Genomic DNA, 288,358 nt, shown 5'->3' with positions numbered 1-288,358 from the left:
CTGGTGCTGTTATGAACGTTTACGGCACTGTAACAGAGACCTTGCAACTGGAGTTACTTGATTTAAAATGTGACTTCGTAGCAACAGATCTCCCTGAAGATTATATTGCTATCCTAGGATACGATGTTTTGAAACGAAAAAAGGCTGTGATTGACCTTGAGAATAAGTCTCTGAGTATTGGAAACAAGATAGCATGCAGTTTCCATGAAAGAGAATCCCCTGTAACTCGAAGCAGGAGAAGTGGCATTGGCATTGTTCAATGTTCCCACGAAACAAGTTCAACAAACCTTAATCCACCAAAACAAATCCTGAAGGAAGAAATACCTGACATTTTAGCGTATAGTCGCACAAACATCAACGTGCCTGCCCGTTCAGAAATGCTTATTCAAGTAAAATTAAGCAAAAACAAAAAGGATCAAATGGAACAAATGGAAGGAAAAACAGTAATTACAGAACCAGCGTTAGTAAAAGTTCATGGCATCAATGTCGCTAGAAGCCTTTCAAAAGTGAATAAAGGAATGTGTTGGACCAAAATCATAAATATCACATCTGAAAATTTAGTGATATACAAGAATACGCTGCTCTGCAAAATAGAAGAGCCACACAGTGAAGCAAATAAAGGAGCATGGAAACGAGTAAATCTAACACAAAATAGGACAGAGGAATTCAATGGAAAACTTGAAGAAAAATTAAAGCACCTCCCAACTGAAGACCAAAATAAATTAAAAAATGTTCTCCAACGCTACAAGCGTCTATTTAGCTTAGGAGGAATAGAGAATTTGGGGTGTACTTCTTTAGTTACTCACAAAATCAACACGAGCCAACATCCTCCGATCAATAAGAAACCTTACAGAGTGCCACAATCACAGAGAGGTACTCTACAAAATTTGATACAAGAACAATTAGATAAAGGTGTAATTGTACCCAGTACTTCCCCATGGTCAGCACCGGTAATCATTGTCCCCAAGAAAGCAGGCTCTGATGGTACCATCAGTTATCGTCTATGTGTAGACTATCGGGAACTCAATAAAATTACAGTTCCGGAAATATATCCCCTTCCAGATATACATGAAACTTTAGACATGTTAGGAGGCAGTCAGTACTTCTCGGCACTGGATCTGAATTCAGGTTTCTATCAGGTAAAAATGCACCCTGAAAGTCAAGAGAAGACGGCCTTCAGTACTCCTGATGGTCATTATGAATATACACGCATGCCAATGGGATTGATCAATTCTCCTTCTGTATTTCAACGATTGGTTGATACTACTCTCACAGGTCTGAAAGGAAAAGCATGTTTGCCCTACATGGATGATATCCTAATCTTCAGTTCGAGTATTGATCAGCACGCTAAAGATCTTAGTGAAGTTCTAGAGAGATTTCAAGAGGTAAATTTGAGTATCCAGTTGAAGAAATGCCAAATAGCAAAGTCTGAAATTAACTTCCTAGGCCATGTTGTATCGAGAGATGGAATCAAACCATGTCAGAATAAGATTGAAGCTGTCAAAAATTTTCCAAGACCCAAGAATGAAAAGGAACTTCGTGGATTTATAGGACTATGTAGTTACTATAGGAGGCATGTACCGAAATTTGCCGACATCGCTAAACCTCTGACAAAATTAACCAAAAAAGACCAAAAGTTTGAGTGGAACGAAGAAGCGGAAACATCATTTGAAAAATTGAAGACCATCCTTGTAACTGAACCTTTATTAGTGTATCCAAATTTCTCCAAGGAATTCGTCTTAAGCACTGATGCAAGTAATGTTGCACTTGGCGCAGTATTAGGACAAGTGATTAATGGAATAGAACACCCTATCGCCTATGCGTCAAGACAGTTAAACTCTGCTGAGCAGAATTATACAGTAACAGGAAAAAGAACTTTTAGCAGTTGTATGGGCAGTAAAGTATTTCCGATGCTACCTGTACGGACGATCATTCTCCTTGTATACTGATCACAGCGCAATCAGATGGCTGCTGTCGCTAAAAGATCCTTCGAGTAGACTCACTAGATGGGCACTGAAATTGGCTGAATATGACTACAAGGTATTCCATAAACCAGGGATAAAAAATCAAAACGCTGATTGTCTGAGCAGAATTGTGTGCAAGAATACTGTGGAAAGTCTACCTATATTGGATGTGGACAGCATTAAAGAAAATCAATGTAAGGATGAAGAGTGCCAGAGATTGAAAAAATACCCTCAGTTCAAAACAAGTCCACAAGGAGTCATCTATATAAAGAGGCAGGACAGACAACTGATAGTCGTTCCAAGACGGTTAAGAGAGAAGGTTATTCGTTTACACCATGATATCCCGACAGCAGGTCATGGAGGTATCAAGAAGACGATGTTAAGAATCCAAGAAAAGTTTTATTGGCCGAAAATGAAATTAGATGTTGTCTCCTTTATCAGAGCATGTGATCCATGCAATAAAAGAATGGATTACGGAAAAACTAAAGCACCTTTAGGTAAATTTCAAGAAAGTACAGAATTTGGATACCGGATTTCGTGTGACATTGTTGGCCCATTACCCCTAACAAGCTCCAAAAACAAATACATACTGACAGTTATAGATCATTTTACAAGGTACGGAGAGTTTATTGCATTGCCAGACCAAACTGCAGAAACAATAGCCCGAGCACTTGTGCAGAGAGTCATTACGAAGATGGGAGTACCCTGTGAATTAATTACTGATCAAGGCTCAAATTTCACATCCGAAATAATGAAAAGCATGTGTGCTCTACTAAGAATAAAGAAACTTCAAACCACCGCATATCATCCCATGAGCAATGGTAGAACAGAAAGAGTTCATAGATCCATACCCAAGATGCTAAGTCATTATGTCAACCGAAATCAAACAGACTGGGACGAGCTCCTACCAATGGTAAATATGGCTTATAACTCTCAAGTGCATGATTCAACAGGATTTTCTCCTTTTGAGCTAGTCTTTGGAAGAGAGATGAAGACTCCCTTAGAAGATGATCTATTGATCACAGAAGAAGATGATGGTTACCCTGATTATGTCGAAGATCTTAAGATGAAGTTGAATGCCGTAAGGAATTTGTCTCAACAATGCCAAGACCATGCAAGAACCCAGCAAAAGAGACAATACGACAAGAATTCTAAGCTAAATAAATTTGAAGAGGGCCAACGAGTATACCTTCACGTGCCCCAAGTGAAAAAAGGAAGAGTGAAGAAGTTGTCTAGACCATGGAAAGGTCCATACACAATTGTCAAGGTTATATCAGATTTGAATGTCGTACTCCGAATTAAAAGGAAGAATGTAACTGTACATGTGAATCGAGTAAAACCTGTCACCGAGTTTAAGTTGCAAGAACAAGGAAGTAGCCAAAATGATCCAAAAGCTGCTCAGGTAGCAGAAGAAGAAGAACAGGAAGAAATCATTGAAGAGACCGAAGACCATGAAGAGGCATTCAATAGAGTAGCCGGACAAAATGAAGAACAAGACAGGAGAGAACCAAGCCCAGGAACCGCAGAAGAGCGACCAGGCCCTTTTAGATCCATAAGAGATAGAAGAAAACCGTGTAGATTCAAAGACTATGAAGTTTATTAAAATAATAGGAATGTATATACATATTGTTATGACAGTGAACGCGTATTGCATCGTTTATTTAGTAGTTAAAAGTAAACGCAATGTATTGAATAATTATGTATTGTTTGTTATTTGAGGATGTTATATGATACACTAAAATATTCCTCGTTAGTATGTTATGCTTCTTGTCTGATGTGTAAGTAAAAGATGTTTTAGAGTACCACGTACAAAGTAGAATGCAATAGTTACTCCGAATTGAATGGGTTGTATGCGTGAGTATGAATGTTGTATGACTGTGAAACGAATGTTGATGAATGGGTATGCAAGGTGTGTGAATAAAAGCCAAATTAAAGGATCCAAACAATTCAAATGTGTGATTGGAGTACACTATAAGGAAAGAAGTTATATCTACGCAGGTTAAGATAAGAAACATAAGATCAAGCTGTACGTAATAAAATAAATTCGAATAAGTCAGGATATTCATGAAGTAAACAATTATTAGGATCTAAATGATGATTTCAGGAATACTTGTACTCTTTGTCGAGACAGGAATGGCAGAGAATGAAATGACACAGGGAATCGTTTTCAAGAAACTTCATGACACAATTATTTCCGAGGATGAATGGAAGATTGTATTAGATTTTAATATGATAGAAATAAGAGACGAACTTGAGTCACTTAAGACATTGTGCACAGACTTAGTTTATTATACGAACACTAGTGTAAATGTGTGGGATGAGGACTTTGCTTTCGAATATAGTAGAATTAAGACCGGGATAGACCAGTATGAATCCGATGTAAGTGACTTATTTAGACTTCTACCTACAGAACGCTCCAAGCGAGGACTAGTTGATGCAGGAGGATATGCATTGAAATGGTTGTTTGGTGTGCCCACTAGCGAAGATATGGAACAAGTTAATAGTAAAGTTGAAGAGATAAAAAAGATTAGCGGATCACTGTTGAGTTCTAGAGAAAACCAAATCACCTTAATGAAAGACATGAATGAAAAGATGGTAACAAATACTAAAGCCATATCAGAGATAATGACTAAACTTACTCATTCAAATAGCATGTTAATCACTTCACTCCAAGGATTCGAACAAGAAAACATTATGCTACATCGTTCATTAACAAAACATTTAAAATCTGTCAGTCTAGCACGTCATTTAGGTCAAACCATAGATGAAGCAAAGTTAAGAATTGTTGAGTTTAGGCAAGCTTTAGAATTAGTAAACACAGGTAGAATAAGCAGCAAATTACTACCACCCCATGAGTTTGTAAACATATTGCTTGACATAGGAAAAGTCATACCTCGTCATTTGAAACTAATTATACCAGTTAATGAAGAGGACGTATTTATGTATTACACCTTTTGCACTGCTCATGCTTTAGCCACCAAGACAGGAATTAGATTGATCGTAACTGTACCTTTAAGTTCGCAAGACAGACGTCTTGAACTTTATAAAGTAGAAGTTATTCCATTGTACCAAACAAACCTTCAACATTGGTTAAAATGGAATGTACAAGTTGATTATTTGTTGATTTCCAAAGAGAGACAGTATTATGCACCTATCGATTTTAACACACTAAGTCAGTGTAGACTAAGTCATTTTTATTTGTGTCCTAATTCTATAAATGTATTGCATCATAGCGTTAATGATTGTATATTCGCTCTATTCATGGGATCTAACCTAGTCATAGGGAGAAAAATGCTCACGAACCTTAACCATAAATGTAACTTCACCTGTATGGATCCAAAACGGCAATGATTGGATCTATAGCCTAAAGGAACCATATAAAGTCATACTTAATTGTATGAGGAGTTCTGATGGAGAAAACTCAGTTATCTCTCCACCACATCTAGGTTATTTAGAATTAACTTTAAACAAGTCTGGAATATTAAAACAGGCTTCAAGTTGCGCCTATCTTTGGTAAATATAATAAGTTATTCTCGAGGACTCAAGGAAATATAAAATATAAATTTGACATTAACCATTTGCACATCCCAAAGATTAATCTGTTGCTATCTCACGAAGAAAATCTAATCTTTTAAAAACAGTAGCTTGTTATTTGAAACAATGCAAAAAGTCAAGGGACAATCTTAAAGATAATCACATAGAACTAGACCTTAACAAGCTTTTAAATGATACACATGTTTTGTACCCTAGTATCAAAGAAAGTATAGAAACCCCACTGAAACTATTTCTACATTATCATAGTTTTCAATGTTTATTTTGTTCATTTTTGAATAGTGTACTTTGCGTAGTTTTGTTTTGTCACAGGAAAATGCCAACCTGTGCGAGGATGTCCTCAGTTGCTGAGCGGCAAGCCCCAACCATTCGAGTAGAACATGGAACTCCGCTCGCAGAAATTATTCAGGAGTCTTCCTTTGTTCAATTCAATACACCAAGCCCGCCTTGAAGTACGGTATTGTGAAATTCATTGTAGTGCTGAACCAGTCAGGTCAGTGTTGCAAAGACTATATTTGTTATAAATATGTGGGGACTTGCCAAGCTCAAGAAATGTAATGTAGTTAGGGAGGACGTATATCTTAAGTGATTGTCAATGTCAAGTAGAATTAAATTGTAGATTATAAGAACTTACGCAGCCTAAAATACTATTTTGTCCTTTTAAGTTGTGAAAAAATGATGTAATGTAAAATGTTATCCTATACATTTTTTTTTTTGAAGTATTGTAAATGTTTGTTATATTCTGAGAATCTAAGATGTATCACCATGAAAATTCTGTATGATCCATCTTTCCTGAAAGGGAGAGTGATGTAGCGCGCACGCACACTACTATTTTAATATAGTAATTTTTAGATGGTATTTTAGTAATTACACAGTGTGTAAATTAACTGGACTAACCCAAGTCCCTTTAACCGCGTGATGTGAGGTGACTGGCCGTGCTGAGGAAATGCAAGGGTCAGCACTCGTCAGCACGAGTCGGCAGTCGAGTTGAGGGCTCGGAGGTAGGCGGAGGGATTGGGAATGTAGAGTGTGTGAAGTAAGTCTATTGTGGTGGAGTGAGATGCGAACACACCGGTACACATATAGTAGTTTGGGTGCGCCTACGAGTGTTTTTAGTGCATTTTGAATATAGATTGGACTCAAACAAAGGAGAAACGTGAGTAATTATTTCAAGACCCTTCTCAACCACTATTCTAAATTTCCCTACGAGCTAGGGTGGTGGCAGCAAAACGCTATCCCTTTTATTAAACCATGAGCCTCTCTGGCTAATATCGGAGGGCTTACACAGTTAAAGTTTATCAAACTCTCTTGTACTCTCGTATTTCAAGAATTATGTTTATGATTACACGAGAGCAAGTATAACCTGTGTTATTCCACGATATAGAAGGATCACACCCTGGAGACCCATATAAGCAGCACGCTCTCTACATTCCATATAGAGTGGAGGGAGGGGCGGCTGCGGTGATATCTGAAGTGGTTTCTTCTCTATCTAAAGATTTAAAATAACTTGGTACTAATTATACTCATTAACTACGGTATTTAAAATTTATTAAGATAAATACAACGGTTTGTATTTGTAGAACGACAATGCTTTTTAAAAATTTTTATATCCGTAAATAAACACCGTAAATAATAAAACACCACTATGTTTTTCTATACAAATTTGTTGCACTGCGAGTACGTTTTCTGCTGATTTAAGATCGTAAGTAAACCTAAACAAAAACTGCTGCGATGCATATTGTTTTAAACATATAATCTATATTTCACATTGCATCTTTACGTACTAAACACGCTAACTATTTCACTTATTATATCAGTCTATGTGTCCTCTCCTTAAGACACCTGTTCTTAAAAAGTTTTAGTTTCCTTTTACAATGGCACAGCATAAAATATAATTAGAATATAAAATACTATACAGAGTATGAGTATTATATCGAAAATTCGTATTATTTAAAAAAAAAAACGCCTTTTTAATATAGAATAGTGCAAGGTATGTAAGATGTGAGTTATCTAGATACGTTTACTTTATGAAAACCAATACTAATTTAAGTTATGAGGACTTGCCTAAATTATCTTATGAGTTAAAATTACCCAAATATAAATATATACTTTTTCATAACTAAATTCCTTATTTCCCATCAGATAACCGACATGACGTTCTTCTTCATGTGGGGTGTAAGTAATAAGAATTATGCATAACATTTGGACTACGTACCACACAGGTATTATATATCTCCTTAATCCCAATGTTACTTACAAGTACGAGTATACTGAACAGAGTTTTCATAAATGTAAATCACTATAAAACAATAAAAAATTAAATATTGATGGTTAAATTTAATATCAACGTAAAAATACGGGATAAACTTTTAAGACCCCGAAGAGAGAATTTCACAGCCCAGTGAAACATATAATGTATGACTTTAACAAAGAAAAGAAAAAATATGTGCATTTAGACTTGAAAATGTTCAAACAAGTCCATAAATCTAAATGTAATTTGAAAGAACGCTAAAAGCACAAGATTAAATTAATGAAAAAGACTTATTAATTGTGAAAAAGTTAGTTTTTTCAAAGATATAATATTTGATGGTGTTCAAGCTGTCACATAACCACAGAGAAAACGTTATTTTTTAACAAATTTCTTTTCGTTTACTGCGTAAAGAATTTAGACGGCCTAATAATGGTTTTATGTACTGTTTTTCGTAGTAAAAGTTTCCTTATTAGATTTTAAAATATATATGAATGTAAATGCTTTAATGAGTGATAATTGTTGTTAATAGAAAACCAGTACATTTTTATTGACTACCAAAAGTTATTAATTACTAGTCATTGATATATGAATTCAATTAAACACGATTAGATGTCAACTAAAGAACGTTTCTAATCAAGATCTCAGATACATTACTTCAAAATTCAATGAGTACAATTGAATTCGTTTATACAGTAAACACAAGTTATGTCACTAGTTTAAACAGTGTACAGTTGGGTATATTGTAATTATCGACATTTTAAGAGTGCATCGAACATCTAAATAATGTAACCTTCGGTCCTAAAAACACCCGTCTTTTTGGAGCTACATTCCGGAATGTGATATGTTATCGTTACATTGTTATTCTTCATTCTTCATTGTTAGTCATTTAGATATACAGATTAATTCTTATTCTATTTAAAATTACCTAGTAGTTGACTGGTTAGTTTTAGGAATGCTATTATTGGATCTTTAATGTACTTTGAGTGGAAAAACCCAAACCCTCTCAGAAAAGGATAATATTAAAACAAGCGGATGTACCCGTTGTATCACTAACTAGCCTTTATAAAGACGTAATATGGCAGACAATATTGCAGTGACAACTAAGTAAAATTTTGAAAATAGAGTACATTTAGAAGTAAAAGAAATAGGAGATAAAAACCCATTGTTAATCTATGTATACAGGGTGAGTGGCTCTTGGTGTGGCAAAATTTCTTGGGTTAAAATGCAATGTAAATGTGATACAGTGGCGGTTATAAAAAAGTCTAACCCCAAAAATTAGGTCTGAAATTAATTATTTTCAGTTTTTCTAAAAAACCGTGTTTTTTGTACGTAAATCTGGTATTTCTCAGCAACGTATAGACATATGTGAGCAAAATACACAATTTTTAATTTCTCCGTTACATTTTAGATTTGAAAAAGTTATCGGTTCAAACGGTAAGAAAAGAAAATTAAGCTTCAGGTCGATTTAAAGGGCAAAGATGCTAAGTTTCAGAAAAACTGAAATATCATTGAACCCTATTTTTTTACCACACCCTGTACACAAGAATGTGTCAAGTAAGATATTAAAAACTTTGCCATTTAAAAGGCTTTAAAATGGTATGCCATATGACCATAGTTAAGTATTCGGTTACCTACTTTTATCGGTTTAAATATTACAAAAGATGCAAGCTACAAAAAGATTAACACAATTTAATAACAACTGTACTTAATTGTTATGTTTTATAAAACTGCCCCATAAAAAAGGAATTGAAGATTACAAAAAATTAAAACAGTTTAAAATAATTTGTGGATGCTAGTTATGGATTAATGGTCGCATCCTTTATCAATGTTTTAATTCCTTATCTTATCACTTTCACGATTATTGTACATTCATTCCTTATCTTATTTCGTAAGACCAGTGTCCACATGAATTACTTCTACCTCCAATAAACTTATTTTTCTGCTCAATTTAGTCAAGTGTAGGCTGCCACGGAGTTCACTACTCGAGAATACGCTGATATGCACTTTATTTATGGGTTTTTTGATGGAAATGCCCGTGCTGCCCAAAGAGAGTATCAAGCTCGCTACCCTGATCGCCGACTTCCCAGTCATTTTGTGTTCTCAAGACTCCATCAACGTCTTGTGGAGGGAGGTACAGTTCACAAAAGACCTAACGAAGTAGGACACATTGTTCATGATGTAGGATTAGATGAAGTAGTTCTAAATTCAGTACGGAATGATCCAGAAGTTAGTAGTAGATAACTTGCTAGAGACATAGGTTTTGGACATTGTGGGGGGGGGGGGGGGTGGGGGGGGGGGGGGGTGGGGGGGGGGGGGGGTGGGGGGGGGGGGGGGTGGGGGGGGGGGGGGGTGGGGGGGGGGGGGGGTGAGAGCACACGTCGCATTATAGCCCTCGATAAAATTGCATGCACATTTTAAATTATGCTAGCTCATTTCATACTAGAGATGTCCTGCGGAAAGACAGCCAGATAATTGAACATTTTCACAACCCCCAAAAAGACGGAAGATACATATTGCCACGCTATTAAGAGCTGCAATGGCGCTCAGTCAGATCCCATGGATATGCACATCCATTGTACTCGTATAATGCAGAAATGAGTAATGTTTAAAACATTACACTAGTTCTGGTATATGTAGAAATATGTCTTCAGGTGAAATACTTCTCAAGATATCTTGCTGATAGATACGCTACGCTAATGCTCAGCTAAATTCCACAAAGAATACATGCCTACAATAAAACAACACCTTGTGTATACAAACATTATACTGAATACAAAATGTCAAATCTGTAGTCACATCCACATGATTTATGGAGCATTTTTAATCGTGCAATTCTGTAATTAGAAAAGTTTATCACGGGATCACGGGATTGAAAAATATGTTTTATCGTTCTATAATGTTAATTTAGCAAAAAAATATTCCAAAGAATTATTTACACTTTAAATGATTTTATTCACAATATAAATTTACACCTCTTTTAAGAGAAACATTGGTACTAATTAAAATAATTTTTCGTCAAATCAAATTTCAGTAGAAATACAAAATTGTTAAACTGAACATCTACAACTATCATCGTCTTATATTTACTTATGAACTTATATTTAATTTTAATTTTTAGTATTTAGCCAGTGGTTAAATTAAATTAGGGAAATTACGTTAAATACCTTTTTGAGGATAAAAAAATACAAACACCAAGCAGTGCAAATCAATTCGTAAAATAAAAGTTTCTTTAAAAATGTACGGTCCAAATGAAATAAAGCATGTGTAATACTTCTTGATATTATATTTAATTCAAGTGCCGTGCATTATTAAAATGAAAATTACATACCGTACTTTATTATTTATTTTCCTTCACTAATCCTGATATTTTCATTTTGATAACTAGAAGTGGAAGTAGAGATAAACGTTTAAAATTGTTTAAGCTCCCAGTCGAGATCGAAGTTTATTTCACATGTAACCCGAATATCAAATTTGTTTTAGATAGATGTAAACTATCTAAAATATATGCATATAATCTGGGCCCAAAATTAAAAAAAGACTGTCTATTTCTTAAAGGTTGATATGATATTAAGTTCTTTGTTTTTGTTTGAGATAGAAATGATCTGATACTTCACACTCTATTATTGTGTTACAAGAACTTTATAGTAATAGTGAAACCTATCATAGATTAATTTGCATTATAATTATTATACTTGTATGTTACAGATTTTCTCAATAATGACTTATTTTTAGTTTATATCGTGTAATTTACACGAAAAAAACCCTGGGATTGTCGTGTTGAGATTCCAGGATTTTCAGGGCTAAAAACCGACTACTGTAATCAATAATTGGCAACCAATACAAAGCATTACTCTTTTCCTGTCATATGTTAAAATTTAAAATGACTGTACTTACTTTTTTTAACAAATTGATTTATTTTACATTTCCATCATGCTAACCCATAAGACTAGTGTAAACATATCAATATTGTTCTTCCAAATCCCATGCAGTGAAATGCACCATCATAAAACCTAATGTTGCCTATATAAAGGAAGCTTCCAGTAAAATCTCAAATGTATAGGTCAGTTCATTCCTTTTATACTATGTGGACAAGCAGACATACTGACATACATTAAGAAAATTGTTTCTAGCTCCTTTGAATGTTAGTAATCGCTAACGCTCAGCCAAAACCTACGTTTGCAAGGAAGAAATCCTTCCAGGTGAGGGTAAGTAATGTCTATTCTTTACTTAGGTAGATAGTAATCTGAATATACCTTTCATAAACCATTTTATAACATTTTAAAACTTATATTTTGATAATTTTAAAGTAATAAACATATCTAGATCACATCACCCATTAAAATAAAAGTATGGAAATGAAAAATAAAAATAACTTAAAAGTTACTAGCGTAAAATTAAATAAATATATTTCTTTGAGAATAATAAATGTCATAAAAGGGTACTTGTAACAACTGGAAATACAATTTTACTAAATTTTATTTAATATTTCTTATAAGAAAACATGCTATTATGATGGTAAATCATTTTAAAAACATCAATAGGGAAAAAGCCTCCTCTTTGGTTCACACCCATTTTTACATGTTTTTCACAAGTTTTTATTTGGCTTATACTCGTATTATTTAAATCAACTCAGTTTTAGAACTTTTTTTATACAATACTACACGAAATTTACAGCGATTTATTCGTTAAAGCAATGTGGTAAAATAAATTGTACTACACACCTTATCTGTTACAAAATAAAATTATATTAAATATATAAATATTTTTTAGAAAAGAAGCAACAATATGAAGTTACCATGTTAGTATGAAGTAATATTATAGTTGGTGTACTATTGTAATATAGAGTATCAACCCGACACTCGGTATTCATGACTACCTAGAATGTACAAAGCATGTTTAATTAGCTTCGGCACGTATCATTAACATTTTGCCATACACATTTAATGACATTAACAGTAATAATTGATGTATGAAATGTGAATATGAGTAATTATATTAAGAAGTAACAAACATGAAAATTTGGAGCAACCTGTTGAAATTAGAGTTTATAAAATTTCAATCACTGTATTGACTTTAAATTTAATTCTAAAAAACTACCTTCGATTGTGGCAGCCATTTTGTCATTAAGTGTTTTTAAAAGTACTGTTGTGTAACAGCACACAAGTTTTTGAGACTCGTCCAAAGAAGTCTTCCGTGAACTTCTCATACTTACTTTACTTAAAAATGTGAACTTTACTTGAAATAATGTCTATCGTAAATTTGTTCCCATTTTAAGCATTTTAGAGAACAAACGAATCTCTTGCTTTCCTTGCTCCATTGCTATACATACTATAAAATTAAAAATGACTGTACTTAGTTTGAACTTGTACTTACTTATGTATACCAATATATATATAAGTGACTGACAAGTTTTATTTGTGTCAGTCTGTCTGAACCAATTTATATTTGGTCAGACAGGGGGATGTAAAGGATTCTTTTCTGCATGGTTGCCCGTCTTTAAATCTGTCATCAGGACGAAATCGAGAATAAAATGGGTAATGTACTTTTTGATTTTACATGCAACCTCAGTGAAGCTTGCTAAGCGACACGTGGAGTGAATTATTCGTACATTGCCATCACCACAAGATGACCTCTGTAAAATGTAAAAGATTATATTATCCTTATCCAATATGGAATAAATTGAAATATTTATATTTTAGTGTTATGTTCATCCAAACAACAACAAACCGACAAACGTCTTGATTCACGAATGCTTGTGGTTCAGTTGCAAATTTTACAATTAAAAAAGTCATAAGTATGTAAGGAAAAGAATATTTAAATAAATGCAATTTTCATTAAATTGTTACGACAGTCAAAATAAATGTTTCCTAAAAAGATGTATCCAACATGTCTATGATGCAAAAACCAGACAACCCACTGAGGCCGGTCGACCTAGAATCGGACAAATATAACCCCTAGTCTCACTAGTTTGGGGAAGAGTTTTATTATTGAATTACATATTTATTTGGAACCAATAACATTTTACATGCAACGCATATATGAACATTAAAAAAGTCTTATTGGAAGATTAATTTTGCAATTTTAGTAAATAAGAATAAAGGTATTATAACATAGGTTGTGTTACATCCTGTGGTATTAGTGAGAGTGTAACGAATAAGTATGAATGAGTGAATGACCTCTACCACCTTCACCCTAAACTGTGCCTCGCCATCCACACAGAACATTAGCTAAAATATACAACTTTTGTCCAAATTTCTGTACGTGAACAGGACTAAGTTGACTTTCCTGGTTAACATAAATAAAGGGAAAATGTATTTATACTCATAATGTATGATGAGCATTATATGTATTGCCCCAATTTCCATTTTGGTGTTTAGTTAGAGCTAATATGGTTTTGATTAAAGTTTTCTAATATTAATATTTACATTTGGCTATAAGAAAGTTTAGAAAACGTTTAAAAGTGTATCCAAATCTCATATAAAATGTTTTTTGCAAGAATTCATTATAACACATTTTATATATTTTATGGAGCTGTGTATTGCATTAGGCCATCTTATAAAATTTGATCAAAAATTAATGTCAAAAGCGTCAATATACTACCACCAGATTACAATTATTTGTATGTAGAACCATGTATTCCTGTAAATAACATGGGAGCTGAAAGAGATACGACAATTCTTCTTTAAAGCGTAAAAGATTAATCTTTATTCATATAGTAAGCTGTATATACTGAAATAGTATTATACAGCAATAAAAATATCTGTGTTTTAAAGAAATTGGAATTTAGGAAACCTTAGTTTGCGGATCGTATGTAACACAAAACTTGAAATTTTAAATAACAGCATAATACTATAAAGGTTGATAGTTTTTATGTTAGGTTGATAGTAGCAACAACTGAATGCTACATATTAGTACAACCGAACGAACTATTTCAATTAACCTGACTTTCACCATACAACTGATAATTGTTCTCATTGTGGTTTCAATTAATTTTTAAGCCCATCCTTACCGCTACCAACTCCCTAAAGCTTTATGTTGCAGATGACGGTTCATTTTTCAAGCTTTACTGTTAAAGGCAATTAGGTATTTAAAACCAAAATTGTTGCACATCACAAAGCGCAGTAGATAAGGCTCTCTCTACCGTTGCTATTCTGTTATTATTATTGTCTTTGAGGTGTTGTAACATTGTGAGACGTAAATTTGTCCATAACAAGATGTAAAAGGTTGAAAGAAGGAAACAAGATAAAATATTTCAAAGTTCATTATAATTTGAAGGTCACAGAAAGTGTTTACTTTTAAAAAATTTGGACCCGCGCAAGATTACATACATACAAAATATAGTCTCATAAAATTGATTCCTTTTTAAATATAGAACCTCAATGGAATGTCCATTATGCAAACATGTAGGTGCCATACAATATTTGAATTACCTACAAATGTGAATTGTGCATATTAATACTAAATCTAGGATTAATACTTAATTCTACTAATAATAATACTTGATGTTATTCTATTGAAATAACAACACTTTTTTATTTTAGAGGCACAGTTAAATACTTTTTACGATACGTATTCAATGATAGTATCGTACAGTGTACAATAGCGATTGTATGTACTATTGATATCCTCTTATATAAAAGAACACCAAATTCACAATTTAGTACAATATGCACTTTAGATCGTACACACTCGTTTGACAGAAAGGTTGCGAAAAATAACTGTTCCGTACGGTTACATACGAACAATTCGCTCAAAGTGTTGAAATGATGGAAATCAAAAAGGTGTAGAAGAATTGTGAAGGAGAGGATTTTTTCTTTTTAACATCATGTATGTAGATCTTTAGAACATCATTTGTGCAGCGTGCACACGTCTATTGTGTCAACTACAATATAAGATAATACATTTTAGTGTGGTATTGTATACTTTTAGTATTCATAGCTTAGACATAGTGTACGAGCGAAATATCAGTTACGAATTATCTGTAACCAAATTGAATTAACCACCATAATTTAACATTATAATAAAAATATTAAGGAAGAAGAAAAGTGAAAATTATTCACAACTTTGGATTATAAACGACTTTTCAGGTTTTTTTTTGTATAATAAAATGTGGTTAAAAACTGTTTTTTCAAACATAATAGCGGGCTAATTTTTTTTATATGTAAAAATTTTAAAATGAATTTGGTGAAATAATCTTTAGATGTTTATAAATTTGTGTTTAATCAAATATGAAAATTAACGAAACTGAGACATATGAGTATGAATGTAATGTAATTAAAAATCGCTCCACTACACATCATCTGTCAAGTTATAATTTGGCACGAGTAAAATGAACGTATTATTTATTTTATTTATTTATTTATTTATTTCAACGGTTCCACCATTTTTTACAAAAGTAATTCAACAAATCAAGTACTTAGCAATCAAGATGACAAATCATAATCAATATACACAGTCTTATGTAAAGCTCTAACTTGAACAACATAGGCAATAACAGAGTGATATACTATAAATATAAATAACAAAAACAACAATAAATAACAAGGAATAATAACAATACAGTAACAGCAACGATAAATAAATAGTTGACCAATGCTATAACATTAATACAATTTAGAAACTCAACAATATAACTATCAATAATTATATACAATCGTAGCTGTTAGTTACTGTAAGTGGATCTGTTTAAGCATGTGTTAGGTGTTTACATTTAATAATTCTTTGTTTTTCAGGGTGTATTTTTGAATCGTGAAAAAAGTCGATGTGCGCTGCCTCGCTACCCATTTTTAGAAGTCTGCATATTCCATGGTTTGATGCATAATATGTGGGCCTAAATCTTCTGCAGAAAAGTGTCTTAGGAGCGGGTACCTCTTGGTATAGAGAAGTCAATATCCGACACTAGATGAGGGCAGTCGAGGAAGCCGTTCACCCAGCCTGGACAGGAATAAAATATCAATATATTTTCTTTCTTTCCTGGAGAGGTTGCAGTCCATATAGCATCTCAATCTCAGCGACGGGGGTTGCAAGATAATTATATCCCAGTTTGACTCCAAGAAGTCTTAAGCAACGCACCTGTACTCTGTTCAGCAGCACAATGTGGGCCTGCTTGATATGGAGACCAAACAACGGAACAGTACTCCAACAAAGGACGCACAAGAGTCTTATAGAGGATAGCCAATGTAGAGGGGATCTGAAGTCTTTGCAAGTTCGGGCAATAAACCCAAGCATAGAAGAGGCCTTATTTGTAACATGCCATTATGTGTTCGTAAGTGGCTTAGGGAGGTGGTCATAATAACTCCGAGGTCCCTGTACTCTGTCTACTATCTTTTTAAGAGGGGATCCATTTAGAGAATAGTCAAAGGGCCTGGCTGTGTTGCTCCGAGTGTAAGCTGATGACAAGACACTTGGCTATATTAAGCTCCTTAGCATTTTACTCTGCACCAGTTTACTTATCCTGTCAAGGGAATGTTAGTGGAGTTCCTCTCTTGGTCATTGAGGAGATGTAACCCTGCTGAAAACCTGTAATATCATCAGCAAACAGAAGAAACTTCGATGATATTGCACTAGAAATATCATTGATAAACAGTTAAAAAGCAGTGGGCCCAGATGAGATCCCTGTGGTACACCTTAGGGGACAGAGAATGGTTTCAAGGACGTACCTCCATCGTACTTGACTATAGTAGTACGTTCCCCGCAAATAGCTACTCATCCAACGAAGCAGAGGTCCCCAAATGCCATAGCCTTCAAGCTTTGATATAAGTAGACTGTGATTAATCTTATCAAAATGCTTTGCTAAAATCTAGATATATGCAATCTACCTGTGAGGAATTTGCAAAAGCTGACATTATATATTCCTGAAACATCAGTAGATTGGTTGTGGTAGAGCGGCCCTTCAAGAAGCCATGTTGCTCCAAACAGATGCGACTCTTGAGTTGAGAATATATATTGTTCAAGATGATACTTTCAAACACCTTAGCGAGAGCAGACTGTATCCACAATGGGTCTATAGTCTCTTATGTTCCCTCTATCTCCAGACTTAAATATTGGGATTACATAGCTCTGCTTCAAGTTTGATGGAAAGACTCCAGAAGCAAGTAGAGGCCTGAAGAGAATTGTTAAATGAAACTGCAAGTATTGGAGCACACTGTTTTTTTAGAACTCGTGGTGGTATATCATCCGGCCCAGCACTCTTTCTGGCATCCAGTGATTCGAGGGTCCTGTTGGACATCCAAGGTTGTTATTGAACAGCTGGATAATGTTTGGTTTCCAACCATAATCAAATCTAGGAATAGGAACTGTAGTATCACTAATACTAAACTGAAGAAAAATACCGAGCAAACAAATCACACTTGCTAGTAGTGATCAGTAGCTTCCTTTTTGTCTAAAGTCATGTGTGTCGGAACGTTAGGAGAACTTTTAAGGCTACCAACATGAGACCAAAAGGACTTAATATCTCTAGGAATACTATTTTCAACCTTACCGATGTAATCTGAATAGCACGCGTGGGTGAGAGTCTCTGCACTCCCTTCTAGTTCTCCGAAAATTATCATAATCAATGTGCGCCCTTGTATGCTTGTAGACTTTATGTAACTGTTTCTTCCTGATAACCAGCAGTTTCAATTTTTTAGAGAACCAGGAGGGGAATCTAGCTCCACCAACTCTTTTGAGTGGAGTATTGACCCTAACTAAAGAGGCCAGGTAGTTGCTGAAGTTTGTGAAAGCCCGCTCAGGATCCGCCAACTCACTTGATGCAGGGTAGCTTAGAACCTGCAGCCCATTGAAAACAGCATCGACATCACACCTTCGAAAGTTAAGCACCCGTTTCTGGCTTTCAGTCGTGGAAGGCTGCAACACTTCAAATTCAAAAGACAAAGCAGGATGGTGTCTATCTTCCTCCAACAGTACATCAGGCGCATGCACAACTTCAGATGTCTCAATTGAAGAGAGTATCAGATCAAGACATACATCTCGGTAGTTGGTTATATAATTTAACTGTCTCAGGCTATATGCACCAATAAGTTCAAGCAGACAACGGGAAGAGTTTGACACAGAAGTAATGTCGGGCCGCGTCCATTTTGTGTCAGGCTGATTAAAGTCTCCCATTATTATGACATCTGCAGGTTCACCCAGGGAATTATAGACCTCATCCATAGCATCTCTAAAATCCGAATACTTAATGGTTGGCTGATTAGGAGGTATATAGACATTTCCCAGAAGTACTGAGGAGGTGGGAAACTTACACAAGATAAATATATATTCAATGTCATTGACATTGGTGGGAATCCTGGTGCAAGAAATACAATTTCGTACGGCTATGAGAACTCCACCACCACCCGACTTGTCACTAGTAAGTGATGACCTATCACACCTGAAGATATGGAACCCCGTAAGATTAAGCTCAGCATCGTGTATATCAGGTGATAGATTGGTTTCGACCAGCGATATAATATCATAGGGTGAAGTATTTATTCCTTGCGTTAATGAGTTCATTTTACTCCTCAGACCGTTGACATTTTTGAAAATAACAGGAAATAAAACAATGGGGAACCGTTGTGCCTTACTAGTTATTTTTTAAATTCTTAACAATTTGTGGGACATTATTTATGTACTTTATAGGTCAGGTTTTGTTCGCCGCGGGATTTCCTCTCCTCAAGCTCAGCTATCACAGATTTCAGATACTTTTGTTCCTGTGGAGTGCGATCCCTAGCTAATTTTAACAGCTGAGAAAATCTGGTCAACCTTTGCCGCAGCTTCAGATGAGAAGTTAGTCAACACAAGGCGAGCATCATGCTCACTCTTCAAGATTACTTTGAGGGGTCTATGTTTATCATTTGTCTTTTTGCCAATGCGGTGTAAGTTTTAACCCCTCGCTGCTGAAAGTAGAGTGTGAAAGACTTGAGTAGCTTTTGTATTGTAGCTGGAGTAGTGAAAGTATTTTGCTCGAGTACCAATTAGTAACCACACTACCTCCCACTCTATAAGTTTAAAAACTGTAAAATAATACTTCGTTTAATATCGAATTTTAAAATAGAATCAATACATACGCTTGATAATCGCACTAACACTAAACTTTGTATATGTTCAACTAATAAATAAAACTAATCCTATTAACATTAAACCTCTATAAACAATTTATACACACGAATCATAAGTATTACATGTAATATGTTTCTAGAATATTATGTTAACTCTGCTCTAAAAATAAGCAAAGTCTATCAAATTCATTTATTGTAATTATCAAATATTTTCTCTAAAAAAGTTTATATAAAACCTCCCAATAAAATGTGACAGTTTTGTATTCTGTCCTCGACCCTCTGATGAATATAAAGTTTTTCTAATGTGTTAAAAATTGAATTATGTTGAATGTTCCAAATATGCAATTATAAAAATAAATTTATTTAGACCCAGATGATTTTATCAGGGCCTACTAAATTCTGATTAAAAATTAAACTATTTTATAAGGTATAAACTACCGAAAAAAAATCTGAACTACAATTTTACTGAAATAGGAAATTAAAGGTGACTTAAAAGACTCATGTACAAGACCATTACCCAACATAAATTTAGCGGCTGAATAAATCTCGATTTTAAAATGAATAAGAGATGGGATTTAGGGAAGAAGGAGGGGACATGACCATGAGACAAAAGAAAGTTAAAGATGAAGTGATACTCAAATCAGCTGTTCTATCCTAGATCAACCTCGGTCATTCCTCAGATCAGGTCCTCGCCCCCGTCTATCCTAGATCTACCTTGGTCAGGTCCTCGCCCCGTCTATCCCTAGATCCTACCTTGGTCAGGTCCTCGCCCCTCTATCCTAGATCTACCTTGGTCAGGTCCTCGCCCCGTCTATCCTAGATCTACCTTGGTCAGGTCCTCGCCCCGTCTATCCTAGATCTACCTTGGTCAGGTCCTCGCCCTGTCTATCCTAGATCTACCTTGGTCAGGTCCTCGCCCCTGTCTATCCTAGATCTACCTTGGTCAGGTCCTCGCCCGTCTATCCTAGATCTACCTTGGTCAGGTCCCTCGCCCCGTCTATCCTAGATCTACCTGGTCAGGTCCTCGCCCCGTCTATCTCTAGATCTACCTTGGTCAGGTCCTAGCCCTGTCTATCCTAGATCTACCTTGGTCAGGTCCTCGCCTTGTCTATCCTAGATCTACCTCGGTCAGGTCCTCGCCCTGTCTATCCTAGATTTACCTCGGTCAGGTCCTCGCCCTGTCTATCCTAGATCTACCTCGGTCAGGTCCTCGCCCTGTCTATCCGTCTACCTGCATCCAGATTCTAGCTCACGAGATCCGTTCAATTAACTCAAGTAATTTTTTACATTCAAATAGAACATGTAGCTACGTCCTCTCAACCTTCTACTTTAAGCGATCAATGTCTTCAGCATTACGGTGATAAGTTAATAAAACTAGTACAATAATATTAAATAATCATCAGAACAAATATTTTATTTGTATAGAACTATAATATAATTACGAAAGAAGACGTAAATGCATAAATTATTACAGGACAATATACTACTTACTACTGTTTGAGTTGGTGTATAGTGAACTTCTCAAATACCAGTCACAAACAGTCTGAAGCATTTGAATTATTTCCAAGTGTAATTAGTTAAGATTACGTTAGGCCTGAGTTCGGGCTCAAGACTTAGTCAACAGTTTGCGATTTAACTGTTCCAGCACTAATAACAGAAGTCCCGGGTTTTAAACGAAAGTTCTTTTCCAATTGAAAGTTCATTACAAACGGAACATACAACTTAAAAGTTAACGTACTTATAAATAATTAATTATGACAATAGATTCGGAACAGTAAATGAAGGAGCTAATAAAGGTTAATGGTCGTATAGTCTAAGGCAGGGCGATAATCTGCCGTTAACTACTTTGCCTGGGCGTAAATAAATATTGCTTTCAGGTCGTCCTGTGGGGAGGATACTTTGAGAATACAAGCCATAAGTTCAATTCTTAGGGGTTTTCTCAGAATATTGTCTTAGTAGTCTAAACGGAGTTTTCAGAAAACACAGAAAATCGGTATAGTAAAAACATTTTTTTCAACAAAGCTGTATTTGGTGTTTTATATCTTGCTTAGGAATATAGAAAAGGAAAGATCCTCATGGTTCCTATGTTCATCTCAAGAAAAAGTGTCTTTACATCTATGTTGTGTGCTTTTCCAAGGCTCGTTCCCAGGACGTCCTTAGCAAGTCGTGGCATGGACTTCAAAATTAAGTAGGAGCAGAAGAAGGTTGATAATATAAACTGGAACTAAATATGCGAAAATTGTATTAATATAGAAAAATTATATTAATTTTCCGATTTAATATAGCAAGACGTATTTAAACCCTCAAAAGACGACAAAATAAATGAAAAAATTATGGTATTTTGTCTCCAGTGTTCACTGAGTGAAAAATTGGTCGTCATTGTTAATGTCAAACCGTTGGTGGCATAATTTGTCCTTTGGACACAAACAGCTATTGGGTTGTACTGAGTCTCATTACAGTTACTGCGGTCATTTCACTGGACGTCACTCAGGACCGCAATTTCCTCATTACAGTCTCACATAACAGCACGTTCAGCTCTGAGGGGTCAGTTTCAAACTACTTCAGTTACAATAGGCTCCCTCTTAAGCGGTCTCGGATTAACCGACCCTTTCCAGACAGACATGATTAGACTTGTCGTGATTAGAAGTCCGTGACAGTAACGACGGACTGGTAAACAACAGACAAGTCACCACACGTCTCTGTTTCTAAACGTGTTAATGCTATGTTACTGCCTCATACGTGTTGCATCGTACTAGTGCACAGTATATGCAAAATATTTTTCAATAAAATAAATATACTAATTTTGATGTTGTATTGCAGTGTTTTTTTTTTTTTTATTTTCCGAGGTTTCATATGTGTTCCACAAACGTATTGTGACAAACCCTTTGTGAAATCACCTGGTCCTGTGTATGTGTGTGTTTGTGTGTTTTTAACGTTCCGGGAGACCTACCTACATTCGTTACCTTGATTTACTGTTATCGATCCAACTCGATATATTTATCAAATCTTTGCCTATGTTGCATAATTAATCTTACGCAACAAGACAACATCTCCTTACGCAATATAAATAGATCTGTATTAAGTATTAACCAACAAAAATAATAAATTGAAATTGAGATTTATTTAAATAAATTTAACATTAACTTTTAACAACAATAACTAAAACCAAATTTTGCCTACACCCATCGAAGGAGAAACGGTACCATCATATTATAGCTTATACTGGGTAGTAGTGAGTAAACGCTTTTGTAAAATAACGAAGAAAAGTATTACTCAATAAGGCTAGGATGGTACTTCCCTTGCAGTAGCTAAAATATCTCAAAGATGGTTCCCTGCTAACACAGTTTCTGACCGCTCAGCTCAAAACTTGTCTTCTTGACATGTTTATCCATAGAACTTTCAATTATTGTTCATCTTCCCTACAAATTTCCTCATATCAATCACTATTTAAAAATTCCTCCAAAACTTTTTTACGTTGTGTTGCGATTGTGTTATTGTTTACATTAAACCATTACTATAAATTTACAAGGTTGGAGGTCATGTTATGTTTAAATAATGGATAATATGAAATTTAAGAAAATTGTATAAAATTCAATCCAAAACATTCGATAAAATAGCACAGATTAACGAGTGTATTAAAATCTACTACTCCTCCTCCCCCTTTTCAACATTTTCAGAATGTCCTCTCTTGCAACTTTAAAGTTGCCAGACAACTAACCATTTCTCAAGCCCACTAATCAGTATTACAGATATACATTCAAACAATTTCACAATACTGGAAATATTTGTGTAGAAATAATAGTTTTGAACGCGGCCAATCAGATCAACATATTTACCCACGTTTTGTAAATTGCACTGATTTCTGATTGTATACCTGTACTGTATTACTATTGGAAACGCAGAATTATAGGATTTATATTTCCATGGAACACTTATAACTACGGTCGTGCAAACTCTTTAAATGCAAAAACCTGTCTGATGGCTATTAATATTTTTTTAAAAATTTGGCAATGACTTTGCCATTATTTACACATATAGTTCCAGGCAGTACTTTTTTGCGATTCAATGTTTATTGAAATTAAATTAGGGGCTCTTGCCACTTATATAAATTTAATGCATGTAAATAGAAGTCATTTGACAGGTATTTGGTATTTCTGATCATAAGTTAGTGTGGTTTATTTAAACAACATTTGTGAATGAAACGACCAAATTAATACAAAATAATTGAAATCGTAAATAGTGAGGGCTCTGTGGTGTCACTTGGTAGCACATTCTATTGTCTATTTATAAGATGAAATTTCATGCAGCTAAATGTTGGTAGCTCAATTATTAATGAGGAAATCCTGTAGTTAAATAAAATAGACAACAGATAAATGTAAGCAAACTTAACCCCCAAGGGAATGATAGGCTTGATACAAGCTTAAGCCAAAAAATGACAAATTATAGGTCTCATGAAGACGGTGGGTATATTTTAGCAGTTTAGTAAAGCTAAGGCAGGGATCCTCTTGAAAATTGTTATAGCTACAATATAAAAATTATTATCACCTTTTACTTACCTATGGACGCGGTTGAATAATGTTGGATGTTGGATTTGTAAATAATTTAAACTTAATATAAATTATTGTTATTATTTTTTAACTGCGATGGGTGTTTTTAAGTTACAATTGTGGTATGTAAAAATTATTGTTACTGCTAGGATTTGTGCGTTTTTAAGTAATGTCGGTCACATCGTAGCCAATTAATTCGTACGATTTAATATCGTTATTTTTACCGCCAATCTATACATTCTCGGAGTGTTATAAGTAATAAGTCATGAAAATAAGTTCTACTTAATGTTAGAAACCTGCAACAATGTATCGTTAAATTATTTATATTTAGCTATCTATAATTGCGGTGCTTTACTGAAATGTAATTCGGAACTAACAGAATAAGTTTCATTGGGGGGTGGGGGGGGGGGGGGGTGGGGGGGGGGGGGGGTGGGGGGGGGGGGGGGTGGGGGGGGGGGGGGGTGGGGGGGGGGGGGGGTGGGGGGGGGGGGATATATCGAGATATCTTACCACGTGATACAATCAGATTTTTATCGCTGAGATATATCTCATAGCAGTGTTTAAATAATCAAGGTGCTAGATGGAGTGCACTGAAATAAAATGTCACCTAGTACACTTTCCACTGTTTTTGTTTTTATTGTCTGACTACGCTAAATATCTTAATACTGTACATCAGATGTTAAATCTCATATTATTGTATTCAGCTTTTTATTTTATTGTTTCTGTTATTTTCGCGTTTCCATCCTGTTTACACATTAGACCAATGAAAAAATGGCATTAAGCTCAGATAAATCAATACCCATGGAATTGAATGGATTATCATCGAACTCAGTGTTGCTAGTATATAAAGGAAGCTTTTGGCAAATTTTCAATTTTTTTAGATATCGTGCGGACTGAAAGACAGACAGGCAGGCAAACAGACAGAAATTAAATATTTTTGAGCTCACGAGTGATTTGTTTTGCAATCGCTCAGCCGATAATAAAATAACCCAATTTAAATTTCCTCTCTGTACTTAACGATTAGACTCACAGTTACAGCAATTAATGACAAAATATTAAATTAATACAATTTAAAAGTGAAGATAAAGTCATACATCTAAAGCCTAACAGCTGTTGAATAATTATCTGGACTCTGTTCTTCTATACAATCAATCGAAGTAAATTAATTCACATATATTGGTTCCTTGACAAATAAAAATTATGATTGTCTAACTAAACTTATATTTATATATTATCATAAACACAAAATCATAAAAGTCTTTATAACATTCACAAATTTCTGTAATGTGTCTTAAAATACTTTAAATGTACTTGTTAATATGAAACAGTAAACTGCTTAGTTTACTTAAATTAACCCTAATACATGATAAAATAAAACACATACATTTTATAAGTACATACTACACGATTCATTGTTACCTTTGCTCCAAAGTTTTCGCTTCCTGTATGTAAATTTTATATGTCGATCTTTAAAGTATAGCCAAGATCAAGATCAAGATATTGCAGAAAATGTTAACAATGGATAATAAGATCTCAAAATATTACTGTTTGTAAAATGTGCGTAGATTTTATCTTTTTAAGGAAATTTTCCTGATGGAATTGAGTGCAGTAAATCAGTTCGTAACTCCAATGACTTCGTTACACAGTATGTTTGAGTAAATGCTCTCTCGTCTTTGTAGCCTCTACAAAGAGCTTTCTTGTATTTTTTTTATGAGCGTAACAGATAGACATTGTCTGTGAGAAACTCTTTCCTCCTTGGAATAAAAAATAAAATTATGAAAAAGTAAATTTTACTAAAACGTTACATGACATAAATTACTTTATTGGTAACTATAAAAAACTTAAGATTCGTGGAATATTTTTGTAATTAGTAGTTGTAAGGAATACAATAAACAAAACAAGAAAACAATGTCCATTTACAAATGGCAAGAGAGACCTTGTGATTAATGTTAGAACAGTTAACTGAGAAACTCCAAACCAAGTCTTGAGTCCGAGCTTTGGCGTATGTAAAGTTAACAAATTACACTTGGAACTAATACAAACGTGTTAGGCTGATATGACTTGTACCCCAGATGTCATCGTCACAGACTACTAAATACACGTATATGTCGTAGTCTAGTAAAACGTAGCTCTTGGTAAAAATTATTACTAAAATTAATTCAACGCTAATAACGTACCAAATTTGTATGTGCATATTTCGTTTTCAGTCTGACTGTGAAGTTGTTCGTTTAATGAAATCTTGTAATTTAAAACTCAAATGATTGTTAGAATTGTAGCCTACATGTTTCATACTTTAAAATCCACTTAACTCATATCTATGCTTAGTTTTTAAGTTTATAAAATAAAATGAAAAATAATGCGATTATGCATAACACAATACGAAATCTGTAATGCCTTTTCTGATTGCGAGAATACAGGGAATAGTACCGTTTAAAACTGGCCCAACAAATTTTGGAAGCTAGAGTTAACCGAAAAATTTAGATAATTACCATCGAAATCCTGTATTTATTTAATAAAAATAATGTATTAATATAAATAGATAATATAAATACATGAGTGTTTGCAGAGACTTTATGATTAGTTATAAATAAGACAAAGAAAGTGGATGTTCACAAGTGGCAGATAGGATACACGGTGATGGAAGCTAACCACTAAATTTCTTCAATCCAATATCCGCCGGTGACTCTGATTCATTGTTGAGTCAACTGGTCAATTCCAGCAAATATCGTATCTCCACAGCAGATCACAGATTTTTTAAGGCGAGAAATTCATCTTTAGAGGATTGCTTTATCACTTTACTTTTATTCATTGAACTTTATCAGGTTTTCCAGTTGTAATAATGGAAATTTCTGCCTCCAAGCGTTTTGTATATATTTCCAATAGAACTGTTTTAACTATGTAACTAAATATTATTTAATTAGCTTCTACCTATCAGAAAACTGTTCGTTAATATTCTATGATAAATTACCCAAACAACTGCCGCGAGTATAAATTTTAACCTAGTTCTAACATTTAAGCAGTTGGACAAAACTGGCATTATAAATATTTCATGGAGTCAAAATAGCACGTATGACAGTCGTATTAGGCAAATTAAGGTATAGGTAAATTAAATTATATAATTTCTCAAGAAATGGTCTGCGGATGTAGGATGATACAGAGAGATAGCAAGTTTTTCTAGTAGTCTAGTTTGTTAACGTGATTACAATGGCGATAGTTTGAAAATTACTTTGCTTTCTCTGACCTTGTGATTGGATAGTTGGAGGCCAATCATAGGCTTGGATTTTAGTTGACCGGTTTACTGAAAGGGGTTGTATAGCTACGACACGCGATTCTCGGCGTCTTACTGGTGTGTTATTTTACGGTTAATTTAGTTAGCGGTTTGCGTCTTTTTAGTACCTTTAGCCATTTGTGACGAATTTTGCGGATTGTATAGATTTTTATACAAAAGGGAAATAAGAAGACTTGAATTCACTTTATATTTAACGCAAGTTTTCAAGACAATGCATGTCGTTGCAAGAATAGTTCAGAGTAAGGTTTTCCATTTTAATATTATTTTTAAGTTACTGGTAATAACCATTTACCCGTAGTATTCAACAGTCAGAATAATTTTTATACATCATAATAATTCGGTGAAATATAGCTAAATTACAGTTTGAACTTTGAGACTGTACCGACAAAAAACGATCGTGACACAATGGTACAAAGAAGTTTTCAGGGAGTTTTAGGTTAGTTTTATTTAGTCTAGTTTATAATAGAGAAAAGTACATTTTATTTTTAATTAAATTAAAATCTTTATTTTATTTGAGTTTTATAAAAAAGTTAAATTTTTAGTTAGATTTTATTTTTAAAGCGAGAAGTTAACTTTAATTTAGTTTATTTTGAACAAAAACCTTTTCTTGAGCGAGAAAACTTTTACTTCAAAAGTGATTGTGTAAGCTTTTGGAAATTAAATTAAAATATATGACAAGTACAAGTATTGTTATTTTAAGTCCAAATTAATGAACTGCTAATTAATAAAAAGATTTTAAAGTGATTGGAAAAAGTATTCTCCTGTCTATCTACCTTAACGAATATAATTCGTTTATTTTTAAATTAGAGTGTTAAGTGAATTTAAACTAATCGAAAGATTATGTAAAGGGATTTTGAGAAACTTGCAGAGCTCTCTACATGTATATCTATGTAGCAAAGTAAACGATAATATCACACGTTCAGTAAGAGAGAAAACTACCGCCATAGCATATTTTAGTGTTCGCTACTGGCTGCAAGTTTCAGCCAATCTAATTTCCGCTGTGAAGTTCATTGACACTCTCACCTTGATATGTGTTTATGTCATCCGCACACTACCTATACTCTAATATCAAATTTTTCATTCTCCTATTTATCCGTTCATAATTTTAATCACAAAAAGTATATATATACTAGCAGACCCGACAGACGTTGTCCTGTACACGTTATAAGAATTGTTATTATAGTTAATTAAAATTACAGTATAGTATCGGAACTGGCCAACAGAATTTAATTTATCTAAAATACTAAAATAAGTATTCCGGTATAGGGATGAAGTATAATAAGTGGCCACCATTCACAATCGAATTATTGATATTTCTGAATAGCCTATCTAAACTACTAAAATGACAAACTGAATTAGATTATAGTTATTTAAAGGCTGAATTATAATAAGCGGCCAACATCGCAATCAAATTATTGATATTTCTAATTAGCCTATCTAAACTACCGAATTTTATTATCTTTATATTTTCTTGTGTGGCGTGTGTATGGAGCTGAACTCCTCCTAATTGGGTGGACCATCTTGGAATGTTTTTACATTGTATCCAACAGAATGCGCTACGATCACAGTTTCAAATGTTTTCTATTGTAATTCCAGGTTTTCCTGCCAGTTGTGCTGCTATCAAATATGTGTGTTGCTTTGTAACATTGTGTAATTATTGTGTGAGTGCTATTGTAATAATACATTAGTAGAGATTGAAGATGTTTGAAGTACATAAAAAACTATAGTCATTCATTGAAGTTATTGAACTAATTTTGAAAATTTATTGAAACGAAGTGAGTATATTGGTCGCATAACCTAAGTAGCATACAAATCAAAAGGTTGTTTTCCTATGTGTGAATAACTATTGTTAACAGTTTGGTCACATAAGTTCAAATTAAGTAGCATATAAATCACATGATTGAATAACTATTCGTCCTCTTCCACGAAGACGTGGCATTTTTCTGTAATAATAAAATTTCTGTATAATAGTACACAATGAATATGAGTAACTTATTCAATTATGTAATTTTAATTAAGTAACTTCTAGATAAAAATTATAACAACATAGACTACAGTATCTAAAATACTAAAGAAGTATTCCCTATTGGTCTGAAGTACAATAAGTGGCCACCATCACAATCAAATTAATGATATTTCTGATTAATCTATCTAAACTACCGAATTTACATTATAATTATTTAAAATTACAGTATAGTATCGGAACTGGCCACAGAATTTAATTTATCTAATAAACTAAATAAGTATTCCCTATAGGTCTGAAGTACAATAAGTGGCCACCATCACAATCGAATTATTGATATTTCTGATTAGCCTATCTAAACTACTGAATTTTCATTATAGATATTTAAAATTACAATATAGTATCAGAACTGGCCAACAGAATTTAATTTTAAAACCAATTCCTACATTATTAACAATAGTTATTGACACATGTGATTTCTCTATTAATTTAATATTACAATTAGCACTCACACAATAATTACACGATGATACAAAACAACACACAAAATTTGATAGCAGCACAACCTGTCGGGAAAACCTGGAATTAAAATAGAAAAAACATTTGAAAAACTGCGATCGTAGCGCATTCTGCTGGATCCAATTTAAAAACATACCAAGATAAAAAAACAATTTATTTATAAACCAAAAATTAACTGATCAATCACTGCACACTTAATATTTACCAATTTCAGTTAAAAGTGTATTTTACTAAAACTTCCAATTTTATATCTGGATAACCTCTATTGATTATTCCTGATTAGCCTAATCTAAACTACCGAATTTCATTATAGTTATTTAAAATTACAGTATAGTATCAGAACTGGCCAACAGAATTTAATTTAAAAACCAATTCCAACATTATTAACAATAGTTATTGACACATGTGATTTGTATGCTACTTTAATTTGAACTTATCTGACCAATTTTGACTGCAGATTAAAAATGTAAATTACAACAAATTATTTGAAAATCCATTAGTTTAAAACTTGATTATCTAAAATGTCAACAATAGTTATTCACACATAGAAACACAACCTTTTGATTTGTATGCTACTTAGGTTATTTGAGGTAATGCGACCAATAATCTATATTAATGTACTATTACAATTTTTAGCACTCACACAATAATTACACAATGTTTTATTTTTTATTTTCTTCCTTTTGCCTGTTGGCTGGCATTTATAAACTTATAACGCGGCCACGTAGTACACTTTTTATAACTTTATTCTATTATATTTTAATGTTATTTGCCGTATTTACTTTTGAAACATGAACCTTACAAAACAAACACACACACATTGATAGCAGCACAAAACTGTCGGGAAAACCTGGAATTAAATAGAAAAAACATTTGAAACTCCGATCGTTAGCGCATTCTTCCAAGATCAACACTTAATAATTTACTAAGAATTTCACTTAAAAAGCTAAAAACTTCCAATTTTATATCTGGATAATCTCTATCCTCCAAAGTGAGTACAGAATATATTGAAATAAGAAGTGGTGTTATTTTTATATGTTTATGCTTACTCTATGCTTTCAAGACTATAATTGATTAAAAGTATGGCTGTGTGTAATATTATAATTTTTCAAATTTTTTTTTTTCAAATCTGCAATCTGCATTAGACTACTGATCAAGCACTTCATAATAACGTAATCTAAATGTAAACAAAATGTTTCTGCCTCTTTGGTGAACTTCAGCTGAAAATATTCACAGCTGTTAAGTATCAGTTCACTTTGTATTACGTGTCGTAGCACAGTCTGTCGGATCCAATATAAAACACTCCAACATCAACAATTTATAATTAAAAATTTAATTAAATTTGACCGAATAAATAACTATAATGAAATTCAGTAGTTTGGATAGGCTATTCAGAAATATCAATAATTCTATTGTGATGGTGGCTGCTTATTATACTTCAGCCTTTCAATAACTATAATCCAATTCGGATAGTAGTTTGGATAGGCTATTCAGAAATATCAATAATTCGATTGTGATGGAGGCCACTTATTATACTTCAGCCCTATTGGAAAACCATCTTATTTGTTTATGTACACTTCCTGAAGGATTCACAAAAAATATTGTACATTCAATAGCATTACGATAAATTAAGTTGTAAATTAAAAAAAATATACTTGTTATAAAATTTAGTAATTTAAAATTACAGTATAATGTCGGAACTGGCCAACAGAATTTAATTTAAAAACCAATTCCTACACTATTAACAATAAGTAGTTATTCACACATGTGATTTGTATGCTACTTAATTTGAACTTATCTGACCAATTCTGACTGCAGATTAAAAAATGTAAATTACAACAAATTATTTTAAATCCAATTAGTTTAAAACTTGATTATCTAAACTGTTAACAATATTCACACATAGAAACACAACCTTTTGATTTGTATGCTACTTAGGTTATTTGAGGTATGCGACCAATATACTCACTTCAATGTGCAAATTGAGTTCAATAACTTTAATAAATAAGTATAGTTTTTTATGCACTTTAAACATCTTCAATCTCTATTAATGTATTATAACAATTTGCACTCACACAATAATTACAGAGTGTTACAAAACAACACACACAAATTTGATAGCAGCACAAAATGTCGGGAAAACCTGGAATTAAAATAGAAAAACATTATGGCTGTGTTGTAATATTAGGCCTATAATGTTTACGTAGAAAAAATTGGTGAAACTTCATCTTTGCAATCTGCATTACACTATGATCAAAGCACTTTACAAATTTAAAATATTAACTTTCTAAATTTTAAATGTGAACAAAATGTTTCTGTCTCTTTGATGAACCTCAGCTGAAAATATTCACAGCTGTTAAGTATCAGTTCACTTTGTATTTACGTGTCGTTCGTGGCGCAGTCTGGCGGATCCAATGTCAAACACTCGCCACCATCAACAACAATTTATTATTAAAAAAAATTAATTAAATAAACTATTAAAACTTGACCGAATTATGAATCTAAACCATTTCTCGGATCCAACTGAAGACACACAAAAAGTTATTCATTAAAATCGGTCCACCCGTTTAGGAGGGAGTTTAGGACCATACACACGCACACAAGAAATATATATATAAAGATATATATATATATATATGTTTGTGTGTGTATGTTTTAAAGTATATGCAATATGTAAATCAAGTAAAGCGCAAAGCCCAACCGAAAAATAAGACCTTTCTATTTTAATAACTGATGCCAGATTTTTCCTTTTATCATTCAACCCTGCTAAACAACCACTTTATAATTATGAACATCTTGAGCTAAGCCTACATTACATGTTTTTGCCTTAGCCCTTGTAGAATATACTCTTTGGATTTGAAGAAACACTTACTACCCTAAAAACTATTTCTTAAGCCCAGTATTCATTTACTATGTTTAACTTTCAAACTTGAGCCAAGACAACAATATTAAACTATCTAGAACAGAACCTAAAACCTATTCCTACAGGTTTAAATTTTCCCTCCCTTAGGTCTAGCTGTAAGGAGAGGGGAAAGAGTGCGAAATTTTGAGATTCACTAAATCCCGTTACTTAGTTCAGGAATATCTCGTGACATATCTGCAGCCGACGATGATACTCCGAGAGTGAAAACCGCTTCAAGCACAATCCTACGGAAAAGTTAGTAATTTTATTGTAATAAAATGAATATATTAAAGAGAGGGTACACTTGCAATTCTTAAACATAAATTTACGATATTTTCAACTATTCGATATTTCTTTTCCTGTATGTATATACCCCTGAGACAAAAACACTATTTGAAGCAATCTTACTGGTAACCATTTATCCCTCATCTCCCTTTCTTAGAAAACTTTGTAAAGGTTTAGAAAAAACGCTGAATAACAAAAAAGGGCTCTATTTCGATAAATTAAGTGTTCTTTAGAAGTATATAACGCCTACACCAAGTTTATAAGTTGATTCCAAATTATTTCTAACCAACGAATCACTAGACAAATCTAAAAAAATATGTTTAAATTGTACATTTTTCACAAACTAAGATTCTGTATGTATAAAAAGCAAACATGCAAAATGTCAAAGTGATATTACATATTTCATGTAAATAAAAACATGGATAAATTAAATTTTCATAAATAATTAGTTTTCTAAACATTATGGTATTTACATTGTTATAACCATAATAAAGTAAAACCATCTTACTATTATATGTTTTGATTGCTGACACTAATGTAGTATATTGGAAAATATATCAATGTTCTACAATATACAGTTAGTTATAAATGTTAACTATATTCTAGCTGTAATCCTTTATGCGTAAATGTATGCAGGTAGGGTTTACATTTTTTGTTACAATATAAAATGCGTTAAGTATTTTAATAAATATTGAAGATTGATCTTTTTAATGGACTGTTTTGGATTACTTTCTGTGATGACAACGTCATTTTCATAGCATTAAACTGAGTCGCTGAGTGTCAGATTATAAATTATTCATCCCTAGTTCCGAGTACTTAGTTGCGAAATCAGGATCTCCAGAAAGGTGAACTGTACAATGTTTTCTCAATTTATATTACTGAGAGCTTCCATTGCCTTCAAGCCAACCTTTGTTGTGTTATAGTGATACGTGTGATCGTAGATTATCTAACAGATTAATACATGTTGTAATACTTACCCTGGTCCCATTTTACAGTTGCTGGTATGAGTATATTTGATCACAATTCCGCTTACCATGTATAAAAAGCTAACAGGGATTACAAGCCTATTTAAATTGTTGGCTAAACATTCAAACTAAAACTAGTATTTATCGCTAACCATAAGTTTGAGTAAAATTAACTACTTCAAAACTATAAAAATCAACTTCAAAGTACTGGATGAGTATTGAATAAATTCGTATTAAATGATTGCTAAAACAAAATATGCAGTCAAGACATTTTCTAATGCTTCGATGCTTTCCATTACGTCAATGTTCATAAATTAATTTATGTAAATGAAATAAATCTCTGCAAGTTTTAAATAATTTAATCTTGTATAAACAAGTGATTCTATTGCCTGACTATTCTTTATTGAATAGTCAACATTCCAGTGCTGGTTCTAAGGTCGGAAGACATGCTACCAACAACAATGAATGGAATGAAGAACGAGGTTTCTTCCGGTCATTTTGCTATACCATATGCATGTGTGTATGCGTGTTTGTATCGCGCTTTCAGTCATAACGTATTACTGTGATATGACATCAAATTTATAATGTTTCACTATATATTCCGTATAAAGACAGCTGTCATCAGTTTAAAATAGATTTTAAAGAGCCTATGTTCTTCCACGGTGGCCATGTAATATGAAAGAGAACAATACATGTTTATGTGCCTGTAATATACACGCTTGTAGTATCACGTATAGTCATTGAAAGGTTTTCAAATCTTTTGATGCATTTTAGATTTAAGTTTAAAGAACAGTGTTGGGACCCTGAAGTCGGAAAGTAAAACAGTTTTTATAAGTACCTGCAAAATAACTGGAATTCATCTCCAAGAGTCCATGATAGTTTATTGAATAGTATCACCAATTTCAGTAATAATTGAACTATTATAGGTTAGTGGGAATGGAGCTTAAAGTCAAAGTTTCTTAGCTTTCAGTTAATATACCTAGGATTCAATAAATGATGGGAATGTATGTACTCGTAGTTTAGAAACAGAAGGTATATTGCAGTTACGTATGTCAGTGTTCATGGTTAACAGCTTCAGATTTTAAGCGAAGTTGCTAATGGCTAGTAATCTTAGGCTTTATGTGCATGAGCACTTCTGGTTCCAGTGAATTATATTTCCTTCAATGTTGAGTTAACTTTGATGCCACGAAAATGTGTAAAAAGTCAATATTTGAGCCCTTCGTAATTTGTATGTGCAATAGTTGATTTTGCCTGGTTTGTCCCGAAAAAGAAAAGATGTATACGTACACAGGACTGAGAATCCAACTTCTGTTAAACGACAACTAAGATGGGTTTATAACAGTTTTAAATGTATAGTAAAAGTTATGTAGTGACTTTTTGTTTGATACATGCATTACAGTACTGACCTGGCAAAGTATACTTAATATTTGCTAAAACGTGCAGTTAAACTATATTTTTCTTAACAGTTACAATTTTCTTATCTAGATAAGCTCTAGATAAACTAAAGAGATAAACAGCGGTTCTAGAAAAATTTGTATAATAAGTTTTTTTACTATCACGTTTACTCTTTGTTTTGAAGACTGTAAATAAAAAAGAAATTTTAATTATAGTTATATTAATTAAACATACGGATGTACTCTCATAAAACAACGTTTACTCAGAAAATGTGATTATGTTTAACAGGCTTTTTCAATTAACAATATTTATTTGCTTTAATGCATTTCTCATGGGAGTTTTTGCAATCGTAGAGACCAATTGGGCATAGACTCGAAACGAATGTAAGCAATAAGAAAGTTTATTTAAATTTCAGTAAAATTTAGCTAGTTCTATTTACGCCATTGAGTAACACATAATCAAACACACACAAGAACTGTCTGTCTGACAACATTAGATTTTTATATAATAGATAAAGCTCCTGAGTAACACATAATCAAACACACACAAGAACTGTCTGTCTGACAACATTAGATTTTTATATTATAGATATAGCTCCTGAGTAACACATAATCAAACACACACAAGAACTGTCTGTCTGACAACATTAGATTTTTATATAATAGATAAAGCTCCTGAATAACACATACTCAAACACACACAAGAACTGTCTGTCTGACAACATTAGATTTTTATATTATAGATATAGCTCCTGAGTAACACATAATCAAACACACACAAGAACTGTCTGTCTGACAACATTAGATTTTTATATAATAGATATAGCTCCTGAGTAAACACATAATCAAACACACACAAGAACTGTCTGTCTGACAACATTAGATTTTTATATTATAGATATAGCTCCTGATGTAACACATAATCAAACACACACAAGAACTGTCTGTCTGACAACATTAGATTTTTATATAATAGATATAGCTCCTGATGTAACACATAATCAAACACACACAAGAACTGTCTGTCTGACAACATTAGATTTTTATATAATAGATATAGCTCCTGAGTAACACATAATCAAACACACACAAGAACTGTCTGTCTGACAACATTAGATTTTTATATTATAGATATAGCTCCTGATGTAACACATAATCAAACACACACAAGAACTGTCTGTCTGACAACATTAGATTTTTATATTATAGATATAGCTCCTGAGTAACACATAATCAAACACACACAAGAACTGTCTGTCTGACAACATTAGATTTTTATATAATAGATATAGCTCCTGAGTAACACATAATCAAACACACACAAGAACTGTCTGTCTGACAACATTAGATTTTTATATTATAGATATAGCTCCTGAGTAACACATAATCAAACACACACAAGAACTGTCTGTCTGACAACATTAGATTTTTATATTATAGATATAGCTCCTGAGTAACACATAATCAAACACACACAAGAACTGTCTGTCTGACAACATTAGATTTTTATATTATAGATATAGCTCCTGATGTAACACATAATTAAACACACACAAGAACTGTCTGTCTGACAACATTAGATTTTTATATAATAGATATAGCTCCTGAGTAACACATAATCAAACACACACAAGAACTGTCTGTCTGACAACATTAGATTTTTATATTATAGATATAGCTCCTGAGTAACACATAATCAAACACGCACAAGAACTGTCTGTCTGACAACATTAGATTTTTATATAATAGATATAGCTCCTGATGTAACACATAATCAAACACACACAAGAACTGTCTGTCTGACAACATTAGATTTTTATATAATAGATATAGCTCCTGAGTAACACATAATCAAACACACACAAGAACTGTCTGTCTGACAACATTAGATTTTTATATAATAGATATAGCTCCTGAGTAACACATAATCAAACACACACACAAGAACTGTCTGTCTGACAACATTAGATTTTTATATTATAGATATAGCTCCTGAGTAACACATAATCAAACACACACAAGAACTGTCTGTCTGACAACATTAGATTTTTATATTATAGATATAGCTCCTGAGTAACACATAATCAAACACACACAAGAACTGTCTGTCTGACAACATTAGATTTTTATATAATAGATATAGCTCCTGATGTAACACATAATCAAACACACACACAAGAACTGTCTGTCTGACAACATTAGATTTTTATATTATAGATATAGCTCCTGAGTAACACATAATCAAACACACACAAGAACTGTCTGTCTGACAACATTAGATTTTTATATAATAGATATAGCTCCTGAGTAACACATAATCAAACACACACAAGAACTGTCTGTCTGACAACATTAGATTTTTATATAATAGATATAGCTCCTGAGTAATACATAATCAAACACACACAAGAACTGTCTGTCTGACAACATTAGATTTTTATATAATAGATATAGCTCCTGAGTAACACATAATCAAACACACACACAAGAACTGTCTGTCTGACAACATTAGATTTTTATATAATAGATATAGCTCCTGAGTAACACATAATCAAACACACACAAGAACTGTCTGTCTGACAACATTAGATTTTTATATTATAGATATAACTCCTGAGTAACACATAATCAAACACACACAAGAACTGTCTGTCTGACAACATTAGATTTTTATATAATAGATATAGCTCCTGAGTAACACATAATCAAACACACACAAGAACTGTCTGTCTGACAACATTAGATTTTTATATTATAGATATAGCTCCTGAGTAACACATAATCAAACACACACAAGAAATGTCTGTCTGACAACATTAGATTTTTATATAATAGATATAGCTCCTGATGTAACATGCATACCGGCGGCCCTTATAAACATTTGTTGCCAGAGTCGTGATACGAAAGAGCCATGACTCATGACGTCATTTATTTCTTGCTTGAGTTATAATTAAAAATTTATTATTTTGATTATATGTTTGAAAATTAGAAAAAATATTCATTCTAATTTAGGAATCAAAATTATAAATCTTCATTCATGAGATTGTACATACAACATTTATTTACGAGTTTTATTTTTATACTTTTACTGTCATTTTTTCTCACTATGAATTCTGTATTTACCATCGCAGAACAAATAGACACTCATGCCTTATAAATACAATAATATGAATGATTCGTCTCCGATCACATGAGGTAAAAGCGGAAATTCCCATTGCGTTTATCCACTCTATACCATCCTCAGCATTTAACAAATAAAATTGCCATATTAGTGACTACACGTGATCTTATATCCCACCAACTAGCTATTTGCATAAAAACATTAAATGGAGTTATTCTGACATAAAATTAATTGTAGCTGTTGAAATTACAAATTGTATTAAGAGCATTTCCAGGTGGTTTTTATTACAAATCTTCCAAAAAAGTATAATACATTCATGTTTATTGAAAATGCATCATTGACTATGAATTATTTGAAAGGATGCAAGATTACAGACACATATTGTTTTAGTTGGTGACACCTAAAGAAATGATACCGGTGCTCGACATGGCGTACCAGTTTTCATTAATGAATCTAATATTTTCTGTTCAGTTCCAAAATAGTGATTGTCTAAATACTACCACTGGTATTTATTTAGTAATTTAATTCAATAACAATATCAATATACACAGTTTTATTGTAGTAAGGTATGAACGATGCTTAAAGTATCCAGTTTAGTGGTGCGGTCAATCTACAGAAATAGTCGGTTACTTACATGATCCGAAGTGCTAAGACATACTAACACTAAAGAACTCTCAAATTACGTTATATTCAGAATACTCTCATCAAATGCACAATTGAGTGCACTACAGTTCTCTAGACACGATCCCAAAGCATGGCGGAACAAGCAGATTCTCTACACGTTACGTTGAATAAACTATTCCCACCATAGCTACGTTATATCATAATGCTGTCAATTATAAGCACATGTCAACATTTTAATACTAAGAGACTGAAGAAAATTTCTTAAAATATATAAATATACTAAATCAGCTAATAATAAAACCTAACTTAAAGCACTTATAACAGAGAGTTTCTTAAAAAGACAAATAATAAATACTTTCTATTAAATATTGTCTACTCTATTCGTAATGCCATATAATACTGCATCATGAGCAAATTAATGCATTGTAATGTTTTAGATCCTTATTAACAAACACTGTAACTTCTCTTTTTGCCATGAATGGGGTTTTTATTGCACAAACTCAAACTGAATGGAACGGTTAGGTATTTTGTTCTTGAATAATTAAACCGTTAATTTCCTATGTATAGCACGATAATTATTATGTTGAAGTTCAGTAGTTACAAAGCTACAGTTCATCATCAGATAGCCAAAAGTTAAATTGCCATTTTCAATGTTAAAACAAAGACCATCCAAGGCTCAGTGTCTCGTCTCCAACAAATCAATATTGACGCCATCAGTCAAGCTGGTATCAGATGTCAATACTGTTTATTCACTCATTACCAGAGCTGACGGGGTGATCTGATCATATCAGGGCTGAGGCATTCTGCCTTGTAATTTTACAAGTTTCGTGAACAAAACATTAAATCTGCTTTATCAAATGAAATAATATACATATACAACAAATTATTGTAATAACTCACGGTTTACTGCACGATCTAAACAAATTAACCCAGTAGTAGTTTTATTTTTACCTTTTCTTTGACAAAAAATAATCTTTAAGCTAATTAGTTATGTGAACAGATACTATATTAAAACCTTTTCACAAACAAGTTTTTGTTCGACCTTATATATTCGGTAACCATGATACCGATAGGAAGGAGACTGTCTGATATAATGAATCTTTGACCGTGGCAACATAAGTAATTAACATGATGAGAGGATATATAGTGATCCTAAGTTATCTGCTAATCCACATGTATAAGCAATTATTATTAAAAGATAGCAGGTTGTAAGACACGTTTCTGTATCTTTTTCAAGCGACCATTTTCTATTGTGGTTATAATGGGGTCAGAATGTTTATGACAAAAAGTTACAACGCAAGTTTATAAATTACTACTGGTAAACCAAAATTAATAAAACATGTCACCGTATTGAATTCAGTAGTGTAATAATGTAACAAACAGTATGATAGCAAATGAAATTATAATGATGCATGTTTGAACTATTTGTATGAAAACACAATTCGTTAACTCATAATTAATTCTCACACAGAACGTCGGTGCTGATTAGCGTTGCTATTTTTGTGCGGTTTTTCTGACCCGCTTACATAATTAACCGCATCTAACGTGTAGAAAATAATGACTGACCTTATGCACATACATTGATTTATTTGTGAGTATGTTTATCTGCTAGAAACATTAACATACATACATCAAAGAAACTATATTGGTCTAATCAAATAAAACATTTTATAATTCGTATCTCTCAAAAGTAATGTTAAGTGAATTAATTCAGTAATTTTTATATATTTGTGGCAACGATATTGGTACAACCTACTTTTTTCATCTTTCGTTTAATAAATATTACATTATTTCCAGATAAAGTGTTACCACATGTGTTAAGCCTTTTGTGCAAAGTGTGATTAATAGTACCTATTCTATTTCACATTAACATTAATTAGCCTACAGGTATAGTTGTGTCGACAATATCAATTGCAGATGTGAGTATTAAAAGGCTCGTAAGATTACTGTGGTGTTTGGTAATCAATCTGTTAAGCCCTAGTAATGTGTTAAACTACCAATATAAATTTATTTAATTTATATAACACACATTCATAAATATAATTTTATTCCCACTATACTTGGATTAAAGGGATAAACCTGCGAAATGCTCTAAACTCCAATGTCTAAAATGAATTGTTTTGGGCATATTTCTGAGCCTATATAATTCTTTTGTAGTTATTACATTTCTAAAATGTAGTATCACGTTAAAACTGTTCTAAACAATATTCAAGAGATCCAAAACTGTGGGTTTTATAAACTTTTATCACGAGGTAATAAAATGAAACCATGTTAGTTTTGATATTTTGCTGTAAACCCGCTTAAAACCTTTTGTATTTTAGGCAATCGTTTTAATTGCCTTCATAATACTTTTAGCGATATAAGTTGAATTAATGAGATGCATTGTCATTATATTTGGGCATTACAAGTACTGCAACTATAAAATACTTAAAAAATGTTACTGGATTAGTTGAAGCGATGCAGATTTTCAATCTGGAAATGGCTGTCATCTCACATCACAACACAACAAACCAGAGGGTGGCTCCCTTGTATTGTGTGTCACAAAATATTCTAGAAATGCACTTTATTGCTTTAAAGCAGAGACTTTTGTACAATAACCACCATGTATAAATTCACTCAGCACACTCGTATATTAGTAAAATGTTTCGTATAAAATCAGCTTAGGTCACTCTCAGGTTTAACTTTCTGTGTCGGCTAATTAGCTTTGCTGAAGTTGTATGCCAAAACCCAAGTATACAGCTACATGTGTTGCCATTTAACATGTTAAAATGTATTATGATTATACTCAGATTTCTTACAGATTTATTTATTCTACATTCTGCACTTTACCATAGCTAGTAACTTGCCATATCTTGCAAGTAAAGTCGCGAGTAAATAAGACCAATGTAAACATATTCGCTAGTTCCCATGGAATAGTATGAACCAAATCAAAATCTATGTTGCTTATACAAATGAAGTTTATTGCGAATTTTTTTATCTATAGTACAACTCGTTCGCGAGATATCGTGCTTCGCTAATGTTCAGTCAATTATAATTTTAACGTATGTATAAAACGTTCTAATTTTTTAAACTTAAATGTGGAAATTAAATGTTGACAATTTAGATATAGAGGCACCTTCTGAAATAATATATTATAATATACCACATCTATTCAGTTTTATTAGGTAAATATTAATGAAAAGTTTACAAATATAGCCACACCTGTAATTTGTAACTTTAAACTCTAATCTCATCTGAACATGTATTCATTAAAAATCAAAACTGAGGGTTAAAATACTTATAACTTTTTACACTTCAAGAAGTATAAATGATAATATGCGGGAAAAAATGTTTAAATGTGACGAGGTGAGCGTGACCAGATAAGACTGGTATTTTCTATAGGACAATATTTATCATTACTTGAGAGTCAGAGGAAGTAATGTTCTTCAAGTTTCTCTGACACTACGTAGTTAACTTGTATATTTCAATATAACAGACTAAAAATCCACTTTCATTTCTTTTATTGTTTTACATAATACATTAAAACGCCTATTAGATAATTATCCAAACTATTTTTGTATACGTACGTTTGCGTACTAACTCTAGTCACAATCGATAAATATCTCGTATTTTGTAAGAGTAAATTAAATTATGTTTGTGTCCTACCCATCGTGTTGGATGCTATTTTCAGTTTTTTTTTTTTTTTTTTTTTTTTTTTTTTTTAATTTCTAAGTGAGTCAATGTGGTTTTTCATGCATATTAAATGTTTTGTTTCTGACTGCTGCTTGTCACAAAGATTAGTGTCATATAACACTTCAGATTGTTTCAAATCTAAAGTTGAAATTTTCTAATAGAGAAAAAATATTTTCTTGCAGATCTCATGATATTGTAAAAAAGTTTTTAACATAAACTAGACAACGTTTTGCCAGATTGGTACTCATCCACTGTGCGTGATTTGTTAAATATTTATTAAAAACTAATTTTTAACGAACTTTCCAAATTAAAACCTTCTGTGAGCCACATAAAAATCATTTCAGTTGAAGGTTAGACTTACTTAACCTTAAACTGAGCATGGACGAAGTACTGTATATAGCTACCCGCTATTGCTGAGACTTGAATCATTGCTGAGATGAAGAAACAAAGCCGCACATTGTAGACACAGGTAACGGCGCACGTCCTCGGGAAATGGTGTGTAAACTCGATTTTACTTTCACCTCATTTATTGGCTCTCAACCTTCCGTATTAGTTAAATCTTTAACCTTGCGTTAACTTCGTAATTAACTATTATAATTATATTTGTATAGTTAATTTTTCTAAAAACTCTACAGATTCATTTGCAACCTTTACAAAATGAGAGGTGAAGACAAAGAAAAGAACTTTTAATCTTATGACAATTGAAGTAGAGAATTCGAGTCGTCTAAGAATGTTTCTGCACTTCAATATTATGGTCTTACGTCAATGCGCATTTATATTAGAATTTTAAATGCGATATGTATTTTATTAAGAGAACACGCCCATTCTTAAGCATCATAATACTATAATTGCAGGATTTAATAGAAATCATCACCTCAATTTTTATAAAAAATAACAAGAAATGTTTGGCTTTTTGCATTAAAAGAACATTATTATTACGATGAGCAGAAAAGTTCAATATTGACTTGAGTTCCTTCACCTAATACCACCATCAGCATTCTTGCAACTAAACAGCTGTGATAGTGATAGTTCCCGCTAACTGAGACTAACAAGCTAAGTACCAATCTCTAAAATTTAATTAATATTAATTCCTCTTTAAATTTAATTTTGGTTCCATTAGCACTTCCATGAGCTTTCATAAGTAAGTACTTTGATAGACGCAATGATAAATCTTTAAAAATCCAATGTTGTAAATCATAAATGTAAAACAAACGTAACAGTGTTTAAATGTAAATAAACTAATGAGTAAGCTAACCTTATATACTATTTGGGCCTATCAACTTTGGTAGTATGAGAGTACGTATACTTTTTAACTTGTAAGTCTAAACATGAGATTTGTGTCAATGTAGAGGAGTAAATGTAAATAAAATAACTATTTATTATTTATTACTTTAATAAGTCTTAAATGGCTCAGTTATTTTCTTATTCAATACCTAAATAGTGATTTCCCAAAACTGTTACTGGGATTTACGTAGTTATTGATTTCAGAAATGAAATTGCAATACTGAAAACATATTTTTCATTATTATCTATCAAACTTTAAAATAGATGCAAATATAAAATTTGTAGAAAAGTGTACAATAAATAACACTACTTTACTCCAACACAATGTACAATTACAGTTGTAGAATGTTACAATTAGTAGTTGCAACTCATACGTGTTACAGTCGCAATTAGAAAATAGCAGCGCAATAAAGTCATGTGGCGTAACTGAGATTATATAAAATTTACGTAAAAATAATACCCTCAGCATTTTGTTTACGTATTTCTATTAGAAGACCATTATTTAATTACATTATACAAGCTAATAAATTGTTGTATAAAGTAAAATCTTAATTAAAACAATTTATTTGTTTTAATTAATACACCATAAGTACGTTAATTCCGAACACAGATAAACTAATGCGTTATTTAATTCCGTTTTTTTTTTATTTCATTTCATCCAATATGAAAAAATATATTATTGAAAAAATATATCCAATATGAAATATACTATTGTATTATATAACTTACTACCAATTGGTATTCTTGTATTTGTTTATAGTACATCTTATTTGCATTTAATTGGAAAATATATTAGTTTAAAGAGAAAGTTGTAATAATATATTTTTACAACGACACTAATAAGAAAATATGTTGTATCGGGATTCAACATTTGCATACAGTTCCAACGTTCAGAATTAACTTTTTCTACATGACATCGTTTTGTATGTTTTCATATTATTATGAATATCCAAGCAATACAGAATTTGCTATTTGTATTTTAGAGGATGTTGTAACTTCCTCCATAATTCATTCCATCAGAATAACACTGTGGACCACACCATATAACACTCAGACATCACGTTTATGTCTTTTTAAAGGAATTAAACAGACTCTCAAACTAAAAAAGTACCCATTTAAAGATCTAAATTAAATAAAAACATTTTTACTAATTGATAGGAATGAGTGTTGAGGATAAACTTGAAATTTACCTGAGCACTTGACATATATGGCAAGTCTAGGATATATAAATTATCATATAACCACGGATTCTAAGCAAGTGATTACACAGCTAGCTGTGTTGTACAACTCTGTAATATAGAACATATTAGATGAATTTTTATTGAAAACTTGTGCTTTTCACAGTAAAGACTTGTACAGTATTTAATGTTATCTTAGTTACGTGAAGATCCGTCCATTATACTCACAGTAATGTATAGGGTTATATCATACTTAGGTTATAGTATGACTGCGGCATAAAGGCAATAGAAGTGGACCCATAAGGGAAAGGTTATTTTCTTATTGCAGTATATAAATTCTGTTATAAATCTAAGGGTCTCCACTTTCTGTCGTAAAAACTCGGATATCATTGTATTGACTGTTCTATACTTTGCAGTAAATAATATACGTGTCTTGGTTTTACTTAGTTTCATTTCATTGCATTATGATGCTTTTACAAATTTATGTATCTATTAATGTCAGTATTATTGAATATAACTAACCTAAAAATAATTATTTTTGCTCTGTTATTTAGTTTACTTAGATTCCTTAATTATAATAAAACGTTTAAAAGTCGCGGTGTACCGTAAACGTCATGGTATATTTATATAAAATAATAGTACAGACTAGAATTAATAGTTCAATTAAAATCAACTTGTGTCATCATAATGAGATAAATACTTTTATTACCTTTTACAGCCTATCAATAGTTTTGCTACCTAATTTACCAATTAACTCAATTAATTAAGATTTTTGTCAACATTTAATATACCTTTAATGTAAATTTACGTTATTTGTTATGCAGGATCTATTTGAATTTTATGTTTTCTATCAAACTTGTCACAAGCAATTACCCAATCCCTGTTACTCAGAGTTACACATAAAAGTAAGTTCAGTCGATTAGTCTCGTATTACGGACTGATATGAAGTATAGTGTTAACTGTGAGAATTGGGATGATTTCTGAACACACTTTTTGTCTAGTATCACGATTCACATATATAACTGTATATTAGAGACCTTTCTAGTTTATAAGTTAATCAAAGATTCGAATTACGTCTGAAAAACAGAGTGACCGGACCGTGAGCCACTCACTACCTGTGTAACGATCATGACGGTTCCTAGCGGTTACACCAAACAACATTGCGCTGTATACGACACGGTAGCTGGCTTTAATCGATGCTGTGTAATGACCTTACCTTGGTTCTGGTTTAACGCAAGTGTACTCAGGATACGAATACGGCACAACACGTGGCGCGTAACATGCTGAAACACAGTCCAAGTTTAAATCTCATTTCACTGTCGAGATATCCTGTGGGCACATAAAACACAGAGTAACAGGAAACTATAAAAAAATATACAGACTCCAAAATTATGCACAGACAAACTCCATGGGTGGACATGTCCATCATAGAACACATTCTTGTCTATGTTGAAACAAGGCTTCAATCCAAATTAAGTCTACTGGTAAAATCATTCTCGAGATCTCTCATCACATGGTGCATTAAAATTATTGATCATCAGTTAGGTTTCATAGCAATGTTCAAATAATAACAGTTCATGTAACCTATTGAGGGTACTAGAACAAAATAATGCACTGATATCAATTCTTGTCACCAAATCTTGTCCAAGAGTTTGTTTACTTTCCATTCAGTTTCTTTAACTCTATAATTGAAATATTACATGTTTCACTATAATCTTACTCATTTTGTTTACAATTTTATTCACTCTATTGTACCATAGTTATAATCATTTTGCTGAATCGCGGTAGGAAGTAGGCTCTTTGTTAACTAGACGCGGTGCGTGGACATTATTTTGTTGGTTAGAGATGTCAAACAGCTGTTAGAGATCTACCTGGTGATACGTTCCCGAGCCGGTTGGTTTGAAGAGGGAGGGGGTAGTCTTCGAGTCGAGAGCAGAGCGTCCAGACGTGTAGTTCAGAAGCGATAGTACTTCCTCTAATCCTATACTTTTGGGATATAGAGTAAATTTTTTACCCGGTGTGATTTAAGTCAAGTTTTTAAATTTTCTTTTCTTTCCTTAAGTGCGTAATAGTTTCTTTTTCAGCCTCCATAGTCTTCAAAGTTGTAAGTCCCGTACCAGCGTTTAGTTTAACATCTTTTATTTTATACTGTTGTGTTTAAATTTCTAAAGTCTGAGGCCTAAGAGTCTGATAATTAATTCAATTTTTTTGAAGTATTGTAAATTAGATTTTGATCTTAAAGTTTACATCAAGCCTTGTGTAATTTTCATTTTGAATATTTGAGAAGAGAACTTTTTATTTTATTTTATTAATTTAAACCTTTTTTAGAGAAGTATATCTTTTTAGTTTCATTTTTAATTTTTATCAGACTCTAAATTAGATTTGACCGATTGAGAGAAGTTTTTAAGGGGAGCGATGCACTTTTTTTTAGCGCAATGCTATTTATATGGGAAATTCAGCATGTAGTTAGGTACCATTATCTTAAAAAACTATTCAACATATTGTCCTGAGATTTTTACCATCTATTATATAGTAAATAACACACAAAACTGTACTAGTTTTAGAAGAATGTAGTAATAAATAAAATAATCGTATCACTTTTAAAAAACTGTAAAAATAAAAAATAATTTTTTTAAGTAGTTTTTATTTTTATTACTCTTTTAATTTTAAGTATATTAAAAACAATTCTAATACATATTTTTCATACTAATGTAATCAACAACCAGAAAAAAATCATGGATTTTGGATCAGTATTTCAGGAGAAAAATGGTACCAACGTGTTTAAAAACAAGGTTTTCGGAAATCAGTGATTAAAGATAAATGTTACCTTAAAACTCTCCTGGTGAGTAGTTTTCATCATGCTTATCTTCTGCTTGCCTCTTAAGCAGTCTTCTTTTTACCGGCTGCTTTCTTTGGTTTGTTCCTCTGCGTCTTTTTCTGCTTTTATAATTCTAATTTTAATCAATGGTTTGTAAGCCTTCAATCATGAATTTTTGCCAGGTTTTTAGTTGTAGCCTTTGAAGTACGTTAGTTTTAGCCACTGCACCTTCATTAAAACATAAGGCAGCATCTGTCACACCAAGCTTTAAAGTTTGTAGGCCCACAAACTCAGTTTTAGGAATTCCTTTTCCAAATGCATGCATTAAAGCTTTCATTTGGGTTTTTTGAGTTTGTCCGTGAAGGCACCGATCCAAAAGTTCTGCCTGAGTCAAATCTTTATATATGGGTTTTATTGCTAAAAGAACAGGCTCAGGCAAAGAATTTTTATGTCTATATGTGTGTAGAGTATTGCTTAGAACACATTTATTGTAATCACACCAAGTATTAGGGCCTTTAGGGCAAAGGGTATGCTGTGGATTTTCATCGGTAGATAAGCGGTGAAAGTAGGTGGCCCATATAGCTTTTTTCATGTCTGCTGTACTACCTAAATTTATTCCTAATAGCTAATCCATAGTACCTCTGAAGCTTATCTATATGTCCATCAGTTTAATCTTCCCTTGCCACCAAGGGCCTTTCCATCGCTAAGCTTATTTCCTTTCATTTTTTATGCGTAAGCTTTCCGTAGCCTACAACCTAACCGCTTTTGTACATGGCCTACACATTCAAGTTTGGACATTTTTACCTCAGGGCCATTAAGGTTCACTTTCAAATGCAGCCATGAAACCCTTGGAGTCCCCATCTCCAAGGTATTTAGTATACCTAACTCCTAACTTTGTCTCAGACCTTGCACAAATAATTTTAGCACCTTCAACCTCCATGCCTCCACTGGATCCTACATAGTTGCAGTTACATTTAGGGCTATGTGATTGCTTTTTTTCAGGGTTGCTTTTTATACTCTTGTGTGTACAAGCTGTGCAAAACTTTGAGAAACACTCAAAATCTAGAATTTTTTCCAGTATCAAAAGAAGTAACACTTAAAACGCCGTTTAGAGAGGTATGGCCGCGTTTTTGCCAGGACCTATCGAAGGCTGCTGCGATATCCTTGCTACCATCGTTTTTCCTCAATAGCTTGTATTGCTGCATTTCTCAATGAACCTTCACATACTTCCGTGGCAGCTGACAAGAACTTTATATTATATTTATAAAACCTTACATTAGGGGGAGCTAAGTTCATCACAGCGGAAAACATTCTTGCTGCTGATTGGCCTTTACCGATAGATCTCAAAGCATAGGCATATCTTATATTTATGTCATAACAGTTTCTTATAATATCTGAGTTCATGCCTGCTTTTCTTTCATCACAATTGGAACATTGAATCAAGATTTTATGAGCTAACCCATTAGAAAATGTACTGTCAAGATTTATCGAAACAGTTCCTTCTTTGTTACAATGTTTACATTTGGTAAAACTATTTACAAGGTTAGATAGTAAGTCTAAGTTGAAAATTATATTTACATCACTATTTACAAAATTTAGATCCTTAGGAAGCTGATTACTGCTCAGTTTCTTCGAACTAGATGATTTCTTAGGCATAGGCCTACTCTCATTTGTAGTTGTGGAAGAATTATGCCTAGGCTTAGCAGACTCACCAATTGAAGAGTATCTGTTCCCTTTGAATTTATTGGCTGTATTAAACTTCCTAATTCTAGGCATTGTAAGTTGTAAGATCACCACAGTTCAAACAAAAAACACAACAGTAAGTAAAACAGCAAACTATTTACACAAATCTGTATCACTTTATGAAAATTGGAAAGAAAACAACAATCTCATAACATAACCTAGCAACAGCTGCTTAATGTATAAACAACACTACTGTCTGCTAAAAAAAACAAAGTGGTCAGTCATAGTAACTTGGAATTTACCATAGAGTAACCTAAGACTATATAAAAGTATAAAAATTAAAAACCTAACTGAGCAGTGTGCTCGTTTTGTGCATCAAGTGATGCCTTAAACAGATGCAAGCATTTACAAAACGTTATTTTTTCTTATAGATAACATTAAGACATACATATAAAAAGTATATATCTACTTAATCAGCATAAAACGGAGATTTTTTTGTGCAATAAAAAATTTTGTTTTTTTAGCTCAAAGAGTGCATCACTCCCCTTAAGAAAATCAAATCAAGATTTTGTAAACTTTGTTAAATTTTGAGTGAAGTTTAATTTCGGAATAAATTAAGTATTTCCGAAAAGTTGTTCTGATTTATAGAAAATTAGCTCCAGACTTAATAAATGTATGTACTATAATAACGGTACACTATTTTCCCGTTACGATCACTGTTATCCATAAGGCCATTACAAAAATACTCGCTAACACTCAGCCAAATCCCATGGATTAAAATGTATCGTCATCGAAATCAGTAGTACTTATATAGAAATAAAGCTTCATGCGACATTTATCTGTAGCCCATTATATCGTTTTCGAGATATCGTGTGGCAGGCAGATACTAAATTTGTACAACCTCCGAGTATCAGTCATATATTAATATAACTGCTAAAGTTCACCCAATAAAAAAAATCATTCAAATCATTGTACACCAAATATAGAAATGGAACTCATGTGATGGAATGAGGGATACATACAATCCACTCATGTATCAATAGTTTGCGATTTCAGGTATCAATAAAAACATTGCTTCAAATAAAATTAATTTAATATAAAAGTTTTTTCTCTATTTAGGTAGACTTTTGAACCTTTATTTATAATTACTTGCTTTATTCTAACAATTTAAAATATTACTTTTCAAATACAATTCATTTAGTGGTATGTTATCACAGTTGAACGGTTTAAGTATAACATTCTTCTGGACAGCCTGGAAAAGGGCTGGCAAAGCCGATACACATCTAGGATCAAGTAATCCAACCATTTTTACCCTAAGTAAGTAGTATTACCATAATCTGTCTCTGATTATGGTTTGACGAGCTATTGTGAAAGTAACCATAGTACTCGAACCAAACGCACCAAGCCTTGCACGGTCGAAACCGTGAATATAAACCTGGCCTACTACACAGTTCACCGATTCTAAAAAGGAGCATAAAAATTCTTCTGTACAGTAAAAACAGTCATCCTCTGATCTTTAATTAGTCGAATTCAGCTAAATTTCTTTTTCTTCATTATCTACTGTGTGTTAATGTGCAGATTATAAACGCAGAAGAATATACAGACAAGGGCAAATATTAGAGTTACGGTAGTATATCCACCTAGTCTGTTCTGCTCCAGCCCCTGTAGGAATCAAGGGACAGGGGACAGTGCTAGTTCTCTCATGTGTTCATTATAGACAACCAAATCTCGTTGGTAGATCACGTTATCTCTCTGTGATGGTTATCAGCCTCTACCTTCCACGTTCTGGTAAGCATCAACATCCAAAAGATGACACTATTACTCGCTTAATGATATGTAACGTTTTTAAATAGTAACAACACGTTACACAACCTCATGTTGTATGGCTGACAGTATGAATTATTCGTAGTGAGTTTTCTTTCCTTTCTTTGTTTAAAGGGTTTTTTTCACGGAAAATCCCGTTTCCTTCATTTTCCTTCCTCTTATAAGCATAGGATGGGAGGAATAAATTCAATGTTCTTATGATTATCTGTTATTAAATCTTCCACAACAGTAAAATTTTCAAGTCATAAAGTGTATCCCATTAGAATATGAGTGAAACATGCAGAATCCGAACACTAACAAAATTATATATTTTTAATATTTCATTCCTGCTGTGTCTATACGCAATTGTGCGTTAATAATAACAAGCCGTTTAGATATACTGTTTGTAAAATAAGTGTTCAAATCCCAGGCACTACTCGCGTGTATTACTGGAGAATAAAATGTTTTATGTACTGATGTGTACCGCTTCACTCATACAAATAATTTTTCAGATATACGAGTACATTTCTCAAACAAAGTGCACTATTTCCAACAAGTCTTGTATAGTCATTAATTAAAAAGCTTCGGTTTCCAATACATTATATATATTATATGTAACCACAGCTCTTAGGCGTGATTATTAAAGGCTTTTAAGCATAGTTGCTTTGGATGACCTAGTTAGAAAACAAAAATACGTACGTGCAATCGAGTTTAAGGTTTTAGGTACTGGGATTTCTAATCTACCATGCAATTATTTTTCCTAAGAAACAAGGCCTCAAACCATGTGATTATTTTAATTCACCCCATTAATTACAATTAACAGAATATATCACGGACATTCCTTAAGTTTTAAATTATTCAGTATGCTTATATTTCTATTTCATGGATTAAATTTAAAATCTTCCACTTATTAAATTTTACCTCCATTGCTAGGTTTATTTCTACATTATCAAATACTAACTAAAAATTAATCTTTTAGAGTATTCATCATAATTCATGTTTCCAAAATAACATTGTTTCGTTCTTGCAGAGTTTATGTATATTTGTCTGTTAACCATTCATTCCAATTAGATAAATTGTATAATAGTTAGTGAAACACACAGTTAGGAGGTTTTGTATAAATTTCACCAACAATGTCTGGAAGTATATAGGTTTCGACTTTCTTGAGGTCATTCATTTTGTTAATGTTTATAAGCACACATTTCTGCGAGTAGGCACTGATTGTTGGAAGCTTTGGTAAACCAGTTCCTTGTTTTTTTTTTTAATCAAAAGTGTGCTCATTGAGCCCACGAATAAATGTTTTGCTTTAACTTGACCTACATGTTTATTAGAATAATTTAACTCCATAAAAGTCTCAGTATACACCACGTTTTTTTATAAAGTTGACCACAACATGATATAAAATCATTTACTTTTTTTGCTTTCAACAATTTCCAACTGGAACTTGTCATTATCAATTAGAACGCAACATAAGTTCATCATACTGCTTTACTGTATAAATTCTGTAAGTTTTTGTTTTTTTTTTTCCTTTAAATTACACTGAAGTCTCGGTCATACCTCGTGTCATACCTAGTGACCTCGTATCGGAAAATAGTGATAGGTAATGTCAAACCTTCCAGTTTCTATTAGGGCAAGAAACAACTGCACAACCACGTTGTTTTTGTTTTGTCCAGCTTCACCATCGGAAAATCATGAAGATGCCTAACATTAGCATCAAGAACTTAATCGATATAATCAACTAAAAATGAACAAATTTCATTCGGCCCCTTCTTAGCTAAGCTCTCATGATATACATAAAACGTGGCTCTACTGTTTGAAAATTATGAATATTAAAAATTTTAACTATCAACTGAGGTAAGTAAAATATTTCTGGGGCTAGTCTTTGTGGAAGTTGAGGGTTTTGCATAAATTCCATGCAGATACCACCCACTTTATCAACCGTTAAACATTTCTGTCTGATATTTTCAATAGCCTAACAGAACATTTTTCATCTCCTTTTATGTACAAGGAGTTCAGCAACATAAAACAGCTGCATCATTTAAAGATGGACTTTTTATTTTAAAAGACAATTCCTCACATTTGCAATAAGAATCAATCTGAGGCCTCCCAAAAGTTGTCAAAAGTGTCATGAAACATTTTTAAATAAAACTTGTAATAGACGCTAAAAGTCTCTGGACGTTTTTCTTTGAAATGTTCTCCACATAATACTTACATTTGTTTGCGTTTTAGTATTTTTAGGTCCGTCCAGTGTATTGTGCTTCTTCCTGGGCAAAAGAGGCTATGTGGTCATCAATAGCCTTTATAATATAACCTGGTAGCCATTCCCTGAGAGAGTAGTTTACAGCCTTTTGACACCTTCAGAGGATATGCCATGGATAGAAAGAAACGTAAGCTTACATACCTGTATTTTTCCACTAGATGTAGACACAGAATATGTAAAGGAATTTAATGTGATTTACTAGTTACGCTTATTTCACAATTTTCAAATTTACTTCAAAAATTTATCCAATTAATTTAAAACCTACAAAACATTACAATCTTGGGTATACTGGTAAATTTTCCTAAACTAAACCTTTCCCGGTTACATTTCCTTATTCACCTAAAAAACAAATCTTATTAGATCTAGGCATAGCTCAAAACAGCTTACGTATTAAACATTGCAAACTAAGACTATACAGGTAAATTTTCCAAGGTTAAAGGTTCTAGATTGAATTGAGTAAGATGTTGTACTTTAAAGTTAAGGTAAGTTACCTGCATTTGAATCCATGTTCTGATTGATTTGATTTCACAACATCCTTTCCAGTTTCCATATTCTTCATTCTTTACACGGGACCTTTCTTTTCTTCCACTTACTTATACTCGACTTGCTTCCACCTCTTTTTACTTTTCAATCGTGTGGAATTTTGGTTTCACTTTCACTAGAACTCATTTTTATTTGAAAACATAATTTAACAACGACAAAATAAACACACTGCTAAATTATTTACAACTGTTATAAAATATAAGATATAAGGTATAAAATAGTAAGAATAAACAGTGCTTCCACCTGCTACATACTATATAAGTCATTTAAGAAACAACACATTTCCAGTAGATGATGTGTTACTCAAAGGAATGGATATGTGAACATTTGACATTTCCGTGGTCTTAAGAGATCATTATTTTCATTAATTTCATTAATTAATGTCTCGGCTTAAAGCTAATTAGTTTCGGGTTGTTTTAGGCGGGTTTGTGGCCAAGTATGTTATGGTCAACATTTCGAGGTTACCAGCTTGTACTATCATCAGCATGCAGTAGAGTCAAGTTAAAGGGAAATAATTAAAACCTTTATTTAGGAACTTATTAGAAAACTTAGTGTTCAGGGATGTAGGACTATGTTTTATTTTTAAAGGCTGTGTAATTATTGACTGTTCGACCCAGAGAAGCGTCAGTTCATAAGATCACATAGTTTTACATTTTGCTGTTAATAAGTTATGCTGTCAACTTTAAACGTAGTAACACATAGAAAATTATTTTCTATTCTGAAATTTGATTTTGAAAAAATATATATTATTTTCAATTCCTTTAAATATTTTAGTTTAACAATTCACTTGACATTTCTTGAATACTTTCTGAGAAATCTGTAACAATTGGAACCTACAGGACCCTTGTTAGAACGACAAACACTCAGCTTGACGCAAGCCACGGTCCGCTCTCAAGGGATGAGTACATCTTGGTCGCTGGCTCAGAGGGGTTTAACGTCATACCCGGTTGCAGCTTTATGGTGCAGTATCAGTCTCAGAAGGCCAATAATTTATTATTTTAACTTGTTTGTATCTTTTTGCATACTTGTATCTATTGCATGTTTCCTTGACAATTCTTTACATTCAAAATAAGATAAACACATGTAGGTATAGCTAGATGAATAGAACTTAATTATATGTTAATTTATTACTATGAGCATTCTTTTTTTAGTGGTTAAAGAAATTATTAATTTGTTACTTTTTCAGATTGGAATATTTTGACAAATATTTGGACTGCTTAAGTATGTGGCAAACTTATGAGCCAGAGGAGGCAAAGGTTCATACTTTGGTATAATTGATCTAGTGGTAAGGCCTCTCCCATAGTATGACCTTAATGAGTTGTGAAGAGTCTCACACGAAATGAAGTGACCATTTTAATCCCAATCCCAAAGTGTGTAGCGTATATACGATGCGTCGAATCTATTATCATTCCCTATAATCCGTCCTCCGAAGATTCATTGGCGCAAGGACTGTTGCTTTAATATAACAGGTAACCTTCTCAGGTGAGCTAAATTTACCACTTTAAATGGTCTAATCTAAACCTTTAAAGATGTTTTAAGTGTTCATGCATGTTACAAATCAATTCAAAGCCAAATAGGGGTATATTTAAGATTACAAATGTAGGGATCTGATACGGAGGGATATATGATAAGGATAAGATATCGTTACCGTGTGCCATCTATACAAAATAAGTCTGAGGCAACCAAAAGAAGAAGATCTTTTCGTACATCTAATCAACTTCTGGCATTTACTCAGCTAAACGTTGAGTACCCGTATTACATTCGTGTAACACCTGGTCTTTGTTCCATACAATGGTGACATTGTAAACATTGCATGGCTCTGTAAAACATCAATCAAACATCAAAGCAAAAAACGTTTTTCTCCGGAGATGAAACGTTTGGTTCCACATAGCCTTAAAATAACACCTTTTACATTTACAAAGAATAAGGCACTTTATAATCTATAACACTGCAATCATGGCGATTAACTATCCTGATCCTGTATCTACTAGTTCCTCAAACATGGCAATCACAATAATTAGTATTAGAAATATAATCGTTTTTTCTTTTGTTAATTTTGGCTGCTGTTTAAGTTTTAACCTAGTTTAGGTCGGTGGTTCCATAACGATTACCATTACGAAATAGTCAATAACTTCAATTACTTTTACGTAGCGTTACCAGTTTCATGCCGATATTTTGGTAACTCAGAAAGTTAATATTATATAGTCGTATTTCTTTTTGGAGCCTTGAGAATATTCTGAATTAGTGACAAATATTTAAAGAAATTATACACTTCATATAGTCTATAATCTGAGGGGAAATTCACACTGTATAAGCACACAACATAGTTTTACAAATCGGTAGATTAGTCTTCCCTAGAAACCAATCGCCTCACCTACGCTAGTTTTGATGAGGTGAAATTAGGTTAAATGTATGAAACGATATTTTTTCTCACATTATAATCATCCTAGCTTGAAACACTTAAACCTGATCGTCAGACACATAAATAAGGTTAAAGACAGTGAATGTGGCCACTTTAAGGGTTTGTATATGGTTAACTATGCAGATTTAATATTTATTTGCGCATCTGGCTGTTGATTTTAAAAGGTATAACTGATAAAATTATGATCTGAAAAAATTAACATTCTTTTCATATGTATAACCCTTTTGATACCTCCAATTTCGACCTCTACCCACCACAAAATTAGTGTGTACTTTTATACAATACAAATTAGCTCTCAGCTTCTGGACTATAAAAATTATATAAATAATAATATAGGTTGGGCAGTGTTTTACATTTTATGTAGCAAATTAAATACATTAATCGACCACACAACAAATTATGGTAAGATTAAGTGACTGCACAATCCCAGATACAGCTAGCTGCAGGTAATTTGAACCACGATACAACGCAGTCAATGCAGTTACAACGGCCTGTGGTTGATTAGCTCGGACCAGTCCTGAATATTTTACACCTTTGTTGTCTGTCTAGTTAAGCCACCGGACTTACTCCTAGTTACAACATGGCACTTGCAATTATTTAAAGCAGTAGCAAGACAGTGTTTACCACGATACTTGTGTAGTTATACTACAGTTTATTCATGGAGATCCCATTCATTATACATGGAAATTATATTATCATATTATGTTAAATAATTTTGATTAATTCAATCTTTATCAACACGAATTTGTAATTATTAGTAGTGCTATCATATCAGTCATTTAATCAGTGTGATTTCTCACTATTATATTGTATTAAACCGAATATCTCATTGAAAGTGTGTTAGAATTTTTTATTGAGTTGATTTTTTGGTTTAGATTCATATTTTAAAACTGTAATTGATATTAAAAATCAAGAGTAACTAGATGTTTCATCAAATGTTTAAGTGTCATATCAAACCGATATCCTTTTTATACCGATACAAGGGTTGAAATATCTGTTTTTAATCACAAGAAATATTTCCATAAACAGGGCAGGAGTGCGCCACTCCAAGTGTCGTTAAGAAGTTCCCTGCAAAATGTAAAGACTACATATGAAATCTTTATCGACATACCGCTTCAAGATTCATCCAATCTTTGTTCTATAAATTGGTTCTCTTCTAATTGTTTAAATAATAAACGCCTACAAACCAAGTTACTATAAAATTATCAATGTGTTTATACAGTAGTTAGGCTCATGTGTTAATATGCCACATATTTCAATTTTTTATGTTCTTATATATATATATATATATATATATATATATATATATATATATATACACACACACACACAATGTATAGGCTATATGTTCTTGATCGGGGCATCAGGGCAGGCAAAAATCAACACTGAGGTAAAAAACTTCATTTATAACTCATGTATAAACTAGTAATACATAATCTAACACGCGCTAATTATAAAATAAGAAACATTAAATATCATATTACCCATTAAAAAAGAATTAAAAATATAATATATGTGCCTCATTATATTTGTAAAACATCATAAGGGTTCATCGTACATGCTTTGACTAAGAAGATTACGCCCTTCGATTTTGGAAATTGCGTGTGAAGCCACGGGTAACTGCTAGAATTGTTTTATTAATAAATAACGTAAAACTGTAAATTAGGTAAAATTTTTAATATTTTGAAAACTGTACTGTTGCTACTTGTCATAAAGCAACAACGAAAAGAACATTATTTCTTATTTTCAATAAACAATAAGAATTCATAAGAAAATCTAATTACATTTTGGCTAAAATCGACTTGATTTGTTTTAAACATTGTTATATTAGTAAAGTATTTATGAAAAAAGCATTTAATTTTTAACTCTTCACTATTGACATTCATTTGCAAGCGACTTCGTAGAGATTAATTAACACTAAGCAAACTTTACTGTCAACGTTAAGCAATTTACTCAGCTCAGATTTAAGAGACGAATCTACACGCTATGCTATTTAGTAGATATATTAGTAGAGCTGTTTCGAAATATGGATTTATTGAGAATTCTTTACCATTGACATTTATTACCAAGCGACGACGCGACGTAGAGACTAACACTAAGTGAACTTTATTGTCACTGTGAAGCAATTTACTCTGCTCAGGGTTTCACGAGACAGATCTTCAAATACTCGTTAGATTATGTTAGTAGATGTATTAGTGGAGACTAACACTAAGTGAACTTTATTGTCACTGTGAAGCAATTTACTCTGCTCAGGGTTTCACGAGACAGATCTTCAAATACTCGTTAGATTATGTTAGTAGATTTGGTAGTTTAGTCTAACACTAAGTGAACTTTAATTGTCACTGTGAAACAATTTACTCTGCTCAGGGTTTCACGAGATAGATCTTCAAATACTCGTTAAATTATGTTAGTAGATGTATTAGTGGAGACCAAAACTAAGTGAACTTTATTGTCACTTTGAAGCAATTTACTCTGCTCAGGGTTTCACGAGACAGATCTTCAAATACTCGTTAGATTATGTTAGTAGATGTGGTAGTGGAGACTAACACTAAGTGAACTCTATTGTCACTGTGAAGCCATTTACTCTGCTCAGGGTTTCACGAGACAGATCTTCAAATACTCGTTAGATTATGTTAGTAGATTTGGTAGTTTAGTCTAACACTAAGTGAACTTTAATGTCACTGTGAAGCAACTTAAAATAATCTCAATATATTCCTATTCCACTTTTACTGTGGAAGGTGGTTTAACGTAACGTTTGGGTCAGTTGGGACTAATGGCTTACACTTTAAAAATGAAAATAATGAGAAATCGTGGAAATTAAGCATTTTAATTTTTGTTTTGAAACTTGTTTATTACTTTACCTGCCTTAAATTTAATACAAATTAGAGTGACATCCGTAAAAGGTTTTAACCAACTTAACATATTTCTTGGTTGAAAAACGTTTCTTTGCCGTTAATAGCTTCGTAATGCAATTAAATTGTATTGCAATAGGTTTAGCCGTAATCGGTTTATACTAATTGGCTAGGTATAGTAGAGCCTTTCTCTAAACAAAACTGCAATTTTTAGTTGCATTTCTCTCTGTAATGTATTTATACAGATTGTAACACTCACAGCCTCGCATGTGACATTTAGTTAAGAATTAAAAGTTTTTTTGTCTACTCACAATACAGAGACCACACTTTCTGTAAAAACTTAGCCAGACTTTACACCATTTTTATTTCGTGAATCTTTGCATAATTTATTTTAACATAAGAATTAATTTTAAACAAATGTGGTCAAAAATGATGGCGTTTGTTCCTTGTTAAGACTATGCCGCTATTTACAAAGGGATGGTTTGCTCCTATTTTGGGTTGGGCGCCTTGTTTGTATAATATGAATACGAATAACATTTTAAATAGTAAGTCTGCAAATAAACAAGTAAAATATAAAATTTATAATTAAATCTGTGAATTATTCTCTCTTATCCAAAGCGTACCATAAAGTCGTGTTAAACTAACCTTATAAATTGAACCACTACATGTTACCCTGTCATAGACTACATCTCACAAATTCAGGTATTTTAAAATTCGTGACAAGTTTAACCCAATCGATTCAGTAATTTGTCATGATGAAAGTCCACACGTTCTTTATTTAGGCCTCCAAGCAGCCTTTTTATAATGATATTCCTTCGTTAATTTGGTTTAGATAAATACATACAAAAATAAATTAAATAAGATGTTACCACTGATTATCACCTTTCCATTTGCAGACAAAGCTCCAACTCTGCTTAATAAATACACAAAATGAAATTAAGGATTTTTAGATTAAAATGTATTAACATATTAAGAAATATTATATAGTAAATCCTTTTAGAAAGTGTTTTACTCTTTTCATGATATTTGAAAAATATTGTTAGTAAACAAATTTAGGTTCAAATCCTGCTTTTCTCAGTTTTATAAATGTAAACGAAAGGTAGAGATTGGCTTTTAAATTAAAAATGTACCACAGATCTCACCTATAAATCAGGGCTCTACTTAACAAAACGAACAATAACTTCCTAATTGACTTTAATTCGCCAAATCTCCTGTGTCTGTATTAACGTTATTACCTGTAATGTAATAATGAAATATAAACCGTACCGAGTTTTCTTTACTTTGCTTATAAATCAACCCGTGTGACGTCTTTCGCTTTCAGATATGTATCTGATAATGCTTTCTTTTAAAGGAATAGTCCTATTAAATTAAAGTTTATTAATGGTGTTTGATTTTTGAATTAAATAATAATTCAAACCCAATATGAAAGAAGTATCTTCAACGACTTCACTTGATAATAACATTATTAAACTCCATGCACTTTTTTTTGCGTTGGGGTATTGGGGTGGATTCACAGATCCTCACACGTCAACCTGAGCTTATTGTGTGCCCCTTTGATGTTAAAGGGGTAAGCCTATCTTTGTGCCCTTAATTAGGCTAAGAAGCTTTTCCCCGATACTAGCATCTGGTTCGTCGCCTGGTTGTTTATCACCGAAAAGAGCCCTTCTCCTTGCTCCCAGTCTCTCACAGTCCAGTATTATGTGTTTTGCAGTCTCTTCAGACTTATTGCAGAGTCTACACTCCGAGTCCTCATTTCGTAAACCTAGAGTGTTTAGGTGTTTCCTGAAGTGGCCGTGTCCAGTGATCAAGGCAATCACTTGCTTAACTTGATCCCTGCCCAGCCCCATCAGCCATCTGGTGAAGCCGGAGCTAGAATCAGCAAGGAGTCTTTTGCCGAGTGCTTGTCCTTGGTGACTCTGCCACCGCAAACGGTGTGTCTTCCTGGACCATTTGTTTATACTTTGATAAGCAGCTGACTTGCTTATACCACAACTCGGTTCTGGACCAGTGTATGGCATGCTTGCTCCGCTTTTGGCAAGCCTATCGGCGCATTCGTTGTCACCTATGCCTGTATGGCCCGGTACCCAACCAAGACGTACAAAGTTGCGTGATCCAAGCTTGCAGAGAGTGTTGAAGCACTCCCACACAAGCCTGGATGAAATGCTGTTGGAGTCAAGAGCTTTAAGAGCTGCCTGACTGTCTGACATTATGCAGATGTTCTTTTCCTGATACCCCCTGGTGAGGCCTAGGTTGGCAAAGGCCAGGATACCATAGATTTCGGCTTGAAATATGGAGCAGTTCCATCCCAAACTGCCGCAAAGGGCAGTTCTAGGGGATTGACTAAACACTCCATATCCGGTTCTGCCCTTAATAAGCGAGCCATCCGTGTACCAGACAAAGCTCTTTCTTATTGTTGTGATGTTATCTTGCGATTTCCACTCATCTCTGGAGTAGAAGTCAACAGAGAATGGCTTATTGAATACGAACTCCGTTCTCATTATGTCTGAGACCATTTCGAGAATAGCGTTTGGGTTTACAGCTTCGGTGATGGTGCCGTGGCCCGTTTTAGACGTTCCATTCCTCCACAAGTCAGCAACCATCAGCCGATAAGCTGACTTACGCGCTTCAGCTTTTATATAGACATCAAGAGGCAGAAGTCCTAAAGCCACCTCGAGGGTCGCTGAGGGACTGCTCCTAAATGCTCCGGTTGCAAAGATTGTGCCAAGCCTTTGTAAGCTTTCGAGCTTGGCTTTAGCAGTTACCTGATTCACCTTTGTCCACCAGACTAATGAACCATAAGTGATTTGAGGCCTTACAACTGCTTTGTAAAGCCATAGTGCTATATGGGGTTTTATGCCCCATGAGATTCCTGCAAGTCTCCTGGACGTCATGAGCGCCCACTTTGCTTTGTGCAGGATATTGTTAAGATGATCATTCCACGTAAGCTTATGGTCTCGAGTCAGTCCTAAATATTTGACTGTCAAATTATCCACTCAAGCTGTGTGGATGCGAGTTTCAGCCTGGAAAGAGACTCTAGGTTCTTTTTCCTAGTGAATGGTACAACTACTGTCTTAGAGGGATTTACTTTCAGTCCCTCTCGATGACACCAGTTGTGTACATGTTGAAGGTTGGTATTCATGATATCAACAACAACATTTGTGTGTTTTCCCTGTACCATAAGGACTATGTCGTCTGCATATCCTTGGACAAAGATTTCATTGTTAGTAAGGTCCTCAAGTAGACCTAGATTCCACAGTAGAGGTGACAGGATGCCTCCTTGAGGGCATCCCCTTGTGGGTGCGATCACAAGCGATTCTTCATTGAGATCGGCCCTGATCCGTCTGGAGCACAGCATGGCCCTAAGCCACCGGCACAGAGCTGGCTCGAGGCCACGTCGCTGTGCTCCACTTACTACAGTTACTCGTGTATGTATATATGTGTGTGTGTGTGTGTGTGTGTGTGTGTGTGTGTGTGTGTGTGTTTCGTATTAGTACTTCCTTTTGCTATCACATCTAGGTGTTACAATATTTACAAACATTCAAGTATTCCACCATTATAATTTGTATTAGTACATACAGCAATTTATAAAAAAGTATTTGGACAACAATAATTTGTATTTTTTTGTGAATTGTAATATATTCTTATGCAGGATTCAATAAATAAATCTACTCGTAAGGAAATTGTGTGGAAAATGTCATCCGTGTCAGGACTTAACACTAGCTAACCTGTTATTAGGGCATATGATTCTGTTTTCTTTGTTCAGTGAATTAGTCACACCAAACATGAGCGATATAATAAGCTGTAATCTGTTTTAGAAGTTTAGTTTGAATCTTAACTCACATTTTAGGATATATTGTATTTTATTCTTTGCATAATATGTATAATAATACCACGAGTGCTAGTCTTGTCACTTATGGATTATTCAAATGATTCAAGCTGCTACAGAAACTAGTTTAGTTACACTTCAATTTAAAAAAAAATCTTTTATTAATTATACAATACGCTATATCACCAGTTTCATTTTAAATATTACCTTAATACTTAAATCTCAATATATCGGAGGTCAGCTATTGTCCTAAACCTAAATTAGGAGAAAGGTTAGATATATAACAAAGCAGCAAAATTCAATCCCACAAAATCATATACAGAGAGTATATTTGAAACAATTTCATCTAATTTAAGGAACCATAATTAAGGTTCCGGGTTCAAATCTCAGGATTTTCAAATGTAAACCTATGTCATACAGCACATTTTTTTTGTCATAAAGCTCATCGGCAGAAATATTATATTATTATTTTGAAATTTATTTCCAAATATTTTTCTGTTTCAAAATGGCGACCAAAACATAAAAGAATTGGGGTTTTATAGCAGAAAGAGAATATTCGTAATCTGCAATATATGCCCTTAAAATTAAATGTCACATACAGATATTTACAGAAATTTGCCAATCCAAAAGCAGAATATATTTAAAAGTTAAAATAATAATAAATCATTGGTTTAAATGGACGGTTGAGTCATGTTTTACTTAATTTTAGACACCTTTGAAAAAGAAATATTTATTAATATATTTAGACCATTTCTAAAACACCATGGGTTAGTTTTTTAATGAGCTATTTTTGCATATTAAGAATTGTAACACATATTCTGTAATATTTCTATAGATTTTATTTATTAGATTTTGTAACTTAACTCTATGCCACATGGTACAGGGGCTTAACTCTCTTATAAATAGAAACATTTTGTTGAATTTTTTTATATCAACATTTAACTATTTCAAAATGGTGGAAAAATCATAAAATGTTTTAGTATTTTATTTCATCTTTAACGTCATTTTCAGAATAATACCATCCCAATTGTGCAGGATATTATTTATTATGTTGCAATGTGTCCTCATTAGATGTCAAGACACCATAATTACAAAGCCGGTAGGCTGGGCCAAACAACGGGTTATGAACGCTTGCCCTTAAAAACAGGTATTAAATACAGAAAATACAGGACAGATTTAGGGAACAATTTAAAATTTATTTTGTCCAAGGTACAGTACAATCCAAGCTCGTACGGACAAGATTTAACTCACGACTCGGAGATGTAATGACTGAAGTAGGAATAACCCACACCTAGTGTTGTGTAACAGGTTTCATTGAGGTTTCGTGCAAAACTTCAAGATTATAGCTTATTACAGTGTTACAGTTAGGCTACATGTATTACCATGCCATGTTAAAATAAAATATAATTATAATCAGTTTGTTTACACATTTATTTATTCTGAAATGTTCTCGTGTCCATCATGGTTACCAATAAGACTAATGTAAAAAGGTTTGCTGACACTCAGCCAAATACTTTGGAGTGACGTGCACCATCATCAAACTCAATGTTTCTGCTTATAGAAGCTTCATGCAAAATTTCTAGTCTATAGCTCAGTTCGTTCTTGAGATATATCGTATGGACAGACAAACAGAAGAAAGATAGACATGCAGACAGGATTGAAGTTTTCTAGTCTCTCAAGTGATAAGTTTCGCTAATGTTTAGCTAATTATAATATAATATACAATTAATATATAACACCTATTAGGATTTAACAGATGCAATTTAATTCCACTCACGAATTGTTCTGAGGTAAGTCGAGAACACCTACAAAACACTCCCCTTTCTTCCTCTAATATTCAGTTAATTATAATATAATGTACAATTAACATACAACACACATGAGTTAACAGGTGCAATTTAATTTCACCCACTCACGACTTGACTTGAGAACACTATCTCATTCTCTCGCTAATGTACATATGGATCACGGAGATTGTCATCTGATCCTTGGAAGTTGTACGTACAGTCCTTTTCAGGAGAACTTAAAAATCGGCACTTCCACAAACGATTTGTTAAATAATTTTCTCTGCTATATTTATACTGTACCTTATTTTATGTATGTGATGTGAAAAGAATAATTTGTATTTATCTTTTGTCCAGGGGTTGTTCATTGAGGGAAAAATGTGAGGATGTGGTATCTAAACTCTCACCGTGCACATGTACACTATACTTATTATAACACAAGTGTTTTAAGTCATATATAGGAATATTTCTTGTTGAAAGGAAAATCTACCGATTCAGTACAAAATGTGTTATGTAAAATCATGATTTATGTTGACCACATTTGTTTCTATGAATAACAGATGATAAGCTGGTATACTCGTCCATATCTCACACAGAAAAAGCTGTTACATGTTCTCGTCCCTTGTACCTAAATAAACATTTATTCTCAGGGTTTTACACCTTCATTCAAAACATTGTTCGTATTTATAGTATTAACAGTAAAAGATAGATCTGATAGAAAATTAAACTACTTGGAATATCTTGTAAGGCTTTCAGATAGATAATTAATTATCTTACAAACATATAACAGTTTCTTTTAATTTTTGCGGTAGAAGTAAGAACATCATGTCAGTCGACACAGGATTTTATAAAGCACGTAATCTTGATCAACAATATTAGCATTTACTTTGGTAAGATTTAAGTATTTTTGGAAAAACATGTTTGATGATTAGCAGATTCTGTCCTCTCTTCAAGGGAAGACTTGGTTATAAGTGCGAGAAGAAGATTTGCACAAACTCATTAACAGGATAAATTATTTGGACCAAACTATGCTTTCTTTAAACTTGTAAAACTGAATTCTTACCACTCATAAAATTTAAACAGAGCAAAGAATCGTAATGGTGACTGGTAAGCTGTATCTGTTAGATAATATACACATTTCGGTGCCACCGAAAAACATCTTGGATTTGGATAGAATTTTTCAAATGGAAATTATGAAATGTTGCCCAATGTTTGCAGCCTCATTCTCAGGGCGGAAAATGTGATATTTTCATTTGTATAGGATTTATGTCTAGCCTAAAGGCAATGATTGTTCGCACCGTTCAAATTTTATAGGAGCTTAGTCTGACTTTTTGCTTATCCTGGGGCTTAGGAGAAATTAACTGGTCATAGCTCCTACAAAAAAAAGATATCTTTAAAAGTTATCTTATTTTATCTATCCAATAAAATTTCACATTAGCGTTTCTGAAGACGAGGCAATTTTTGTGTCACATAACCCCATCCATTTAAGAATTCTAACCACATCCAAGATGCTCTTTAATATCGCAGTAGCTCTTAAAAGATCATCCTTAAATACTTAAACCTGTACCAGACGTCATTATCATTGTTTCCAACTTTCGAACAATGAAAGTTCGCTTAATAGCGATGTATCCAAACTTATGTCTTGCCCCGTACAATGATAGATGTTGTATTAAAGTACCTAAAAATTTTACTCGATTTTATTATCCAAAAACAAATTTTAAAAATCTTAAAGAGCCGGAGTAATATGAATGGTTAAGAACCAATCAACGAGGTGAAAGTTATATCGTGTTTCCACGCTATTACCCTGCAGACATGCGCCGTTAGTTGTGGGCTACATAGCTCTGCGGGGTTTGTTTCTTCAACTTGACGCTTTAGAGCGGAAGGTGTACACGAATGTCATGTTATATGGCTGGGCTCATGTTTACACTAAAATAAATTGTATACTATTGGTTTTAGTACACTTTCAGTGCAACATCAAAAAAATATAATTTTTGTTACTGAAACTGTTAAAAGTATACTGCCTACTTTTTCTGTAAGATCAGCTTCTTAACTTAAACAATTTAGATCTAAATACGACATGGACATGTGAAAACCCTTAGAATGTTAATATAGTAATGGAATATAAAATAGTATATTTTTATCAAATACCATTTGTAAATCTAATGTTTTTAAAATGTCAAGACATTATATACAAACAAGCAACATTGGCACAACAAATAAACATAACTCTGTATTGATTATATCGGAAGCAGGCAGGTTCTCGCAGGAACTGCTCACTATATACCGGAAGCGTTGCTCACTTCGTGCCGGAAGTGAACTGACACATCATGACGGAAGTGATGTGACAAATGGGCGTTTGTGAGACTGTATCTTGTTACATTATCCTCCTCATAGAATATGTTAAAATGTTCCATAACCATAATCTTGTCAAGAATATTACAGTTTGTAATAGATTATTAATCTTAAAGTAAAACGGGATGATTAAACGTATTCTCACCGCCCAAGAATCAGCTGCTTTAGTATGTGATATAGTTGGTTTAATGTCATTGTTTTGTAATGAATTATACTATTAGTTTGAATTTCTATCTATATTGTTCATCAAACTACCTTGACCAGACCAAGATTATTGAAGTACTCAGCGTATAAAAATACATCATCTAGAACCAAGGTTGTTTAGTTGATATTATGATGTAGTAGCTTCAATTATACCATTTTATTTTAATTTTGCAGGCTTGATTCATATTAAAAAGACTTCATGTTATTAAAACTATAAAATATAAATATTTAGGTCATTTCGAAACCAAGAATTGTTACAAATTATAAAATTATTTCCCCCCGTTTATTTCAAACCTCAAAATAAACAACGCAATATCAAATAACCCGAATAAACTTAACGAAAGGGATATTATACAGATGGACCATGGATGTTTCTTGTAATGTCTTATGGGGTTGAGGTATGGGGTGGATCTCTTCATGAATTTCACAAGTCACTTGGAACAGAAGAGAACGCGTACAGGCCGATGATACATAGCTCTTTGTAGATTCGCTTTTTCTTCCTTTGGACTTATCATTCTTTAGTCATTATTCATTTTGTATGTCAGATGTAATATTAATAATTTGATAACAGTTGGAGGTAACCAACAATTTTCTAATAGCAGCGATATGTGCACCGGACTCCCAACATCATCTGACACTTCAAGATGTCCAAAGTTTAAGATTATAACAAACTTATTTTTGGACGTAAAAAGTTTGAAAATTGTATTTTTTTAAAACAATGAAAGATATTTTTTACAGAAACATAATATTACCTTAAGAATGCACTTATAACAAGCTTAGATTTTAGCGCAATAGATTTCTCATAATGTACGTATAGTGTAATTTAAGTTGGTTTATATAATACTTCTACAATATACATTACTTTCTACTATAGTTGATATTTTTTTAATACTTGACAAGTGGGATTTAAAACTGTTGCATCAATTAAATTTATAAGATCACGAAATATATGAATCAAAAAATCAAATAAGTAGACGGACTTTATAATTTGTATCCAAAAATATTAGACATAGTTTATACCTAATACTGTACCCATGTTCCAAGTTTCATGTTTCTGGGACCTTTCTCTCAAAAATTGTCGCACAGACGGGTAAAGGACAGATAGACAGTCGGACCGCATAAGATATCCTATTGACCGCAAATCCAATAGATTCCTTTATTCAAGAAGAATCTAAGTACCAAGTGTCATGTCTTCAGGAGCTTTCTATCAGGGATATCTCACAGAGGGATAGAAGGAAATATGTACGGACAAAGACACAATCTTAAAAATTTCTTGTCGGTTCCTTAATAATCCAAAACACTCTAAAAAACGAATCTAATTACCTATCTATGATTATTGCTATTTGGAGATGTTGTCATCTAAATTAGTCTCAGAGACTGTTGGTCTTATAAAAATGTCTATAGGAGTTATTAAAAAACTAAAGTAGAAAGAGACGTGCGAATCTTCTTTTAAAAAGCATAAATTCTTATCTTGCCATGTGTTTATATTTTAGAAACAATATTACATTCCAAATTTAAATGTAAATTATTTCAGTGAAGGGATTACCACGATCACAGCACACGATATACTCAAATCCCTACACCTCAACAATACAGACTAAATTTATGAAGAAACATTCCACCAGAAGCAAGGAGTCAGATTTTACAACAAACTCCCAGAATGTAATTTTTTTCACCGAAGCTTTCTACACAGTGGGTGAATTCAAAGAGCATAAAATTGTATAAATAACTAAATTGATAATTTGATATTAACATTTAAAAAATTCACATTTTTAATTCAAACTATTTGTATACTCCAAGGTTATACGTTATCTTAATCTATTTATATATTTGTAATATTAAGGTATTAGTAGGATAACATCTGTAAATTAAAAACAGTTTGTTTTATAATAAAGACATTGGTGACACAAAAATGATGTTATAATATCGATTAAATTATTATTTTGTTCTGTTGAGAAGCATATAATAATGTTTAATGTATATTTTGTTATAAAAAAAATTTGTAACAATACATGTGACACAGTGGCTTCCCCTGAAACTAAAGTGTAAACAAGGAATCCATAATCTAATCTAATCTAATCTATAATAATACGACATTTACATACAATAACTATTGGTGGGCTGTATACTGCTACAATACAAATAGCTCATTACACGCATAGATATTTATTTTATTTTTGTATATAACATCTTATAAATGTATTATTATCTATATAAAGTAACTCCCAAATGATAACCTCCTCCTAACCCACACTCGGGCAATGAGAGAATAAATATTGACATCTGACACTATCTTGACTGATGGCGTCTCTTTAGAGATATTGAGCTCTCTGGTGGATTTTGTTTACCATTAATATTGAGTACGTTGCTGCTTTTGAGGAAGTAGTGTGAACATAATATTTCTTACCACTATATTTAAACAGTGATCCATTCAGTTATGAGTTTTGGAATTCTACTGCTCATTTATTCTTCTGTACTCAGTCGTCTAATAATAGACGGCACATAAAATCAGCTGTTTAGTATGTCAGAGGGAAATCTGTTAGCCGTAATGGAGTTTAAAATGTTCTTCTTAACTAAATTAAATTTGAAGAATATGGAGTATATTTTAAATTTTCTTGAATTTGGATGATGGAGTACTTAAGTAACAGATGAACATCTGCCATTATGGTACTAATCTCTCACTATCACTCTATTTTGAGAATAATTTCACAAACCCTGTTATATTTCCATTTAAAAATTTATATTTACGTAATTAATCCAGCAAAGATTACTCAAGTTAAGCAAAGTTAACTCTAGTTGATGGGTTTTGGAATAATTCTACTGCTCATGTATAACTACTTTGTCGTCTAATAATAGACGGTACATATAACCAGCTGTTTAGTATGTCAGTGGGAAATTTGTTAGCCCTAATGGGGTTTAAAGTTTCCGTCTTAAGTAATAAAACGGAAGAATATGGAGAATATCTTAAATGTTCTTAAATTTTAATGATGGACTACTTAATAACAGAAGATTGTATCTGTTAAATATGGTACTAATCTATCACTATCACTTTATTTTGAGAATAACGTCATAAACTTTGTTATATGTACTTTTAAAAAGTTATATTTACGTTATTATTCCAACAAAGATTAAAAGATTAGATTTCTGATAAACACCAATTTTCTTTCCAAATATGAATAAAACCAAGAATAGCAAAAAAAAATACTAGATTTTTAGTATTTAATACTTTTATTTAGAAATCTTAGGTTTCTGTTTAGGTTAATCATTTAAACTGCTTTAATTTTATTTCGTACTAAATTATAAAAACCGGATACTACCTGTTATAACTGGAATTATGTGAACTGTAGTGTATTCTGATAGCCAGTTATGAAAAGCTAAATATATAGTGGTTCAAATATAGATCCTTGATGTTTATGTGGAAGGCTAGGTTATACTAGCCTTTATGTAGATTCCAAAAAAATCAGACGTAATATCTTAAATCACACAAGATAAGTACAATTAAGTTTTATATTACCCGTGTTCAGAAGCAATGCAGTCACAGTGTGGTGTTACCGTAACCCTGACAGATATATGTAGTATAACAGATTAGTTATAATGATAGTCTAAACCTTACAGAGCATACAACTTTGCAATATATAGTATGTTTTAATAAGAACCGTCAGATTTTACCTTTTACGCTAAAAAAATAATAAAAATATATATTTAAAATAATTTTTATACAATATGGATTACATGAAGTGTTTTATGTACTGAGTTATCCTGTGAAGACATGTACTTAACATTTCTGCCTTTTGGAAGCCGGACACCCAAAAGCCGTGTTTTGAATAGTTTTCGTGCTCAATCAATAACCAAACTCGTCCCAAACTGCAGCGCTCACATTTTAATTAACTGCTTCTATATATAGCAAATAAGAAGCTCTGTAACATTATTTGTTTTAGGAAATCTTCATCTACTGCTCCTTTCTCAGAACGAAGTTTTACAGCTCCATATTGTAGTTTTCACGATACTGTTGTTGAATATGTACTTTGAAAAGGTAGATTTTCAGGGGTATGCATGAAATCCCTTCGATAGATAGATCAAAGAATGTTCCTTTAATTTTACGTCCCGTGTTTAGAAACATCGCCATACCATCAAAGGAAATACTGATGAAAACCTTTAGAAGACTAAGAATTCGATAAGCATAGAAAACGGGTTTAGGTTGAGAGGATATAATTCATACAGTGAATGATGAACACACTATTTTTATCTAGTAGCATTCGAAACTAGAAAACTCTAGTTTTAACAGACACTTTCGATTAAAACTTAATGATAATTGAAAGTTAAAAAACTTACCTTCTTTTAAATATGTCGTCAAATTGAGAATATGATTCTAAAATTACAAATGACAGCTGAAACACAGTGATAACGTTTAACTTCGTGACGTTCCGGTTGACGACCAAGCTTACGTATTCTACATTTCAATAATTATTTTAGAAATGGAAAAAATACAGTGATATAAATAAATTAGTACTTATACCAAATTAAGTATTAGTACCAGCGAGTAGTACAATATTAAATACTAGGCTATCAACAGTTGTTAAGCCTCAACATTTTCTTTCCAGCTCTAGTTTTTAGAAATGAAGGTTAGGATGATATCGCATTTGTGTCAGGCTAGATGCTATAAAGAAGGGATACAGATCATACATTAAGGATTTTGTCTCAGAATAGCTAATCCATTTCACATGCGACACATTTAGTAAATTGTATTGCGCTATTGCGTAAATACTACTGAAAACTTGAACAATCTAGGGTAAGTTGGACTTGGTGAAGCTAAATTCGTAAATTGAAGGAATAGTAGGCTTATCTCTGTGAAACTATGCATATATGTATCTATTGCCATATTATTAATATTAATAAAGATAAATTAAAGATTAATAGATTTTAAAATATATAAAATAATTTGTCAAATATATAAAATATTTAATCTTAAATATTTTTAATTATGATACTTCAAAAATCATTTTCTTAAATCATAATACATTAAAACATGTCATCCTTCATAGTTACACCCATTAGGTTGGATTAGATTTACAGTTTTCTGAAAATCTATAACCATTTTTATATAAATAATTTAATTGACCTTGCTTTTTATTTCTCCTTGATTATAAAGGTGCTTAAATTTAATAGTTTAATCCATTGTAATTCCCTGTGGTGAGATTATAATAATATATCTTGAGGAAAGTTAACATTTCCTAAAAAAGAGTATAAAATAATAAAACATACCAAACGTACACTTACGTTAGATTCCTACACAACTTTAACTTTTCGTAGCGTTTCAATACAAGTGGAAGTAGTTATTCTGCTGTTCTGAGACATTTTATGTCCCAGTATATTATAAAATGTAATACTTCTGAGGTTATCATAACTCACATGACACTGGAGCGTGTCATGAGTTTACCAGCTGCGCGAGCTTGATCTCAACTAGTTACAGTTTTGTACTGAATAATGTTACACGGGAGACCTTTGTCATTTGTCAACGTAATACTTCGCTGCCAGATAGTACTTAAATGTGTTACAGGCCATTGGTCACTGAGTGGTCTTGTTCTACACGGTACATCACAATTAGTTACACTTCTGTAGTTCTTACTGTTTTTTTCATATTTTGTTACTTAATTCAATAATTAATATAATAATGTTAATATAACAGTTAATTGTTGATTGTAAATGTGTATTCTAATTTTTTACCAAATTTTACCTTTTTCGTTAATAATGTTTATGTTGTCTATTATTACTACTATGCATGAAATGGCGTATGCATTATTATATTGCATTTGTAACATAAATATAGCTGATTTATATACTAGTATTAATCTTTACATACTCTAAATATTTCGTATCTTCATCTTAATCCATTTTTAAGGTCTTATTTCAAGAAATCCCCAAGTATTATTAAAATGCCTGAGTAATATATATATATATATATATATATATAAGTAGATATGAATATGCCGGTTCTAGACCACTTTTGGGACAGACAGAAAATCAATGTAAAATACTGTCCATTGAACCATAAACAAATCTAATAAAATCTAACAGGAAAGCACGAATGTTAAATAACCGAATCTTTAGCTGTTTTACTGTTCAATGTTTGCTTCTACATTTATAAGCTGTTTTAATGAAAAAATCAAAAAAATCTTAATAAAAAATCTTATTCTACAAAGTTAATTGTAACACAGTCTTTATCTTTAATAGTCTTCTTTCCAGTAACAATCAAGTGTAATTTTTCATTTTTGTTTAATTCTTTAATCTTTTTTCTCATCCAAAACAGTCAAAAATCTGTTCGGCAAGTGTACTTTACAATCTTCCAACTCGGCAATTATTGTAAAACCCGAATTTATCTTTCATTTTCTCCAAATTCAAGATTCTATATCTCTTTTTTTTCTTCCAATTCCACAAATTTCTTATATTCTTTGAATCTTAGTTCACCAAACCTTATTCAACTCTTGTAACAGCGCTGCCATTTATTATAGAAAAATCTTTTAACTAAATTTAGTTAAAAGATTTTTCTATAACAAATAGAACAATCTGAAAACATTTGACCAGAAATTGTGCTGATTTGTGTCAAAAATCACTACTTCTCAAAATTTAATTTTTACAAATTTTTGCTCTTTAAATAGAACAATCTGAAAACATTTTGACCAGAAATTGTGCTGATTTGTGTCAAGTTGTCACAAAAATCACCACTTCTCAAAATTTTAGTTTACAAATTTTTGCTCTTTAAATATGGAGCGGAAAAAGATAGAGTGCCCATACTGCAAAAAGACATTTTTGAACATCCACTATACTCGTCATTACAATTCGAAAAATCATTTGAAGAACAAAGAAATTTATAATAAAGAACTAAATTATTTGAGGGACTTGGGCTAAAGAGAATCAAATCGATGGTCACGAAAAGATGTACAATATAGAAAAATTGCGTGAATTAAAGAAAAGCTTTAAGGAAGATAAAAAAAGATCTCAATCTATTTAATGATGAAAAAATTCAATCAATCGCTGAAAAAAATTGTCCTTAGAAACAAACGATAAAACTAAGTCTGAAATGATCGAAGAAATTGATAAAACTCTTAAAGTAAAATCCGAAAATATCATTGATGTAGAAGTTTTATCCTCAATTACACGGTCTTTTCAAGCAATACATTTTAACAAACTTGAACGACAATTCCATGTCAATTTACAAATATCTTTCAATTATGCCGGGTCAGAAATTAAAAGTTTAATCGAGAAATTTCAAGAAAATGTTAAAAATATGAAGGGCTATCTCTCTTTGGAATGTGAATACGAACGAACTTTAGTGAATGGTGAACCGCAAACATGTCTAATGTATTTTACTATCAAAGCAGACAGACGAAATCTTTGACGTAAAACGACTTTATTACTAAGCAATTTAATATATTAACACATCGAGAACAAACGAATAATCCAAATAAAGGTTCCGGATGGACATTTAAAAGTTGTAAACAACTAGTTTTGAGCCTTAACAAACACGAAATGATGAATGCAGGATCATACATCGATTTACCAAAGAATATCAAAGATAAAAAAGCTTGTATAAATATAAATAAATAGAGATGATTTTTGCTTTATTTACTCAATAAGATGTGCTATTGAAAAACCCGAGACTCATGTTGACAGAGCAAAACAATACGAAAAATTCGTGAACGATGAGATATTTTCTGGATTCGACTATCCTATGTCTTTAAAAAGATATACAATTATTTGAAAAACGAAGCAGCAAAGCAAAGTACAAGTATCCGAAAATGTCTGTAAATGTCTATACTTTTGATGAAAAACTACACATAGTTACCGTTGCAAATTTCAGAAGTTTATGACGCCAAGTTAGAAGTTGATTTATTGTATGTTAAACAAGATGATAAATCCCATTATGTTTTGATAACAGATTTAAGTAGATTAGCGAGTTCACAGATATCAAAAAATGCTCTACAAGACGTTCTTGTGTCGAAGATGTTTAAGCCATTTCTACAAATATAGTGCTTTATCAGATCATTTAGAAATTTGTAAGCAACATGAAGTTTGCAAGCCAATTTATGCCGTTTCCGGGTCAAACAACTAAATTTACCAATTACCAAAAGAAATTTAGCCATCCGTACGTTATTTATATGGATTTTGAAAGCATATTAGAGAAGATTCCCACATGCAAAAACAATCCGCAAAAATCGACTACAACCAAGATTCAGAAGCATATTCATTATGGTTTTACTCTATATTTAGTGTCTAATGTGACCAATCGTATGTACAAGCCGATATGTTATCGAGCAAAAAATGAAGAAGAGTTGCCGAACGTTCCTGCAAAATTGTTTGAAGAACTCAATAAATTATCGAAGTACATAGCTAAAAAATATAATTCAAAGAACATGAAGCCCATGAAATTGACTGACGAAGAAGAAATTTCGTATCAAAATTCAAAACGTTTGTCATATCTGTGAATGGTCTGCTTATGATGTTGGGTCAATTCAGTATGGTTTTACTCCTGATAGTTGGAAAGAGATAAGAGTTATAATAAAGTGAGAGATCATTGTCATTTAACCGGCAAGTTTCGAGGCGCAGCTCATGCATGTTGCAATCTAAATTTGAAATTTCCTCAGAATATTCCCGTTTTCTGTCACAATATGTCTAATTACGATACGCATTTGTAATAAAAGAATTGGCAAAACAATACGGTTAATGTTGATTTGATTGCAAAACACCGATGAACGATATATAAATTACTCTGTAAATTCTGGATACGGGTATGAATTTGATGGTGACAAACCTAGAAAGTTCATAAAATTCTCTTTCGTAGACACGTTTAGATTCATGGCGTCTTCTATCGAAAAATTAGCGAAAAATCTAAAGAGAGAAGACTTCAAACATACAAATCATTTTATACAGGATGGACTGAATGAAATTATAGAAAGACAGCCAAATGACGAAGAAGAAATCTTTAAAATTCTATCTGGAAAAGGAATATTTCCCTATGAATTTATCGATAGTATTGAAAAACTTGATTACACAGAAGAATTAAGAATTCAAAGATTTCTATTCACTTTTGACAGATGAGAGCATATCTGAGAAAGATTATCAACACTACTTGAGCGTTTGGAACAAATTAAAAGAGAAAAAATCTTGGAAATTACTCTGATTTGTACAATATCCAAGATGTTTTATTGCTTGCTGATATATTCGAAAAATTTCAGAAACATTTGCCTTAATTGTTATAAACTCGATCCGGCACACTATCTAACAGCTCCCTGTCTTGCTTGGGATGCTATGTTAAAAATTAACAAAGATAGAATATTACAATTAATTAGTGATTATAATATGTATTTGATGATCGAAAAAGGTATTCGCGGAGGCATTTCTCAGTGTATTAAACGATATGTGAAAGCAAATAACAAATATTTAAAAGATTTTGATAAGACAAAGCCCGAAAACTATTTGTTGTACGTCGATGCAAACAACCTTTTATGGGTATGGACTTATGCAAAAATTTACCATATAACGAAATCAAGTGGATGGATCCTAAAAACGTATACAACAGCAGAATGGAAAGAAACAATTTTGGAAACTCACTGGCGACGAAGATTATGGATATATTTTAGAAGTTGATCTTTGAATATCCAACAAATTTGCATGAACATCACAAAGATTTACCTCTTGCTCCAGAACATTATAACAACAAACTTTGCACAACTCTACTGGATAAAAACTGAATATGTTGTTCATTCGAGAAATTTGAATTCTATCTGGAACAAGGAATGGTGTTAAAACATGTGAATAGAGTTATTGCATTCGATCAGAAGCCTTTTATGAAAGAGTACATTGATTTTAATACTAATATGAGGACCAAAGCTACAAGTGACTTTGAGAAGGATTTTTATTAAGCTGATGAACAACTCAGTTTTTGGAAAAAAAGTATGGAAAAATGTGCGAAATAGATGCGATATTAGACTAGGAAATGAAGAATTTTCAATGAAACAGGCCAAGAAAAACGAACTTCAAAAAGCTTCACTATCTTTGACGACAACTGTATAGCGAGTCACATGTACAAACAAAAGGTTAAATTTAACAAACCGATTTACATAAGATTTTCAGTTCTCGACCTCTCAAAATTGCTAATGTACGAGTTTTATTACAACAAATTAAAGAAGTTTGATCCAGATTTTGAATCTGTGTTACATGGATACAGACAGTTATTTTCTAGAATTGAAACGTGATCCTTTTAAAATTATTAAAGAAAATATAGATGACTTTGATACAAGTGATTATCCAAAAGATCATGAATGTTTCACTACTAAAAAACAAAGAAAGTTATTGGAAAATTTAAAGACGAGCTAAATGGCGAAATCTTAGAAGAATTTTGTGGTTAAGGTCTAAGATGTACTCGTACAAATATCTAGATAAAAAAACCCAGTTAGGTGTAAAGGAATTAAGAGAAGCGTTGTAAATAAAACAATAAATATCGAAAACTTGAAGAGATGTTTGTTCGAAGATAAAGAAGAATTTAGAGAGATGACTTGTATTAGAAGCTACAAACATGAGTTGTATACCGTTACTATAAACAAGTTGGCACTGAGCGCTAAAGATGATAAGAGAATTGTCCTAGAAAATAAGATTGATTTACAGTACCGTATGGCTATGAAGCGAAATCTTAGATATGTAAATGGATTTGATTCACTGTCACAAATGTAAGAAAAAAACGAAAAATATCGATGCTAAGATTGTTCAAAACTCAAAACGGATTGTATAGAATTGCAGCAAAATGTTCAAAATGTAAGACAAATAAGAGTAAATTTATAAAGAATCCTTATGAAAAACAAGTAAAGAAAGAATTGAAGAATAAAGATGAGATAGAGATTGAAGCTAGAGAAATTCATGCACCAGTACGAAAAAAGTTTAAAAAGAGAAAAAATTATAACATTAGGAATTGACGATTTATGGCAAGCAGATTTTAGTTATAATGTCTAATATTCAGATCAAAATGATGGATTTAAGTATATGTTAAATGTTATTGATACTTTCTCAAAATATGCTTGGTCAAGAGCTATCAAAAGAAAAAACGGCAAGGATGTTTCAAAAGCTTTCGAAGATATAGTAAAAGATGCTATAAAGATCGGGCATAAACCTCCGAATCTTCTTCATACAGATAAGGGTTTAGAGTTTAAAAATAAAGAATTTAACGAAGTTTTGAGAAAATACAACATTAAGATTTATCATACTGAAAACGAAGAGAAATCAAGTATTGTAGAGAGATATAACAGAACTCAAAATGAAAGAATGAAAGTAATTTTTGAGATTAATAAAAACTTTAAATGGATCGATATTCTTCAAAAAATCGTAAACAATTATAACGATACAGTTCACAGCACAATCAAAATGAAACCGAAAGACGTAGATAAGGATGCAGAAAAGGAGTTATTAGAGACCGTTTTCAAGTATGTTCCACCTGAAATTCACACGAAAACTAAATTTAAAGTCAATGATCATGTAAGAATTGTTAGTAAAAAAAACAAACATTTTCGGAACAAATATAAGAACAATTGGTCAAGAGAAATCTTTGTGATTTATCAAATTAATAACACAGATCCTGTAACTTATAGTATAAAAGATTTAAATAATGAAGAAATAACCGGAAAGTTTTATGAATATGAATTGAAGAAGTCAAAAACTGTAATATAAATTTTCTATATATAAATGGCGCATCAAAAGAAATGTACAAAGTGCAAAGAATTTAAAGATTTAAATGAATTTTATAAAGATAAAAATAGGAAAGATGGAATGCATTATAATTGCAAAGATTGTGAAAGGGAATATCATAAAGAATTATATGATAAAATAGAAAAATTAACTTTGGAAGATAAAGAATGTCTTAAATGTAAAGAAACTAAAAAAATTTCAGAGTTTAATAGTGATCACTATTAGTAGAGATAAGAAAGACTCATATTGTAAAGATTGTGTAAAGAAGAATCTTCATAGATTATATTATGAAGATACTAAATGTGAATGTGGATGAACTATAAAATGGTTAAATAATTATCAAAAACATTTACAAACAAAAATATCATAATTCAAGAGTTTAACATTTTCATCGTGTAATAATTTTTTCTATATAAATGGAGTCTCAAAAGAAATGTACAAAGTGTCAAAGAAGAGAATAGAAAAGACTGTTATTGTAAGGAATTATATGATAAAATGAACAAATTAACTTTAGAAGAGAAAAAGTGTTACTTTTGTAAAGAAATTAAAAATATTTCTGAATTTAATAACTGGCAGTATAGTAAAGATAGAAAAAGATGCTTTTTGCAAAGATTGTGCTAAAAAAATTTTCAGCGAAAGTTATAAAAACGAAATGCCTTGTGAATATGAAAAAAAAATTCTACGATGGTTACCTAGTTATGCTAACATTTACAAACAAAATATAATAAATCGAGAGTTTTTAGTAAAATTTAGAAAACATTTTCATCGTGTAATTTAGATATTCTATAAATCAGTCGAGATTCTGCCATATTTGTAGTAAAATGATTTCCGTTGTATAAAATATTCAAAGATTCTTTCATTTGGTTATACAGATTGATAGAATTTGGTTCGTCATCAATGAACAAAATCTCTAATTCAGGATAATTTATTTTTAGATGTTTTAATCGGTTTGTATTTCTCGTTTTTGAGCTCTGATAACGTAATAAGGCCATTCCCACATGTGATTCTTCTTAATTAACACAAAAAACATGGTGTTTTTTTTCTTATCAAATCTTTACATACAATATCTCTCTTCATTAATTCCATTCGCAATTCTTGATTCTCTTTTTTCAATGATTTCATTTCATCTTTTAATTTGTAACTGTTTTATTTCATCTTTTAACTGCTTATTTTCGTTTTTGAGTTTGTACTCACATATTTTCTAATGGAAGGTAATACTTCTTTCGTAACCCAATTTTTAAACAAATTTCGCTTCTGGTTTATGCGATCTCAAAATTAAAGAATAAAGTCCAGATTCATTAACGAAACAGTGTTATTTTGGAAGTTTGAAGGTAACTATTTATAGCCCCCCTTATATTTAGATTAAAATAGAAGTTTTTATCATCTTCGTCAAACGTTTATTCTGATCGTTTGCATAGTATTTTTCATATTCTAGAATTTTTGCTACGTCTTTAGCCTTAAACCAGATCACATTGTTTTCGTCAACAATCGTAAAGATATGTTTGTTATTGAATTTTAGTTGATTATTGAGTAGGTCTACAACTGACTCCATTTAGATAGAAAAGAAATTTAACTAGTAATTTTTATTTTGAGAATAAAGGCCAGATTCATTAACGAAAACAGTGTTTTTTTTGAAAGTTTGAAGGCGGGGGCGAATCACCCCTACCTTCAGAATGTATGTTTTCGAAGCTTTTTTTTATATATTTTCTTTGACATGTTCTTTAATTGCTTTCTTTCGTATCTTTATATTCTAACACCTCTGCAACATCTTTCGCCTTAAACCAAAATTCATTATTTTCGTCAACAAATGTTAAAATTTCTTTATTATTGAATTTGAGTAGATTCACACTGACTCCATTTAGATAGAAAAGAAATTTAACTAGTAATTTGTATTTCGAGATAAAATCCAGATTCATTAATGAAAATAGTGTCAGGATGAAGATTTTGAAAGGGTCTATGGCATAGACTCTTGTAATTTATACATTCAAAAGTTGTTTTCTTGAAAATTTGAAGGTAAGAACGATTCGTTCCCCCCTTGATTCATCATTCTTTCGACAATCTTAAATATATTGTTGTTTTACTCTCCATTATTTAATAGATTTCCTTCAGAGTCTTGAATAGTCAGAACGATTTTTTGAAATTCTTTTCATATTTTTTCTAATTGGAATATAATCGCGATTTCATTCGGTTTTTCACTGATTTTTGATCCATAAGCAACATTTGGGAAAAAAAGTGTACAAAATTTCAGATTGTTTGTGTAAATGTTCGGTATGATTTTCCAAAACTAGGTTCAACGAGATTGCAGTGCACTTCAATTACATCAAACGGTCTAAATTTTGGCGTTTTTATTTCCTAAATATACCTGATTTGGCTCAATAGTTTCTTGAACAAACCCTAACAAATCTACAATAATTGCTGAAAACATTATTCTTACTGGTGATTTTATTTGAATTTTATTAGAGAGATAATTTTTTTGCATTTCAAACTGTTTTCGTCAAAGTTTAAAGATTTATCTGATTGTTTGAATGTTTTCAGATAATTTTTAAGGGAATTTTTTTATTTGATCGAAAGTATAATATCCTTTGTTTAAACCATAATATTTTGTTATGTTCTTCTCACTAAATCCTATACAATAAGGAGAACTTTCACTAATATTTATTACAAAATTGTCAGAATAAAAACCGCTTAAACCGATAAAATAATTTGATTCTTCCTCTAAGTGTATAGGATGTTCCAAGTTTAAAACTAATTTAGAGCTTTCTGAAGTCAACTTGAACAGCTTCATTTCGCAAGCGTTGCTTCAAGATGAAAATCTTCTATTTAAATGGAGAAATTTTTAAAGCAAAAAGATCAGATAAAACTTCAAACGTTTGAAGAAAATAAGAAAGATCAACCAATCAGATTGTTAATTGTTGGTTCAAGTGGATGTGGAAAAACAACTTTATTATTGAATTTTTATCTACAATAGGTTGATTCCTTATTCCAATTTGTATGTTTTTAGTAAATCTTTAGAACAAGGACGCCTATAAAAAATTACAAGAAAGATTTGAAAATATTGAGAAAAAACTTAAAACAAAAAAATATCACATTTTTTATAATGCTTCTGAGGACATAGTTCCGTTAAGCGAATGTAAACCCAATTCGTTAATCGTTTTTGATGATTGTATTTTGGAAAATCAGGACCGTTATTAAGGAATATTTCGTAATGTCTCGTCACAAAAAACATATCTTGTATCTATCTTTTCTCAATGCTTTTCAAAGGTTGATAAACAAGTTATTAGAAATAACCTGAATATGTTGTGTATTTTTAAGCAAGACGATCACTATTCGAGAAAGATTTTACAACAATTATGTGGGATCTGATATGAGTTTTAACCACTTTAATGAATTGTGTGATAAAATTTGGAAAGAAGACTATGGATTTTTAACTATTAATCTAACTTTGAAGCCTAAAAATGGCAAATATTTGAATAAATTTTCCAATATAAACGTGTGATAATCTAGTTGTTTTCATGTTTTTACGTTCACGTTCCACGTTCACGTTCATGTTTCACGTTCCACGTTCACGTTCATATTTCACGTTCACGTTTTTTACGTTCCACGTTTCGTGTTCTCGTTTCGTGTTCACGTTTCCACGTTCCCACGTTTCACGTTTTACGTTCCACGTTTCGTGTTTCTCGTTTCGTGTTCACGTTTCCACGTTCCACGTTCACGTTTTACGTTCCGTGTTCACGTTTCGTGTTCTCGTTTTCACGTTTCGTGTTCACGTTTCCACGTTCCACGTTTACGTTTCAAAATTTTCCTAAATAAATGGCGAAACGTAACTTCTGAAGAGGCGAAAAAACTTGATCAAATCGAAAAGAAATTAATCAAAGAATTTAAAGAACAGATTCGAATTGATGAAAAAGAACAAGAATTTATTCAAAAAATTAATCAACCTGTAACTTCTGCAATTAAAAATGTTGGAAGGTAAAATTGAAAACGTTTTAAGCGATAATCAAAAATTTGATGAATTTGGTTCCAGTTGTACGACAATTTGCCGATATTTCGATACCAGAATCTGAGTTTGAATTGCCAAAATTACCATCTTCAACACCATTTAGACCTCGAATCATTGAAGACTCTACCATAGTTGAACCAATAAGTCCTGGAACAACGGATATAATAATTGGTGAAATTGGTAAAAACATTTCTTCCTAGAGCAAAAGGATGATAAAATTTGGTTTGTATTGGGACAGAAAAAAAGAAAAGTTTTATGATTGGAAATTTGCCCGTGAATTTTGAGCATAATGATATCATTATTAATGAAAAAACATATGAAGGAACTCAAGGTTTATGGAGATTATTAACAGGCACTGATGTTCCAAAAGACGGTTTATATTCTGAAGAAGACTTGAAAAAAGTATACTGAAATTTTATGGAAATCTGATTCAATTTACAAAAATAATGATCCATCAACTAAGAAACCAAAGTCAAGTAAAGGTAAAAAAATATCTCAATTTGATTAAAACCAATTTGGGAAAAAAAGAATCGAAGGATCAGGTGTAAGAAAATACAGTGATAATAAGATTGGAATACAGATATATCGACGATTTGACAAAACTCGATGGAAATTATTAATTATATTTATGCTCAAGAGAAGGCTGGAAACAACAATTTTTTGAACGAAAAGAAAGCGATTAAAGATTTTATTTCGAACAAACTTGATGAAATGATTGAAAAAACCTGATGGAATTAAATATTTAAAAACGAGTTTTGCGGCAATAAGTTCATTTCTATGATTGAGGGTAGTGGACTCTTTTGAATGATTTTATCAACAATTTACCTTTTGAATTACACGTACCAACTTATCAGTATCTGGGGCCTGGCACAAAACTCGAAAAAAGACTAAAAAAGAGGAGTAGATCCTGGTATAAATAAATTAGATCAAGCTGCTATGGAACACGATATTTTTTATGCAAAACATTAGAGACACAAATTCCAGACATTATAGCAGATAAAGTTTTGCAAGATAAGGCAAATGGATAGATTTTTATCAAAAAGATGCTAGTTTAGGTGAAAGATTTGTTGCGCTTCCAACAGCTGGAGCAATGTTTTTGAAGAGAAAACTAGGAATGGGAATCGAAGAGAACTTGAAATTTTAACTATATAAATGGAGGGTGAACGTAAACTTCAGCAAAAATCAGAAAGAAAAATAAAATCCGCTTTTAAGAAGAAAATACCCGTTAGTATTCAATTTAAAATAGATCAACTAACAAATGGCGAAGATAAGATATTTTTAACAAATAGACAATACAATAAACTCGAAAAACATAAGAAAAACAATAAAGGAACCAGAATAGAATTTTCTTATAATCAGTTGAAAGAACTCAAAAAATGGTGGACTTTTGAAAGATTTATTAGATTTTGGAGAAAATATTCCAGTTGTTAAAAATGTTGTTCCTTATGTTCGTAAAGCTGCTCCAATCGTTAAAAAAGATGTGATTCCTATTGTTCGAAACATTTTTAAATTGGTTAGATAAAGAGTTGGAAGGTGTTTACAGGATCTGGATTAGATGAAAAAAACTTTGAATTACGTGAAATCAAAAACATTGAAAAAAAAATTTAAACCTTTAACATTCGGGGAATTGGAAGAAATCTGCAAAAAAATATTAAACATTTTAGAGGAATCTTCATGAGAGATACATTACCTGAAAAAGTTAAGAAATTTGAATGTGGAATTGTGAAATTTAGACTCGATTTATGGGAAGTGGAACGCATTGGATTTGTTATTATAAAAATGATAAGAATGCATGTTATTTTGATTCGTATGGAAGAAATTGAGGACAAACCACCTATAGAAATTGATTAAATATTTGAAAAATCAAGCGTCTACTACAATGACTCTCAGATTCAAGACTATAAAGATCCCCCAATTTGTGGTCATTTATGTGTTTTTGTTTTGAATGAACTGAGTACTGGTAAAGATTTTAAAGAAGTTGTTAACAAATTATTACTTAATAAATATGGATTCACAAAATATTTTTGACGTATTTGGAACACAAATTATTCAAAAATGTAGATAATAGTTTGAATTTTGATAGTTTGAGAAATGAGTTTGATAACAAGTTAGAAAATTTATTACAAAACCTTCCAGATTCAGATATGTTTTGCTGTCGAGATTGAGATTTTAAAGCAGAATATGATAACAAACTTGCAAATTTCATGAGTTCAAATGAAGTTGCTGATAAAATAAAAAACATTGGAAAAAGAATTTGAAGATGGTGCAAAAAAAATATTTACCAATTTAATGTCTCATATCGAAAAAGCTGATGAAATTACTGAAGCGATCAAAGTTGAAAAGAATTATGTTAGTTTGGCTAATAAAAAAAGAATTGTCGGTGTTCGACCTGGTATTGACAAACATGATGTTGTTGTTAAAGAACAAATTTTAAAACCTCTAAAATTATCAGAAAACATCGATATTGTTTGATTTACATGATCCGAATGTTAAAAATGCCTTAGATTTTAAAGGAAAAAGGAATTAGCGGTGTTAGTAAAGGAATTAATCCATTTGATGTTGTTGTAATGATTCAATTAGAAGATCCTATTTAAAATGTTTAATGAACTAAAACAAAATTATGAGAATCATAAACAGCATGTTAAAGATTTTACAACAGAAGTCTATGACAAGTTAGAAGCCAGAAATAGAAGATCAGTAGACGATGTTGGTGAAATTAATGAAAAACTTACTAATTTTAAAGAGTCTTTTGATAAGTTTAGTTTAGATGCATACGAAAACTTTTGAGAATATTGGTCATAAATTTGTTGAATACAAATGATTCTTATGCTGACAAATTTCAAAAATTACAAGAAAACACTTAATATATGGAGGAAGATCTTACTGAAATAGGTATTCGTGTAGGGTTTTATGCATGATAAAATTTCCTTATATAAATGGCGCTCATATACTGTGTGAGGTGTAAGGCAAAAAAACTGAAACAAATGATATAAAATACTATGCAAATATCAATGGAGTTAAGAGAATTTTCTGGAAAATGTGCTGAATGTAACGCAAAAAAAAAAGAGTCAATTTATTAAAAAACTTGAAATTTTTTCTTAATAAATAGAGATGGCGGGACATTACAGTGCTTTCGATCTTTTTATAATGCAACACGAAAGAGATTTGAAAAAAAGAACATTGGGATGACATTTCTCAAAAATATGAATTATCCGAAAGATATGATGAGATTATACGTAAACAAATTGAATTGGTATAACATTGCAAAATATCAAAATCTGTCCCAGAGTTCATTCAAGAAAATATACATTATCAATTAAAAGATCATATATGTCTGTTCTTTGTCTCTATCAACACTTGAGTATAAAAATTGTTGGATGAAAATAAAGATACAGTTGATTGGAACAATATTATAGATAGCGGTTACTATCCTGTGCAAATTTTATTGAAATATGTGACCGAGATCGCAAAATTTAAGGAAGAGAATCCCGAATATGACGAAAGTAGATCATTAAAAATGACTCTAATTTATATCTTTTCTTATAAAAACGTACATTAGATCGATGAAAAAAATGATTATCTTTCTTATTACATGATGTTTAAATTTTCTCTTATTAAATGGTGGACTACAGAAAGTATGCTAGTGATATTGAAAGGGCGGAGTTTAAAAATTTCTATCCAATTAGTAAACAACATTTGAATGAACCGAATAAAAGAACTGAGTTTAATATTGATTTTGGAGATAACTTTTGCTCGTCTAACTTCCAGTTTTTATATTTCTGGAACTTTAACAAAACAAGATGGTCAAGCATATCTTGGAACTGATAATGTTAGATTAATCGATAATTTTATACCGTTTTTATTTTCTAAGATTGAAGTAAGAAAACACAATAAATTGATAGAAGAAGTCGAAAACTGTGGTCAATTAAGCACAATTAAAGGAACTATTTGTTATTCCAAAAGTGATGTATTTTCAAACAGTTTTGAATCAACTTTTAAATTTGGTACAATTTGAAGCGGTCGGTGATTTAGCACATTTCGGCTTAGGATTTTTTTGAAAATGTTACTATTCCGATCTATAAAGGAGGATTTTATCTAAGTTTTATAAGAGCAGAAGACGATGATGTGATTCTGAAGACTGCAAACTGGAAATGTTATGCCTGTTGATGGCAAAATTACAATTAACGAGTTTTTCATTAGAGTTCCGATGAATTGATTACAAAACCACGAGTAAAATTCAGTTGATTGATGAAATTATAAAATCTCAAAACATCACGTTTAATTTTCTAGATTGGCAATGTATTGAGCAAAAAGGTATTTCCGGAAACAACTTATTCGTTCGATATCACAAATATTTATAGAAAATATCTTCAATCCCAAGTTCATTATCATTGGTTTTTCAAACAGATAGACAGAATAATCAAGAAAAAAATCCTTCAAAGTTCGATAGTTTGAATGTGAAAAATATCAGAGTAAAATTTGAATATGGTTCTTATTATCCAGATGAATTACAAAATTTAAACATTTCCGGTGGTCTTTTCAGAATCATGTATCAGATGTATCAAGATTTTAAGAAAGTTTACTACAAAAATATGGAAATGTATTACAATCCTAAAGAATTTTTAGCGAATAGACCTATTTATGTCATTGATACAACAAAGAGTTTGACAAATATTTCTGGTTCAAAGAACGATATAATTATCAATATGGATTTTCAAAATGCTGTTACAAACGCGATTTGTTATGTGGTTGTGGTTTCTGAGAAATTTTTAGCCTATGATGTGATTAAGAACGATATTAGAGAAATTCAGTAGTTAATGATGTTCATATTGTTCTCTTTCATTCCTTCTAAAACTTTAAAAATATACTCTTTCGCTGATGAAAAATCTCGATTTCTTCCGTAATAATCTTTGTAATCATAGACAAAATATCCTAAATAGTTGAATAATAAAATAAAAATCATTTCTTTTTATCTCGGTAGTTGAAATATAAACATAAACATTTGCGCTGAAAAATTTATATCTCGGCAGACTTAGTTCCATAGCTTCCATTTATTCTTTTTGTAAAAATGGAAGAGTATAATGCCAACTGTTACAAGTGTTATAATAGAGGAGAAATTATTGATAAAAGATTAGTTTGTAGAGATTGTAATTTAATTTTGTATGAAAGACGTAAAACCTAAGAAATTTCGAAATAAGCTAACACATTTGAATAATCTGCTTAGAAAATTACAATATGGAGATAAGAAGCAAACAAAATTTGTCTCAGAATTTAGAAAAAAGAACAAAAATTTTTACTTATCTCTTGGAAACGTTGACAAAATTATTTTCCTTTTCAAAGAATACATTAGGTTTGTAGGTTTAAATACACACGTTTATTATGAGAAGATTTTACCTATAATCTTTCACTATTTAGACATTGAATTTAACTACGATTTTAAACCTGAAATCTTTGATGATTTTATAGTACATTTGGAGAAAGTAAATGAAGAACCTCGTAAAAAGAATGCGGTTTTACTCACATTCTCCCCGACTTCTCGAGTGATTGTTAGCAAATTTCATTATTTCCGTTTATAGATTTTTTCATTGAGATTTCTGGATTTTTTCATTAAAATAGCTTAAGAAATTAGAAGCCTACAATGAACAGTAAAACAGCTAAAGATTCGGTTATTTTCCATTCGTGGTTTCCTGTTAGATTTCTTAGATTTGTTTATGGTTCAATGGACAGTATTTTACATTCGTGGTTTCCTGTTAGATTTCTTAGATTTTTTTATTGTTCACAATGGACAGTATTTTACATTGATTTTCTGTCTGTCCCAAAAGTGGTCTAGAACCGGCATATTCATATCTACTTATATAATTATATATTACTTAATTATATATATATATATATATATATATATATATATATATATATATATATATATATATATATATATATATATAATTCTATAGCTTTTGCACTCTTCATGACAACTTGTTCTGTTCTTAGTTTGCGAGCTTATCGGTATACTTTAATTGCTTGCTTACTTTCATGTCTTAAGAAGTTTCTGATACACAAAGTTAATTATTATATTAATTATTATAATTGAATATATTAATTATATATTCCAACCCTCAAAACGAAGTGTTCAATTTTTGTTATGTACAACGATGATATATCAGAGTTTAAATATAGTTACATTTAACAAAACAGTCCAATAAATTATAAGTGAAAGTGAGGAATAGTGATGAACGTAGCAGATATTAAAAGGCCTATTGTCTGAACAGCCCAACGCAATGTAAGGTGACAATCAGCGGTAACCGAACCGGACTCACTCGGCCAGTGGGTTGTGAGTGACGAGATAAACACATCCTAAGAGGGCGTTAATGAAGCACATTCCGGAAATTGGGTAAAGTTTCATCCAACTTCATTAGGAAGCGGTAACGCAGCAGTTTTTACTCTGATACTGAGCGCGTTAAAGTATACCTCATCCCCACAATCATTAATGTGAGTAGTTTAATGTATTAGCTATTAGCATTTAAAACGGTAAGAGCAGACTTAAACTACAAGGGAAGTGAACTGTTTTAAATCTTATATTAGTTTTATTTGCTTAAAATTATTATTACTATTGGAAGAGCTATTGAATTCTTAGAAACTTTTGCCATCGTTAATAAAGTAGTTTATTTGGCTGAGCGTCAGTGAAGGGACTGGAAAAGTCGTTTCTGTCTGTCCACACGATGTGTCGAGAACAAACTGAACTTAAGACTGGAAACTGTCCATGAAGCCTCATATCTCTATAAGCAATAAGAAGTTTGAAGCTTCATGCGAAGTCTGTTACGCGACACCGGATGTGGCATACTCCTACCTTATCACAAAGTTATTACAATCAGAATGTCCTCGTGTATATTGATAATGCCATGCATAAGAAACCTTACTTGCTTTTCGCTAGAACAGAGAACAAAGACCCAAGATATAATATCTTATTCAACTGGATAAAAGTGGTAAAAATAAAACTTCCAAAACTTTGCACATAATTTTTAGATTTTGTTAGGTCTAGTAACTAAACCGAATAACAAGTGTAATATTAAGAACCATCCCGAGTCAGTAGATAAGATATCATAAAAATTCTAATTTACGTAACTCACTCAGTGCTTAGGAAGTTGGTAAAATGTGATTAGACAGAGATAAATATTTTTAAAATACTGTTTGTAAAACAACACACTAACCAAATCCTAAACAACGCACAATCTTCGGAAAATAAATCATGCCGATCCCAAAAATTGTCCATAAATAATAATGTAATAAGTTTAATAATGAAAACAACTGTACTAAGGAAAACAGTAATGCTAAAAAAGCACCAATAGATTCTAACAACATTAACTGAAGACAGTTACATAGTACAAAATGACAAACATATTCCCGTGCAAATATGCGAAGTTAAACGCTTAATCTTTTTGTGTTGAAATGAGACTATTAAAAATCTTTTAGTTGTTCATACACCAAAATATTAAACTGACATTAGTTTTTTATAAAGCTAATCTAATAAAGATAAAATAACTTTATCAGTGATAAAACTGATACCAAAGAAACGTTGTACATTAAATTTTGTACTTAAAGTTTCTAAATTAAGCACAAGCAGACACGTGCATTAGTGATGCGTAAATTTTTTTGAAATAATATTTATTATCACAACATTCTAAACGTCCAGCCAGTAATTCACACGTCATCAACTTTCACTATTCTTCTAATCGCCTGCTGAATCGCTCATCGTTGCTAGGTGGTAGCATATCGTGCTTTCATTCATAATTAATGTAAGATAGTTTCGTTTTTTGGTTGTGTTCTATCTAATATTAGCGTAGAATTTTACAGTAAAGTGAGGTTTTTCCCTTCTACTTCCATATTGCCGCTTCAGACTGTTAAGTCATATATTTTTTGATATGTTAAATAAATATTCTGTATGTTTATACTTAAAATAGTAACTAAACAGTATGAGATCATACTGATTATCGAAACATAGTGTTTTAATGTTTCTCTCTTCACTTAGTTTTTAACTACTGTTAATGGTAATGTATAATGGTAACAAATTCGACCATGTTAAATATTAAATGTTTTGTAGGCAGTGTGTTGGTATACCTTTGTCTAAGTAAAATTTTCATTATATAAATGTATAAACATGATACAATTCTCACAAATTGTTTACAAACAAAAAGAAATTAAAGTATCGTATTCAGTACAAGTGATACAGTTCTCATATAAGAGATTAAACTCTATTCCATAAAGATAAGGTTTATAGATATGGCTTTAGATTTTACCATTATACGTTGTTTTCGCCTATGAAATGTTTATAAAATTTTGAAATCCGAAGTATAGGTTAATAATTATATATTATAATAATAATCTTCATGTTCGGAGAGTAGCTCAAGTTTGTTCAATATAATAAGCATTGAAATTTTGTTAAGTGAAACATATACAATAGTTATCACAATACACATTTTCGCTGAACAGTCGGTGCTGTTAAAGTAATCTATTATTCCGTTTTAACAACAGCCTTCACGGTACAAATGAGACTTTCATAATAATGAGAGATATGAACGCAGCACTTAAATGTACTTTATTTGCGCAATTAAATTAATTTGAGACTATTTTTCTCTTTCTGAGGAAAGAGAGACCTCAACTTGGCGAAATATAAACTGTCTTCCAGCTATGATAGCGGTTTTAAGTAAATAAACTGCTAACACTAACGCATAAATGTGAAGTTGAATCTAAGGCAGTATACTCAAACATTCAAAAGCGCTTTCATATGATTTATTTTCTGTTGGAAATTAATTATTCATTAAATCCAAGCGTTTCAGTTATTTACTGAACAAAATTGGAACTGTTCACCGAATGTACTTAAATGTAAATTTCAATAAACTATACTGAAAAAGTTACAATTACTAATAATTCATAATTTCTAGTTGCCATCATACCTTGTAAAAAAGATTAACCCTCCATCGGGCTCTAAACGGAGTTTTCCTCCGTGTATGTTTTATTATTAAAAATAGTACTACTTTTCTGATGTCGGCAGTCGTTTCCCGCAGTGTACTTCACGAGCATCTTTCGGGGAAACGAAACAATAGCCTCCCGCTTTTATTTATCAAAATGTGTCAGTATGAGGTCTACTTCCGTGCGTGACTGGACGATTCCTCCGTGAGCGCCCGATGGTGTGTTTGTAGTGCTTGGACGAAATCACCGTGAGCGCCTTATTGTGTTTAGTTTTTATGTTGTAATAATCCGTGTGCGCCTAAATGTGTGACCTGTGATGGTTTCTTTTTAAATTTTACTATATATTTTATTTGAATTTTGTGAAATGGAGAATGAAGACGAGAGACTTGTTAGTACAGTACCAGTGTGCTAGGGAACATTTCAGTAATGATTATGGAGTGAACATTGTCGCTATAACAACCAGAAGGAAAATGTTTTGAAATTTTGTGCAGTGTGTAAAAAAATTTTTAGTAAAGAATAAATTTTTATTTCAGAGCAATAATTGACATTACAATTGTATAATATCTCAAGAATTGAAGTAAGTTGTTTTGTAAGAAGTTAAAAACTAAGTTAATTTCCATACATATTTACAGTAGGTTAAACATTTTTACAATTAATTGCATTATTCCTTAAAATTAATCATGTTGTTATTATACAATAACATTTTTTAAGAGTTTGAATTTCTTATTTGGAAAATTCATTACATAAGAGTGTAATTTTTATTAAATTTCTAAAAATGAATATATTACATTGTAATTAAATCAGTATGAATATTTAAACAAATAAAAACAGTTTAAACGACTATGATATCCATTATTCGCCAACCTGGAGGAAACCTCCGTGAGCGCCTGATGGTGTTTCTAATTTTAAGCGCCCGATGGAGGGTTAAAACAGAGTAAAAGTGAGACAGACCTAATTTCTCGTTTTTTCGGGTTTTTGCAATTAACACAAACACATTTCTTACTCTTGGCAATAAATAACAGTAACGGCAACTCAGGGACTGTTTATGCCTCTTTGTGGAGTGATTAATTATGAGAAGATAGTAGTTGTTAAAAACAGGATTTATCCTTATTATTATTATTATTATTATTATCATCATTCATAATAAAATATGCTATTACGTTTATACAGAGTACGTAGCATATATACACGTTTATAAAAATAAGCCAACACCTTGCTAATATTGTAAATGGTGTATGCATAAGAATTGCTCTTCGCCATACCACGATTCGTGGTAACTGTGTATTAGAGTTAAATATGCAGCAATCTCTTTCAAAGGGGAACTAGGAAGTGTACATCTAATTGTTAACTTTTTACTTCAATACGTAACAATTTTAAACACGACAAAGAAATAAGCTTATATTAGGTAGTTATTTAAATGTTCGTGCTCATGCATTTGCTTGTCCTGTCCGCATTCTATTACTGCTTCCCGGATTATGGATAGCGTCTAGGCGGGAAACATTAATAGAATTCAAATATATAAAATTCAGCCTTACTGTTCGATTTCAATCTAAATCTTTCTGAGCATGTGTCTCCTTTCCGTGATGCTGTCAACATTCTTCCAATGGAAGTGTTGTGTCGAGTTTTGACGTGTTGCATGACCCATAAAGTTCTCATTCTGAAAGAGCCTCAGTATCTAAGTTAGAAGTTTTCGTGGAAAGGTTTCTGAGCTTAGGTATACCTTAACAAGCTACCTTACATAAAGTGAGGCTTAAAGGTGGGAGGAAGAATCCAGAAAGATTCTCTGTATTTAGTTAGTCCCGACCTAGGGGAGATGCCCTATAATTCACTGCGGAAGATGATAGTTGGACTAAAAAGAGTCCTCTAAGATTGATAAGTTTAGTTAGTCTAACCCTACGGGAGATATTCTTACTCACTGTGCGGGATGATACTTGGACTAGAAAGAGTCCTCTAGATTGTCTGAGTTTAGTTAATCTAACCCTGAGGGAGATATTCTAATTCACTGTGGGGGATGATGGTTAGACTTGGAACTCTAGGATTGTCGAGTTCAGTTAGTCTAGCCCTAGAGGAGAAATTCTAACTCACTGAGGGGGATGATGGTTAGACTGGAAAGAGTACTCCAAGATTGTTTTATTTTAGTTAGTCTAGTCTCAGGGGAGATATTCTGATTTTCTGTGGGGGATGATGGTTAAATTGGAAAGAGTTATTTAAGATTTTCTGTATTTGGTAAACCTAGTCCTAATGTAATCATAACTTACACATCCGCTTCATTTTTATACGGGGTGACAATAATTAATTGCGTATAAAACTTCACTATTTGATTTCAATGCTTGGTCCCATTATAATAAGCTTCCTTACAGAATAAAAAGTTCGTTTCTGTTAAGATATTTATCTAATCACAGCAATTATATCTAAGACCTATTTAGATATAATTGCTGTGATTTGGTAAAAATTAAAAGTCTGTTTCAAAATAAAGGCATTTTTATTTATTTGTTTGTTTATGTTGCAACCATTCAGCTGGTACTGTTGGTTAGTGGATTGATACAAGCTCGCTTGTATGTGTGCTTTAGTAATCTCTTTTAAACTGAACAAAAATATTCTTAACATAAGAACTTTTGAAACCCGCAGGGCAGAGTCCTAAGTCGGATATATTTCAAATTTGCAAAGGAACATCTAGAGCTTAAGAGTTTTCGATTGATAAAAAATAAGTATATAATATAATATAGTATAGTGTGTGTGTGTGTATATATATATATATATATATATATATATATATATATATATATATATATAATACGTATATAATAAACCCAGTTCGATCTGTGAGGATCTGTGAATTTATTTATTTATGACTTGAGGTAATTATATTTTATGTTAAATATAAATTAATAATGTGATATTTGTTAATGTTTTTTCTGTTTTTTTAACTAAGTCACTTCCTGAACCTATAACCAATGAACAAGCTACACAAATTTCAGATTTTTATCTTCGGTCATTTTATTTGGCCCTGATCACAAAATGCCTAAATATATGACTTTAAAGCCTGTAATTTCACATGAGTGGTAAAAGAAACTCTTTTATTTTTTCTGTATTGATAGAATTTGTCTTAAAAAACTTTGAATCTAATATAAAAATATGTTCCAAACCCAGAAATGCCACCTTAAGAACGAAACATAAAGGAAACAACAACATTTACGGAGTCCGAATAACGATGTTCTCTAATCCACACAATATTTAGCGTAATAAATATTTTTTATATCTCCATCACCTTACTCTTTATCTATTTATGATTTTTTTTCTATAACTAAAGATAATCATTGTCTTCGTGCCAAGTGCGTGAACACTGTCAGTGGATATTGCCGTATCTTTGTCTCAAAAATCATTATATGGTTTCATAACAATAACGAGAGAGGACAATAACGAGACAGGATAACCTATGGTATCGTACACTATAGAAAGATCTCCTCAGAGAGACTCATAATATAACCTGCACAGCTCTTACATATCGTACAGGGTATGTACAGGGTACTGGAATGTTATCATGTCAGTCACCCACACTCACTCTAGAATGAATAATTTCTTTATATTTCTTATAATGTATAAAATCATTAAAAGTATTGAATAATTCTAATCATTTTAATAATCTTAACATATATCTGCTTTTCTTTTCTAACCTTTATTAACACTCATATTTTACGAATAAAATACTTGAGTTGTATTTATAAAGTGTAATTTTTAAACGTAACTGTGAAATTAATAACTTTATTTCCATTATAGACTATGTTGCATTAAGTTATTTTATGTCATAGCCGTTGTACTGGTCAAACTATTAATCACGCAATTCATAAAACACCATGTAGGCCTAATAAATTAGTTTTAATAATGTCACAAAACAGGTAAGGCTGCTACGACCTATGATAAGGTAAGGTTTATTTGTAATTAGGAAACCCGACACGTTGCTAAGTGATATTATCATACAAATTGCTTGTGGCGTGGCGCTTCCCATTCTGAGGTAAACCTTAACAATGATTACCTTGTTAAGCCATTTTAGCTATAATACTGTGGCTGTGTATTCTATTATCAGTTCTTAGCTGAGTATAAAAACCTAATTTTTAATCAAGTATTTGCTAAAGTTGCAACATCGAGAAGGGCGAATTATATATATTTTTCACAACAGTTACTGTTGACGTTTACATGTTTTAAAACAATGTAATGGTTGGAATGTCCGTAAAAAACAAAGATCCGTGGAAAACGATAAAGAGATTTAATGCTTTAGATACTTCAACTGAGATGATTTGGCAAGTAACAGTTTGGAAAGTTCAGTTCAGCTTCTTGTTCGACCTAACTAACGACTAGTTATGATCAACTATCAAAAGTTTTGTAACGTTACCTGGGATTTCTTATTAAAATTAGCATTGGTTTATATTCTTTTAAACCACAGGATCCTGTATAGATCGTGTTATTAGATACGCAATGGCATTAAATTATGTTTTGCACAAGAATTTCTAAAAATAATTGATGTTCTCGTGACTATAACATATAGGCACATTTTCTGAAAGAAGAAAAAGTTTACAAGATAAACACTGTTACCCATAATAATGATGATTATTGTGCACTCTCTCAAATACAAAATGACTGTCTCCTCCACCCGCCTCCTTTAACTGTGATGGTCATCTTTTTCTATTAGAAGTATAAAATAAATCGTAGAGCTGTCTTGGAGAACCAAAAAATTTGTTGTTCCCAAAGCAGCAGAGAAATTACGAAGAACTCTGTGTTCTGCAATGGTTATTATATTGAGGAATGAAGTATTGATGATTAGCGACAATCTTAATACGATTCTGGTGAAGTCAATGCATGACGTTATGAATATGAATAACAAATACATACCACAGAGCTAAACAGAAACTACAATAGAAATAGCTGCCTTAAGTTTCAATCTCCACACTTAACCCGTACTCGTGAAACTCCTAACGCAAAAATGGTTGAATTACTAAAACTTGTATCTTGAAGTACACAAGGAAGCTCACCAATCTTGGATGACACGTATGAAATAATACAATTCATTACTTCAATATTCTCAGCTCAGCCTTTTCTAAAGGCGTAGTCCAGGAGCTGAGATGAGATTTGCATTGTAGAACCATACAAACTGTTCGGACACGTAAATCAATGTTAAATGAGCGTAGGCAAGTGTGGTGGCATTCAGAGTTTTTATATAGTTTTCTGTAACTAATATTTATATGTGTGACGGTTGGTTTTAAGTTTACCAAGTTAAAAAAATATAATTTTGGAAAAAGTAATTGAAACGTTTAACGCTTTTCGTACCCTCTCATTCCAACCTCCTCAAAAACTAACGGGGCTGATGACCAAATAATTTCTTAGATAAAAAGCCTATGGGACAAGAAAAACCAGGTCGTTTGCTTATACTTAGCTCTCTGCTTCTGGAATACGACGTTGCCACAAATTGACTGTTTTCCCTGAAGTGCTTAGCCAATATATTATAGAAAAAGCTCACTATCATTGAAGTAATTTTTATGGGTCAAATGTTACCTGGTTGGACAGAATTGAACTTTTTAGTGATAAAAACAATCCTATTATCCAAAAATAGTAGTTAGGAAAAGTAAAGTTAAGAAACGTGTTCAATAAGAGGGTCTTAACTGATTCTGGAACTACATTCGGTAACGCTATCAAGCCCAGGTGTAGAGAGAATCTCATTTCAGGTCTTCATAACGGAACAGTGTCGACGGAGCAAGTAACTTTTATTCATAGATCACAACATAATAAGATATACATACATTTCATTAAATTCAAAGAACATGAAGCGTAGTGCCCTTAAAAAGTTTTTTTTTAATTTCCTGTCACGGGTTGGCATCTATTCCATGATTACCGTAGTAAACGTCAAGTAATTGAACGACTAGTTTGTAAGAGATGATCTGCAAAATTTAGTGTCATTTTTTTGTATTATTTGATTTTAAAGCTTTTATTCAAAAGAGCACTTACGCAATTGATTAACAAAAAAGTACTCACTCTGCATATACTTAAATCCAAATTTCTAACTTACTTTTCTATCCGCTAATATGTTTGTCTGTCTGTGCGGACGATATTTCTAAAAATAACTGCCCAATACACTTGATTTTTCTCGAAGCTTCATTTAGATATTTAGCCTAATATATAACCAAATTGTCAACGAGAAAAGGCAGAATAAATAGATGATTAAAAAAATAATCTTATCAATTGAAATTTCAACATGTAACTTTTATTCTTAAAGGAAATAGTTGATGTCAGCACACTCTTGCGTTAAAATACCCTCATTTCTTCACCGCAAATTTATTATTTCAACCCTACTATGAAATCTACGTTAAAAAATTGGAATGCTATATGGGGCAAGTTTTCATTTGTTGACTTTAAATTTTCATACTTCATTTTTACAAACACAAGATGCTTTCTATGATGTTGCGTTCCAACTAGAAAATGTCATTAGGCATCCTTGAAGGGTCTGACTCAGTTTCTGTTTTTCCTGCTGGAGGATATATAATTTTCTTTAAGAATTTCCGTCTTTCTATGTGTCTGTGGGGCATCTCACGAGTTAAAGTAGCCAAAAAAATATATAATTTGCTTGTAGCAAAACCTGTTACGACACGTGGTGTGGCGCACTCCCACCTTATTAGATGATGACAACACACTGCTGACCGCACTCACTTAGTTGCGAGTGACGAGATAAACACATCCCCAACGCGTAATGAACCACACAGCGGAAATTAAATTGAGTGAAGTTTAACTTCATTGGGAAGCTGTAACGATATCAGTTTTAGTTCCTTACATTCTGTGCCAGTGACTGTTTATCATTTATGTGAGCATTTGATTATAATTGAGATCCACCTTAAAATACTACGCCTCCTCTTGGGTATTATTCGACTCTGAAAACCACCCTACTTAGAGTATATAATGTTTTCATACTTAGTTTGCTATACTTATAAAAATAAACATATTAAAACGTAGCAGAATGTATGAGAAAAGACAAAGCTATTGTTAAAATGATTTTAAATGCTGTGTTGAATAATAAGAACTCTTACATAGAAAACAAAATATTTAAGTTTTTACTTCCAGATAAAAGTGAATTCTGAACAAAACAAACTACAGTTGGATATTAATAGGCAGAGTGTTGAAAAGTGTAATACGCGTATACTCACAATTCTAAAAACCACAGATAATTAGATCTCATATTATTTACCCTACAATGTTATTTAATAGAAATAGGTAAACATGATACCTAAATAAATTGTTGTCTTTTAAAAGTACAGGTGAGAAGTAACCACACATTTATATGTAACTGATAAACAAAATTGGAACAAAGGAAATTGCTCCTTAAAAGTTATTCATGTGGAAATATCTCACTTCGGCTTCCGACGCCAATATAAGTAAACACAAAACAATCAAGTAGTCTATAATAATAGTAGTAGTTCCGTAATATTACCAATGGTAAATTGTTTCTGTAACAACGTGCTCATTGTTACTCGTTAGTTGTACACTGTGTTATTTTAATATTATTATTCGTAAGTCGATTGTAAGCTATGGGATGTTCTGTCTATTTCAATTATAGAGGTTATATAATTTATTTACTTTTCTGTAAGTTTAATATTATACGTTTTCACTATGAAGAGAATAACTTAAAGCTGACAAATCTAAAATTGTGTTTTGTAAACAACGTTAAAAATTTAAGTACCTATTGTTATATACCAGTTGCATAACGAAACTAACCTAACAGCTTGAAACTTGCATAGACTTTGTAACAAATAAAAAAGTATGCTTCATTAACGCAAACCTACAGTGCTACCAACACAAACAAAACATTTAGCTAAATTATAGATAAAAATTGACTTTCCGTCTTTCTAGCTGTCTGCTGGACGAATCGCGAGTGACATGAGCTAAAAAAAATAATTGGCTTGTAGCAAAGCATGTTACGACGATCCAGGAAAACTATCTTGTAACAGTTAACAAATAAAATTATTTAAGTTCTACTGTTAACTTATTCCCTCGTATATTTCATGAATCATTTACAAAACCGAGCAGAAAATATGATATTTACGGTTAATCTAAATTCTTTGGAATTATACTCGTGAATTATGAAGTTAAGAGTTATTTTAACAGTTCAGGGTAAAGTTTTGTTATTCAATTTATGTGTACATTTTTTTTAATAGAAGCCAATAGTTCTATATCGCATGACATTTATAATATTCTGATATGATCAGTAATTAGAAGTCAATAATTTTAACATTTTTTTTCATGTCACGCTACTTTTATTAAAATCCAAATAAAATAAGAAATGTATTTGAAAATTTAAAATGTATTAATACGTTTTAATATTATTCTATTGAATGTATAATACAATATTTTAGTGATGTAATCGTGAAATTGCAATATTCATAGTATAATACAATTTATCTTCATATTTGTTCAATGTAATGCATGCTATAATTACTGAAATGGCATTGGATAACAAGTTATAGCTTTGTTAATAGAACAAAGTACCATTTCAGTGAGTGTTGTGGAAGGTGAAAAACAACTGTTAAGATTTTGCCATAACGTATAATTAATTATTTCTATACCTGTTTGAATTTATTTATACTGAGTCTTCATACCAATTTTGCATTAACCTCATAACCTTAAACGCATGTACTTGTATGTACTTGTACAGTGGTAGGTTTGAAACAAGAAGATTGCTCACAGACACTAACAATATTTTTTGTTCTGGGAAAACAACGTGATTATTGGGAATTGCTTTATAGTAAATGTTCCGTAAGGGAAAATATTTTCGTTATTGCATGGTCGACTGGTGTTCATTTCGTTCAATCATGGATTCCCACTAACTGATGTTTGTTAGATTTACAAAACGTTAGCTTTATTTCGTTTTATTGAGTTTTAACTTTCAGTTGAAAGCATTTCATGAAGATCCAGATAAATTTCTAATTTGCACTACTTAACTTTAGGTAAATTATTTATTTTTAATTTCAGATTTATTTAATAAGAACGTATTAGGGTTTTGTTGTTTTACAAATTTTACTGCTATTCACTGAATTATTATGTTTTAATTAAAGCATCAAGCAATACCGGGTTTTAAAATAAATAATTTAATTTTTTATACATTATGATATTTCGAACGTACCTAGCTTAAATAATTTGTAATTCTATTTTACTTTCTTTATTTGTTTTAAGGGCAGCATTATGTAACTTGTGTGCTTTGTTGCTGTGTTATTAGAATATAATAATAAAATTAAAGGGCACCGTAAATTAATTTTAACGGAAAGCAAACACTAAGTAACAAATAAAATAAATTCGCTGTTACACATACTTAGGGAATATTTTTGGCTGATTTTAGGTACTAATGGCTAGCTTTCTTCATAAAACCAGAAACAAATACATGTTTTTCAGAGCACCATAAATAGCAACGTTTTGATTAACAATCCAAATATTCAGATCGTCATCAGTCTGTTAACAAGTTCAAGACTGAAAGTAAAAGTTCTGATAACTGATATCAATTTAGATTTTACCTGTCACGTGGCATAAATACCTAATCTGGTGACCCATCCGTAACCCTTCCATTGAAGGCACATGGAATCGTTCAACGTGCTCATAGGCCATTTGAACACAACTGCAAGCACAAGAATAAAAATTCCACATGTAATAGAAGATCGTCAAATTTGCAAATATGAAAAGATGACTTGTGTAAAAATAGAGCGCAAGGTATAGCTTTACACTGAGTTACCTCGCTTTCAGGCCGTCATGTCCTCTTCCGGTGACACCTTGCTACATCCGGTGACAGCGTGTCCACGTCTAGTTAAAATGGATGTTTGGCTGTGACACGATGTAACTGATCCGGCTCTTTTAACATATCAAACCTAATTGTAATTTCCCTAAAAAAGTAAATGTTACATAAGTACAAGTTAGGCAGGAATACGTAGTAAAATAAAGAATATATCAGACTTAGAATTAGATTTGCAAATATACATTCTTTAAATAGTAAAACTATGAACTATTATTAAAACTTATGAAAAATATATGTAGATGAGTAACTATTTTAGAATTAGAAATACAATATTGATGAGGAAAATTGTATATATATATATACATATATATATACATATATATATATATATATATATATACATAAAATTAGTATAAATGGCAATAGCCTTATTTAATTTCAATAAACATTGAATCGCAAAAAGTACTTCTCCGCCGGGACTCGACCCGGATCTCTCACTTGCCGGGTGAATGTGCTACCATTACACCACAGAGTCCCATCACGTTTTGCGATTCAATGTTTATTGAAATTATATATGTGTGTGTGTGGGCACGCGCGCGCGCGCGAGGGGGCAGGCTACTAGTTAGTTGTTTGCAATTGAAACCACTTTTCTCTTGAATGATGCGATAGTCTCATTGAAGAAAGTCAACATGTGGGGAGCAGCATCACTTCCAGATTCTAAGAAATCTAGAGCTAACCGCTATGGTAAAGCGTCGAGTAAGTAGGATGGTATGCGTCTACGGAAGATGTTCAATCGATCGAGTTTCCTCTTGAGATGGTAGAAGTCAATGCCACTGAGGAGGCCTGGGCAGTCAAGCAGTCAATCCATTCACAGTATGTGAATAGAGTTAACCAGATCCATGAGCTGAAGTCTTCTATGTATAGGTAGGAGGTTAAATTGCTTACTCTCGACTTTTCGCTTATAGCAGGATTTTATTTACAAAAATTTATTTATTATCAACAACGGTAACACACCATTGGAAGATTGGTAAGGAGTTGTGCGTAAGTTGAAACCCAACCTGGGAGCCAAGCCTCCTGGACACTCTGTAGTTGTGTGACATAATTATAATAGGTTACCAAATGACCGAATCCGACATTACGTTTCTACAAATCCTACCACCAACCATCCAGACCGATTTATAATTCCCAACACCACTTCCTCCAACCCTAAACATCAGTGCTAATCTCGTGATAAACGCGATATGTCCCCAACCCACATACCCCCTTCCAACCCTATTACTCAGAGACTCATACAATTAACTCCATATAACATGGTGATTTTGAAGTGTTTCGTGGATCTAAAATATGATTTTTATTTCCCCCAATAACTGAGTTACACCACTCATTCGGCGACCCCCCCCCCCCCCCCCCCCCCCCCCCCCCCCCGGTTGTGTTTGGCCAGTAATGTCGATCCTGGGGATGACTGAGAGAAGGTGACATAATTACCCCCAAGATCCTTGACCTTATCCACTCCCCTCAATAAAGTGTTGTATAAATAGTATTCATTGGTGAATGTATTAGCACCACTTTTGTAGGATAACAGACCACACACTTAGTCGCATTCAACTCTATTCCGTATACGCACGTCACCAGTCTCCAATGTTGTTCTCTTAGAAGAATTTTGTATATGCTTCGTGTCCCAGGTTAGTGGGGACTCTCTCAAAAATCTTCATTAATCGTTCAGCATAAATAAGGAAGTTCGTGGTAATAACACTGCCAATGTCATTCATAAACATGCTGAAGTGATAAGGGGGGGCCCAGATATGGCGATCCTGTGGGACTCCTGATAAAACTTCTAAAGGGGCTAGAGGTAAGTACCATCAAATTTGACGATAAAGAAATCTTTCTTTTCAGGTAACTCTCCAACCACCTCAGGAGTGAGCCACGCACACCATAACCCTCAAGCTTTGAAATCAGCAGGTGGTGGTTCACTCTGTCGAAACACAAAAGGGCCTTTGATAAATCTAAGTAAACGCAGTCCACCTGGCTCGAGTTTCCAAAGGCGACATTAATCATATTCCTGAAACTCGAGTAGGTTAGAAATGGTTGAACGGGCACTGTAGGAAGTCCATGCTGCTCCAGGGAATATGCATTTCCGCAAATGAAAGTATAGGATGGTCCAAGATATTGTTTTCAATACAGTTTTGGCAATAGCAAACTGTATCACAATAGGTCTGTAGTTCCCTCACATGTGTTTACGGTCGCCGGACTTAAAGATGGGCACAACAAAACCCCCGCTTTAAACACAGAGGGAAAAACGCCAAGCTTTGAACAGGGCAGAGAAAGAGATCAAGACAGCGAGATATGTGGAGCCAGATAACAGGAGCGCAGAGTTTTAATACAAGCGGAGGGGATCATCATCTGGTCCCCCACCCTTGGTGGCATCAAGTTGCTTTTAGCCTTTTCCACTATCCACATCTGTCCAGTTGATATGGAACACGGAGGAACCGTGAAATTCCACCCAAAGTCACATGTAGGAATAGCGGACAGCTGTATCACTAAAAACAGTAGAGAAGTAGTCAGAGCGACAAGTTTACACTTTTCCATTGGAGTTTCTGCCACTTAGTTAGAGTCGAAATTCAGAATGGTAGTAACAGTAGAGTCACTCTTCATGCTGTTAAAGTTGGGACCAAAATGATTTGATATTTAGTAGGTATAAAACTAATTTTATCAATATTACTAGTTGTATTTGTGAAAACGAGACAGGCCCTGGCCAAGTCTTTGCATTGCCTTCTTAAATTACGGAAAGTGTTTCTAAAAAAAATGTGAAGGCTTATACAGTCTTCTTTCTGCATCAGTAAATCTTTGTTTCTGCCGTGACGATTGCCATTTGCTATCGGCCTCCACTGGTCAATCGTAGGATGGTTGGTAGAAGAAATGCAGACGTATTGTGACCCGTATACTGTAGTTTGATTATGATTAGTGTTAGTGTATAGTTTTTTATTAAGTGCCTTGTTTTAGAGTTGGTGAAGTTGAATCACTATATGTGGTGGTTGTGATTCCATGAATTAGGCGTGTCAACACTATCCTTGGTATGATTTGTTTATTTTAACCTAGTAATTCTCGTTTGTAGTTAGTTATGTAATTAAGTTAGCTTATTTACCTGAAGAAGAGATTAAGATTGCAGATCTGGAAACGTAGTGTTTACTGATTTATTGTTTCACTGAAAAATAAAGGTCCGGAAAAATCCCGTTTCCTTCACAATCTTATCCTATCGTCAAAAATAAGCTCTAAACAAAGAAAATATTGAGTTTTGTTCTTTCAACAAAAAGCTAAGGGAAGCCTCCTGCACAGTTTGTAGTTACGTAAATAACTGATAAGTTCTTAATTAGGTATAACAATGAAAGCGAAATATACTCGAAATATCATTTTTGGCCAAAATGAGACTTACATCTGGGAACGAACGAGATCAACTGACGATTAGTCAAATATGGCAATCCTGATTGGGACAGAAAGCTAGGATTCCGTTTACTAATCAGCTGTGAGAGAGTTCAGTATTATCCATCCCCGGAAACTTGTTATGAGGCGTTGAGCTGATTGGCTGACTGTTAGCACAGCCTATCCATGGGGCAGGAAAATTTAGTGTTCAAATCTGTCTGTCTGCAGGAACATCTCGAGAACAATTTAAACTATACTGGTAATGATATTTTTTTTATAATTTTTGTCTAACTTTAAAAATATGCCAAAAAATGAATTCAAAATCATTCCTTACGGTAAATGGTTTTGTCCACGAAGGCTTGGATCACGCTTTTTAAACAACTAAAGATCAGCTGCGATAATTATTCACTCACAAAACAATATAAAGTGTCCCTGAGCTGCCATTTCCAATATTTATTGCCCATGAAGGAAATAATGTATATTTTTAATTGCAAAAACCCAACAATACGAGAAGTTAGTCGCCTCACACTTTATTCTGTAACTGTTTGTCCGTCTCTTGTGTGTTCATAAATATGAACAGTATTTTACAAGGCTTATAAAACCTATAAAATTGTTACTATAACAAAAAAAATTATTAATAATTGTAGTATTTATTAATCGGAAAATTTGACATAGCTTACGTACTTGAAGGGACATTTTTTTATGAAATTAGTATGAGGGATAGATTTTTTTTTTTTTTGTTTTTTGGGTCATTAGTGTTTAGATATGTAGACTTCATATCGTTATAGTACATATCCATACTAAGTATATAATAATTTGCAAAACTAATCATTTGCAAATTTATGATTGCTTATATTTATGAAGATCTCGCAACGATTCACCAAATAAAGTTTCTACTACATTAGAAACACGTGTTTATCCTATTAAAACTTGATATGTAATGTATGTGGAGCAGAGATAAATACGTGATTGTATGTTATATATATACTATATATATTATATATTAATATATATATACAGGGTGTTTGAAAAGTATGGGTAAGTTCGGCTTAATATTTAAAAAAACCATAGATAGATAACATCTATAAACTTTGCACAGTGTCCCATAATGGCTATGTAAACTACACACAAACACACACACACACACACACACGTCACACACAACACACACACACACACACACACACACTCAAACACGCACGCGTCACCTGGTATGCATGTAGTGGATTCAGTTTTCATTTATTATTTTTAATGTTACATTATTTAAGATGTTAAGATGTTGTTGATTATTTTTTTATGTTTACGCATGTTCCTTGATTATTTATCTTTTCTTGCATGTCGCTAGTTATTTTTTTTTTTTTTTTTTTTTTTTTTTTTTATTTTTTTTTTTTATTGTTACTTTTGCATGTGTCAATTCTGTTATCACTTAGTTGTTATTTAAATTATTTATCATACACTACACGTTTATTTACTGTTTTGTCTTCGTTTTTTATATTTAACTATTTATTATTGTTTTTGTTTTTTTTTTACCTTTTCTTTGATTATTTGTTAACTTAATATTTATTACTAATTCGCTGTTTTTTTATTACTTATTTTAACACGGATTGTTATTTAATTATATAGGAATAAATTATATTAGTGCTATTAATAATGTATACTCACTTTTTAAACTTATTACATGTACAAGTGGTGTAATACCGTTGGAAGAATAAATAAATAAAAAGATGGTGGGAAAAAAGACGAAGGGGTGACAGGAATGAGCCTTTTTTATTATTATTATTGGTTGAAGCTAGATTAACTTCTTAAAACCATACTGTGTCTCCGCATTGGTTTATTACAAATATCTGATCCGTTTGATAATTTTGGTTTTCTTTTTAGAATTGGCAACTAAAGCGGCCTAATCTCCACTGGTGGTTGACTGATTGGTTGATCTGCCAATTTTATGTAGGCTATGTTGTCTCTATTTATTTATTCTTCCAACGGAATTACACCAGTAGTACACGTCATAAGTTTAAAGAAATTTTGTTTCCGATATATTATGTTGGCTTCATCCCAATGCATACAATGGTCTTCGGACCAACAACGGTGTGCAATTTTTGACTTTTCTGTGAGACCTTTCCTCGTGTTTTCTTTTTGTTCTTTTATCCTTACATTTAATGGTCTTTTGTCTCGTCTATGTATTCTCTATTGCAACTACATTTTATGCTGTAAACATAGTTTTTGGAATCCTGTGTGCCATTTTTTTGTTTTGTTTTTACGAGACTTTGCCTAAGAGTATTGTGTGTTTTAAACGCGGTTATGATGTTGTACTTTCTACCTACTCTTCTAATTTTCTCCAATAATCCCGGCACATAAGAGATTGACATAAACGCAAACTTATCACAATTGTGTTTCTCTGACTCAGAAATGATTCTTCTGGTTTGTTTGCACTTATTAATTACTAGTTGAGAGTATTCATTGCTTCTAAGATCCGATTCAATTTTCTTAAATTCCTCTTTTAATCAATCATTATCTGAGCACAAGCTCTTTGCTCTATCAAATAACGAGTAGGCTACTCCTTCTGTGACAGATTTTTGATGGTTTGATTGATAATTTAAATATTTTCCTGTGTGTGTTTTCTTTCGAAATACAGTTGTCTTAAGGACATCCCTATCTCTTAATACACACACATCCAAAAAGGGAAGTTTGTTTTGGACTTTCAACTTCCATTATGAGGCGGATTGATCCATTTTCGCTCCGAGTTTCTGAATTTACTTTGTCTCATACCTGATAAGTTACAAATTAAATGCAGTGATTTGAAAATAAATGGTTGCTCTTTGTTTCCAATTAAACTCAGGCGTAGGTATTTCAGGATGTTAATCCTTCACATACCAATTTCCTTAGGATGAATTATTTTATTAATATATTTACAATTAATACAGCAGATTTCTATCAAATTTTCAAATGTACTTTTAAACTTGTAAAAGAATTAGGAATCAGTATTAATATTTCGAGGTATTTTGGTGCCAGATTTTTACTTTTCTACTTACTAGCAAGCTGTGATAATTTAAATAAATGTTACTGAAGTAACTACAAATACTATGGGTTCTGTAAATTCTAGGATGCTACAACATTTCATCCCCGTTGATTTTGTGGCAATTTTACAAGACACAAAAAGTATAGAAGATAATTTTCTGTCAGAATTTATTTATCCCACTTATAACCATTTAATTACATTGGAATAGTCTTGGTTTAAAAAATATTGATCGGGACCTTATACATTTTACCAAAGGCTTAGATAAAACCATAGATACTTTTAAATGTTACACTGTATTATATTAGTATTACTTGTGTAACATTTCAATCTTCCTTAAACCACAAACAAACTAGGGGAGGTTAGATTACCACCACCACTAATTACTTCGCAGCTTGAGTCAGTAGGCTGTTGCTTGGACAGTTCCAGTTACGAGACCCTGCTCCGAACTCTGCTAGCATAAACCTAGAATCACAGTCTGGACTCACTACACACTAGGGGAGGTTAGATTACCACCACCACTAATTACTTCGCAGCTTGAGTCAGTGGGCTGCGGCTTGGACAGTTTCCAGTTACAAGACCCTGCACCGAACTATGCTAGCATAAACCTAAAATCACAGTCTGGACTCACTACACACTAGGGGAGGTTAGATTACCACCACCACTAATTACTTCGCAGCTTGAGTCAGTGGGCTGCCGCTTGGACAGTTTCCAGTTACAAGACCCTGCACCGAACTATACTCGCATAAACCTAGAATCACAGTCTGGACTCACTACACACTAGGGGAGGTTAGATTACCACCACCACTAATTACTTCGCAGCTTGAGTCAGTGGGCTGCCGCTTGGACAGTTTCCAGTTACAAGACCCTGCACCGAACTCTGCTCGCATAAACCTAGAATCACAGTCTGGACTCACTACACACTAGGGGAGGTTAGATTACCACCACCACTAATTACTTCGCAGCTTGAGTCAGTGGGCTGCGGCTTGGACAGTTTCCAGTTACGAGACCCTGCACCGAACCACGCTCGCATAAACCTAGAATCATAGTCTGGACTCACTACACACTAGGGGAGGTTAGATTACCACCACCACTAATTACTTCGCAGCTTGAGTCAGTGGGCTGCGGCTTGGACAGTTTCCAGTTACGAGACCCTGCACCGAACTCTACTAGCATAAACCTAGAATCACAGTCTGGACTCACTACACACTAGGGGAGGTTAGATTACTACCACCACTAATTACTTCGCAGCTTGAGTCAGTGGGCTGCCGCTTGGACAGTTTCCAGTTACAAGACCCTGCACCGAACTCTGCTCGCATAAACCTAGAATCACAGTCTGGACTCACTACACACTAGGGGAGGTTAGATTACTACCACCACTAATTACTTCGCAGCTTGAGTCAGTGGGCTGCCGCTTGGACAGTTTCCAGTTACAAGACCCTGCACCGAACTATGCTCGCATAAACCTAGAATCACAGTCTGGACTCACTACACACTAGGGGAGGTTAGATTACCACCATCACTAATTACTTCGCAGCTTGAGTCAGTGGGCTGCCGCTTGGACAGTTTCCAGTTACAAGACCCTGCACCGAACTATGCTCGCATAAACCTAGAATCACAGTCTGGACTCACTACACACTAGGGGAGGTTAGATTACCACCACCACTAATTACTTCATATATATTTATATACATTCATAATTTAAATACTAATTTACTTGCCTACATAACACCATTCAGCTCAATAAACATGTGCCGAATGATTTTGTAACTTTGTGGTTATAGTGTATAATTTAATAAAATTACGTGTTTTATCATTTTTTAACGTATTATGTATTGTTAATGTATACAAAACATGTAACTCTTTGTAGTTTATAAACTTATGCACATACTATACAATTTTCACAGTTTTTATCTTCGGTAAGTTTTATTTGGGCGTGAATACAAAATGGATTAAAATCTTATAATTTCATATGCACTGATACAAAAATATGATCATAAGCCAAAATTTGTTTCACCACTTTAGCAGAAAAGCATCATGAGAGTATTTAATATGATAAACATTAAACTTAAAACAGACGACACTGTCAATAAATAACAACGACATGAAAAGGTACTTCAATAAATAGTATTGCGTGGGCGATGTCAGACTGTTCCTTATCATCCCGGCTTATCGTCGTTATCAGATTGAAGACAAACAAGAACTTTGAAAATTGTAAATTTAATACACTATTACACATTGCGTTTCATGGCTTATAAAATATTTATACATTCTCCAATTTTGAACGTATTTTTTTATGCTTGTAACTTGTAATACTTTTAAGCTGTAGTATATCTCACCTACCTGAATGATTACATGTTGACGAAAATGGTTGTTTTATGATTGGGTGATGTTTCTTAACTGTTAAATCTCCGCCATGTGTGACTAATTTAGAGACTAGAATCAGCCCACTTTAGCTTGTTTACAACAGTTAGTCCTCAGAATGTTGATACACGGGTTGGACGTGGTAAAGCTCGTTGCAGGTCATAATTCTTTATCTCAGTTTTGCTGAGATTATATTGTGTTGTGTGGCGGAATTTATCTGCATAAACATAGTTCTTGGTACAATCGTCTTTACTTTTATAATTTTCACTATTAATTACTCTATGATTTTTATTTTTGTGCTTAGTTTAAGTCTGTTCACCAAGCTACATTGTCGAAACCATTCTAATAGTTTTACAAATAATAACTTTAATTATCGTAAGCATTGTTTTCAATACAGCCAGAATTTTTATTTTATTCTGATAATAAATCTAATGCATAACCAGGTGCCTGAAAATAAGAATCGAACATTCTTCATCGGGATTTCAAAGAAAGTAGAAGAGGATGCAACAGATTGTAGATACATATTTAAAATAATATAGTGTATTCGTTTTATTAAAACTAACTAACAAACTAAAGCTGTAACCCAAATTTATTCTTAGTTCTTACTTTTAGTTGTTATCGGTGTTCCAAATTCAACAATAGAAGGCTTAAAAACATCCTGGACGTTAAGTCTAAAGAAAATGTATGTTTAGTTATCTACGTACACATACGCGCGCTCGCATCACACGCACGCACGCATACACATGTATATAAATGTCAGAGCTAAAGCCTTCCAGAAAAGTTTGTACTGTGTACGATAACTTCTAAATTTATATAATACGGAAATTTTTTTGTTTTAGAAGTGAAATTTCATAGTATTTAAGACAAAACGAACCACTAAAAACACTTAAGGTTAATAATAACTTATGGTTACGAACTATTGTTATTCACTTACAACTCTAATCACATCAATTACACATCACTTCAGTCACACTAATTTTCATCACAAAAGAATATTAAAATGAAAATCCCCCGATATTAAATTTGTTTTCATCTCTTCAATATTCTAATTTATTTTCTAGTTTATTCAGTTAAGTATGCTAAATTGAAGAGGCTGCAGTAAAACTTTATGCATATATGTATATATATATATACATATGTATATAATTATAATAGATTATGTAACTAATAATAAGTACTCATATTGCAATATAAAGTTATGTTACAAAATGTGTGTTTATTATTAATATTTGAATTTTTCCAATTACTATGTAGTTTTACTAAAGATTGTTTCGTTTATTTATTTAATGTTAATAAAGTTACCTTTAAGGTGAAAGGATATTACAAGTTACTTGCAGTTCATTTCCGTTAAAGCCCACATTGTTCAAGAAACTTTAAAATTATTGCTAAACCCCGTTTTAAATTATATTCCAGTAGACAGATCACGATATTCAATCACCTGAGTTAGTGCTTTGCTGACGCTCAGCCATTAAACGATAAATCCATATCTGTCTTAGTAATTCATTAATAATCTTGATAACCTGCACTATTATACGTATACCTTTGAGAAGTTAGTTAATGAAATAAGAGGGAAATAAAGTTTCCTGAGCATTTATTTGTTAATATGCATGATAAGTTGAAAGCTTCATCTATAATGTCAGACTTCTCTCCCTCATCTCGACATTACATCGCACCCTCTCGTGAAGTAAAATGTGGATGGTTGCTTGCAATACAGAGGGATTACGTACAAAGTAGGTCAACTAGATCAGATATCTTTGAATAAATGTATACATTTTCCTTAACTCTTTACCTGTTAACAGGATATCACTTCGTCTACCTTATTAACATAAACTTATTAACATAACAATTGAATAGTATACATCTATCTTACTCTTACTTATTTACGTTAAAAGGATTTGTAGGTACCGTATGAATTATAATTTATTAATAACAACGAAAATGGACTACAACCAATCATGATATGTTTCTTGTTAGTAATGTTATAATTAATTACCACACACGCACACGCACACACACGCGCGCGCGCGCACACACACACACACACACACACACACACACACACACACACACACACACACACACACACACACACACACACACACACACACACACACACACACACACACACATACAGGAATATCTCGCCCCAGAGACTCATGTAAGCTCACGTCCTCAATATACCGTACAGGGACGAGAGTGTGATAATATGTGAAGTATTTTTCATGCCTTACAAGAACCCACAAACACACGTCATAAATTAATTACTAACATTATTAATTGTTTAAAAGACATACAACTGATTTTTTTATATTTAATTAATGTATTATTTTAGATTCTGAAACAATTTTGTAAAACAAGAATATTTCAATATGTTTACATATTCTTTTCCTCTTTATACCAACCAAGCGTTTCTAATATTTACATTCATTAATTTAAAAAATATGTACTGTTTTCAAGCTCAAGGTAGTGATTAATTTAAATTTCATTGAAATTTTCGCTGCAACGAGTAAGCCATTACTTTTTACTAATAATATTTTAATTTACTTTTCATACTCAATCTATTTAACGCTATTTATCCAATAAAACATCACTTTTATGTTTCATTCTAAAGAAAGATTAATACCAGTTAAATCTACCCTAATGTAAGGTTAATTGCAATTACAAAATTCAAGACACCACTAAGCGAAATTAACATACAAATTGCTAGTGGCGTGGCGCTTCCCATTCTGATCTTAACCTTATTACAATTATCTTGTTAAGACACTTAAGCTATGACACCGTATTTTTACGGTAATATATTGTTCTTATTAAGGTACATTTACGAAAATCAAAGTCTTAAAAAATATTACGACACTTATGACAAGGTGTGTAACCGTATGAAAACATTCTAGAGCTCCTTATATGATCTAACCCCTGACGGGACATTTAATGAGTTGGGATTCTCTGACAGGGTAAAGCTATTTTCCAGCGCTTATGAAAAATGATCGTATATATTTTATAAAATCTTCACAGGCTTTTTTAATTAAAGGCTTTCTTCAACGATTGTGTTGTTTCAAGACATGCAACAAAATTAAATTTTGGTGTCGGAAAATATTTTGAAACCGAATCAATATTATGGCTAGCTGAATAATACATACATATAACTTTTCTACTTATGCAAGTTCATAAATAACCTGAAGAAACTAAATAAAAATGGCGGTGGTATCCATAGTGCATCTGTCTATAACTCCCTCGTAATTCACCCGCTTCGAATGGCTGGACGGACTCCATGACGCATGACTGTTGCAACTACTATCTTTTACCAAATAATAAATAGTCTCCGAGAACCAAAGAATGTTTTAGCAAAGTCGAGCGACTGAAACTGGAGAACCCTGCGTTGTGAGGTGACCAACTTATTCAAAAAGCGGTCATGCACGGTAGAAAGCAAATTTAATCAGTAGCAATGTTCATGACTAACGATGACTAACGAGCATACAACTATACAATTGGTGAAAACCAGAAAATCTAAATCTCTAATCACATATCTTTTGAACACGGCCCTCAAATTACGATATCTCATGTTTTGAGGTAAAAGGATTCCTTGGGCAAGGCAAAGCAATATCGTCAACAATGGATTATTTTGCCATATATCATGAAACGCATGCCCAAAAACCTTAAAACAGCTAAACTCTGACAAAATAATTATTATTAGTAATCAAATTTGAATTATCAGTAAATACTGAGCATATATTATTATATTTTTCTAGTGGTACACCTTACGTAGTTTTATAGCTTCAACCTTTCATTTTAAGCATCCAATTGAAACACCACAAGTAAATACCAAACGAAAAGGAACATTTCGTGTAACGGCTCTGTCATAAATTAAGTGATATGTATGTTATGACATAAACTCCTAAAATAAACACACCGGTGATTTTATACTCTGCAAATAATTTACGTGAGTTGTTTTTTTGTTAACCAAGTGAGCGAAGCGTTTGCAACGCTAAGTGAGCGTGTGTGTTATAAATTAATAAATATAAAGTCCTCTTAAGTAAACGATATCTTGAATTCATGACCAATACTAATAACACAACGGCTTTACCAATTAATTCAGCTCCAATACTAAATATACAATAATAAGATATAAAAGTCGCGTATTAATAATAATAGTATACAGGGTATTTTTGGCTGAGCGTTTAGCATAGTTTCTTCCACCTGTTAATGACGAAAGTAGATTCTGTCTTTGTATGTCCCATTTATTTGTATGTATATATATATATGGAAATTGTAACAGATAAAAAACAGTGGATATGGAATCGTTTTCAGGCCAGGATGTGGTCCGATGTGGAGCGAACGCTAAGTCCCCTCGAACACTTGACTCAACGTCTATCGTGCGGAGTAGTTACTTTAAAAAACTAACACTTTTTATTTATTGTCAAATAATGTTATATTATATCCTAATGTATCCTTTGGCATTACAGTATTTGTTGAAAGAAGTTTTAATTTTTTATGAAAAGAGTGAGGGGGGAGGTGTTTTTGCAAGGAGTTACGAATAAAACATTTCTCCCTAAGTGATAGAGGGATGATTTTTAAAATATCATATATATATATATATAATATATATATATATGATATTTTATTATTAAAATACCATATACTCTATAATACTTTATTATTAAAAAGTGCAGTTTTTAAATATTTTATAATACCCATGCTATATTTTATATGTTATATACACATATATACTTTTTGTGGTTCAATGTTTATTTTTATATATATTATATATATATATATATATATATATATATATATAAAGTGCATAGCCCTTTAAGATAATTTCCCTGAGTACATACAAAATAAAGATAAGAGAAAAGATTCATAACTCCACATGAAATTTACAGGCAATAATTAAAGCAGGATATTTAGGAAATTTTGCAATCCGGTCTAAATACAAAAAACTGCTGAAGATAAAAATATGAACTTAACGGTATATATAGTTTCAGGCAGTTTCGTTATATGTTTTTTGTTTATTAATGACTTACGGAAATTATATTCTTTAATTCAATATAACTTATGAAAATGGCATTTATAATTTTTTTCTTAACTAAAATAATTTTGTCATAAAGAAGAACATTGCTCTCTGAAACTATAACTTCAGTATAATAGTTTAAATAATGTTTTGCTGTTTTTTTCTTTTTAATCATATTTGAATAGAACATCCACAAAGGCTGCAGGTGCAGTAACATACTACAACTGAATTGGTATTGTATTTTAATTTGCAGCATTATTGTTTGTGATGGCATTTCCTCTCAGTTGCGTTTTCAATTAATCTCTGAGTTTACCACAGGATTCCCAACTATTGCAAACCAACTACGCTTTTTATATTCCTCAGTGGCATATACATACAAGTCACTCTCTGTATCTGTTGATACTAATGGGTAAATTAATAAAGGAGAACACGTAAACAAATTCCAATATTAGGTACCATCAGTTCATACGAGCATGAATTACTAAAGTAGTTCTTATTTTTATAGATACTCTCACACACAAAAACAAACTGTGTATCTTTAAATGGGGATTTTAATAACTTGTGTTAGTTTAAAGTGAGATTAACATTTATTTGGTTCATTCCATTCATGTGTTGCAGTCAACATTTACAAACAAATTAACTTATGAACAAAATGTGAGTTTATTTACTATAGTCATTTAATATAATTTTCGTAATGAGCAGCTATAAATGAACAGTAAGTAGGATTTCGGACATTTGAACGTAGGTTAGCGTTATAAAAACAATAAAAGAAACAAAAAATAACTTTGTACTGTAAATGACACCACAACAAACTGCCCGACAAAGTTTAGTTACGTGGCGAGTGGTTGACTAAATAAAAAAAAGTTTACATGCCAACCCATAAACGTACAAAAAACACTGAATATAATTCTTTTCGTTTCACTGAACGATGACAAATGTCCGGAAAAATCTTGTTTCCTTCACAATCCTTCATAGCTCATTGTTAAAAATAAACTTCAAACAAAGAATATATTATGATCAAATTTTCAAAAAGATTAACGAAATATATGGGTATAATAATAAAGAAAACAATATCTCTAAAATAAAATAAAACTAATAAAACTGTTAAATTTTATATGACAATTTTGTATTAGTCTTTTAATTTCTTAAATTATCTTTTGAAAATATGAACGACGAGTATTAACGATAAAAAATGTGACTCAATTATAAATATTAGGGTAGATGGGAAAATACCATCCGGCAACCCCGAGGGGCAGACTACAAAGTCGCTGCTTTCCTGATAACAGTTATTTATATATCTTCGATACCAAGCGTTTGTCTTCTACATAGCAAGTCATCAAACAGGGAAATTAGTGCGAAAAAGAAAATATAACTAGGGGCCTTAGTTATCTCTATACTAATCGCTCCTTCCTGGACACACCAAACATTCTTGAACTCTGTAAAAAGAAACGTTTTACTTGTGATAACTTGCATGAGGGTGGAATTGCGAAGAGAATAGCAATGCCCTTGACTGTTTCAGCTAGTGCATAGAGTATAAAAGAAGATCTAGTTATACAACTGTACCCCTGATATGATTCTGAGAACCATAATCGTGCATGTTGCAAATATAATGAAGACGGCATCAGGGAATGACGTCATATTACATTCAGTGACTCTGACAGAGATCAGCCATTGTACTCTCTGGTAAGTGCATATGCTTGTCATATTAACTCTGTTCATCTTGGTAACCTCATTAGCTGTCATCTCTTACACTGTTGTACTCAGATATGTTAATTATAGCTGACAGTAGGTTAGCCATTAAGTGTTACTAACACTAGGTTGGCCATTAAAAGTATAATGATAAAAACATGCAATTAATATTAAACAAAAGGACTAAGTGCAGAAGGAACCGAAGAATGCAATACAATTAAATATTTCCTATATATTTAGGATCGAAACCCCAGCTATTTTACGTCAATCGTTTACCTTCTGAAGCAGACGTACCATATTACGTCACAAGAAAATGTTTAATACAAGGATAGGTCAAGCAGTATATGATTTTAAACTTCATGATTAGTCAAGACTGTTCTGTCAGTGACATTTGGAAAATCCTGTATGGACATAATTGGCTATATCATTTTATACATCTTTCTTAAAAACATTAATTATGTAAATATTTTTAATAAAGATATAAAAATTATATATCAAGCGTTATATTCCCCGTAAATTTTTTTTTACTTTCACAATCCCCAAAATGTGTAAAATACTCAAGGTTTATATGTAGGACATCATGCTTGCATGTTAGGAATTTTCTAGATCTTATTATCCTAAATTCATATTTTTCTTACATTACCTGTGTACAGTAATTTGGTATTCTTAAAATTCCATAAAACATACACTTCGTGAGTCCATATGACCAGTATTATCTAATAAATTGCCTATCTCTTTTTTGATACATTGATGTCGACTGACTCACTAATATATTCAAATGTAAAATCTGTTCTATGCTTGCATGTAAGATTTCTAATTCGCTCCTGAGATGACCCTTCCCCTCTAATTCATGTTTTAAGCCGTACAATGGTGTGCAGAGTGTAATTTGTATAATTGATCATGTTACCACGCAGTCCCGAAACTGTTTAGCTCTCTGTCAAAATTATTAACATACTTAGGATAGATAATTCCAAATTTTTAGTCGGATAATAGATGGCATATATGGTAACTTAAGAATAACATACGTAAACGTCTGAAATGTGTTGTTTATGTGCTTGAGATAACAGCCACACTTGAGAATGTTTATAGAACGCTCTTCTCAGTTCTGAAGTATTTCAACTGTGGATTTTCGACGATTTAGTTTTGTGTATGAGAGCTATTGGTTCTTAAGTGCATTTTCCTATGTACTGTTATACAAGTTGACTGCAATTAAGTTAATTATTTATATTTTGAACGTTCAGGCTCGTTATTCTATTACTCATTTCCGTTATAGAGTATCAGTATTTTATCTGTTTAGTGTAAGCTATAGTTATAATTTTGTAAGTATTTTGTTTTAGAACTCTATATCGGTTTTTTTGGATGCCTAAATTCATAAATATATTATTTTCTATTAATAACAAAATTTAAAATTTAATTTAGATATTTAAAACAGATATAAAGTGCTAATTATTGGCTTGTGAAAATATTACCTTCCCATTGAGCGTATCGAAGTATTTTATCACACTTCTTTCTTTTTATTGTTTTATATTATTTCTACCAAAGTAAAACTATTTTCATAATTTTTGTCATTATCGTCAAATAGCATCCAATCTGGTAGCGTACACAAAATAGAGATTGTATTTGAAGTAGACTATAAAAACCCTAATATTAAGTAGACTTACCAAACATTATTTATTACAACAGAAGTTATAATGTAAGTGAGAATCCAAAGTTAACAAATTTTAAATTTATTCTAGAAGCTCTGTTCTTATTGGAATCATTTATAAATTTTAAAACAAACTCTCCAATAATATACTTTTCATTTCTGTGTGGCCTTCCGTGCTCAAGGAACAAATCACGGAAGCACGAAGGCCTCACAGGAATAAAAAGTATATTATTGGAGTGTTTATTTTTAAATTAATAAATTTAAAATTGTGAGCAATTTTGAAAAAACCAAAATTGATTTCAGAGAGTATTATGAGGAAATTAAAGTGAATTAGGCGTACCTATTAGCTTTATAGAGAAAATTTCACATTGAAGACGTAATGTTTCATGTCATTATCTCTAACGTGCTACGTACATAGCCCATACACAAAGCAAAACAAAGAGAGCTTAATAACAAGGTAGCGTGAGTCGGTCGTTTGTGTTTAATCATCCAGTCTCGTTATTGTTGTATTGTCTATTACCATTAGCCAAATAAACAATTTCGGCTGGCCGCCAACTGCATTAAAAACAAACACAAATGTCAATCAACAAGTACTTAAATGTCAACTATATTAAATCATGTTATATTTCTTTATATATATATATATATAGTAGGAACCAGAAATATTTTCTATTTTTAAAACTGTTCATCTACTATTATTTACTACAGAACGATATAATTTTAAATTTATACATATATATATATACTCAGAGTGAGTTTTATGTCCTGGCAAACCTGGATATAATTTAAACGGTCCGAGATATCTATGTGAAACCTTGACCCCACCTATTATAACATATTTTTTTAATTTTTAAAGTTGTTGAAAATTTTTCCCCCTTTTTCTAAAGGGGGGTAAAGGGGGGCAACTAAACATTTTCAAATACAAACCCCTATCATGTCTCAAGTTTTTACACACGTCTAGCACACTGTCAAACAGCCAAAGGTGAACAGTTTGAACACCTGCTACATTAAAACAGGTAACTGTTTTTAGAATTTGTGTTAGTGTTGACTCATGTTACGATAAACAGGACAAGACAGTTACTGATTTTATTATTGTAAATGTGTCATAAAATCTGTTAAAATAAACGTAGAGACCTCTAGTTTGGATTATTGGATTTCTTTTTTTATTCCCTTTAAAATGAGGGGTCACATGATAGGGGTTTGTATTTGAAAATGTTTAGTTGCCCCCCTTTACCTCCCTTTAGAAAAGGGGTGCAAAATTTCAACAACTTGAAAAATTGAAAAAATATGTTATAATAGGTGGGGTCAAGGTTTCACATAGATATCTCGGACCGTTTTAAATTATATCCAGGTGTGCCAGGACATAAAAACTCACTCTGTATATACAGGGTGTATATTATGTCTGGAAACACCCAAATATATCCTTTAATAATTTAAATATAAATTTGAAACCTCTTACAATCGTGATAGAAATTGGGCATCTACTTTTTGGAACAATTGTTTTGTTATGTCACACCAACGGGGGACGTCCTGCCGAGGGTATCGTGAATATTCTTAATGGAAGCCTATACCTTGTGATACATAATTTTAAAGGTAATAGCTTACTGCATTGAATGCCACAAACCGCATCTCAAAGGAATTATTCTATCAGAAAATAGAGCATTTTTAGTATTGAAAATTTACTGATGTTCAACAATGTAATTTTAACATGGTTCTTGCCACAAAATGTGTTACACTAATTTTTTAGCATTTTTAAATGTTCAATTAAAATAAAATAAACAATTTATTTTTAAGCTGGTTTCATTAGTACAAATTTACCAGTTTTTATTACAATGAATAAAACTTATGAGTCACTTTCTCTGATTACTTATGAATCTGTACTTGGTGTTTCCAGTCAGCAGGAAGGTTTAAAGAGACAAAGGTCACTAGCTATGAAAAACATTATTGTGTTATTAATCATCTGGTCTACAGGTTTCAGTTTGTTGAGCATGGAGCTTTCACTAGACAGGTCTAAGCTTGGGAATTACAAATGGACAAAGGTCATATCATTCCTGTCGAGTTAATCAGTGTCTCTGAAGCATTGCTGTCAACAAGTTAATCTAATTACAGTAGTTCAGTTTTTATTGGCATTTTAATGGAATTGTCTGAAAGAGAACGAATTACTCTGTTGATGATGCGAGGATATGGCGATCGTCAAAGATCTTATCGGGAAGTTTGTAATTTGTTTAATGACACTTTCCCAGAAAGGAATCCCATAAGTGTTTTCAACAATATCAAAAACTATTGAGCGTTTTGAAATGACAGGGAGTGTACGTAATCGGCCAAAGTCGGGTAGGATACAATCTGCAACAGATGAAGAACATGCACTAGATGTTTTGCAAACATTTATTGAAGACCCACATACATCGCTCAGAAAAGCTGCACAGCAACATGATATGCACCCTATGTCTGTGAGTAAGATTTTGAAAATGTAATAAATACAAACCATTTAAAGTTCATTTAGTCCAACAGTTAAGTGAGGATGATTACGACAGAAGAGTTGAGTTTTGTGAACTTGTGATGCGCAAATGTTGATGACAATAGAGATTTCTGACCAACATACTATTTTCTCTGATGAGGCAACTTTTTTCCTAAATGGCAATGTTATCAGGCACAATTGCCGTTACTGGGCTAGTGAAAACCCACATTGGATTACTGAGTCCCATTCACAGCAACCACAAAAAACTGAACGTATGGTGTGGAATTTTAGGTAACAAAATTGTTGGACCCTTTTTCATCAATGGAAATTTAAATGCCGAACTTTACTACAATATGCTCCAAAATGAAATAATCCCAGCTATTTCAAATTGCATCAGGAGAATACTTTGATAATGTATGGTTTCAGCAGGATGGTGCTCCACAGGGCCGATTTACCAGTTTGCCGCCTATAGGCTTAAGATAATTTGTCGCCCCAAAAAGGGGAGCACACCCCCCCCCCCCCCCGCCAAAAGTGGGTCCGGCGGTCCGGCCCCCCCCCGGGAAAATTTGCATTTTTCAGGAACAAAATAGTAATTTGGATGGCGTTTTTAAAGCATTTCGTAACAGTTTTAATGTATTATAATTTTTTTTAATGTTTAGTCAAATAACAGGGAAATATCGCGACGCGGTGGTTAGGTTAGGTTATTTCACGTTATTTACCGACCGAAAAACACAAAATAACGTGAAATAACCTAACCTAACGCCGCGGCACGATGTTTTAGCTTGATCAACAATCGATATGTTCGTATTTCAATTGTGCCGGTGGAACTATATGGAACTGCAGCCCAAATAACACACATTTTAGAAAATGTGTATTTTTTGCAGACTTACACTTACTTGGAATGTTGTTAAATATTTTCAAATCTTGGAAAATTGTTTAATTTAAATCAATCAAATGGTTTTGCAAGGTGAAATTAAAGTTGACAAAATTATTTGAATAACTGGTTTATTATAAGCATGAGTTTGAAATATTTAAAAATAACGTTTTGTACATTCTAATACAAGTTCATTGTGTGATTTACAGAACTAATTTATTGTATATACAGTAGGCTATTTACATTTTAAACAGAGCTTTCTTACGAGCATTTTTAATTGAGAACTCTTTAATTAAATCTTCATAAGAGAGCTTCTTTGTTAAATTTGCTTCTATACATAGGAGGGAAAGTGAATTGAGCCTGTTTTCAGAAATGCTTGTCCGTAAGTAGTTTTTAACTCTTCGAAGGCAGGAAAAGCTACGTTCTCCCGCGCAATTAGTTGCAGGTATGCACAAACTAATTCGTACTGCTATGTCCAAGTTAGGGTAAACATCCATGCAACGAGTTCTTTTCTCAAAAAGGTAGGAAATTCCCTTCCAACGTTTTATCTGAGGGATTGTCCATTCCCACCGCACAGTGTTTTTGGAAGTGAATGCACTCTTCAATAAAATCGGAATCTAAGTCATTTTGATAAATTTGATGAAGTTTCGTTGCCTTGTTTCTTAGTTCCTCTTCTGTGATGTTGATGTCTGTTTTGCTGTCACACAATTGAGTCAGGAAGTAGAATTTATCTACAAAGTCACTATAGGCCACTTTTCTTCTCTTAAATTCACAAATAAAGGAGTCTAGAATTGGAAGAAATGTGTTAATTCTCAAGTCATCTCTGCCAGTCAGGTTGACTTCTTCACTCCGGGTTTCGTCTGGCCAGACTTTTCGCTTGGTTTGTCTGCTTGTGTCTTTTTTCGTATGAATCGTATGTTTCAGTTTTGGTTATCTTCATACCCAATTCCTCGAAATAAGAAAAGTTGTTTCTTTTCTGACACAAAATATTCCTCTAGAGAACCATACAAAATCCCTGACTAACAAAACGTCAAACGGTTCCACTTTGTATAGATTTACTGACTTTGTGAATTTCTATGGAGGGCAGTGCTCCAGAAGCATACCATAAATGCAGTCTCAAAAACGTTCTAGATTCCGAGCGATTCCTTGAGCCTCACATCTGGTTGTAGCCTTTTCTGTTGGGTCTTTTGAAATTGTTGTCAAAGCCTTGTACACTTCGTCCCAAGACTCTCGCAAGCTCTGACATGCATCATCCCTAGCCGACCATCGTGGTAGGACACACCCTTTTTATAGTCTTATTATTCTGATAAGAATCTTCCATTACACCTATCAGGCACTCCCATCGTTTTGTAGAAGATGTAAAAAACACATAAAGTTCTTGAAGCAACATGAAGAATCTGCACGCTTCTTCACAAGATTCAGCAGCAGATGATCCGACCAGATTTAAAGAATGAGCCGCACACGGGATGAATAGAGCTAAAGGACTTTTGCTCTTTATCTTTGCCTGAAGACCATTGTAAGTCCCCGACATATTTGAGGCATTATCGTACGATTGGCCTCGGCAGTCATCAATGTTTATTTCCAGATTTCCTAGTTCTCTCATCACACTTTTAAACATACCCTCTGCGGTATGTCCAACTGACGGGATGAAGGTAAGAAATCGTTCACAGGGTACACCGTCATTTAAAACATACCTGACTGGCAAGAACCAACTGGTCTACATGAGACATGTCTGGGGTTGAATCAACTATGAGAGAAAAATATTTTTGACTGTTTCAATTCTTCACAAATTTCTTGTCTTACATTTTGAGCCATTAATTCAATGACTTCTTCACACGTTTGGGAAGAGAGATAGTTTGTATGACCACTTCCACAATTACCATATTTTTCAATGTGAGTAGCTAAAAAAGGGTCGAATTCGGAGATAAGCTCTAAAGCCATAAGAAAATTTTCCATTTCTGTTTGATCCAAAGATTTCATCATCGCCTCTTAATGCAAGGCCTCTTGATGTCAAGGCTTAACGGCCGCTATAACCCTGGCCCAAAACCTTTTTTCCAATAATTGTTTCTTTGTCTAGCTGCTCAGTTAACATACTGCCAACACGTTTCAGAGCAATTTCTCGTGATTTTAGAGTAATGATTGCCGACTTGTGAATTGGTGAGTTTTCGTGATGACTGGCCCGACTTTCACACCATTTTTCCAGTCGTTGAATCCGTCTTTACAATCAAACTGGGATTTCTCTTTGAAATTGAATGCCAAACAAGGGCCACAATAAACAGAACCCTTGCTTTTTGAGAATATCATCCACTTTCTGTCCTGAACCTCTCCATTTTTCAATGTTCGTTGAAACAGAGATTTGGATAAATATCGTTTTTTGATCCTGTGTATTCTCTGGACGCTGTTTGAGAAATCCAGGTCGATATTTTGTTTGAACCCATTTTTTTGCGATTGAATCTCGAGTTGCATCATTCAAAACCCAGAAAGCTGGATCTTCGCTGGAACAGCAGGGTGACACCAGCTCCAACGAAAGGCTTTCAGTGGCGATCTCGTGAGGTATGATGATTGTCTTCGTTTAAACTTGCTAGATTAGCTGGTGGATTTGAGCAGCTTGGCCCAGCTGAAACATTGTCGTCCAGCTGGCCGGCCGTCTCGTCGTCAACGGAATCGTCAAGTGCAGGTCCTTCAAGTAGTGGTGCAATCTCTTGTTCTCTCCTGGCGTCTTAAAGAACAAATCTAGCCTTTTGGTTTGTTTCAATACACGTTCTTGTTCTTCGAGTTTCTTCTTCGCCCGTTTCTTGTACTCCGCACCGCTAAGCCTCTTCCGTCCATCACTCATTGTAGTTGTAGAGAAGCTAGTAGTAGCCTAAAATATAAAACTCTACGTTAGAACCGAATAGTCAGTTATTTGGGAGCGTAATCTGCGTAACTGCCATCCTAGGGGTCCTGGAGAAAACGAGATTTGAAAGCTCTTTTTATATGGGAAGAAGGAAGAAGGTCTGGAGGGCACACATATACCAGCCAAAAGGGGATCTGGAAAAATGTTGGACTTTTTTCTGTGAGAACGCAAGCAAATACATTGTATTAAACTTACATGAATTTTTATGAGATTTTTTCAATTTCTTTGAGTTTCATCACTCGCCAAAAAATTTTATTTTGTTCTTAATAATGAGTTTTAGAGTACTTCTGTTCTTACTTATCTAAAACATATGTTAAATATATGCCAAAATATATGTAGTTTAAAAACAATTTTTCCTTAAAACTACCAGTAACACTCATGATTTAGGGTACCTACCTAACATTCCATGATGTAGAGAGTAACACTCATGAGGTTTATAAGGAGTAATAAGTACAAGAGCAGCGGTAATAAGCAAGTAAAGTAATTATCCTAAATTTTAATTGGTTCATTGATAACACATACGACAATTGAGTATATTTTATTAAGGGGGTGCTCTAACACGCCGCTGACCATGAAAACAGGGCGTGGAATTCAAATGATCACTGCTCACAGAATTAAGTTATCCTAAATTTTAGAGTATTGGTGTATTCCTCAAATGGTGATCTAGGATTGCCGTTTTTTAAATGTTGAAAATATTAAATAATATAGTGTAGGGGACTTGGCAAAAAGTCCAAAAATTAGTGATTTTTAACCGCCCGTTAAAGGCTAAACAGATTTTTTGAGAGGAAATTAAAAAATCGAGAAGCCTAGATTGATTAGTTGTCAATAGATTTCCGTAAAAAAAATATTACTTTTTATGAGCACATTTTGTGAGCACTGTTGGAATATGATCATTTGAATTCGACAAGCCTGCAAAGCGTGAAAATTAACATTGCGCTTATGGGAGCCGACCGGCCAAAGGTTGCTAAAACCGCAATGGTGAATCGCCCCCTTAAAATTAAAGTATTAAAAATTGTATATATTGGGACCTCGAAAGGACAGTTGATTTGACAACGACCCACATGTTTTTGCAATGGTTTACTTGTTTAGCTAAAATTTTCCATTCACTCCACTCTTACATCTAAGTCTCATTCAGATTCAATCATACTTACAATTGATTGTTGACTTTAACATTGAACTAGCTGAATACAACGAGTCAACGACTTATATAAACACCGTAACCGTGCCGCGTGTGCACAACACTAACATCAACCACCAACTGACAGTGCAGTGTAGTCACTGTAGACTGTAGTGTAGTGTAATCTGTGGATGTGTGAGTCGTGAGTCAGAGGGTGCGTCTGTCGGTCCGTGACAGCGTCAGGTGACTATCAGCTGAGAGCGCCAGTGTTGGAGAGGTGGGGAGGGGCAGGGGAGCGGAGAGCTGTCGCGCCAGCCACCCAGGGCTGCCGGCTACCAGGGGGTGTTGCAATGTAAATCGGCAGATCGCCGCTCGTTGCGCGAGAGGAACAAGGCGTTTCGTACATATTTTGTAGTAATACATACAACGAAATAGGAAAATTAAAGTGGTATGTGTTTCCTAAAAGCTCTATTTATATAACACAAACTTAAACTCGTATAAGGGAAAATAATATTGTATTTCACAAATATTTCATTTTAATTTTTTTTCAAATCTGCCGCCCCTTAATTTTGCCGCTCTAGGCTGCAGCCTACTTAGCCTATTTAGAAATACAGCCCCTGGTGCTCCACCCCATTATGGGAGACAGGTAAAGAGAGTATTTGGATTTAAGGTTTCCTCATAAATGGATTGGCCGAAGAGGAGAAATCGAATGGCCTCCAAGATCTCCGGATTTGTCACCAATCGATTATTTCCTATGGGGTCATTTAAAATCCAATGTTTATAGAAGAAAGCCTCATAATTTGGAAGACCTAAGAAACAGGATTATAGAGGAGATTGCTTTGATAACTGAAGAAATGTTAGGCAACTCTGTCGAATCATTTTACACAAGATTGGCTCATTGTCAAACCGTAGAAGGAACACAGTTCGAACAATTGCTTTGACACCAAATGCAGGTAAAACGTTTGTTGTAAGACTTTTCTAACAGCATACATTATTTTTTATTTGTAATAAGAAATCAATAACATAAGTATTTTCCATAATTGTACTGTAATAAAAACTGGCAAATTTGTGCTAATAGAACCAGCTTAAAATGAAATTTTTGTTTTATGTTATATATATATATATATATATATATATATATATCTCAGGCTTTGTTACAGATAATTATAAAACTGAAGGCGAATAAAAATTTGGCCCTTTGTTACAATCTCAGTGCTGTAATGGCACTAATAGCAGTTCCTCCCTTAAAATAGTACGAGTAGAGGTTGTTATTGATATACAATTGTGGGTAGCTTAAGATCAATTATAACACTCGTATCTCACCAGCTCAGTCAGCTAGCGTTACTATATTACAATCAGCGAACACTGTTTAACAGGATGTGTTGATGTTCATTTCGTTACCACCTCATGGATCATTTGCAGTGTGATGAAGCCGGAATATCAGTGGACAAGACCCAAAATAATGATATACAACATAGAAGTGATTATGTATTTGAAAATATATTTATATATGAAGTAAGGAACTTCGTATCCATAAATACGGGGTTGTGGTAGGTGGTTGAAAACGTTAAAACATAATAAAGACTAATAAAATATACCTTTCGAATACAGATTCTACATTTAAATACTCGAATTATTTTTGACAACAAGCGGGGCAACAAATTTGATAGACTCAATATTTGGAAAAGCGTTTGTAAATATCAAATAACATTTTACAGGAAGAATTGCAATAAAATGGGCCACTGTCTTTGATTAATAAATGTATTACAAAAAAAATCAAAACAAAAACTGTTGAGATATTTCACCCAAAAGCAGTTATTGATAGTAAGATCGTTAGTTGTATCACATGAAATCAAAAAAAGGAGTAGCCGTCAGCGTAAGTCACTACACTATCACGTTATCCAACATGCCATGTTGGGATGCTGGAGGAAACTAATTGAGAAAGGCTTCTGAAGAGAGAAATAAAATATCAATTGAATATAAATGTATGGGGACGTGAACATATATTTCAAAACCCATACTGAAGTTAGCTAAATGTGGCATATATATATATATATATATATATATATATATATATATATATATGAAGCTTCAGTCTTTAAAAGCAGTGAATAAGTATGTTATGTCTTGAAATATTTTGTGACAGAACTTGATTGAGTGGTTTATTATAATATTAAGTTTAAAAACACTTCAACCGTGCTTGGAAAATTTCAAAAAAAATAATTGTAATGAGGATTATCCTCATAATAACACTACGATATCCAATATGTTAATAAGTAATTTCAGGTTGAAATGTAGGAGACAAAATAGACATTTTTAATAAGTAGTTAACGCACGCCGTACTTCGGGCCAGCGTGTGAGTTTTCGCGTTCGCGAACATCCTGGTCCGCAGAGCGACTCCCAATGATCTGATGTTTACCATTTTCAGTTTAACAGTTCCTTGCAGATAATTTGTACACAAGTAAACACAGACAGAGCTCACTTGTTTCTTTCTGCTAGTAAATAAAAACATTTAATGATTTTCCACTAGCAAAAAGTACTCCTAGTTCACAACGTGAAACATTAAATCACTTATAATCTAGTCAACATAACACAATAAAAAATGTCCTTTACCATTTAACTGGTTATGAGAGTGACAGTGCAAGTTACACTAAAATATGCAATATTTGTGAAACCAACCAATTCAACAAAGTAACTAGTACGATACATGTGTTCACAACATTTTGTTGTAAGAAAAGTGTAAGAATAATACAGATTCTTGAAGAGTCTTTTTAATATTTCATTGCTTCGTGGTAATAACCGGCTAATGAATTAAAATACTAGGAGGTATATAGTACAAAACATGACCAATAACTTCGAGTCATAAATATTTCGGAAATGTATTATACCACTAACTGCAATGGACTTCTGTAAAAACCAACTTAATTTTATTTAAATGATTAACTAGTAAACTATGATATTAATAACATTTAGCAATACCATAAAACGTTTAGAAGTCAATTTACTTAAACCTCAACAGTAAGTAATGGTTGAGGAAGCCAGTCTGCCAAGGAGCAGGCCATCATCATTAAGAAATGCCATTTACAGACGTTAGGCCTCTCGTCTCGCAGTTATATACGAGTACTTAGCGAAGTTAATTTACCTAAACCTCAACAGTAAGTAATGTTTGAAGAAGGTTGACTGTCACGGAGTATGTCATTATCATTAACAAATAATGCTATTTACATAGGTTTTAAGCCTCTCATCTCGTAGCTTTATACTTAGCAAAGTGTATTTACGTAATCCTCAACAGTGAGGTATGTTTGAGGGAAGCTGTTTGCCAAGGAGTAGGTCATCATAATTAAGAACTGCCGTTTAAAGGCGTGAGACCTCTAGTCTCGCAGTCTCATAAACTTAGCAAGGTTCATTTATCTTATCGTCCCTCATTTATATACTTAGCACCATACACTATATTAACTTTACTAATTTATATTCTGTTTGTTATATATCTCATTTTAAAATTATACTGTAGGACATTGTGGATTACAATACAAGGGTTACCAACCGAAAACATTCATGTAATTGATAAACAGTCGATTTGTTTTCATCTTTGATAATCCGATTATTAGAAGCATTACTAATATTTATCCATACACGGTTTATAATTTTAAACTCTAAAAAGATGTACTAAAGTTTCAGTGAAGCAAAAAATATTTTTAAAGTGTGATAAAGATACCACTGACTGATACAAATATTTAAATACTTAACTAGATGGGAACTTACAATTTGTAACATTAGTCTACAAGAGTTTATGTAGCAGATTAAATCAATTAAAATAAGAGTCCTTTCAACTTTGTGTGTAAAAGTCCTTCAAGAATACGCACTAACTGTTTGGTCTTTAACTCAAAAAAATTGAAAAACTGGAAACTAAAATTAAAAATATTGAAAAATATAAAATATTCGTTATTGGACCAGTGACCAGTATAGTTTGTTTCTGCAGCAATTTAAATATACATTATTCTAAATCCAAAATCACATCTATATTGGAAACAAAAGAAAACTTTTGCGTAACAAATGTATATGAAGAGATTTCTTTTAATCAATCGAAGATATAAAATAATTTAAATGGAAATTGAATTATTTATTTTGATAGAACTAGATTATTTGAAACGCAGTCATCAAGGATTATAAGCATTTCTGTACTATCCTTATGGATAGATTGTGGGAGCGAAAGATTTGGAACAAGTTTTCTTCTCAGCGAACGAAAGTGTATCTACAATCTAGACATTATTTGGCGTATGGCAAACTAAAATTAAAATTCATTTAATTATGTAGCTGTGTTTAATTGAAGAAGTGATTAATTGTGTGTCCAATTTAAAACAATTATGATAAAAATGAAAACAATGAAGTGAATACGATATTTTTGAGCTATTTCTGTTGTCCTCATAGTGGCCGGGATGACAGAATGTGTACCGATCCCACCGTTAATAACCCATTTTTCTGTTTTTCTGCCATTGGTTGTACGTAGGGGAACTTCAAACACATTTTAAATCGAATTTCTCCAGCTCGAGGCTCCAAGCTGTATTATCTTTGATAAGATAGTTAGCTAGCACCAAAAAAGTAAGATTTGGGGAGCCTCATTTTGAAAGTTTATTTTATATAATATACCTAAAGTGTTTGTTCTATTAAGATGAAAAATATGAATTAATACTATTTTAAATATCTTTTGAGAAACTTAATTAATTCCTGGGAAAAAATTAAATTGAGTTTTAGACTGGTAAGAAAGAGATTGGTAAGTGCAGTATGGGAATTGCGTGTGTGTTCTATATTTGAGGAGACTGTTCTACACAACAAAAACACAGTTATTGAGGTGGAGTGTATTTCACCCATAGAAGTAATTGTAGTTTTAAAACTGGATTGTATTCCAAAGATATGCTCCTGTTACAACACAACACCACTTGTGAGACGATGTGAGTCAGTTTACATTGCACTTGATAATCATCAGTCCCAATCGTTTCAAAATTGTACATTGCGTTTCAATAACTACAATATACATTCGCAAGTTGTTAGAAATAAGTAGTTTATAAATTCAGTCTGAACGTAACGTCATATTGTATGTACATAATGTTTCACCCCGAATGTATATTTCCCGTTTATTAAAACAAAGTGAGAGAATTACGAAATGAGACATTCAACAGGTGCACGGAAATGGAAATTATTTGGAGTTGCGGTTTTTGTTGGTTGTGTTTTAAACCATCCATTACTGAAGTAAATATAAAAAAATACTTAAATTTATCAGGATATGAAAGAAAAATCAACTAATATTAAGTAATAATAATTAAAAATATAGGTTTCTTTTATTATATTTGGAAAATAATTTGCAAATATAACTAATTAAATAAAATGTTTATTTTATGCTATGTTTGTATTTTTAACCCTAATACTAATTAGAACTATTTCTGACTCTGCACAAAGCGGAAGATAAATTGGAGCTTAACTCATCATTCACATTGAATCAGCCCTTCCTACCATAGCTCAATTATGATTATGTCTATAACCATTCAAATGGAACTCGTTATACCTTTATCTTAATCCTATATGCATACATACATATATTCTATATTTCTATCTATCTATCGATAAGTGTGTTTTATATATGATCCATTATGGTTATATCTATAACCATTCAAATGGACTCGTTATATCCTAATTCTAATCCTATATGTATACAATATTCTATATTTCTATCTATCTGTCAATAAGTGTGTTTATATATAGATATATAGAATTGTTATTATAAATGCCAAAGTGAGTTTGTAGTTTATTACGCGAAAACTACACAACGAATTATACTTAAATTTTATATTGACATTCTTAGCTTCTCTGGTTAGGATATAAGCTTATTCTTATTTAGAAAATCCCTGCCCACTGGTCTCTGGATGGCTAAAAATGCCAAATTTTTATCTAAAGTTCCATTACATCAAACAAATATTATTAGTTGAAATGGCCTGAAAATTTAATCAACTGTTTTGTGTAAACATTGTTTTATTGCAGTACAACAATATGTTTAATGAATTTAACGAAAACTTTCGTTGTGTTTACATTAATAGTGTAAAAGCATAAAGTAAGCTTGATAATAACTGCACTTTTTATTTCAACATTTTCAGAAACCGATGTTGAGCACAGATTACGGAAATGTCCATATAAGGAAATTAAAATGTTTACTAAAAAATAGCTGATACCCGCTCCTTCGCTTACAATTCTGAAAAATCTAGGCCCTTATACTACTTATTAAAAGCACTTACGATGTAATATGATGGAGTCCTGTCAAATTTGCCAAAAAAGTAGGCATACATCAGGTACAATTATTTAAGTGTTCATGGTTAAGAGTATCAGAGTTGACCCTCGTTCTTATATGATGTTTTGCACCTGTAGGAGCATGTCTGATTCAAATTCATTATATTTCAAACCTCACAGCTGAGTCTGCCTTTTTCCTCCGATCAAGAAATGCAAACACACAGGTCTCGGAAACCTACTTCGGTCAAAAAGCGTTTACTTCTAGGTCATATAATTCCGGTCTAAGATATTTCCAGTATCATAGTAGAGTTTGCTTTGTGGTCCCGATGAAGAAAAAAATATTTACATACGTATGACTGAGAAGCCTACTTTTAGTCTTTTAAACTCACTTAAGTTGATATAGCTTAGTTGCCGAAAAACTATATACGTATGTAACTCTTGGAATTCTATACTTTGGTAAATATTTCAAAAATATTTTAGAAAGTTTCGCGTTATAATGTCTTGTCGTTTTTCGGACTTAATGATCAAGCACTGTATACCTAATATTTTATAAAATTTAAATTTTAACAGGTTTTCTGCCACTGTTTTGCACTTTAGCAGTGACAGCAGCTGTTTAGTGTCAAACAAATCTGGATTATTAAACAAAAATATTAAAAAAATTCTAAATTCAAAAAAACTCCAGCAACATTTTTATCTTTGTCTTCATATAAACCTTCGTCTGATTTCAATGAAATATTGTACCAAAATAATTAGCAAATTTAAATATTAGTGCTTAGCAACTCATTTATATTCATAAGACTAACAGTTAACCGCAGCATCCCCCACAATTTCGTAGACTGCACATGTATCTGGTTCCAGTGAATTATATTTCCGACGCCAATATTGAGTTTGCCTTATTACCACGATCACGCAAATCGTCAAAACCTGTATATGTATAACCTTTGTAATTTATTCTGGTCTTTGCAACCGCTGTTGAGCACAGAGTACTAAAATATCCAGATAATAACAGACAAAACAAAGTTACTATCTAACCCTTTACTATAAATTTAAAGTTTGTTATAACACACATTTTAGTTTTATTTAGAAAGAAGTAGGCTTCTCAGACTATATGTGTGTATATGTATTTTTGATCAGGAAAACAAAGTAAAATCAAGTATAGAATAAAAATTACTAAGACCGGAGTAAATTGCAATGACCATAAATATAAAGTTTTTGACAGATTTTCTTGATCGTGGCACAATGCAAACTAAGAGACATTGGCGTCGAAAATATAAATTACTCGTACCAAAAACATTCATTATGCACGTGTAAAGCCTACGAAATTGCGTGCGAAGCCCCAGGTGGAAAGTGAAATCACAACCAAATACACCAGACACTAAATTCGGTTTTTAAATTACATAAAATCGTCGAAGAAATTGCATCCATTTTAATTTATTGTATTATATCGTAAATTCTTTCACTAAGCTAAGAGGGGTTTCTTCACATTGGCCTAAAATAGTTCCAGTGTTTCTGGAACTATATCGTTGGAACTGTTCAATCAAATGCATGGAATGTTAGGCACAATGTAATGCAGAGGAATTGCATTCAGAGATGAGCCGTGCTAGTAATATATACATAATAACTGTTAACTAATTCCTTCACAAGTAGTTAGTTGCTTCTGCAGTTCCTAAAATATCTACTTATATTAAGAGACCTGTATTAAACCCTTAGTTTTCTTTACAATCGACTGAATTATTTAGTGCTGAGGGAGGAATCATGAAGTCGAAGTTATTTTGTTGAAGCATTTTGTTGTGATTCGTTACAACGTTGAAAATAAACCGGCATGATTCCAATCATGTGTTTATGTTACGTGCAATTACGTATATTAAGCAAAAGTAAGACATATTATTTTAAACAAAAGATTTGTTTTATACGGCAAAAGTAAAAAAAGAAAACGGAGAATAATGGTATTTTTATTTCCTTAAAAAGTCTTTTTTATAAAAACCGGTAAATAAACGAAAAATAACTGAGCTCCTACTAAAGCATGATGGATCTGGAAATTAATGAATGTCACAGTTAAATTTAAGTACGATGGTGATTAATTTTACTTGTTAATGAGTAATTCACTTTACATTGTATACATGTATATACTATATGTCGTAACATATAGTGTACTGGGTTGAGCGATAGCGAAGTCTTCGCACGAAACTTCTACATAGCAAACATCGAGTTCGATAACGACATATAAGATAACTTGGGATTAACAACTTGCTACAATTATTATGTAATAGCTATGAATAATTTTGTGCCTGCCATTGTCTAACGCAGATTCTATTAGAACTGATCTGGGATAACTTTATGTTACAGACAATTTATTACTTGAGTCCAGTTTCTTTTGGATTAAAAAAAATTTTTTTTGTTTATACAAGTTTTAAAAATTGACAAACACATTTGGAAATTTAGAAGTTGTTCTAAAACTAGTAATGTTCAGTTATCTAAACGAAATGAAATATCTTCCAAACAATGTTAAATGCTTGTTCAGGGTATCAGTGTATAAAATCCCACTAGGTGTATAAAATAACTGAGCTTTGTTTAATAGTTTTCAAAATTTAATTTGTATACGACTGCCTTATTTTCACTGCCTTGTTAGTGGTTTATTCACTGCATATTGTAACTGTAAATAGGTGAGCGTTAGCGAAGTATATCACTGGAGAGGCTGGATGATGTAACAAGAAAATTGAAACAAATTGAATTTACCATTAAATATGAAATAATTTTCTCCGAATAGTCGGTTGAATACATTGGTGCATGTTTCTATGGAGAAACTATACTATGGAGTATTTGGCTGAGTATTACCAAAGTCTATAATACAAATGTGATACGAGTATTTAAAAAACAATTAAGATATAAACTTAAAATGTTATACATTTTGCTTAGCTATTACTAAGAGTTTTGTAAAATTCCTACTCTGTGTGTTTGAACTTCCATTAGCCTGTGTGTATTTTTTCCACTGAATAACGCAAAAACGGACTGAGCAGCTATGGACTTCAAATGTTGCAAGAAACTTCATTTCTACATAGATCAGAGTGAGTTCAATGGTTGTGAATGTCTGACTACTCACTGAGTTTGGCCTATAATGAAGCCTATAACTCAATAGGCTGTAAAATGTCTCTTCTCTCTCTCGCTCTTTCAGGCCTGTAAAATGTCTTATCGGTCTGATGCGAAGAAATCGAGAGAGAGAGAGAGAGAGAGAGAGAGAGAGAGAGAGAGAGAATGAGAATTCAGTCTTGAAATTTTCTACTCTATTTCAGGGAAGGCCTATTTTGCGTCACGTGATCAGGCGTACTCCTAAATTGCAATGGAGATGTGAATATTTAACCTGTGATCTTTCACTAACAGAAATATTTTAAGTAAAATCTGATTTGTCTGAAATTACTTTCCTAATCTGCAAAATAGTGGGAATAGTAATTATCATTAGAAAAATCAAGACGTAATGGTGGTAATGCGAATAAATAATCTATTTAAAATAAACATTTTTTTAATGCAAATTTCATGTTCTAGAAACTTTATATGTAATCATTCATCTCTTTACATAAAACAACATTCAAGTTTTCGTAGTATTATACGGAAACTTATCATTAGAGATACGCTTAATCTATAATTACAGTATTTCGGCCTTACTATAAAGAACCACAAGTCGAAGATGGCTTTTTATTTCTATATCTTATTGTAAACTCAGGAAAACGCGGCAAAAACATGAAATATATTGGAATCACGTGTACACCGTAGGATAATAAAACACACAGACACAAGAGTGCATTTAAATCCGGTTAGTCGGTTTCATTTCGTGTTCTGATTTTCTCTGCTTTTCAGGTCGGTTTTATTTTTTTTATTGCTACAACTTCATACAATCTTGGAGTACTAAACTGTAATATAATTATAAAATAGCACATTTCGGTTTACAATCTTCCGATGCATTGAAAGTTTTTTTGAGATCTCTGCTTCTTGGTATTATTCACATTTTGACTGAGAACAATTTTGGAAAATTTTAGTTTATTTATGACTAACTAATAACTGAAGACGAGCCATCGTCAGTGTCTTAATAAAGGATATCTAACCCAACATCTCACATCTAACAAAGTAATATAACTGGTCTCTGTCAAGCTGGTGTCAGCTGTCAATATTTATTCTCTCATTGCCCAAGTCGACGGACGGTACACTCCGGTCATTAGGGACGAAATCACATTTTAATACGATTTTTATAACCAAACTTGAATCATTTTAGCTAATTTCTTTAGAAACAGAGTTTAATAGAAAGATCTAACGCAATGATGGTGCTGACCTACTATACTAACTATGCCCTATTTCTTCTTGCAGCAATGATACGAAATCATACTTATATTTTGTACTGAAAGCTATATTATTATATTATATTTTTAATCGCCAGCTTAAATAAACCCGTAGTGACCCAAGTAAATTTGAAATATTTTTTATGCGCACGATCGTTACAATAATCACAAGTAAGGATCGTTTGATTACCACAGAACCTATCTTCAAACACCTATCTAAACTAAGATAGAGATCAATGACTCAGCTTACTACTAGAATAAAATATAATTTAACAAGAGAACAGAACTAAATGGTTACATTTACTGCAAACGTGAAAATAATCATAAACTAAAATTAAATAATAATAACTCACATTCATCCAGATCCCACAAGCTATCAGTATATGCTTTACATTTAACAATGTATGTTATGGAATTTTAACCAGGAAAATATCTAATTAGCTCAGTTACATTTGTAATAAATAACATAAAGCTTTTCATTTAAATATTTATTATTATTTACAGTTATGTAATAGCTGTCCATTAATCTGTAGTAAGTACTCAGGGACAGGTGTTCTTACATTGCTTAAGTAAGACACAATAACACTACAAATACGCATTCTACTGTATACATCTATAATATAGATCTATTATCATCGGATTGTGGTAAAACAAACAAAATAAAAAGATGTCAACATTTTGTGAAGATTAAACCACTATAAAAATTGACTTTGTAAAATTTCAAAACACTTGTATTGACCAGAATGAGAGAATACATATTTTACACATATACAATACACAATGTACATAAAAATAGAAAATTTACATTTTTTAAATATTTTTTGTTATAACAATAGTTATTTTTTTATTATTTTATTATATATATATATATATATATATATATATTTAACTAGTATTACGGATTGAACTGTTGTTATCTGATTGTAACTAGTTGATTGATCCGATTATAATTAAACAAAACAACAATCGGCAAGAACAATATTTATTCAAAGCAATCAGTTTAATTAAATATGAATATATGAGGACGCCTGTCGGAGTTCAAACTTGATTAAAATGTATTTGTTTAACGCGTACCATCTCTTTTGCATTGAATCTTTTCGTAATTAACTTGTTCTGCATATTGAATTCCTACAATAGTTTACGTGTAATGTTGTTTGATGATAACATCGGGAATACAACGTAAACTAATAATGTATGCAAATGTTAATTAATTAGCAATTCATCTCAATTAACTGAAATACCAATATCAAGATATCACTCTAAAGATGACATTACCATTTCAAAGGCTGGCCGGCATGTTTGATTGATACTTCTCTTCAGACTAGCACTGACAATATCATCGTCGTGATGGAATGGCTATACATGACTGATATGATATATTCGTGTAATACTACATATATAATTATAGTCTTCTTTCAGAGAAATGGCTATATGTAATGAGTTTCACGAATGGCACTGCAATTTGTCATAAAAGTGCAACTAAAAGTAAAATATTATCATAAGAATATGTATTTTAAAAAATAAAAGTCATATTTTTATACTGTAACTTCAGCGCTTATTATTTTCTCTATGGACATGTTTCGTATTTGGTTGTAATGTTAAAAATTGTGTAGATATTTTGTTGCGTCTAACACAACTCTAAAGATTAAAATAGACTGTTTTTTTGATGATTGTGACAACGAAGGTTTTAAATACTCAATCTCACCTTGCTTTTAGTGCAGCGTCTAAAATCTGACATATGATAGACATGACCTGAATAACAACATTGGTATTGAATCAACCCTTCCCACCATACCTACATTATGTGCATAGTAATTTATTTTTTCTATTGGTTTCGTAGCTATTAAGAAACCGTAAAAAATATTCAAAGAATTACAACAGGCAAATAATTTCTAAAATTATGAGGTTGAAACACTTTTTTGCTTATATTGCGTTATAATAGGTATAAATAAAATGAAACATCGCATGTATTTTAAGTCCATATTTTTATTATTCTATTGATTATTGTACATTACAAAAAAATAAATATAATCATAAAAATCAATATAAAAAAAAAATACTTGTTTCTGTATTAAACACAATTGCTCGATTTTGTTTGATGGCAGTATGCCATTACTCTGAAAACTACCGACTACCCCGGCATGAATAAAGGGATCTTATTGTATGAAGGGGGGCCAAGATATGAAGTTTTGGGAATTACGATGTGCAAAATGCAATCCCCCTAAATGTATTATTACATAAAGAGATTCTTTTTACTCCAGACGCGGTTATGCTACTGACTCAGTGTAAATGTATAAAATTTTTAAAACGTACTTTCCTACACATAAATGTACAATATTTTCAAACTTATAAATAAGATAACATTTATAATGCATAAAATGCAACAGATACACATTTCCAATGGGCTGTTTCCAGCTCTTCATACCTAATAGCCTTGAAAAATATTTATGAAGTAGCAATATTTTTATTATTATTATCAGCATACAGAAATTTAAGCAAATAATGCTTCTTAGTAATCTTTTGAAAAACAAGTAAATTTATATTTATACATAAAATTGTTCCAGTTAGTTCAAGAAAATTCGCTCGAAAAATAAAAAGTTTAAATTAGATCATATAGATTTATGCATCTTGCTGCAACTGACTATATTATTGCCACAAATACAATACATTTTACTATATTTGTAACATTACACTAATATTTTCACTTCACTACATGAAACTACAAACATATATTGCAGACGTTTGGGGAATGTTTGCACTCAGGAAGGTCTAAAGCTGTCGAACGATGAGATAGTAAATATTTGCATCCTTGTTTAGAGTGTACACTAAAGGAAAATTATAATTGATGTTATACAAAACAGAAACACAGACACCAGAAGAAAGAGTATACAAACTTTTTAAGAAAGTACATAGTTGATTTTTATAGAATTACATTTATTTCCTACCATATTCCCAGAATTACATCCAATTGAAAATGTGGTCTTCTATGCATTTTGTTGTTGACAATGTTTAAAACACTTAAGAATTTTATAGAATGTTTTGAGATGAATTATTTGTTATAATAACCCTGTCAGCTAAGGTTTATAACCAACTAAAATATTTTCAAACAATTAAGTTAGATTGTATATGAAAATGATGTGACCTAGATAGCTTTCACTTTCTAAATAGATTTATTTCTACGGCTAACAATCACACTTGAATTTTATGAACACATTTGCAATGCATTAGAATGCAATGCATTGTATAGTGTATGGTACGGATAAATCATAATTTGTGTTCCCTTACGTGTTCTTGCAGATACCAACACCTTATCTGCTTTGATGAATGGAAGAGGTCTGATAATGTTTTAACAAAGACAAAGGTGTAAAGTTTCGCCAGACCATTAGTGCTTTGTGTAGTATATAAGATTGATGGATAATGTATAATAAAACTTAACTAATTAATTATTTATATGTTAATAGTAATTCATTTGGCACTATAAGGGTGTCTATTTTAAACTGTACCATAATTTTTATCTCAAAAAAGTATTAGGTACTGTAGTATAAATGTATAAGAAAGTTTGAATGGTCCCCCCATTTAACTACCTAGTTTTTAGTTAAAATTACAAATATGAATTTTGACTTTTAAAATGTTACCAACCATTTTCCAAATTAAAAGCCAACTTTAAAATTTCTTAATTATGCTTTCTTGCATTTTTTTATGTAAAATTAAATTTAAGACTTTTTTGTCTTTGGTAATTGTCGTTTATAACTTCCTCGTTTGGAACTACAGTAACTGTAACTTAATTGTTTTTTAATTACCAATTTGTTTCCCAGTTAAAATGAACGCTGATTATTATTTTAAAGTTTAATTTACCAAAAGCCATATAGATGAATGATTTTAATAGATTATTTGAAAAGAAAACTGGTTTTAAAATATTTTCACCTTTATCGTTTAAGAAAATGGTTACTCAACGTTTCAAAAACTGGTGTCCACGTCTACTTTTGTCTACAAAATCTACAAAAACTAATCAGTTAAAATAATAATATTACAAAAGTTTGACTTGACAAGATAAGTTGTACGTCACCAACTCGAACATTTTTACGTGAGAACTAACACAAGAGTCGAAATAAACGCAAAAACATACAGTTATACTGCACTCGAGCATCACTATATAGTTCAGTCAATGAATATTATGAATAGTACAAACTTATTTTACATTTGTATAAAAATGTTTTCAAAATTAGGTAGTTTTATTTGTGCAATTATCAGTAAAAGTGTGCCAATTATTTATAGAGCGCATATTTCTACAGTATGAAAGCAAATTAATAGTTAATTAAGAACGGAGTCATTTCCTTATTAAAATGTAATTATTAAAATGTTTTTATTTATAAATACTATTTTGAAAACAAAAATTGCTCTGTAAGACAAATGCATAAAGTCAAGTTGTAGAAACTATACGAAGAAGTTTGGAACTTCAATAAGTAGTCCTTGAAACTCGTTGCAATACTAAAGTTTCTAGATCTCTATAATAAAACTTTTCTCTGGAAAGTTAATAAAGTCAGTAACAGCTTGTGGATACACTGCAATGTAAAGCAGCATTTTTAATTTCACATGGGTAAACTTTGTTTAGTTTTGTATTTATTTGTGAAAATATATTTAAGTTATTTTACAGTATGGAATATTTTAATTCGAGGATTTAAAATGGTGGTCTTTTATATCTTGACACCATTAACTCAAATCTAGATTACTACACCCTGTGAAGTTAAAAGAAGTTTTCTTAAATCTTATAATTTAAAGAAAACTTAATTTAGGTTATTTATAACTTAAAGATACAAAGACTAAGTTATAAAGTTAAATTGTAAATATTAAGATGTGAGGCTTCACATTTATGAAAATATGTTAAATGCAGTATTTTATGCCAGGTATTAAAAGTCATCATTAACCAATCTTTGTGAACTAAATTTCAAAATTATCATCGTACATTAAATCTGATGTTTCATGATGCCTGATGCAGACTATATTTATCTCATTTGTAGAAATGGATACTTTATTATGTTAATCAAAATTACAATTGGTTTTATTATTGTAACTATCATCTGAATTGTATTTTATAGTCTGTAAATGAATGTGCCACATTATACAGTATCTCGAAATATCTATCATATCAGTGACATAAGGCAAGCTCAGGTACATAAATAAAGAGCAAAAGTTATAAACAGGGTAAAGAAAGGGGTTTGTTAAAAACCACGTAGTTGTGTACGTCATATGTACACCTAAAAAAACTAGCAAAAGACTTTAAAACTTGCAGTTTCAGAGAGAGGGGACTATAACGTTCTAAAGTGAAAATGTATATTTTACGAATATTACATTCCAAACCACACAAAATGCAAGAAACAATTACATATTGCTGTACAAGAGCAGAATCGAGGAAACTCCAACCACCCTCCGTAATACCGTCAAATCTTACTCATTTTGAAGATCATGTGAGCAAATATTTGTACGCCAGTAATTGTTTTATCAAGTTTACCTTTAGAAGTTTTTCTCCTCTTATTTAAATTAGTGCAAAGATCTGGGTTCAGTCAGTGTGCCATTATCTGATAATATATTCTCCTGTTAAAATTACTTACTGATTTTTTTAGAATACTATTTACCACTTTACTGTAGGGATAAGGTTCCGCACAGTTATTATAAACAGTATATTTTAGTATAATTCCAGGCTGTGTGATTGCTAAATGTATTATTATATTTGACCGAAATCAATATTGTTGTAACTCTTAAAATGCTGCAGCATAAACAAACTAAGGCTAGTGTCACGTAACGTGTTTCGTTTCAGCGTTCTGCTGTAGAACGCGAGTGGAGGCATTTCTTATGTTACTGTGTTAACATACGGAAGCTGTCACGTTTAGCGTTCATGTCGCTACATATCCCCCTTCGCTGAATCATCATCTAGGTTATCTAGTCTCAGGTACCTACTATCCTTTCATGCAACTGTTTGTTATTTAGGCCTGTTTTTATATTTATTGTTGGTGGAACATGAGCAAAGCCTGTCACTCAAAGGGTTTTAAGATTTCTTTCTGTCTGTCTGTCTGTCCGCGAGATACTTCGAGAACGAACTGACCTATAGACAATTTGAATAAAAAAGGATGAGTATTCGCGTGTCGCTTAATAGGCTTCACTGTGTATGAAAAATTTTAAGTTTATGGTTCATCTCATTCTTATCATTTCATTTGCCTGGCAGTAACTTGAGTTTACAATACAGATGACCACCTTACTTTTAGCCTCTCAAGAAACATAATAAATTTCAAACATGAATATATAACTTTTTGATTATAGTTATGATGTTTGTGTCAACGTAAATGTTATTACGCATCCAAACACTTTCCACATTCGTCGATTTTTTTATTTAATTATTCAGATTATATCCAACTGTTTGGATTTTTTAGCTTAATGACTCAAAAATTAAGTAAGTATATATATAAAATATATACTTATATATATATATACTTACTTAATTTTTGAATCATATATATATATATATACTTATTTAATTTTTGAATCATATATATATATATATATATATATATATATATATATATATATATATATTAAATGCTGTACCAGAAAAGCTAAAAAGTTTTAGATGTATAATGCATCATATCTTTAAAATTATACATCTATTGTGTACGTCATATGTACACTTAAAAAACTAGCGAAAGACTTCAAAACTTGCAGTTTCAGAGAGAGGGGACTATAACGTTCTAAAGTGAAAATGTATATTTTACAAATATTACATTTTGACTCAGTAGAACAAAAATAAGGACTTGCACTGGTTTAAGGTTTAACATTACTCTAATATTACATTTTAATGTGTAACATATCACTATTGTATATAGATGTAGTAAAATCAAATAGACTTGCATTTTCGCGTATATAATATATAATAATCTATGGGGAGCCTACTACGCGACACGTGGCTGCACCATGTCATGCATGCATGGTAGGAGTACCTACCAGCTTTTTTATTTATTAAATTAGGATACAATATAATTTCATACAGTAACATATTTCAACAATTATTTCTACCACTATAACAAATAATACATAATGGTATCCTTCCACGCTATTTATAAAACTATAAATATGGTATTTGTGAAACAGATTAACTGCTATTACTGTAACGTAATCTTTTCTTTCTAAATTCACTTTTACAAGTATTTTAAGCCAAAGTGAGACACTCCACACATGTAAGTCCTGCATTGTAAAATGTATACTTAGTGTTATTATATTCATATGTACATTTTTGTGATACATAACCATTTTTCATTGTTATTATTTATACCTCCATTAAAACAATCCCAGTAACAACATGACGGTCTAGGAAGAAGTTCACTATAAAAAGGAGTCAATGCAGACACGGTTGAACAGTTTCGTAAGAGTATAATTTTCGCTTTTTTATTTTGAGTGCAATAACTGATGTCATATGATATTTTATTGTTTACTGAATGCATTCCAGTTTTTCAATTAGTCTTATCTATTTATACTCGTTTCCAGCCATTTTTTCGACACAATAAGCCATTCTTAGTTGTATTGTTGTTAGTATGTATGTAGTAATGGCACACTTATTATTAATAACACCAGATTGTCATAGTGGAACCAAAACGTTTAAATTAGAATATACATTCCATCAAGTGTTACAAGTTTATATTTACAACCTGTTTACGACAAGTTCAAGAAGTCTTGAGTTCTCTCAATTGATAAATGCAATAAAACTAGTTAGAACTTTGAGAGTTTATACCAAAGTTCTGAAGGATGCTTAAGAACTTAAATAAGTTCCAAAGGAAAAGTATAATTTTATCACATCAATTATAACTCACCCTTTTGAACAGTTCGGAAATCTGTATTTTGATTTGAATGAGAAAAAATGTCTATTGAACTTAAACTTATTTTAATAAAATTATTTCGCACAACCTTTAATGAAACTATTTCATTATACGTTGTCAGTGATGAAACAAGAGGGGGAAATGTCTCAACATCTTATTGAATTTCTGAATCTCGCTCCTTCTTGCCATTAACCAGGTACAATTATCAATACAAGTTTTGAGAATGGGTTTAAAGGTGGCACCAGGGAGTTAAAGCTTTTAGGCACACCTTTTGAAAAGGACCACATAATTCTTATCACACCTTAACACTGAGCTCTAGGACCAAAAACATAGAGCCGGAAGCGGCCGCCTGTATCCCATTGTTTCATATGTCACGCCGCGGTGCCTAGGAAAGTGCCGACATTGATTTTCTTGTTAGTATCCCACTTTCGTCTGTACTGGTGTCACGTGTGATTGTGACCTTGACTTCTCGTGCTCCTGACTTGTGCTCACGACTTGCATCTTGTGCAGTAACAACGCCTGAACTGAGCTCTAAGCAGCTTTGGTATGATTTGTTTAATTTAAACTATATTGTAGTTATTCACCTGAGGAAAAGATCAGATTGCAGATCTCAAACGTAGTGTTATTGTTTTGTAACTTATAACGATGGCAAAATATCTAAAATGCTATAATCCTTTCAATAACTCTTAAATGACAATGGCAGTAGGGAGGATTTTGTAAGCTCTACACTCATGCAATTTTGTTTCTGACCTCCTTTCATTAAAAAAATAACTGTAAACCTGTACAATACTTGTTTTGAGAAAATATTTTTGTTGTGGCGAACACACATATTCAAGTCATGTAAAGCTAAATACTTTCTAAGTGCATTATAAAATATGTAATCCCATTAAGTGTGTCAACTTATATTAACCTTTTTACACGATTTCACAATAATAAAATAAACTCGTAAAATGAGTAAAAATATTACTGACGTCTATACGATGCGGTATTGTTGTAAGGATTGCATTCCATTATTGCGAATACCTTCCAAAACGAAATATTGGGAATGCTGTTCAGGAAATTGGGAGTATAATCTACCACATCATTCCTAAATATCGTAAACTCTCATCTGAGATTGTTTTGCTGTATAAAACACGCTTTATATTTGAATGTTAAAGCATAGAAATATATAAAAAAGCAATATATTTTGTAATCTTAATAATTCTATATTTCATGGAAAATATAAATACAAACATTCAAAAAATACATATTTCATACTTTTCAGAGATGGGACACTTGGGACAAATTTTGTATCGTAGTAAGGAAATGTTAAGAAGATTTCCTTCTTACAATCTGTCATATTTGTGGCCTGTCGCACCGTTTCTTTATCTCTTGGAAATGTTTTACATAGCCTACTGCCTGGATTTTAACTGAAGTGATGTTTTTTCTTGGCGAAATTGTTCTTTAACACCGCTGCAATATAAGCTGAGGTGATAAAATAACGAATAAAATGTGTTATGAATAACATTTCTATCTTGAAGAAAACTACACATAAAATTTAAGAAAACAAAATATTTTAACTGTTTACGAATTCATGTTATTTATATTAATGTTATATTTTGTACTACACCTTGTAATTCTCAAGCCACACTGTATGTGTAGACTATTAATTTATTATATGGTGTATTCCAAGTGATACTTAGCATTAACGAATTTAGTGTCTCAATTACTATTCCATTAGATTTCTATGATGTACGTAGCATGAAAAATAAAAGAAGGAATTATATATCATTAAATTAAGCCTGAAAAAACAGGGCGGAGGTGGTGTTCGTCTCTCACGAGCACAAAAAAATAAGGAAAAACTCTCAGAAAATGTTTCATGTACTCAAATACTTATGATACGATTGTTATTTCAAATATGTTTCACCATTACATTGCTACACAATTCACACGTTTTCTATAGAACTGTAAGAATTAAACTGTAGTACGTTCAACAGTGTTCTACTGTTGAGACTAAATTGGCCTGTTGCAATGCACATGTTTACATTAGAACTGTAAGTATTAAACTGCAGTACGTTCAACAGTGTTTTACTGTTGAGACTAAATTGGCCTGTTGCAATGCACATGTTTACATTAGTACTGTAAGTATTAAACTGCAGTACGTTCAACAGTGTTTTACTGTTGAGACTAAATTGGCCTGTTGCAATGCACATGTTTACATTAGAACTGTAAGTATTAAACTGCAGTACGTTCAACAGTGTTTTACTGTTGAGACTAAATTGGCCTGTTGCAATGCACATGTTTACATTAGAACTGTAAGTATTAAACTGCAGTACGTTCAACAGTGTTTTACTGTTGAGACTAAATTGGCCTGTTGTAATGCACATGTTTACATTAGAACTGTAAGTATTAAACTGCAGTACGTTCAACAGTGTTTTACTGTTGAAACTAAATCGGCCTGTTGCAATGCACATGTTTACATTAGTACTGTAAGTACAAACTCTAGCACGTTCAACAGTGTTTTACTGTTGAGTCTAAATTGGCCTGTTGCAATGCACATGTTTACATTAGAACTGTAAGTATTAAACTGTAGCACGTTCAACAGTGTTTTACTGTTGAGACTAAATTGGCCTGTTGTAATGCACATGTTTACATTAGAACTGTAAGTATTAAACTGTAGCACGTTCAACAGTGTTTTACTGTTGAGTCTAAATTGGCCTGTTGCAATGCACATGTTTACATTAGTACTGTAAGTATTAAACTCTAGCACGTTCAACAGTGTTTTACTGTTGAGACTAAATCGGCCTGTTGCAATGCACATGTTTACATTAGTACTGTAAGTACAAACTCTAGCACGTTCAACAGTGTTTTACTGTTGAGTCTAAATTGGCCTGTTGCAATGCACATGTTTACATTAGTACTGTAAGTATTAAACTCTAGCACGTTCAACAGTGTTTTACTGTTGAGTCTAAATTGGCCTGTTGCAATGCACATGTTTACATTAGAACTGTAAGTATTAAACTGTAGCACGTTCAACAGTGTTTTACTGTTGAGACTAAATTGGCCTGTTGCAATGCACATGTTTACATTAGTACTGTAAGTATTAAACTGTAGCACGTTCAACAGTGTTTTACTGTTGAGACTAAATTGGCCTGTTGCAATGCACATGTTTACATTAGAACTGTAAGTATTAAACTGTAGCACGTTCAACAGTGTTTTACTGTTGAGTCTAAATTGGCCTGTTGCAATGCACATGTTTACATTAGTACTGTAAGTATTAAACTCTAGCACGTTCAACAGTGTTTTACTGTTGAGTCTAAATTGGCCTGTTGCAATGCACATGTTTACATTAGAACTGTAAGTATTAAACTGTAGCACGTTCAACAGTGTTTTACTGTTGAGACTAAATTGGCCTGTTGCAATGCACATGTTTACATTAGAACTGTAAGTATTAAACTGTAGCACGTTCAACAGTGTTTTACTGTTGAGTCTAAATTGGCCTGTTGCAATGCACATGTTTACATTAGTACTGTAAGTATTAAACTCTAGCACGTTCAACAGTGTTTTACTGTTGAGACTAAATTGGCCTGTTGCAATGCACATGTTTACATTAGAACTGTAAGTATTAAACTGTAGCACGTTCAACAGTGTTTTACTGTTGAGACTAAATTGGCCTGTTGCAATGCACATGTTTACATTAGTACTGTAAGTATTAAACTGTAGCACGTTCAACAGTGTTTTACTGTTGAGTCTAAATTGGCCTGTTGCAATGCACATGTTTACATTAGAACTGTAAGTATTAAACTGTAGCACGTTCAACAGTGTTTTACTGTTGAGACTAAATTGGCCTGTTGCAATGCACATGTTTACATTAGTACTGTAAGTATTAAACTGTAGCACGTTCAACAGTGTTTTACTGTTGAGACTAAATTGGCCTGTTGCAATGCACATGTTTACATTAGAACTGTAAGTATTAAACTGCAGTACGTTCAACAGTGTTTTACTGTTGAGTCTAAATTGGCCTGTTGCAATGCACATGTTTACATTAGAACTGTAAGTATTAAACTGTAGCACGTTCAACAGTGTTTTACTGTTGAGACTAAATTGGCCTGTTGCAATGCACATGTTTACATTAGTACTGTAAGTATTAAACTGCAGTACGTTCAACAGTGTTTTACTGTTGAGACTAAATTGGCCTGTTGTAATGCACATGTTTACATTAGAACTGTAAATATTAAACCGTAGCACGCTCAACAGTGTTTGTTACTGTTGAAACTAAAGTTGGCAAGTTACATTAAACATTCGCAGAGGTTTAGCGGGCCAGAGGAGAGCCGCATGTGGTTCAGAAACAACTTGATTTGGACCCTCCGTCTACACAACTGTCCGTGGTCTCATCACTTTAATTAATTATACTCGTACTCTTATACAAGTATTGGTTTTGGCACACTAAACATCTTTATATGATATACTTTGACAGTAGTTCATATAATTATATATTAGAGCCTAAATTAAAAATATCACCCCTTAATGTACATGACGCTGACAACGCAAAACTAAACTTCAAAGGAACGAAAGAAGCCAGGGTGAGTGGTCCACACCTGTGGAAAAGCAATACGGTACGCGTACATAAAGAGAACAAGTGTTTCAGCTCACTCTGGAACACTCTCAGCTAAAGCTTGTTTATGTCAAGTTTTATGTCACCTTGTGAATACTTTATCTCGCCATAAAGTTGTCACAGATAACCTCAACCTCTGCGCTGTACGCTGTTTCTAAAACTAAAGTGTACCTGTATGTTTTTTAATGGCAAGCTTTATTCTTATTCAAATATTTGTTTTTTTTTTTCATTAGAATATTTAGTGATTATTAGAAACCAAAATTTATTGAAGCGTGTTAAAGTGTTCAATAAACAATTTGTGTTTTAACTGAAGTGGAGATTATGTCATTTTCAATCAATCGAGTATTTGATTAGTGGAATTTGTTATGATACACACTATTGGGTTTCATATTATATGTTCCTTCTAGGAAGGGTGGAAAATTTTAGATGCCGTCATAAAATATTCGAATGAAAAATAATATATTTAATCTATAAATAAGATTTATGTTTAATGAATTATTATCTCGGCAGGACAAAAATCGTCAACGTCTCTTTTATCTCAACAAAACACATGAAATAATTATACTTAAATGCAGATATAACTAATATAGGAATAATATTAAGAAGAAAATTTCAATTATAACGAGTATGCAACGATGATTGGAACATTCATACAGGAAGGTGTTACATGCATACAGCGCATTTCTATGATCGCATGGACTAAGAATAGTAGCCTACTGAGATCCGGTATCTCCCCGTTCGGTTTCTTCCAGATATTTGCCTTTTGTCTCTTTTTAATTTACTTCTCTAACGCATGTTAGTGTAATTTTGTTCTTGCAAACGGGATAGCCCGTAATATATACAATGTACATGCTAGGGAGTGTTAAATACACAAACGCAAACGTAATCTGGTTTGTACAAATCTCTGTAATTTAATTTAAACAAGTTAATCCGTTTATCTTGTTGTAGATCAATCTCCCGAACAGTATAACGTTGGTCAGCTGCCACTAATATGTAATGCCGAGAATTTGAAATGGACAATATTTTGATAAATTTCTCGTCACAAATACCTGAAGACACTATTGTGCAAATGGCAAAATTTTTGTTCTAAGCCAACCTTGATTCAGATATTTTCAGGAAAGTTTACTGTTTCACATTTCTCGTTTACGATTTGTCAATCATGGTAAACTTTTCATTAAAACTTTTTAAAGTACGCGGTACCAAGGGCAGTTTCTTTAGGCCTACCTTAAACATTAATAAATTTGATCATCCAAGAAATGTGAACAAATGCACTCTTCTCCATGTGCAGTCGACGCTAGTTGTATTGAATTGTCGGTTAGTATGATCTCACTTTAAATGTAGACTAAGTATGACCACTGCTATTTATGTACGGTATCTCAAAACAGCGTTGTACAAATCTTCAGTGGAAGTAACATAAAAGACAAACATGTCGATTTTTGCAAATTGAACATTATTGATATCATGTCGTATAGCAGCCTGAATTTGACCACTTTTGATACAGTCACTCAAAATACTTAGAACGTTGATTTATATTTGAGGTTTTTGTATTTCTATTGCAATACTAAATTCCGCAAAGCTCTATCTAGTTCATATAGTCAGTTCTATATTATTACTATTTTGAATATTAACATATCATTGCACATGAGTACAGCAACTTTGTAATAAAATTCATAACGATTATAATTTTATTCAATACATACATTTACTTATTTATTAATAAATGTAATTTTAAAGAGCTTCTTTCACTGCTAAAGAACACATTGAATGAGTTTTTATTGACCTACGCAATAAGTAAATTGAAAGGCCAAAAGAAGAAGCATTACAGGAAATAAGTGTAACTGTAATTATTTTAAACTTTAATGAGTAGAAAGAACATGTCTGACGATTGTTTGTTGTTCACTTTTCTAATATATAACAACCTTAGATACATTCTTTACTGTAGCAGTGACTTTTTATTTTTTTTACAAATCATAGCTATTGAAAAATGAGTTTTGTTTTTAAAACAAATAAAATTTTAGATCCATAAACTAAACTGAGGCATTTAATAAACATTTTTGGGGCTGTAAATTAATAAACTGAATAGACTGATACGAGGATATGAACAACTTTTTATATAAATTACTGCCAAGAAGTTATGTATACCATAGTTTTGTGGTTTTTCTGGAAATAAGTTAATTTATTCAGTATGTTTATTAATTAGGATACAATACTGGCCACAGGATAATTGAAACTAAGCTAGATTCTGCAGGGCAGAAAGGCTTAAGGGCTAGAGAGAAGTAATCAAGGACTGAAGCTCCAGCAGCCTAAGTCTTAGTAGATGAAGAGATTATAAAACAATAAATCTCAGATGTAAACTCAAGAAATTGTGGAATCTACAATATGAAGCTACTCTAGAGGTTTGAGTGCTAAAAAAAATTAAGGATACGGACCATCAACACTAATCAAATTTAAATAAGTAAAAGCTGGATAGATCAGAAATTATTTCCATATATGTATGTAACTACAAATTTTATTAGATGAATATACAAACAACACGTTTCTTCGTTACTTCCATACAAAATTAAATAAGTTTCAAAAATTTTAATGATCTAATTTTACTATGGATTTTTTCATATTTAATTTAAAACAGGCATGTTTAATGCAAAACAAAACTTATACAATATTAACCCCTAAAGATAACAAACAATATCTTTCGATAGCGCCGACATGGCTTTTACGATTTTATACTGACACAAGATTTACTGTTATTGCCCTGAGGATAACTTTGTTCTCAACAGGACTCACTTGCCAAATAGGTTGATTACAATAAAAGCCACTCAAAATTAAAATTTTCATTGTTATTTTAAGATAACGGACTGATAAAAGTTAAAAATATTAAATACAAAAATAATCATTTCTCATTCATCTGTAACTGTTATAACTATTACATCTATTAGAAGCATAATGATGTTTATTTTCTTGAATGTGTTAGAAAAAGGTTATTTTATTGTGAAGGCATTTTAAAAAATTCCTACAGAACAGAACACTGATACAATTTTTGTGACAGTTGTCATTGTTTCTTTTGCTACTAATGTTTTCCAACAGGCAATGTACAAAACAATGAAAATCACTTATGTCTTCTTTTTCTACAAATATATTGAGGTAGGTACTTATGAGCTGAATGTATTCAGCACTACATTACTTAGTTTATTAATTATTACTAATATATCCTTAAAACAAATCGCATCAAACAATTTTTTCTTGTTGAGGTTTAGCTAACAAGCCATGGTATGATAATGCGACCTAAGGTTGTTTTATGCTTGAATCAAAACAATACTTACACAGTTAAATTCTTGAAATATTTCGACCTTGCTGAACTAGTAGCATAATATTGTTTTTCAGCTGTTTCCATTCTAATCCAACCAGATGTAAACTAGATATGAGTATTTCTGGATTTTTCTTGAACATAGAAGATCACAACCATAAACAGAACACTAAGCTACAAGTTGTTGAGAAAGTTTTTGAAATATATGGCAGCACTTTATTACTACTTTGTAAGGAGTCAAATCCCATTATACTTTTCTTTTTGTCCCTAGTCGGCTTAGGGTAAGCTGCAGGACAGACTACTGATTAGGGAACAAATTGTCGACCCTGTAATATTTTGTGAACTATGGCAGCACTATCTAAATATACTTATTACTGTCACCACTGCATGCCTTTCTGTAGTAATTGCCTAACGCTCAGGGGAATAAATTATTATAGCAAATAGAATTTAGAGGAGAGAGCTAATTTGATCATGATAATCATTAATTTTTAAGAATAAAAATAAGTACACAGAATCTAGGATAAATAAATACGCATGAATTTACTAATAGTATTGTCACCGCTGCAGGCCTTTGTAAAACAACAATAATGTCTTTGTCAAAACCTAAATAGATAAATCATTTCCTGGCGAAAAATAGCACTATGTAAATTAATAAATTTAATTATATAAATGCAATTAATTTGAGTATTCTTTAGCTTTATAAAACTTTGTGAGGTCAGTTCACAAACCATTCTGATGTGACATGGTGATTCTTTATAGTTGCACTTGTATCTGTTTTAATTTTAACAGTTATATTTAATATTTTATTTACTAACTCAATTTTCAGGTCTGACATTAAATGAATATTCTTTTTTTGATTTCTTATTTATTTTAAGGTTGAGAGAGCAAAAATCACGAAGATGTCCAGAATACCGTTCTGAGAAATGGTACTCTTTTGTGAGCATAACTAATATTTGTTCTTGTAACACAATTAAATTTGTGTTAAAGTATTCTTTAGTAATTTTTAATGCATTTATTTTAGCAACTGTCCATTGATTATTTTACTACCTTGTAAGTCTCAAATGCTCATTAAATATTCCTCCAGGCGTTCCCAGCAATTTTTGACATATTTATTCTTGAAACCGTCTTCAAGTTAAATATTTTCATAAAACCAGCCACAGTTATATGAGTATACATTCATTTATTAGTACATAATTATATGCCAACAATACACAAGACCACGCTTCTATATACCAAGGGAATTTCACATGCGGTGTGGCCTCCTTGGAATTAAAGGTTCAGGAAGCGAGAGGTAATTTGTATTGCATGAGGATACAACAAACTCCTTTGTGAAATCACCAGAGTAAATTTTCTATCATACAGAAATTGATCGTCAGTCCCATGATAATTTTGGTTGGGTTGTAAAAGAGAGGATAGCGTAAGAATTGACACCAAACGAAAAGTTTTTAAAATACATTTTTTTATGTTGCAACTCTATAAACCAAATTTAGACAAGTAAATAATAATCATCAAAGTGTCAGCAAACAAGATACAAGATAATGATTTGAAACAGACCGTCTTAGTCTCTTTGTACAGTGTTCTTATACAAAGCAAATTGGCTCTAGCCTTCCGCTATATACAGCCATAGTATTGCTTCTCATAAGAAATATCTGTTACTTTAACCAAAGACTGGATGGGATTTTAAATTAAATATGTTATTTATGTTTATAAGAATGAATCACTTACAGTATATAGGACAGAAAGGCATTTAATTAAATCATGTATTGAACAGCACTGTGATTAGATACAACAAAATGGAAAGCCTTCACATCTTTTACTACTAATATGACACAGTAACTCCCTGAAATGTGTCCTCAGATCACTCTTGCACATTCTTTGTTGACATGTCTTCAAACTCTCTTTTTGATTTGAACTGTAATAAAACTTGAATGCTACAGTCTGCAATAATGTTTTCTTCCATCTTTGTACAGATATTTGTATACACACTATTTGTGTAAATAAAAGCAAAATAATTCTCTTATCTAGCTGTAATAAATTTATGGATGACATTTTAAATTAAAATTTATAAAACCATGTTTATGGTCTGAATAACCAATATATCTTAAAAAAATTAAAACTCTTCTAGAATTTAATTTTTAATTCTAACTTGCTCGTAATATTATTAGCAAAAATTAATTTAAATTTGAATGTAGTGGCAAGAGGACACTGTCTTGTGTATAAGATCTTCCATTATTATAACATCACAGAATCACATCATGTTTCCCCACATCATCCTAGTTTTATCTAACTTCTCCAATAATTTGATTGTCAAACTCCATTACATTATTAATTGTAATAAATCCTGTGTTAATTCCTTTAATGAAACATTTAAATTTCACTTGCTTGTAATAATAATAATACTCAATTAATATACAAAAACAAACTTTTTTTGTACTAATTTATTATTATATCTTAGTAACTGCAACATTCCTTGACAATATCTGTTCTAATAGGGTGTTTGTATGAAACAAAAAAACACAAATTGTACTACCATAAATAACATTAGTTAAAATCTTGTTAAAAACACATGTCAATTTGGAATTCTAATGAATTTTTCATTAGATGCAATACAAAAAACAATACAAAGGATATACGTATACATTGGAAAATGCAGAAATAGCACACAACATTTCAGAAATTTCTAAATTTATTTATTTTTTTAATAATTTATGTCCAATTAATTTATTTGATACAATGTTGTTGTTGTTTTTAAACTCTGAAATATTGTTTAAGTTATAACAAATCATAATAATTCCAAACATGAAGTTCCATTAAAAAATGTTCTGTATAGACATGTCCATTAGAATGAAAAATAAATAAAATGAGCAATATCAATACAAAGTTACTCACCGTAGTCTAACATGTACATAAAACATGTTATAGTGACATATTGTTTATTTAAACTGTTTTCATTTAACAAAAAATACATATTTTTGCATACTCCCAAACTACTATTCAAATATTAGTTTCTGTTGTTTTTGGTCTTTATTAGTCAATAGGTTTGATAATCATGTGACCTAAGTTTTTGGTTACTCATACTTTATAAGATTACTTAGACATTAAATGAGGAGAAATTTCTAATCATAGATGATTATACTTGCATAAAAACTGTGTTTTCTGGTGAGTAACAGCATCAGTGTCAAAATTCAAATTTAACATGAATGAGCAAACAAGAAAGAGGAAAACAACAAGGATTTGTCCATGCTGTTTGTTGAATCGTGTGAAACTAATTCAGCAACATTCCAACAATTGCTGGTCAAGCCACATTAAACACCAGACCAGAGCAGTGCTGTGTCAGAAATACGAGTATGTGCTTGTGTTACTCGGCGTGCATATTTCCACGTTTTTAATCTCATTCCCGCTCGCACAACGCTGACCACTAAAATGCGCGCTGTTCAAGTGTTCCTGTTTTACATTTATTAAATGCAAGCTTTGTTTGGATATAAAACTGTCCTTTGGGTTAATGAACATTTTAAAAGGATTATTATTAAATATTATATAAATATATTTCACTGGTGGATTCCCTCAGATGTTCCTTCATTATTTTTGTTACGAATATATTTTCTAACAACCAGCGTGGTCTTCTTCATTTTTAAGCCAGTAATAGTATCATAGTATTGTTAAAGTGCTTGTTGTGTTTGCTATCATTTAAGTTGTTCCCGATCATACCAAGTATATTGTTGGGGCCAATGTGGAGAATCACATTCAGTTAACAGAAGATGTTAAACCGAAACCCACTTATACAGGTTGAAGAGGGCACAACCGTATAGTGAGTGGCTAAAACTTAACCAGCACATAATAAAATGACCAATCAGTGAACAATATAGCTTCTTTTTCATAGTATCTCAGCATTTCTGCAATTAGACTTTGACTTCTTGATTAAAGTTACTTTCTCTCTTAATTATTTCTAAGGTTATTCTTATCATCCTTGCACAATATATTGAATTTTGGTTAAATTACATTATAATATAATGTAACTTAACTCAAACATATTATATCTCTAAAACAAATACTTTTTCCTACGATTTTAACACTTTCAGTCCCAGACGTCTATGCTACTTTATAACAAGTATATCTTTACTGTGAATCTTCACATGGGGCCGAGAGTGTGAAATACTGGAAAACACCAAACGAAGAATTTCTAGCTTCTGAAAAAGCTGAAATATGCCTCTGGCTATCAGTACAGGCTACAGCAGCACCTTTTTTGCTTCTCTGCACTGCTAACGATAAACAAAAACATCCCTAGAGATAGTACCATTACATACTCGTAACAGATCACAGTTTAAGAGGTTCTGATAATGATTAACGAATAACTGAGAGGACTAACACATATTATATACTCACCTCTTCATAACTTTATAAAAAAGCTGGCAATTATAAGGTTAAAGGCCGACCTGGAAAATCACGAATTTGACGTTATCAACGTATTCTGCTCATCCTCCTGAACAAAAATATATATGGTTTTAGGGGGTATACTCATAAATAGTTAAGTTTTTAATGTCCTGTTTGTGTGATGTGTCTGGATATCTATAATTATTATCTGCGGCTGGGACTTTGAATGTTGTAATTTTTTTTAATTGGCCGGGCAGGTTTTTATTTTGAAAGAAAGCGCTTAGACATAGAGACGTATTTTGGTTTGGTGACCACGTTGTTGCATTTAAAGCCAGCGAGACAACGCTATATTTCATTGGAGTTTGGCGTTCTGCACATTCTGTGGAACACACTAATGGTAAGTGTTCTCTATTAATGTCCATTTATATATTTATATTAGGGGTTTTCATGATTTATTAAGTTTTTTACACTGTACATATTTGCCTTTGTGTCACAATTCAATTTATATTTCATATCAGCCCCACTAGACTTTGATATTTTACTGATAGGTACTATCTCAAGGGATTTTTTCTTACGTTGACATCAGCACAGGGCAGCACCGAGGTGGTGCCGCAGCCTGCACTGATGGCCGGAGGCACTCGTCTCAACCTGATAACAACTAATTCATTTGTAGCTCAAAATTAAGAAAAACATTGTTTATTTGGGTCAAAATTCTGCTCATTTCAGTATTATTTTTCATTTACGTTTGCAAAGATGGCGCCGCATCTGATGACGTCATCACGAGGTTGAATCACGGTCACAAAAGGTCACATGGCTGTACAACATGGAAATATTGCTCCGTGTGTGAACAGTTGTTCCATTTTGTATGTTCTACAACTTCGTTATATCTTATTTGCACCCTGTCAAACCTTATATTGTTTTGTTCTGTTAACTGTTGTTAACTTATTGGATGATTCCAATAAGTTAATAACTCAAAACTCATATTTTGCTGCTCCGGGCGTTACTTTCACAATTACCAAAAAGCTTAAATTTTGGGGACAAGTAATGCAATATAATCAAAATTTTTGCAAGTAGGCTTAGTTTTATTATATCAAATTTTATTGCATGGTTTTGTACTTGCTCTGCTATAGCCAATACTTCCATATCCTGATGTTTTGTGTGCCTAATGTGTTCACAAACTCATAAAGATGTAAATGTTTTGTTTTTAACTCCATTTCACCTTCTGCTAAGTACAGCATCTGAAATCTGACTGTCCTTTGGACACATAGAATCTAGAACACACGGTCATCTGAAGATATTAAAAAAGTCTGTGCTCTAAACTAATGTTCTGCATCGTTTCGCCATCAGAGACACCTGGACTACAAAAGAGGTCTGAATGATTTAACCAGCATTTTTTTGCAACTTAGATGTCAAATTTCTTTAAGAGATCTGAATAGGGTTCCATCAAAAGTAAAAAACAAGCATTTAATAAATTATAATATTTTAATCAATCAACTATAAAATATAACCTAAACAGCATTAATTATGCCAACAACATGTATTCTATATAAAAACTGTTTTGTACAATATTATGCGCTGGAAGAAACCATTTATACACTATGACTAGTCCGAGAGAGAGCATTAAGTATAATATACAAATAAATAATTATTCACAAGGAACAAACAATGAGATTGGTGACTTACAACCTAAGTGGAAGTGTTCAGTATTGAGCTGCAGACACAAATAATACTCAGAACTGAACGAATGGATAATCTAAAGATACAATAGTATCAAAATAAAGCACTAATCCACAATACTACACTTGTTCAGTATTCAGTCTTCTCAGTGGACAGAGTATTCTTTATTCGGTCTTGAAGTGAATTAAAACGATCCAAGTAGTGAGACAGGTTTCCAGGTTGTATAGGGTTACTGCAACAAATATCATCATAAGATAGACAATAATAAACAAAAGTATCATACTTTACATCAAAAGGATGAGTCAGACTCATATGAAAGGTTTAATGAGGATAAGTCAACAGTCTGTTGCGACAGCAAGTGAGTCAATCGTAGATAAAATGTCACCTGTCCCACTGCTTAATTTTAATTAGAGATGTATGTGATTAACATTTTTCTGAATTGTACTGCATAATTCATATTTATCGGATTCTGCTTACTCTGTGATGTCTATCAAGATGATATTAACATAGTTATACTAAAAGGTACTGTACAACAAAGTTTAGTACATTTGTTCATAATCATGAAAGCACAGTTCAAATGAGACATTGTAAAATAAAATAAAATATATTAAGTTTGACTGTTTATAATAAAACATGTGAACACATTTTTTTATATCACATCAATGTAAAAAGCTCTTATTAATAATTTTATTTTCAACATGTTCAACAATTCTTAAATTAAAAGAAAGAAGAAAACAAGGGAAATACAGGTATCTAAGATTTTTTTTATACCTGTTTGGTAGTTTAAAACTATACCTTTACCAAAATATTTGTTTAGCAAATCTAGCTATATAATAGAAATCATCAGGAGAAACAGAAAGGGAATGCCTGATCTATTGAGGGCAAAACTGTATGCTGGCCAATCACTTTGTGTGAGGAATGACACAAGATGGCTTACACACTTCTTAAGATGGCTTACACAGACAAAAAAATGAAAAGAAGCCTGGGATATTACTGTCTACAAAGGGTGCTCGTAGAACTGTAGAAAGAAAAAACAAAAAAGGCATAATTGGGAAGAAACCAAAACAAAACCTAACATGATTAACTAAAAATACCACTACATGGGAAGGATGGGTCAGACCAAATATTGTATTGTTATCTAGATGAATGAAGGACAGAAAAATACTGGAAGAAAGTTACATTTAATATGTTTGCCCGAATGATCTGAATTCCTATAGTATATTCAACAAAAACTGTACTGGGAAAAAAATGTCAAGACTTCAGTTCACTGTTATCATTATCAAGGATCTTCCTCAAGAGTGGTTTGATAAGAATAATCAGCCCCAAAATACGGGCGGTGGAGATGGATCAAATGGTTTTGGTTTTATGAATATGAAGAGGAACTGTGCTGTTGGCAGTAAATTTAGTACTGCAGCCTTGGGTCATTGGAATAAGTCAAGACTAATTTGTGAAGTGTTAGTTTTGTGACTTTTAAAGTGAAAGACTAAGTAACAGTTAATTAGTTTTGTGTGTTTGAAATTTATGGTTTTGAGCATAATGAATTTATATATACAGAGTATATTAGTTTATTTCAGCATCTTACCAAATTAACATGTATGTTAACTTTTGGGGAAACACCATTATAAACACAATAGTATAAAAGTTAAGCTTACAAAATTGTATAATTAGGTTAGGTTAGTTATATACAATTAATAAGAATTAATTGTATATAACTTTAGTGTTGTATAACAGAAAAGCCACTTTTTAAATCACTTATATGAAAATATTTATCTAACTTTTTTCAATTTATAAATTAACTAATAATAAAAATTAAGACAAACATACCTGGACATGCCCTCTGCCTTCCTCCATACATTCTGAGCTCCAGCTACACTTTCACCTGAAAAATAATAATCTTTGTTACATCTTAACATTCTACACTGTCATCCAACAATACAGTATTTTACTCATTTATTATTTACATTTACTGGCCATAACCAATAATATATTTAATATTCAAACACCAAAAATGGATTCTCTTCATTGTGTCAAACATACACTGCACATTTAATTTTCTTCAGTATGAAACACAGAAAAAAGGTTAAATATAAATTGTTGATTTATAATTTAGAATATTTATTATTTTTATAATTATTTATCACAGTACTCTTAATGTGCTAATTAAATATAAGTTTGGGACTGAACTCACCCCTACGAGGCTTCATGTTGTTGAGGGCATGCTGAAGCAGTCGACGAGTATTCTCGTGCGCTTGTTTACGATGGTTTACAAGGTACTGCATTCGGTACACTGCACGCACAGCACACACGGCAACCCTAGAACACAAATACATTTACTACTACACTATTTTCCAAGAATTGTATTTGTACATTTGTGTGAAATGTTCCTAACATTCCTTTATTTATTTTTATACAAAAAGGAAAGAACCAATCTAACACAAGTACTACGTAAAACTAAATGATATCTTAAGATTTCAAGAGGATAAATCCTATATATGAAAAGCAAGAAGCCTCAACTTTAAATGAAGTGGTCTGATTACTATTTTACTACATAAACATTCTTCCAATCTATTTCAGTATAGTAGAGAGGTTTTGTACAATAGTTACACTTGAAAAATATACCAGAGTATCAATAATTTAATTTTACACATTTAATTATTCTGTCATATTACATTTCTTTTTATTGTAAACATGTTAATATGAATATGGATCTATAGGATTACAATTATTATTTATGTTAATTTAAAACTTGTGTTATCTACTAGATCTACTATCTGAGTAACATACATTACATATAACTGAAATAGAAAAGAAGTTACTAAACCCCATTCCTCAAATCCCTCACTCAGCAAAACTTTAAATACTCCGTTATTATTTTTCATAGTGAAATAAACTTGCTATTAAAATGTTGATCAAAAGTAACCTATATTTCACTATTCTAATAGATTTTTCATCAAATCCTCCATATTTTTAGTTATTACAGTTGGAATTTTGAAACCTGAGATTTCTGAAACTTAAAGAAAAATAAGTCTTAATTAGACTAAAGATTTTGAAAAGTTTAAATTTTATTCAACTTAAAAGATTTTTTCCAAAAAACCAAAAATTCGACCAACAGTAAACTAAGCGAGATAGTATTACACATTATTTGATTTTTTTATTTATTTTTATTTTTATTTAAAAATCAAATTTTGATGAAGTAATATATGGCCACTCTCTAAAAAATGATGAGTTTATCGTAGCCCTCCTTAAACTGAAATACTAGGCACGCCACTGTCTCAGGTTTAATGTTATATCAGTTGCCCATTACGTGCTAATGATGGCAAAACCATTTATATTGAAATACACAAGTTATGAACAAAATAGTGTAACCAGGCTATCATTTGACACTGACTTGAACCTGTGCTCAGGTGAGGGGGGTGGTGGGGGAGGCAGTGTTGGTAGCCTTGCCAGCAGACTTGCTACAGTCTGTTTTGAGTGGTCCTGATAGCCTTTCAGAGCCACTAGCAGATAACGTTTCTGCCACACCAAGGCCTTACGGTGACTCTCTGCTCTCAGGTACCTCTGCAAGACGTGCTGTAATCATACGTTACAATGTTGTAAGACTGAATTATTCTAAACAAATTGAAATACCCTTGCAAAACATTTATAGTTTTGTTTATTTTTTTATATTTGTTCCTAAATCTTCAAATCTAAGCTAATTCTAAAACTTTTTAAAACTGATAATCAATTCTCCATCTTTAAATGCTAATATTTGAACTAAGTTGAATTTGTTTAATCATCACTTACTTAATTTCTGCCAATCTTAAACCTTTGAAGACCATCCAATAACATTTAATGTAATTCAGGAATTAACCCTCTATTTCAAAGGGATTTGCAGAGGTTCATGAAAATGGATATATATATATATATATATATATATATATATATATATATATATTTTTTTTAAGTCATACCTTACATTTTACTTCAATTTATTAATTTTAACTAGTGATAGGCGAATCCAACAAAGATTTTTATCTCAAATCCAAATTCAAATCATAAAAACTTTATTCTTAATTCTCGAATTTCAAATCCTAATAGCTTATCTATTTAAATTAATTATGTTTAAGTTTTGTTAATCATGTTATCTATTTACGGATTTTCAAACAGAATGTGCAATAAACATGTTTCCGCTATCAGTAATTAGCGTAATGCTGATCAGCTGTCTTTCATAAATAAACGCAGCAACCTCATGATGCTGGGCGAATTTACGAGGGCTGTTCAGAAAGTAACCTCCGGTCGATTGAAAAAAATACACCAAGTTAAATAAAAATATTTTAATATATACATCTTACAACTACATCTTTGCACTATTTTTCGACATAGTCTCCATCACGATTGAGGCACTTATCGTATCTCTTCACAAGCTTTGAAATTCCTTCTGCATAAAAATCACCCGCCTGTGCCTTGAGCCAGCCTGTGACCGCATCTTTGAGCTCTTCGTCGTCATCAAACCGCTGGGACCCGAGCCATTTCTTCATATGCATGAAGAGGTGATAGTCGCTTGGCGCCAGATCTGGGCTGTAAGGTGGATGGTTGAAAACGTCCCACTTGAAGGACTTAAGAAGGGCTGTTGTTCTGCAAGCAGAGTGAGGAAGGGCGTTATCGTGCAAAAAAAACGATACCGGAAGTCAGCATACCACGGCGTTTGTTCTGTATAGCCCGTCGTAATGTTTTTAGTGTTTCACAGTACACGTCTTGATTAATGGTCGTCCCACGTTCCATGAATTCAACCAACAACACCCCTTTGGCATCCCAAAACACCGTTGCCATCAGTTTTCTGGCAGAAAAATCTTGCCGGGCTTTTTTTGGTTTGGTAGGCGAATCTGAATGTGCCCACATCTTTGATTGTTCTTTTGTCTCAGGGTTTACGTACTTAATCCAGGTTTCGTCACCGGTCACGATTCTGTTTAGCAATGGTTCTCCTTCGTCCGCATAACGTGACAGAAAGTCTAATGCAGAGGCCATTCTTTGAGTTTTGTGGTGGTCGGTAAGAATTTTGGGCACCCATCGTGCACATAACTTACGGTAACCCAATCTTGCTGTCACTATCTCGTACAAAAGAGTCTTAGAAATCTGTGGAAAATCAGTAGACAACTCCGCCATTGTGAAACGTCGATTTTCACGAACTTTTGCATCAACTGTCTGAACGAGTTCGTCAGTCACCAAGGATGGTCTACCACTCCTCTCTTCATCATGAACGTTTTCTCGTCCACTTTTAAATAAACGTACCCATTCACGGACAACTCCTTCACTCATAACTTGTGGTCCGTACACGGCACAAAGCTCACGATGAATAGCTGCTGCAGAGTATCCTTTGGCTGTAAAAAACCGTATAACAGCACGCACTTCACATTTGGCGGTATTTTCTATTGCAGCACACATTTCAAACTGCCACAAAAACTAAACTAGCGCAGGTACGATGTTCACTCGACTACAGCTTGATGCCGACTGACCTGCTTAGTGCGTGAATGCACAGATGGCGCGCTACTCCCCTCCACTACCCGCACTGTGACCAACCGGAGGTTACTTTCTGAACAGCCCTCGTAAATATGGAAAATACTAACTTTGAACAAAATATTATTTACAAAAGTACAATAATTTGTTTAATTGGATTACCTACCTATGTATCATGTGATCGAGAATTTGCGTAATGCTAATAAGCTATCCACAACAAATAAATGCAGCAGACTCACTGTGCTAAGCGAACATAAATATAGAAAAATAACTGCAAGCAAAATATGAATTACCCAAGTATGACAATTATTTATTAGGTTATGATTTACGGTTTTGAAATATGTTATGATAAAAACAGTTATGACAAAAAAATTAAGATTATTATTGTTACAGCAGACATTTTTATTACACTACACAAATTATGATGTTAACAAAAATTAGAAATCATTTGTTTATTGCCGATCAGGTGATATCCGCACAAAGATAAAGTAGACAAGCAGAATATATACATATAAAAACAAATTTCCAAGCTAAATAGTATTTATAAGATCACAATACTTCGATGTTGTGGTTATCTATACACAGTTTTTCACACAAAAAACATATTTTTGTTTTCTATTTATTGCAGATTAACTGTCATCTGTGAATAGACATTTTCTGATGCACACCCATAGACATGAATATACAAATTTCAAGTCAAGCATTTTTTTACAAAATTATGATATTAAATTACTTTGGTTATATACAGTTTTATGAAATTTTCTCACAATATGGTATGGAAAAAATGTACACTAAATATATAGTAACTTCGGAAATATAATTTCTTATAATTAGCATTAAGCTTTATAAGATCCGTTGCCAGATCACTCATTTTACCCTCTATATTTTCAGGTCTCTAGACTCTCAGGTAGCACATATGCTGTCTTTTTTACAAATAACTTGTTGCCCAGTTTGACATCGGTAAGTGCATTTAATGATTTGGACTTGCTTAACATTGTCTTAGGGTCATCTTTTAACACCTGAAGAAGATAATTAACTTCAATCCTTAAAATGTAGTGTTCAATTTTTATAACATATAACGATGGTAAATGTCTAAAATGCTGTTATTCTTTCATATGAAAAACATTTACGATCTTTATAAAATAACAACTGTTGGTAATAATACTCACTGCAGAGTTGCTGTAGCTGGTGAATGAGTCAGAGTTGACAGATTGTGTTGCAGCATGAGTTTTGGTTAGGGCCTCCTTCAAAGCCTCTTTTTCCTTGAGCCAGGCTGCTCTTTCTGCCGCAAACAATGCATTCACGTTGTCCATTCCGCCATCAGTAACCTTTTAAAAACATATGTTGAAAGATCAAGAGTTGACTAGTTGTACTGCAGTATGAACCTTGGTTAGGGCCAATTTGCATTGGCAAATACAACTAACTTACAGTGGTTGGTTTGAGCATTTACGAGTTCAAAATTCAAAAATACAAAAGTATCATCTAACTTAGTAGTTTTGAAGTTTATTTTATTCCATAAACTTCCATAAGTTCAAAATGTATACAATTTTTCCAAAATTGTCTCTAGTATCCAAGTTGAGAGTTGTAACTGGAATAATAATGATATTATTGCATTCCAATTCAATTTTTTATTACATTAAATTAAATTCTTTAATGACAAGAAACATTACATTTAGTGCATACAGGAGTATCTGGTGTTTTGTTGACATTCCCTGGCAATAATGGTCTGTTAGACTCGTTAGAATTTTGGAAATCTATGAGCAGTAAAATAAAGTCAAGATAGTGATTGACTTCCTACAAAAACTAAAAGCTTGATAATTCTAATAGAGTATATATTAGGGGACAAATCCCTGTACAGTACAAGCCTCATTTACTGTTACATCTTGGTCACAGATCTCAGCATGCTAGACACAAATGGAGGATAATTTTACAATTTACTGTAAAGGATCCTTTAAACCAGCTGAAGCAGTAGACTGCAGTTGTTAATGATACAATGGAAACTGGTTTGTGAAGTTGCTTACGAAGTAATGATACGATTTTAAAATATAGATTTAGCATTTTTAGGTGGTTGGTATTAACAGGAAGTTATATAGATAACTTCTTTCACAAGGTCATGTAGCATAAAGCCACAGACCTGCACTACCTTCATACTGGTACCTTTTTCAGGTACTATCATCATTACATCAGCCATCCAGTGGATGAGTTTGTCAAAAATTTAAAAAGGTAAAAGTATGGTTGTAATTGGGAACCTCTGGAATCTCTCACAGGTGAACTGTCAAATTCTACTACATAAAACACATTTAACTGAAAAAATCAAGACAGTACATGGAATCTAAATACTTATGAGTATAGCAATAAACCGTTTATGTATATTGTCTTTACACAAATCAAAACCAGAAGAGTTCTCCCCTTCTAGTTTCTTTTGTTTACTTAAACAAGAAGCGAAGGCACCCCTCATTGCATTCAATCCTAAAAGGACTTTCATGATTGCTTCTGAAGTGATAGGATTTTCAGGAAGGGTAAGGTTGGTGGTAGGGGCCACCTCCTGGTAAGATCCCACGAGGAGGGATAGCGAGCTATATATCTTAGTCATGTCACCTTGGAAGAAGGGGTACTCCCTCACGTTTAGGCTAGCAACAGTCTTTTATAGTAAGAGAACTCCACCCATTCTCAGCAGTAGACTAGACCATCAGTCTATTTTACTCCAATATTTCAACATTTGGATCCTCCCCCTCTTGGACATTCATAGTTTTTTTTCTGTAGCCAGTGTAGGTTCAACTGGAGGGTATTAGCTAGCCAGAAGTGAACCCTCTAGCCATAGGTGATTTAAATAATTCCCTAAGCAAGAAACTGTAAGCAACTTGCTTTTAGTTGAATACTATTTCAAACATCACTTTACTTACTTTAATATTTAGAGCATGTATACGGGACTTTAAATCCTCAATCAGTGAATCCTGATCCCTCAGCTTGATTTGGAGCTGTTGCTTTTCCTCTATTAGAAGAGCATTGGCAGTGTTGAGATCCTCTTTATCTTTGACCAAACGCTCCAATGCCATGTTAGCCTCCTAAAAACACAGATTAAAATCACTCTTATTGTGATAAACCTTTACAAAATGTACACAGAAAAAAAACATCCAATTAATTTGTTTTAATGTAGATATTATCTCACAAAAACTTTTGAATCCATCTCCCATGAATTAATTGTAAGCAAATTTCATAGTTATGGAGTTAGAAATATTGAATTAATTTCCTCTTACTTAAGTAATAGAAAACAAATGATTGTAAAAGATCAAGAACAATCTGTTATTAAAATAACTTAGGTTGGGCTCCCTCAAAGATCTGTATTGGGTCCTTTCTGTTTGTCATTGCAGTAAATGATTTAGTGTTCAATATGCCATGTAAATCAGTGTTATATGCTAACAACACTACTCTTTATAGTAAAAGTAAAGATCTAAATAGTTTATTGTTAGAAGAAAATAACTCAATGGAAGTTGCTCAGGAGTGGTTTAAAGTTAATGAATTACTTACTGTTAATAACATCATAACTAAAAATGTTGTCTTTTCATTAAATAAGTAAACAAATGAAGACTCTAAACCTGTAAAACTACTAGGCTTATATGTAGATAGTATATTAAGCTGGGAGTCTCAAATAAATCAATTGTGAGTCAAACTATCCAGAGTAACTTATTTATTAAGAAAGTTAAAACACTGTGTTAGTCCCTCAATGTTAATTGCAGCTTATTATTCCTTCTTGAATTCTCATTTATTGTATGGCATAACACTTTGGGGTAATAGCTATCATTCACAAAAAGTATTCATATGGTAGAAAAAGCTATTAGAATAAAGGCAAATTTACCAGATAGAGTAATGTGTTCTACATTTTAATGGACTTAAAATAATGACTCTCCCATGTATATACATATATTTTACCTTAATAACTGTTAAGGAAAACTAAAATAAATTAAAAATAAGAAATTACATTCACACATATAATACTAGAAGAAGCTATATGATTGATTTTATTTCCATAAAGCTGTAAAAATCCCAAAAAAGTCAACTGTTTATGAAAATAAAACTGTAATAAGCTACCAAAGTGGTCTGGTCTGTAAACTTCAGTAGATTCAAACTTATTCTTTCCAATTAGTTGAAAGTAAATGTATTTGTTTGAAGTAAATACGTTTGTAGGAAACTAAGCTCGGGGATTTTTGTTATTAGAAACCTGTCAAAGTTTGCTGATACCAGAGTGACCTTGGCTGCTTACTATGGGCTTATCTACCCCTTTCTCACATATGCTGTAGTCATTTGGGGATGTGAAAGTGTACGTACAAAATTCGTTTTTAAACTCCAGAAAAGGGCGTTGAGAGCGGTTTTTGGGAAACCGTGTAGAACTTCTTGTAGGTCGCTTTTTAGGGAGGCAAAGGTTCTAACATTCCCATCGATTTATATCTTGTACTGCGTGAAATTTGTTCACAAAAACCTCCACCTTTTCAAATCTCAAAATCCCCTACATCGTCACAATCTACGTCACTCCAATATGATTACCATTCCTGCCCATAGAACAAGTTTTTTTGAAAGACATTTATTAACCAGCGGCATTAAACTATATAATGCACTCACAGACTCTATGAAAACAAAAACAAGTCCTTCTTTTGAGAGGGAGGTCAAGCGGCATTTGGTACAGCGGGCTTACTACAGTGTCAGGGACTTTGTCGAGTGCTCTGGTCAGGCTAGCTTATATTAAGCTTTATGTTAAGACTAGCCACCTACTGTATGTAAGCTTTAGTTTGATTTATTTTAGCATTGACAAAAACTTTAGTGCTGTTTAAATTAATCTGACGTTTTTATATTTAATTTTATTGGGCTATTCTGAAAATAACTTAATGTAATTAACTATTACATAATATTGTTGACGCTATTTTGCAGTGTTCTACTGTCTGACAATAAAGAATTTCTGATATTTTATTCTGTCAGTGATTTTTTGGCCTGTGATATTAGTACTGAGATTTTAATTATATTGTTGTAAACGTTTCCAATCTATGTGTGTATGTATTTATTCATTTATATTTATGTATATATACATATATTTAGTTAAGTTACACTGATTTCAAGAAAATCAATTTTTAATTTTAGGTCATACTCATTTTTTTTACTTTTTGAAATATTTAACTTACACTCATGTACACTTATAGCCTACAACTGTTTTTGACTTTGACTATTGCCATGTGTTTAGTGACAATACAACTCTTGCTTCTACAGGTTACTAACTAAAATCATTATAATTAATGTTCCTAGTTGACAGGAAAACTGCCTCCTACGTCCACTGATTTACCAGAATATACAAAAGTACATGTGTATAGATATTTTCGATTCCATTGCAATTTTTATCAACCAGTATAATTTTAATTCTTATTGTTTAGATCTGTTTAAAGCACTTCAAAAGAAGTATAATACTTACTCATAATAACCCATACAGTAAATAGGGCAAAAATATGAATGAAATAATATCTCAATAAGAATTTAAATTCCCAGATACTTTTTATTTCACAAAATATGAAATTACTTCAATATCTTCAAAGTTCTACATGTAACTTGATAGGTTTATTGGTTTCTTCTTTACTAGGTAAAAAAGAAATCTCCCTTTTACAGTTGAATGAAATCGCTAAAACATATATGCCTATTTTGTCTACTTTTTTACCAATAATAATGAATAAGGGTAGTAGTTAAAAAGATTATATCCATTAAAAAAATTAGTCTTTTAAAATTGCTCTTTTGGCCTTTTAAGTCTGATACAATCTGTGATTGTCACTGTGTTAACTATAAAACTGGCATAATTTACGATGCATTAAACATCATCTGCTAATAACGTCATCAATCTTCAATCAAATCAAAATAAAAGTTATATTATTTTAATCAGCAGATTCTGTAATTTATTGTACTCACTTTTATATATAAAATGTCTCTTTATATTTTACTGGCCGCTAAAAGCTAAAGATGTCTGACGCGCATGCAATCTTGACAGCCGTTGCTGTTTAAGTCAACCGGATTCTGTTCTGTTTAGTATTAAATTTTTTGTTTAACTCTGTGCAAGGCATTAAAAAGAGTACCAGTTAAGGCTAAAACGCCACAGTTAAAGAGTTAAACATTGTTCTATTTGTACTACCCACCTTCAGCCTGAGAGAGACAGGAGACTCGCCAGCCTGGGCTGACAGCTGTATCTGGCACTGCTTCAGCTTCAGCTGCAGGCCCATACATTCCTTCTCTAAATCTTTCTGTAACAATATTAATATATTGTGATACAGTGCCAGTATTCAATACAGTACCTGGATATTTATTATTATTTAACAGTAAAAGTAGAATTAATATATATCAAAGATTCAAATTTACCAATGGACTTTAAACACCAATGTATTCTCCTACAACATCCAACAAACATAAATAAACAAAACAACACATTATTACTGTCTTATTCAAACAACTGTTTAAACAAATTAAAAATATTAATGACTCTAAGCCAATGAGTTATCATGTTAATTTGCCTTGTTTTCTTTTTTTTTTAATTTCATTGTCATTATAATTTATAAATTTCTTCATTTTATAAACATGGTACACACCAACATTCTTTCCTTTTAAATCTTCAATCTATGAGATCCTTTAATCTCCTAGTGCAAGATCCATTGCATACCCGGAACAGTTTACACACTTTATATTCAAGTTACTTAGAATTAGGATGATGTATTATGACTGAATCAAAAACCTTGACTTTGATATTTTCCAAAATCTGTCAATGTTTTTCACTATGAAGACTGTCAGGTCTTTTTCGTTTTTTGGCAAAGGACATTGTTTTATAGTTACTATTTTTCTTTGTCTGGGAATAAACAATCCACGGAGAAATTAAAACCTACAAATATAAAATCTTTCAATCTAAAAGAACACTTCTCTAAACTGATTGTAATGTTTGCTTCTTCTAACTTAATGAATCTTAGGCAAGGAAATATACTCATCAAAAGTTTCAGTAAAACATAAACTTATGTATGATAGCATTTAGCAAAGAGTTGAGAATGCCAGGGAACTTATCCAACTTAGAATACATTTGACTAAAATTGGTCTTCCTTATAAAAAACAAATAGTTATAAAAATTTGAAATTTTTTATGACTTTACTTATATAAGATGTTATAAACAAACAAAAATCAAAAAGTAAATTGAGTGATTTTACAACAGTTTTTCCTTTAGTTCATGAAAACATTTTTTTACTTAAATTTATCAATATTTCAGAATTATTTCCACCAGTGAATTTAATTTGCTTGTGTAGTAATTTTACTTTGGGTTTTATACAGCCTGTAAATAACAACTACTCACTTTAACTTTTTCAGCTTGGGCTAAACTCTCTCTTAACTTCTCTTCCGTCTCTCTCCTCCTACTTAGACGACTTCCTTGTGCGAGTTCCATATGTGCGATTTTCTCTTCTAATTTTTTCCTCAACCTTTCTTCACCAACGATTTTCCTTCTCAAATACTCAACCTAAGCAAATAAAACATATTTGAATTAACAACTAAGACATATTGTGAAAAATACTACTGGTAAAATATATAATAACTAATTAACATTTTGAGGATTTACTTTTAAAAGAAATCCCACTGAACATTATAAGACAAAGCATGACTAAGTAACACATCAATAAACCTGAGAAAGTTTAAATAAATCATAAATTGTTCATAGTTTGAATAATAACTTGTAATAGTTCAACAAATTAAATTTAAACATAAAAAATAAAGTCATTAAAAGATAATTGCAATAAGTTGTGATAAATAAAACAAACTATTTATAACAGTTATTTTTAAAATCTACATTTGTTCTTATAAATCTCTCAGGCAAGCTGTTGGAGTCAGTAATTGGCACAGTATGATTGTCACAATTCTAACTCTATTAAACCATCTTAGTTGCAATTTAATTGCTAAGAGCTTGTAACTTGTCTGTTACAGTTTTCCTGTCAAGTGTAAATAGCCCATAATTAGTTTTTTACAAGCTGAAGACTATAACACAGCAAAAATTTATCACACAACCGAACATGTACATGGTGAAGAGAGAAGACTATCAGTGTGTTTGTTTAGTGGGTAATATAGTATTGTAAGAGACCAATGAAAGACAAATAGTTCATGACAACACTAATGGAAGACAGCATTAATTGGCACAGTATGATTGTCACAATTCTACCTCTATTAAACCATCTTAGTTGCAATTTAATTGCTAAGAGCTTGTAACTTGTCTGTTACAGTTTTCCTGTCAAGTGTAAATAGCCCATAATTAGTTTTTTACAAGCAGAAGACTATAACACAGCAGAAATTTATCACACAACCGAACATGTACATGGTGAAGAGAGAAAGACTATCAGTGTGTTGTTTAGTGGGTAATATAGTATTGTAAGAGACCAATGAAAGACAAATAGTTCATGACAACACTAATGGAAGACAGCATTAATTGGCACAGTATGATTGTCACAATTCTACCTCTATTAAACCATCTTAGTTGCAATTTAATTGCTAAGAGCTTGTAACTTGTCTGTTACAGTTTTCCTGTCAAGTGTAAATAGCCCATAATTAGTTTTTTACAAGCAGAAGACTATAACACAGCAGAAATTTATCACACAACCGAACATGTACATGGTGAAGAGAGAAGACTATCAGTGTGTTGTTTAGTGGGTAATATAGTATTATAAGAGACCAATGAAAGACAAATAGTTCATGACAACACTAATGGAAGACAGCATGTGCTATAGCATATTGAAACATTAGTGCATAAAAAGCATGATTCAAAAAGACTAAACATTCTCTTAGAGATGGACAAATCCAAAATGTTTGAATCTTATATCCAATTTCGAATCTTAAACAAATTGATTCCTGATTCTATAATTTCAAATTTTACATTTTCTAGTACATAAAAGAATGATTTAAACAAAATCATCATCAATCCAATTCATGCTATTCTTAAACCTTTGGAGACTGTATGATAGTATAAAAAGTAATTCAAGAATACCTCTCTATTCTAAAGGGATTTGCAGAGGTTCAGAGTGATAGTTTTAGGTATTTTTAGAACTAAGTCATACCCCCTATTCCCTAACTTCTACTTCAATCTGGTAATTTTATATACTATTTAATACGGGCTTCCAGAATCTGCAAGCATAATCTGGATGTGTCTTTAATCTGCAAAAGATATAGGCATATTTTATATTGCTTATAAAACATATTTTTAGACTTAAAATGTTTTAAAATTTCAAATCATCCCTAGCCATGATAAAAATATAAAAACATAATGTATGTTTTAGATAAAATATTTAAACAGCTACAACAATTGTGAAGTAATAAAATATAACGGATCGACTGTTTACTTCTTGTCAATTAGCTAACATCTGCCCATAGGCGCAGCAGTGCCACGAATAAACGCAGGATACATAAAATGCGTAAATTTTAGGAAATACTTGTACTAAATGCAAGAAAAATATTATTTACAAAATTATGGCAATTGATCAATTAGGTATTGTATTTAAGACAAAAAGGCATTTTAGCGATCAGTAAGTTGTAAACACAATAAGTAGTAAGTGTGTAAGTTGTAGTAAGTTGCCGATCAGACAATAAGTAATGATGTGGCAGATCTCTCCAAATGTCGAATCCTACCGATCGATTCCTTAATCCAAATTTTTTATCAAGGATTCGAGATTTGGGATTCCTTTGACACAATCACTATTATCTCTAACAAAATTCCACAAACATTACAATGAATTTCTTTCAGGAAATTGTTTGTTATTATATATTATATAAATTAAAACTTTGTGCAAGTTGTTACCAAACATTGCTGAAAAAATAACAATGTCTAATAACATTTTTAACCTATAAAAGAGAGTACAGTAAATTTTTATATCTTAGACATTAACTATATAAACCTTGAAGCATAGCAGGAAGGTCAATAATCGACACACACTTACTCCCAATGAACCAGAAAAGTTCAAAAACATACAACATTGAACCTTATGGCCATGGCATGTTTGGCGACAAGGAGGTATTTTGTTAGTTGAATCCTTGGGGTCAGATCCATTCCAACACAAAAACTTACTGTAATACATTGTGAAAACTACAGTAGGCAATCCAAAACATATGGAATGGCATCTCATGTCTTTCTTCATGATAATGTCAGAGATTGCATGTTGCTGTAAACACACAAAATCTGAATATTTTCAGGTAGGAAATACTTCACCACACAACTGTAAATAAATTATTCTGTTCACAATTTTGTGTATTCCTTATCTGAGTAGAGGTTGATAAAGAAACAATTCCCGGCAAATCAGTGGCCTAGATCATCATCAAAACATAACTCAACAGAGGCAGTCAGTGTACAGTTTTTGATATGAATAAAGTATATAACAGATAATCCATTGATTTGGCAAATGCCAATATTTAAGAATAATTGTAATATCCCCTGAGTTCCATAACATTTTCAATGCAACTATACATTTTGAAGCATAAATAATAAGCATTACCATTCAACAAACTATACATTAAAACTATGAATCATATTAATTTAATTTGACCTAGATATGACAAAATATGACCTAGTTTAATGCTATTTTCGTTCAACAGTTCAATGAAGAAAGTGACTGCAAACAATAACTGGCAACTAGTTGCTCACTATTTACTAGTTGGGGAAACATTTTAATGTGTTGTCACTTGTCTGCCGGATTAAACTTTAACACAAAATTTACAGATTTCTCCCAGTAACTTATATCTTAGAATTAAAATTAACTAACTTCTATTTTAATTAACTGACTACAGCTATTAATTCCTTAACACGGTTTTACATTTGGACCTTACGGCTACATTATGTGGTTTGACGTTTATATAATGTGCGACAACAGCCTATCATGTGCTTCTATCTTGTGGTCAATTTGTGAATTATTCTGTTTAAGTAATTATAAGAGAATGTAATATACTAAAAAAGAACACATGTTCATATTGTTTTTTATTTAACTTGTTTTATCTTTCTGAATTTGACAATATTCAATGAGCTTATGTCTGCGATTTCAGTTATTGTGGCATGAAAAAACAAATTTCATAACTTTTCATAACCGCACTTAAAACTTGGTCGCATACCGCAGTTCCAGCGAGTGCTTTAACACTCCATGACACAATAAAAAGTAAGACTTCATGCAAAGATACGTCCCATCCTTCTTACTGCTTGGAGTGAACTGAGACTGGGCAAGTTGAGAAGCGCAGAACTCTTACTACATTATCTAACTGGCCCGAGCGTGACGCGATAAATAGTTGCGTCACAATAAAATCATGTGCACTACTTTCATAACACATCCCAGTATAATTTTTTATTTATTCAGGCCAATCAGTATCAAGATTACAGTTTTACAGTGCTTCAAATTGGCAACTAAGTGTTGACATTAATTACAATCTGTAATCCTTACACAATAAGACAAATTATTCAGAAGATCTGCTTTAATATTTGACGAGGACAAATTACCTCTGTTGACTGTTCATCACTTGGCCTGCTGCTATCCAGGTTGGCTTGCTGCATCATCCTCTCCAGCTCTTCACATCTCCTCTTCTCCAGTTCCAGCTCATGTGTCCGACATTCCAAAGCCTTTCGCAAGTTTTCCACTGACTGCAAGTTCTTCATTAACACCAGATTTTCTGCATGTTGGTTATTCTGTGAGTTAACTTGTTCCACAATTTTTTGCAGTGATGCACATCGTTTTCGCTCCTGTTCTAGCTCACTTGTGCGACTTTCTAGTGCCTGCTGTAAGTTAATCTGGAAAGTAAAACACAATAAATACTATTAGCAAGAGTATTAATAATTATTATTTTCTATCACTTACATTCTATATTCTCGATCCTAATTGAAACATTCAATTTCTTTAATTTACTAAAAATAATACTAGTTCATTATGAAGATAAAATTCATTATGAAATATTGAAAATCTAGCATAACATATTGGATGAGAAGATATACAAACTTTATTTTAACAAATTCTCAAAATGCTACCTGGATGTAGAATGATTACTCCAACTATGATATTTAAATATATAGATATTTCTATCAAGTTTAACCGAACTACAACAAACAACTTTTAAATTAATAAATGTAATGAAAGGTTAAAAATACATATATTTGGTAAAACAATCCTTGTGAATGAAACAGAACTTGGTACCAGTTTCAAAACTTAAAATTTCATTTCCTGCCGCAAAGTCTTTAACTGATGCTAACGTCATCATGATATTTGTAGCTAATTTGTAACTGAATGGATAAAGGTATCTGGAACTTTTTATTATTCAGTCATATTTAAAAGATGTGGACTACAAAATTCAAGATAATTCTTATTATAATTTTTTGGTACTATTTAAACTATTGAATTGTAAGATTAAAACCAAAATTGGTACTGTAAGTAATAATTAAACAGGTTAAACCACAAATTAATAAGTTGTATTTAACTAAGTTTAAATAAATTTTACTTCTTTAACAGATGACATTCATTTTATCTATATTAAATATTACTATTAAAAATATTGATTTCCAGGTATCTGTATCAAAATTAGTAATATTAATTTGGTTTTGACATACATTTATTGTGTTCTATACCTATAAACAAAACCAAGTCTTGTCATCTAATAACAAAAACTGTATGATAAAATCACAACTTCTAAGTGGCTCATCCCACTGTTACTATGTGAAAACTATAGAGTACCATGGCCGCTCTCAAGCGATTGTCTCCGTTGCTCTGTCTGCGACTCTCTACCTCTTCCTCTCTCTCCTGCTGCAATTTGGCTAACTCTTCCCTCAGGTACAACAGTTGATTCTTGTTGAACACCCTCTCTTGTAACAGTTCATCCACCCTTCTCTGGTTTTCTTCTACTAGTTTCTTTAGCTTCTATGTTACAGACATTTTTCAATCAATAATAAAGTAAATATCTCAGTTTATTTTTCTACCTCATATTATTTAACTATGTACAATACAAATCAGGACATCCTTATTAAAGCTACAAAATAATGGTGAATTCCTTTGACAAATTATTGAAAAATCCAAGATATTTGAAAATATAAAGTTTGAGATGGATGTACCCTTTGATAAAAAAACTTAGGCCTCAAACTAATGCCTTAGGTACTGCTGAATAATACGACAAAATTCTCAGAGTAGACACCACCATCCCATACCTTAAGTCTCTTATTACCAACACAAGAGGTTTGAGCTTCTGATTTTACAATGTAATTTTTATTAACTTTTTCCAACCCTTAACATTATCAATTACAAGCCTGAACACTCTGATCTTTACTAAACGTTTGCACTTGTGTTCATTCATGAACTTCCCCAGAGTTTGACAAGCCAAGTATAACTAATATTTAATATTTAAGTTTTCCGGATCTTGCAGCTTCGAAACATTGCTTAGTCAATTAAATTCATAAAATATTTCAAATTCTTTATGAAAAACCATCCTCAATCAACAAATGTGAATATTAATTTTAAAAATTTTGGTTTTACAAAATTGAAATGCAAGATTCTCTACCTTATAACCAAATTCAGACATTCCTTATAACCAGAAAGTCAAAGAGGACGATTTATTTGGAGAAGTTAGTGATAGTAAACTTGAGGTTTGTGATAGTTTGAGTTATAATTGATAATGTCAACAACAATCATGATAGTGGTATTAATTTAATTTAAAGAAACATGGCAATCTAGAAAACGATAAAGGTATTTATATCAAATATCATAACAAAACTTCTCACTATTATAGATTATTATCGAAATTCCAGTTCCCGCTTCATAATTATATGGTAAGACATACTAAAACTTATAAAATTAAGTTGGAGGTAAAATAAAAAAAAACAGCATGGCAATACAAAAATAAATATTTTAAACTAATGCACAGATAAATAACAGATTAATATCCAATTTTCAATGGATTTTATATAAAATTTTACATCATCAATTTGAGAAATAAATATAGACCAAATTAACTTTATTTACATGAAATACAACTTTGAAAAGCCCATTGAGTTCTTATTGTATTCAACTAATACTCAATTACATTTTAGGTACAAAATTAAACTACCTGTAGCACCATAAAACCATACTAACCTCAAGTTTTTTGTACAACAGATGTCTAGTAAATATATTTAGTATCAACCTGAACTCATCGCTCAACTACAACTAACTCTATTCTCTAAGTGTGACAACAAGAAGATTGTATCAATCGAATGTCTTCTCATAAACCCATGCTAGTTTGGAGAGATAAGGTAACAAACCCTTTTATAAACAAACTGCACACAACCATCTATTAAGCAAAGTACACGCCAAATTCAAAAACCAACACAAAAATACCTAGAAACACTAGTGCAGTTCAAAGATTTTGACATGACCCAACCAAAAGATTTTGTAAAGGTTATTTTTTTAGAAAGATTCTTTTCTATAAGTAATGATAACTTACCTCTTTTTCTATTACATTTGTATCAGTCGGTTGCATGTTATGCCTGAGTTCTTTAACTTCATTAACTTGTTGTTCTAGTTGAGATCTGAAACAAATATTACTTATAGTAAATAAACTTACTTCTAGTGTTGTATTTTCTATAACAGTTTATATCATTCATACACGCTTTATGTGCACGAACAATATCTAAATTTTAATTTTCTTGATATTTAATGAAACTAATAGTTTTATTAATAATTTTAATTAATAATACATAATACTAACTACTAAATACTAATAGTAATAAATCTTGTAAAGTTATTAACATCAGCGGGATATCTGAGTTTGAATTGTCTTTCATGAAAGTGATAATAAATTCATGTATATGATAAAGAAAAGGAAAATAGAAACAACACTTCTTAAATTTTAAAATGGAATATGGATGCTCACTATTTTGATTACTCTAACAATTGAAAGCCACTTACTTCCAACACTTTTAATGCTCTAAATAAATGTCTGAGTAGAATACAAGTTAAAGATTTGTAAATAATTTGATTTAATAGTAAAATAATTTTATTTAATAGTATTCTACAATTCCACATTCTCAATTCAATTCATGAATTTGTGAATTTGTCAAATGACAATTATGTTCAAAGTTAATCTTTAGGATATATGAAATTGAAAACAAACACAATATAGTGATTTAATGTACTGTTCAGTTTGTATTAAACTGAATATTGAATCCTCTTTTCTTGGTGCCTGGGGCATGCTGTGTAGCTAGTGTAGTAGGTGTATTTGGCAATACACAATACGTAGGAGGAGGGGAAACTTGACTTTGATCTGTCTTCTGAAGAAATGTTTAATTTTGTTACGATGCTATTCGTGCAGGCAGACAATATGCCAGCAATCTGCAACACCGTCATCTGATCCAATAAGTAGTGACGCAGTGAATTTCATCAATCAATTCTCAGCTCCGAATATTTTTAAGAATTAGTAGTACAGTAGTAGAATCGGCTTCAACACATTGCTAGTACAAAGTAATGTTTTGTTGTTTCCTTTCTTCTCTACACGTTTTATAATTCTTTGCTGTATTAATTGCACTTTACTTACACTATATTCTTAAATTTGTCCTCGAACTGGTCGTTAAGCGTGTGCAGTGTTGCTACTTCTTCCTGCAGTTCCAGTGTGCGTGCCCGCTCCTCCATCAGCCGCTGGTGCTCTTCCACTAGTCTTGCGCGAAGCTCATTCACCTGGAAGTGGTTCAACTATAAATATTTAACCCAAATGTATGGAAAACTACAATTTAAATAAATAAATAAATACAAGATTTTTTAAATATATATATTTCAACATTATATACATATATTATATATTACACATATATTATATACACAATCTCACTACATAGTACACAGTTTAAGTACAATTATTGACTTGAAGCCAACTCACAAACTTACAATATTATTGCCTTAACAGGACTGGCATTGCAAGTAACTTTTTAGATATGAATAAGAACAAACACACTTTATGGTTTTGAAGTTTACAAATATATAACAGATTGAATATTTGTCTGCTAAAATTTTATAAGTCTAGTATTAGAAGTTGTTTGAATACAATCATCGTATAGTTACAATAAACAGATTGGGGCCAAAATTTATTAGTTAAAATGTTTTCTCAATTAATTTAATGATGTGAAAGTTCGGACATTTATTCAGCTTGATTTATGGTGAATCAAAACAGTAGTTTTCAGAGGTAGTATTATATTGTGCTTGAGGTTAAGAAATATGAAGCAAGAGCAATAATACAACAAATTAGTATGCACATTTGAATAAATAGTTAGCCCGATTTAACTCTTATCAAACAAAATAGGCAAAAGGGACAAAATGTTACTTTGAAACTTAAATTGTCTCTTCAACATTAAGAGTCAATGTTTCTTAGCCCCTTCAGAGCTAGGTTTTTGGCCTTGCTGTATCACTTTTCTGCCAGGCTTACTTTTATAACCATGTAAATTTATTAAAATAATGAGTAAGTTAACTGTTTTTTACTGAGTCTACCTCAATCAGTAAAAAAACTTGTACCCAAAATCCCTCATGTTCAGTTTTTATTTCTAATTCTTACATTGAAACTGCATGGTGTATAAAAAGGGAGATGAATGTAATATTGTTATGTAACAATAATACATTTAAAAAGCTATTATGTTGGTTTGCCATTAACTGAAGTAGTTTCATTTTTTTCAGTTCAGTTATCAATCTGAATTTAGATTGTTTTGATTTTTTGTTCAAAATGTTGTTGTCATCATTTATTTCATTTTATCTTTACAATTTTCAAAATTAAGTTATTTCACTACACAGTATTTAATAGTTAATATTATTAACCCTTGATAATTATTATTTTAAATTAATAATGTTAACTGTTTTGTTTTAACAAGTTTTTACAATGTAAAAAAGACCTTCAAAGTTATTACATTTTAAACCATGTTATAACTACAATTATTTTAAATAAATCAGTCACCTTTATTAGAAGTTCTTGTTTGTTATGACCCTATTTTTCAGAACATTCTGTAGTAACATTCTGACTAAAGATAACACATTACAAAACCATTCTGAGTTAGTTAATAGAACAATATATTTAATAAAGCTTCCATGCCAATCTGTTTGCTAACTATGCATTCAAGGCTACTATTATTTTTCTTCAACCAACTCTTACTGATTTTGAAAAAGTCTTTCTACTTTAAATATCCCATTAAAATTTCTCAAATGTTTGGATATTTATAAATAAATTCCTCTACAGAATACAAATTGTTAATATAGAATTAGTCCTAAATGGTGGATATCCCGTATTAGCCTGAAAATGGACTAAAACTCTGCACCAACAGAGGTATTTATTTGCAAACACTCATTAGGTATCTTTAGATAGTAATCCATGTAGCACAATTACATATTTTATTGGTATAAATGAGAACGTTTTCAAAGCTATTACATGTGTACTATTTTTTGTAGTATTTTAAACATCCATCAAATTGTAAGAATAGATCAAATATACAACTCTAGAAATAGATTATTATATAATACTATTGTACACAAGAAATTAATGCAAACTTACAACAACACGCTCCACGTGAAACGCGGTTTCGGCCTCGGCCAGTCGAGCACTAAGGTAGTCAACGTGTGGAGCCATGTTATCTGAACGCACCACTTCAACACCAGTCTCTGTGTTATTCTGCAACAAACACCATTTATACCATCCATGTTATAAACAGAAGTATTTTTTGGTATACAAAAGAAGATTTTAATCTCTGGCTAATAAAATGTGGAAAATTTCAGTCAAACAATCTTGATAGTTCAAATTATTATTTATTAGCTACTCGTCAACATGATGTGGGTATTTTATAATTCACTGTAGATAGCCCTGGATTGTTTGTAATGACTAAAATCAGGTGTACATCCTATCCTCATTCAATCAAATAGTTATTGCTTCTACAGGTGGTTATTTTACTTATGGTTAACATTCTTGCTCAATCACTAATTCGGAATTTGTTCTTCACTCCCATAATATTTCCTAAAATTGTAGTAGTTCAATCAATATTACATGTTTGTTTTCAGAAAACTTCATGGAATAATTGTTTATTAACACACTTTTCTATAACTTGTAACATTTTTAACCTTTTTTAACTTTGTACAATCTAACCATATGTCTAAAATTTAAGTGTAATTCCAAAATTTATAAAATTGGAATTTGAAATAAAAAAAAATATATTATATAGTTATAAAATATAAAAAATTAACAACAGAATGAAAACTGAACGATTACGCACATTTGTATATTATATTGTGTAACATGAGCCCACTGACATTGCTAGTTACTGATTTACCACAAACAAAATATATTTCCTATGATAATGTCCATAAGAACTCTAGAGCACTGTAAAGCAAATGTAATGTAAAGGGATACTCAGGAATCAACATGCAATAAAAACTGACACTGTTAAACACATCACATTCTTATCTTACCCCAGATGTTAAGAGTTTGTAAATATTACCCACTGATAAAAAAATGAGGCCTTATATAATTTAATATTATTTCTTCATAGTTCACAAGGTGTCTGCTTCTTGACCTTGAAAAGAAATTTATGTTTCTGATTCCACTACATAGTTATAAATTACCAAACTTATATATCAATATACACAAGTGTGTATTTTAAGATATCAAATCTGGAATGAGTGCAAAAAGGTTTATCCTCCTTACTGTAGAAATCAACTATTAGCAAATTCTTTGTTTAGACTTCATTACTCATGATGGATAATTTTTTTTTAATAGTAGAGTTTCCGACATTTGTCATTATTTTATATTGCAAAAACAGATAACAAGGGAGAATGGATAGATGCCTTTGGCTTTACGTTTATCTCAAACACACACTATGACTTTATGTTCGAGAACAAAAACTTTTGTTTCAGATGCAAGCCATCATTATACCAATATTTGCCGATATCAATCTTTCCCCAGTTTCTGCTCACCTTTTATGCTGTGTACACTATGCAGTGCATCTGTATTGTGCAGTGGTGTGATGTGTGCATTTCCAGTTTACTGTTTTGGACTCTCAGGTATATTCTTGTTTTTTATGTAAAATTTGTTTCTGCTGCCAAGATTGGCTGTGGCAATTTCGTCACTATATGTTGATTTGTTTTTATTTTGGTACATTCTTAACCTTGTCTCGTTTTTTTTTTTTTATTGGAAGAAGACGACTGATTCTAGTTTTCAAAACGTCCGAATTTCTATTACCACTAATCACTTTTTTATAGCTCAATGACTACTGGATACCAAGGGACAGTATTATGTAAAGTTTGAACCACAGGGTCATGGCTGCAATAGCTGCCTGCTGGAATTCAATTTTCAATACCAAATTCCATCCCCCCACCACCTGTGTTGATATGCCTTTACAAGCACCATGATATCCAAATAGGGTTAATTCAACTCCAATTCATATTCCGCTTAGTGCAGCATCTGAAATCTACCACCATCACAGACTTGACTACTGGAATCTGGAGTCAACATCTGTCTGAAGAGAACAAAATGTTGGCAATGAATAAGTTAAAAAAAAAAAACTCTTTGCATCGTTTTGACATCAGGGACACCTAGACTACAAAATGAAGTTTAATCTAGATGAATAAGTAGATAAATTCAGATGCTACACTAAGCTGAAGATGAATTGGAGCTGATGTCATCGTTCGGATTGAATCAACCCTTCCCACAAGAGTTATGATAAGTCCTGTTTGTGCAGGCAACAGGTATTCCAAGCCCATACACCTTGGCCTCAAACCATAACCAAAACCCACTGTATAGCTGACACTAAGTAAAGCATCAGTGTTTAATATTGTGATTCACTCCTGTGAGTAACACATCACTAATAAATACAGTTAAAGTAGTTATACAGGCATGAACAGTGAGTAAGAATTAGTTACCTGGAGGTCTGTTATTAGTGACTGGTCCAACTGAGCAGAGGTGTTAAGCTCTTTCTGTACTTCATCTGCTAGGTTATCCAAGGATTCTAAAACAAAGATTTTCATAAGTTCTTTAATAAATAATTTGTATTTTAGAACTAAATTCTATTTTAGGCAGACTAAAAACTACAACTTTACCAAATAAGTGATATGCTGGTCATAGAATAATTATTGTGAGGAATTTATTAAAAAACAATATATTAATAATTCTTAAACTAATGAAAATAGAACTCATCTTAACATCTAATGTGCTTGTTAACAAAGGAATGTTAGTAAAGCAATTAAATTTTTCTGCACTGCAAATCTATACTTTAAACCAAAAAACACTTACTTAATACATTGACCAAAACAGACACCAACCACAGTTTCATCGTGAAAGTAGTTAAATTATCCTGTATACAGATGCAGTGGAGTGTCATAAATTATTATTTATATACACTGTATATATAATTGTTCATTATTTATACTCAGTACAGATTTCTCCATAAGAAACTTTATAATGAATACAAATTATAAACCATTAGTATTAATAGATAATCATATTTTCCATTAACACTGAGACACTAAAATCTAAGTTTATAAAGAGAAACGTTTAAGCCTTTGAGACGGGTTTTTATTTATAACAGTTTTTAACTTTAACCCCATATTATAAGTGCAGCCTCAGATGTGCTGCTGGCAACTAAACATCATCCCCTTTAAATTTTGCTTTATAAACTAGAGCAAACACTTTTATTTTTTTATAAATTGGTATAAAACACATAAAAACATTTGTTTTAGAATTTTTTTCTCCTATGAATAATTGTGTTTAAAGTGTTGTAAATGAATTCATTATATAGAAAAACATAGACAAAGGAAAAGAATAGCTGTCTTATTCTTATTCTGTTCAAAACATGTCAAAAGTGTTGCAATTTATATTTGTGGGTATCAAAGTGTGTTTTTCCAATAAATAAAACTATTTTATTTTATAATGCCATTACTAAACTTGAAGTTTATGTAAATAATAAAGATTTTACTATTGGAAACATACTTTAAAATTCATATATTTCCTTATTTAATGTTAACCCTTTTTAGTTGCATAAGATATAAAAAAATTCATAAGCCTTCCTAAAATGAAAGAAATACTGTTTTTTGTTAAATAAGTAAAATACGTAAAAAAACCTTACGAAGAAAACACAACCCATATGATTAGAGTACAAATAGTTAACAACCCTGAAATTTATTTAAATTGCAACCTTATTAATGTTAGGCTAACCTAAAAACAAAACCAGTAATAAAACATCTTAACATTAAAAGAAAGAAAACATAGGAGGACTCTTGGTTCTAGAACTTGGCCAACTTAGAATTTATAAGGACTATTGGAGAATTCTTCATCTTGAATAAGATGTTTGGTATTCTTTTTCACAAATAAAAATTGAAACATATAACATGTTACTTACTTGTCATCTTCATTCCATCTGGTCTTATATCCACGAGATTGGATTTAGACACCTGAAGCTGAGGCACTCTCTTGCCACCAGTCAAACCTTGAAGTCTAGCAGAGTACTGTTTCTCCTTGGTCAACTCGTCTTTCAGCACAAGGCACTTTTTCTCACACTCTCTTCTCGCTCTTCGCAGTCTCTCATACTCTCGTTTCAGCACCTCATATTTCCTCATCAAGCTCTCCCTATCCTTCATGTTCACCTGTTCAATTTCCACAGTTTGCAGGGAGTTTTTGTTCAAGTCCTCAATTAGGACTTTAAGTTCAGAAATTTCTTTATTGAGACATTGTTCTGTTTTAAGTTTCTCATCTCTCAAAACTTGTTTATCCTGGTCAAGTTTGGTTAACTCAGCTTGAAGTTCCTCTATTTTCTCATCTTTGACATTTAGCTCCCTTAACAACTCCAAGTTACTGCCAACTTCGCTCAACTCCTGCTGCAACTTCTCACATGCCGATTGAAGCTCAGAATTGCTAGATTTCAAGCTCTCCAGTTCCTCCTTCACTTTTTGAGCTTCTTCATGATCCTTTTGTAAAATGTTTTTAAGTTCCACTTTTTGTTTTCTGGTTAACTGTTCTAGCTCTTTCTTCAGTTTCTGACATTTCAAATTCAGACTGCTCTTTTCCTTTGATGATACTTCTAAATCTGAGCGTAATGATTCAATCATATCCATCTTTTCTTTTGAGCTTAACATAGCTTTTTCAAGTTCTACCTGTATAGAAACACTGTTAGATTTTGTTGTGTTTAGTTCCAATAGTATATTTTCTTTTTCAATCTTGAGCTTGTCAATTTTCTCTTGTAGAGATTTATTTGACATTTTTTCATTCTCTAAAATCTTTTCTAAGGATGAGACCTGGGCCTTCAAAGTGAAAACAGCACTTTTCAACTCATCACATTCATTCTTATACTTGTTTTCTGCTGACTCACTGTCCTCCCCTGTCTGGGTGAATGTCTTGGCTTCTCGTAGTTTCTGCTGAAGCCCCTCCATTATGCGTTGGAGAGCCTTGACATCTGCCGTTGTCCGTACCATGTCCTCCTCTTTCTGCTGCAGCTCTATCCTCACCTCCTTCAGCTCTCTCTCTCGCTCAGCCAGCTGCTCCTTTGTCTCCCTCAGTATACCTAGTTGTTCTTCATAGAACTTCTTATCCTCCCCTACAGACTTCACTGTTTCCACAAATTCCTCTTTGGTCCTCCTTAATTCTTCCTCCAGAGTTGGCAACTCTTTCAACTGAGCTTCACACTCTAACAGGCGCTGGGACTTCTGTTCCAGCTCTTCCTTCAGCTGGGACAACACACTTTCCAACTGACTCTGAAAAATAACACATTACATTGAAGGAGGAGGAGCTCTTCTTATTGGAAATATCAATTTTCTATTATTTTATCAAAGAAAACTCACAATTCTCCAATAATTTTTATATTTTAACACAAGGCCTTTCGACATCGAAGATGCCATCATCAGGTGTGAATCAATAATTTAAAACAAATATCAGCTGAGTAGAACTTAATATAAAATCTATATGGTTAAAAGTAAAATAAAATAAATATCAGTATATGTATAAAAGTTTTGGTCAAAAAAGAATTTAGTTATATTTTAAAGGAATGGTGAATTTTGAATCAGTCCAAGATCATTGTTTAATATTTTATCTTTATATTTTGTTATGTATAATGTTTCATATGCGTTGAGGTCTTCTTGTTTATGGACTTGTTTTAATAATGTGAAGTTTTTAGAGGTGTGGTTTGTTTCAAATGCATGTTTGGCAATAGCTGATTTTTCAGTATGTCCGTATTTATAATATCTTTCGTGTTCCTTAAATCTTTTTTTAATGCTTCTTTTTGTCTGGCCAGTATAAATCTTATCACAATCTTCACAGTTAATTTTGTAAATGCCACTTTTATTTTAATCTAAAATTTTACCTTTTGGATTTCCAACTAGGGTATTTATCTTATTTGGTGTGCAAAATGTTATGTTCATGTCAAGATGTTTTCTAAATACTTTTTTAATTTCTTTATAAAATGGACCATACGAGTCCCAATGAATGAAAAGAATGGCTTCTGCTCTATCTATTTTGGAGCGATATCATAAGGAAAGTGACAGTTTTTTAGACCATATTGTCACAGGGGATGAGACATGGGTTTCTCACATAACCCCTGAGTGTAAACGACAGTCAATGGAATGGCGTCACATGTCATCGCCAGTTAGGGTCAAAGCAAAGCAGACAATCTCAACACGCAAGGTTATATCGTGTTTTGAGATAGGCATGGAGTATTGTTAGTCAACTTTATGCAAAGAGGGACTACAATCAATACCACCTGCACTACCCTGATTAAACTTCAACGTGCAATCCCGAATAAGCAACATGGTCTTTTGTCGTCTAGAGTATTGTTGTTGCATGACAATGCCAGAACCCATATTGCAAAAAAAAAGCAAACCCTAATCAAGAAATTTGGATGGGAACAGATGGACCACCCACCGTACAGTCCAGACTTAGCGCCAAATAAGTTCCACTTGCTTATTCCACTACCTAAAGGAGTTTCCTGGCGCCAAACGCTTCGACACAGATGATGAAGTGTAAGAAGCAGTTAAAAACTGGTTATCTTTGTAGGCAGCCGATTTCTACAACTTAGGCATTCAAAAGCTTGTGAATGATGTGAAAAATGTTTAAATAAGTATGGACATTATGTAGAAAAATAGAGAAAGATGTAAGGAATGTAAATAAAAGAATTGTTTTGGAAACATTTTGAGTTTCCTTTTCTTAACCGGACCTTACTTTAGGAATGACCCTCGTAGATATGTATCTATTAAAGAGATTGAATTATTTTTATTACGAAACTTCCTCAAAATTACAAAATGTTCTCAATACATATGATAAATTTGAGATTGTAGTATATAATAAAACATAAAAATTACATTAAACAACATTTTGACCAGTTAAAGAACATTTATTCCTGTTTGAAATATCACTTAACTTTCTATAATGATCCACTTCAGGATACAGCAATATCAAATAAAAAATTATTAATCCAATTATTAACACAATACCCTATTATTCTGATATCTGAACTCACAGCTCTGTTAGGTGAAGAGTTGAAGTTGATGTCTGAATGTACAGGTATCTTGCTGATGTCTTCTCCGATGACCCTTGGTACTAATCTGTTGCCTTCCTGAAAATAAAATTAGAACGTCACATTACATCTCCAACTTTATAAAAGGTATTCAAGCATATTGTTCACAATTTTACATTACCTTTTTTAATTAAGACACTTTCTAATTATGCAATCCTTTACTGTGCCAAAAGATTTTGATCATATAAATAGAAATCATTGAGTGAAGACGAACCTCTATAGTAGAGAGTGGTGTGGAGAAAAAGGGCTTGATACTATTGCTTTCTTGAGGGGCTTCTCGGGCTCTTTCTCCATCCGTAAGTCGTGAGTATGACACCTCATCTGCAAAACTAACACGGCAACTCTTCGACTTGGATTGGCTCTTGGAGCTGTTCTCTTGCTGAAATATCACATATCTCACTTTAATGTCAACAAATTTATATTTTAAAATACTAAATTACAGTAAAAAGTATTAAATGTTTTAGAATAATTGTTTAATGACTAAAAAAATCATAAATCCCACAATGAAAGAGAGGCAGCACCACTTATCTCAGACTATAACACTGCAATACTATTCACCATGACTGATAATCATTATAACATCACAGTTATCATAATTTAAACATGTCATTAAAGTGTTTATTTATCTGTAGTCAAGGCTGTAGCAACACATTTTGGAGTTTTTTATATTGAATATTATTAAATTACTTATTATAATACCAGTTCAGGCTGAGTAGATGGACTTAATGGTTCTCTATATCACCCTTATTAGAATTAATATCAATGGTAAGTTACGTAATTAAATTTAATTAACTATCTTACTATTTCTCACATTTTCAGTAAAAACGTTCCAGTTTTTTCATAAAAGATTTAAAAACACTTTGTTGCTGACAAAAAAAGAAGATTACATATATATAATAGATACTTTAAAAACAAATATTTTAAACTGTTCAATACAGTATTTATTATGTATCAAAGACAGTAGTGACAGTTTTAACTATTCTAGAACAGCTGCTAACTGTAATATATATTATTAAAAGAATTTCTTGATTTTTGTACAATGAATGTACTGTTGTCCATCAAAGGCTCTTACACTCCAGATGTGCCTTTAGTGGATTTTAATATCCGATTATATAGCACTGACCACAGGCTTCAAAAGCACCAATCTTATAAGAGTAAGTTCATTTAGTTTAAAACAGCTGATTACAACACATGTTACTCAGGCAGTTAAAATCCACTAACCAGCTTGATGTCAACTTATTCTTTATCATGATTCATAGACATTCATAGACTTATTATCTCTCATAGCTCTAATATATTACTATTTTCAATACAAGAATGGATGTGATAGTAAATTTACAGATAAAAATGTTTACTAAATATTTTAGTAAGTCATCATAATGTTTCAAACATTGTTCCATTTTCTTTCATTTCTCAAGTATTATAATTATATTTAAGATTATTTTGGGAAAAATTTATTTGAAATAGTAGAAAACAAATTGTACAACATGAAAAATACAATAATTTTTATTGACACACCACGCTATATCAAATATTTCAAATATTAATGAAAGCCTCAGTTGGTTACTAGCATTGACACCTGGCTGTAGTGAAACGACCTTGAGTTTCACGCTATAAAAACAATGATAAACTTAAAATAGTTTTACTCCCTTCATTTAGTTCTCTAAAATTAAGGGAGTAATCATTTTAAAGATATGATTAATATGCATCCAAATTCTGTTTTTAGTTTTCTTGTGAACTGTGTACTTTTATAATTATTAAATGATAAAGTATAATAATATTTAAGAATTTATTTACTAACTGATAAAAATATTTGGATGTGTATTAATTAAAATCTTTGAAATGAGACATCTCCTGTAATTCTAAGACTAAAAATAAGATAGTAAGTGTTTACTATTGTTCTCATGGGGCTAAATTCAAGATAGCCGTCAGTGCAGCCAGCTTCATGGAAAGGATTTTTCCGTCATGACTTCACCTTGTAAAAATACATTTTTCATTTTGACCAAAGCATTTATCTCTCTTTCAAAGGTATCTTCTCAAAGTGGGATGGTTAAAGTTAATGTTCTATCCATGCTACTGAATGCATGGTTGGTCAAATGAGAGATTTGGCAGATTAGTTTTTTGAAAAGCCTGATCAATTAGATATGTCAGATAGGTAGTGATATTCATTATATTGTCTATTAACTAGCAGAGAAACCCTAATGCCTCCTAGCTGATGATTTCCAGACATATTATGCCTATTTACAAAATCAAGCTTCTTTATTATTTGAGTAGACAATTCTATGATAAACACAGTTAATACAACAGAAGCTGCAAAGGTGTGGATTTAGTTTCTTTATTAAGTAGTGGAGAAGTCACTTGCCACATCTAATCGATGGGTCAGGTGAAACTGTTAGTCAATTAATTGCTGACCTACTCCAAAACCATAGTTCCTTTTAATCTTTTTCTATAGTTGTTCAACAACTATGGTGGATCTCCTAATCCCAACAATCTAACATCTGATGCCCCAAACACTACCTGCAACTGAAGCTCTTCCACTCGATGCTGCAACTGATCAATATCTGCATTCTTCTCTGCCAACATAACCTCTATCAGCTGTGGGAAACTGACACTATCCTCAGAACGATATTTCTCCACCATTATCTGCAACAATATCACACAGTGGTCTTATTTCCAGACTAAGATACATAACGATAGAAAAGTACAAAATTTCCACCATGAGCCGATACTAATATCACTGTTTGTGATATAACATTTTTACTCATCACACAATGCCCCTTGTCTGACAATCCCGGAAAAGGCGTAAAATAATTGATGCTACAGTCTTTTGATCTCAGATTCTCCAATATGACTTATTGAAAGAGCACCTCCAGAGTATGCTTCTATTTTTTACATTTGTGTTTAGTATCAATCTTTAAGATCATTTTATGTTTATCATGTATCCAAATAGGTTTACTTCGTCACACTATTTCTGCAGTGAAACATTGTTAACTTCAATTGACAATACCAAGTTACTGTCACTAAACTGCAGTATGAAATTATAAAACTTCAAAATAATACTTGCCTAAATGTTGTGGCTAGATTAGTACAACGTATTGTGCTGACTTGAAACAAAAAAGTAAACTGTTTGACAACCATCACTAAATGTTTTCTTCAATATTCATGAGTGAGAGAGCAGTTCATCAATAAACTACAGAGTTGGTGAGAAATACACTAAGTGGTACATGCTAATTGCATAGTCCCAGCACAACAATTCCTCTTCTAAATAGTTTGTCTTTAAATTTCAAATAACTTTTACTACAGCAAATAATAAATTACAAAGACCAAAATTGATTTTAGCCAAAAGGCCGAGGCGCAAGAAGAAAATTATACTGTTTGTTTTGGAAATGTACAAACAAATATTCATGGTAAAGAGTAAAATGAATGGCCACATGTTTAAAAAAAAAAAAACAGTAGCAGTCGTGGGACTGCCGATAGAAGTGAAAACGGAACTATTAAGTTGAGAGTAATTAACAATACGTTATAGTAGCAGTACATCTGTAATTGTAAATGTGACGCGTTTTTTAATTTTCAAATATTATCAAATAACTAGAAATATAATTTACCACGCTAGTAAGATAAATCTTATACCGTAATAATACTAATTTCATGATGAAGAGGTTAAATATTAAAAACATAATTAAAATAAATAATGCTAAATTTTAAATACAAATATTCGTACAAATATTACAAATGTTTAAAAATATATTCGTTGTTTTCATTATTCATTTATCTGTATAAAAATATGTTGTAATTGCTCAATATTAATAGTTAGTTAAACATAGAATACAAGTGAGTAAACACCGAGTGAACAACAGTGAGTTGAACACCGTTGTAAATAATACAGTTATTGCTACGGATAAAGTATATAATTGCAATAACAATTAAACCCACAATATTTTTAAAACTAATAAATTAGTTAAATTAACTTGGTTCTTTCGTAAAGGTATTTTTATTGCACAATAAACTAATTTATTGAGTTAATACGGTATCAGTGAGCCAATGCGCCAACTACAGTTCCGGCAGAAACGTTCACTCATCACTTCATACGCTACTACAGGCTAAACTAAACTTCCAATAAAAAAATGATAAATTACAAAAAAAATATTCATCTATTTTCACACAACTTTCTCGCTGACAAATTTTGTCTGACCAAAAAATAAAAAAAATCCTCGCTTACTACTTTTTCCTTGTCATTGTAAACGCTATGTAAAATGTAAACAATAATCAAAATTATTTCGACATTTTTTTAATATTTAAAAATGTAACCAATAGATTGCCAATATTAAGAGCTTTAATTTGACGCATCTTACAGAATTTTACGACATTGGCTTCACTTTTAAATCGCGAGAGGAAGCCGTAATGGTCACTGATTTTCGCAGTCTGTTTTCATACTCCGCCGGGACAGTTTTAACACAGCGAGAGACTGACTTTTTCATGCAGGTTAGTAGTCCGCGGCCAAGTCTACGGTTAAAAAAACACAGCGAGACTGACTTTTTCATGCAGGTTAGTATCATTAGCATGTCGGTGACGCGAACCGAGGATTTTACCCTCTACCAAAACGCTCAACGCGCCTAAAGAAGTTTTCACTTCAAAAATTAAAAGGTAAGGACAAATCTGAGGTAATTATTATGGATATATTTGACAATGTGTTACAATTTCCATCTCTTCTACTAAATGATACTACAAATGATATATTTGCATTTTTTCTACACTCCTTTGAACAATCATCAATTGTTCATCGTTAACAGTAGTTAAGTGTTCACAGAATTTTATTCAATGATAATGATATGTACTTGGACATAAAAAGGCAGTTAAATAGAAAAATAGTTTCACAGTTACTCTTATGTATGTATTAAAAACTAAAATAAATCATTTTTCTTTTACAAAAGGAAATATATTTTTTTTACAAGCCTTGTCCATCAGAACGTTTTGAATATCTAGAATGTTTGTTGAAAATATGTATTAAGAAAATATAGTTTTAGATAACTAAAATGGTACCTGTAACTGCTGTTTTTCAGCCTTCATGGCAGCCAGATCTGTACTCAAGTTGTTAACCAACTCCTGCTGATGCTGCGACAGACTGCTGATCTCACCTTCCTGCCTCAGCATCACTGCCTCTGTCCTGTCCAGCTTCTGCTTTGTCTTGGCCAACTATAGACACACAGACAGACAAGCAATTATTAAGGCTAGGGAGATAGGTTGCCAATCAGTTGAAAAAATTACAAATAACCCCAAGTAAGAGCTTTACCGCTCCAAAAGTCATAATCAAGAACTGTGATGCAAAGATTGAGGCAAACATTAACCCTTTTAGCCCCGGCGTCCGATATATATCGGACAGAGGTGGTCTAGCTAAAATGCCCAACGTCCGATATACCGGACGTCTCGAGAATTTAATGTAGCTGGCTAATAATATGTCCAAATGCCATCAGTTTCGGTATAGTAGTCGGTGAAGAAACGGGCTACATGCAAAAACAATAAACCTTCCAATTGGCATCGTATTTCGTCGTCGTTGAGTGTAGTTTATTTGTCGATGTCAGCTGTCAGACGACTTCAGTTGCATTGTTGTTGTATGCTGACTTATAACCTCAATTAGTTTGCGTGATTGAAAGCGGTTGTTTTTCGTGTGTGATTTATTGTATTATTAGTAAAAAAAAACATGAGTAAACGTCGTAGAGAAAAGTTACCAGTGAGTGAAAACACTTTGATAAACACTATTATTGGTACTTTGGGATTATACCGACCACACCCAGACATGAATCGTTTATTTGACATTTTGCTTCTACTGATTACTAGATTAGCGTAGAACAATATTTCGTCAATATAAAACAGGAATTGTCTTATCGCAAACCCCTCCCCATCCTCAGACAGAGGTCAAAGTCGAGCGGTCTAGTAGATAACGTGATTGCAGAGTCTCGCCGCCCGTTCAGCTGGTGCGTCGGTTTGTTGTACTTCCGTGTTTTACCTCTACATTTCTCCAAACACAAACATTCAATAAAAACAAACATGATCAAACTAAAACTAAACTCTTTATTGAAAAAAAACACTCAAAACTTGTTTTTATTCTTGATCACACTCCGCCACCCAAAATGCGAGTGCCATGCCTTCGCGCTGATGTCAACGAAAGAAAAACATCCCTCGAGATAGTACCTATCAGTAAAATATAAATTCTAGAGGATCTGATCAGAAATATAAATTGAATTGTAATGGAAAGGCAATTATGTACCGTGCAATTCATGTGATGCCACGTGGCCTGTCGTAATCGGGATTCTCGAGAAAGATAAGATAACAGCGACCACAATACCGATCACAATGCCTGGAAATGCTTGTAAGTTTGTAATTTTGTAATTAAAGAGTTGTTTTTTCGTTCTATCATGTTTGTTTCTATAAATGTATATTTTTGTGTTCTTCATACTGGTGTTGGTCGGTATAATCCCAAAGTACCCTATTACTAGTGGTGAATTTGATATTTTTGAAGACAATGCATTGAGTTTTTTATATAAAATGTATATATTGTAAATATTATTTCTTTTACTTTTTTGAAAAATTAAACAAGTTTTAGTCTTACAAACCATTACAATTAGTTTGTGTTATTTTACAACTGTTATTATTTCAAAAGTGCAAAAACAACTATACATATCTGTATACTTCTACTGACGTGTATGTGGAAATATATGAAGCAGTGCTTATGCAGCAATACAATTAATTGGATATATCTCCTGCATTTATCAAGGAAAGTTCTTCAAATTTTGTGTGTGTAGTAAGAAATATGTGTACAACAAAATTGCTTCATTTTTCAGGGGCTACAATTTTTTTTTTCTATCCTTTATGTATGTCCAAACTATAAAAAATAAAAAAAATAAAAAAATTGTTATGTATAAATACGCTAAAAAAAAACAAATCATTCTGTAAAAGTACTTTTTAACTATTACATCTAAGAGTACACTTATTTGTGAACAATTTAAAACAAAAACCTAAAAATTATCTTCAAAAATAAGAAAACTAGATGTATTTTCCCTCAATTCTGCACTACGGTCCCTTATCGCCATGGGCTTTCTGGCAAGTCCATGGAAAAATGGCTGGGGTTAAAAGGGTTAACAAAGATTAATCCATTGACTGACATGCCTGTGTTATCACATTTCCAAACAGCTGTTTCGCTACACAATCCCTGACAGCTGTAAGATGATATAAAAAAGTAGCATTTATTGAAACTCCAGAGTAATATTGAGTGATTGGTACTACACTCTGACGGTCAACTGAGGAATAGTTAAAAAGCATATTAAGAAGTTTTAACAGGACGTTAGAAACAAAATACTATTTTTGTTTAGCATTTCATGTGTCTTGATTTGCCAACTACTACTTAATCAAAAACTAATAAAAGGAATATATTTTGTTATAATTAGTGTATATAATGCATGTTTATTTTTTAGGATATTTATAATTTACGTAACAATCTGTCAAACTAAAAGGTTAGGTTGGCTTTTTATTTTTTGTATCTAGTAGTCTACTGCCATTTCACCCCTCCCCAACCCATAACATCATCATATTTTACTTGGCTATTAGAGCACCATTGAAAACTCGACAACTAAGGGATTAAATAGTAATTCATAAAAATAATGGCAACTTATTTCAGAGTTATTATAAGATATTCTGTGGTCTAGGTAAATATAAGTTTCTATGTTGTCTATCGTGTCGGAAAAAATATGTTAACTAATAGAGAAATTCACCAGCAAAATATAAATTAGAATCGTTTTAGAATAGCAATGGGCTCATTCTTATTCACTTGATTCCAATATCCATATTCTATACTAATAATTTAAAAATTCAAAGAGTTGATATTTGGAAAATGATACGGACATTATGCTTTCCTTTAGTATTTTTGGCTTTATATGTATACTTGAATAGAATACAGGAGATCTACTTGAACTATATCACCTTACAACAAAAGTACTATAAAATTGGTAAAATTTTCATAAAAAATTAGCAAAAGGTTGGGTTCTTTAATAAAACCACCACTTGTTTGACATTTATTCAACATTCATTAAGCAATTTATATTGTCAGAATATAAAACCATTTCCATTCACTCAATTACAAGTTATGAGTACATCATTGACAACTAGCTGTAATAAACAGAAAATTATAAACATTTAGACATATATCCTAAATAATAAGAATTTACATTCAATATTAACCAAATAGATATGGGTCTAACCTTCCTATTCGCTTCCTTGAGTTCATTTCCAAGGTCACTGCAAAGAGTCTCTAACTCGAGTATACGCTGGTGAAGAGGTGCCGCACTGGCCTGTATCTCTCGCTCATTGCGCACTCGCAGTTCTTCCACTCGCTTGTTCAATGTTGCCAACTGTAGCTGTTGTCTTTCATTTTGCCCTTGCAGAACGTCACGCTCAGCCTGCATCTCCTGGGCACATGAGCATTGCACTATGTACTAACTGAACAATATTGTGTTCCCTAAAGCCTACCTTTACTCTGCTATAATCCCTGTAGTTTTATTGCACTTCTATAGTACTGCTGTGTAAATATGGCTGGATATAGTCTTAGAAATGGAACAGATCTGATTTTGATTTGGTTTAACAGTTTGAAGAAATAATTATTATTTGAAATTTAATTTAGAAATATCTTTTTCATTATGATAAAAAAGTATATAAGAAATAAATCACTCATCTACAAAGTAGAGACAAAAAGGTGCAATGCTATAATCCTCTGACTGTTAGCAATAAGGCAGTATCACAATCCTGAATTGTACAGCAATTTGTTAACTGATTTAAATTATTGTGTACTGATATGTTAAGAACTTGTGGAAACAAGGAAACAATTGGAAATTTGTTACATCACCACTTAACTACAACAGAGTTCTGAAATTATTGTTATGGTGCAGTTGTTTAAAGTTACGGACTCATAGAGACCGTTTTATATACGGGTCACATCCTTTAACTGTCATTGTTTGTCATACTGTGGCACCCCATTTGAATGCCAATCTACCGAACTTGGGGGCAGAATTCTTTAATATACATTGACATATTTTAAAGTATAAGTTTAGATTATTAAATAATCTTTAATAGTTATTTATCCTTATTACAGTTTGAAAACACTCAAAACACATGATTGTAAATTGATAGTAATTAATATTTTGGTACTGAAAATACATTAATCTGCTCATTCTTGATTCATAATTATCTTTCACACTAAAAAAAAACCCACAACAAGGAGGTCCTCGTTATTCTAAGTGTTCAATTGAAAAAGTCAAATTCTTCATTTAAAATTACACAATTATATATTTATTAAATAGTTTGCATATAACAAAATTATCAGTTATAGTTTTATACACATTAAGTATATTTAGTTTTATTTTATTTATTTATTTAAGTATTTGACTGAAAACTCAATAAATGGAAGCACGTAAGGTAGGTAAATCATACTGTGCACTAGTTCTCTGTTAAAATATAAATAGTTAAAGATAATCCACAGTAACTGGGAGAGTAAAGTAAGTTTTTATAACAGAATCCTGTATTGTTAATGTCTTAAGGCTATTCATACTTCTTGCCATCATAGCTTCTGCCTGTACACAGTATTATCGACAGTGTCTTGGCACACAATACTAGATGATACTAGACACTCTTAATGAACTAAAGAAGCAGTACTACCTCAGCATTAGCTCTGAGCATGAGTGTCTCCATCTCCCTGTCACGCAGTTTCTTGATGATGTTCTCAGCAGCCCGGGAGTAGCGTAGCAACTTATCACTCAGCTGTACCAACTCTTCCATGGGTAGATGGGAAGGAGAGTTGGGGCAGCTGCTGTCCTCAGGTGTCCGACATCGCAAAGCTTCTAGCTGCTCTCTGTACCACAGAGGAAACAATAATTTAGAAAACATCACAAAATTTAGTAATTTGACTGCTGTCGATAACTGTCTTATTGTCAATAATAATTCAGTAAGTAGAATATTTCAATTATTATTATTATACAGTCCATATCAGTAGGCATTAACTAACCTTAAAGTTAATATACCAAAATTCAGTTAAAATAATTGTTCTAACATTTAAAACTAAATTCAACTGATTGTGTTGGTTGATTAACATTTTTAATGACCATATATAATTATCAAAAGCAAAGTTGATTAAAATTCAAATGAAATGTAAGCACACATGGCAGAAGCCTCTGCTGCTAAGAAGACCCATTGTTTAGTTTATAGAACTGATAGAACAAGACTTTGTACTTTGTTGAACAATCTACACATAATATTATTTTACTTGATTTTATTTTCTTAAGTAACTCTAAGCAAACTTCAAAATCACATAAATCAAAACAAAAAGAACTTTTATTATGAATAGACACTATATTTATAAAAAAAACACATATTCTGCCAACTTACTTAACGTTTTAACTTACTTAAAGTTTTAGATGGTCTCACTTTAAATGTTTTATTATTTTCAAATGTCAAAAAACCATTACATTATCACTGTCAGACTATTAACAAAGAAATTCTGACACATCCCTGTCTTGTGGTTATAATAGGCAAGCTCCTGTTTGAAGCTTGCCTTGTCATTAAAATATTTTCAGCTTGATTTATTTTCTTTCAAACTAAATATAATTTTAACAACATGTTTATCCAAATGCGTTTCTAATACAAAAATAAAAGTTTGATGTCCAAAAATGATAATTATAGTAACACAATAGACAGTAATATAGACAATAGCCATTAGGATGTCACTACTAAAATAGAGTTTCAGAGTTATAGGTTTACTAAAACACTTATAATACTCAATTGGAACTTATTCAAATGTAAGGACTGTATCTAATAACAAATAAAATGAATATTTGAACGTAAACACAAATTACAACAACAAATAATACTTTTTACCTATATCTAATGAGAATATGAGTCATCAAGATTCACATTTATTTGTATATGCCATCTAGGCCTGACTTTATTTTAATAATAAAAACTAGTTGAATAAAGTAAATGAAATATCAAAGCCACTTTATATTGTCAATTGCTTGATGTATGATCAAAAAGCTTCATCTCACTTCTTATGTTCCGTATTGAATTCTTTAGTTTTTTTTTCTCAATTTTTCACTAGCTGATTCGTAAGCTGGGCTAGTCGCTATCTTGAGGTAAAAAGATTCTTACAATCGGTATTTTTATCATTGAGCAGTGGTAGTAGTCTGTATCTCTTACTTTTCTCACTTTGATTAATTAAAATGTGCGCTGCACTAAAAATCTGAAATTGAAATTCCTGCCACTTCACAGAATTTAGTGATTAGGTTTTTGTTAGCAAAAACTATAAACCAATTGATATCCATCACCAACTTTGTGATGTTTATGACAAAATGGATGAAAGCAGAGTGAGACAGTGGTGTACTTATTTTAAAAATAGCCGTACCATTGTCCATGACAAGGATCCCAGTGGTTGGTGTAGCTTGTTTACTAAAGACTTGTTAAAGAAACTAAATTAGAACATTCATGAAAAGCGCAAGTTTACTGAACTTTCAAAACGTTTCTGCCAAATTTCATGAAATTTGGTTCCAGAAATTGCTGTGAAGAAGCTTAACTAACACTAATTCTATTTCAGAAGGGTTCTAAAAATCCCTACAGAAGACCACAAAAAACTAAAGGCTTGATGCATCATTGAAAAGACTACAATAAACATGGAAATGAACTTCTCAATCATTTTAGAAGTGGTGATGTAATGCAGATGTTGATTGTTAAATGTTAAATGAAAAGTCAATCTATGAAATGAGGACACACACATTCTCAAAAGAAACCCCAAGAAAGTATGTCTGTCAGAGAGATAATGGCAACTATTTTCCGCAAAAATAAGGTGTGATTATGGTTTACTTCCTTGAACGAGGCTTGATAATTAATGCTGAAGGATGTTATAAAATACTGCAGAAACTATGACAGGCAAAATAATTTCAGGTAAAACTAAGCTCAACACATTTGTTTCCTCACGCAACGGGCATCCACACATACCCAACAGCTCTTGGGTGATTTTTGTTGAGATATATTCTATCATTCTCCATACAGCCCAGATCCAGCATCAAGTGACTACCACTTATTTCCAGCAATAAAGACCTGGCTTACAATGCAGCACTTTGATAGTGACACCGAACTTCATGCCAGCATTAAACAGTGGTTAAGATCTCAGGCAGCGAATTATTTGCTAAAGTGACTCAATTTGAACGGGGATTCTTTTGAAAAATAGCCTAAGGATGTAGCTTTCAAATGTATATGATAGAAGTTTTTTCTTTCACTTTTTCAAAATATTTGTTATTTTCTGGACAACCCTTGCATTTATCTTCAAGCCGTATCTGCTGGAATGGTTTGTTCTGGTAAAATCTCCAATGCCAAATACAAAACATTTACAAATGTGTCATTTTTTAAATCCTATTTTGTTTCTTTTTTTAAATTATTTTTCTAAATATGTTTTTTATACCATTTCCATTATATTATATTATTTGAGAATATTGAGTACATAGAATATATTGAGTTCAGAAATTTTAATTCAAATAAAAAAAAACTTGAATATATACATTGTTCAACAATTGATGCTGACCTTTCCTGGGGAGATCATATTAATGCACTGACCAAGAAACTCTCATCTGGGATATTTGTAGTCAAAAGAATGATGTGGATGGGAGGCCCGGAATTAGCCAAAACAGCCTACTACGCGATGGTGGAATCTCACATTAGATATGGATTAATTTCTTGGGGCTCAACATCCGAGGCCAACCTTAACAAAATCCTGATCCTCCAAAAAAAAGCTATTAGAACACTTGCAGGCCTAGGCCCTACAGATAGCTGCAGAGAAGCGTTCAAGTCACTTAAGATCTTAACCGTCACATCACTCTACATACTTGCAGTTGTCATCTACACCAATCAGCTGGACCTTCCAAGAAATGAAGACATACATTCTTACAACACTAGGAGAGCAGCCGACTACAGTCTTCCTATTCACCACACAACAACATTTAGCAAAAAACCTTCATACATTGGCCGCAAAATCATCAACTCATTGCCACAAAACCTTAAGGACAAGAGAGGAAACCAGTTAAAAAATGAACTTCAGAACTGGCTAGTGGAGCGACCCTTATACTCGACCAAGGAGTTTTTTGACCTTTTATAAGATGACAAAACATTACAAAAAATTAATAAACAAATAGATACATAAAATTGTAAAGCAAGATTATCACATGTTGACGCCATTGTATTTCTTAAAGAAACTGCAAATAAAGAATATTGTCTATTGTCTATTGTCTATTATAATTTAAATTATTTCTTACATGTATTGGACTCCAAGATGGCAGACAATGAAGATGCTTTAGCAATAGGATGTGCTCTCTCAACACTTAGTGCTCTCTCAATTTGTAAAGTTTTTTAGTGGGTTAAACCAAAATTACACCTTGTAACTACTCACAACATAACCCGATACAACTGTCAGTAACACACTACAAAGAAACACATGAACAACTTTTATCTACAAGCAAATATTTCTTAAGTAAAAATTGTTGATTTGATATTGTTGCAAAACTTCAAAGCAAACTTTTTTTTTTAAACTGTCTCTAAAGCACAACTTTGTATTTTAAGGAAATGAGAACAAAAGAGTATGTTCGATAAAAAAAACTTATTTTAAATAACTATTTAACCATTGAAACAAAAACATTGGCATTATGAAGAACAGAAACATTGTCTAGTTACAATTACAGAAAACTGTTGATTACAGTACAAACATAGCACATTCCATGGCTGACCTACCACACAATACTGACACACTTACATCAGCAGACCTCTCTAGTGTTGACTGCAGTACAAAAAACTGTCTATATTACTTATGTTTAGACATAGAACTTGATTACCTTTTACGTAAAATTATACAACCTTCAAATTACCTAACAATTTAAAACAGATAACTTCTGGAACTAGCAAAATATGCATATACAAAATCGAGTCTTTTAAATATTAAATTGTCTGATTGAAAATAAAATTGACTATTTAGTTTAAACTCTTGTATTAAATACAACCAAATTGAATACAATGTCTAAATACACTTTTGGTGTCTGCATAGTTGGAGTAAGATACCAAGGTATATTTTGACGCTGGTACATACATTGGTTTCACTCTAAATGCCTTACTGGACTGACAAGAAACAATAAGCAGACTAAAGAAATTACGTTTTGGAGATGTGAAGAATGCAAGCTGAACAAACCATCAAAAATAAAAGAACTTCAAGCTACTTACTTTTACCTGATGAAGATGGTCAAAAAGGAGATGGGAGAAGAGAGGGATGGATTGTAGTGTTATACATTTTTTAACATATAACAATGGCAAATATCCAAAATTTTATTATCCTTTCAAACCTTCCCTCGTCAATAACAAACTTTTAACAAAGACTCCACCTGGAGAATTGTACATCTTTTATTGATCTACTACAAGTATCAATTTGCATAAGGTTTACTCAATTATGTTTATTTAAATAGCAAATAATTGAAAATAAACAAATACTGAGACATTAATTTTTATTTAGTGAGACAGTTACTTCATACGAAATCCTAATAAATCTTGTTTGTATGATAGCAAGTCTGCTGACTCACCTGATGGACACATCCTCTGATGGAGAGCTGAGACTGGCACTAGATACATGTATGTTTGCAGCTTCCAGTTCCCTAATCTGCTTCTCCAGTGACTTGGCCATTCCTCTCAACTGTCAACAGCCAAACCCCGATTCATTGTAAACATAACAATATTCAGTGCAGAGGAATACTTTAAACAAAAGCTAATTCTCAATAATCTCAATAACTTGAGAATCTAATAATTTTCAAAATTACATGTGTACACACTTAGGTTCCTGGTCATTACATTACTCAATTAAGATTTCAATCAAACAACTATTAATGTAATTCAATATTTGCAGAAAGGGCAGCAAAATTCATCAAACCAGCCATATTCTCAATTGATAAATTCTAACTTCAATCATTTCCCAGTCAATCACCTTGAATTGCTTTGATATAAGAAGCCTGACACTAAAGTGCAATCACCCCCAACTTTTTTATCATTGCTCTCTGCTTTGTGCTGCAAAACCATATATGAAAACAAATATTTGGAAGTGCTAATGAAAATATATTGCCTGTATTGTCCCCTCATTCATTGACATTGATTTATAAATTTACTTTCTTACATTTCTTAACATAGCAACATTACAACACATTTCATCAACACCGTGACATCTTCAGGTATCCACACATTAGTGTTTCATTTCATAGGTTAAAATGAAAACACACATTACTTTATATAAAAATAAACAAATAAAAACATTCACAAAACACAATTGAACACTACGCCATGGTGGACACATGTTCACGTGTAATGGACGGATGGTTTGCAAAAACTGGAGGAAGAAGCTTTTAGTAGATGGACTTTGTTTAGAGAGCCATCATTTTCAATTGTGTTTTTCTTTTTAACCTACAATGAGACTTTCATGCGTGAATATTAATATTAAGGATTAATATGAATATTAAGGAACATCAAAATGTAAATTTATGATTCATTTTTGTATATCACAACTCCTTCTGACTTGAACTGCTGTCTTACAGAATTTTATTGGAACTATTTCTAACTTTCTGCAACTAATGTTTTACTGACATCATATTTTTATATTGTTTTCATATTTTTTTTGTTACTCTATCCATTCTTTAATACTAAGAAGGAAGGTCCAAGTAGGTTAAATTAGATTTAATTTATCTCATAAGCGTAATATTTTTTTCAATTATCACCATGTTATGAAGCATTTTAATAAATCTTGCATAAAAATAAATGTTTGAATAAAGTTGATAAAATAACAAAAACTCGAAAGTATTTCCCCGTACCAGAGCACCAGAATCAATTCAGCTCATTAGTGCCAGAAGCGCAGCACAGCATTCGATAGTTGTTGAGTAATTCAAATGCTGTTGGTACAAGCCTTTTTACAAATCAGCATTTTATTACAAAATACTGCTCTAATGTCAAATAAAAACATGTCATTTGAAAGACAAAAATATTTACTAGTTATTTAATGTTTAATACATCTCTTAGATTTACCTATGTTTTATAAACAAAACAAAACTCTACATTATATTTTAAATTGAGAGTTTACATGCTGCCTGCTTTAAAATATGTCATTTTACAAAAACTACAGATAGTCTGCTATATTAATGATATCCAACAAATATTTAATCTGAGCCACTGCAAGTTTTTGACTAGAATAAACTGTTTCAGATATATTTATATATATATATATATACAGGTGTTTAATGATCAAGCTTGTCATTTATGGAACTCCCTCGCTGACAATATCAGAAATATCGAGAGCCGTGCACGCCTCGGAGCGATGGTCAGAGACTGGTTATGGCCTGTGTAGAGGTGGTGATTGGTGGTGCTTATGGGGTGCATGAGGGCGGGTGGTGTAAATGGTGGAATGAATGACGTTTTACATTATTAAAATTTGATTCGATTTCATATTTTATTACTTAATCTGAATATATTTAAGATTATAGATTTGTAATCTTTAAATTTTCTACGCCATTCATGTACAACACCATCAATCGTGATGTTTCTCCGTAAACATTGCACATTCTCAAATGGATTTCTGCTGCACTACTCCCTTCTGCTTGCAAGAAACGAATAACAATCCACAGTTTACATTTGGACAGAGAATCAATAGTCATGTTTATGTGACTACAACTCAGTGCTAACTAACTACTTGAATTCTGTAGTGACAATTGTGTAGCAGGGAAGATATGTGATCGTCTACTTCTCACACTGCAAACCTGCCACATGGCTGGACGCCACGGTGTGAGATCTAAAGTTAAAATAAAAAAAGGCCCTTGTATAATTAAATTATTGATTGCACTTCACACATTTACCGGCTTCACTTTATGTAGCCCAACAATAGGTTTAGACAATAAAAATATTTTCTACATAAAAAACAAAATGTTTTAAAAATGGCTAAAAATAACCACTTATTAATTATTATAACCACAGCCTTTGTAGAGTTAAACCTTGTTTAGAAATAAATTTTGTTGCTTCAATTCACAATGAGCATAATTTAAAACACATTAAATTTCATCACTATAGATATAAGGTTATCCTGAAAGTAGATTATGGTCACTCTGTAGTCACCAGGGGCTATTATCGTGGCCATTTTTATGTCAGGCCGTTTCTTTGTTCAGTGGCTATCCAGCCGTGCTAGTGAGAGGTTACTGTTGCTCCTTGTTGTTTTACAATACCAGTTTAAAATGTAAGACACAACTGAAAATCCCGTGAGTTGTGAAAAGTAATCAGTATTACGGTTTTTGTTGGTTAAGTACAATAAACCAATACAGATTTACTGTCAACTCTGTGAAGTTTATTGTGAACGATAGGATTACTGAAGGTGGAGTGCGTCAGTGGTATATTAGGTTTAAAAATGGCCAAACTAATGTGCATGATAACAAACAAAGTGGACGGCCAAGCAATGTGACTGATGAATTTGTCTCTAAAGTCAATGAGAAGATTAAAGAAGAACACCGATTCACAATAATAGAACTCTCACTTCGTTTTTCTCAAATTTCAAAGAGTTTGTTAAATTAAATTTTTACACAGAAGTTAGGTTACCATAACTTTTGTGCAAGATGAGTACAGAAAATCTTAACAGAAACCCATAAAAATCAGCATATGACTGCTTCATTGACATATTTGGACACTTACGAACAAGATGGTGATTCACTGCTCGATCGAATCATTACAGGAGACGTGGCTTGGATAAAACATGTGAATTGCGACACAACGCTTTGGTGACAACATTGAACTGCAGGAGGGTCTGACTAACTGGGCTACCTTTTATAACGCTGGAATTTCAAAACTAGTTCACTGCTATGATAAGTGCCTAAATTTGTATGGTGACTATATTGAAAAATAGTATTTTAGTGTCACTTTCAAATGTATAATATACTATTTATTCTTGTTCTTTGTTTTTTGTTTATATTAAAACGTAATCTACTATCTAGATAGCCCTTGTATATATAATATACAGTGTGAGTTAAAAGTATGAATACACTCTGTTTAGTTGTTGATGGATAAAGAGTGAGGAGTGGAACTCGGGACACCTTTCTATGAAATAGAAGTGTACTTTTTAGTCACTATTACAACTTTGCCCATTTCCCTATTCTATGTTCCTAACATCTATTTTAGTTCAGAACACACATTCTGTTAACAAAACATTACTGTGTTTTTTTTTTTTTTTTTTTTTTTTGTTTTTTGTCTGAATATAGCACATCCAAAATATAACATTCTCATCCACAAGAAAGTTTATGTGCTTACAAAAGTAGGCAAAATTGAACATTTTGTAGTTTTGAGCTTTTTTATGTAGTTGAAACATATTATGTAAAAAAAGTGAATAATACCTGAGACTTGAGCTGAAGTGAAGTGGGGGGGCAGATATGAGTTTGTGGGCTAGGTTGAGGAGTGTGGTCACCACTACAACCCTGCAGACTCTGTAACTCTCCAACCACCTCTGCGTGCGCACGAGCTTGTGTGTCTAGTTCAGCCTGGAGTTCAACTACTCTCTCCTCCAAGGCTGCCTCCCGCTGGCTCTTTGTAGTCTCTATTTCATCGATGTAGTCTTGTAACACCCAGATCTGAGACATACCAGTATTTATTTATCAAGATAACTGAGCATAAGTTAATTTACAACAACATTATCTCAAGAACTTTACTGCTCAAAACAAACACTTTGGAGCTCTTTCCACTCACGGAAAGACATGCAAGACTGGCAGTTCTTGATTGGTCAGTTTTTCAACAGTGATCGTTAATCAAACATGTAAAATTTTATTACGGCTATTGACCCGCATTCACTTAAAAAAGAGCTTTACCAAATATTTTTTTAATAAATTTTAAACTGTAAAATTAATTTTTTCTTTGTCTTTGAGAAATTGTAAAATGTAAGACTTCTGGCAAGCTGCCAAAACTAGCAGTAAACAGGGTCATCAATAATCTTCATTATAAAAGGTATAATACAAATCACACAGTAAAACTTTACCCATGCAGGTTTACTGGATTGAGTTATTGTTCCAAAAGATGTAGTCTTAATACCAGGTAGCAAAAATAAATATACTGATACATCTGATTATAGTTCTTTCCCCAATCAATATAACTGACCTGTGAATCATATAAATGACTTCTGAATCCATTATACATCATTATCCGCTATCACAATTTCTTCCCAGTACCATACATAAACTTATTCCAACATTACCTTGTCTTCAGCTCCCTTCAGCTTCTTTTCCATCTTGAGCTTCTTGTCCTCTGAGTCACTCAGTCGTTCTGTCATCTCTTTCAATTGCTGCTCCAGACTCTCCACCTGTCAGTTCACACATTTCCCTCATCACATGTTGGCTATCACTGACATAAAACTGAATGATAATTCTCTTAAACGCCTGTATTGGTTACATGTTTTACTCTTTCAAAGCTGACAAGCATATAAACAAAGTTGAAATATGCTTAACATTTATTGATGGCTTTCTTGCATTGTTTTAAGATGACCATTACATTACAGTATAATAAAATTATTGAGTTTTATTCATAGTTTAAAGATGGAATCCAGAAAATATTTAAATCTAAATTTGAACTTTGGAATTTGATAATTGATTTTTTTAGATCCAACCCTTTTTTAAATAGCAGTGGATTGGATCCCCAAGAGTGGATTGTTGAAGATTTGATCCTGAGTTTTAAGGAAGATAATAGAATTATTATCTGTGCAGGATGGAAATTCAAAAATTCATTGTGATTCATTTAAATTAAAAGAAGGAACAAATACTACCTTACATTTTATTATATCCCAATGAAATTGTAGAAAACAGATACCATATTCTGATTCTGGTGATTATGTATGTTTTAGGTGAAAACATCAGAAATTATACATTTAGCTAAGATACATCAAGGCATGTAAATGAAATAAAGCAATATTAAAAAATAGTATTGTCATTTATTTAATCAAAAATACTGTTGTAAAGATCCACAACAAATAAATAGTTGACATTAATGAATCAATTTCTTATCAATTCTTACTTTTTACATTTGAAATAATGAGTATTTAAAAAGCATTTTCTATTTATTCATAGGATTCCCATTCAGAATTATCATAAATTACAAATTACATTCTGATAATACCAAAACATTAAAACAAAATTTGATACACGGAGTTAGTATTGACTCTTTCATTGAGCTATTTTTTGTCTTTTGAGCCCAAATCCAATTAAAAACTCAAAAACCTTTAACTTTTAACTATTTAAACACACATTATAATCTATTTATACACACACACGCACACGCACACGCACAAGCACACGCACACGCACACGCGCGCACGCGCACGCGCACGCGCACTAGAACACATTGTGGTAATAAACTTTATTGGTTAAAACAAAAACTTGCGATCAATTCTTTATCAGGTAATTCTTTTCATTTAAAAATAATTTCTAAATTATTAATATTTACAGTTTTAACTTTGTATTGCTTTTACCAAGATTTTTCTTATTCAGAGTAACAGCTACCCATCATTTATATTGAACAGCATGATTCCACCATATACAAGTATATATATACGTGTATTTATATATGGGTTTTAGTTAACACAGTGTGTGCTTTGCTGAAATAAATACTAAGAATAGCAAATGTCCCCAGTCAACCATTAGTATAAGGCAGTTAGTCTGTTCATGCATCATGCAACTATAGTGAGACTCACAGAGGCAGCTGAGTTGCGCGTGTTTGTGTCACAGCCCTGTAGCGGAGACGGCAACTAGAGTGCAGTGTAAACATACCTTACAGTCACAGTGCAACACAAGCAAAGTAAAGTGACATGAGAGCAGCTTCTTTCTTATAGTCAGAACAACACGAATGGCCAATTTGTGCTCAAAACAGACGGCTCAGAACATTTCCTTATTTAACATGAGATTTCAGCAATTTCAAAGATTCTGTTTGTGGTACAGAAAATTAGTAAACTTATTCGTCTTAATGTTTCTTTGTAACTTAAGAAATGTTACTATAGACTGTAAACTATGGAATGTAGAACCAATGAATCATTTAGTAAAATTGTAATCTACATCAAACAAACCTGGGTTAGTCACAATGTATCAAACCGATACAAGTAGGACAATTTTGCCACCATTTAATACCAGTTACCAATAAACCCTGTTTATCTAGCTGTGACTTCTCTCCCCCACTTACCAGGTACAGTGAAATATTTGTTGGGCTTTATCAAGGTACCTCATAATTTTTATCCGATACTTAAAAGAAAGTATATTGAGGAACTGTAACTAAGTACTGCAGTGACAACATTTCATACGTAGCTTTGTTCAGGTTACATTTTTTTTGACATGAAGAACAAATTCTGAAAGTATAACCGGAGTTCACACATCCTGTCATTATGCAGGGTGTCTTTTTTAAAGTAATCACAATTGTGATCTTAGAAACTATAAATCTGACAGCAAACCTAAATGAGGAACCTTTCCTTGTTTTTAGAGAAATTAAAAAATATATATTTCAAACATTTTAAAACTGCTGCCATTTTCCAATATTGCAACCAACTATGTTTTCCCCTATGTACACTTCGTATTTTATTATTATTTTTGATAGGAAAAGTAATCTTAAAACTTTTGTATTCTTGATACATTTTTATACTTCCCTTAATAAAGGAGATATGAGAGCTCAAAGTGTTGAAATTCCTTATGGAGTTTAACACTCAGAAAACACCTTTTTAAATATGGATCTATTTGAGTATTCTAATCTGCAAACTGTCATAAAAAAATAGAAATTTTCTCATTTTTTAAAATATTAGTAAATATTTAAATGGGAAAAGAGATTTATTCAGTTAAGAAAGTTTTGTTTTTTCAAGGTGTCTGAATGGAAATTGATGCTCTGCTCAATTAAAGCTCTTTATTTACTTTAAACCTATCTATATACAATAGGATCATGTTTATAAAGAAACATACATTTTTGAATGCACGTTTATAGTTTTGCCAGAATAAGGTTGTTTCAGCACTGTCAAAAACTAAAATCATAAACAATAATTTTGTTTATTTTACTATCACTGCTATAAATTAATCAAATATTTTCAAATATAACTTTTATTTCTGCGCAAGGCCTTTCGGAATCAATGATTCCATCATCAGGCACTTTTGGTTCATGGCTCTCAATTCAGAAAAAAGTTCAAATTATTCATTGCTTTAGTAGAGAATAAATTATTCTTTTAATTTTTCTGATTCTACAATGGAATTCCTGGCACATCCTGTGTATTTACTATTTCTTGGTTTTCTCTATTAGGTGCCTACCCTGGTATAGGTGCAATGCAACCCTGTTCATATTCTCATTAAATCTATATGAAAACTGATAGAAATAATAAAAGGAATCTCTATATATAAAAGGCTAATCCCTCACTCACTAAATCATCACTAATTCTCCAACTTCCCGATATTCGATAATGTTGGGATTTGGCACACATACACCCCTCAAGACTTAAGTAGAAAAGCTATAGCATTTTTATTAAGATCAAACATCTGTATGAGTTGAAATGAGCTTTATACGCATAAAAGAAATATATTTTTTTCTATTTCTCAATATCCTACAACGACGAAATTTGACATACATGTCTTATGCTCTCAATAAAAGATTTTTTATGAAATCGCATTCAAAGTCATGTGTAACTAAGTGCTAAATATAATTGTAATTACTGCTTACAGTAAATTTATAAAATGCTGTAATTTTACATTAATAACTTTATACATTAAAATGTATGACCGGATCCAATACGATTTGATAACCATTTAAATATTGTTCAAAAATAATGACCTCACGTAATTTACTTAGATGATTAAGAGAGAAACTGCTTTCTTTGTCAACTTACACCTCTATACAACAAAACCATTTTACATTAAACCCAGTGCTATGTTAGTACCAAGTTACTTTTCCCCATTATCTTTCAACCAACCATAAAGAGTAAAACTGATTATGACATCACAACCTTACCACAGTTAGTTAAAATAATAATTAGTTATACAATTAAATCACTGATTTCAAAAGAGCACTGAACCACCCATTAAACTGAAAATGTTGGTCCAAATGAGGTAGTTATGCTTACTAAACGTAAAAAATACCACCTCTACTCTGTTAAAGATAGAAACAATTGCAGAACATGATATAACAAATAAACAATTTTGTTGTTGTGTAGACCATTATTGTAATTTCAAAATGATAACAGTTTTCTCTTAGCAGTTAAGAGAAAATGCTGCTAAATGCTGCTAAATAAGATCACATTTTTCCAATAGAATGTGTAGTTCAGTATTCACCACTAAATAAGTTGTTAAATCTATCAGTATAAGCTAAAACAAAATTAACTTTATATTTCATAGTATTTAACCCTTTGCACGCCAGCCTATTTTCCAAAAGTACAACCCAGAAACGCCAAGGGCATTTTCAGCAGTTTTGCAAGCTTTCACAAAATTTATCATAACTTTTTTATTTTTTAACAGATATTGATGATTTCTTTACCATTGTTTTGCTTATAACATTCTCTTGTTCAGTTAATAAATTTTAGTTGCATAAATGTAATTTAAACTTATAAAAAAAATTAAAATTTAGAAAAAAAAAATTAGAATTTTCAAAAAACTGTTTTTTAGCACAAATAAATGGTTTCAAAAAACATTTAGGCTGATTTCCTGTTATATCCCAGTAATCTATATCTACCCCTTTACTGAATTACAAAATTTCAAAAGCCTACCTTATATAGAAGTTAAGTTGTGATTTTTTTCACTAAATGTGACACGGGCACAGTTTTTGTAAGTTGCATGGACGTTGTATGTAATGTTGCACTATATTCACAAATCAATATTTGACACTATACAAATCGGTACTTTGGGATTATACCAACCACACCAGTATAAAGAACACAAAAATATAAATTTATAGATATATTATAAACAAACGTTATAGAACGAAAAAACAACTCTTTACTTACAAAATTACAAACTTACAAAGATTATCAATTGTTAATAAGGTCAAATTAACTTAAACTTTTTTCAATGAACTTAGAACGTTATAAAACGATGTTTTTGAGTAACAGAACTAACATTCCATCAATCAACAAGCATTTCCAGGAATTGTGATCGGTATTGTGGTCGCTGTTATCTTATCTTTCTCGAGAATCCCGATTACGGCAGGCCGCGCGGCATCACATGATTATTTAAGTTTTTTGCACGGTACATAATTGCCTTTCCAATACAATTCAATTTATATTTCTGATCAGCCCCTCTAGAATTATATTTTACTGATAGATACTATCTCGAGGGATGTTTTTCTTTTGTTAACATCAGCGCGAGCTTCGGAAGCACTTTCGGCCGGAGGCACTCGCGTTTGGGTGGCGGAGTTTGATCAAGAATAAAAACAAGTTTTGTGTGTTTTTTAAATAAAGAGTTTAGTTTTTGTTTGGTAATGTTTGTGTTTGGATAAATGTAGGTGTAAAATACGAAAGTACAACAAAGCGAACGGGCGGCGAGACTCGGCAATCACGTTATCTACTAGACCGCTCGACTTTAACCTCTGTCTCTCTGAGGATGGGTAGGGGTTTGCGATAAGACAATTCCTGTTTTATACTGACGAAATATTGTTCAACGCTAATCAGTAGAAGCTAAATGTCAACTGTCTGAGGATGGGGAGGGGTTTGCGATAAGACAATTCCTGTTTTATATCGACGAAATATTATTCTACGCTAATCTATTAATCAGTTGAAGCTAAATGTCAATTCATGTCTGGGTGTGGTCGGTATAATCCCAAAGTACCAATGAATCTAATAAAAGGGGCATAATAAAAATGCCCTAACAACAAAAGTAATGAGAGAATTACAAACGTAAACAACGCACAGCAACACGAACGTAACCTCACTCTCGACCAAACAATCCAACAGCTGCGAAGCTCAAATACGACCAAACAAACAGTCCATAAAGGAATTAACTACTTTGTGGTTGCAAAGCAACTAATCGACTATCGATTAGTCAAAATTTCGTGGCAATCAGATGCTATAAGAAAATTACAGGTGAAAAACGTGACGTACGACGGCCGTTGGCGATTTTCGGTTGAGTAGCCGACGGCCGTAATATAGGTACGTTGGCGTTCAAAGGGTTAATGTACATTTAAGGTCAATTTACAGACCTTTTGGAATTGCTATATGATTACTTGAATGAAATTTACAGAACAGAGAAGGAAATAAATGAGTATAAGCATACGGTTAATTCTATTATAATACTGTCCTCGAAACCCCAACAGAACAAGAAGAGTTTATGAAAATTATTCTGACGTCACTTACCTCACTGGAGAACTGCCTGTCACGCCCACGCTCGCGTACTAACTCGTTAAGCCGTGCTATCTGCCGTGTATATTCATCCCTTTCCTGCTCCCGCTCCAGTGCCTGCTCATCCAGAAATGCTCTGGTACTGCGTAACTGCTTGTCTGCCGCTTCAACCTGTACATCCAATTTTCTGTGTTGAAGGTTATCCTATTGATTTTAAGCATATTTAAAGAGTAAATATCTTTCTATCAGTAGGTCTTGTGGATTTCTGAATAAATGCTATACAATGTCAGTACTACTAACTGAGGTATGAGTTACAGACATCCACTTGAATTTCCACTTAAAACATTGTAACTCATTGATTATGATTTTGGTTTGATTTTGAAGATTATGAGTTTGGTAAGCTAAAATATAGTAGTAATTAATGAATTGAAACAATTTACAATTATTATCGCTTGATAGGTATTTCAAAATTATTACATATGAATAATTTTAATATCTTTAACACTAATTAATTGGTTTTTAACATATATTTAACATAGGGAACATATCTTGAGAACAAATGAAGAACTCAAACACAAAAACAACAACAGAAAAAATGGTTGTTTCTTAATGTATGAAAAACAAATTAACCAAGTCTCATCTTCAAAAACGTTATTTTTACCCTTTATCTAGTGTTTACAATTAGTTTAGTAATAAGAAATAAGTTTTTTAAAAGAAAGACAACTGTCAAAATTTGGTTTTATTCATGTAACAGCTTAAAGGTCTGATCTCCAATATTAATGTAATGAATTGTTGTATTACTTTCAGGTATAATAAGTCACCCAGGTTATTTCTAAATATGGCTGACTTGCCACCTAGTTGAGTGTACTACAGGACAAAAAGATCAATTCTTACAAAGTTAGCCATTCACTAACCAAACTATGAAGGTGATTCATATTATTGACCTATGTGATCTAGAGTGCTTATATGGAAAATGTTTCTTTCTGACTGTATTCCATCATACAGTGCAACCTCATCAAGTCGGACTAGCCGAGACTGCGGCCGATCCAGTACAACAAACATTCAGGTTAACCAAAGAATGTTGAAAAAATAAAGAATAACATGTATAAACAATACAATATTTGTTATTGGGGATAAACACTTATAATACATATCATGATAAAGTACAATACAGTATTTACGGTTTAATTTTTCAAATTTAAGTTGCTTCAGCTTTGAATGCCGTTTCTGTGCCCTGCGGTCATGCATCCTTTCCAACATGAGAAACTCAGCTGATCTTGTCTCTTCTTGTTGCTCGAAATAAACCATTAACTCACCTAAATGAGATGCTGCTTCTCCATGGCTTATAACTGATATTTTCTGTGTTTTCTTCATCAGTATCCTCCCTATTATTGGCATCTTTATCACAAAAAGTCACAATACATGTAATTATTGAGTTCTACAAACAGTCTACTGATAAAGACACATTCGTCCCATGCTTGGCAGTATGGGCGGACGACAAAAAACTTTCCCTGAACTAATTCGGGTTACCCGGAAAACCAACATAAAGGGATCCAACTTAACATGGTTGCACTGTATTTAGAATCTACAGTCTTCGTTTAATTCCTTTAAAAATAAAATTGAGTGATTATTACTACATGAAAAGGCATTAGTATTTTATATATTATTTTATAGACTTTTAAACAATACAAAGTATACCCAAAAAGTAGATTACATTTTGCTCTGTAGTCACTAGGGGTAGGGGCTATCGTGGCCATTTTGATGTAAGGGTATTTCTCGGTTCAGTGGCTATCCACCCGTGCTAGTGAAAGGTTACTGTAACTCCTTGTTTTTTACAATAGCAGTTTAAAAATGTGTGACACAATTGAAAATCCTGTGAGTTGTGAAGTGCGGTTGATAGCACAATTTTTGTTAGCTAAGCACAATAAACCAATTGAGATTTATTGCCAACTCAGTGAAGTTTATGGGAACAATATGATTACTGAAGATAGAGGGTGTCAGTGGTGCATTAGGTTTAAAATGACCAAAGTAATGTGCATTAGCATTGTGATCAATGAAATTGTCTCTAAAATCGATGAGAAGATTAAAGAAGATCACCGATTCACAATAATAGAACTCTCACTTAGTTTTCTTCAAATTTCAAGGAGTTTGTTACACAAACCTGTTACGCAGTAGTTAGGTTACCATAAATTTTGTGCAAGACAGATACAGAAAATCTTAACAGAAACCTATAAAAACCAGTGTATGGCTCATTCATTGACATTTTTGGACAATTATGAACAAGATGGTGACTCGCTGCTTGATTGAATTATTACAGGAGATGAGACTTGGGTAAACATGTGAATTGCAAAACCAAATTACAGTCTATGGAGTAGGGCACACACACTCTCCCAAAAAACCAAGGAAATGCATGCAAACATTATTAGGACGGAAGATTATAGCAACTGTTATATGGGACAGGAAAGGAGTTCTTCTTATTGCTTTCTTAGAACGTGGTACAACCATAAATTGTGCGAGGTATTGTGAAACCTTGAAAACAATAAGATCAATACAAAACAAGCACAGAGGAAAGTTAAGTTTGAAAATTTTGTTTTTGCATGATAACGTCCAACAACACAAGGAAAATCGGACTCGAGAAGTCCTGGATACAATCTGGACCTTGCACCTAGTGACTACCTCTTGTTTCCAGCAATGGGGACCTAGCTTGTGACGCAGCGCTTTGATGACAACATGAAACTGCGGGAGGGTGTAACTACCTTGTTGAAGTCTCAGGTGACATAATTTTATAACACTGGAATTTCAAAACTAGTTCTCCACTATGATAAGTGCCTGAATTTGTGTGTGGTGACTATGTTGAAAAATAGTATTTAGTGTCACTTGTAAATGTATATAATACAAACTTTGTTTTTGTTTATACTAAAACGTAATCTACTTTCTGGATAGCCGTCATATAAATTAATCACACATAAAGTATTTAAATTAGCAATTAAGATAGTAAAAACACATGTTAGTTTGGTTCAATTATTTGTTTACTTATATTTTATTTACCTTAACCTACGGTAATATTTGAAGATGGATTCTTTGAATTTTATATGTACATAGTCCAAATGAAAAGCTATAAAAGTGTTATACAGGTAATTTAATTTTCTTACTAGTAGTATTCCTCTTTCAACATTCTCTTAAAAACACATTCTTCAATCAGTCTATTGATATTTTTCTACAACAACCTCATATCTAATCAAGGCATAATTATCCTTAGCGTCTCACTACAACTACCGGTCAGCTCTATCACAAGTGAAGATGGAAACTAAACTTTTCATTTCTCATATCGTGAGAACTACTGTACTATGTCTCTAATCTAATCCTCCATCTTACCTCCAGCTGCTGCTCATCTCTCACTCTCCAAGCTTCCTCTATGAGACAGTCACCCTCCACACACAGTTCCTCTATCAGTCCCAACCACTGAGGTGGACAATCTCCTCTCTCACTCAGTAAAGTGCGAGCTGTAACAGTAACAATAATCATACACCTCATCTCTCACACTCCAAGCTTCCTCTACGAGAGTCTCCCTCAACCCACAGTTCCTCTATCAGCCCAAACCACTGAGGTGTAAAATCCCCCTCTCACTTAGATGCAAGCTGTAACAGTAACGAACCATACACCTTATCTCTCACACTCCATGCTTTCTTTATGAGAGTCGCCCTTAACCCACAGTTCCTCCATTTGTCCCAACCACTAAGGTGTACAAACCCCCTCTCACTCAGACACAAGCTTAACAGTAACGAATCATACACCTCATTTCTCACTCTCACATACTGCGCTGCACTAGCCATTGTTAAAGTAAAATCAAGGAAAAATTTGACTTAATTGTAATTAATATAAATGCACATCTTAACCATCTAAAGAAAAACTTTACTTTACTCAGAATAAGAGGATTCCTAACACACACTTAAAAAAACATTCTTTTAGAAACTTATATTGCTTTTCAGATTAGTGAATATACATAATGTGTATATTACCTTGTATATGAAGTGTTCTTAATAATCAGTTCTCTAACACAGAAAATATTGTGCAGTTAGAAATTTACTAAAAATGTTAGTCATACATCATAAAAATCATTCTTATTTTTATTTGAATATGAGAAATAGATAAATGTTGAACAAATTTATTTTCTACCACAGTAATGTCTGTAATACTTAGACCTAAATTATTCTGCTGAATGCAAAATAGGATTATCTCATTTATGTGTTCTGAAACCCAAATACAATGATCAGACTTTTAATTAAAAGGAAGCTAGCAAATAATATGTATAGAACTTGAATATGTTGCCTATCTTAGACTTTTTATGTGAAATTTTACAAAACCTTTATAAGAAAATATTTTTTTAAATAAATTCTTTAGGTAGATAAAGAATATATTTGGATTCTTCATGTTTTAAAGTCATGAAAAACAACAAAATACATTTTAGTAACCATACTTTAGAGACTGATTTTACTAAAAGAACCTAGAAATTTGTTCTCTATGTGCAATGTTACACTTTAAACTATTTATTTCCTTGACTTTGGTCATGGGGTTTGTAGGATATCTAATTTTAAATGTAAGGTTCATATATGTATAAATATAGGTTTTTCATAACCAAGCTTTTTAGTTAAATTTTGAGTTTGAACATTCCAAGTATAAGGTATGCACCGAATAAAAAAGGTAAGAAAATAAGCTGTTAATTTTCAGATGTATTATAACACTTTCAAACTTATACCTAAAGTCATAACTCTGAATATTCATTAATAGTGTATTATGACACTTGCCCTATTCCTGTACATGACTGAAAAATATTCCTTAAATTTTGTATATTTTTCAAAAACTGTCTTCACAATTTTATCATATCATGTTTAGATGAATTTATTACATTTTATAATATGTTTATATTAGTATATTTTTAAATTATCATTTTTATATACCTCAAAATGTAATACTATAAACAGCCAATCCTTTCTATACTACTATATATATATATATATATATATATACAGTGGAACCTCGATAAGTCGGATCAATCGGGACCGCGGGCCGATCCGGGTTAACGAAAATCCGGGTTAGCCGGAGAATTAGGTAAAAATTAATAAAATACGGTGTATTTACAGATAAACTCCGTTATAATTGTAAACTTCATAACATATGCACATTTTAATTATTATTAATACTTACAGTACATTTTATAACTGTTCATTTCCTGGTAAAAAACTCAGTCAGCTTTGGTTGTGCCAATGTCGTCTGCCGCTTGCGTGCTGTGCGATCCCGCAGTCTCTTCAACATGAGCAATTCAGCCGGCGATGTTTCTGCCTGCCGCTCGAAATAAAACCATTAGTTCGTTTAGTTTGGTCACTGCATCTCCATGACTCATCACTGGATCTTCAATGTCCCCGTCTGCCTCCTCAGCGTTCTGATTCATTAGCATCAGGTAAAAAAAACGACGCGATCACTTCCTCGTCAGTAAGTGGCTCATAGCCTCGTTTTTGTCTGCTCCTAACCACAGAGTAATGTTCATTTTCATCGACTTCAGAGCAGCCATCAATATTTTGGAACATATCCAGAAGTTCTTGGGGCTGGACATCGTCTGGAGAGTCATTTTCCATATTACAGTTCCCCACTGGTTGAATTATATTTTCAGGCAAGTCGCATACACCCTTCCACAGTTTTTCCAAGATTTAATTAAGCTGATTTCTAGGTCACTTGTTCCCAAGATTCTGCAATCATGTACATTACACTTTTCACATTAAATGTTTTGAGAATCTCAACTACACCGTGTTTCTCCTTCATTGTCAATGATTATGCTTAGCATCTGTCTTCTGTAAACTTTCTTGATTTTCTCGAGAAACCCCCTGGTCCATGGGCTGTAATAGCGCTGTTACATTAGGCGGCAAAAAACTTGACGGTAATATCCCCATGACCAGCACATCTGCAGACGGATGTGAAGGGGCATTATCAATTAGCAGGACAGCTTTAATTGGCAACCCACAATCTTTTAAATATTTCGTCACACTGGCACAAAACAATCAAAAAACCAGTTTTTAAAAGTGTTGCTGTCCATCCATGCACTTCTTTGAGACTTGTAGGACAACTGGTAGAGAATCCCGATTAACGTTTTTCAGTGCTCGCGGATTTTTCGCTTTTCCTATTAAGAGTAGAGGAAATTTTATGCTTCCCCGAAGCATTGCTGCAGGCCATTATTGTCAATCGGTCTTTGCTTTTTTTGTATCCCTTTGCGTCTTTTTCAGTTTTTGAGGCCAAGGTTTTGCTTGGCAACATTCTGTAAAACAGACCGTCTCATCTGTGTTTATATATTTGATCTGCCGTTAAATTTTCTTCTTTAACAAAATCCAAAAACTTGTTTTTATAGTCATCAGCAGTGCTGTTGTCGCCAGATTAGACTTTCTCCTGTGATAGATAGTTGGCGAATACCATGCCGTTTTTTCCACCTATCCAACATCCTTGACTCGCAGTAAAGTTTGGTTCACAATCAGGTAACTGTTTATTCAGTTTGATTGCCTTTTCTTGAATGATAGGCCCAGACACTGGCAAACCACGTTCCCTTTCCGCACAAAACCAAACATACAAAAGTGTCGTCAAGAGTCTCGTTTTTCGCTTTCTTAGCTTTGCACCGATTGCCCAAACTGTCTTTTGTTTTCATCTTGAAACAAAATTCTTCGATTTTTATCCTATTTTTTTTCCAAATCCGATACTGTAGATGTACCGACACCATTAGAGGCTGCAATTGTTTTTAAAGATTCGCCTTTATCAATCCTACCTAATGCCCTCTAGTCTCTTTTTCCATTGTCACTACAACATTTTTACGTTTTGTTGCCATCGCGTAGATAAAACAAACGCACAACACAAATGAAGCACACTATCTGAAGCACAATTGCAGAACAGAAGCAAACAATACAGTACACTACACACACAACACGGGCACAAGCGAGCAGAGCGAGGTAGGAATGGTACTGAGGGGCCAGGCATGGGAGAGGGGTTGGGGAAATACGCGTCTGTTATTGTTTCCGAGAATCCGGGACATTTACCGCCACTAGGCCGCCGCGGCGCCGTGTGCTATGAGTCACACACTCACTGTCGTACAGTCCCATCAAATACTGATGCAACATCGATTCACGGATACAATACCACTCAAAAGTATTACGTTTTTATTGTTGAAATTTTTGTCTGATTTTTTAATTTTTTTATTGAAAATCGGTTCGGGTTAGCCGGACTTCTGGGGTTAACACGTTCATTGCGGGCCCCGCGGAATCCGCGGGGTAAGCGGCGGCGTAGCAGTGCGCGCCACGCGGATCCGCGGGGCGTTGCCATAGTCTCGACTATTGCTCAGTGTGAGCCCAGCTCTCGGCCGGGACGGTTCGTACTCGTTGAGCGTGGCGTGTGTGGTTCCGAGTTGACCTTGACTTGTACTTCGTTTCTGTTTTCCCGCGTTTTTAGCATGTGCAAGTGATGCGTTCTTAGTGAGTTGTTTATTTATGTGTAGTGACATTGTACTATTGTATTGTACAAGTTTTATATCGCATTTTCACCATGTCTGCCAAATCCAAAAGCCCCTGCCAATAGTGCAATACAATGCAACATGAAAGGCATCGACCGAGCGGACCAGATGCTCTCTTATTATCCTTGCGAGCGTTAAAAACCTTGCGATGGTATAAAAAAGATATTATTCATGTGATGCAAATGATCGTAATAAATGCCATGCAGCTTCACAATATGCATGTGATTGACAAAAACTTCTCTTTGTTCGACTTTAGAAGCAGTTTGATAGAGAGTCTTTTACCCCCAAAGCAGCAAGCTCCTCTCATTACTCCGCCAAGAAACCCAACCCACAAAACTTGTACAAAATGAAGAACGGGATAAAAAAGGGTGACAGAAAACGTAAAGATTGTAGGGTATGCTACAAGAATGAAAAGAAAAGGAAGATGACAACATATACATGTTCTGTTTGTCCAGGTAAACCAGGACTTTGTGCTGTACATGACATACATCACAGAGGCCAGCAGTAAAAAGCCATGCCCTCAAGACCTATATAAATATTGTATATTAGTATTATTTGTTTTTGTTTTGCACTGTATAGTGAATTAGTTTCAAATTGGATTGTTTTTATTACGGTAGCCACTCACGTTATTAGACTTTTTAGCGCGCTCTGTGTGACAAAACTCTTTCCGTGTGCTGACCCCGCGGATCCGCGGGTCAATCTGTGACGTCATGTAATCCGCCATTTTGGATCACGGACGTTATTATCTGCCCATAAATCTGCCTCTGATAGGAAATGGTAACTGTATTAATAAATATTAGACTTTAGGTTCTGGGGCAATTTACATGTATTTGCCGGTCAGCAGTCAACGTGTTAACGGGGGGTCCGACTTATCGGGGTTGTACTGTATATATATAAACACCATTATTCACTAAGTTTGACTATGTTTTATTTTTACTGACGATCCAAGCTCATAAATTGGAATTAAAAATCAATATGGTAACTAAAATAAATAATCTTTCTATGAAAAAAAAATAGAAAGCATAATCATAATAATCTATTTTCAATGAATTGGATTTAAGGCTATACATTAATGATAAAGGTTTCAGAATAAAATATAGATCAAACCATCTTCTTAGTTTAAAGTTTTTCATTGATGATGGAGGGTTTGTGTTATACATTTTGTAACATATAATGATGGCAAATGTCCAAATTCCTATTATCCAATCAATTTTCATCAATTTTAAGCACAGTTAAAGTTGTGATCAGTTATTATTAAATCCCATTAATACTTTTATTTGTGGCTGAAAAACTAAATTACCTGTATGGTAACTTTGTACCTAAACTAAACAGTACCAACAACCAAAGTAAAAAATGTTGTACGAGACCAAGCCATACCAACCTCAAATTTCTTACACCATATGTATTTACATTTAAAACAAATCAAATTTCTATTCACCTCATTAAAATTTATATTCGTTTACATTTTTTTTTTTAATTAATAACTCAAAATTATACATTAATAATTATAACTTCTTAGCATTCTAACACTGTAATTCTCCATTCTCATACTAAATGTTAACTCCATACATTAGTAACGACTCACCTTTCTCCTGCAGAAGACTCAGTTTGTGGACCCTGGCGTCTGCATGCCTCTGCCTTAGCTCAACCTCTTCAGCAATCTTTTCCTTGATCATCTTATCTTTGGTCTCCACCAGGTTTTTGTGTAAATCTTTCAGTTCCTGATCAATCATTGTCATTGTAACCAAAATAAAACTACAATTCGTGATAAATATTAATATGTAAGCAATTGCACTGGTGAAAAAATTTGGTACTTTTTTTCAATGTCATCTAAATTTTTACCGTGGCGAGAGAAGTGTAGAGGGAATGCATGACTGATCAAGCATACCTTCGCTTGAACTTGGGAAACACATTCATTGCTTTATAGGAATTTCAAAAACATTATTTAGATGCATAATTAGAATAGGTTACTCATTATGTGTGTGCAATACAAGTAATCCATTACTCGTTTAACAACGAACATTCTGTGGAGCATATCTTAGCAGCACAATGATACTTGTCCTGTATACTAGTAGTTTGGTTGGATTCGTATATTTTATACATAACTCTAACATTTAACTTAATTACGTTAAAAAATAAAACCAATATTTAATACTTTTATTTTTTATAAAAGTATTAAATATTGGTTTTATGTTTTAATGTAATTAAGTTAACAGTAACCAATATAAGCTCCATCTACAGCATAACACTCAGTATATTTAGTAGAATAACAAATATGTTCAGATCCAATATGGTTGTAGAGAACTACAAGTAGCAATAATTAACTGTTCCAAGTGGGGAAATGTTGAACTGAACAAGTAACCAGTTACTCATTTCGCACCCACCCGCACTAGTTACTCATTAGCTCAGTGCAACCCGATACACATGACAAGATTCTTGTTTTTCAATCAAACAATAGATTCATGAGATATACAAAATGCTTCAACTAAACACACCAGAGTAAAATGATACATTTTTACATCACATACTAATTAAAAATTACACGAGTAACAACTACTTGTGATAAACTAAAATGCATTAAGCAAGTTTCATATTGGCCATATGGGCATCCCAGTAGTAGTTTTTGGTTCAATGTTCCTTTGACTTGTGAGCTATTTTCTCACATACATGTCCATAAAAACATAGTGTTTATAGTTAAAAAGAACTATTTTTATGTTTAATTCATAACTTGTATAAATAATTGATTTTTTGTTTGAAGGTTATTTTTGACGATGGAAGGATTGTGAAGGAAACAGGATTTTTCCGGACATTTGCCATCGTTCAGTGAAACAAGAAAACAGTAACACTATGTTTCGAGATCTGCAATCTGATCTCTTCTTCAGGTAAAGAACTAACCTAATACATAATTACAAACTAGGTTAAAATAAACAAAACTTACTAAAGCGTTGTGGCACGCCTGTCAGGAATCACAACCTACATGTTGTTTGTCAACTTCACTAACTCTATAGACATGCACTTAATACAAAACTATACAAAACACTAATCATTAAAACTAAACTACGGAATACAGGTCACAATACGTCTTCACTCGTCTACTAACCACCTACGACTGACCAGAGGGACTAGCCAATGGTAATCGTGACGGCTGGCTAAAACAAGAATTTAAAAGTTCAAAAATTGCACACCATTGTTGGTCCGAAGACCATCATATGAATTGGGATGAAGCCCACATAATACATCGGGAACCACATTTCCACCACATGCGAGATGAACTTCTTAAAACCATATTGTGACTCCGAATTGGTTTATTACAAATATCCGATCCGTTTGATACTTTTGGTTTTCTCTTCAGTTCATTTTTTAGAATTGGCAACCAAAGCGGCCTAATCTCGACTGATGGTTGACTGATTTGGTTGGTCTGCCAATTTAATGTATGTTGCCTCAATTAATTTCCTTTTGAAGAAATGTGGTTCCCGATGTATTATGTGGGCTTCATCCCAATTCATATGATGGTCTTCGGACCAACAATGGTGTGCAATTTTTTGAACTTTTAAACTCTTGTTTTAGCCAGCCGTCACGATTACCATTGGCTAGTCCCTCTGGTCAGTCGTAGGTGGTTAGTAGACGAGTGAAGACGTATTGTGACCTGTATTCCGTAGTTTAGTTTTAATGATTAGTGTTTTGTATAGTTTTGTATTAAGTGCATGTCTATAGAGTTAGTGAAGTTGACAAACAACATGTAGGTTGTGATTCCTGACAGGCGTGCCACAACGCTTTAGTAAGTTTTGTTTATTTTAACCTAGTTTGTAATTATGTATTAGGTTAGTTCTTTACCTGAAGAAGAGATCAGATTGCAGATCTCGAAACATAGTGTTACTGTTTTCTTGTTTCACTGAACGATGGCAAATGTCCGGAAAAATCCTTCACAATAATTCATTTGTATAACATCATATTCTTGACATGTAACACAAAATATAAACTTAATTTTTTTCTGTTCATTTTTAACATGCTGTTACTCTGTTAAAAATACATACAAATAATTGACTCGACAGACAATATGCAGGCATTAATCAAATTAAATAAACATTGTATTACATTAGAAACTTCAATTTTGAAGTCAGTTGACAAAAATATCATGTTTTTAAATCTTTAAATAAATTATTGGTAGTAGTTTATTCTCCAGTAGTTTGGATAGGTAATTAAAAATATATGGCACCAAATCAAAGTCAACCAATTCATAAGAAAATGTGTGGCCCAACAGGTACGATGAGATATCCTTTAATAACCTTTCCAAAAAGTTTCAAAAAGCAAATTAATCAGTGTCACATAAATGATGCCAGTTGTTCTGATACTCACACTCTCATACTTTTGGACCTGGTCCTGCAGCTCTTCCAAGTGGATCAAGGCTTCTTCCTTGGCTTTCTTCTCCTCTATCAGCTGACGTGTGAGAGACGTCAGCCTCCTGTCCTCCATGGTGGACGTCGCCCGACCCTGTGTGAGACCCAGCACGATGGCCGCCTCTCCTCTCAGCCGCTCCAGACAAGACTCCAGCTCCGCTCGCAGCTGCAGTGACACGTCCACACTCGTGTTCTCCAGGCAGTCATCCTCCAGCAGGCTGACCAGTGCACTCACATCTGGGGCAAAGTGCACCCTTCGCTGGTCATTGTGAGACTCGCTCTCGGAGTCACTGCTAGCCTCAACATCACTTGTGTGTACCTACGGTGGGCATCAATATAGTAAAATCTTAAATTTAATTCTATGGACTCTACACAACTAGTAGATTTAATACTGAATCTTTGGATCAAATTAAAGAACCGCACAGTGAGGAATCACACTATTCCTAACTATATTATCGCAGATTAAATAGGCAAAATTCTTTATTTTCAAATTCTTCAAGAACAGTAGATCGGTCAAATATAAGAAACAAGAAACAAAAGACAGAAAATCTGAAAAAAATGGTTTACAACTCAATGATTTTGTTTAGTACAACATTTTTAGAGTAATATTGATGTTCGGTAAACCATTAGTGTAATGCTGATGGATCACAAATTATGATAGTTTACCCTACTATATGAAAAGGTATAAACATAAAAAATACAACCTATTATAAAGTTATTAAAAGTTTGTATATACAAATAAACAGGTACAACTCTACACTCCTATAGGCTCAGTGTAAATTTTTACCAATGTGTGAATATGTACATTACAACTACTTCATGTTACCTAAAAAATTAAAAATTTAACAAACATTTTATAATTGTAACACAAATCAGTTTTTAATTATTATTTTTATATAAGATGAGAGCCGAGTTCCATCATGCAGATCATTAATAATGTAACCCACTCACCGTGGACGTGAGGTGAGGAGAAGCCATCTTCAGCAGTTCTCCTACAACGCTCTTGTTTAACTCGTCTTCACAAGATGTCAGGTACTGGGCCAACTCCTTTACAACTCTGTGTAGAGTCAATGCCAGGCTGCGCAGACTGTCTCTGTAATAAACACACTGCACTGAAGTGGTGAAAACTTAAGACTTTATTTCTTACAACAATTGTTAGACAACAGTTTACCAGGTAGGACTTCCCTCTCCTTCCACAAAGATTGCAGTGTGCAGATTTGAATGTATTGAAGTGGTTAAACCTTTACAATGGGAATGGAAAGTAAAATATTATTTGGTAACATCACTAGCGTTAAAAGTGTTTTCATCCAGTTAACTTTAACAACAAAATTTAGCATTAAAAATTATCAACTTATCAAATAATGCAAAACATGTGGCCTACCTTTCTCGAATGATTTTGTCCAAATCTTCATCTCCAGTTGATATTAATGTTAAAGGCATTTCTTCTGCTTGTTTGATCTGAAAAATAAAATAATTAGTAGGTTCTTGTTGTTTTGTAGTGGAGGTTGAGATTTTAATGTTTAAAGAAGTCTTACATTTGATTAAAAAATACTCTATTTATGAAAGACTTAAGTCGATTTAAATCAATGGTTCTAAGAATATTCTATGTATAAACCAAATGATCCACATCAGGAAGTAACAGAATAGGAGTCCAAATGTAAAATTTGACATTAAAGTCAAATGACATCACTTTTTTAAAACATTATTTAAGCTCAGTAAAAGAGTGGTAGCATTATGTATACCCTTAAGCAATAATTATTTTTGAGCAGATATTTCAATGTTGCCTTGTATAAATTTGTCAAAGAGTTTGACTTCAACTCAGTCAATCACAATCTTTTAAAGGATCACATAAGAGTAAGATAAACGGATTGTTTCAAATCCAAATACAAAGGTTTTATTTGAACTATTTAATTTGAACGGAGCTGAAACTTCCAGATTAATATTAAATTTATTTGTTTATAATTATTAAAACCATTGAATTAAGAGCCACAGGAAGGCCCAAGTTGAGATGGCGAGACCAGATCAGAAGAGATATAAGAAAACTGGGAAGAAGGGAAGAAGAGGCAATGGATAGAGAGATCTGGAGGCAGTGTGTTGGCGAGGCAAAGTACCACCTTGGGTACCAAGAGCCACGGCAGTAAGTAAGTAATTAAGTAAGTAAGTATAATTATTAAAACACGTCTTCTCCACTAATTCTTTTGGAATATATGTAGGTCATTAATATAAATTTAAAATAGTGGTAAAAAACTAAGCCTTGCAGAATACCCTATATCACTTTTACCGATAATTAGTGAGACATGATATTTAAAATCGTATAGACAGAAAAACCATAACAACTTCACTAATGAATTGCAAGAACTTCATAATCATCATAAGGTAATTTTTTATGCTTATGTGACATACAATAGCAGATATAAATGTCTCCACCATATCAAACAAAATGAACCCACTGAAAGGGATTTTGTAATAATCAGTAATGACAATGGACACAAGATTGTACAATGTAAAATGCGATTATTCATGTTGCTAAATGTCTTCTAAATGACATGTTGTACCAACCACATTTCACAACAAATCTAAGATATAACATGATGCATTGTAACTAACCGAATACATCTTCACAACCTCACTAAGCTTAGCATCACACTCAGCTTTGATGTCAGCAATCTCAAGAGCATGTTCTTCTACAAGCTGAGCCATCTGGTGCTGGTATTTGGAAGTGAACTGACGTTCCAATGCAACCAGTTCTGGTGGCCACTGAGACTTGTCATCTCCCTCATCACCGGAAGCTACCATAGCCTGCAAAATCCAAATATCACTCATTGATCACAGACTATTAAAACATAGGTTTTACAACGTACATTGTCCATTAATATTATAAACATTGACATATCATTGTTACCATTGGATATAACTTATCTTAGAAGGTTTTCACTATTATGTTATGACTTTACACCAAGGCCTTCTATGTAATAATTATAACCCTATAAAACCAAATCCAATAACAGTGTTAAATGTTAACCCCTTTAAAATTCTTTTTGTAGTTAGTGACTTCAAAATAAAATTGCTGAAAGTCAATCCAAGTTATATACTGACCAATTTTAAATTTAAATATATTTAGCTCTTTGTGTACACACATATACAACAAATAACTATATATATATATATATATATATATATATATATATATATACACAAAAACACATAAAAGTGAGAGATCCGGGTTCAAGTCTTGGCGGAGCAAGCACTTTTTGTGATTCAATGTTTATTTGAATTAAATTAGGCTATTGCACTTACATCAATTTAACGTAAATAAAAGTCATTTGACAGGTATTTGGTCGTCCGATCATATGTTATTTTAGTTATTAAACAAATATATGACAGAAACGGTCAAATACAAAATAATTGAATAGTAAAAACTACAACATAGAGAAATGTCTCATAAAACTATGTAACAAATTTCTTTTTAGCCTATATGGTTACTATGATAGCATCCTAAATTACTGTATTCATGTTATAAGTGCAGAAGAAAACTCATAAAGTGGAGAATCATAATTTTAATTATAATTTTTAGACACCCCCAGCCGGTGTCATGAATGTCATTCCAGGTTTTCTGGTTCAAACCATGTCAAAAAATAACTAACACAATTTTAATCTTGAAATATTTTGATCTAGCTATTAAGAGCCACCTTCAGCTTGATCCAACAAATTTTGATCTATGACGTTTTTGACTGAAGAAGTGTCTCTACTATGAGGTCGATATTTTTTTAAATTTGAATTAAGATGGCTTGTGTTGTACTTTATAGCAAAAAACTTGTGTAGATATTGACTGATGTACAAGTTAGTAAAGTATTCCAAATTTAGAGGTAAGCACAATTCTCGTGACTAAAAAAAACACATATAAATTAACTTATTTTATTTAGAACAGTAAAAGCTACTCCTCTTACGAATTGCCCTAATTCTGCCTATAATATTTACCACAGTATAAGCTTTGTTACAGTTTATCTATGCTTTATGACATAACCTATTTGATACAGAAACTTTCTCAAGAAACAGAAACCTTTTTAACTGCTTTTAACATATAAATATCACAGTATTATTTTAAAAAACTCAAAATAATATTGATATATGAAAATAAAACAATACTTATCTCGAAATACCAATCAGAAAGATGTTTAGTATAGACTACTTTAAACCAATTAAGTTTTTAGATATAACTCTCAATGATATGATGGATGGATTATTCCATAAAACCACAAGCAACCATTTCACCACATTGGTTAGATTAGATGACAACAGTTAAAACGCAAGACTTCAGGCACACTGACAGTAAGAGTTTGCTATCACCAGTGGACTGGGCAGAGGTCAGACTTATCACTTTAGAATTTCAGACTAAATTTATTTGAAAAAATGTTAAATTCTTACGACTTTTTAAGTTTTGTGTTCATTTACTTATTTAAATTCACCATAAGATTGGGACTATATTATATTTCATTTAAATTTGTTAAGACAGTTTCTCAATTAATCTAAATTACTGTACTTAATACTTTGAATGCTGTGCTTGCATAATGTAAAATGAAAACCTTTTTGCTCAGTGTTCAAATTGTTACAGCATAATAGCCATACTATTACAAAAGAATCTAATGGTGTTTGTCTGTGTGTGTGTTACTCAATCACATAAACACTAATGAATCAATTGTACTAAAATTTTACATAGGCATTTTTATAACAGTAGTTTATATAGTTTTTTACGTAGTTATAACAGTAAACACTTTCTTAAATACTTATTGATGCTATTGAACAATATTCCACCATAGAATTTGCTTAAAAGTTAAAATACCATTGCCTCTAGGTATTTTAAGACTGACATTTGAATTTGTTGATTGAATTAACTAGATTACAAACTGGGAGATGTCTGTCGCATAATAGGCTTTGCTGAGGTTCCATGCAAACTTTCTAGTTTATTCTTGAAATATCCTATGGACAAACAATCATACAGAATAGAAGTTTTTACACCTAGCAGACAAAGGAGAAATTGTGCCAATCTACTACTGAGTGATAGGCTTCAATGAGGCTCAGCCAAATCTCATATATAGACATGCAACATCATTAAACTCATTGCCTATGTAAAAATGAAGTTTTGTGTAAATTTTTAAGTCTACAGATGAAATAATTATCGAGATATCTTGCAGATAGTTAACCTACATGTGTTTTATATATATATATATATATATATATATATATATATATATAGAGAGAGAGAGAGAGAGAGAGAGAGAGAGAGAGATGATATATTTATATATATATCACTTGTTAAAGTGTCATATGATTGTACTCATTTTGTATACACATTTATTTATTCTGCAGTGCTCTTGGTTATCCATAGACCAATTAAAACATGTAAATAACACTAAGTCAATTAAAACCACAGTAACTTCAGTCAGGAATTATGTTTCTTACAAATTGAGTACCATAGTAATAATTTTACTTAACACATTATTACCATTACCATTTAAAACTGTAATTTGTAAAAAAAACTAAGTACAATGTTAGAATTGAATATTATTTCAACGTAATTGATACAAATAAAACGGAAAAGAAACATTTTAAATTATTGTAGAATGTGAAAATTTGGCATTGAAAATAATGTGAATCACTCGGTTACATAGTAGAAACATGCATTTAAGTATTAAATATTGCTTGTTTCACAATTAGCTACATCAAGATAGTATTACATTTATATATCTTGATTTTTGCATTCCGTTTTTGGCTGTGATATATTTTTATTTCTCTGTCAGAGCCTTTTAGAACACTTTTTCCTGAAGACAGTAAAAATAGAAAACATTTTGATAACTCTCAAAGAATTATTGGAAAAATAGTAGTTTTTGGTAACTTTGTAATTCGGCTGAAGGAAAAATATCTGAAGAAAAGGATATGAATTTTGCATATGTACATGAACTCACATGAATGACTTGTTTAAAACTTAAAGAAGCATTTTTAACTAAATATAACTTTTAAGATTTTACTTAAAGAAATTAAATTTGTTTTGTAATAAATAACATTTTCTTTAGGCATGTTTTTATAAATATTTTAAAATTCCAAATTCTTAACTTTAACTTTTTTTGTAGGTCTGATTTAAAATTATTACTGATTTAACTGTCTACATTCCTAATAGAATGATAACATATAATATATTTTCTATCTTCAGAGAAGGCATCTTTAAATAACTGTAGCTGTTACTTAAATCATAAACAAACTAATTTTGTTCCATCTTAATTTTGTTCCACTGTTACAAATAATTTTCCTTCACCTATCATCTTCAATATGACAGACAGAGAAAACTGATGAATTTAATTAACGAAGTGTAGCAGGAAACTGCCATTTAAAACCCTTCTAGCTCTTAGCTGTTCTAATACCATCAACAGTGAGCAATTGTGTATGGCCTTGCTTTGTGGTTTATCACAAGCATTCTATTTAAATATGTATTATATTCTGAAAATCAAAGTATTAGTATTACCACTAATTTTATTACATATTAAAGATATGTTGTAATTTATACAGATTATTACTTTTAACTCATTTATAAACTTTAACTTATTTTACGTTTTCTTTAAGCTTCGCTGCTTAGTTTATAAAACTATTTAAGTTACTAATTTATTGACATTGTATTTTATTTAACTGGACAGAGTCAGCTTTATACTTCAGTTCTTACCTATAATTCTCTTAAATCTGACAACATACTCTAAAAATTTAGATAATCACTAGAAACTAAAAATACCACAATGCTTGCATAACATATTATGTTATTATGCTAAAATTAAATAACTAAATGTCATTGCAATGAACAGAAGAAACCAACCTGTGATGTCTAGCTCAATGTACACAAACACACTTGGTCACAGACACAGCCAGACTGCCAAACTCTGTTCCCACTCCAGCCTCTGAGTCATGAGTCAGCCCAGACCAGAGGCCAAAGTACAACCACCCTCCTTCCTTGTGTCAATGTTACTCACAGATATATCATATCTGCAATGTTTGTTTTTGAGCTTCCCTCATGGCTAATAACTCTTTGATTACTAGCCTCTGCATATATCATAATTTTAAACCCAAAAACTGGCTGTAATTCTTCCCCATGATGGCAGGCCATTTTTGAGTGTTTTGTACCCATACTTTAAAAGTTTGGTAAAAAATATATTTATATTATAAACCCACGTGTGTGAGGAATTATTTTTTCAGGGAAATGTGGATTTAATTATGGTGTACACAAATTATGCATGTATAATTAAACAAAAATGTTTACAAATAACTTTTTCATTCTTTATTTTTGAAAAGTGGTAGAACTGCACCTTGTTAAGCGTGATAATATAACAAATATGAGAATCAAGATAGCAAATTTATTATTCATTGTATCTAGTTTCAGAAAATATGTAGTGGTATCCATATTCTCTTGAAAAAATTAAATATATTGTAAAAACTACAAATAGTACACAAAAGGCAAAATTTGTTACTAGGATATGATTATTTTCAAAATAAGGAATATATTATTTTTACACTAAATGTTTCCAAAATATAAAAACATTTAGAGAATTATATGCATTACAATATAATAAATAAATACTATAACTAATTTTATAAAACTTGTTTATTTTTGAAAGTGGTGTTGAGAGCAACAGCTTTTGATAAATCAAAAGTTTCTTCTTAAAGAAAATTTAATGAAAATACATGGTTATGTGTTTCTTTGAAGTTTTTTAGCACATGTCAAAAACTCTTCTAGGCTGTAAAAAGTTTCCCCCAGTAACCAAGTCCTTAGTCTTCTCTTCAGAATTTCTGGGCTGTCTTCCTTCATCTTAGATGGGAGTAGATTGTAGAGTTTGCTCCTCTGTATAGTGGTTTTTTAGAAAAAAGGGATATTCTGTGTATTATCAGACTGAAGTCTCGACCATGTCTGTTTTGAAGGCTGTGCAGATCACCATTTTTAGGAAGTCTTGGTTTCAAAGCATGTACAATTACCTCGATTACATAAATAGCCACAAACGTCAATATTTCTAGTGTTACAAAAACCTTGCCTGCAACTATCTTGCCATTGGATGCCGTGATCCTAATAGCTCGCTTTTGAGTTCTTTGCTGATGAACCATTCCATAGAAACACTTCTTATATAATGTGTGATTCAAAGAGTGAATGACAAGCTATCTTTGTTGTCAGTTGTGTGGTTATTGCTTCAGTTCTTAATACACACAAGGACGTACCAAGTTTCAGGCGCAATGAGTCAATATGGGCGTCCCATGAAAGTCTATTGTCAAGAATCACTCCAAGATGCTTTGTCTGGTCAACATTAGCAACATTGGGTGTTCCAGAAATATTGTCCTTGAGTTTACCCAAAATCATTTGAGTTGTTTTTCCTTCATTAAAAACAAGGTCGTTTGTTATACAGTAGTCTTAAGTCATGTTAACTGTGATATATGTGGCAATTTCCAAAGCTTCAGAATTATTATCATTGGTTAGCAGAACAGTAGCATCAGCAAACATGATTGTTCAACTATAAGGTTCCATGAACATTAAGGTTACATGTGAAAATAATAAACAAGACAGGTCCCAACACTGAGCCTTGGAGAACTCCTATTGTTATTTCTCGTGAAGTAGATCTTGTACTTATTGTTGTTCCATGAACAGTTTACTTCATTCACTAAGATTGAAATCACTGAAGTACAACATTTTTAAACACCAAGTTGCCAAGCTTTGTTAAAATTAAACTATGATAAAGGCAATCAAATGCTTTACTTAGTCTAAGAATGTGCTACTGACTGTGTTACAGACTTCAATGTTGTCAATAACATTCTCTACAAATTCTATAAAAGCAGCTATTGTTGATTTTCCTTGTATAAAGCAATGCTGTCATGCAGGTAAAAGGTTGTTTAGCAGTAGATGATGAAATAGTCTTATTAATACAACTTTCTCAATTACTTTTAAGGTTATTGATAGTAGGGCAATTGGTCTGAAATTTTTTATATCATGTTGGTCTCCATGTTTATACAGAGGGTATATTTTGGAGATTTTAAGTTAATCAAAAAACATTCCTTGTGAGAGCGATTTATTAACAATGTCTGTAAGGGAATGATTTAATTCATGGGCACATAATTTCAAAAGGTGTGAAGGGATGTCATCAATTCCAGTTGAAGATGAGGATTTCATTTTGTTGACTATGCTGAGAACCTCTTTGGTTGTTGTAGGTCGGAATGTCATAAGTTGATCATGGTGAACAGGATGTATAATGTAAGACAAAGCCTGATGAAGAGAATTCACTTTCAGTCTATTTAGAAATACTTGCAAAGTTTTCATTAAAGAGCTCAGCTACTTTGTTGGTATCTTCAGTCTTCATTCCTTCATCTGTATTCAACTTTCATTTCATTTCACCAATCTTTTTTTGTGGCCCTCTCACTGTTTACAACTTTCCATATTACTTTACTTGTGTTGGTAAATTTAGCTATATGATCCTCATTGGCTAGCTTTCTTATTCTTAGAGTACAAAGTCATAAATTTTATTTTGTTGAGCTGCTTCTAGCCGATCGACCTCACTGCCACTTAAAAGATAAGAGTTCCTGAGCTTCAATAAATCTTTTCTCAATTGCTTAGTTGCTTTTCTAGTTTATGCAGCCTCAAAATTCCCTTTGTATTGTCTTCATTCCCTCATCTGAACCGTTGGGGCAAATTCCACTGTTTGAAGGAGTATAAAACAAAATGGTTTGATATATTTGGAAATTATTAATTTTGCTCATTTCTATACCATACTTTTTAAATTATTTTATGAACTTACTTACTGAACTGTCTAGGTGCCCAACTGCCCATAAAACCACCCTATCTCATGGCCTATACCACAAGCGAACAACACACCAAAATTTCATTAACTTTGGAATTGTGTCCAGGTACCCCCCTAAATTTTTATCCTACTCCTCGACTACATGCGAAGCTACAGGTAAGTACTGTCTTCAATAACATTAAAATAAATCACAAATGTTAATATTCTTACATCAAGTATTATCAGCAGTAAGCCCCTAGACCAGTTTACAAAGATCCTACCTTGATTTGTGACTCCAAGACACGAAGAATGTCCTTTCGAATTTTGTCAGTCAGCTGTTGAAGTTCCTGATCCTGGCATGCCTGCAACAAACATATATGATGGTGAGACTCTATTCCCAAAACATGTATAGAATATAACTTTTGACAACATATTAATTCCAATCTTAATTTTACGAACAAATATTAGTGGTCTGTAAAAACCAAATAGTCCTTATACTAATAAATGGAAATTAATTTTTATCACTGGTACCACTGATGTAGTTGAAATACGTACGGCTCAATCAAAGGAAGGTGGATTTTATTTACAGGAATCATTCCCTAATATGTACCGATAAGCGTATCTTTGAAGAGAAGTTGTATAAACTATATATACTTATATTACGGTACATATTCGTTAAATTAGTATATATATATATATATCTTAATTTACTGCAATAGATCTCAAGCCTAGATCACTTGCCATGAGTGATATGTTACTTTTAATATAATGTTATTAGAGAAATGCAAATTCAGAATAATTTATATGAAATAGCATAGCTATGGTGCGAAGCGTTGATTCACGTTGAATGTTAAACATTACGAGGAAGTGGAACTGGAGCTAAACTCAACATTGTATAAAAGTAAAAAAAAAGATAAAGATTAAAGATTCCTTGATAAATGAAAATTTCTTCTTCAAATGTACTTTAATACAAAGAAAACAAGTTCTAACAAAATCAATGAAAATACAAAAAGTAAGCAAAATAGGTTTTCAATAAACAAGTTAAATTTAATAGAAGTTTTTTACAAATTTGCATCATGATCAATCCATACTGATCTATTCCATAAGAGCCATGCTCGTGTTAATACAGGTGAACCTGTTTTGTACTAGTAACTGTGATGGTCATACATTTTTCAATATCTGCCTGGTACTCAATGCCTGATAGGCTGTAAACTGAGAAACTAGGGACCCTATCAACATTTGATTCAGCCACAGATAAAAGCACACTAACATCTCGAAAGCAACACGGTTTGATTTATACAGATAATAGGATTACAGACATTTACCATCTTTGTGCTTTGAAACTGGTATCCGTCCACTTCTTCAGGTGTCAAATTTTGAATCAAAATATTCAGATGTCAAGAAAGTAAACAATACAAGAATCTTGGTAAATACACCAAAGTTAGGTTTTATATCATAAAAATTGTGTATCACAAATTTTTACAAAATTTATAAAAAATAATTATATGATACAACTTTAAGAAACTATTACCAACTCTTGCGAACAATTATCTAATGAAATAGGTCACAAAAATTCAGTGCCAATAAAGAAGAAGTGTAGTGAAAATTAATTGCAAAGATCGATTTCTCTCTTCGATGGACAATTATTAATAATCAGGATGAGTGTTAAAATTGAATTTAACAAAAGTCCAAGTTCCAAGCATTTTTTGCAGATATTGCAATTTTTTATTCTCAGAAACAACTTAAGGATTATGAAGTGAATGTTCCATATAAATTGATGTTTCCTAAATAAAATAAAAGTAAATGTTAAAAAAGTAGATGGACAGGATTTTTAGATCCTACTATAAGAATGTCCAAAATAGGCTGAACCATGAGTAGTAGTATAGTGAACCACTGGAGGGTTAAACTTACTAATATATAAATAATAAGTAACTCTAAATACACTTTAAACCTATAAAAAACAGAATTTGTCTTCCAAATATTTTTAAAAACAAAAACAATCATCTTACTTCTTAAGCCTATGTGGCTGGTGTTATAGATAACATCTAAGTTTTCCTGTTCATACTACTTTGAAACTTGACAAACACTATTATTGACATTACTACTTTTCAGCATCACTGTGGAGAGCTATCTTCAGTCGAGAGATTTTAAGCCAAGATTGTGAATAAAACACTGGATGGAAGACTGGATGAATAGAATGGAGTCCAGAAAAAAAAAGAAAATACTTCAACAAAGGATACAGCATCAAGTTGTCAAAAAGTTACCAGCCTGTGATAAAAAAGCCATAATAATTTTTGTTGCTTACATTGGTGGTCATTGACAGGTTAAGTTCTCCTTTTTTCATCTGACCAATACTGCAAGCTGATGTGTAAAATATTTTCCATAGCAAGGTGGTAGTATTTTAAAAACAATGTAATTGCTTTGGCAAACTAACATCAAGGTGTTTGGTTCAGTGTCAAAAAATCTTAAAAACGATTAAAATCTTAAAATATTTTTACCTTGATATGGAATATAAATATTTCTATCTTCAGTTAACAAATTTTTGACAAAAATTGCAAAACAGTTCAACTGTCCAATTTTTTAAGTCAAATGGTTCCCAAGAGCTAGGCTGACAAATTGCTGTAAGTAAATCTTGAATTTCATAAATTTTCAGGCATGGTTTGAACCAGAAAACCTTGATGATAATCATGACATTGGCTAAATAAGCCTAAGAATTAAGATGTATTGACTGGAAAACTTAAAATTTAGATAAAAACAATCATACCAGAGTTTAACATTTTGTTACCTGCCAATGGTCTTTCTCCAAGTGTAGTTCCATAATGGATTTTTGCATTTTTTCAACTTGTTTTCTGAACTTATCCTCCATGTCAGTTTTCTCCTCCAGGATCGCCCCTATTCTTGTTGTCATCTCAATTTCAAAAGCTTGCTTCATATTCTCCACTTCTTTCTTGTGTGCCTTGACTAATTCAGATTTTAATTTCTCCATTTCATTTTCTTTTTGTTCACTGAGCACCTTCAGTTTTCTTTTTAGTTGCTCATTGTGCTTTGTTTTCTCCTTCAGCTCATGTGACATAAACACTTCATTTTTTACCAGCAATGCAGAATTCTCCACTTCTCTTTTTGCCATCTCATCATATCTGAGTTGGAATTTCTCCACTTCCATCTTGTGTTTCTTATTTAGTTGTGATCTAATCACTTCTATCTCTTCATCTTTGCTTTTCAGTACTTGTTCAATAATATCTTCCTTTATTTTTTCAATTTCAGTTTCGTAATCCTTCCTCACTTCTTCTTTAATCTGATAAACTTTGAGATCCAGATCGCTATCCAAGTCACAACTATTGTCTCCTGGTTGCCCATATTCATCTTTCCTGTAAGCTGTCAACTTCTTTCTGCACAATTTACAGATGAACTCATCTGGATACTGTGAACTAAGAGACTCTACATCTGTCTTACACCTCTCTTGCAGAGTTTTCAGTTCCTCTTTAAGTTCCTCGATTTTCTTCTCACAGCGCTCATGAAGTTTTTCATCATTGTTTCTGAAAAATAAATTTTAAAATGTATAATTAACTTATGTGTATTCACAAACAATATGATTTTAAAGTTTAGAGTGTATTTTCACGTCCATGTCATTTTTATCAATAAATTTCACACCAGTACTAGTAAATAGTTGTACACAAATATTTGATTGTAATTTTAGGCTATTTTTTGATAGAAATTATTTTAAATTTCAACTATTTTAAAAATTGAAAGTTAAATTATAATATAAGAAAGAGATTAATAAGTCTTTTTACAGAAAGCATGGTATCTTGTGAATTTACTCACAGATGATTGTGCTCGTCCAACCCTGTGTCATAGAGATCAACCATGTTGCCTATGTCTGACGAACAACTGCCCTCTGACACCTTGCAGCTTTGTTGGCTCTGACTGTAAATTTCCTCGGAGTAGCTACAAAGTAAAAAAAACCATCACATACCACACTATTTTATTAACACATATTAACCCTCAGTAAACCTTGTATATAAACTTTGCAATATAACTGAGATCACAGATGATAGCAAACTTAACTTTTTTTGTCGGAATTGAAACAGTTCATTATAATTTAATTGTGTCAAAAGTTTTAAAAGATTCATTATTTAAATCATTATGTTTTAATATTTCATGTAGTTACTTTAAAATAACTTTAGCTATTATGCTTAGGCAGCTAGTAATGTCATAACTAACATTTGCATTTTCCAGTGCAAACCGTACTAAAACATTGCTTTTGCTTACACAGTAAATTCTTGGAATATTTAAGTTTAACATCTATGTTGTATGAAATAGCTTTCCCAAGCAAATTCTCTAAATATCTCAAGAATTCCACCATGGTTTGCACCAGAAAACTTGGATGATAGTTGTTCAAATATAATTAAATTTATCAAATTAAAATCTAACCCAACGTAAAATTGGTATATACACATACAGTAAATGCAAGGAGTACATGGCATGAACAAATTGACATTCATTTAATTCATTGGCAAAATTAATCTTGCATATCACCATAAAGTCTAGAAACTGTTTTATGTCAATGGAAAGTTTTCAAGTTTTCTCTGTGCACTAGGTAAAAGTAAAAACTTTAAATGTAAGCATAAGTCAAGTTGCAAATAATTTTAAAGGTCTAATATGAAACATACACATATCAAGATTAAATTTTACATTTTTTTAAATAAAAGTGATCATTTACTTTTTTCAATATTATATGACTATTATAGGATTTTGTGGAACACTTATTAAAAAAAAAACTATAACATTTTGATAAGAACATAGTGTGATTTCCTTTGTAGCCAGGCTGTTCTCAATCCTACTCAGCAGATGGTGCAAGTCAGTGTCACAGAACTTGACAGGCATATACCCTGTATGCATGTTGATTTCAATAAAGAGGAGTGTCTAAAAGGGCTCCCTTTCTTAAGTATCTCTTCACCATACGTTCGAAAGTCTTCCAGAGAAATGATGATAAACTTATGAAATGAAACAATTTTGGATTAGTGTAGTCAACAAGACACCCTCATCAAAGTATAGACTACTTTAAGACGACACCAGGCATACAGAATATATCCATAAAACAAATTATCTCTGAAAAGTTCACATAGTAGGCCAAGATGAGATTTTGGGTCCTTCTGTAGCACATTAAGTAATATCTTCTTCAACCTTGTTAAATGTTTGGAATTCTGCCAATAAAACATTTGAATAAACTGTACTCTTAGGGTTATGTTTATGAATTGCCAAAATTTGAATGACCTTCTAAAAAAATGGTTTGTTATGTTTATGTTAATTTTTTTACTTAAAAAAAATACCCACGAAAATGTTATTTTTAAAGTTATCTCCGTGTTTCCTCTTTATTGATTCAGAAATATATTGTTTATCAACTAATGATTGTGGAAGACAAATTTAGTTGGATCTTCAATATTCTGCACCAAGCCAAATTTAAAGAAACAAAAGAAAAAAGTTAACTAATTTTATTATTTCTTTAATTATAGTACACACAATTTTAGTAGGCTACTGTTTTGTAATACCAAAGTTCTTCAGAAAAAACACAGCAATTTCTAGCTGGCAGTTTTAAGACATGCCTCTGGTGAATGGCTTGGCAGTATTGGAATAGGTAGTCTGTTAGTAAATCACTTGGCTGTAAAAGAGTTACAATGTACTATGACTAGAGTATTACAAGATTACAATACCTTTGCAATTTCAAAATTAACTTTGAAACAGTACACATAAATACAATTATTTAATTTCAAAACCAAATTATTTTCAAACTGAAAGTTGTTGTCTACATTTTTTTATAATACATTAAATACCATTCACAAAAGGGTTAATTTAATTACAATAATTTGGATATAGGTTAAATACAACATACTTATAAACATAACCTATAAAATAAAAAATGACACCTGAGTTTTCTTTCTTCTCAAACATGTGTTTAAACTTATGTTGCTTTAAGAGATGTTTTAACATATGTTTGGTACAAATTAATTTTAACTTCTTGTCATTTCCATAATTTTATTATATTGTCAAATAACTTGATTTCAATACATAACTAATTAGTAATAACTAATTAGTAAAAATTCATAATTCATAGCACAGATTAGACAAGGGACTTTGGTATTAAAAGCCACCAACATTAGACTGAAATCATGATGGAAATCATTTTGTCTTAAAAATTATTAACAAGTAAATAAACTATATTAGCTATTAAAACAGTTGTGAAAATTTTACATTGTTCATAATTTTAGTTTATTGATGAAATTTAGTTTTAGAAAGGGTTACTATAACTTATATTGTAACGTTATATTTTACTATATGTTGTCATAAAAAGAATGAAAACCAGGACAAAGTTTTGTAACAACATTTTTACTTTTACCACTTTTTAGCAGTAAAAAAAGGTTACGAAAATTCTGAATAGCCTAAATATATTGAGAAACAAAATATATTTTCTGCATAATATAGCAGAAAAAGATGTACTTAATGTGTCAGTAAAAGCAAAAATTGTAATTTCTGCAATATATTTTATAAAACATGGATACGTTACACAAAATTGTGAAAAGTATGCTAAGTATTTTTTTTTTATACCTTAGTGTAAATATAAAATGTAAAAAATATATTTTTATATTGTCAAGAGTATACTGTATTATGAAATAACAATATCTGTAACCAAAGCTATAAAGATATAATTTTTTTAGAGGCAAAAAAGAAAAGAAAAAAACCATGGAATCTCAAATGTTTAATGAAAATTACGAAACAAATTAGGCTTTAGACAGAATTGTTATAATTTATTCTAAATATTTTCCACACAGGAAACTAATGTGGTAATAGAAAAGAAGTAGAAGGTCAAAATACTTTGAGTAATAAATTATTAAATATAACATTATATGTAAATGGGCCGCTCATTAATATGTTTTGCTGAAAATATTGCATACAGGTTTTTGTAAAAGCAAATTATACAAAAATATTTTTTTTATTTTTTTCTATAGCATATTTTATTAAAAACATATCTGTAAATAAATACATATGAAATATGTTGTAATATGGCTAAAAATTAAAAAGATACATGATGATATGAAACCTAAACAAAGTGGTTTTTTGGAAAGATAAAAAGTAGTTTATAACTGATGAAATAAATACCTTAGCAATTCTATGAATAGTTTTTGAAAAAGCGTAAAATATAATCCAAACTGAAAAGAATATGTAGGCCTACTAGATATTTATAAATATTTATAGCAAAAAGAATATTTATCAAGACTAATAACTTTCATGTACAACAGTTTATTAAACCTTTGCTATCTACAAATAATTTTGAAAAGGGATAAAATATAATCCAAATTAAAGAAAACAATAAAACAAATGATTATAAAACTACATTTTCATCTAAAGAAATGTAGTAAATTAATATTCCATTTTGGGAGAGATAGGCCTAGAGCCCACAAAGAAATATGAAATTTGTTGTACAAATAAATAATAATTTTAGCACTAAAACATGCCACTTTCATAATCTATTTATATATAAAACACTTCACAATACTAACCAAAGTAATCCTTAGTAGTATATTATACAAAAAAGAACTTACTGCACTTCACAAAGGTTATAACTTTCGTTACCAAGTAGTCTAGGTCGGCAACCCCACTCCACAAAATACTTCTTAACAATTCTTCTGATACATTAGCTCTTCATCTTTAACGAGATTTTTCAATTTAAACCCATCAAACTATAAGAGTTTATTACATTTTCCCAAAACAACGTATTTTACACAATCTACTACACCTGATTTAAGGATTTGGAAGAATGCTTATGGTAAACAAAGTATAACAGGAATAAAATGGCAGTCAGAGTACTGAAAAGATAATTAATTTCTGCATTTAGTGACATTTTGCAAAGGTATGTCAGTTATGTATATTAGTCCTGTGATTGGTCACATATAACGTATTTGGTAAATCGTTCAGACCGTTGGTGCAAGCTTTCGAAATTATATTTTATTTTTGTAAAGCGTTTACCACACCTGTTACATTAAATATAAAGACTTGTAATATATATATATATATATATATATATAATATATATATATATAATCCAAAAAACCTGAGCTGCATGTGACATTTGGTGAACACACGTAACATGCACTTTATACACTGCTAGGGTTAATACCATATACATTTGTTTAGTTGCTGCTCATCATATAATGAGTTCACAAATGACGCTATCTTGAAGGCAATTACTACAATGCAATTAAGTATGCACTGTATCAGCTTATTAGCTTATGCTTGCTAGTGATGCTGATATTTAAATATTTTTTTACATATGGTTTGAATTTTATTCAAGTAGACTATCAACAAATAAAGTTAAATATTAGCATAAACATGTTTCAAAACTAATGGAAGAAAGCATTTTCTTATCTTGGAAGTTCATTTCAACTATCTTTTTTTTATTTAAATTACTATAATTTTTTAATATGTTGATGCGATAAACTTGGATTTATTTTTTATATTAGTTAATTTTTTACAGTAATGAACAAATTTACTGCTTTCAAGGTTTTTGTTTTTTTATAGTTTATTGCTGTAGTTTGCTAACCATGTAACTGTATATTTTTAGACTCAGCATAAAATTTGAAAACAATTATTTTAAAAGCTTGACAACCCTGCGGTTTTCTGTAAGTTTATTAAAACATTTATTTTGTAACAAAAAGAATTGAAAATAATTTAAAAGAATGCATATCTTATCTATTTTTATGATTACACTCATAAATCTGGATTCAACATCTAATGATGAAAGAAATTATACTTAATAAGAAACAATTAGCCTTGGTTTTATGCTATTTTGAATAAATTTTACAAACAAGGAAAATGGCAATTTCAACAATCAGTTTCAGGGTTAATAATTTTAAATGGCTTTATAGCTAAATGTTTATATAACATAAACTCACCTAATCACTGAAACATAACCTCTTTATGTTTTTTATACAATGGCACAGTAATTGTCTCCATTTGAACTCAGTTTAACATTATATTCCTTTTCTAACACTAATAAAGTTTTCTACTTAATAAATTTTATTTTCCATTTAACTTAATTTCCTTACCAGAAACTATGAAAAAACTAAAAAAATTTGACCAAACACAGCTTATATAACAATGCCTGACTTGAGAAACAGGCGTGTCCTAGCCTGCAAACCTGATAACTTAGCATTCATTCTTCTGTCAAATAGAGTAAGTAATCAACAATTACTTGGTTATTGAGTTTATCTCAAAATGAATAATATTTTAAAGCAAATATATAGGTAAATATTAACTGTTTAATGTGTTACAGTAACATATGCTATTTGAAGGATTTTAAGAAATTAATTTTATCTCCTTCAGCAATATTAGTCAAAACGTTTTCTCCTCAACAAATTTCTACTTTTTTGTGGTTTATCATGCATACCTGGACCTTCACATACCATTCCTTTAGGTTAGATAAAAAAACCACTGAGAGCTTATATTTTGATAAAACAATTTAATAACGATTCTTTCCTTTAGATATTTAAATAATTTTATCTATTTTTTCTCTGATAACTTCCTGTTATGTATTAACCTCTCACATGTGTTCCTATTATTTTTTAGGGATCTGAAAGATTGCATATGTATTGTTCTCCTCAGTATCCAAGGTTAAGTTAAGAGCCGGCTGTACTGGCAGCCATTATGACTTTAGTTTCATACGAACAATGTTAAATTTCAAACACCTTTATTCCCTCAGTTTTAGTCATAGGATTATGGTAGATATCTCATGATAAAGATACAATTAATACACATCAGAAACCTTTTTAGAATTTTCAATTTTTTGGCATCTGGATGCATATTAACTTTTTGAATTAAATTGGCAATACTGAGAAAATTTATCAGATTGGAATTTATTGCACAACAACAACTATTTGTAATGCTGCTACTCAGAAGGGTCAGAATAAAGATTTTATTTAAAACTTTGCATTAAGCATCCCATACTCTTTTTACACAAATAATGTTAATGCTGCTCATGATTTGTGCTGTATTCAAGCTATCCCAAACACCAAAATTGTCTTTCTCAATACTTGCTTTGGGAATCATATTTTAACTCTTGTATTAATTTCTTTATTACATATGACATGACTGTAAAATCCTATGGATTGAAATTTAAAGAAAAACTTTATGTTTCCTATGTAACATTTATTACATTTTGGGAAATTTCCATTACTGTCTAGAAAAGGATTGACTGCTTATAGAATTGCATTTCACTAACTGATTCTGTTAGTAATCATATTTCCAAAATGTATTGAGGAAGCACTGGTAGTGAAGATCTAAAAATATTAATTTGTACAGTAAACAATCATATTAATTATAGAAACCTTGCAGAACCAGCCATCAATTACACATACAGGGTGCGGCAGCATAACTTCCTTTTTTCAAAACTCAATAAAAACTATTGTATGCATCAGACAATATTTATTTAGTTTTTATAATGTAGGTACATGTCTAAAGTTTTTATTTACATTGTTTTGAAGATCAAATCTGTTAGGTGACGTCCCCCATTCTCCATACATTGCGTAAGCCGATTTCTGGCGTTTGTCATGACTGTTGTTAGCGTAGCAGGTGTTATGCTGGCAATTCCTTCTCGGATGTTGGTCTTCAAATCTTGTAGGGTTCTTGGACGGTTCACATAGACACGGGATTTCAAAAAACCCCATAGAAAAAAATCACAAGGTATATTTCGCGAGATCGGGAATCACAAAGATCGGGAGAGCTCTAATTGAGATAAGGCGCTCTGGAAAGTTTTCCCTCAAAACAGCCATCGATGCTCTCGAAGTGTGTGCTGTTGCACCGTCTTGTTGGAACCAAGTGTCCCCCAAATCCAAATCTTCTAGCCGTGGGGAAAAAAAAATTCTGTACCATGTTTACATACCGGTCCCTGTCACTGTCACTGTAACCTCATTTTCCTCAAAAAACCAGGGACCAATAATTCCAGCTGAGGAAATTGCACACCACACTGTGACTTTCGGTGAATGCAAAGGCCTTTGATGCAATTCTCGAGGGTTGATGTCAGCCCAGTAGCGCATGTTTTGTTTGTTAACCGACCCACACAAATGAAAATGGGCTTCATCGCTAAAAAACAAACAATAGCACCCTCGGGAACGACATCAAGAAGAAGCTCACACGCGTTCATCTGAGAATTGAATTCACGTTCTGAAAGTTTCTGCACTATCGCCATCTTATAGGGATGAAAATGAAGATCATCACGAAGAATTTTTCTCACAGAACGATCGGATAGTCCGAGGGCAGATGTGTGTTTGCGCGCAGAACGCCGTGGTGATCGCAACATTGACGCTCTCACTGCTTCATCGATGTTCTCAGGTGATCTAACGGGCCGAAGGATTCCAGTTCTTCGTTTTGTCGCACTTGCAGTTTGTCTGAATGTAGTAACAATTGTAACAAACCCATGTAACAATTGATTTGCGGTCTCGGACGGGAGCCAACGGGGCTAAATTAAAGCGATTCCGAAATGCACGCTGTGTTGCAATAACCGAACATCCGCTTGAAAAGTAGGCCTCAACGGCAAAGGCACGCTCCTCACTATTCCAACGCAGGATGGCGACTGAACCGTGGCGGGACAAAACTTTACAGTACCCCCTCTTGAATGAGACCACTAGCACTCCGCTATGACATCAACTAACTGAATGGCGTGCATTTTAAAAAAGGAAGTTATGCTGCTGCACCCTGTATAATAATTGACTAATTTACTTAGTAAAATTCAAAGTGCCAGTCTTGAATGCCTTCACACAATGAAAGTTTAAACAAACTAAAAATGGTATGATTAATCATAGGTCCAAAGTTTCAAACAGAGCAGAAAAATTGCTACAAAAACTTGTACTTCAGTTAATATAGACAAAATGTTGGGGATTCAATTTACTTACTGCTTCTCTAAATCAGCACATTTCTTCTCAAAGTAAGTACGGAGATCTTCTACCTCTCTGCGATGTTTTTGTTCCAACTCCCGACGTTTGATGTCCCAGTCCCCGCCCAGAGCCAGTGGCTCCTCCTTCTGTACCTTGGCTAGCAAGTTGTTCACCAGCACCAGTTCATTCTCATGGTCTTTGATCAGCAATTCTATAGCAGATCTTGGAACACGAACACCACCAAGATAAGTCTCATCATACATCATGGATAGCATGGTGTATGTACATCATAAGTGCAGTACAAACTTCTGACACTAGGTGTCGGTAGCACAACTCATCGCCATTTATATGCCACCAGGATCATTTACCTGGATTGTTCTGTTCTTCTGTAGTGACTATTTTTGCTGTTGTTTTTTACTATTTTCTTTTTTTATGATGGCAAGTTTGGGCAAACAGTGTGCAGCTTTGAAATTTTGTTTTCTGCTTGTTAAAATGCTGTTGAAACAGTTTTAATTTTGATCACAACCTACATGGATGCCGCTATGGAAAAAATTTGTGTACAAGTAGTTTTCTCTGTATAAAAATGGCGACATGTCCATTGATGACAATCTTCGTTCCAGACGTTCATCAACTATCTGATCAGATGAAAATGTTAAGAAAATTGAAAATATTGTGCTTTTAGACCTTTGACAGACCATTAATTAACTGTCAGAGCTACCAACACCTAGCTGCAGAAGGTTGTACTCCACAAGCCCTGCCCACAGCAGAGCTATTACAGGAACTTTTGGGTAATCCTCACACATACAGGAAATGATATTAAATACACTGTTATGCTAAATACCTCAAATTTCTTTTCTGGTGTTTAATCAAAATAATCTAAACAAAATAACAACAATGCATTGCAACAATAATTAAGCATTTTATTAAATATTAATTTAAAACAAACTCTACAATAATATAAGTTTTTTAATAAAAAAACTTATACTATTGGAGAGTTTGTTTTAAATTAATATATAGTTTCCAATAAGAAAAGAGCTTCAAGAATGTATTTTATTAAATGTTTACAATTAAAGTATTTAGTGATTAATTTCAATATAAAACCACTTCAAAATGTATAATTTAATAACTTCAACATTACCCCAAAACAGTACTGTCACAACTAACAGCTGACTAGCTACAACTATAGTCAAACTGATACTCAGTAACTGCTAGTGTCAAGTGACTTATAGTCCACCCGAACAATATTTAGATTTAATGTTGCAATCTCACATACTGTACTTTCAATTAATTTGAATAACTTCTGTACCTGAGAAGTTGTCCATCAGACTCCTCTGCTGTAAAGTCCTTCAGCTTTGTCCAAAATTAAGTGTACTTATTGATATTTTTATGTTTACTTGAAAAAAATTTACAGCTGATATGATGAAACTACAAATGATTTGCTGAATCTACTTGTACAAGATAATAGGCCTACTGTAAATATTTTGGAACAGTGCTGTCTTAGGTGGAACAACTCATACAGTAAACATTTTTTACAGATAATCAATGAAGGGTGGCTGTTAGCCACTGTGGTGGCTGTTAGGAAAGCTGGGGATAGACTTCCTGTATTGGGATCATCACATGGCTACTTGACTAGAAATCGAAACCAGTTGGTAGTACCAAAATTAAAATTAGAATTTAAGAGAAAAACCCCATTAGTTGCTGGAGTAAAGTTTTACAATAGTATCCCCGAAAATATCAAAAGCATTCCTAATGTCAAATTGTTCAGATTAAAATTAAAAGAATATCTTGTTGACAAAACATTATACTCATTTAATGAGTTTTTTAAAGCAGTGTGGAATAAACTATAGATTATTGGTTAAATATTAATTATACTTTTGTTTATATACATACTGTTTTAGCAAATTAACTTATGTATTTAGTTCTTAAATCTAAGTTCATACTATTGACACCATTTATATTTGTATATTTATTCTTGTAATGTAATGTGCAAATGGTAAATAAAGATTGTTTTGAATTTGAATTTGAATTTGAAAGGGCCACTGAGCAGATTAATAAATTATCTGAAAAAACTTGAACATCATAAAGCAAATTATTTTTTGAAAATATGGTAATCTGAGCCTTAAAATTATCCACATAACTCTATTTTCACAACCACCTGATAACAATGTTTTATCCTCTTTTTCTTTTCATAAAATTCTACATAAATTCCTTATCTTGTGATTACTTTTTATTACAGTGAATGGAGAGGGATATTAAAAGATTAGGAAATAAATTAATTGTTAATTAGTTTCATATCTTCATTGTTTTACCAATGTTTAAGTACATCTTACTATTTCTCCTCACACCCACATCAACTTTAGAACTTTAAGGATAGTAGTAGGATCAGAAATTTGAAATGAAATAGAAAATCTAAAGAAATTTAAATAAATGTCTGTTTTACAACCATATTACTTATATTTACTAACAAAGAAAAATTTGGAAGTTTAGCAACTACTAAAATTGTAAAAACTATCCAACCCAATCCCATGGAATGTTTCTTAGACATTCAGTTGTTTTTTACACACTCACTAAGAAAACAATGTTGCTTTCTAAGTTCCCAGCTCTCATGGACAAAATATTAAATTATTACTATTTTTTAATATTTTGGCGAACAACTTAACAACATCCAACAAAGCAACATAAAGTTGACACAATTTTTATCAAGCTTCTGACAGTTTAATAGTTTGGCTGTAATGTTCTCACATGGTTCCTACCAAAGGCATGTAGGCACAAATTGATTATATCTATCTCCCAAGGACAGAGAACCAAGATCTTGTAAAGATGACTGATGATCGCTTACATGATGGTGATTAGTTAAAGCCAATTGGCTGAACAGAATCGGAATTTTTGACAATGAAAATCATCGTGCTAACTAAAAGATTGTCAAAGAAGCCTAATGGTTACAATAGAAACTGGACCCACATTCCAGAGAGGATCTTGGCATCGAAAACCTCATGGCAAATCACTGGATCTCACAGGAAGAATGAAACATGTCTCCAAGGAAGGGTGAACTAATGTATTTTGGTAAGCTAACAAAGTTATTATTTTAAATTTACACTAAATACTTTAAGATCAATACACTTAATACTTAGGATTAGTTGCTAGTAACTGAAATTTGTTACAATGAAGCATCATGTGAAAATTATGTAAACATTAATATTTTTACAACTTTTTATTCACTGATTATTGTCCTAAATTAAACAAAATTTGCTTTAAAAATAAGCAGAGATGCCATTTTAGCAAATAGTTTTTTTACAATATGAAATTACATTCTTTCAAACTTACTTGTGTTTCTTTTCAAGTTCCAACTTCTCAGCTTGTAGGCTACGCACAAGTTCCTGGAGCTCCACCAGTTGGCAGCCTGTCTCCACCTGCTCCCGCTGGACTCCAATAGTAGTCAGGACTGCATTATGTGCGGTGACAAGTCTCCGACTCAGGTGAAACATAGACTTGACACAGTCCTCTGTTATCTTCTTTAGGAAATCTGGAATATAAAAAACTACCTGAATTTCATCTTCACCAATATGTTGCCTTCATTTATAAGTTTATTCGTACCAAGATGTGAAACTCTGAAAGTTAAAAATGATGACCACTTTCTTTACCTGTATTCTGAAGTCGAGCACCCATGTCACCTGACAGATCCCTCCTCTCTTCATGATTGCCCTCTTTGTCTCCCACCTGATCTGTCTGATCCACTTGTATAGGGCTATTGTTGCTTGAGTTTATGTCCAAATATTTGTGTAAATTAAAATCCAATGTTTCACATTCTTCTTTCCATGGCAAGAGAAGATTCTAAAAGCAACAAATTTCCTTCATAAATTAACTGCAGAAGTTCTTTAAAAATATATCATATGTATAACATCTCAAGGCAATCTCTTGGATGGCAAAATGTTCCTGCTATCATTATTAGTGTACATATGCTTTCAAAGAGGACAAAGATGAATACAGTGTGTGCAGTGCTATACTTGTCTTCGTAGGGAGAGTGACCATCTCAGCTACCCCTCCTACATCACTTGCACTCTATGTAGATATTATATTTAGTATGCCCTCAATATGTGAATATACTTGTTGGCAATCATTTACGATTGTTATTGAATTAAAGTTATTTGAACACCAGGGAGATATTTTCATGCTCAGCAGCACAGGTAACCAAACACAATAAAGCAGCTTATAGATCAGCCACATTATCTCTTTAGAGATATGCAAAACTTCAGATTAACTAGGAAGAAAGACCAGGCACATTTGAGGCATTTTCATAGTGTTATCAACATGCTTGTAACTTTTTAATGTTTACAGCTACAGGTATTTATAATCTTTTATTTATATAACAATTTTATACACTTTGGCTTATAGTTAACTTCATTTGTGCTTTTTGTCATCTACTACTATTTGACTATATTATTTCCAATTTCAGTCCAAAATCTGAATTTTTACAGCATTTATAATTTTTGTTATTTATCTAAATGTGTTTTCTAAATAATTGTAACAAACTAACTACTTAACAAAATTAAATATTATTTCTTTTATTTTTTCTTGTTATTATGTTTCAAAATGTTGTTTTCATAATGAGAGTGTGTTGTTTCATTTTTTGCTACATAATATTTATAGACTTACTTAAAAAGATGTACAGCTGTCATTAGTTGTAGATCACTCAAATTTAATTTACTCATCCCAATGGTAAGCTACAAGAATTATTATAATGATTGCACATAGTACATAACCAAATAAACAAAGAAGCAATGTAACCCATGATATAAACAACAATCAACATCAACTGAAACAGAACAAGGAATGGGTTACATGCAGTCAGTATTTGCTGGCAGCAGTTGATAACGAATATACCCAGAGTATAAAAACAATTTATGAAGCTATTTATGTCTCTTTCATAATCCGGCATAAATTAATTGAAGATATTGCTATATTTGAATACAATGATTAATAATTAACACACTGATACTATATTTTATTACAAAAACTGTTATATTTAATATTTAGGTTAAATGTAAATTTTGTAACTGTCCAATTAATTGGACATCTCCAAAGTAGTCTCTCAAATAGAGAAGAATTTTCTCATATTAGTGGGAATTTAAAACATCAGATTTAGCACACATAGTAATCAAATGTATCAACCAAATTTAATCAATTAATATCCCTATGAGCAAATTATTCAACCTTATCTGAATTTTCTCTAGTGTTCAATACAGTATAAATACTGCCACTGTTATTAGAGATGTGGAAACGGTTACTTAAAATTAAATAGCTTTGTCTTATACCTTTCATTTTAAGTTTTATTTTTTGTGTGTGTTCAAGTAAGAATCGTAAAAACTTTTTCTGTCTCAATGTAAATTTAATTTATACAAATATATAGTCATATCATGTATATTTAACAAACTATTGATGCCATTCAAAATTATCTTTCGATATTATATAAAAATAATAATTATAATTATAAACATATATTATATTGATTATCCAATCACTAGTTATTCCTCCATTACAAATGGCACAAACCAGGCTTGCATTAAACATGTTTTAATCTACACCCTAAACACATAAAAACTAGAATCAATTTAAAGGTAATTTATAATAAAACATAAAGCATTCTATAACTGCTAATTTTTTACTACAAAAATATACACTTCAATGCTAAAATTTAGTTTCCATTTTTTTATGCAACTTGGGAAGAGGCAAAATACCAAAAAGTATCTCTGTCACAATTGGAATGAGCATTTATCTCTTGCCATTTCCACAAAATCCAGTAAACAAATTAAACTGATACTTATACCATAACACTTTGTTTTGTGTAAAAACCAAAACTGCCATTACAAAATCAAAAATAAATCTATCAGCTTTTAATTTTTTTAAATCTGGCAGCAGTTAAAAGCATATTAAATGATAGAAGAAACACTATCTGGAAACATAGATATTTTTAAACTGTAATATATACAACGTTTCCAAAGATGTTTAATTAAAAATATTCAAATATATTAGTGCTCACTTTGTAATTATATTTTTTGTAAAACTAGTTTTTTACTTCTGTATTTTGTTGTAAAATTCATTTTTTTATGAATACAATCATATTTCTAGAAATAGATAATGGACTAATTTCTTTATTTACACATTCTTCAAGAATAGTAATAATCACATATGTTTAAAACATAACAGATAAATTTATAAATGTCTGTCCAAAAAGTATCTGACCGCCGATCAGTAGGCGACCGCGGCATAACCGACCGGCTTGAACCGGTTATTGGAGGGGAGGGGCGAGCCTACTCCTTCCCATATTAGGCATTGAATACGATCCGGTCACTCAGTGAGTCACAGCGCTCTGTTCCATACAGTACTGCCATGTGTGTGTGTCGCATTTCAATACGACTGAACGTGTTGAGCAGCGCATTTGTATTAAATTTTGCCAAAAACTTGGCCATTCAGCATCAGAGACGATTACTATGACACGGAAAGTTTATGGTGACGTGTCTATGGGCGATACACAAATAAAAGAGTGGTTTAGGCGGTTTTAAAATGGCCGCATATCAGTGGAGAGTGATGACCGATCTGGCAGGCCAGAAACGCTGAAAATGTTGAACGTGTTCGTGCAGCAATTAATGAAAACCGTCGATTGACTGTCCGAGAGCTGGAAGAAGATTTAGGAATACCAAAATCGTCAGTTTGTAACATTTTACACGAAGATTTAAAAATGAACCATGTTTCAGCAAAATTTGTTCCTCGGCTGCTGATAGAAGACCAAAAGAACTGTCGACTTGAAATCGCACAGGACAATCTGGATTTAATAAAAAGTGGCCCAGGACTATTTAAAAAAGTTATTACTGGTGATGAGTCATGGGTTTATGGCTACGACCCTGAAACAAAGGCTCAATCTTCACAGTGGAAAACTCGAGAAGAGCAACGGCCGAAAAAAGCAAGACAAAGTCGAAGCAATGTCAAGACAATGCTGACAGTTTTTTTTTTACCAGGACGGTGTTGTTCATCACGAATATGCTCCAAGAGACCAGACAGTGAATAAGGAGTATTATCTTGAGGTCCTAAGGCGGCTACGAGATGCAGTGCAAAGGAAACGACCTGAACTGTGGACAAGCCGTGACTGGATCCTGCACCACGACAACGCGCCAGCTCATTCCTCAAATCTTATTCAGCGTTTTTTGGTCAAACACGACATCAACCAACTACGACAGCCTCCCTACAGTCCTGACATAGCTCCTTGTGACTTCTGGCTATTTCCGAAATTAAAAATTCCTTTGAAAGGAAAAAGATTTAACGATGTTGAACAAATAAAACAAAATGCGACGAAGGACCTGTTAGCCATTCCGCAAAATGAATTTAAGGAGTGTTTCCGGAAGTGGGAGGAGCGTTGGAATAAGGTAGTGGCTTGTGGAGGAGAGTACTTTGAAGGGGACCAGATTGCCGTTGCCGCAGAGTAACGTCAGTTCATGCCAGACGTCTAGGTCGGATACTTTTTGGACACACCTCGTATATTGAAATTAATATTGTTGACAATAAATAATATCGGGGTGCGTCTTGAAATTACCATTCTTCCCTGCATGCTTCTAAGAATTCTTCAAGAGTGTAAAATGGCTGGTTTACAAGGAAGTTGTTGAGTTTCCTCTCAGAGCTTCTCCCTTCAGTCTTTTGAGAGTGCTTAGTAATGTTCCACAATTTTAAGCCGATGTAAGATGGTTTTTTTCAAAAAGTGCTGTATGGTGTGGAGGCAAAACAAAATTGGCTACGTGACGGGTGTTATGTCAGTGGAGGTCTTGCCCTGTTTGGAGATCCAGCTGATGAGAATGCAAAACTAATCTTTGAATGTACAGCCCAGTAACTGTCATTATTCCCATGGATTTGAAAGAATATCTGCAGCTTTGTTGGGGTACAAGTATTCTTATGGATTTTTCTGTAGTATGAGCACTCGTTGAAATTTCCAGCAGAGGATCCACCCCACACAACAAACCCGTACCTCATATAGGCTTTTATTAGTGAATGGTAAACTGTCATTGCTGCCTGAAAATTCGCAATCCAATTTATCTGCCAGACAATATATGTGCCAGTGCTGAATTTTTTACGGAGGCTGTTTAAGTGCTCAGTCCAGTGAGATTCCCATCCAGAGTGATACCAAGGAATCTCACATGGTTTTCAGTTGTTACGTCAGTAATGTGGTCCTTTCTTTTACTGAAATTTAATTGTATGTTTTAATGTGTTAACAGCCAGGTTACTTCCTCTGCAATACTGCCTTATTTAGCAAGTTAGATACAGTAATGTACACTCCTTTAGCAGTGATATTTTTTATCAAGAGTGTTGTGTCATTTGCAGCATACATCACACATGTGGTATTGTGGTCTTGGAGGTATGTTGGGAAATCATTGACAAAAATAACAACGAGGACTGGACCTAGAATGGATCCTTGAGGTACTTCTCGTGTAACAGATATTGTGTGTGTTTTAAGGCCAAGTATAGTGCTCTACACCTTAACTATTTGGGATTGTCCTTTAGGAAACAGTTGTTGACTGTACATCTGATATCTAAGGATGATAGTTTCCTTAAGATCAAATCATGTTCTAGGCAGTCAAAAGCTTTAGTATAGTCAAGGAAAAGTGCAGAGATGTAATTTTCTTTGTCAGTTTGGTCAATGATATATTCAACAAGGCTAATAATGGCAGAAGTGGTAGAGTTTCCTTTCAAGAACCCATGTTGAGAATTGGTAATTAGATTTGATTGCTCTAGATGTTTCCTAAATCTGTTAAGAATCACTTTTTCCATTATTTTTGAAAAAGTACAAACCAATGGTATTGGTTGATAATTTTGTACTTCAATTGTAAGTCCTTTTTTTTGTTTTTTTGGATACATTTTGGATATTTTCATTGCAGAGGGAAATTGACAGAGGGTAAATGATTTGTTTATAATGCTCACTAAAGGTGGTGTTACTTCATTGCAGAGGGAAATTGACAGAGGGTAAATGATTTGTTTATAATGCTCACTAAAGGTGGTGTTACTTCTTCAGCACAATGTTTTATGAGCATAGACGAATATTTGTCCATTCCACTCGATAGTTTTGACTTAAGAGAGTTTATGATAGCTCTTACTTCTTTATTGTTAGTTAAGGTTAAAATTAATGAACTTTAACACTCATATATTTTAGGCAGGTTGTCATTTTGGTTTTCTAGATTCTTTTGGTTCTGTTTTAGAGTCAATTCAGCTACCTGAGTGAAGAAAGTATTGAGGTGTTTAGCAGGATTATCAACCACTTTATTATTTGTTGCGATACAGATTTGAAATTGCAACTATTGTTGTCGTCCGTTTCTTTCACTGTTTACTACACTCCAGAACGGTTGTAGCTTAAAAAACAGACGATTAATGAGTTTTTTAAACATGCAAAATTGTTGAAATCCACTTCTTTTGAAAAAAGTAATTCCCACTTTATTAATGTGTTACTTATCAGCTTCACATTTTCAAAAGATTCATTACTCCAATGGGAAAGGAATAAAGAGCCAATCATGGTACATTCGGACATTAATTAATTAATAAGCAAATGGAAAGGTATTTAGTAACTGCTATAAAAGTAAGTAATAATAACAAAATAATACTTAACCAAAATGTTTTATAGAAAATTCCTTCCAAAAAAGTGTATGATATATAATATATAATATATGTATGTATATATATATATATATATATATATATATATATATATATACATACATATAATATATATAATTTGTTACCAAGAATATAAATTGTAAGAAATTTAAATGTACATAGTAATAATGATATTTTAGTGACAAAATAGTGTTGCCTATCCATACAAACAAAATATTCCAACCTGCAAGAATCAATTTTTTAAAATTTTCCATTAGGGTCTGTTAAATAATACAAAAAACTATTATGTTCATCAAAATGAAAACACAGTCTTCAGTAAAAGAAACGTTACATTAAGTCTATTATACTTATAAATATAAAATAAAACTGTCACCTTGGTGGTTATCACTGTAAATGTATAAAAAGTGTATATAAGAGTAATTATTCAGCATATTTCCATATACAGTAATTATTTGGACAAGTAAAACTATGAAACTAGATTACAAGTGAATCTCGCAAGTCGTGTTTCAGTCCTGTCACGATAACACGAGTAACACTTATAACTCAATACCAATTGGTTAATAGGTCTGTGATAAAATGCTACAACAGTGGGAGCCCCTTCCACTACCTAATACATCTCACCTTACGTAAATTCCAGTTTCTCAACTCAACTCACATCCTGTACAAGTGACAAATTAGACTGCAAATCACAATTAATTCTATAATAAAACTAAGTGAAATAAATCACAAACCTTGATGCACGATGTGTACTCATCAAACAACACACTGAGCAGCTGTCTGAGAGCCAACCCACTGCGACAATACACTAGGCCACCCCTCCTGATAATCTGGAATGTGACATTTACACAACATTAAATATCATTATAAGTAAATATGAATTCACCTTTTATTTTTTAGCCTAACTCATAACTTTTTTTATGTTTAAAATGATTTCGATATTTATTAATATTTTTAATCATTAATAAATTATGAAATTACAAAAATCTCTATAAACTATAACCTCTTCAGTTGTGAAATAAACGTTATAGAATTTAATTTTGTATATATCAATGAGTGGTTGTTACTATCATCACTAACAAAAAACAAATATTAATTCTTCAACACACTCACTAGGAACGCAATTCTCTGAAGTTGATGGGACTAACTAAGCCTATTTCAGAAAATCAAAATTTCGGATAAGGCTTTGCTTCTTTTTGGTAGTTAAATATAAAATCTAAGCAGTGGTGTACACACACACATTTGTTATGAATTATAAAAAATAAGGCATGTTGTGGAACTGATGAAAGAAATATAACTATCTAGAAAGAAAATCTTAATATTTAGCTCCACTTCTTTTTAACATTATAATAATCCACTGCCTGGAAGAGGCACTGATATAGCAGTGGAAAAACACTTAAGTACAATAGTCAACACCTCAGATAAATATCAGTACACAAAGTGTTTGATGTTTTGGATTTGGACATTCCAATTACGAAATTTAGAAGGTATGGAATAGAAGAGAGTGCAACTAAATGGCTTGAGTCATTTTGTAAAGCAAGGACACAAGTAGTAAAAGTGAATGATGTGGTGAGTAGTTCTTTAGACTTGATATATGGAACAGTTCAAGGTGGTGTGCTTGGGCCAATTATATATATATTTTTTTATCAATGATTTGTTGTATATTCAGTTGAATTCAAAGATATTTCAATAGATCGCAAATGATATAGCATTAGTCTGCTCTGTGTATAATAGTCTTTCAAAACTAAACTAAATAAAGACCTGAATAAATGTTTTATCTGGATTATAAATAACAGATTATAAATTAATTCAAATAAATCAAAAAGCATAGCATTATGCCTAGAGAGAAAATGCAAAATTTTAAATCTTCATTGTCATAAGCATAGTGGTATGTACAAATGTAATTATACCTGCATTCAAGTAGTGGAAACAGTAATATATCTTGGCCTATATGTGGATCAGTACTTTAAATGGAAACACCATGCAGATCAGCATTCAAAAATTCTATGAAAAATTGACTATGCTTTGCATCACATGAGGAATTTTCTAAAAACAAAATATTTAATTCAATCCTACAAGGCATGGTTTGGAAGCACACTCAGATTTGGATTAACGCATTATGGTGGTAATTACCCATCAGCAAAGAAGCTTCTTGTAATAGGTCAAAGGCAAGATGTACGTATAATTTTTGGTGTAAAGAAAGGAGATAGGGTGTTATTTATTTTCGGAATATAACTTGCTCAAAATTGAACAATTATATAAATACTGCTGCTTTATCTACATAAATACACATCTCAATCAGTTTAAAATTAGAGAATATAACAAAATAACGAGAGTAGCTCACTGTGTAACACTCCAGTTGCCAACAGTAAAAAAAGAAAGAAGTAGGCAACACTTTTGTTACCAGGAGCCAAAATTATTTGTCTCCTTGAAAAGTATGGGTTTGATATTGTAATTTAAAAAAAAAACCAAAATTTAAAATGAAAGTGTTATATTTGTGATAAACTTAAAATGTCTATATTGCTAAATTATTTAATTTAAACTTATTTGTCTTTATTTATTACACATAATAGAGCAAAGTATATGTGAGTGCACTATTAATAATGTTTATATTAGTTGCATAGTTCTTATACATTTTTGTTACTGCTACTTAGTTATATAGTCTATTGTGAGTATTTTATTTATATGGTTGTTACTTTGTTGCATATTTTTAATACTGTTATTCAGTTGTATAGTTTATTCTGTTATATATTTATGTTATTGTTATGATCTTTTATAGTGTGTCACTGTTATTGTATTACTTGTGGAAAATTAGGTGCCACATTGTCATATTTATTAAGTTATAGCTGAATTTTAATGCTGGGTGGCTGCTGAAAGTTTTTTGGTAGCTTGACACAAATTGAATTGCTCTATTTTTGGAATATAATTTGCTGACATAATCTGCCTGAGGGGGTGATGGGGGACCTACATACTAAAGATTCAATGAGTGGGAAATTTTGGTATTTCTGTAGCTTTTATATATTTATTTAGTTAGGTTATCTTTCTGGTATATAATTAAAAACTAATTCTTTAGCTCGTATTGCCCAGCTGTTATCTGTGAAATGTTATTTATGAATTGTTAACTATGGTTTGTTATGTATGTATTTTGGAAGACAAGGAGATGTGTAGGATATGTTATTGCCATAGCATGCCCTGAATTACGAAATATCATAGTTGTTTTATATTGTTACAGTTTGTATTATTATTTCGTAGTTAAAATTGTTACACATTATGTTATTATATCATAAGTTTCTATTGTTATAATTTGGTATGTTATGTTTTTAGTGTTATTATGTTTCTAAATTATTAAGATATACCATGCACAGTTTAGGCTTTCACTTTCAAAGCAGTTTTTGAATGCACGGTTGTGATTTGAAATTTAAGAAAGCAGAGTCTTTCATTCCTAGCACTGACCCAACCAGTGGTCAATAATGAAACTTCATCTTCATTATGGTACCGCTCAAGAAAATCCAACACATTGTATAAAAAAAATTAGTTTTGAGTACTTCATTTTGGTACCCAACATGGATTCAACTTTCGATAATTTAAACATTTTGTCAAAAAATAACACTATATAGTCATATAGCAACTTCTTGAGCTTTTCTTCAAACTTGATAATAAATATAATATGACAAGACATAAGGTCCAACGATAACAATTTTCAAGACCACACATCATACCATAACTTTAGGATTGTGCAGTAGCAATAATTTTGTTGCATTTCTTGTGGTTTAATAGCTTCCCAGTACCGACAATTCTGCTTGTTTACAGATCCAATCATATAGAAGTGAACTTCATTATTAATCATTAAAACAGCATTGTCATTTCCAACAACATAAAACATTCACTCGCAAAATTTCTTCGTTGATCAAACTAACGTTTGTGAAGTTTCTGAACAACCATAATCTTGTTAGGATAGAATTTCGACTCACATTTCACGATGCACTGTAGTGATCGACGTGATATCCCTAAGGTCGCAGCATGCCACCTATTCAAGTAGTGAGGACTTTGAAGAACTAAGGCTGTAGCAGTAAATTTTTTGCGGGGTTCATGCTGTAAGAGGATGACCAGTCAATTTATTCCTTGTAACTGATCCTGTTGCATGAAAAGAAGTATCGTACTGCGATCAGGTATCAAATCGTTACACTCGACTTTAAACTCTCTAAGGAAGCTTCGTTGAACAGTGATAACAGATTAGTTCGATTAGTACTGTTCAACAGCTAACAAGAGATATTCCACGGTCCACTGCATTACTGCTACTAAATCTGGATGCTCTAACCTACAAAATGTCACTCAGCGTTCACTGATACCTCCCCTCCACTGATACTATGCTACTCAAATACATATGTTCTTTTTGCGCCACACTGTATAACATGCCAACCTGCAGTGCAACAGAAGTAGAACGTAAAAATGTTTCCTTAAATAATATGCCTTACAAAATTAAAAGTATTACAATTTCTAACTGTGATAAGGTTCTCACCCAACCAAAGGGAATTTTGTTTTGTGTCAGTGAAATTCACATTAGTAAAAAGATCAGTTGTTTCAGAAAATATATTATATTTAGTCTAAGGATATTTACATTTATAAAAATATGTAGTCTAACAAATGTATGCAAATACAGAATAATGTGGAAGATCAAGTATTATTTCAACAAAAACTAAACTTTATAACGTCTACCTTTTGGAGTTTTTGTTCTATATTCATATTTCTTCTTAAAGAATAAATTTATTTTGAAGAAAGCATATGTATTAACTTACAAAGAACCATGGATGTTAAGCAAAATTATTTTACAACCAAAAAGTCAGTAGAATGATCACAAGAATAAATATTCCCTGGACACAAAATTTCTTAACAACCTGTCTGATTTCCCAGTAATGTTATTGTTGTTACCAGCAATGTTAATAATGATGGAAAAACCAAAGTTATAATAAGAAATTGAAAAAAAGAAACTGGAGAACTTAAAATAACAGATGAATTTAAGACCAGCTTATCCTAAATTGTGATTAATCAAGCAAACTGTTAAAATTAATATTATATCTATCTACAAAATAAAGTTTTGTTGAAAATTGGGAGTTGGTTAATTTGTACATTATGAAAACAAGATTCTTCAATTTAAGTAAATCCAGATATTAACTCTTTGAAGCTTCATGTCAACTATTGCAATGGGGTAAAATGTGATCACACTGTAAGCATCACCTGTGTTTGAGGTCTTGCATAGTGAAAACATATGTGTCTAATCTGCATGTTGCTAAGTGATTAAGTTTTGTATGAACATTTTTAACATTCTTTTTGGAGTGTCCAACATTGTTATAGAACTGTTACAAATAATAATTATAGAAATGCATTAAGAAAACATGCCTGTGAAAGATGAGTTTTACAAAAATGCTTATAGTTGAAAAAAGTATCTTCTAAATATTTTGTTAGCAGTTAGTGGCATTATTTACTTAGTGACACATTTAGGGCTTATAATATTACAATAAAATATTTGTTATTATATTTCAGAAACATTTAATGTAAATTATTTTATTTAGATTTTATACTTGATTTTATACAGTTTAATCATAAAAATCTTTTGAAATACTAACTTTTTTGACAAATGGGGGTAACAGTTTTGTTTATACAAATTGTTTGTGTAATAAGAAAAACATAATTAATTACACCATATGTATTTTATTTTACAGACTTCTCTCAGTACAATGACAAAATAATATCAACAGAATAATTATTTTATAATAATATGTTTTCTAAATCAATGGTTTTTCAAGTACAATTTTACTTTTGGTAACATTACTATATTGTATTTTATTTCACTTCAGAAAAGTATATAATAAATTAAATTTGGTAGTTTTATAGTATTTTATGTATGTAGTATAATGGATAAGCATTTCAAAAATATTATATGAACCAAAAACAACCTCGTTTTTTTACTAATTAAACTTTAAATATAACTTAAACTGTGCGGGTTTTATAGGAAATTCAAACTTTAATTAGCCACCAAATCTGATAAAGTAACATTAGAGACCTCTAGCATACACAATTCTTCTACTTTTTATAATAGCTTTAAAATGAGGTGTCACTTGCTAGGGATTCCTATTTTAAAATTTTGACTTGCCCCCAATACACCACATTTTGGGAAGGGGAGTTAAAAATTTTCATACGTCAAAAAACTCCTATATTGGACATAAAAACATCCCCCAAAGTAAATCACTCCATCTCTATTTATAAGAAAGTTAATAGGGAGAGGTGGTACTTTTAAGACACCCTATATAAACAACTAAATTGTGAAATTTAGTTTATTAATGAAAGAAAAATGATTTTATTTAAAATGCTAATAACTGTTAATATGTTAATAATTTTTCTGCAGTTGGAGCATGTGGAATTAAGTTTGGATACTAAACAAGTTTTCTTATTTCTAATAAGCTATTCTCTCTCCCTCTTTCATCTGCATCAAATATTCAGTAATAATTACTAAACAATAAAGATTAATTATTTTGTTCCAACTCATGAAAATTTTTATTGTCTCTCTTTGTTAATGTTTGCAAACAATAATGTGAAGTTTTGTACACAAACAATAATTATCTCAATAATTTAAGTGGTAAATATGTGCCAGATCTTTAAATAAAATGATTATTACTTCTCAAACGCTGCACATACTTGAAAATAATATATTGACATTTTATCAGATTATTTTAGATTTCTCCAATACCACATTAAGGTTCCTTCCCAGATAGTCATGAAATGTAGATACAATGTACCAAGAATGTAATGTCAACAATTAATTGACACAGAATTGACAAATATAATATACAAATGAAAGAACACAGAAAGCAGGCATAGATTGTCAAGTATATTATGTAGTTACAGTGGACAGTACAAAACATCAGTTACAGACAGGCAGGTCAGGAAAACAACAGTAACAGAAAGGCAGCTCAAATGAACAACGGTTACAGGCAGGTAGGAGGTAAACAATGGTTACAGACAGGCAGGCATGTCAGGACAGATAAAGTCATGGTGTAACCTGAGGATCGTTGCTGAGCCCGGTTTGTTGTGGTGCAAGATTACCCTCCTCCTGGTCCTCTTCCTCTGGTATGGTCGGCATGTAATATGCAGAGTCCTTTAATTGCTGCAACATGACACATTCCATTTACTTTCTGAAATCATCACCACTTACTTCACACAAAAACTCAGTAATTTTTTTAATTTTAAAAGTGATTAGTTAATGGTTGAATGAAAGTAAGACTATTCCTAACATACTAAAAATATTATTATGAAGGTCTTCTATGATTAAAAAACATGATTAAGATGTACAAAATATATAAAGGTCTCTATGTGAACAAGGGGTAAAGAAAAGAAAACATAACAAGATTAGGGATCTCTGTGACTGTGTAGATATAATAAGTAAAACAAAGTGTATAATAATCTGGACTATACATGTACACTACTGAAAAGAGGAAAGCTGTCAGTTGATAAATACTATAAAATATGATTTGAATAAAAAAATATGTAGTGGACAAAAACAAAGGAACAAAAACTTGGAAAGGTCTAGGTTTGTTATTTACATAACTATTTTAGTTCTTCTTCATAAAAATTTATTTCATAAGCATTGAGGATTTTTTAAATTTGAAATTCCTTTAATAATTTTGTTTTAAAAACTGTGTCCAGTTTAAGTCCATGCTTGATGTTTCCAAACTTGCATTAAAATTCATAACTTTTTCAGGACTTCTGTGACCGGTAGACACCCTGTGAATGGACAATTTTCCCGTTTATCACGAAATCCCCTGACTTTTCCATTTTGTTAAAATTTCCCAACTATGCCTAGTTTTCCTGGTCTAAACTTATCGGTCGGCGAATGGCCTAGAATTGTCAACTCGCCTCACTCACCCAATCTTTGACGAAGACGACGCTGTCCAATACCCTTAAACTTGATAACAAAAAATTAGCGTTAGACGTGCTTCGTTTTATTTTTAACTTTTTACGCACTTTGCTGAAAATTGCTGTACGTATCTGGCATGTTTCCTGTACATAATAAATTTAAATACAATTCCCACACTTCCCGCACACTGATCACCCTGTTATATAACATTGATTTATTATACTAAGATTTGGTATTCCCAAGCAAACATTATTACAGCTAAACTTATATAATACAGACCATTAAAATGAGATACCACAAGATGAGTTGACTATTGAAAAATGTTTATCCTTTTCCAAAAACTGGGAGCTTTTTAAAGGTAAGTAGTATGTATTTTAAATGTAAACTAATTCATTATTTAATGTAGTAGCTTTTTAAAGGTAAGTAGTAGTATGTATTTTAAATGTAAACTAATTCATTATATGTAGTTTAATTACAAATTCTTTTTTGGGAATTCATTTGACAAAACTCCCTTCCTGAATGTTGATATACAGACCTGGTCCAACAGCTCCAGTTGATATCCAATCTGTTCCGCTACAGAGGAGGTCTTGGGAAGGAGTGTGTTAAGTTTGTCACTTAAGTTTGGAGTGCTAGTTAAAATTCTCATTGTCTGTAGTCTCCTTAAAGACAAATTGTTCAAACTTTCCAGTTCTCTACTTCTATCTTTAAAACTTTTAGTATCCCTTCCATCATTAGATACTTCATTAATTGACTCACTTCTTGAGGCATCTGACTTCATTAAATTCTGTAAAGGATGCTTGTCTTGCACTGATGAAAGTTTGGCATTAAGTAGTTTATTTTCTGTTGATAGTTTATTCCTTTCTTCCCATACATCTTCTAATTCTTTATTTTTAACATCCAGTTCAGAAGTTAAAAACTCATACTGGGCAACAAATTTATCATACTTAGACTGAATTTCATATATTTTAGATTTAAGCTCTTTTTCTGACTTTTGTAACTGTACTAATTGTGACTTCAATGTAATTACTTCCTCAGATTTAGCTTTCAAATTAGATAATATGTTTTCCAACTCTTTATTTGTTCCTGATTTTGCTATTTTATTTTGTATATCTAGTATATTTTTATGAAGCTTTTGTTCTAACTTAATATTGTTTTCATGTAAAGCTTCTAACTCTTTGTGAAACCTGTCTTCAGCAAGTTCCATGTACGACAATCGTTCTTTAAGTTCATTATTTTCTTTTTTAAGCATAAATTCTGACAATTTGGAGTTTTCCAGTTCGGTTATTTTGGCATCTAAACTCTGACACTTCTTGTTAAATGAGCTTGATTCCTGTGTGGCCACCAGAAGACAATGTTCCATTTCCTTCAAGTTGGCTGAGAGCAACTCCAGTTCCTTTGTCAGTTGTTCGTTCTCATTCTCCAGGCTGGCACATTTCCTCATCCAACTCTTAACTGTCTCGTTATTATTGGGTGTGGACGTGACCATACTAGGCTGATGAGTAGGACCTAGCATGATACTCCCAGACTGAACCATGTGCTGCAGGTCATGCATAGTCTGCTCCAAATCTTGCAAAACCATCTCACACTCGTCAACATCTCCTGACTGGGTCTGTTCCAACTCTGGAGAATCTTCTATGCTACCATAAACAATGGTTTGTAAACCAGTTTTGATATTTTTCAGTCCACTCAAAATACTTTGGAATAATCCTTTATTAGATTCATTAAAATATTCTGCCCTAGCAACTTTCTCTTTTAAAATGTTTAACTGTTCTACTTGACTATAAGATTTTAAATTTGTATCAATTTGTTGTATTTCATCATAGATTTTCCCATTTCTCATCATATGAGTTATCTTACCCTTGAGATGTTTTATTTCCTTCTCCTGCTCACATGTTTTAGAAGTTAAGCATGAAAGATCTTCCTCGTAAAACTGTTTGTTCCGCTCGAGTTCACCTACCAAGTTTTGGATTTGTTCTTTAAATGTTGCTATAACTACCTGATATTTTTGCCCTATTTGATTAGATTCAAATTGTATTTTCTCATTAAAGTCATAAGCCTTTTGTTCATATTCAAGTAGTTTGGCTTGCTTCATTTTCAATTCATGTACAAGTTGTCCTTCATTTTTTTTAAACTCCTGCAGACTCGCTTGAAGCTGCAAATTTAACTCTCTTAATTGGTCCAATTTATTTTCTAGTTGTTTTGTATGCTCCATCTGATTTTCATACGCATCTTTATATTTGCTCAATTTATCAATGACACTAGTCATATCATCTTCTACTTTTTCAAGTTCAATTCTGTAAGTTTCGGTTTCAACATCTTTTTTTGCCTCGTTTAAGGCGTATTCTTTAAGTCTCGCACTCAAAGTATCTATTTCTTCTTTATAGTACTGGATCTTTTTTGCATCAAAATCCATCTTCATTTCAGTTTCATATTTACTCAATTCAAGATAACATTCATGTTTTATCCTCTGTATTTCTTCTGCCAATTTATTTTCAACATTTTCAACTTGTTGTCTGTAATAGTCAGCGTCTTGTTTGTGTTTTTCAAGTTCACAAGATAACTGTTCTTCATTTAATTTACTCTTTTCAAGTAAATTATTCAAATCCTCCTTGTAAGCATTCATTTGCTCTTGATAAGATAGTTTCAAAGCTTCCAGTTCTTCAGTATTACTTACTGCCTTCAAATCTGCTTCTGATTTACGAATATGTTCCAACAACATCCCATCATACAACAATTCCACTTTCCTCACATCTTCAGCATACTTCTTCTCCAGTTCATTTTTGAGAGCAATAAGTTGACTCCTGATCTGCTCCTCCTGTTGGTTTCGTAACTGTTCTATTTCCGCCCTATTCTTTAACATTTCCACCTCCTTATTCGATACATCATGATTCAACTCTTCCACTTGTCTCATCAATGTCTTGATGTCTTCAGAAGCCTCATTTTTATACTTTTCTAGCTTTTGATTTTTCAAAACTAATTCCTCTTTTTGTGAGTCAATCTTTTTACTACTAGTATCCAACGCTGTTTTTAAAGAATGCACCATGTCAATGTATTCTTGGTTCTGGCTTGACAGAAGTTCCACCTACAACAAATAATAGAGAAATATAACCACTATAGTATGTTAGTATCATTTAAATCACAACAAATGTTGTTCAAAGTAGCCAATTAAAATATATAATTACTTGTAATCACCAATGAAAAATTACATTTTCTGCAAAAGACCAAAAATTATACTCTTCACAGATCATACAACGGTTAAATTGCATTGATTTTTATCAATTGAGTAATGGGATCATTATTAATTAATAAAAAGTTAGTTATTAAAGTCAATTAATAGAAACCAATAAAAATAATGTAATATATTTTCTTGATCTTCTCCTAGAGTAACCTGTTTTACCTTTTTAAGACAAACAGATAAAAAGATTTTCTTTGAGAAATGTTTTGAAGTATTCTTTAAGAGAAGGTCCTTTTTAATGCACTGAAACATATTTCCGAACTGTATATTTTATTTGCACCTTATAAAACACATTTCAGGAGTCGGGATACTTGATGGTTTTTTTAATTTACTGAAATAAATAAAGTTTCATCCTCATAGAATACTTCACATTATTAATGGCATACATACAACCATATTTTGTTGTTGTGTAAACTCGTACTGTTTTTGAGAAATTAATTTTCATTCTATTCTAGTCCCAAAAAATATTTCACTTACTGCTAGACTTTAAGCACTGTCACAAGGCCTACTTTATTTTTAATCTTGAGCTTCAAAGTAATCAGCACTAGAAAATATCAACTTAGTAAATTAATTTCTAAGGAAATAGTTATTTTAAGATCAAGATAGACATTTTAAACTTTAAAGTTTCTGATGGCATGAATAATGTATTCCAACCATTAGTGTTTAGAAAGAAAAAACTTCAGATTCTCAATTCTTGACTCTATACTGTAATAATTAAGTTACTGATAGGTAGACCTGACAGATGCAGAGCATTCCTCCCGCTACTCTACTCGTGAGCGAAGGTTCTATTCTACATAATAGTAGTATTTACCATTATTATAATGTAACTCTTATGATGAAATTACATTTTTTCTTTTCCACTATCACTTTCACTAAGTTCTGTAGTTTCAAAAGTAAATATTTAGAAAGATTTAACTATACTCCTTCATCGAGAACTCTTATCCAAAATGACAATATTAAGTATTTAATTAGAGCTTTAACATAATATCAAAACATTACAGAGCGGGACAGTGAAGACAGAAAAACTACTGTACAAAAATGTCTGACTCTTCATTAAGAATTCAAAATCTGACACACTCCAATATTCCATACAGCATTGAAGCTACACAGGTTTTTACTGATCATTTACATTAGAACACTAACAAGTCAATGCACTGATGCGCTAGTGTGCCCAGGGGACTCAAATAAGTAATATCTTGTCCTCGGACATCATTAATGGATAATAAATACATTTTGTATTCAACATCTATAAAGCCTCATTAATAATGTACTATGGTACATAAATGTAAAAATTACCTTTGCTCTGTATTCAATGGCCTCGTTGTAGAAATCTGACAATTTCATTTCAGATTGTTTTTCATTCAATTTTATTTGTTTCTGCAAGCTTTCAATTTCAACATTGAGTTCCTTCTCTTTTAGCAGTAAATCTGTTACCTCCTAAAAAATACAAATAAAGCAATATATTATGTATTGTTTTAAAATAACAAACACAGAAAGTATATCATGTCTCATCAACTACTAAAAAATGTTTAATTTACGAAGTATTTTAACAATAATTCTTTAACAGTTTCGACTAACACAAGACCTGTCACTCTTGTAGAGATTGTAACGGGTAATCCTCACTTGATCTAAACTATCTAAGAATGGTCCTTGGTGAGTGATCATGAAATGTCTTGTTTTACTTCAACAATATAAAAGAGCTAGTTTATAGATAATTAAACTCTCAACACTGTAAACGTACCTGAGACCGCTGCTTTAAACTGTCTGACAGCTGAACAATGTAAGTGTCCCGAGAATCTACCTGCTTCTGGAGATCAAGAGTCTGCAACAGAGCAAATCACATACTTTTAAACAATCCTATACAGAATAGCAGAATTTCAGACATTAGCCATTGTTATATGTTAACCCTTTAGGCAGAAACTTATAAAAACATTCAACCGACCCCAAAAAGTGACCTTTTTATCTGTTAAATAAATTTTCGTTATATTAATACTTTACATTGTGTTAGTTTAGAAATTATGATATTTTGGAAAAAAAATGTCATTTAACTACTTTTTGTTATGAAAATATTTAATCCCCAATGTTGGTAGTAACCAAATTAATTCATAATTATTTATAACTAGCTGACCCGGTGAACTACGTTTCACTTACCTCTTAACATAAACCATATTAATTTAAACCCTAATTATGTATTGCAGAACCGGTAACTTTATAAAGGCATCATCATCATAGTATAGGCCATGCTATGGCATCTTAGAACTGTTCAAAATTCAATGAATACAGCGCCTTCTACACCGCAGCTGTTGAATAATGCCACAATAATTAATAAAAAAAAAAAAAAAAACATAAAGGTGTCTTTAAATAGGTGTTTTAATTTCTGTCAGGTCAAGTGTCAGATCGCTTTGTTTTTATAATTGGCTGAATTCGTTTGTAACGTGATAGTCACTTTCCTTTAAATTGATTGATTGATTGATTTGTTTTTATAGAAGAAGAACTTTTACAATGTTGTTACAATAATGGTGACAGCTTTTTTACCCAAAATTGCATGCAGTAGTGAGTAAACATATGATACTGAGACACTTTGTCATTTGTACGAGGGTAATTCGGAAAGTAAGGTCCGTTTTTTTATTTTAAAAAAACCACAACAGATTTTTTCAAAAAACTTGTTTTATTTGATTCCTGACATCAATCACTATTTTTCTACATAATTTCCACTTTTGTTTAAACACTTGTCATAACGATCTACAAGTTTTTGAATGCCGGTGTAATAGAAGTCGGCCGCCTGCGACGATAACCAGTCTTGTTAACCACTTTAACCGGTGACGTCGAGTGACGCCACTCCATCAACTGGCGTTTCGTTTCTGGGGTTATGTGGGAAACCCATGTCTCGTCACCCGTCACAATGTGGTCTAAAAGGTTATCTATCACCTTCCTGATGATATTGGATCAAAAATTCAAGAGCAATACCCATTCTTCTTTTTTGTGTTCCTCAGTAAGCAGCCTGGGAACACAACGTGAGCACAATTTGCGAAAATCCAAAATTTTAAACAATGTGCTCACGTTTGGAAATTCTATTGCTAATGGAGAAACAGTAAATCGCTGATCTTCACGAATTTTTTCATCGACGGCTTTCACCAAATCTTCTGTGATCACTGACGGCCGACCTGATCGTGGTTCGTCATGGACATTTTCCCGTCCATCTTTAAAACCTCTCACCCACTTCCGCACTTAGCTGTCACTCATTGCATTTGGACCGTACACTTCACTTATCTGTCGATGAATATCCGCTGCTGAAACGTTCCTTGCTGTCAAAAACCGTATCACAGACTGTATTTCACAGTCAGCGGGACGTTCAATAGTTTTAAAACATTTTAAAAAGGCACAGACAACAGCAGACTACAACGATTTCACTGAAAATGGAGTTGTTCTGCGCGCAATGCATGCCGGGAGTCAGGGCGCATGCGCATTTCGCTGCTCGCTTACTGTTTGTCTGGTTAACGCGAATCGGACCTTACTTTCCGAATTACTCTCGTATTTGATACACCTGTTAAATTAAATTAATTTAAACATGGACATCAATCAAACGTTTGACAGGTAAGAACAGTTTGTATGGGAAAATCAAATTGTATTTTTTAGTATTTTCCTTGCAATTTTGTTATATTGTCTCATCGTTTAAACCTTCCCTGGACTTCCACGAACATTTCAAGACCAAAATTAGCCAAATCGGTTCAGCCGTATTTGTTACAGCTGTTAAATGAAATTAATTTAAACATGGACATCAATCAAACGTTTGACAGGTAAGAACAGTTTGTATGGGAAAATCAAATTGTATTTTTTAGTATTTTCCTTGCAATTTTGTTATATTGTCTCATCGTTTAAACCTTCCCTGGACTTCCACGAACATTTCAAGACCAAAATTAGCCAAATCGGTTCAGCCGTTCTCAAGTTTTAGCGAGATAACGAACGGAAATTCATTTTTATTTATATAGATTATTCCTTCTAAACTTCTTAAATTTCAGACTACATAGCTTTAACTACTTTAAAAACACAATTTGATGTTATATTTATTAAGAGATTATTTTGGACAAAGTTAAATTATTAAACCATTATTATGAATGTTAACAATAGAAAAAAACTTTTTTTTTACTATATATTTAACTATTAAGACCATGTTACTTCCATTACAAAAAACCAAGTTTTTCTCTTCTAAATCGTCTTTTACCTTCATCTGTAGAGACAACATATTTTTCATACGCTATACATTTAAAGTTTCATAATTTATTTGCTAATTTAATTATAAAATACAATAGTAAAACTTTTAATTATTGCCTAGAGCAAATTAGCCCCTGTTGAGATGTTTACTCATTTTTATGATGGGATGGTATTATAAATATTATTTTATTAGAAACAAAATTTAAGTAAATTAAATATTTATTTTCAATTACATATCAAAATAACACTTTTATAAAACTTATGATTTTAAGTTTAATTTATAATCTTTAATAAAATATTAGAGCTACAGCAAGTCTCAAATACTTTCAATAATTTACAAGTCCTAGAGGAATTATAATTAAGAGTAAATATGACTATCAGATAAACACTGTATACAACATTTCATATATTAACCTTAAATAAAACACAATATTAATCCTATGCAATAGCAGCACAAAACACAATACATTCAGCAAACAGAGACAATATTACTGCCCAATACATCCTTGCATGATCGGTTCTAAAAGAAGCCATTTTAAGGCAAAAAAATACAGGCACTAATGAAAAACAATGAGATCTCTCAAGGCATTTATACTTTAGTACCCGGTCCCCTATAAAGCACAAAACAAAAAACATTGGTCCAGCTGGTTGATAAAACTTCACAAATACATAATTGTTTTCCAAACTTACTTGTTCGACGTCTGCAAGCCACCACTGTTCATCATAAACACGTACAAAGTTATATACTTACTGTAAATTAAGAAATTTTACTGATCCTAAGATCTGTAATGCTATGAAATTCATGACACTTCCTTGTACCTTTTACTGGTAAATCATTATCAAATCTGATTTGAAGTTTTTCAATGTGTATTAGTATGTCTTCTTTCTTGGTGAGGAAATAGATTACTTTAATATTCTCTTTGCAAAATATGTTCATATCCTCAACCGTAAGAATTTTGTTTGAAGTATGTCATTGTAAACTTGCTTTACTAACCTTGTAGTACCTCATACTCCATTGCATGCATTTTTGCCATGACAGGAGGCAAAAAAATGCCTTCAGCTTCAAATCCAAAATCTATTTTGTGGTAGCAGGGGTTTAAAAAATTCTTATTTTTATATTAATTGCAACTTTTATCTGAAAAATAAATGAACTTCTCAACTTAGGAATTGTTTCTGTTATAAATTTTGTCATATGATTTAGAAATGTACGGGACAACTGAAGTGTTGTGCTCCAAATAAGTAATGCACATTAAACAACTGCATACCTGACTGTTTTCATTTTTAGAATATAACACAAATGAATGCAGATCTGTTTACTGATCTGACTCACTAACAAGGACCACACAGCTTTTTGGTCTGCATTAACTCAATTGTTACTAATTATAATAATAGGCTTTGTACTACTATAGGTTTATACCTTTATAAACCATTGCTCGTTAATTTAATTTTAGACTCTAACTATGTTTAAAAGAACTAGAAGAAAAGCCAAAAAGTTTTTTTTAATAATTTGGAGTTATAAAACCTTATATAAGTTCATGCATTGAAAACACGCCTGTAATGTATCAAACATAGCCCAATACCACCTTCATTTGAGTAATTCGTATTATATTAACCCTTTGAGTGCCACGCGAAGTGGTGGAGGTCATGCAGCCAGTGCCAATCATTTGTGACAGGCCATTCCCCTCAGTGCCAAGCACTATTTTTATGTTACTACAGTATTTTACTAAAAAATTAACATCTTCCTTAAAAATTAACATAATGAGACACTTTTTGCTTTATTATTTAGGGCACGATACAGGCTACAAATTGGTATATATATATTTTGACCATAAATTAAAAAAATATTTATATATTTGTAAACAAAAATACAAAAACAAAAAAACACATTTGTTTTGTTTAAGATACAAAAAGTATTTATTTATTTTTGTTTTATTAGTGTTATGTGCCAATTTTATGTTCCCCATGTTAGTTGGAATAAATGTACCAAGTTTCATAAAAATACATTTATATATAACTGAGTTTTGAATTTTTTTATATATTGCTGCAAAATGCTGAAAACATGCACGCTTACTCTTGTTCATGTAAAATATATTTAACTAGTTTTATGAAATTAAATCAAGGTAGATTATACAACTGTTATTTATATGTATTATGAACAGACTTAAATTAATTACTTTGGGATTATTTCATTAGGCCTATTATACTAAATCCTTCAGATGAAATAACTGAGTGAGTGTTTTTATCATATAGGCTAAGAATGAATTAATGTATTTTCGCGGTCAGATTCCGTTACATGCCCCAAATGCTTAAACTTTTTTCTTTTTTCTTTTTTCTTTTGTTCTTTTAACTTAGAACGTTATAAAACGATGTAGTTGAGTAACAGAACTAACATTCCATCAATCAACAAGCATTTCCAGGTATTGCGATCGGTATTGTTGTCGCTGTTATCTTATCTTCCTCGAGAATCCCGATTACGGCAGGCCGCGCGGCATCTCATGATTAGCTAGTAACCAATATTGTAATTCATTATAATCATACGTAAATGAAAAATTAGCGTTGGGGGCATAATGTTAGTTCTATTACTCAACTACATCGTTTTATAACGTTCTAAGTTAATTGAAAAAAGTTTAAGCGTTGGGGGCATATAACGGAATCTGACCTATTTTCTCTTAAGTGCGATCTTTTCCTTTTACTCATTTCAGCAAACTATACCTTATTAAAAAATGAAATTGAACTGAAGTAATAAAAGTAGGAAACTTTTAAAATACTAATCAAAATGTCAACACAGCCACACTATACAGCTAGCAGCTAAACAACTGAACGTAAACAAAACGACTGCAACGTGACAACAGGCGGTTCGCGCCATAGCCTTCTAGATATCGGCTACATAAAAATATTGTAAACTATATATATAAACTATCACTACGTGAATTATGTCGTACATTTCTTGGGCTTTAATTTGATACGTTTTACGATATCATACGTCAATATTTAGCAACAGGATGTCCAATATTGGAAAGGCCGATCTAGTTGGCCCTTGGCAATTTTCGTCAATACCATCGGGCCGATAAGATCGGCCCTTGGCACTATGCAGAAACGTTGCTAGGCCGATTAAATCGGCCCTTGGCACTCAAAGGGTTAACATTGGTGAAAGTGCATTTTTTTTTTTTTTTTACTTTTAAAAATTTATAACTTTCTTCTGAGTCAAATATCAAAGTTAAAATTTCTACACTACTTTAGTATCATATATATGTACATCATTGTATTACTTCATATGGATTGACCCTTTACTACTAGATCATTGCATGATCAGTTCTAAAAGAAGCCATTTTATGGCAGCAGAAAGTACGGCACTGATGAAACACAATGATATTTATCGAGGCATTTAGACTTTAGTACCCGGCTCCCTATAAAAGTATTTTGAGGAGCATGGACTAAAATCCTTTAGGTTAACAGGTTATCAAAAATGTGTTTATAGATGTATTATTAAAGGTACAGATAGAAAAGGAAGCAGCTGTTTCCAAATTATTACTTAGAAAGCTAGAGGTAGTATTAAATATTAATAAAAAGAAAGCTTTAATGACATTTAGATTTTTTTACTTTAAAACATTTTTGAAATAGGAAGTTATGATAATCAATTAACTCAATCAAGATTCCACTTACTACATTCTGTTACCTACCATCTTTTGACTGTTCACAGCCTGTGCTGAGCGTATGTGGTCACCCGTACCTTCCCTCAACACTCGATTTGTAATCTCCAATGACTCAATGATTTCATTTTTCTCTGAAACAAAATGTATAGTAGTGTAACAAAAATTTCATCCACAGACAATTTTAATTAAACTCATGTGTAAACAGATACTTGTATTCGTTTACTACATATAAAATGTACAGTATTTACGTAAGGATCAGTAATATATAGAATCTTAACTTTTTTGTTACAATTACCAGCAGCAGTGTCATACACAGAGGTGTGTAGTATAATCAGGTTGTATAGATTTAGGGAGTAAATATACAACAATAAAAATCAATTATAAAAATGTTAAAAAAAGAAATGTTTTAGGTTCAAGACGTACTTAATCCAGGAAGAGACAATCACATTTCTGTCAGTGACAGAGTGTTTTTGGCTCTTAATTTACGTTATCTTTATTATATTATCATATTATGCATATCATATAATATAAGTATATCAACCATCCAAGTACTAACTATACATCTCTTTTACCCTTTGGAGACCAGTCTATATTATAAGCAATACCAGTAAACCAGATAAAAAAGTAAAACAGAAATACCAGGCTATTTTTATTGAATTTACAGAATTGCAGAGAAATAGCTATATTTTAGGAACCACAAACCAAATCTTTTACCTTTTTTTTATTATTGTGTATTATAAAATGGGCTACCAGGACATAGAGTGTCCCACGAGTCAGTACCTAACACTGAGTAACTTCTAAGGTAGTTTTAAATGAACCACTATTTATTAGATGAACGTTCTTCGTAAAAAACAAAACATTTAAAGATGTTTTTTTTTTTTCAGTCAAGTAAATAATTAAAAAACATTTACAGTATAAAACATTGTTGAGAACAGGTTGAGAAGTAAGCTTTTTAAAATACAGTGTCAATTGAAATATTTTTAGTTCGTTGAAAATTGAGAGTTGGCAACACTGCTGCAATAATACCTGAATACAAGTTATTATTGTACAGCTGTCCAATTCAGACGTTGGAGTAACTCGTCTATCATATTTGGTTTTTGCAGTGTATGTGTATTATTATATTATTTTTACTTCATTCGTGTTTTTTAACGACAAGATGCCATTTACATTTTCAAATCCAGAGTGCACAGATATTGTTTTGTCTATAGTTTTAACAATGGATATATTCGTGCAGCTAAATATGAATATGAAAGACAATTTCTAAATAGAACACCTACTCACGTAACATTTGCATTAGTTTTCAATAATTTACGATCAAATGGATCTTCTCAAACCGTTAATTGTTTGAGAGAACGTCTTTTAATACAGCCTGTACGCAAACAAGATAATATCATCGACATGATACAACAAAGTCCTCAATTTAGCACTCGCCGACTTTCAAATAGATAAAACATATCTCGTATTACAGTCTAGAGAACATTGAAAGAAAACGACTTTTATCCAAATCATTTAAAAAGAGTTCAAAATCTTCTTCCAGGTGACAGTGCATTAAAATTATAATTATGTCAATGGGTATTAGAAAATCAAAATAATGTACGCTGTGTTTTATTCATGAACGAATCGATGTTTACAAGATACGCAATTCTAAATTTGAAAAATAGTCACCAGTGGTCAACTGAAAAATCCAAAAGCAGTTGTAGAGTCGAACTTTCAAATTCGATTTTCAATAAATGTATAGTGTGGTATAATTGGGGACCAGTTAATTGTCCATTTTTTTTTTTTAACCACCTTACTGGTTTTCTGTACAAAGACTTATTAGAAAATCAATTGCCAGTTCTACTTAAAGATGTACCACTTGAAAAGAAGACATCAAATGATACTCCAAACATGATGGCGCACCGACACATTATTTACAAAATAGAGAGCACACTAATGGATCGGTCGTGGTGGATCAATTAATTGACCTCCTAGGACCCTAGGACCCTGATTTAAATCCCTTGAATTATTACCTTTGGGGTCATTTAAAGCAACTTGTATATACACAGAACCAGTTAGCTCCTAAGTAGAATTATTTAACCGAATTTTAAACGCTTAAGAACTACCGAGATGCTATCAGAAAAGATACATGTGGTTTCATTAAATGCACTAGATAGTGCATAAATTATCAAGGAAATCATTTTGAACACAATTTATAAGACATGGAAATTGGAGTAAAAGATTAGCAATTAAAATGATTTTAAGAAGAACGTTCATTTAATTAACAGATATTGCATTTTCTGTCTTATTTTTTGTATGTGTTAAATTAATTAAGCATTAATTTTTAAAACTGTGTATTTGTTTATTATTGGAAAATTTTACATCATTCTATTCAAAATTACATTTGAAGTTAAAAAGTTTTGGTTATAAAGTTTGTGTGTTTATTACCCATTTAATGAAGTTAATGTACTTCAAATCTAGCTAGCATGTTTTTCGAGACCGGATTTTGCATATTTTGGCTGATATCTCAGAAATGGGTATTCTTACAGAGCTAGGACATATTTTATTCAGTTTTTCAATTTATTTTACGTAAAATCCAATAAATTTAACAACTATCTTTATGCCATAAAAACATCAGTTTCACTTTATTTCTGTCCTTTCCTAGAAAATTGGGCAAAATCTTTCACTAGCCATAGCTTGCTAACAAAGTGTTCCCGGAATTTTTTAAATTATTTTGATGAGAGGAAACCACCTAAGAAGTTTGTCGGGTTACTCGTGAGACACCCTGTAAGTTATATGTCATTTATTTGCAAATAAGTATGAATTTTTAATACAAAGAAAATTCTTAGTTAGAAATTTTATATATTTATATAAATTTTGTACAAAATCATAAATACCACATTTTTCAACAATAGATGAATAAAATTGGACTGATAAGAATTAAACCTAATATTTTTCGGATAGGACTACTCTAATTCAGTACATTGACACATTGTTCTTCACGTAAATCAAACAAAACACAGAAATAAGTAACATAGCGTAAATAACGCTATTTAAAATGTAAACACAACTTAGCAACTGTCTTAGTACTTTGGTATTATTCGGAGGCCACTATTTTTGGCCACTATATCAGGGACCAAAATAAACTTCATTATACATTACTAGTACTTTCCTCGTTTCATAATGAATCGAAAAGTACCCGATGAGTCATACCCCTGTCGCCAAATCACCTCCAAATAGGCCTAGACGAACGACCCTTCAAGTAGGTCTAGACCCACGAATCACCGGTCACTTTTGAATCATTATTTGTTGTTCTTTAAGTTTTTGTTTTCACTGATTGTTGTGTGCTTCATTAATTTACAATGTCATCATGAATAGTTATTAACTGAAGAGGAAAGTTTTGTATTGGCGACAACTGATTGTGACAACTCAATTCTCACCGATATCGCTTCCTTTTGGGAGGCAGAATAAGACAACTGTTCGTCGTAATGATTTGTAAATTTCTGTTCTTTTTAATACTGTAATTTATTTTAGTCCCCGAAAAGGAAAACTCGTCCAAAAATAGTGGCTTCCAGATAATACCAAAGTAACACTGTCTGGTTTTTTTACACCCCAGAAACAGCGACTGGCGCGTAGTCTGACCTTTGAGGAAACAGAGGGCGACACTGCATGTATACAGACATAGAATAAACAATCGAAAAGTCAAATACTATTTACAAAACCATTATATTTAGTTACTTTTGTTATGTATTTAAACATTTTTTGTGAAAATACAATTGAAATGTGTCATTGAATAAACAACATTTTTAACGAAACTTCCGATATATAGAAAGTTCGCCGTTTTCGATATATCGGAAGTTGGTTATCAAAGGATTAAAGTTTTAACCCATTTTCAAGAGTATGACATGGTTTTTTTTTTAAATTGCGATTTCAATACAAAAATGCATTTAAATATCATGTATTATACATCATTTTTCAGAAAAACTATTGGCCTTTTTCTACATGTATTAGTCGAATGACATTCAATTGAATATCCAAGTAAGTCTCTTGACGTTTGGCCTTTTCCGAGTTTTGTTATATGCTTTTCTTTTTACTTATTTCAACATAAATACACTAATGAATAACAGGAATGAACTCAAAAGCTACTTTGAATTTCACATGGTTAAATCAGTAAAATGTTATTGTCACGTTATATTTCTTTCGGCTTGCATACAATTTGGGCTTTTACCAAAAGGTCTTACTGTGAAATTTCCTATATCTGGTTTACCAGTTTTCATGCACCAAACTATTAACAGTTTAGCAGTTAACACTAGCACAATTCTCAGAAATACAGTTTATGATCTGTACAGAAGACAACTGTCATTCCACTATCATCAAGCATACAGATTTCAACAGTTTTTGTATTATAGCTTTCCATGCACGCTACCATTTATTGATGAAATTAGACAGCATGCCATGAATTTAATTTCTACAAAATGCAAAATTCATCAGCGAAAGTTTACCAATCTTTACTATCAAACATATGGTTTTAACATTGCCCAAAATGTGTACATACAACACTCTAATTATATGAATAATATTCTATGTTCGAGAGAGTTTATACCACAGTTCCAAAATTACTCAATAGTGACACAAAATATATTGCATACGCAACAACTACAACAAACTCCTTTACCCTTGCAATCCTCAGTAACATGTGAATTACAGCCCACTTCAAACACCAACAACATACCCATAGACTCGTCTCTATTGAATAGCTTCAGATTACCTCCACCACCACCTCCGTCTTCATCTCCAACCCCATTCTCATCGCAACCTTCCCCATCTCGACAAAACAATATCCTTACACAATTTTCAATGCAATGTGACGAGATGAATTTAATTAACTTATCAGATTATAATCTGCAACTAAATGAAATTTCTCTGTTGTCTAAGGGACTTAACTTTGCTCCTACTCCAACTTTTGACCACATTCAATTAGTGATGGATACTGTTCAATTTGCACAAAATGTGAGATTAAAATATTTTTTTGATAATAACAATGACTCTCAAATGAACACAAAAAATATTAACAATTTACATTGCATGACTGTTGAAATGAAAACGTTCACTGAACACTTTAAAGATACATCAAGTTGGGAACCACCACCATTAAGTCCAGACCACCCTATCGAACAATTTTTGAACGTTATTTTATCTAACATTGCTAACCCAAATTTTTCTGATGATTTGCCAACGTCAACAAATCTCTCTAAGGAAGAATCTAAAGCCATTTCATCACTGAAAAATAACAAAAATATTGTAATTTTGCCTGCTGACAAAGGTGATGTAACAGTAATCATGAACATTTCAGACTATATTAGAGAAGCCAACCGTCAATTAGAACATGAAGACACTTATCAGTTATTAAAATCTGATATGACAAACCACTTCAATAAAGAAATAACGAAATATTTGAAAGAAAATTCTATTAAAGAGGGATTGCCAAAAGAGCTAATTGATATTTTAATAAACATAAATCCTCAAACACCCATTTTCTACCTGTTACCGAAAGTACACAAAACAAAGATATCACCACCTGGCCGTCCCATAGTCGCCTCAATATCATCTCCCACAGAAAGAATATCAGGGTTTGTAGATGTACACCTACAGGAGTTTGTCAAAAATGTACCATCCTACTTGAAAAACACTGATCATTTTATTGAAAGATTAAAAGAAATACCCCAACCTATTGCAACAAATGTGACGTTAGTTACAATTGATGTAACTTCCTTATATACTAATATTGACCACAATAAAGGTATGGAAGCGGTGAAACACTTTTTAGATAAAAGACCTGGAAATTCAAAACCAAGCACTAACTTCATCATTGCTCTCATAAATTTTATATTATCTTCCAATTGTTTTCGATTTCAAAACAAATTTTATTTACAAAAGAAAGGAACAGCCATGGGTACCCGAATGGCCCCATCATACGCAAATCTTTTTATGGCAAAATTTGAACAAGATTTTCTACATTCTCAAACATTTAAACCTGTATTCTGGTCTAGATACATAGATGACATTTTTATGTTATGGACAGAGAGTAATGAAAAACTTTTAGATTTCCTAAACGCATTGAACTCCTTCGATAACAATTTAAAATTTACTTGGAAAATTTCAACAGAGTCAGTTACATTTCTGGATATTGACGTTTACATCAAGAAAGGTTACTTGAAACACAAAATTAATGTAAAACCTACAAACACTTTTCAATATCTACACTACAACAGTTATCACCCTGTATATGTAAAAAGATCAATTCCCAAAAGCTTGGTTACACGAGCAACCAAATTATGCAGTGAGAGTGAAGATCTTAAAAATTACGTTAGTAACATATATGATGCTTTTTTAAAACGAGGATATCCTGAGAAGCTATTAAATGAAAAGTTACAGCTCAATGAAAGCAACCTTAATAATAATTATACCAAAAAGAAATATTATGATGAGCCTAAATTAATAACACAATATCATCCTGGTCTCTACAAAATTAACAACATTTTTAAAGTAGCTTACAAAATTCTTCAAAATTCTCCACTGACAGACTCATTTCTAAAAAGTATTCCACGTATTGTTTTTAAAAGACCTCCTATTTTAAAGGACATTATATCGAAACCAAAATTACCAGCTGATTCTGATGTGGAAACTAAATTTAAAGGAGCACATCCATGTAATAAATCAAGATGTATGGTGTGCAATCAAATACAAGAGTCATCAAAATTTGAAAGTAGTTCAACTAAAAAAGTATACAAAATTATTGGAAATTTGACATGTGATACAAAAAATGTAGTATATCAAATTCAGTGTAAACAATGTCCTAAAGACTACATCGGCTCTACAACAAATAATTTAAGAATAAGAATGACAGGTCACCGTTATGATTTTAAGCATAATGATGAATCAAAACCATTAGTTATTCATAGTAAAATACACAAAGAATCTTTTGAAAATTTATATACAGTAAAACCAATACGATCAATACAAAATTCAAATACATCAAAATTAAGAAATTTAGAACAAGCATGTCAAATTGTCACAAAATCTAAATTCCCCTATGGATTAAATCTTCGATAAATTTGAATCATCTGGACACTCATCACATCTTTACACCCACAGTCTGAACATATGTTTATCATTTCAAGAAAATTATGCTTATTAATTTATTTATCTGTTTACATGTATGTTTTTGATTATTTTATGTGTTTCGTTATGTTGTTTTGACCTGAAGAAGCGTAATGCGAAATATAGTTCATCAATATTAATATGTTGGCCTTTTTCTACATATATATATATATATATATGTACTGTAAATATAATGTATATATACTGTATATATATTTTGTTTTTTTGTTTGTTAACATAGTACAAATAATTTAAAATGTGTAAATTGTTTAAAGTTGTATTCTGAATAAGATAACTTTGCACCAAAGCTTCTTGAATTTTATGAGACATTCAAAAACTGGTCATAGCAGTTTTAAAAGACAATTATTTTTCCTTCTAGATTAAAAGGGTTAAAGGGATATGTTGATATATTTTTGTTTGCATTGGAAGTAAATTATTATTAATCCTAACATAATAACAGTTCAATATATAAATATTAATTATACTTTTGCGTACTGATTGAGTTTATTGAGCTCACCAGACAGAGAATCTTGGAGGTTTTTAATGGTAGTATTTAGAGAGTCAACATGTGTTGTCTTCTTCTGTAGAGTTATTGCATCCATTCTGCTCCTTCTTTCTGTTTCTGGCTCCTGGAATAAAATGTTAAATAGTTTTAAACACATTTCCTTGTGATATGATATAAAAGGTGAAGTGAAAATTTTTATCTGCAGTGTCAGTTTAATTGCATTATGTTGGTCAACTAGGGTCCATCTCCTATAAGATTAGTGCTCAGCTACTTTCTCCTCTTTCCTAGTACACTTCTTCCTGTTAAAAAGGCTACTTTGAGACCATGAGATACCAAGGGTAGCAAGTGCACTTTTTATACAAGTATATATAAGCTCTCACCCGCATTCTTCAGTCCCACTCAGACCTTGCAGGCCACAGTGAATTAATTCTATCTGGGAAGAAACACCTCCGGGAATAAACGTATTTCCTCTTAAGGTGAACATACTTTGTCAACCTTATCTTTTTAACTTTGCAATACGAGACAAGAGGTAAAAAACTCCACTAAGGTGGATCAAAGTCAAGCCTCAGCAATGCTTGACAGCAAGTCCATTCCAGCTAATTTATTGTACATTAACTGTCAATGCATTAATATTACTTTTAAAATTCTAGCATACATTACTCGTTACTTATTTCAGTTTTATGTATAATGTTTATACAGTTAGCAATAGTATACTAGCTTAAGAATAAGTAAGTTAAGATGTCCAAAATGTAAAATATATGGTTACAATAAATCAAACTTATTGTGTATAGTTTTTTATCAAACATATAAACTTCTTACTGATTGTGGATTTCTGGAATAGAGATATGAATATTTATGATGCATCAGAATAAGTTCCAAAGTTTACTAAAATTTCTTGATAGCACTAAAAGGGTTTGAAAAATGAAATAAAGATCAAGTTTTTCAATACAATTTTGCAAGTTTAGTCATGTAAAATTATGATGTAATGAGATGTATAAGAATAAATAAATAGACAAATTATTCCTTTGAAATCTCTCTTAAAAGATGTACACATACATATAGTATGTGTATATGTATATGTATATGTATATGTAAACAATACATAAGACCTCTTTCTTACCTGCACTTCAAACACCGAGTCTACTACAGAGCCAATCACCTTATCTTCCACTTTTGCTTGTTTCCTTTTTTGGTATGTATCAAACTGAAACATGATAGGCCTAAATATCAAAATGAAACAAAATTGCCTAAAAATGTCTTACATTCTATATCAAATATAATAAGTAAATTATCTGACAATAAACTATATCATTATGAACAACATATTTAGTTTCTAAGTAAAAATGAAAAATACTTTTTTTTTCATTAAATTATTATTTTTTCTGTCAACCTGCAACTTATCTGGATATAAGCAGATCTACAAATGACTGATTTAATTCAATTTTAATTCTTTTGTGACCTATGCTACATATCCATATATTCAAATTTATCTAGAAGCACTGGGGTAAAAAAGATTATTTCAATATTTCATTAAAAACAGTATCTTGACACATAGATAACCTTCTTAGCAATTTCGGTGCGTAAATCTTCAGAATACAGCATTTTTTAATGATGATAATATAACATTTTAATCACTATGTAGCATGAAAATGAAAATATTTATTTCTGTAAGTTAAATATTTATAACTTTACCATAAAACATGTTTTTTATACGCCATATAATGTTTCATTCAATTTCTTCCTTCAATTCTAATTACGAATAAATACTTGAAAAAACCAAAAACCAATCTATTGTCACTTGCACTGAATATGTAGAAAACCATCTCTCACATCATCCTTCAAGATAGTACCCAATTCAATCTCGGATCTCGTGAGCGCACGTAAAGATTAACTTCAGCTTTGGTACTACGGATAGGGTACGATAGGCTAAGCGCACCCGGTTTTTTATATCGAAATTGGCAAATGATATCACTTAATCATAACCAACAATATAATCAATTGAAACTGATTAATTATTTTGAACACTTAACTTAAATAATCTATATTAACAGCAGTTAACACTTTCAAATAATACACGTAGGGTAATATTTCAACTTTACATAAGTAACATTTGATTTTTTTTTTTTTAAACTACACAGCATTGCTTTTAAAGATGATAACGACATGTTTTCGTGGCTTCAACATGTTGGACTCATACCGAAAACCCCATTATGTGAAATTTGTGTGAAAGAAACAACTGTAACTGTGAGAGGTGCAATTATGGTCGTCTTCAGTTTTCCTAATTTTGGTTATAATCATTTGTTTGATCACTGTAATTATTAAATTTGTATTTTAATTAAAAACATAAGATTGTTATTGAGGACTATAGATACTTTTATATCGATCGATAGTCTAGAATGTGAGATGCGAATATTAGGTATCAATGATTACATTCTTCGATATAAAAAACCCGGTCCGCTTATCGTAGACTACCCGGTACTACTAGCAACACATTTATGATAACCTAATTTAACCATTTAAACTTACTTAAATCACATAGTTACAAGTAGTAGATAGGGACAGAGTGGCCTCAGTATAATACCAAAGTACTGTGCCATCTAAACAAGTCTACTGGATTAAAAATAACCCAGACTGATTGTGGGTTCACATTAAACTCAAAAGATCTAATTATGAATTCTTTATACTACAAAGCTATGACAGACAATAATGAATTAAAACAGTTAAAATGTCCTTTTCTTATTATATGGCCATCCTCTTAAGACTTATTTCTTTTACATATTTTTCGAATTTTATTATTATGAATTATAATTATGACGAGATAAGCAATAGTGTTTGATTATTATTAATATGGACTTAGTACACTGTCCTAATAATAAGACTGACAATATTCATAACTCACTTACCAGAGCTCTGCCTGAATCAATTTTTCTTTGCTTGTCTGCCATTTGTGAAATTCAAAAATTTGTTTAAAATAGCCTATAAATAATTTACGTTAGACGACTTAACTATAGTTTTAGCATTTAGAAAGTGTAGGTACAATTAATACCTACCAAACCTAAGAATATAAATAATAAAGATATAAATTGTCATGAATGATTAAATAATGCAGACTATTTATCACCTAATTGCATTTCTAATTTTGACTAAAATTTTTGAGTATGTTTATGTAGTTAAGTCATGCCTTATGTTTATGTCTGTTGTTACAATCAACTGAAAACAATGAAAATAAAATAGACGACTAAAAATAAAAATAGCAACAGACGTTCAACATTTTCACTGGTTTCGTACGTTTGACATTTCGTTTAAAAATAACCACTTAAATATCTGTCTGCATACAGACACTGGGACTTAGATACGTAACATTATGTTTAGTTCACAGCATCCTATTAGTCTTGCAATAAATTACATGATAATAATTTGTTTATTGCATTATTACACTTTGATAAATTGGATCGAAATCGTAAATCTAGCTAGACATTCACAAATATTCAGGCTTACATTT

At 32.0% G+C, this 288,358-nt stretch overlaps 1 protein-coding gene across 3 annotated transcripts; it reads right to left on the bottom strand.

Moving 5' to 3' along the window:
- Window positions 1-159,231: 159,231 nt before the first annotated feature.
- Window positions 159,232-288,085, bottom strand: LOC124359879 (pericentrin-like). 3 transcript variants are annotated; one of them, XM_046812993.1, is made up of 47 exons: window positions 287,760-288,085; window positions 285,977-286,060; window positions 284,869-284,980; window positions 277,242-277,345; window positions 271,091-271,171; window positions 270,646-270,786; window positions 266,650-269,196; window positions 265,260-265,364; window positions 258,937-259,032; window positions 252,199-252,388; window positions 251,882-252,080; window positions 248,576-248,779; window positions 240,456-240,578; window positions 239,419-240,169; window positions 236,915-236,995; window positions 229,447-229,638; window positions 228,221-228,297; window positions 227,791-227,932; window positions 226,799-227,158; window positions 224,028-224,163; window positions 218,275-218,402; window positions 214,915-215,070; window positions 210,304-210,357; window positions 208,816-208,920; window positions 207,965-208,198; window positions 204,140-204,249; window positions 199,194-199,386; window positions 197,744-197,950; window positions 194,532-194,684; window positions 192,009-192,134; window positions 189,706-189,870; window positions 189,435-189,530; window positions 186,330-187,677; window positions 184,855-184,940; window positions 182,498-182,614; window positions 180,506-180,645; window positions 179,417-179,501; window positions 177,679-177,861; window positions 176,457-176,744; window positions 172,296-172,457; window positions 171,103-171,207; window positions 167,842-168,003; window positions 166,108-166,266; window positions 162,834-163,015; window positions 161,634-161,758; window positions 161,270-161,324; window positions 159,232-159,677 (listed from the first exon to the last, which is right to left on the bottom strand). In XM_046812993.1, the coding sequence occupies exons 1-47, from the start codon at window positions 287,799-287,801 to the stop codon at window positions 159,575-159,577; spliced, it is 10,794 nt and encodes a 3,597-aa protein (XP_046668949.1). In that variant the 5' UTR covers window positions 287,802-288,085; the 3' UTR covers window positions 159,232-159,574. The 3 variants fall into 3 exon arrangements, with proteins under 3 accessions (XP_046668949.1, XP_046668965.1, XP_046668957.1); XM_046813009.1 differs by having other exon boundaries at window positions 287,907-288,085; XM_046813001.1 differs by lacking the exon at window positions 210,304-210,357.
- Between the last annotated feature and the right edge of the window lie 273 nt (window positions 288,086-288,358).

The sequence above is a fragment of the Homalodisca vitripennis genome, chromosome 1 (assembly GCF_021130785.1).
Source record: "Homalodisca vitripennis isolate AUS2020 chromosome 1, UT_GWSS_2.1, whole genome shotgun sequence".
Lineage (NCBI taxonomy): Eukaryota > Metazoa > Arthropoda > Insecta > Hemiptera > Cicadellidae > Homalodisca > Homalodisca vitripennis.
The sequence above is the reverse complement of the archived record's forward strand: the minus strand, read 5'-3'. Positions and strand labels throughout refer to the sequence as shown.

Bases quoted from the DNA above. Each gene is read 5' to 3' on its own strand.
- LOC124359879 (XM_046812993.1), bottom strand. From the start codon at position 287,801: ATGGCAGACAAGCAAAGAAAAATTGATTCAGGCAGAGCTCTG. The intron at 236,996-239,418 runs GTAACAAAATGT...TGTTTGTTGCAG, and splicing joins TGGAGAAAGACCATTGGCAG to GCATGCCAGGATCAGGAACT. The intron at 189,871-192,008 runs GTAGTGTTTGGG...GTGATATTTCAG, and splicing joins TGGAAGAGCTTCAGTTGCAG to CAAGAGAACAGCTCCAAGAG.